The sequence below is a fragment of the Molothrus aeneus genome, chromosome 12 (assembly GCF_037042795.1).
Source record: "Molothrus aeneus isolate 106 chromosome 12, BPBGC_Maene_1.0, whole genome shotgun sequence".
Classification (NCBI taxonomy): domain Eukaryota; kingdom Metazoa; phylum Chordata; class Aves; order Passeriformes; family Icteridae; genus Molothrus; species Molothrus aeneus.
The window spans coordinates 15,248,935-15,531,843 of record NC_089657.1 but is presented as its reverse complement, the minus strand read 5'-3'; the positions used below and the strand labels follow the sequence as shown (position 1 = coordinate 15,531,843).

Below are 282,909 nucleotides of genomic sequence, written 5' to 3'. Positions count from 1 at the left end.
GCACGAGGAGGTGGAGGAGGTGAGTCAGATGTGCAGGAGGGTGAGTGTGCACTGTGGTTTTGTTGGTAAGAAAGCTTGTGGCACTCTGAATGCATCTTTCAGTTTTCTGAACATGCTTTTGATTTGTACAAACTAAATCCAAGGGCTTCCTTCTCAGAAGGAAGAGGCAGCTGTGTTCAAGCTCTTCCCCTGACCTGAATTCCTGGTTGAAAAAGAAACCAGTTTCTTAGCTGAAAAGTAAGTGTCAAAGGATACTACAATTAAATTATTTTTTATTTCCACCTATCAAAGAAAATTAAGTGAGAGGGACTAAGTGGATAAATGTATCAAGTAAACCTGCAGTGAAAACAATATACTCCCTTTCTACAACTGTAAACAATTACTGCCATGTGATTTGGAAACTGTCAATTAGCTCTGAGCACAGTGAATCAGAGCTGCTTTTGGTGTAATGAAAACAGAGCATCTCCCCATCACATCAGTATAGATTGCATTAACCTTAATGACTCCTGGAAGGCTAAACCTTGTCTTGCCAGGCAGATTGAACACTGTGCCTTGTAAGCTTTGCCTTTAACTTATCTTTGTAGAACTCCCATTGATTCTACTCTAATTTAAACTAGAAATACAGAAATTGTCAGGTCTGAACAGACCACTGGTGCAACTAATTTGATTTTTTTGTTGCTAACTGCAACCAGTGATGGATGGACTCAGGGAAAAGAAGAATTATTCCTTCCCTGTCCCCTCCCCTTTTCTCTTTCCACTCGTACCCTTTCCCTAATTCGTTTAATTAAGTGTGGTGTGATTTCTTTACCCCCAGTTGATGACAAGTTTGTGTACTGAAATGGAAATATTAACAGATCTTGTGTCTTCAAACTCCCCAGTATTATTAGAGGTATTATTCTTGCTAGTGTAAATGTCAAATCCCAGTTTGGAAATAATTCTTTCTGTTTCTCCTGTATTAAATGGATTATTCTAAGAAGTTTCCAAATCCATTGCCAGGAGCCTTCTTTTTTAAAATCATTGAATGCTTCCTTTCAGTGGGAGAAAATGTAAATAGGACCATGTTACTCCATGAGCACCACCATCTGCCACATCTCCTGTTTCATTATTAGTGCCTGGCTAAAGTTTATTTGGTGAATTGAGAGGAGTTCCTCTTGGACTTATCCCAGTGTAACAAAATCCAACCCTCTTTCTTCCACTTACAGGCAATCTCTCTCTTCATGATGCACTTAAATAAAATTGCTGACTCTTCATGGGGAGAAAGACATAAACTGATGTCTCAGCTGGAATAATGTCTTCTTGGTCTAATGACTGGTATATCTTTATTGTTTACCTTCTCCAAAATATCTCCTAAGTTCCTACAATGAAGTGATTTTTCTATAGGCTGTTGCTCAGCACTTTAAAATTGGGTCCACAGGGGTTCCAAACGTAGGATTTGAAAATGAAGGTACCAGAAGTTAATTGCTTTTTGTACAAAAATAGGGTGTGATTTCAATTGCTGAGATATGTGAGCTCTACTTAGCTCATGCCAGGCCAGGCTTTCTCTTCACTGAATCTCTACCACACATCAGAACAATTCACCTATGAACACAGCAAAGCCACTGCTGCTGCCAGCCTCATTGCTGCACAAATTATTTCCAAAGCTCTGTTGCTGTGGTTCAGAGAATGTGTATTATCAGCTTTATTTGTTCCTCACATTAGGAAAAAAACCATCTGCTTATGAATTAGGAAAAAATCCAGGCATATTTGAATCCTGATGACAACAAATACCACTATCTGCTACAGTGCAGACCAGGAGGCTGGACTTGAATTCAAGAGGGAAAAGAGTCCTTGAAGCTGGGAATTTAGCTGGGAATCTCTGAGTACAGCATTTTCCTGCTCAGGTGTGAAGATGGAGCATCTGCTGGCATCTTGCCACCCAGCTTTGCAAACCCAGCTATGTTTGAAGAGCAGCTCCACTGCAGGCAATGCACTATGGTATGTTTAAAATTCAAGTATAACTACTTTTTCCTATCTTTATTCCTTGCATTGGTATGTGCAAAAGCTTCTCATTCAAGTGGGAAACTAAAAATAAGCAAGTAAGGATGAAGCAGTAAGGAGGTTAACTTGACAGCTCCCAAATCAAACAGGGAAAATATTTAAAAGCTGAGCACCTTCAGTATTGTGACAGAGGAGGGGGAAACATCACAAAGACCACATTTGTGGGAATCTGTGCAAGATTTTTATGGACTTTTAGAGTGTGTGGTAACTGCAGGACCTAGTGAATCTGAATAACAAGTGAATTTAGGGAAAAATACTAAAATACTGAAGGCCAAAATTGTTGGTAAAGCTTCCCTTACTAACAACTATTAAGAATAATTAAAATAAATCAGGAGGTAGAGGCAGAGGGTTTCACTAACTACAGAGCCTTGTATTTGAAACTGAGCCTGTATTTCCAGCAGAGGTGTGTGCACACAGGATTGAATGGCCCAGTGGTTCCTAATCCAGTTCTCAAACAGCAGCAGAAAGCCTTTTTCTGCAGAAATCTCCTTTGCAGCTGCACTGTCAGGGGCTCACCCTCCACATCAGGTGCAGGGAGCACTTCTGAGCTGGTGTCTTGTTTGTAACAGCCACCATTCCCATAAACTCGTTGTGCTTAGTCCCTGCAGAGGCCAGCACCCAGAAATTTGGATGGGCATTAAATGCACATGGATGATTTTGTGCAGTAAAGGAGCTGCTCAGATTTTGTGAATCAGCCAAGGAGTGCTGAGCAGTGGCCTATGTAGCTTGGAGAAAAAGGGAGAGGAGATGCTAATGAATACAAAATTTATAATAATCTCATTAATTTAGAGCCACCAGAGCTGCTCAGACTCAGTGTTAGTAGCAGAGCTTTGCAGCTGTCAAGTTTGATCCATGTATTTCTTCCCAGTCTCTCAGTCCTGATCCTCTCCCCTTCATGCAGTAAATCAAACAGGACACACCTGAACTTCTAAAGGTTTCCAGATGTTTTTTCATTAGGTTATTGGGAGGCAGTAACTTTCAAAGGGCAGAGGAGTTTTGGCTCTCTGAATTCACTCAGAAGAGCAGGAGGGGGCTGTGTGAGGACAGGTCCCATCAGGTGGGCACTGGGGAGCAGCAGAGCACAGCTGGGCCAGGAATCCCCTTCTGCAGGGACTGTCTGGGGCTTGGGCACCAGCTCTGCCCAAATGGGCTCAAAGGCACTGGCAGAGAAGCTGATCTGGTATCAGAGCCAGCCAATTGTAGAGCTCAGTTACTGCAGCCAGATCAGGACCCTGTGTGCATCACTGGGCTCCTTCTGGCTTTGCTTTCCCAATAGGTGAGGTCTCAGTGCTCTAAAATGTCACTGTGGTCACAAGCAAGTGCATGATGGCTGAGCTGCCACCTGAGGAAGCAAAGAGGACCCTGTTGTTTAAAGAGATCTCTTTCCTAGTGTACCTCCAGGTCTGTTTGCCTCTTCCATTCACCATCTAGGGAAGGAATCTAAAGAAAAAACAAGCATTTCACACTCTTCCAACTCCATTTCTTTGTCCAAAACTCAGTGTTTGTCCCTCTCAAAGTCACATTTTAAGCTTATAAACTGTCTGTATTAAGTAGTTTATCCAAGTGGCAAATTTCTGAGGGCATTTAGAAAGCTGAGAAGGACAGGAACAGCTGCATTCAGTAACTCCAAAACTCTTAATTCTGAATAAACAAGGGGGGTTTCACAAAGACTTTGTGTTTAGAGAAAGGGTAGAACAGAGAAAACATGCTAGGGGGTCTGCACCTTACATTGCCATTGTACATGATGCCATTTGCAAATTTGTCTCCAAAACCAGAAACTTCCAGACTGAGGAACACTCCGGGGGTATCAAAGGAGGGACAGCATGGACTGCTCATCACTCCTGGCTGCATCTGCACCCCTGCCCTGGTGCCAGAGGGGGACCCTTCCTCCAGAGAAGCCAGGAGGGACCCTGCAAACCTCCTGCCTTCAGCTGGGACGACAAGAGATGGAGCAGGAGCTGTGTGTGGCAGACAGGAATCCCTGCTCACCTGACCCTGCCCCAGCTCTGTGCTTTCCTGGGGTGCTGCAGGTCCATCCTGCTGGCCACAAGCCCAGGACACCCCAAACTGCAGCCAGGTACTGCTGATGCCAGCTGGACTCTCCCCCTTCCCTTAGCTAAGCTGCTTCTCCCTTTGGCAGCCTCTCTACAGAAGTACTCACTGAATATCTCATTCTGCTCAACTGCAGTTTGCTTGAGCTCATATTTTCTGTTAAAAATACCTGATTGGTTCTCTAAAATAACAAAATATTGCTCTCATTTGTGAAGGCTGAGACTGCTTAAGCAGAGGCTTGAATTACTACTGAAAAGTGTGTAACAGACTTTTGTGTAGAGAGTTTGTGTCACATGCTGTAATTTATTAGTCTCCCAAGGTATGCAAAATTGTTCTGTGACTATTCAGTAGCCATAAAATATATGAAGAAATGCAACTACCCCAAATTTCTGAGATTTCTTTTGTGTATAAACGCATTGCCATTTCTAAAATGTTTATGTGGCTCTAGGACATTTATTTGCAAGATACAGACTGCTTTAGTAGTACCCAGAGTACCTTAACCTTGGCTGGACTTGACTCTAGGTGCTTCTGTAACACAGAACTACAATCAAATGAAGCCCTAACTTCAGTAATTGAATTTTAGTAGCCAAATTTTATGAAGGAAACAAATTTCATTTACACCTGTGTATTTGCAAAAGATGAATTTTCAGTTGTTAAATGTAAGTGTTCATAGACAAGCCTGTGCACTCAACCAAAGAGAGAAGAGAATCAATATCACCCCTGAGCAGCAGCTCAAATTTCAAATATTCACAGCTTGTAAAGTCGAACTTGTGAAGTTTAATTGAGCAGGAATAATTTGAGGACAGTGATCTGTATGAGCTTCATAGGCAGAATGCAACTGAGTTATTCACTGGAAATTATTTATTCCACTTTAGAAATTATGGGGCACATGAAATGGGGCTGTGCATTTGCTAAAATCTGAACTTTAATTTGCCCATGAGCACTGCATGATCCTCAGCAGAAAAGGAACAGCAACTAGGAGCTTGTTTTCATGTCATTCCCTCCCACCAGTGCTCTTGTGAGTAACCTGGTATCAATAAGCACATCCCTCCTGCCACAGCCCCACAGAGCTGAAGCTGTAAAGGAGAAGATTAACAAGGGATCCGTGATCTCTTTTGCTTCTGTGACTTTGAAGTTCAGAGCAGAATTAACCTGTGGTTCTTCCCTCTGCTGCTCTGCAGTGACCACTGAACTAAATGCCCATTTTTCTTCCTCAACTGCCAGGGAATATTTACTGTAGTTTTTCCTGTAGAGCCTTGTCCCTTTTGCAGAGCTGAGAGTTTGGCTCATCCAATTTCTGTGTCTCTTTTGTAACCCGTGGCAATGCTTTGCACCTCTCTGCTGTGGTTTAATATTACATGTCTCTGGGAATGCCAGGCAGGAAACAGGTGCTGCTGGGGAAATAGGACAATCTACAACCTCCCAAAAATTGTGAGTAGTGTACTCAGGGACATAAAAGTTCAGCTAAATGAGTTGTGAGAGGAAGAAAGGTAAAAGTAAAGTGAACAGAATTTGGAACTTAAGTAACACTTCAGTTATTTTTTATAAACTTGAATCTTGGCTTAATTCTGAAATTGCACATTGTTTAGGAATATTAGTGTTGGCAGAAGTAAAGTTGTTTCCAGGAGTCTGTCATGACTTAGAGGATCCCATATGAAGTACTGTGATATTTCATGCATGTAATCCATCCTCCTCCCCTGGTGTCCAGTTTACCACTTCTGTAAGGCTCTGAAATGAATCCCCAGTCAGGCCCCTTCAGGAGCCAACACTGCAGGCTGGGCTGGAGACATCCAGTCACAGAGCTGCTGTTGTGTTTGCAAATCTGGCATCCCAAATTACCCAGTGTCTGCTCTCTTAAGCTGCAGATATGGGCAACTGGGGAGGCTGATACCCTGTAAGGTGTCTGTGAACAAGTTAGGGATCCCAAAGTACAAAAAACCCATGAAATTGAACCCATTCTGCTCTGGCCTCACCTCCCAGCCAGGTGTAGGTACAGTTAATGTATAGATGCACACTGGCTAGAGAACAGACACAGAGGGCAGTGACACCGCTTGAGAAAACGTCACATCCAGACCCCAGGGTTTAGATTTTACAGGTGGGCAGTGGTGGCAGAGATCTTTCCTTTTCAAAGGTAAAAATGATAACTGAGCACATAGCAGTTTCTTTCTTATGTTTTGATCTTTAGCATTTAAGTAGGTAACAAGGCTTGTGCCCATTAAAAGGGTGAACTCAGGGGTCCCTAATTAGGAGTTAGGATGCAGAGCTTCCCTGCCAAGGACATCCCCACCATGGTGTTCAGCTTCCACCTGATGAATGTTAAGAACCTCTTCATGTTAGAAATCTGAATAGCTGTGTTGGAGAGCAGGTGCTGCAGGCTGCGGTGGGAGTGCTGAGCACTGTGCTGGGCTGACCCTGGAGCTGGCTCCCTGCTCAGCTCTCTGCTCAACCAGCAGCATTTCAGGCTGCATCACCCTCTGCCAGACACCTTCTGTGTCAGCTTGCCTACAGGTACAACCCAAGCAACTGCTGGAAATTAGGAGGAGTCTTTTGTGCTTTGCCCTATTTTTAAGCCCCTTTGTCACTTGTACACAGCCTGAGTATTTAAGCAATACAGGTTGGGGGCTTTTCTGCTTTACTCCAACTTGTTTGAAGAGTTGTCAGTATTTGTTCCCTTTTGAAATTCTTATCCAGACTGCACAGCTCAAGTTCTGTGGTGTAAACCCCCCTGAGAAGTCACCATCTCCATTTTGAGCTCTGCCTCACATCCCTTTGGCCAGACTGACCTCATCTGTGCAGATTTAAAATCCTAAGCAGCACAGCCCACTGAAACCAACACACCTGATGAGTCTGGGCAGAATTATAACACTGGCCTATGTAACAGTGATTAAGCAAAAGGTCTGCAGACTGATCTACAGAGAACTCATCTGAAGGAAATAATGCTTATGGGTTTGTTTTTTTTTTTATTTTACAGGATGAGCCTCCCTAATTTGCAGTTCTTTGCAGCTTTATGCTGCACATTGAGTGAGGATCCTTCACCAGCTTCTAGACACTTTTTTCACAAGAAAATTGATTGGCAGGGGCCAATTTTTTGCTTGTCACTCCAAGTAAGATGACTCCATTGACTTCTGTATTTCACTGTCAGGGAAACCAACTACCCAAGAGATTACTAGCTGAGATTACTAGCAATGTGAAGGGAGACAAAACAAGGCAGATTTTTATCTTTTCTTGTCCAGCTCAGCTTCTTTCTAGCATTTCTTCCCCACTGTTCCTTGGTTTTCTTTTCTTCTGGAGTGGACAGGGTTGTGTTCCTTGGCACTGGCCTTGCCTTCCAGCAGGTGTGCTCCCCCCTGGTCCCAGCAGAAGAGCTGCTGTTCTCTGGTGCCTGTTTGGGCTGGTGCAGCCCCGTGCCCACAGCCAGGCTGGGCTTGCTCAGGTGCCCTGCTTGCCCTGGCTGTCGAGGAGAGCCGAGTGATGCACGCTCAGTGGTGGCAACAGAGCTCACACATGTGCTCCATTGTGCTCCAGTACCTCTGTTTCCATGGCTACCACAGAAATTGCAGGTTTGCTGTACAAATTAGTGGGAGAGGTTCAGAACACCAGCCCATGTGCTGCAGCTGCCTGATTCTCACTCCCCTCTGCTGGGCTCAGCCAGGGCTGGGGTGCAGTGCTGCTCTCTGGCAGGGCTGGGGTGCTGGGCTCCAGCAGGTGCAGCAGGCACTGCTGGGCTCTGCTGGGGAAATTGGAGGCACACACCAGCCTGCCCCTGTGTGGCTCTGGGCTGTCAGATCTTTGAGCAGGGGAGAGGATCAGCATTTTGATGTACAGCCAAGGGGCCTGGGGGAAGTTTCCTCCCTGGTGGTTGGGTTTTGTGCCACTCCTCAGGTGTAAAGCAACTGAGTAAAGGCATATTTCAGCATGTGACTGTGGAGCTTTATGCAGAAAGGCTGCAGGGAGAACATAAACCCAGACAGAACAGGTAACACAAAGCCCATCCAGACCAGTACCTGTCACAACTGGAGACTGACAGCAGGGTCCACAGGGAGGATTACAGGGATGCAGAAGCATTGGAATGACTCTCCCTGTGCCCAAGTAGCTGCAGCTCTGCTTTCCTGAGCCCGAGATGGTATCAGTGTCTTTACTTTCCTAGTGAATTTTTTTTCTATTAATTTGCCTACTTGTGTTTGAGCTCACATCCAATTTAGCCTGTGCAACAGCTCAGCAACAGGCTCCAGAGCTGAGCTGTGCACTGGGTGATCAAACTCCCTGCAGGCATATTCTCCCAGCGTTAGCAGTCCTAGTTCAATTATTTGTAGTCATTCAACAAGCAGAAGCCATTCCATAACTGTGATTATTGCCCATCTCCTTGTGGTCTCCACTTTTAGAGACTCCTTCCTGGGAGGGTTGGTGACCAGAGCAGCTCATGGCTGTCAAGATTCAGATGCATTGTGGATGTCCCTGTTCCTTTCCTGGTACATCCCAGTATCTGGATTGTCCCTGAGCATTGGGCTGGCACAATCTGCCAGGATACAAATATTTCTTTCTTTACTGCTAGCTGTAAAAGCAAAGCCCATCTCTCTGTGCTGCCACAGCTGCCTGTTTTGAGGACTCTGCCAAACTCCTTCCTTGGACCAGCCCACTCCTGGCATCCCCTGGTCAGTGGGGTTAAGAATATGTCAGACCAGACTTTTGACTTGTCAGGTAAAAGTTTTTGCTCACACTTAGTGTAAATTTCCTCTCCATTAAGTATTTGTACCAGCATGATCTTTCTTGAAGGCTTTGTCTTTCCCCAGCTCTCTGTGGAGAGCAGGACTGCAGGATCCTGCAGCAGGGATGAGTTGCCTGTGATTTCTATGGGCACTTCTGCACTGTGGACTTTGTGCTCCTCCAGCTCTGCCATCCCACAATACTTTGTCTGCCTAATGACTGCATGAGAGATCCTCAAACCAGAAATTCAATCCTCTACCACAATATAGCCCAGCTTGAATTTTAGGCAGTTTGTTGAGCAGCATCTCTTTGAATTGAAAGGTATCCTGAATGGGACAGTTCTGGTGCTCATACAAGGTTGTCCTGTTGCTGCTACTCATGAAAGGTTCCAGAGAGAGGAAATTTTGGCAATCACTGGAGGAGATTTGTCCCATATCAGCCTCTGAGATAACAAGGTCACAAAGAGCACTCAGACCAAGCTGCTTGCAGTGTGTGCATCATGGCTGGCACACAAGGAGTGTGTTTGTCTGGTGATAATCAGACCAATAGGGTGTGTTATTACATTGCACTGTGTTATTGCAGTTATTAAATAGCTTTCCCAAGGATTATAGAATAGCTATTTTTCAATAATATGTTCCTTGATGCCACCTTGAGAAAGAGCTCATGAGGATTTTTAAAAGGTCTGTTAGCAACATTCCAATTTAGGTAAGTATTGTGGTTGAATTCAAATCATGAATAAAATATGAAATAGATTAAGAAAGATGAATGGAGTGTTGAAAGGAGATCCAAAATCTGTTTTGGCTAATGCTCATAGCATTAATTTTCTAGAACTGCTTTCTTCACACACTACTGACTGAAAGTGCTTCATCCATTCAAATATCTACACTGTCACAGACAAGTTTCTTCTACATTTTTATCTTTCACCAACTTGAAATTGAAGGGAAGTGACGATAGAGGATTGTTAAATCCAATAGAGGATGGCTTCTCAGATACATAATTCTAACATTTATAGAAATTGAACTCTGCCCTGTGAAGTCACACAACACATGTTTAAGATAGTTGAAGATTTTGTCTCCAGATTAGAATAAATTACATTAGCAATGTGGCAATTTTAATGTTTTCTTCTTTTCTTGGTAGTTCTTGGTGGTGTGTCTGTCTTTGCAATATTTCATACTTAAAGATTTATTTTGAGAGAAATTTTGACTTGGATCACTTGCATTGTCCTGTAAGTAACATAATTTCAGTTTTATTGTCAGGAATATTTTCTTTTAGACCTTATGATAGTGTTCTTTGGGGATTTACTTAATTTTGTGTATTCTGACTAAATCTGCTGAAACAATGCCATAGACTTTTTCTAGCAGTTTGACAATGTATAACATTGACCTTGCTAAGAAGCAAGAATATCCTTTCTTTATTTTCCAAGATTAAGAACATCACCAGATTCACTCACTAACATTACTGCTGCCTCCCCTAATAACGTATTTGTGAATTTGTCCTCCAAGTTTAATGGAGGACAGTGCTAGCAATCTGGAAAATTTGGCAACATTACTCATTGTAAAAAGCCTATTTACATATATTAAGGATGCCTTGCTGAAGTTTAACAACTAGACCTCCCTGAGCAGCCCAGCAGCACTGAGCCTCTCAGGTTCCCACACAGCACTCAGCTTGTCTTTGCTGCCTGGGGAGGTTAATGGATGCAGCTGAGTCAGCTAATCACCACTGCAAGGAAAACACATCCACATGTTTACTGTGAAGCACCAAGATCCTTGGACAGGGACATTTACCATCACTGCAGAAAATAATAAGCCATCAAGGCAGGAAAATACTTCATTTTTCTCCAATAATCTATCTCTGGCCTGCAGCAAATGCTGTGAACAGCATAGAGACAGGGCAAGCATGCAGTGCTCCCACCCAAAACACCCTCCCAGTCTGTAAGTCACCTGCAGCATAATTCCTAAACCTGTGGTTGTGCCTGTTTTGAAGAACCTTTCCCCCATTAATGTGCCCAGGAAGTTGTGTCTCCCTACATTCTTGCATTTACAACCTCATGTGGCAAGGATCTTCTTCCAGCTTATCCTACTTGCCTGCCTAAAGCATCGGTTCCAGGAGAGGGTTTATGTGGTGGAAGGTGTAGAGCAACTCTTCTGGAACATCTTGGGCAGCTTTCAGGGGTGCAGAAAGGGGATGTCCACACATCCAAGCCTTACAAGCAGGAGTAACTCATGTTCAGTGAGCAAAGAGTAGCTGGGAAGCAAAAAAATAAGGTTTTGATGAGGACTAGTCTCACATTTTCTCTCTGTTGTGTGTTTGCAGCTTACTCTGCTTTTAAAAATGTAGGTGCACTTATGGTCCTGTTAGAAACAACAGAGCCTCCTTTGAGAAATGATGTGACTGTTCAGGTAGGGCTGGACAGAGAACAGTGCATAAGAACACTCAGAGCAGTTTTAAAATCCAGGTGTGCTTCCATTTGTTCTGCTGTGGGACTGATCCACAGCTGTGTGCAAACTCCTTCCTCGACATTTGTAGTGTCCCTGCAGTTGTCACTCTCCAAGACAAGTCCTACCCCCACCACTCTTGCCTGTTGATCCCTGTTTTAATTGATCAGTGTTACATCTGCCCTGTTCTGGACTCTGATTAAATTAGAATCCCATTAAGCACAGTTGGCTGTCAGGCAAAGGAAATGTCTGATCTTATTTTCAGTATAAGGCATGCCCTCTGCACTCCTACACATCAGAAAATTTCCAAGGAGTGATAAGGCTGCAGTTTTGATAGTATTCCTGCATCTCTCCAAGGACTTGTTGAAAATGTGGCAGCTTAGTAGTTGAATATTAGATTGTTAAGTGGCACAGTGCAATGTGTGTATAGCTCCTAAATAGTGTAAAGGCTCCTTTATACACAAATCATTGCACTGTGCCACTTAACAGTCCCAAAGAGCTGCCCACTCCTCGAGGGAGATCCTTCACAGCATCAGTCACTCCCCAGTGAAGCCACAGCAGCAGCACCTGGGCAAAAACACCCCTTGAATCCATTAAAACATCTCATGATAAAGAACAAACCTAGTTTGGCATTCCTTGGAGAAGTACTGACAAAATCTGAATTTAAGGTGCTTTGTGCTTTTCTCTTTTTGTTGGAAAAGCAGGATATCAGTAGAGCACTTGTGTCAAGGACCATGTGCTGAATATTCCCTTTGACTTTTCTAACAAAGCCCAGCAGAACTTGCCACAGGGTCCAAGGCATTCCTGACATGTGTCACCCCTGCCTGTGCTCCTGCTCCTGGAGGGGTTACAAGTCCTTGTTCATCAAGTGTTATTTTCTTTGAGTGCAACAAGAACTGTTGTTTCACCAAACTGGTCTAGTGAAGGGTGTCCCTGTCCATGGTAGAGGGTCAGAACTGGAGGGTCTTAAAAGGTCCCTTCCAACCCAGGCTGTTCTGGGATTCATGTTGAGAATATTTGGCAAATCATCAAAATCTCATTTTACTTGTTACTGTGTTAATATTTGGAATTTTCCTTTAAAAGACAGCCTGTCTTCTGCAATCTTCCCTTCAAATCAGGTTGCTTAACAGCTTAAAGTCTTTAAAACAATGTGTGCCCATTTTGTTCTCTGGGATCATTCTATGCCTTCTGCTAAGCAGTAATAAAACAAAATGAAAATACAAGATTTTGTTTTAAATATTCACTCCTTAACTGTGCATCTTATGGGCTGGGCTCAGTTAATCTCTGGATTTCAGTGTAAAATATTATGGCATTTATCTGTAAAAATTATTTGTACTGCACAACACTCTCACTTGAGAAAATCCCCAGACCAAACCCTTTTTGTACCAGGTACATTCATTTTCTGCTATTAGAAAAAAAAAATTTAAAAAAAAAAATCTTGAGACCACTAAGCAGCTGCAACCTTTTCTCCAGACCTTATTTCTCTGATATTAGCTGAACTGTGCATTGCACTTTATAGGAACAGAAAGAAATCCCTGCTCTAAAGCAGGAGTCTGTGCTGCCTGTAAATGTCAGTCAGCCCTTCCAGACCAGAAATTAATTGTGCCCCCACCACGAGAAAACGAACAGGTCAAAGCACTTCTAGTGCTGTGCCCTGGCAGGTTATTAGGGTTTCACCTCAGGAAATCCAGCTTCAAATGCCACCTAACCCACCTTAGCTGATCACTCAGGAGCATGTATGGAACAGACACAAAAAGTTAATAAAAATACACCAGGCAGCCCCCACTGACAGCTATTTAATTACCAATCATTTGCTGCTCACACAGAGGAGCAGTGTGGTATCCTCTTGGGTGCTTCATTAGTACCATCCAATTTTGGCTATGTCAAGGTTTATTTTCTGATCAGTCCTTTAAGAATAGAAAAATCAAATATAATAAAAATACAACCTGTAGCGTTGTAACTGTCAGGGTAGCAACTATTGCTGGACTGAATTCAGACCTTCCAGCCTGGTTTTCACGTGTTTATAGTTTCCTTTGTTGTTTCAAACTATTTTGATGCTAAGAAAGAAGTGTTAAAAAAAAAGGAAAATGAAATTGTGTTGTCCTGCAACAGAGTGTTGTGCCCAGGGCTTTGAGATGCTCTGTCATGACAGACCTGCAGGGAACCCCAGTCCTGCTCAAAGAATTAATCCCTCTCCTTTCATCCACAGCACAGCTCTCCAATTTATGGGGTCCCTCAGTCAGCCCAGAGGTTAGTGAGCACTGAGGAGCATTACAAAAAGTGTTTGCAGCTGATTTAAGATGGGAGGGCATCAGCTGTTCTGCTGTATTTCCTTCTCCTCCCTAAATTAAGGGTTCCATTCTGTCCAGTGGAGTTCAAATAAGTAAAAAGTGTTTTATGTTCAGAAAGAATGAAATGAAAGTGAGGGACTCCTTAAAAAAATCTCATTGGGGCATGGAGCAGATTCTCAGGCTGCTTCTGCCATTTAGATTCTTTGGTTTTCCTTGCTCAGCATGATAATTGCAATAGCTGCTGTACTGGAGGAGGATTAACACATGCACATCACTATCTTTCTGCAGGTGCAATTTATGTTTATCTTCCTCCTGCTGCTGCTCCCATCTATTGATTTCCAGCTGCTGCCTTTCTACCTAAGCCTTGGCACAGAGGGAGATTGAGTCAAACACAAGGTCCTCCCTGGATCCTTGGGAATGGCTCAAGGTGCTTTAAATTCCCTCAGCCACAGGACTGTGGGTCTGTGCTGGAGCCACAATCATCTCATCACTCATTGCACCTGGCCAGCCTTGTTGGGGACACAGAGTGACAATGGCAGCCCCCAGCAAACTGGGCACTGAGCTCTGGGCTGCATCTGTCCCCAGCTCCCTATTTAGGGTAAGTTTTGCTGGGGAGAAACTGTGTGCAGAGTGGTGTTTGGGGCTTTTTTAGGATATGGGTGTATGCCACTGCAATGCCTGCTAACCACTAAGAGTTCCAGATTTTTTCAAGTTTTATTGAATATTGACCCTTCATTTCTGTGGCATGGCATTGTTTACTAGGTAATGTTGTGTGCTGTCAGCTAGTCCAGGTCACCAACAGCTTCAGTTGGCTTTACTCTCTTTTATCTTGCTCTGTTTCCAGCCAAGCCCTGTGAATAATCTTGGCATTTTGTTGTGGTCTAAGCTCAGGCTTTGCACCTACATGCAAAAGCTTTGCTGCTAGTGCTGTCAGTTCTTCTAGGTCTTTCTTTCCAGAGGCTCTGTGACAAGTTTCAGGGCTCTCCTGAAAGCTGCCCCTCCTGAGCTGCTGGAGAAGACTCAGGTTGGTGTTCCTTTCTGCTGCTGGGTGCCATTCCCAAGCTTGCTGAAGGACTGATCCCTGCTGAGGCTGAGTCTGAAGGAGAAGCTCTCAGCTGAGCTGGCTGCAGCACACAGAAGGTGTCCTTTGGGAAATGCCCATGTCCCTTGGCTGCAGCACACAGAGGGTGTCCTTTGGGAAATGCCCATGTCCTTTGGGAAATGCCCATGTCCCTTGGCTGCAGCACACAGAGGGTGTCCTTTGGGAAATGCCCATGCCTAAATCCCCCCTGCTCTGTGGGGCTGCTGCTGTGGCCTCTCAAGCTCTGTTGGGCCAGATCAGAAAGGCACAGCACAGACAATGTTGTGGCACTGCTGCTCCCATGCTTTTCTGCTGCTTGGTTTTAGTCAAGTTCCCTCAACAGAGCCATTCTTCAGCTGCTTATTCCCTCATCTTGTTTTAATTCTGTTCTGTGAATCTTCTGGACCCAGTGCTGATCTGCATGTATGGCAGTAATTAAATAGGGATCGTGAAGTAACTTTATTTGTATAATCTAGAGAAACAGTATTCAGAAGCATTTTTATACCCTGCTTTTTTATTTAAGAATATGGGCTCATCAAAGCAAAGTGTTTGTGGGAAGACTTTTAAAAATAATTTTGTGGATCTAATTCTGATTAAACCTAGAGAGCTGGATCAACCTCCTGAATACCCAGCTGCTGGTATTTAAGGTGAAAGTCTTGGGTTCAATTTCCTCTTTAAGATCAGCAAACCAGGAACTTGGATTCAAAGCAAATTCTAAAATACAAATCCTTATCTTGCCTTATTTCATACTCTCACAAACCAAGCCTCGTCTTTCCACAGCTTTTAAAGAAAAGCTTTGCTTGACCTAAAAATCAGCCATACAGAGCTCCAAGAACCAGGTTGAAAAGTTAATTGCACCTTCTACACTCCACTGTAGCATTATTGATTGGAACACTTATTTAAAAAGTAGATTTTTTTATGTACTTCTAAGCTTTATTGCCCAGACGGTGAGATTGCTTTCAAAAATCCCTAACCTTGAACTCCACTCATCAGTATAAATTCATTACCTGAGTTAATCTTGCTCTGTAGCAAGTAAGAAAAAAGTCTACCCAGTATTACATTCCTAGAAGCATTTCCAGTCTCACTTTGGCAAAACACTGTGGCTTTAAAGGGCTTCAGATTGTGTTGGAGTCCTGTTGCAGCTGAGATGGGAAGAACACAATCTATAATACTTTTCATTTGCTCTATCTACTCAAATGTTCTGTACCTGAGGTTATTACTGGCATCTCTACAGTAAAGCACCAGAGTATGTATCACCTTAGAGATGTAATTAGTGACCTACCCTTGTTTTTCATCTTTCATGATAAAGACAAATTCTAACTTTCTTTTCTATCTCTTTTCCCAAATTCAACCTGGCAGGCAAAGATTAACGACAGGAAATAACACCAAGTGCTTTCCCTGGGGATTCCTGTGCCTTGGCTCCTGGCTTACAATCTCTTTTCCCTGCTTTAAGGGGATGATTGAAAAAAGTCATTTAGTGGTAGTTTGTTAAATTTAGGAAGTAGAAAAATGCAAGGTGTGGGAGAAAAGCAGTATCCAAAGCTAGCCATTAAATTTCACTGATTTCAGAAGCCAGAGCATCTTTTTGAGATATTTGCTGTGTTGTGGTCATTGTGGAGGAGACAAACACTTTAGTTAGGCCGGCTGTCAGGTTTACTGGGGCTGAGCAGTGTATAACCACCCCTGCTCAGCAGCACAATGGTAATTCAGAGCTCAGGAACAGATCATGTGTAAATGGTGCCTTGCTACAGTGGTACCTTCACCCCTACAGATGTCACCCTCTCTCAGGGCCTGGTGTGTTACCTTAACACTTACCACAGCCAGTTCTACTAATTGCATAACAGTTAACACAAGATTGTTGGCACAGCTGCCAATAGTGAGTTTGAAACTATGAGAAACAGACAGGGTGACCCTCTGCATCCCAGTTACTCTTCTTCCTTCCCACTAAATGACTTCAGAGACAAAAATATTCATCTGAGCTCTTTATCAGGGTGGTCACAAAACAGCCACAATGACATATTCTTGGTTGTGAAGGCAAACAAATACAAGTGCTTTCCAGAAATCCATCTGTTTGGAGACTGTGACAGAGCCTCCAAAGACAGAGAGCATCATTCCCCCCAGCCTTCAGCCACAAGAAATGCAGCATCTCTCAAAGGGCCATTCCTAAGCAAGCACAGGCAGCTCTCTAACATCAGTCAAAATTGCCACCTTCTAGAACAGTCATGAATATGAAATCAAGCTCTAAAATGAATGTATGGAAGTTGCTCCTCCTTGCTAAGTGAAATGAGCTTTCCCTCTGTATGGAGTCTCTTTGGGTGGAATACATTTGTTGCAGTGGTTTGGTTTTGTTAGTACTGAGGAGTCAGCACAGGTCAGTGGGCAAACTGAATTGTCATCTGTGTGCCTGAAACAGAATTGTTCACCCTGTGCTCACCCCCAGGGAGCCTGGGCAGCCAGAACCACGTTCTGAGCCCACACCTCTCTGGATGCTGGATGACCCTGCAAACACCTCCTTGGGAGCAGCCACTGCTCCTTGGCTTGTCCAACACTTGTAGAACCACTTTGCACAGAGAAAGGAATTTTTTTTTCACTTTTATGCTCTCTAACAGACATGAAAAGTGATTTCTGAGATTAATGCAGTATAAAATTTTAACTCACTTTGTATAACTTCCCTCTTTTTAGACAGGAAGAGTTTTTTCCTCATCTATATTATGACATGCTTTAGCAAAAGCAATCTTACTCTTTTTATCTTTGGCAGCTTGGGATGGGCATAATATTTACAAATGATGCCATGAACAAGTTATGCAAATCACCCAAATGAGAACCAGTAAGCTTTTATATCCTGCCAAACAATCGTGTATTGTAGAAATGCCACATTTTACAGTCAATTTGAGAAATGTTTGAGAGACTTTAAAATATTAGTGCCCTATTTTTCATATTGCTCAACATATATAACTGGATTTGTTAGTATCATGAGTCCAAAAATATAAACCTTTGGAATAGGACAGAAAAAATAACCGTAATAGATTTTAAAAACCTAAGTGACTTTGAAAAGCCTCTTGGAAGTTCATAATACTGTCAATTTTTTAAAGATCTTGTCTAAAATTGAAAACCTGTATGACTGCAGAGAGGCAATCTGTGCCTTTCTAACTAGTATAAAAATACCATTTCTTAGTGCATGTAAATGAGGCATTATAAAATAAATCAGCATAAAAGTAATGGATTCTCTTAATGTATGAAGCTCTCCAAAGGGCTCATCTACACTGCAGAATTCACAAGTGTCTGAGCTGAGCTAAGGATCTGTGACTGCATGGTCACATTCCCTGATTTTTAACGTTGTTCCACAATCCCTTTGGCAGCGTCCTGGAAGTTTCTTTTTTAGGAGTTTCTGGCTACTCAAAGTGGGGTTCCTGGGAGTCACAAATCCCAAGATGTGCAAGACCCCCCTTTCCTAACTCAGTGTGGGGCTGCTAGTGAAAAATGAGCTGAACCAATTCAGCCTGGCAGCTTCTATGCCGTAACCAGCTCATTTTTAAATTATTTATCCAAATTTGAAGACATTATTGAATTATTTGTAAGCTCTAATTTTTTTTTCATATTAAAAGGGGCACGTGGATTCTTGGATTGAAAAATAGCAGAAGTTTTCCCTTGGAAAGAAGGAAGTTTCCAGCCATAGTAGTAACCCACACAACTTTCCTCCCCAAGTGAAACAAAGGAACATCTTGGAGGGGAATGAGGAGCAAATATCATAACAGTAAATTAGTGAGAACTACAAAATGATAACTTTTTAAAATGTGCTATTGAGGGCTTTTTCCAAGCAAAAATATTTTCATGCCATATTACATCTGAAATCCTTACAACAGCTTTCCACCTTCCCTGTAAAGACCTGGAGAAAGGGCTTATTTTTTCAAAGCTCTTCTAAATCTCCATCTCCCTGCCTGACTTTATTTAAAAGGTTACAGAGCTCCAGTGCCTCTTTCCTGGTGTTTTACTGTTTGTGTGCTGTGCCCTGGGTTTGCAGAAGGCTGGTGGTGTGTGGCTTTTTTGGTGAACTATTTACTGCTGGACAAGGGCAAGCTGGGGCTTTTCTAACTTGGTTTTCTACTAAGTCTTTTTATTAAAGGCTCACAACAATTTTGTTTTGATTGAAGCTGTGACAGAAGCACCTGGGCTGGATGAAGCCAGGCCAGGCCCTGCCAGGAAGGACAAGGGGGGACATTTCAGAGATAAAAATAAATGCACAGGGTAAAGTGTGAGGTAGGGACAGGGGCAACTGAGTCCTGTGGGGTGCTTTGCTGTACAAACCTTTGTGTAGTACAATTAAGTATTGTACATCCTTGTGCCCTGAGGAACCACAGGGCCTCTGGAGCTGAGTCTTCTGCTCTTTTCCCATTTATAAAATATTCTCCTACATTGCTGCATAGTGTTGGGTGTTCCCAGTACAGCTGAGACCCCCCCCTCCTGCCACACCTGTGCCATCACTTTGTGTTTTAGGCCAAGTTTGGGGCTGAGTGGGAACTTTACCCCTCTCTGAAGCATCCCACAAGTTTTTGGCATTGAGAAAGTAACTCTTACACTGAGCTGTGCTGGCAGTGTAGTGTTGTGAGCTATTTCACCAGTGCTGTGGCATGTGCAATATATATTGTGCATGTTGCAGCAACAGGAGGGATGATGAATGGGTTATGTGTGCCCTGCTTTCTGCTTCCGTTGATAAGTGACTGATAAAGCTGACAAATAGCTGGATTAAGTAAACAGAGCCTACATAACTCATTCAAAGGGAATAACTGTTTACAAATTATCAATTGTTATCTGCACAGTTTTGAGTTAGGGATGATGGATTCCGTTCCTGTGTAGAAATAATGGGCTGGTGATGTGTATCAGGTATGTGAGAGTAAAATTGGCCATCTGACAGTGCTCATCCTCAGGACAGGGACTGGCAGGAAAGTAAAAAAAGAAATGTTGCCTGGACCAAGTAGAGCAATTTTTGTCTCAGACAAAGAACAGGAATCTGAATACAACAGAGGCTTCGGGATTTGGCTCCTAAATACGATCAGAATAATTTTTAGTCTTGTTTAGAAGCTATTGTAACTAGTTACTACTCAAGGGCCAATTTCCATCTCATTCCCATGAGCAGTGTTTGCAGAAAATGTAGAATGCATATCTTTTATTAGAACAGGAAGAAATGCCTGCTAATATAATGCCACTTCATTTCATAATTCACTGTAGGATGAGAATGGGATTTCAGAGCTGCTGATGTTTTAATCTCATGTTTCCTTGTCCAAAGTAAAAAGCTGTTCATGAACCATGTCAAGTTAAACAGATTTAGTTCCTCGATGGCTGTGTTGTATTTCTAGCACGTGTTAAAGGTGGGGGAGCGCTTGTGCTCAGCTCTCTATGATCAAGTGCTTGCTTTTAATTTACTGAGTCGTCCCTGCAGCATCCTGATAACAAAACGCGGCTTCAGATTGCTGAGATAACACTGAGTGCCGATTGCACATCAGAGAGAAAATAACTTGGCTCGCAAGAGGCCGGACTGATCCGCAGGGAAAGAGGCTCTGAGTGGGGCTGGGAGCGCCGGCACAGCCCGGCCAGAGGGGCCGGGACTGCGGGGGATGCCCGGGAGCTCCTGGCCTGGGTGCGCTCCCTCCGGGGGTTTGGCACCCTCTGCTGTCCAAAAAACCCCAAAACACCCCGGAAAACGGACCGCACGGGGATCTAAAAGAGCAAATCAAACTCTTGACTGAATAATTTTGGTGATCAGCCCCCCCCCCCCCCACTCTTACTTGCTGCAGCAAGTAGTGAATGTCCACCAAAAAAAAAAAAGGCAAACAAAAATTTTCCTGCTTCACAATTTGCATAATTGCATTGGCTCTGTTTCTCATAAATGAAGTGACCAAGTCTTGGCTCCTGAATCCACTGCAAGGCTTCCTGACCATTCAGGCCGGATGCAAATACAGCACAAAGACTGATGCTGGAGGAGTCTCAGATATGCTGAGAGAGGCTTTTTCTGCCTCAGCAAGGGCTCTGCACAATTATCACCGAGTCAAAACCACCCTAGCTCAGTGGAAACAAGCAGGTTCCTACCTAACATCTGGCATGGCTGTTCTTGCTACACGAGCATCTTGTGCTGCAGCTGAGAGTGCTGAAAATTGCCTATGACACCTTATGCATGTTTTAGCTATTTAGTTAAATGTTTATTCACTCCAGGTTTTTTTGGTAGCAATTAACAAATGCTTTCCTTGACAGAGACACACAAAGCTTCACTCCTGCAACAGAAACATGGGACACCTGGCTCTGCAGGAAGGGGAATTCAAACCTAGAAGCTCTGGAAAACAGGAGGCCTGTTTCTGTTGTGTGATTACCTCCTATATCTGATTGACAAGGTAAGAAATATTCTGTATAGTAGGCATGGGAGCCCCTAAGGAAATAGCCCTTGTTTGTCTCTTCTGTATTTCACATTTGGATCTGTGCTTGCACACTGTATTCAAGCTAAAAAATAGGAATTTATCACCCAGATCTGCAAGGCACACAGTGCCAGTCTTCCCTTAACAGACACCAGAAAACCAAAGCCGTGCTTCCCAGTGGAGGCCCCTCAATGGCTTTGATTGTTAAATGGCTTCAGTTCCATCTTTATGAATTTTCAGTTTTCTGTGGCCTCAAGTATGAAATCCATGGCAAAAGCAGGACAAAGCACTGTTCTTCTGAGAGCACAGATCCTGACAGGGATTGCTGCATTCCTTCCTGGCTTAGCTGGAATTCTGAGCCACCTTCCTCATGTTAATCTGGGCTCCAGAAGACCCCCATAGTCCAGGGCAACAAGCACAAGTGCCTGTGTGGGGCAGGTGCCATGGTTTTGTCCAGGGTGGGCAGTGCCTCACCCCTCACCCTTGTCCAGCAGTAAATAGTTCACCAAAAAAGCCCCACACCAGCACCCTGTGTGCCCTGGAGCTGGGGGTCTCAGGGTACAAGTTCAGCCAGGAGCTGTTCCCTGCAGGAGCTCCTGTGCCTGCTGATGTCCACTGCATCCCCAGGGGAAAGTCATTTGGGGAATGCAGCTCTAGGCTAAATTGCCACTTGTTTCTCTTGCCTTTCACTTCACTCCAGCAGGCTCGATGCTGCTTCCTTAACAAAGGATTAAATCCTTAAATGGATTTACTAATCAACTGCTTTTCTTTCCATACCCGCTCTGCTTCTCCTCACATCTTCTCAGACCTGGGAGGATAACTAAAGGCTCAGAATGCTCATACTCATTTCTATTATAAGAAGAAGAAAATACACTGATTCTAAGAAATTCCAAAGCTTTTGGAAATAGCTTTGGTTTTTTTGCTGCAAGAGCCATGGTGTTCTAAATAGACTGCAGCTCTTCACATTCAGTCTCAATAGAAAATAAAATGGAGGAAGTGCAGAAGGCAGCACTGGCATGATTTGCATACAGTCTTTGAAAACAAGCCTCAGATAGAGGCAACTGAAAACCAGCTTTTTATCAGGCTCTTGCTGCAACAGTGCTCAAGTCAAAGAAAGAAAAGCTGACCTTGTGACAAAATAACCCTCACTCTGGTGTATATCTGACACAAACAAAAAAAGATAAGACACTGTATTTTAAAGAGGACACAGAATTAGAAACTTGAGTGGTGGGAAAACACTAAATAAAACCCAGAATCCTTATTTGAGATCTCCAGTGAGTGGAAGCCAAGGTACCTGGTGCTGCCTGTGCATAGGGCAGTCTGCTGCTGAGCTATATATTCAACCACAGATTGGTTTCCCCAAGCATCAGCCAAGACATTGTTTTTATTGATTTATTTTGCTATCTTCCCACTGCAGTGATAGGATGACAAAAGAACCACCTGTGGGTATCCTAATATATCTAATGCCAGCAGATTTTCAGGTTGAATAAAAACAATAAATCTTTCCAGGCACAAAGGGAAAACTGTGTGGTAAGTTAATTTGGGAAACTAAAGAGCATGATTTAGGAATATTGGGTTTGTTAGAATGGATCAGACCAGTCCTCTTGGTTTACTGTCTTCTCCTCAGAGATAGATCCTTAGAGATGACACAAAAGAACACAAAATAAGGCCCAAAATAGTCAAATGTTCAATGACACTTCCAGGGACTGGCCTGCTTTCTGACAGTGCAGCAGTAATTGTTACACCAGTGAGCAAGAGGTCTGACTCTCACTGTATTATGCACATTACAAGTGCTCCAAAAATTGGCTAGAATTTCCTAAGGAACCCAGGCACAATCCGCTCATGGCTGTGATGATCACTGCATCTCTTGTGGGACACAGCCTGGATTTTCCCTAGGGCACTACAGGTAGATTTGTTGTACAACTTCCTCTTAAATTAAGGGAGAAAATGAATAAACATGTAAACCTGTTCAGCCACGTAATATATTCACAAATCAAGGCGAAAACACTAGTTAGTCAAAAATGGTGTTGAGTCTAGCACACCAGAAAACAAAGTTCTCTTTCTCCTCTGTTCTTCCAGTGGGGTTTCCTGTCTCCTCACTTCCATGAACAGGCTGAACTTGTCTTGTGGGGTGCTCCTAAAAATACATATTAAGCCTTCATGGTAACACAAGGTTTCTTGGATACCATCTATTTCAAAACAGTAATTTTACACTCTCTTGAGCTTTCTGCTAGTTAAAGCTTCCAGAATAACACATCCCTGATTCTACACCACTCTGCTTTCCCCAAAGCAGGTCCAGCATGGGCAAGAGTGGCTGAAGATCCCCACAAGTGCTGCTTTGCTGATAAATCCTAGCCCTGACCTATTCTTGGCAGTGCATCTGAAAGGTTAGTTTTTGTTTTATTCCTGGCTTCTGCATCATATTTGTCCAAATTTTGAGTCTGACCTAGGAAATCTAGGCAATTTTATTCATCCTGATCTTGGATTTTTGATAATAATACTATAACATGGTACATATACATGCACTGCTATATATGTAGCTCAAGAATGCAGTTTTGAATGATATGGCAAATTGTGTAATATATTTACACTTCTTTAGATTGCTTAAAGGAGCATAAATAAAGGCAGTGTATCTGCCCCAAAAACCCCAGATATCAGTAGTGATGGCCTCTGTAAGGTCAAGGCAGTAATACACACCTGCCAAATTCAGACCTGTGCTCTTCTCAGACATAGGGAAAAAATCAAATTGAAGTGAAGGTGTAAGAGCTCCAGAGATATTTCAAAGCAAGCCAATAAAAGGGAAAAGCCTGAAAGTGACACTCACCAATAACAGGATTCTTAAAGCCTCAAACTCGATAAACCCACAAACCAAAAGAAATTAAGCAGGCTGCGTCACTTCAGGACATCATGCTATGGGATTTTAACAAGATTCATGGGTATTAAAAAGTAATGGCATAAATTGGGTATTTAAAGCCAGTATTGATTTGTTGCCAGATTCTGCATATCAACAATTGCACTTGAGTGTCCATTTACTTTGCTCAGAAATAAATATTCCTGCCCAGCTGCATGTGCTAGTTGGAAGAGAATCAGTTTTCACCACTGGCAAAGGGACAGGTTGTTATCTCAAGCCACATGGTTCATTGATTTATCCGTGGTGGAGTAAATACAAAAATGTATAGGAATGCTGTCAAAATCATTTATTTAAAAGCTTTTTTTGGAAGAAGAATGATAGCACATTCCCAGGTAAGAATGCAAGAGGCTTTCTGAGTATTTGGACTTATTAACTGGTTGAGGTAAATTATCTCCATTTGATGTTTCTGGCTGGCAGAGTTAATTTATTTGTACAAAAGTATTTAATGATGCAGGGAGATTGTTATTGGTGGTTTAATTATTGTTTTGATCAGAGCTTCTGTATGGGTGGTAGTACTCCTAATAAGATAATCATACTTTTTCATCTGCTAATGAGTCTTTGGAGTATTCCCAACACAGTTTTAAGTCTTAGTTGTTTTCCCGCTCTTGGCTTAATTTCTGTGTTTCATTTGGCTTGCATAATGAAACAAGATGGGCTGCTTTACTGCTGTTTATAATAGGTCTTCCTAATATGGTTTTCTGTGCTTGGGCTGATCAGGATTTTCCAAAACCACATAAATGTTTTTAATCTGGGGGGGAAAAAAAAATCACTTTGCCTGTAAATTGAAAGCAGTAAATTGGGGTTTTGTTCTCAGGTAAATGATAATATTGTTCTTGCACAATCTCCTAGTGGTATCTGAATTTTATCACTGAAAAGCATGTTGTCTCCCTCTCTTTTCCATCTATATCACTTTAAATGCCCCCAAAGAATTCCCTATATCTCTTCCTGCAAATACTTTCTAAGCAGTTGGTGAGATCACAGTGAAATACAGTGAAAATATTGACAATATGGGCAGTATTTGAAAATTAACAGTGGGAAGGGCATGGCCTGACTGAGGTCCAGGGTACTTCAGCAGTGGGTGTTGATGTAAACCATCTTTTTTAATTATATGAGAAGCTGGGAAATTGTAGGAATGTTAAGAGGACAGCCATAAAAGAGCACAGTTAATATCATGTCAACAGAGGAGCTTTGTTTTTCTCTAAAGGTGAATATTCTAGTTCTCATAGTATCTTCTTTATGGAGTATTTCTATACTCAGCTTTTCTCAGTTGTGTGACTACAACTTCCCCTCTGCTTCATTTTTATTCTGAATTTCCTAGGCCTGGCTCTCCTTGTTTTGCAGCCCACCTTGGTTCTGTTGCAGTAATGTGCCCACAGGGACAGCCCACACTGCAGAGATATAAAACCATGGGCACATGAAAAAGCAAGTGGTGCCTAAATGTTCCTGTGCTCTGCCTGCCACAAGCACAAACAATATTTCAGTCCTCTGTGACAGTTATACAGGTGTCTACTACTAAAACTGTACTGGAAGAAGGTGACAGAAAATTCCTTTTTCTCCTCTGGAACTTTCTCATCCTCTTTGATGCCAAGGAAAAAAGAAATGTATTTAAGCAGTAACAGAAGTGCTCCCAGTTCAGCTTTACCTTCAGAGGTGGGTGATGGTTTTTTGTTAGGTCATTGTTAGGGTCTCTTTGGGACTGTTTCACTGTTTCTTATGGGCTGGGGTGTTTCTCTTGTGCCATCTCACAGAGCTTCCAGAGGCAGCAGGAGATGCACAGAGACATGGGAAAATGTCTTTTTTGCCAAAAAAGAAAGAGAGGACTGGAAGGAACTAGATTAGGGAGGAATAGAGCTTCTTGTATTTTTATCAGGCATCGCAGATCTTCAGAGTTAGCAGCAATTTCCTATTTGGTACTCAGTGAGCCGGGGAAAGGGCATCAAGCACGTCTGCCTATAATTTAGGAAAACTGCAAGATTACTCATAGTTTCTCCCTCATCTCTCCCAGGCTTTAGCCTGAGAAATTTATCCCTTTCTGTTGTGACCTGTGTGAGTGCCTTACACATGCAAAGTCTTCAGCTGTATTAAAAATGTTAAAATTATGAGGATTTTCATAGTATGGAAAATATCCTAATATCTTAATTACTATCATAAACCTGGGGAACAGAGCTAATGCTGGACCTCATATACAGGCAGCTGTTGCACAAGTAGAAATTAAAACTCTCTGAAAAGCTAAGTCTAAATAGAATTTAAAAAGGGCAGGGGAAAATTACATATGTAAAATGAACAGCACCATGGCTGCTAAAGATCGGGTTTCTTCCATGAATTTATTCTTCTTATAGTTCTGGGAATTAATCTGAAATGTAAAATGAACCAAACAACCCAAGTAAGGTACAATAGATGCTAATAGGAAATAATAAAATAGGATGTACAGCAGTCAGGAGAAATGAGAAAGAAGCAAAAATGCAGGTGGAAAAAGCAGTCAAACATAAAAGATGCTCAGGAGGTGAACAGGGAGAAGGTGGAAGATGGGTGTCCTGTGCTGCAGAGTCCAGGCTACAGAAGCTTTGCTCTTGCTGCCAGCTGAATGTCTAACTAAAGGCCCAGTAGCCTCTTTTTTTGTCATTTACCTAAAATCACTAAAATGGTGTGGCCTGAAGCCTTCTTAAGCCAAGTTTAAAGTCTGTAAACCACAAAGCAGGCAGCTGGGGAAGGGAAGCTATGGAGCACATCACTTGGATCTGTTTCTACCCTTCATCCTCAACCTGCTCAAGCATCTCTGCATGCCAACAAAATGCCTTTGAAAGAGAACTGTCTCTAATATTTGGAAGAAAGTGTTGCCTCTGTAGCTATTAACATCCCCAGTGTCCACACCATGCCCTGCTGGCACACCTGGCACCTGCTGCTAATGGCAGGGGCATCTTGAACCAGGCCACTGAAGGGGCTGGATGGTCTGATCTGCACCACCCCACGTGCCACCCGCAACAGCAAAGGGCAGAGTCCAAGTGGCTCTTCCTTTGTGCCTGCATTAGGGTTCCTTTGAGGATGAACTGATTGTCCTTCACAAGGCTGGCAGCTGACCCTTTCACCAGCACTACAACTGCCATAATTTTCAGGCCAAACAAAGTCTGAAAACAGGAAGAGCAAAGGAGAAGTCCAGGGATGTCACTCAGTCACCCACAGCAGGTTATCCTTTGGGTTAGCCTTAGTCTGATCCACTGGCTACAGAAATGGCAACTGCACATCTCTGGTTATTATCCCAGAGGTACAAAATGTGGAGAGCACTGAAGGTTAAAGAGCCCTTGGCAAATGTTCTTTAACACTGCAGTAGAATACTGCACATTCTGGAAGAAGACATGGAGTTCTAAGCTAACAGCATTTGCTGAGGAAGCCCCTGTAGTTATGGAAGACTTCATGAGCTCAAGCCACTGTCCAGCTGTCTGTGGAGAGTCAGACTGACTGGGCTTGGTCTCAGCTCAGCTTTGGGCATCCTGGGCAATGCTGGTTTGCTCTGCAGCTCTTGTAAGGGCCCTATTTCCTCCACAAACACCAACTTCTGCCCCATTAATGGGCTGGGCTGCAGATGAAGGTCACAAGGTATCCAAGGATTTCAGAAGCCCTCTTGGATTCCCTATGTAAGACACAAATAGTAATTCCAGTAAGAAAAATACACGTTCTTCATACACTTCACAACCTTTACTCAACCAAATCTATCCTATAAGTAAAGACAAAAGCTTTTAACCAACCTGTAACTAATTTGAATGAATACATCTGTAACTCAAAGCAGACACAGTGTTCCTGTAAATTAATTATCCCCACTTCACTGAAGGGGAATTCTCTGTTCCACGAGTTTCATTTGAGTACGAGCACAGAGCTGCAAACCCACACCAGTCCTGTTCTCAGTGCAGGGATGTACAGCTTGAGCCTGCTGTCTGTGCACAAAAAAATTCAGAGGGACTTCTTGGCACTTGCAGTCTACAGGAGTGTGGTGCTAATTAGTGTAGCAAAACAAAGGCAAACTGAATGTTTCACTGAAAGGAGCAGAAAGCCCTGCTCAGGGAAACTGGCTGCACTTAAACCTGGGTACTGATTTTCTAATGCTGTTCACACAGCTTGAACACTTCAGCTTCAAAACAGGTCTCCCCTAATATAAGAGAACAAGTGAAGGAAATGATGGTGTGATGCTAACAATATATGTGACTTACTGGATCAATTCAGGGAAAATTTGGAATTCCTCATTAATCACTTAATGTAAACAAAGAAAATTAGTTTTTGATGATCAGGAGGTTCCTAAAAGACATGTGGCTTATTTTGCATGAAGCATCCCAGTTTAATTTTGTATAAGAAATGGCCTACCACAGTCAGAAAAAATGTCCAAAACAGAAACAAGTGCCAAAACAGTGAGAGGTTGTAGGGAAACAGGTGAACCATTGTGGTTCTTGGAGACTCATGTGTCACCATGGACAGCTTTGGTTGAAGAAATAGGACATACTGAGGGATTTGTGGGTAGCCTGGAGCCAGGACATTTCACAGAAGCCCAGGAGCAGGCTGCTTTACAGGTACAACATTTGCCACCTTCCTATGTGCCCAAAAGTGTGGACAGGTTGCAAAGTGAGCTGCTGGAAAAGGTGAAACCTCTGAGCAGGCTGAATGGTAAATAATCTTAAAAAATAGGACAAGACGCATATTTTTAAGGCATAGAATCTTAAACTGCTCTAGCACAATTGATCTATTGCCTGGAGTACCAGAAATGGGTTGGAATGTAATAGCAAGAAGTCATGCACTTAAAGATTAATTAGAATAACTGCAAGTGAGCTCAGAGGTTCATCAAATGTGAGATTACAAGAGGAGGAATCCAGGTATGTTATTGGTTGTAGGATAACTATGATGCCACTGTAATGTGGTCTTAAAAATGCTAATGTATTCTGGGATGCATTGAGTGAGGTATTTTCAGGAGACGGTGAGATATTAATATCGTGGTACAAGGCAGTTGTTAAGACCTTGTTTAGAACACTGCACACAGGGTAGAAGGTATAAAAGGACACTGGAGGAGTGGAAAACCTATTTGGAGAGAAGATTAAAAGCAAAGCAGAAAGACTGAGAATGGATGATCTAATTGCTATTTATAGGGACATTTTAGGTAAGTATCAGAGAAGCAAAGTTATTTAATTCAAAGGGCAAAATGGTAAAGACCTAATGGATATAAATTGGTAGTGAATACATTTACACTGGAAATTAGAAAGTTTCTAGTTTCAGAACAGTGGATGCTAGAAAAGCCTTGAAGATAAAAGTAAGGCACCTTGGCTGTCTGATGGCAGCTTAGTTACCCAGTTCATCCTCCAAACTGGATAATAAAATGGTATTGGGTTTCTCACAAATTGCCATTCCTGCAAAGAGGATATAAGGAGATTTAATCCCCGTGTGAGGAAATGTGTATTTGCAGTGTGTTAGCCCCGTGTTTCAGGAGTTTGCTAACGTGCCAGAAGGTCCAGCAAGATTCCACTTCCTTTCCGTGTCTTTTTAACTTCCAAATCACCAGAGATGACACAAAGTTAACGTGTCATGGAGCTGGCCAGGCGAAGGTTCTTCTCAGTAAACAGCTGTCCTTCTGTGAGTGACGATTAATAGGACATAGAAGATCGTTTAGATGTTTCACGGATCAGACTGGTGGGTCACGTTTCTTTCTCTACGCAGTTGTGTGTACCAAGGACTCATTTCCAGGATCGCCGAGCAGTCTGAAAGGGCGTGCTTCTTGCTCTTGCCAGCCTGGGAAGTTTGTGATACCTGACTTTTGAGGTTTTCTTCCTGTTGCACACCAATTTGGGGCTTTTGCAGAACAAGTCCTCAGTTTCTTAGCGGCTGTGCTTAGGGGAGGGGGTGGCTGCCGTGCCTGGCGGTGGCCGCGGAGATGTTCCGGGCGACTGTCGGAGCCTGGCCGGGCTGGCCCGGGGCTGCCTGGAGCGGCGCTCGGTTATGCAGGCGGTGTCTGCTGGGACTCAATTAGGCGGTGCGGCAGCGCTTTCGTTTGAATAGTTAATTGCGCGGTGCCGGGCCGGGAGCGCTCGGCGGGGCCCTGCGGATCGGCATGGCGAGACCCCCCTCTAGCGGAGGGCCCGGGCCTCGCCCGCCCCTCGGCGGGAACGGCAGCGGGAGCGGGCGGGCCGGCGCTCCGGGAAACGGAACCGCGGGCAAGAAGCGCTCCAGCCCCGCGGGGGCCGGCCTTGGGCAGCGCCGCGGCCGCTGCGAGCCCCGGGGCGGCTCCCGCCGGGCGCGGGCCCCGCTGTCCCGGGCGGCGGGCGCGCTGTGCTCGCTCCCGAGCGTCACGGGAAACGTCGTCGCTTTTTTGCTTCAAGCCAGGGGGAAACGGAGCTTTCTTATCCTCGTGGAGAGCAGCATCTCTCCTGCGAGAGGAGCTGCGTGGCCGGCTCCGTCCTGCTTGGCATCGCAGCGCATCGCTCAGGAGCAATGGGAGCCCGGCGCGTCTCGGCGGTGCCGCGGCGCGCAGAGCGGTGTGAGCGATCTGCCCGCTGGATGCGTAATGAGCAACTTCATGGTTCCATTCGTTCTTCCTGCCCGCTGTTCCGGCACTGCCGCTCTGGTTATTTGTTGGCACTTCTTTGCTCCAGAGACAAACCATACAGCTCACTCGATCGGCCCGCTCTTCGCCTCGAACACTCATTTCGGGTCGGTAGCAACTGGTGTCTGGCACGACGCGAGGGCACGTATGCACGAATAAGCCCCGGTGCCCGCGGGCTGGGCGAGCCGGCGGAGAGCCCGCGGCCCGGGAGCGCGTCCCCCCCGGCGGCGAGCGGACCGGAGCGCGGCCGCAGCGCTCCCGCCGCCGTCTCCGGCCGCCGCCGCCGGCGGGCGGATGCGCTCCCGGGGAGCGCAAAGGCTTTTCGCGCTCTGCTCCCGCTGTCCCCCGCCGACTGGCGGGCTCGTTGTCGGCCACGGCCTCGGTGCGGGCCGGCTGTGCGGATCGGGGCGGGGGGCTCTCCCTTTCCGCCCCTCCGTCCCCGCCGCACGGGCAGGAGCGCGGTGTTGCACAACCCGCTTCCTTTTTCTTTCGCTTCGCTGCGCCGCGGGCAGCGGCGGCGAGTGCGCGGGGCGCCGGTCTCCGCCCTGGGTGGGGGGAACGACACGGCCGGTGCCGCCCGCCCGCTCCTCGCCAACTGCGGCGCTGGCGCGGCCCCGCCGGCTGCGCGGCCCCGCGGGGGCTGGGGAGGGGGGGCGCCGCCGGTCCCCGCGCCCCGACCGACGGGGCCGGTTCTCTCCGAGGGGAAGGGGACTAAATCCTCGCCGGGGCGGGGGGGATGGAGTCGGGACCGCGCATCCCGCGGCAGGCACCGACCGCCCGCTCGCCCGCCGGGCCGTGTCCCTTCCCGCGGCGCCCGGGCAGGGCGTGGACGCCCGCCCCGCCCCGGCAGAGTCGCGGCGGCGGCGCGTCCCGTTACCGGCGGCCGAGCCCGCGCTGCCCCCGGCGCGGCGGGAGCAGGTGTCCGGGGGCAGCAGCCCGGGACAGCGCGGCGGGGGCGGGGTCGGGGCCGGGCCCCACGGGGCCGGGCGGGCGGAGGCGGCGGCGGCGGGCTCGGCGCGCCCGCGGCAGGAGGGAGCCGGAGCGCCCGAAAAGCCGTGAGGGGAGGGGAGGGCGGAGGGGCGGGAGGGGGGAGGCAGGCGGGCGGGCGGCGGGCGCATGCGCTCTGGCGGGCCGTGCCATATTGGAATGAGGCAGTGAGCGGAGCGCCGGGGAGCCCGAGCCCCGGCAGCAGCGCAGGGCTGGAAAAACTCCCCGCAGGTGAGGCGGGCAGCGGCGGCGCCCGCGCGCGGGTGGAGCGGCCCCGGGCGCAGCTGTTGGGGGCGTTTTGCCGGCGGGGCGCGGGGCCCGGAGGGTTTTTCCGGGCTCACGAAGTTTGGATGCGGGAAAAAGGCGGCGAGGCAGGAGGAGGAGGAGGAGGAGGGAAGAGGCAGGCGGAGCGCGGCGGGGAGGCGGCAGCGGCAGCGCGGGGGGGACGCGCCTTCGGCCGCGCCGAGGAGCGATGCGCGGGGCTGGCCGGGCGCCGCCGCGCAACTGCCCGCGCGCAACTCTGCGCGCTCCCGCCAGGGGCCCGCGGCGTCCCGCGGCGCGCTCGGCCGAAGTTGCCCTCCCGGCCGGCCCCGCGCCCGCCCGAGGACGCGCCCGGCCCCCGCGGGAACTTTGTGCGCGCCGCGCCGCCGCCCCGGCGGGGCCGGTCCCTGCCCGCGCCCGCGGGGGGCCGAGCCCACCGAGCGCCTCTCGCTCGCCCCCCTCCCCCTCAAAATGGCGGTGGAAGGGGACCTTTAAACCCCGCGCCGCTCCGCTCCGCACCCCCGCCGGGCGCGGCCGCGCTCCGCTCGGCGCGGCGCGCGTCCCGCCCGGGGCAGCGGCTGGCGTCGGTCCCCGTCAAGTGGCCCGTCAGCGAGCGGCTCTCGCCTCCCGGTCGGGCTGGGTGGGTGGGTGTGGGGGGAGAGGGGCGGGCGCCGCCTCCGCGGCCGCGCCGCCGGCTCTCCCGCAGCGCCGCCGCCCGCGCTGCGGGGCCTGCGCTGCCGCGGGGCCGGGCATTGTGTGCGCGCCGCGCCCGCCGCCGCCGCTCCGCACCTCCGGCGGCTCCGCGCCCGGCGGCGCTCCGGCGAGCGACACACAGCCTTTGTCTCTCGGGGAGTCGGTCTGCGCTGCCCGCCGCTCCTGCACCTGAAGTCGTAAATCGGGCGCCGGTGACACTGCCCGGGCGGCCGCCGGGGATGCCCCGGGACGCCAACTTCGGGCTGGGGAGGGAGCGGCGCTGGGGCAGCGGCTGCGGGAGGGCTCCCGCCCGGGCAGCGCCGGCTGGAAGCGGCGGGGCGGAATGCCCGCATCGGAAGGACTGAGCAAGTTTTCCGTCTGTGGCTTTTGCAAACTTGCTACCAAGCCCCCCCCCGCCACCCCCTACACAGTGGAAATAATGAAAGGAGAAGAAAAACAGCGCGGGCAGTTAATTGTGAATTTGTAACTACGTTCTCCGTTGCAGTTCTGCAAGGCCCTTATTTATTGAGAAATAGGCCAGTGATGTCTGTTTCACAGTCACATGCGTGCTTTAGCGAAACAATTATATCTACTTTGGAGAAACTTGTTGCCATTATAAAAAGGTTGTACATGGTAACCCTCGTGTCTGTCAGTTTCACCCACTCTGACAGCAGAATTCTGGTGGAAGATGTTTTGCAGCAGAAGAAAAGGCCTAACTTGCTGCTTCTTTGCTGCACCTTCCTTCCTTCATGGGAGCTGGCTGCTGTCAGTAGCCCAGGCAAACAGTTACCATAGCAAACAGTTCTGTGAGGCAGAGTATAAGGTGCACCACCAAAACTCACTCTGGAGAAAATGAGAGTCCACCTTGTAACTTCAGAAATACCATTGTTGCAACCTACGTAAGGTTTGCCATGTGTGTGAACTGGTCAGAAAGGTCTGATTTGTAAGAGGAAAAGTTGTTAATGGCAAGGAGTCTTGCTCCTTCAGGAGTGGGGCTGTAACTTGTAGCATCTACAGCATCTCATGCTGGCTGTGGTCTGTGATGACTGTTTCAAAATAGCCAACTGTTAGGACTAAGTAAATCAATGTGAAGATAAAAATAGATCAATTAACTGAAAGCCTAGGTTTCTTGTCTGGTAGGTGGTACTGACATGGATTTTACAATTAAAAAAATAAGTTTAAAAGTATCTGTCTATCTAAAAGATCATCTCTAGGGAGAACACTTAGTGGCCTTCCTGCCTTCGATTCAGCCACTTCCTCTTTTGCATTTGGTTTGTGAATTGTTGCCGTGATTGAGGGATGAGAATGAAATCTGGTTCTTCCCAGAACCTGTGTTGGGAAGATGCTTATGGACAAGATGGACAACCAAATAAAGCTGCTCCCACTGCCTTTTTCAATGACTCAAAGTCAGGAGATGGCATGGGTGTGCTGGGAGAATAGCTTTGCCATTGTTTGGTGTGTCTGTGGCGGGCACTTACCCTGGGACACCTCAGGATCCTCTCCTGTTAGAGCTGACACGCTCCTCCTCACGGGACACAGCAGGGAAACAGTGGCACATCTCTGTAGTTATTGATCTTTATGAGCTTTCCTTTGCTGTTTTTTCCCCCTGTACTATTAATTTGCCAGTATTGAGTTATCTTATCTGATTCGTAAACTGGCAAATCTCCTGAGCAATTGCTGCTGTGTGGAAAAGGTGGATTAAGTGAAAGCTGACATGTTAATGACTGATAGAGTTTGCAAGGTGTGATCTTTATGTTCTGGGAGCCCTTTCACTGCCTCTTGGGGAAGATGTTAATGAGTACTACAAAAACAACATGTGCCACGGTATGTTTTGGTACCACTTTCCAGAGGAATTTTTGTCATTTCATGGCAGACCAGTGACAACTGTAGACCACAACCTTTCTGTCGTGGTTGCCTTTTGAATCCACCGTGCTTGGAATTCACCTTAACATCATTGCTGTGCTTCCAGTTGTGAAGTTTGGCTGTGGCATGATGATCATGCAGTGATGCAGACACCAATACAGTCATTTGGTGCTGGCTTAAGTAATTGTCCTACAAGTGATGCACTTGAGGCACGTGGCATCTTAATTACATGAAGATGCTGACAGTGAAATGATTCATGTTAAATCCACTACAGTGTCCTTTAGGGGCATGGGAAAATTAAACCTGGAGGTGCTTAGCAAGGGGCATTTTGGGGAGAGAGCTTCCAGTGTCTAAAACCATAGGGCTTGCATTACATCCATTGTTCCTATAATGACACAGCAGCCTTAATGCTACAGAATTGTCTTGGGATTTGGTTTCTTGACTTTTTAAGTGTGCAATTCTGTGTTGTATAGATTGGTCATTGACTTGAAACAGTGTAGCCTGTGCAAGTTACAAATGTTTTCTGGACCTATAACAGCTTTCTTTTGTGTTGTTCATCTGACTAATCTTGCTTGATGATTAGCAGATTTCATGTGTCATCTTTGTTTTGGTCTCTTGGAGCATCAGTGTTGCTGCTGGTAGTGGACTGGACTTTGTGCTCCTTTCCTTCTGCTTTTGGAGAGTGACTGTCAAGTTTTAGGTGTTTAAACTTGAAGTGGCTGTTATTTAAAGATTTTAAGGTCGTGGGGATTCTCCCTCTCAGGAATACTTTCTTACTTGAAAAGTAAAGAAATAGAATAAAAGGGAAGGAGTTGATTTTTTTGTTGTTGTTTTGATTCAAATGCTTGTTGAAATGGTGCTGAAGGCAAGCACTCTGTCAGTGTGTGATATCCTGAAAATGCCCTGAATGTGACATTTAGCAGTTTGCATTCTTGAAGTTCAGAAAAAGTAAAAAATGAGAGTAAATTTTTGTCTTAAATTTATATTAGCATCTTATGATTTTTAAAGCCTTGACATCAGTGCAATGATATTTTATTGTAATGATATATTTTTGTGGCTTTAATCCATAATTCTTTCCACTTTCTTTATATTGATAAAACCTATGAAAGAAGCATTGAGATGCTAATTAATGCTCTTTTGATTTTAAAATAGTTTTGGTTCCCAGGGTACAGAATATAAATACATTTTTTTAAGTTGAATTTCATGCATGCGAGACACACGTTTTCTGTGTTGATTTTTCCTCCTTTTTCCCAGACTTTGCTCACAATCTTTGTGGATTGGTGGTGTTCATAAGATAATAATAGTAGCAATAGTAATAATACTAATAATAATAATAATCATCATCATAGTAACAATTATCATCATTGTTTTGCCCCTATTTATGGGTGAGATTGTGGTTTTTTAAGTGTTCCTAGTAAAGGCTGGTCTGTAGAATTAAAGTATTACAGCATGAATTTTTCTCTGCATCCTTAATAGGACATCTCTTAGGGGAATTACATGTTTGAATAGTTTAAATGTTCCCCTGTGAGAAAGGAGGGTGTGAACTTAGGCTAGAACAAGATATTGTGCCTATCAGTTGGGACTCTCCAGGTGACTCTCCACATCTCTGGGAAATTAGTGAATTTTAACTAATGCAAAGCTGCATGGTGGCTCCTGAATGGTAGGGGAATGCTTTAACAACCTTTGAAGGTGGAAAGCCATAAGTCTTCAGGGTACTTTTCTGCTTTGTTTGGCTTGGGATTGTTGGATTGTCACCCACAGACACCAGTGAGTGATAGTGGGCCCTGGAGAACATTAAAGATAGACTCTGAAATTGTTAGGCTTTGTGTTTTGCCAGATCATTGCACCTGCGTAAGCAGTATGATAAATGATATAATTGTTAGATGTGATGATTGTTTAGTAATTAAATATAATTATTATGTAATCATAAGAAGAATCATGAGAACCTATGTTAGAAATTTAAGGGGGAGCCACGAGGAGCCATGCTTGGCTGGAATCTATGTATACAATAGAACAATATAAGTTTAATTATTAAACATGAAAGTTATATAACAATAGAATATAAAAACATTGTTCATCCCAAACGTATGGTCGGAGTCAGATTTGGGTTGAATACCCCTGACACCCAGAGCTCTTAATAAAAGCACCTGCATATAATCATTTTCGTTATTATGTGTTTCTGAACACTAACAGGAGGAGTGGTCAGCTGTGCAAAAAAAGGCGGCCTGGGCCCCACACAGCTGAGGAAGCCCAGGTCCCAAGGTCTCTTTTTTCACCTGTCTGCCCCTCCTCTTGTTCCCTTTCTTTACGTCTTGTGGATTGTCTGGGATGTCTTCATTCGTCTTTTCATGGAGACAGTGATGTTCAGATTTATTTTCCCTGTGAAAATAATCATCCCAGTACAACACCTGTTGGATGTTGGTGTCACAGAAACCCCAGACCCTCAGTCATGTTTTGTTGACTTGGTTTGGGGAAGAGTCCTGAGAGGAGAGCCAAAAAACTGCACACATGCAGGTATTCCATGTTGATCTCATGAGTCTGTTTGCTGGGATAAGCAGGTTAGCAATAATGTTAAAGCCTGAAGCAGGAAGGGCTTCGGTGAGGTTTGCAGTAGCACAACCATCTCTTCTGCAATTCCTCACTCTGCTACTGGGATTTCTGCTCTTTAAGTGTGGTTTTTTTATAAGATAGAACATCCTTAAGTGACACAAGGTTTTTGCTGCATGGATTACTTGTGGTAAATAATGCACAAGTAAGAGATTTCCCTTCACTTAAAGTTGGTGGGAGCCATATTTTTTTGGGGGATTTTTCTACCCATTGGGATATGGCACATGGACAGGTTGCAGATGCTTTTACCTACAGTGCAGGTGAGTTGTAACTACAAAGGTAATCTCAGCAATTTGTTCAGATTATATGGACATTTAAAATGTGATTATTGTCCCTAGAGTCATCCTGAGCAGCAGTTTGCTGGTGTTCAAGGTCATTGTTTATATTGCTGTGGCACTTCATTTACACTGGTTTATTTGCTGTTACACTTGAGAACACTTCTGTTCACTACAGAAATGATCTCTTTCTTCAAACAGATGAGTTGGGAAGGAGATTAGTGGAATGTGATGTTATCTAAAAACGATGCAGCTATTAAACCAGCTTTGAGATTCTCTGAGAGTACTGATCAGTGAGAGAAGAGATGCATCTTGGATTATATTTTTCTCTGAGAGTAAATGATGCAGGGCTGAGTGACCTCCTCTTCCATTTTGGCTGATTGGAGTTGAGGGCTCTCAGCATATCTCAAGGGGTGCTCTGTCTTGCAGAACTGGGTCATTGGTTGAAAATAATGGTGGTGGTGGGGAACCCTGCAAGGTTTTGCTGTTTGTCTCTTAATCCTTTTCAAGGATGTGAGGGACTGCAGCAGTGATCCTGAGGTAGATATCAAGTGGATTGGAGAAGATGAACTCTGTCTTGATGTATTGAGAGGCTTCAGTCACTCTTTCTTCTGGCAATGGGTGACAGAAAGCCATAAATAGCACCTTCAGATTTGTCATTGTTTCCAGAAGAAACCAATCAAGTCAGGAAGTGAAGGCACTTCCCCTCTGATGCTGGGTGTACATTTATTACAAATGGCTCTGTGGGTGTCTCACCTCTCTGTGCTGGAGCAGGTGATGCTCTGGCATTTCATATCTTTTATCTTGACCTGGGAAAATACATACAATTGTACAATTTATATTTTTATTATATGGTGTATTTTTTCTTTTTCTTGCCTGGCTGAATGAAATCCCTTTAGGATTCCCCCCCTCCTTGGGAGCTGTAGTAATGTGCACGTTTGCAGCTCAAGCATGCACTTTGCTCTCTGCACAGGGAGCTGTGGCCTCTGGTTTAAAAAAAGAAACTTATTTGTCTTGAAATCATAAAAAAAAATATAAAAAATTTTAAATCTAAGGACTGTGAAACTCCATTATACTGTAAAGCTTTGTCTGAAACCATTGTGGTTTTTTGAGAGTATCTTTGGTGTCAAAGCAACTTTTGAAAGGAGGCCAACACTGGCTTTAGTGCCCAATAACTTTGAATGAGGACCTGGTGCTGAAAAAGCTGACATGTTTCACAGCAGTATGGAAAAATGCTAGTGAAGCCTGACAGGGGTATGTGCTACAGGCTTTCCCTCACATATATGTAAATATTAGTCTTTATTTTTTCCTAATGTCACGTTCTAAGCATGCCCCCATTAATGTGTTAAGCACTGAATTGTTGAAATTGTGTTTTTAAGTAAATTACAGGGCCTGTCATTAGGTTCCTAAAGAAACGTCCAGGTAGGGAATGCCAAGCAGACAGGCAGGGGGAGAACATGGAGATGCTTCCTTGCAGTTGGGCCAGCAAAACTCACAGAATGCACAGCCTAAAAAAGAAATTATTGAGGGAGGCAGTGATTCCTTCCAGGATTAACTCTGCTCATTGCTCTTTAAAGTGTTACCATGAGGGTTAAACTAATGGCCCTAAGAAATAATGCAAGCCCAGGATCAGTCACAAGTGTTACAGATCCAGCACTAATTGGCCAATTGAACCGAGCTAATCAACTCCTTTTAAATGGATGTGACCATGGGCACGAGCACAGGGAAATCTTCCCCTCTTCCAGGGAGGTTTTTCTCCTCTTTTTGCATAACAAAATCCAATCAATTTAGCTGTGAGTCTTTTTAGTCCAGTGGCCATGAGCAAAATTCTTCTTTTTCATGTGAGTATTTTATATCATAAGTTATTTGTTAAACTTTTAAAATAGATTTTGGGGAGGGAGAAGGAGCCTAATTTTGTATTCTCCTTTTTTCTTGTGGGCAATTCTTACATTTTGAACTTATTCCTTAGCAAATTTAAACATATATTTTGTCACTCCCCTTAATGAAAACCAGTGTATTTAGGGAAGTGGTTTGGTTGAAGCACATGAGTCCAGTTTGTTTTGATAATAAGCCAGTTCTAGATAATTCTAGAAGTGTAGAGGGAATGTGTCCAACAGCTGCTTTGTCTGGTTTTGATTTTTTTACTGGTTCATCTTATGTAAGAAAGAGATAATGATTGGAAACTGAAGAATCAAGGACAGTTGTTTCTTCTTCTGGTCTTCATACAAAGAAAAAAGACAGCAGAGTAACAGCTGGAAGGGCAAGGTGACAATAAAAGCCACAAATTTTGAAACTCTGTGGTTTAAACTCTCCTTGGTTTAATTCTATGTTCTTACTTAATGAATACCAGAATATTGGGTTTTTTTGTTTCTGCCTTCTCTGTATATGCTTTTAAGGTAAGAATACTCATTATCCTATTAAAGTGTAGTTTTATTTCTAACTGAAGTTCGATTTCCATCTAAAAGCAACTTGACAAAAATTATAATTCTTATGATTATCCAATAAGAAGTGCTGAAATTATCTTTTCATAGTAAATCTAAGTTTTTATTTCTATAGTCAGATTTAATCTTTTGCCTTTATATTTTGTTTCAAAACAGTGGTTGCATTTACTGGGAACTATTTTTAGGTTATTGAGAAATAGCAGTATTGCATAGTTTAGTATGCTTTTATTTAAGGCAATTTATATAAATGCTTTCCTTTTGTGCTGTGATGTAGGTAATGACATCAAAATACACTTTGTTAGTCCTGATCATTCTTACATGCAAATGTGAATGTAGATAATATTGCAGAAAAAAATAACTTTCTCTCAATTATTGAAGGCATCTTTATAGAAAAATGGCAGCATTGTTGCTTCTGAAGAGGTACAGGTTTAGAAGCTGGGTCACAGTGGTTGCAGTGGTCAGGCTGGATCAGTCTCTGAATGAAGCAGTGTTTTTTGGGTTTCAAGGACTAATGGTGTATGATTTCTTCATTATCTGCCTTACCTTAATGCATCTGACAAACAGCACGGCAAAATCCGTTTCGGTGTGTAAAGTTAACCTTTCTGAGTTTCTACCTTAGCAGTGAGATTCGAAACAAAAATCCACTGCGGTGGCTCTTGGGCGTGGCTGAGAAATTTCGTTGAGTTGCTGGAGCAAGAGTGGCTTCAAGTCTAGCCGAAATTGGCACGGTCATGAAAATGCCATAGTGTGTCAGATCAGACCCCCAGCCCTGTGTCTCACCTCCACAAGCTCTTGAGATGAGGATGAGGGTCAGTGAGGTGGAGCTCAGCACGCTCTGTGCCGACCCAGGAGCCGGGGACTGGAGCTGTTCCCTGCTCTGAATCCACACCTGGTTATGGGTCTGCAGTTTATTCTGTGCCATGTCAAAAGGTGCTCAGTCTGTGCTTTCTGCTCCTTGTGGTAGGAGAAATAGGGAATAATCTTTCCTCATACTTCTTTTTGATCCTAGTTTTGAATTTGCACAGCCCTCGTGCTCTCCCATAGTTGCTCTATTCAGCTCAAAGAAGGAACCTCGTGTGTTGTACTGAAGATGCTGGAGCCCATCTGGAGCTTGTGTGTGCAGTGCTCTTCCTGATTGTGGGTGTTTCTTATCTTTGCTATGAAACTGAGTTATACATCCATCCCTATTAGTATAGAAGTATTTCAAGCCTCCGGTGCTCTTTCTTACCTTTTTTTTGTGCATCTTTTAGTGTTTCCATGGCTCTTTGACACCAGCACTACAGGCTGTCTCAAGTGGCTCTGGATTTCTAGAGTTGTAGTACAATGTTTGTTGTTTTCTTCTCCGTTCCTTGGGGCTCTTAATGAGTATGAAATTGATGTTCCTAGAGAATTAGTTGTAAAGGCTTCAAAATTCCGAGTTGCAGTAGCTAATTTAGATCACATTGTATAGGTGAGGTTATTTCTTTTTCTATGTCTTATTATCTTGCCTTTAATTTCATCTGCTATTATCCTTCTGCTGTTCTTAGCAAACAGCATTTATTTTTCATCTCTTGAATGGTTCTGTATTGTCCTAAAACTTTGCACTCATTTAATGTTTGTGTGCTTCCTGTGAAAAGCAGGACACCGCACAGACATTAGTCCTCCTGGTATTGTGAACAAATGCGTTTTCTTTCTATCATTATTTCATGTCTTTATAATCAGCCTGTTAAGTATGAGATGTACCAGAAGATGCTCCACAATATTTCAAGTCTCCTTGGATGAGAGCACCCTCTGATCTGAGGTGATCGCTTGGGTTTGGCCTTAATGCCCAGATTGTTTTATCTGCTTTCTAAAACTCGTACTTCTTGACAAATGGGTTGATAAATCACCTTCATTTAATGAAGTGCTACCATTTAGTGATCTTTGACTAGATCTGCTGTGCAGCATATGTTATGGAATTTAACACTGATATTTTCAACATTTAAAAAATATTATCCTGAAGTTCCCAGGTTGTGAGCTTTTGAAATGCTGTTAATTCAGATATGTATTCCCAGACACCAGGCCTACATGCTGTGGTGTGAATAGATCAGTGGGTGCTTCAGTTTGGAAAAGGACGAAATGAACATCCCTGGTCTGGAAGAACAAGATCAAATCAGTCTCCTTGTGGTGGCTCCACGGTCCCTTGTGGCCACACCTGTGAGATGGGCACAGGAGAAAATGCATCTTACATTAGTCCCTATTGGATGGGAATGTGCCACAATCCAAAGGGTTTCTATACCATGTGATTTACTTTGCTATAAGGTAATAAGTATGTTGGAGATTGTTGAACTAAGGAAAGTGATTTCATTTTGCTGTTAATGAGTGTTTTTCTGTCGCCCTTTAGAAAAATCCATTCACTCTTTGTCTGTACCTCAGCAGTTTTCTGTTCATTTTGTGTCCATTCACTTCTTCTGGGTGTGCCCAGCCCTCATATCAGGGAAGGACCTTTTAATCTTTTGTGTTTAGAAGACCCTTTTTATAACCATAAAGGCTAACAAAGTACCTTATCAAGAATTAAAGTTAAGATGTTGCAGAGATGTTGACCTCAGCTTTGGAAAGCTTTTAGGGAGTATTTTTCCAGGCCAGTTCTTCACTCAGTTGATGCTCTTGCTTTGCATAGAGATCTGATAATTCATTTTTTTACATCCCCGTTGCTCCTGGAGCGATTGTGGCAGTGCTGGGCTGAGCAATTTCCGGTTGCTGCTGAGGGCAGCACTTAAGTGGAGATGGTGTAATTTACATCCAGTGCTGCACTTGCCACTTCATGTGTTCCAGCAGCTCCATTTCTATAGGGAGCAAATCAAAACAGACTTGGGCTGTCAGCAGAGATGTGTTTTTTAAACACAACCAGACGAACGGTTTTCTTTTCCATTTAATCAAGAGTTTATTTAAAATTGAATGTCACAGCAGAAGCATGTGATTATAACATATACAAGTATTTCTAGTGGGTTTAGCTCTAAAGAACTTCCATGGGCTACACTTAGATGCAGAATACTGACATGGGGGAAGAAAATGCAGGAGACTTGATGAAATAACTTCATAAGGCAGCGTTTTCAAGACAAAGGTGTCCTTTGGTTTTTCTGAGGTGCTGAGTTTTTTTACATCCTGCTACAGTATTAAAATTCTGTTTTAATGATCACAACTAATGATTCAAAAGTTGAAGTGGAACTTGAATGGAAGAGTATTATCTCTCTTTTGTATGTATTAATGAAACAAGGTTGCATGTGACAGCACGGTGATGTCTGAAAAAATACATGTTGAACTTTGCAGGGAAAGGGCTGCAAAAATAATTCAGTGGGGGGGGGAAAAAGTATGAATTTGAAAACACTTTTTATGACAGTGTAAATGTTCCAGTGTTGTCAGGATCAAGCTTTGAAATTGTAGTCCTAAAAATAGAGAAATCTTTTTCAGTTGCACTGCCTTTTGAGCCCTTAGGCTCAAGTCTTGTTTTTCTCTCTGTATGAACAGACATGAAGGAAAAAAATCTTAAAATGAGAACAGATTTTCTTGTAATTTTACCATTCCTGATGTTGGGGTAATAAGAGCATCATCCCTTACTGTGAGCTCTTGACTAAAACCCTGTGCATTAACTGTTCTTGGGCCTGTAGGCCTGTTAATGTTCTTGTGATTCAAAATGTGTAGTTGAAAGCTGTTGTCTTTCTTTTTTTGTTCTTTTTTTTTCCCTTCCTTTTTAAGCTTTCAGTACTTTTCAAAGGGAGTAATGAGAAGGGAGCACATCAGTTAATGAGCAATAAAAAAGGCAAGGCCATATTTTTGTGGTATTGCCTAGAGAGAGAGAATTCCATGGTTTAGCACAGCTCGTAATACAGTAATTCTATTGAGGGGGAAGATCTGGGGGAAAGCTGTGTTCTGCCATCACAGTTTGCATGTGCAAGGAGTGGTAGGTGACTCAAAGGGAGCTTTAGCAAGTGCAAACAGCACGGCCAGTGCATGGATGGTTTCAGTGGACAGTGCTGGCACAGCTCAGGAGCTGCAGTGGAAGTAGGTGCCTGTTTGGCTCTGTCAGAGGGTTTGAAGATCATGTTTGGTTGAAGATGTTCCAAGATCGTATGAGGGGACTTATGATGATTATTTATGTTGATGCCTGACGTCTCTTGGGATTAATCAATCCAGGAAGACCTATACTGGCATTATAGCCAGCCAAGTGTGTATGTTTTTCTCAGTTTTCTGCAGTTAAAGTGCCACATTTAAAGCCTTGTTACTCTGAGATGTTTTCTCAGCCTGTTATGAAACTTCACTTACTTCACTTGAAAGGCTCGGGTACTGCTTTAGCACCTAAAGTGTATGAAGTAATCCAGGCTGTGAGAAGGAACCATATTTCTGTGCTTTTAGGCTCTTGTTATTTCTGCTTGGACATAATGTTAAGAGATGTGCTGGCAGTGGAACTGAAATAGTGGCTGGGTTCTGCTCGGTCAGTACTGATAGCTGGAGAGGGATTTTCTTTTCACACACAAGGAGTTGTGTCAGGGCATCAGGCAGCCAGGAGCAGGTATTGCTGACACAATGGCAGTGTATTCAAGCCAGCTGGTCTTTGTGAGATTTGTTGGATCTCACAGGTAGAATGAGAAATATGTTATGGTACCCAGATCTGTAATTTCCCATAGAACTGTGTGTCCTGTAAATATCTGCTGGTTGAGCAGACTTCTAAGAGATTTGTGATGGAACTTGGGACATTGATATTTCTGGGTTGCCTTCAGGTAAAAAGGGATTTTTTTGTATACTATCCTTATAAGGCACCTCCTCTAGATATGCATGCATTTCCATTAAAAACCCATTTGCTAATCTGAGCTGGAACCCTTTTAAAACAAAATGTGAATAAAATCTTGGAAAGCAGTGGGAGATCTCAGGACTCTACAGTGAAAGGATTGAACTCTGCCATCCACAGCCTCTTATGAATAAAGTTAGCCTTCTAAAGATAAAAGAAAATTCAATTACAAAGCAAGGAGGAGAGCGAAGGGGTGTAATTAAAACACATAATCCTAAAAACAATATGACCAGTGCTTTTTCATGTTATATTTAAAGCAGCCTGCTTTGTGTGTGCAGTTGCTATTCCTTAAGATTATTGATTTAGTTTCCTGGGGGAAACACTTTTGAGAGGATGTGAAAAGGATGACGTCTGTTGGTGTGATTTCACACGAGCATTCTACTTAAGGCACTTTGCTGGAGAGTTTTCTTTCTCTGCTTGCTAATCTTTCTTTGACCAAAAAGAAAAAAAAAAAAAGGGGGCTGAAATGAAGTGCTGCTTCTCCTTTTTTCTCACGCTAGCAGCAGTTGTCCTGTCAGCCCGAGTGCTGCAGGCAGCAGGAGGAACCAGAGGCAGCACGGGGACACCTCATTCTCCCTCTCACATCCAATCCAGCACTTGGTTCCCAAAGTTCAGCAGTTTGGACCTGGATTTTCAGAGCATTTGGAGTCCAGCTCCCACTGAAGTGATGCACAGAGGTGCCTAAAGCCTTGGATAGGTAGGATGTATAGCCCAAGGTCCCATTAGCCTGGGAACTGGAGAAACCTCTCTGGAGTTCTGGGCTAATGGATGCTGTAGTAAATACACATCTGCTCTGCTGTTCCTCTGCTAATTAGCAGCTTAGTCTTATGCTAATGGCAGGAGTTAGGTTAGACCACCTATCTTCTTGGTAGTGAGGCAATCCTTGGCTTGAGTTACAGCATTTCTTTATCAGGACTGGCTTTTATGGTAGAAATATTGCGATTCTGTCTACAGCAGGGTGAGCAGTGGCACACATGGAGCTGCTCTGCAGCTGGGTCAGAGAGGAGCCTGTAGGTGCTCATGAGTGATTGAAGGTGACAGGCTGTCCATCTTCAGAGCTCCTTCCTTCAGGAACTGCAGCTGGTTTGATTTCACAAGCAGGGATGATGCCTGATTTGATGGAGAGGAAGAAGCTGTGAGGAAGGAAATGTGGGAGGGAACTAGCAAAAGAAAAATGAGGATGAGTATAGAGATGAGGGTTGAACATGAACTTGACAGTCGAGAGGTTTCAGAAAGTCTTTTGAATGCTCTGCTCTTAATACCATTCAGAAACTCATCTCTTTCCAAGCATTCTAGAGATTAATATTACAAATTCCTTTGATTTTTGAATATTTTAGGCTGATAGCTTGATAAAATATTAGTGGTATTATTTCATAAATTATTTTGTGAAAAAAATTCTCTGTTAGGGAAATGTTTTGAATTATTGTAAAGAAAGTATTCATTTCTTATAGCAGTTGATGTTCGTGTTTTATCTGCATAAATATTGTGTGCAAACCTAAAGAAAAATTGCTTGAGTAAACTTTAAGTCATGAGGTTTCTTAGTCAAAAAACATTCTTGCCTCTATTCATCTTTTACCTGGAATACCTTATGTCCTGTTTGTCTGCTTTTGTAAAAATAGCTTGTGCCATCAATTCAGTTCCTTTGATAAAACTAATAATTAGAAGATATGCAATCAGAAACTAAAAGCAGCTATGCTTTTCAGCTGGAGGGAGCAAGTGTGTAATCACTGCTCAGAGAACAGGTTCCTGAATTCAGGTTGCAACCAGTGCATTTGCATTTTGAATCTACAAAAAAAAAAATCACAATCCTTTCAGAAAAAGTCAGTGGAAAACCTGTTTCTGCAAGAGATGAGCTTGCTTGTTTTCTCCTGATCTGCTGGGAGATAGAAATGGAGGAACCTCAGCGTGTTCATAGTGCTTTTCATGGATTGAAACACTGAGTGTGACTCGGATCCTTCCCTCAGGATGTGTTTCCTGGCAGCTCTGTCAGACTGAGAAGTTCTGGGCTTCAATCTGCGACTGGCCTCTGCCAAACGTGTCTTGCATTAAAAGTTTCACAGCAGCTTTTAAATGTCTTTAAGTGGCTGTAGTCCTTTGAGGAGCCTCATCTATGATGGGTTTGGTAATTAGCTGCTGGCAGTGGGCTGGTGTTGCTGGGGAATGGAGCTGGGATTGCAGGGAAGGTCTTGATGGTGTCTAAACCCACTTTTGGGATGGATTGAATTAATGATGCAACTGCTGTGTAGGTATTTGGGACTTGGAAACTCTAACAGGGACTTTGAAGTATTTAATGAAATATCTCAGGGAGAAGTTTGAGTATTGGTGGAAAACCACATCAAGGGAAAGGTAGAGACTTCTAAAAATACCTAACAAACTTTTCTGCTTTAAGCAGGTCTCGTGCAGTTTGCTGTGAATGTTGAAAGTCTTTGTGGATTGTTTTTAGAGCTGCTATAGCATACTGTCATGTTGAGTGAATATATTCTAGATGTTTCTGATGCTTCCTCACAAGAGTTACAGGGCTCAGCAGTTTTCACCTCCTGCAAGTGCCAAAGAAGTGCAGAGAGTGATTTACAGAGCAGATTAAGTACAGGGCAGTGTACATGCCCACAGGTGGCTCCCTTCCCCAACAGCAGGAATTTGCCTTTTTTACCACTGCCACTTTATATATGAGTAGGGTATTTTTGGTTTATTTTTTTTTTGTAATAAGTCACCCACACTGTGTCATACCCTTCACACACATTTGTATCTTCCCAGTTTTGATGGGTGGTTGTTAATTCTGAAATCTGATTATTATTGTCACTGCAGTGCTGGGGATACGCTTCTGCCAGCACTCGCTTTCAGCAGTGGTTTGGTTTTGTTTTCTTATTCATCACAAGCCAAGGAGATGCACAAGGCATTCCTGTGTGTTTGCAGGCTGTGGATGCTCTTGCAGATGAGGGCTGCCTGTGCTGACTTGGTCATAAAATACCTTCTCTGCCAACAGGCTGAATCATTTCCATGCTACAAAGTTATGAGGGTCCCCAGATTTGTGGGATGTTTTTCTTTCTCCATTGCCTAAAGTTTGCTTCAGGAAAGCAAGTGGAAGTTAATAGAAAGTGAACCTAGCATTAATTCATCTTGAGGAAGGGTGATTTGGGAAATTAAAATAAATATATCTGTAAACTGCAAAGGCATAGCTTTAACTCTGCTGCAGATATACTAATACAGAGTTGATCTTTATGACTTGTTTTCCTGTGTCTTTCAATAACTAATCAACTGTAAACCAGGAACTTGTAGCAAGATTCTTTTAACTTGAAATTTATTTAAACTTCTCTGTATTGTTATTCCCTTATATTGGTCAATAAGACTTCATATGTGGCTGTTCATTAGCCTGATTTTTATCACAATAATCAGTTTTATAAATTGTTGTTAGCCTAAAAAGATAATTTTGACAGTCCTCTGTAGGAAACTATACTGATAATTAATATTTGCTGAAATTTTTCATTGTTTATTTAACTGGTTTTGAAAGTACATATTTAAGTATCTGAAAAGTAGACTGAGCTTAGATTAAAGCTCTTCTCATCAGTGTGGACACGATAATCATGCTAGATAGATTAACATTGGAAAACCAATGTTAGCCTTTACTAATTTACCACTTTCTCCTCTTACCACACTCGCCCCTGCAGAATGACAAAGCCTTTGCAGACTTTATATAAATTAAACCATTTAATTGAAACCATTTGTCCTGTCATGAAAATAGCACAAAGTTTGCAGTAACATTAGTTCAGAGTTGCAGCAGATAAGAGATTTAATGTGCCTTCTGTATTTTTTTGTGGGTTTCCTATCGGGTTTTAAGAACTGAAATAGAATATTGTGTTAGAATAGAAACAAGATTGTATCTACCCAAATACAAGAAACCCTTAAAAATTATACAAAGTGGCATGAGAAAAATAGAGAATTTATGTTTGCTCGTTCATGCTATCAGTATTATTTTGGGCACAGGATAAAGAGATTTACAGTGAATACTTTGTCTGGAGGAGAGAGTTTGAGTCTTGATCAGGGAAGGGGAGGTACCAGTGCATGGAAGGACTGGAGTTAACAGTGGGTCTCAGAAATAACAGGCTGCCAGAGGGAGAGAGCCTGGAATGGGCTGGCCTTGGTTTAATGTGCATGTTACACACAAAATGTAATGATCCATTTTTGATACCTGCCTGTTCTTTGTTGCTCAAAGACCTTCCATAACAGTCTTTTCTTGGAGAGACCAGAAAATAAAAAAATGTTTAAAAAAACTCCTGGTTTTAGCTGTTGCAGGTTTTCAGGGATTGCTCTGTGTATGTAACTGCAGCAAACCCATTTGTCTCTTCTAGTTGGAGCAGAAATGGGTTGGTTTTGCTGTCAGTTGGGCCGGTTTTGGCCAGGATGAAGGATGCAGGGAGCACATGGGCGGTTGTCCCTGCCCTGTGGTACCTGCCTTGCTTTGTGTTATTGTACAGACACCAGCAGTGGCTCTTGACCTCCCAGCTTGAGCTGCCCAAGCTGCCAGCCCGGGGCTGCCTGGTGTGCAGGGCTCCCTCTGCCTCTGTCAGAGCTGCTTCAGTGCCAGCTTTCCTCTCCCACCTCACCTGTGCTCAGCCCAGCTCACAGAGCAGCAGGGAGAGCTCCCAGCCTGCCCTGAGTGCCCAGGGAGATCCTGGCACTGCTCAAACTGGGGAGCACTTCTAGGTGAGCTTTAATGTCTGCCAAATCCCCTGGGCTCTGCAGCTCCCTCCACATAAATGTGTCAGGTGCTTTTCAGCTGCTTGGCCATGACTGATTAAGAGTGTGGGGAAACTGGTGTGCTGTGCAAAATTTCTGTCTCTCCTTTACTTGATTTCAGTTTCTCCTTAACCGTGACTTTTCCTGTTCTTTTGATGATGTATGGTTCTCCTAAATTTACATCATCTGTTTCTCTGATGCTGTCATTTTATTGTGTATATAAAGCTGAAAGGGATTTCACTGAGCAGGTGAAAAGCTAGATACTGTGTTTTGTTTTATCTGATATCTAAGGCAAAGCTGTTGATAAATATGTTTTAATAATTTAGTAAACATTTTAAGGTTTATAACTTAATACTTTTGAATAACTGAGGTGACAGTCTGAGCTTGCTGTTGGAGTAAGTGCTCCCTGGAGCTTATGTAGAAAAATTGGGTAGAAATTTTGAATAAGCAAGGTGTGATGTGAATAACTATAGTGGATTTCTAGGAAGTGCTGACATGTTCCACATGTTTTAAGCTGTGCTGAAATGTGGTTGTTTTGACCAACCCAAGATCTGCAATTCCTCCACGTTTTGATTAAATTTTGATTTCCTGTGTGACATCACATCATCATGATGTCATGCCACTGGGACTCCTTCTGCATGGTCTCATTCACTCAGTGGCAGAAGTGACCTGTCTGGTTTAGCTTTGGCTCTGGGACTCTGCTCTGTAGATGCCTTCATACTTTAATCTTTATTAGCTTTCCCTTTTAAAAATCACCCCTAAGTACTGTCTCTTTGCAAGAATGTGGGTTTTTTACTCAGAGGCTGTCACTGCAAGGCACAGTGGTGTTTGTACAGCAGCATCACTTCAGGTGTTGCGCACAATGGCTGAGCTCTCCAGCTCTGGTTGTGCTCCAAGGGGAAGCTGTTGTGAAGCACAAGTACAATACAAACCAGGGGGAGGCACCTGTCCCCTCCTGGGACACCTGATAGAGTAGTTCAGCAGTTTAGAGTAGGAGTCTGAATCTCAGGTAAGTAGAAGTGTGGTGTGAAGGCTTGGCTGGTGGCTGGGGCGTTCCCCAGCTCTGGCAGCAGATTTCCTGTGCAGTTTGCAGTGAGGAGTCACTTCAGACAGCATCCTCGGAAAAATGCCAGATGTTGTTTTCCTGCCTGCAGACAACACTCCCATATTAAGTCTTCAGCTTGGTGCATCAGAGAACAAAAAGCACATGCTGGTAAAGTAGGAGGTTATTTTCAGTTTTGCTGTTTAAAACAGGAGATCTGGAGTGTGACCCTGAAATCCCACATTGTTCAAAGATTTAAGTGGCAGTGAAGACTAAACCAAATTTCTCATTTCCCTTTAAAAACTCCCCAAGAGCACTGGATTTCTGTAGTTTTCCTTTAGATACTGATAGTAGATTAATTTGGCTACATTATAAATTAATAAGCCCTCATTGCATTTAACCTAACTCCTACTTTATTTATTCCCGTTGCCATTAGTGTTTTGAACATCAGTGCTGCCGTAAATTGTGGAAGCTAATTTTGAGTGTCCTCTGCCCACAGTTTCTTCATGGCACAGTATTATAGGCTGTGCTACAGTGATGACTAAGAATCACTATAACAGAATTGTTTGGGGTTTTTTTTGGTAGGCATCTGTTTAAGATCAGGATGTTTCTAATGACGCTGTCATTTATGTGCCTTTTGGGTGGTTACAAATTTTTGGTAATAGATGTTAATGATGTGATCCCTGTCTGAACTGACTATGAATGCATCAGCTATGAAAAAATAAACTTGGGGTTTTGCATTAAATGAGAAGGTACTGAGAGCAGAGGCAGAGAGCCAGTGTGGGCTCACTCAAATCCAGAGCACACCCAACGTCGCACAGCATTGCTGAGCTAATCCACCTTGTCTGTGTTCAGTGACAACTAAAACCAGAACCCATTACACTTTTAGTAATTTTGATTAAAAGAATGAGAAGATTGTGTGTTGCCTGAGCAGCTGTGTGGCAGTGCTGGCTGCCACCCCCTGAGTGCTGCTCATGGTCCCTGGCTCGTGGATGGGCTCAGTGGCAGCTGCTCACAGGTCAGCACTGATTCTGCTGCAGAGGTGGCACTGCCACCACTTGGTTTTATTCGTGTTTGTGGTGACAATAATGAACTGGCTGTGGAGCAGGGAGGGCAGGGAACTTAAGAGTAGCTCTGAATTTTATCTTCAACTCCTGAGCAGGATTTGGCTTTAGCGTCTTTAATCCCCAGCTGCCTCCTAGGAAGGCAGTGGCCTTTGGGAAAGCTTTTCTGATCAGCCTTACAGCAGTGGAAGTAGCTGGAAACATCCAGCCTGAGGAAAAAGCCAGCCATAAATTCCATACTTCCTCGTTTTTCTCACTGTGTTTTCCCCTATATGTGGGAGGATTGCATCCCTCTGTATTTTGATGTAGTACTTTCAGATCTTTCTAATTTCTGTTACTTTGCCTTCTCTGATGGCTTAGAAGAAAGCCAGGACTAGGTAGACAAACTGACTGGTGCACTGGGGTTCATTGCCTGGCTTTGAGAGAAGAGTGCCAGGGATGCAGGGCACGCTGGAAAGTTGGAATGTCACATTCCCTTCTCCAGAGCTCAGCAGCAGGCAGCTGTCCTCTTGCTGCACTCTAGAGGCAGCAGGGTAACGTAATGTGCTGGGCAACAGAGACCTCTGAACTTAGAATTTGCTGCTCTTTAGGTCTGTTCTACCTGTGCTACTCTAAGCTCAGGGGAAATCATCTTTATTCACCAGTCCAAAACAGACCTGGCACCATAAACCAACGGCAAATTGAGTAAGCCTCAATTAAAATTAAAGAGTGATTGCCCGAGAAGAACTATTAAGTAAAACTCACAAAATGACATTGTATTATCCTGAGGAAGGAGTGAAATGACCAGGCTGAAGGTCAATTTTCCAAGGTTGAACAGCTGCTGCTGTTTGTGCCAGGTTCAGAGCACTGGTGGCTGTAGCTGTGCCAGTGCTGTGCCAAATGATTTTTCTGCTTAGCCAGAGCAAAAGGCTCACAGATGATGCTCAAAGGCTGATGGCATTCCCCACCTGGGGACTTAGCTCTGTGACCCTTGTGATGGATCTGGCATCATCATTCTAGCACAAACAGTGGTTTTCAGGGGAAAGCAGGGAGATATTTCCTTTTCTGAGCAATGAGTTTCACAGGTCTGGTCCAGCTGACTGCATGGTGCAGGATAGATGTCTGAGCCTTTCTGGATAAAAGTGTTGTTTCCCATAAAATAAAAGTGTTATTCCCCACTGTTCAGTGAGTGCTAAGAGGAAAAAGGAAGATACCACTCACCTAAATCATTAATAAGTAACATTGAATTCTCTTGACAATGGCCATTTTTTTCATGTGAAGGAAGCTGGAGTACAGGTGCTGTGTTCTTGACAGTGACTGATGGATGCAGCTCAGAGTCTGAACTGTAAGCTGGCTTTTATATTGATAAAAATGTATTTGTGGACCTTAAAGTTCAGTTGGGTGAGCACAGATGAATTTTTACATATAAGTAAATGAAACATACTGAAGTGGATAAATGAAACATCTCTTTTCCCTATATTTGGGGTTCAGTTTGCATTCCTGATCTATCATAAATGAAGTTACCTTTAAAAGCAGCTGCTAAAGTAAAGATTTTCATTTGACACAAGAAGGTGAAGCATGTTTCCTTGTCTTAACAGGTTTTTTTCCCTTGGAACCAGCACAGTTACTGTGGGATATAAGTTCACTTGAGTTTCAGAGGTACCAGACTGTGCTATAGTGTAAACACAGCTGCTATTGAGTAAAATAGCTTCAGTCTTCTCTAAAGTATACAAGTTCAGTGTTAGTGCAATAATAGATGCTTATTTCATTAACTGTTAGTCTGCCTGTGGACTTCCCTGGCAGACTGGAATGGTGAAGTTCATCATGGCCTTGGCCTTCCATTAACTGATAAAGGAAGGTAATGCTGGAGCTTCCCTGGGAAAAACTGCATCTCCTGGTCACCCAAAGGATTGGAGAGAGGGGAAATTCCTTCCTGGGATTGTTGTGTTGGAAGAATCCATGCAATGAAGTGCAAACCATGCTGGTTAAGTTAGTTTATATACCATGCCTGAATGCCAGTTGCTGTTGTGTGTACTTCAAATATCAGCACAGATACTTGCACAAATATCAGCACAGGTCATCTCCTGTTCAGCACTGAGTGGGAAACTGATCAGGAACAATTAATCAAGTGCTGATAGATGTGGCCCTTCCAGGTCCTTGGCAATACTGCTGGTGTCAGGGAAGCAGAGGTAATAACCACCTATATGGAAATCCTGATTTTATTTTGTTTGGTTTTGGTCACTGAATGCTTGTGTTTCCTGTGGCTCTTTTTCTGACTGAGAGAAGGTGGGGGCTTTTTTTATTATTTTTTAGCTTATGGGGGACAGCTTATTTAATGCATAGAGAAATGGCATAGTGATACAGCTTAGCTGATAAATGAGAATCTCTGCATGGCTGTGCTCATTTCAGACAGTCTGGGCATAATGGTTCTCTCATTAGAACCAGCTTTAATGACACTGATCCCATAGAATTGTCTCAGTTCTGCAAGTTCTTGGGTTAAAAAAGTGAAAGTGCAGTATGGAATTTTGTCCTTAGGGTAACTAAAATACAATTTAAATAGGTCAACTTTGTGTGTGCAACCATCCAATGACCAAATATGTGGAGCTTGTTAAATACCAACACTTAGCTTATGTAACAAGGCTGAATTCCCTCATGCTGGTTGTGAACTGGTATTTTTGAGGACTGTGCTGTGTAGATCTCTTAGAGCTGTAGGAGCTCTGCTCTTCTGTTCACAGCACAGAACCTCTGGAGTGAGTGGATGATGCTCTGGTGGGTGGAAAGCATGGAGAGCAAACAGCTAGGAGGGGGAAAAGGGCTTCAGCGCTTCCCAAACGTTATTTGGGACTGATGCCCAAAGAAATCAGCTGCTGCTGTAAGTGCAGGTAAGCTGAAAGTATGATCCAAACTCCTGTTTTGCACTCCATAACTCACTGAAAGCTGCTGTGTAGCTCCAAAGCCAAGTTGCATTGATCAGCCAGGTCCTAGATGACAGAGCTCTCTTCCCATGGCTTCTCCTGGCACGATGCCTGGGGAGATTTCCAAAATGTGAGAGCCACAGAACAGTGCCAGGCTGCTGTGCTGCTCCATGGCTGCAGGACAGGCTCATGCTGGAGCTCTGCTGCACATGCTTCTCAGGGATAACAATCACTGACCTGTGAGCTGGGTGCTGCCAGTGCTGGTGCTGCCAGTCAATGCCTGCTCGAGACCTTGGGGCAGTTCAGGTGAAGCTGGAAAGTCAACATTTTCTTACTTGGGCTCCACAGTTTCTGGTCTGTGCTTGGATATTTCCTGTGCTCCATCATCCTGTGGAGCAAAGCACACTGTGTGACAGCCAGAGTGATGGGGCACTGACAGGCTTATAAATAACAGAGGACTGGAAGCTTCATTCATCTCCACTGTTGGAATTGAATACTGTGCCTGATCAGGAAGATGAAGGGGGTAGAAGTTATTTATAAATCTTATAAATAAAGATTTAGCCTAGACAGGGTCTCCTCTTTGGCTTTGCTGTGTGAGTTTGCCCCATGGAAAGTTTAGTGTGGGGTAGGGATGAATGAGTGGGTGTGGAACTACTTTCTTCAGAGCAGTGCAGCCTTATTTTCCTTAAGTTATGAGTGGAACTACAGCCAAGTTCCAAAGAATGTTCACAAGTCTTTCAAGGCCATGGAAGTGGTGAAGTCTGGAAACAAACACTTGGAGGTACATTTCCTTGTTCCATGCTGAGGCTGAGCCCTGAGGAGCTGTTATTCTCAAGAAAAGCCTGACCTCTTCTTTCAGGTTCCTCCTCTTTCTTTAACATCAAAGGTTCTCCTAGCACATGTTGAGGCAAGAACTTATTTGGACATTTACTGTTAGCACTTTGATTTTTGCTCTCTTCATTGTTGCTCACTTGTTTGTGAAAGCAGTAAAATAAATTACCAAGTCTTCTGCTGAAGGGTTGGTGGGTTTGGTCCCCAACTTCTTCATGGAAATTTCTGGACTAACTGGTTAATATTTAAAGAAGGAAATTTTGTTTCTGAAGCAACTGGCTGTTTTCTAGGTGTTTGCTCTTCCTTTTCCCCTTAGTTTCTCTGATCCTGAGGGCAAAACTGCAGTGATTGCTTTTACTGACCCCCTCTTTTCCCTCTTCTTTCCCTTGCTCCCCCTCTCCCCAGCTGTGTGTGTACCAGGAGGAAGAGCCTAACACCCTTTCCTTCTTGAGGTTTTTCTTATCAAATCTTAAGTTTTTCAGGCATGATACTTCTTTAAATATGTATGACCTAATGTGTCTGTGGTCAGGGAATTGAGTGGTGCTAAAAGTGATCTTGTTGTCTGAGGAATATTCTGGTATTTGCTCTTTATAATCCAAGGAGCACTAAGGATGGAGCCAGGGCTGTTTCTAAGGCAGTAGTGAATCTCCACACTCAAAAATGCTAAAAAAGTAACTGGTACCACTGAGTGAAAACATGTAAGATAATGTTTAAAAGTGCATGGAAAGAAAAAGTCTTTAAAATCTGCCTCGCTCAAGATTTCAGAGTAAGGTCTGAATAAGAAAAGCTTCTGATCTCCCTTACCCTGTTGCATTTGCTGCAGCTGAAGTGCAAAGATACAGTTTTTGAATGTTCTGACTTCAGCATTGCAAGGCTGCAAGGGCACCGTGTTTGGGTTTGGTTTGTGTTTTTTAAGTAAAGTGCTTTCTGAGTGATCCCAGCTCCAGAGCTGCCAGGTGTTGATTTAACCTTCCAGCTCATGATGACATCTTTTTGACCTGCTTGGTAAAAGCTGCTTCTTTATGGGGTCCCCCACAAGTTGATCCTCCTTTTCCCTGGAAGTCCTTGCCTCACTGAAAAGGCTGATTTGCTGTGATGTCTGTCTCCCTTACCTCACAGCACTGTTTTTCTCTCCTTCCCATTTTGGTAGCTCCCATTTTAGAGAGGTGCAAGTTGTAGCCTTGTTTTGCTGGGTGGGTGAGGATGCAGTTCAGTGCCACTGCAACCTTACTGGGGCTCCTCAGCATCTTCACCTTTGCCTTCTTGCCTTGAGCACTTAGAGTTTAATAATAACCTCTCCTCCTTTGGCAAAACCTCCTTTACCCTTCACCCTGAGAATTAAAATTAATAGCACTTGGACACATCTAAAAGTGAGAGGTGCCATTTTTCTGTGGAAAAGAAGTAGCTTGCACAGATCATCTATGGCACAAAGGTATGAAATAAGTTTTGTAAAAATTAAAATTCAGGTGGGGGGTTATGCAGATTGCCTTATTTGAATATTTAAATGTTCTGTAGCTTTTTGATGACTGCTTTATCATTGTTTTCCATATATATGCAATGATGCTCATTTACAGCCTTCCCCAATCAGTTATACAGCAAATACCACTGCTATAAATAAAATGTCATTTGCAGGAGACAGAGTTTTGGAAGTTAAATGAGGAAGAAATATTAGCTGTGATCAGTTGGTCAGGATTTTCTCTACAGGATTATTAAAAGGAGTGGTTGAAATGTGGATTTTCCATTCCTTTCTGATACTAGCCAAGGAATACTTCAGGATTTAGGATAGTATTTCAGAAAGATTGTCCAAGAGGGGAAAAAAAAAAGTCTGGGGATGTTATCTCATATTGCAGCTTAGCCAATGTAGTATTTGGCAATCAAAAAGCAGCAGTGCTGCTTGTCACCATCCCTGGCCGTGCAGTCTCACCCTCCTCTCTGCCATAGCTGCTGCCTTAATCCTGCAGTCAGCTGTTTCTTCTCTCCAGCAGGAAATTAATAGCTGTTGGGTTGTTTTTAGTTTTTTTCTCTTGTTCTTTTCTTGGTCAGATCATGCTTTGGCTTGTTTGGTGCTTCTGTACTGTCTACTAAATAATTCAGATATTTCTGTCTAGTTATTCAGTATCACTGGTTTTAGCATTTGAGCTGTGTCAGTAAACTCATATTTGTCACCATCAGGGAAAATACTCTTATTTTTGCTGTTACACTCTGAAGCCCCAGCAGTATCTGCCAGATGCTCACACAGGCACACTCGGGCTGCTCCTGCTCCTGCCATGGGCATTCCTGCACCTGCAGGGAAATCATGTAACCTCCTCTGCAGTTTTATCATGTCTCACATGGGAGTGATAGATCCCGCCCTGGAATGGGGAATCTTGTCCTATCAGTCCTAAAGTAACTCAGATTAGATTAGTTTGAGGTGATTATACTCAAGGCTTCCTCATCAGTGATGCTATCTTTGGAGGATATGGAGCAGCTCAGGTCAGGATGCATCTCCTGCTAACAGCACAGGGGGTGTTCAAGAGTGCACAGGAGACCTATGAAACAGGCTGGGGATCAAAGTAAAGATCTGTTGAACCCAGGCTGCAGAGGGCTTTTTCTTGTACAGAAAGAAATTTAGGATGAAATTTAGGATGTAGGATAACCTGCTCTCAGCACATGTTTTTATAAGGGATCTTTCAATATGCATTGTAGGAAGTTGAATTTTACCTCCTCTAGGATTTCTCACTTGAGGTGGTAATTTTTACTCGGTGGTTGAGGTGGAAAGTGATTCTGTTTAATAAAACTGGAATTAGAAGCTCTTATATTCACATTTGGAGGCTCGAGCAGAGGGACACAGGTTTTGAGATACATTCCCCAGTGCTGTCCATGCGTGGTAGAATCGTGGTTTTGTTTTTGGCTTCCCCTCAATTTTAGGGTGATAATTGACAGTCGTGTTTTGGCTTTCAAACTGGGGAGTGCCTGTGAGTAGGAATTCACTGTAGTCCTGGCAAGGATTAACATCTGGATGGTGTATGGGGAACATGCATTGAATTGAGCTGGTCTGCTGGCAATGAGGAGAAGAGAACAGATCCTTGCAGAAGGAGTGAGACCTGCTGCTGTTTAATTTTCTGTGCTGCTGCTGTTTCTGTGGAGTGCTGGGGGAGGACTTTGGGAAGGGTGGATCAGTCCCAGGCTGCAGGAGCTGCGGAGGAGGAGGAGGAAGGGGTGTCCTCACTCCTTGTCCCCAGGTGGCAGAGCAGGGCTCTCTGTGTCCCTGTGCAGATGCTGTGCTGGTGCTGGCACCTGCTGCCTGCAGAGCTCTTTGGGAACATTCCAGGACTGCTCTGGTCACCAGACCTGCCTTGCACAGTAATGAACCAGCGACACTGAGCTATGACAGTAAAAACCTGAGGCACACAAGTGATGCTGGGCTCAGAAACGTGGATTTGTGAGGAAAATGACAGGGCAGGCCCAGAGACCTGACTCTTCAGAATCTGTAGTCTCATTTCTTTGAGTTTCATCTGAAATGAAGAACTGCTTCTCAGCATTTCTGAAAGCAAAGCTGAGCACTGATGGCCTTGATGATGAGGTGGCTTTGTAGAGTGGCGTCAGTGTGTGTTGGGTGTGGCTGTCACCTTTTAGAGTCCTTTTAGAGTCCTCTTTCCTGTTCATCTCCTTGCTAGTAGGTACCACAGCGTCCTTGTTAGGGAAAATGAGCTCAGATGTCCCTTTCCAAAGAGCACTTCTGCAGCACAGGCTTTCCCTGTTTCTTTGCCTAGTCAGTGCCCTGTGCTGGCCACCCAGGAGGAAGTTAATTTCTTTGTAAGGAAAATCGTGAATTCTTAGTCTGCTTTGATCCAACGTGATTTGTTGTGATGACTGCTTTTGCTAAAACTGTGGGCTGTTTGCTTCTGCAGCTTTTATTTGCAATCATGGACAGTTTTTTTTTTAGTGCCACTACTTGTTAAAATAGGTTTTCTGTCTCTTGGACAGTTTGATTTGCAGTTGCATCTGTTTGTACAGACCTTATGTTCAAATATCACTAGTGGGCATAAAAACAAATAAAGATGCTGTGATTAAGGGCTTTTAAATTGAAATTATTTAAGATTAAATTACTTAGATTGAAATTATATGATACCAAAGCTGCAAACTTTGAAATAAGTTATTTTCTGTCCTGATTTTCACTCCAGCCTGCCACTGACAATTTGACTAATGGATTGTTTGTCCAAGGAAGAAGGCCTGATGATCCATGTATGCAAAGAAATATAAATGAAATTCAACTCCCTTTGTTTTCCCCTAGTACCAGTGCCAATATTTTAGAAACAGGAATATAAAGTTCAACAACTGAGTCAATTTCTAAACCCAAATCTGAGTTGTCCCGTGGCTGTGATGGCACTCATGGGAGTGTCGCCTTTTCAGAGTGTAGCTTGTGGGTGAGAAATTAGTGTAATACATTACTTTTTTCTGTATCGTGTGCCATTTCAATGGCATGACATAAGAAGGAAACGAGTAGGAGTGTGCTTTTACGTGCAAAAGGCGTTTTATGTCATGGATTTTTTCTTAAATGTCTTACTTGCAAGATACCTTCCTTTCCCCACCAGTCTTCTCCTTTAATTGTTGTATTGTCTGCAGTGATGACATCCATTAGCTGGTTCTCTGAAACAGGAGTTCATTTTCAAAGAAGGATTTGGGAGATTGTGCCGAGTTTTTTTCCCTTCATGTGACTTGGGTGCTGAGTCAAGCTGAGTGTCCTGTTCAGATTTTATGCAAAGATTTTCCTGTAACACGTGCACAGAAGATGAGTCGGCAGCAAGGACTTGTTTGACCAAATCAAACCTCGTGGCAGTGTCAGGGAACCATTTATTGTAACTTTGTGAAGATTGCATTGACCTTCTTAAGTTGTCTGCAGGCCTGGCATCCTTTGTAGATTGAAAATAGTTTCCGAACCTGGTGTTCTGAGGTTTCTCCAGTAATTCTCATGTTTGGGGCACTTAGAGATTTATTTGTATCTTTGTTAATTGCCTCAATCTATGTGCAATGAAGGTAATTTTGATTTAAAACTTTTCTCTCACATGGTGGATAGGTTCCTCAAAGGGAGTGTAAAGGGTTCCTTCCTCTGCTGGCAGATGAACTCTTGCCTATGGCTTCCTCACAGGCAGCATCCCTTTCCCCATCACTGTATCCCATGGGTTTCCATACTTACATGCACCAGGGATTCAGATCCAGAGGTAGCAGTCAGTTTCTTTCCATCTGAGTGCTCTATTCTATCTCACCATGAATCATACTACATTTTACTGGTAGAATATTTGCTTGTTCATGCTGCTTGTCTTTGTAAGGAGGATAAGAAGCTGCCAGGCTGTTGTCTGGGACTTGGTAGCAGCAGGAACTTCATGTTTTTCCTTCATCTTCTCTTCCAACTTGTAACTTCAGGCAGTTATATTCATGGACATGAATTAAAAAAATCAACAATGAAAACAGAGCAATCTGTTCTGTGTGGTTTTTTTATTTGGCCCATAACCCCCAACGTGCTTGTAGTCTGCATGTCATGAAAGTAGATGAGGAGAGCAGAATAATGCTGAAGATTTTGCATTTAAAAAAGAAACAGAACTCCCAACTATCTTAAGTTAGAAGCAAACTGTATTTAACAGCTCCTATTTGCAACCACTTACAAACATAAGGGAACTTTTTGGGACACCCTGTTGTGTGTTATTCCCCTGTCAAGTCAGTGCTCTCTCTGTCGAGTAGCATTTAAATTAGCTGGGAATAGAGCTGTGACTGTTTCATTCTCACCTGGACTTAACCTGTAGTCCCATGGAAATTGCTTTACTGGCTGGGTGGCACAGCACAGGTTGTAAAGTCAGATCCTGTAATTTGTTGAGCTGGACCTGTGTGTTTCAAGATTCATTAACCAGACTTCCCAGTTCTAGGTGTGTTACCTGGATGGTCAGGCAGATCCAGGCTCTGAGTCAAATCCTGGAAAGCCACTGGACTTCAGACAGGGGTTGGGATTGGAAAACAGACATGAAGTGACCTAATCTAAGTGAAAAAGATAAACATCACATATGGTATCAGCAAAATTTTGTTAAATGGGTTATTGTTTGGGTTTTTTTCTGTGATGTACAATAGCTCTAATGAAAGATGGAGTTAAAGGTAGAAGCACTGGTCCCATTTTGTGACCAAATAGATACTCCTTTTCTCTGGTAAATATATTTATGCTGGTAAAATGTACATTCACAGACATCTCCACATGTTCAAGGCAGAAGGGACTGCCAGGCTTTAACCTTTCAGTGTGCTGTGAGGTTCCTGTTTATCTGACTGTGTAATGCCAGCACTTGCTGCATTTAACCTGACGTGAGGGGCTCTGGTGCCCTGGTGCAGTGTCCCCCTGCCCTGTCCTGGTGACACAGCCACCCTGTCCTGTGTGCTGCAGGCAAGGAGGGGCCAGGGGCACAGCTGGGGTGCTGCTGTGGCAGTGCTTGGACACCTGTCTGAGTCCTGGAGGTGTCTGTGCACGGAGGACAGCAGTGTTCAACTCTAAATAACTGGGGGCTCTGCTGGTTCAGTGTGCACAGAGCAGCCTCTGCTGGTTCTGCCCACCTTGGTGGGTCAGATTGGGTCAGTGCAGGGCAGCTGTCACAGACATAGGCCTTTTGTTTTTAATAAACCCTTGGAACAGAGCTAATCCCTTTCTTGTTGCAGTGCAGGGTGCATCCTCTGCAGGGTGCTCATGGTTATCTCCATGTGGAGGGTGTGAGGTGTGTTCAGAGCCACACAGCTCTGGAGGCCTGGCTGCTGATGTTGGCCTGCATCCTCCTCTGCAGATTCTTTGCTCTTTTACATCTTACAAGAATTGCTTTGGGAGGGTAAGAACAGAAGGTGTGTTCTTTACATGCACTTCTCTTTGAGGAGTCTCAGCATTGCTGTTGCAATGGAATGGATGAAGCTGAGTTCTCTTCTGCTAAAAGAGATTTAATGGGAGCAGCAGGGAGTTGTCAGGGCTACTGGCCTGTGAGTAGAGATTTCAGCACAGGTGGGAGAGAAATTATTGTAAGTTTTAATAATTAATCTAACTCTGGTGATATGTCCTATTTGCATTTATAAACATATATAAACTTCATGTTCAATGGTATCAACAGAATTTTGCTGTTCAGATAAGACAACTTAAAGGAAATGTTCTACCTTGGTGGTAGATGGTGGTTCTACCTGCATAAAAGGTGATTCAGTGCTTTGTTTGTATTTGATAAATCCTTACAGAATCAGGCAAATTAGCTGCTTCTCACAGACCAGCTGTTCCATTTGTGTATGTAAAAATAATGCCTTAAAGAACTGCAAGTCAGCCAAAGGTTTCTGTTCTCCACATTGGGTGGGATAATTCCTTCAGCAGCTGTGACTAATGAAACTGGTAGTATTTTTATTACTTTGTTATAGAGGCATCACACTTTATTTTGCCTATCCATGGTCTGCTTTCTGGGCCTTGCAGGTCTGGAGATTTTGGAGTGTGCTAACAGTGCTGAGTCAAGGCTTCTGTAACAGGTAGTTTTCTTTCCTACAGAAACAATCAAAACTGATTTTTTTCTTCTTGTCACAGAATAGCAATTACAATGGCTTGAAAATTTGGAATTTCAGCATGCATTGGGCATTGTAAGTAGTCTTCCACTTTGTCTTTTGTTTGTGGGACGTCAGGTACTAGGAAGGCTTGTGAAATACTTATTTTGTTTATACAACTGAAAGTTAGAAAATATCTAAAATGTTATCCAGGCTTCCAGCTGGTAGGAGCTAAAGAGAAGACAAAATTATAAGGAAAGGCTTAAACCCTATTTTGACTCTAAAAGGCTTGGAGAACTAGGAGCTTGCATGAAGTATGGGACTCTGGAGACCCTTTCTTGGAAAAGCAGGACCTCTGCCAAGGGCTCCAGCAGGGAGAATGGCAGCAGGATGGAGCAAGAGGGAAGGGCATAGATGTGTGTACAATAATATTTTGCTTCCCAAGAAAATATTTTTCATGTCCTGTCTGACAAAAGAGTTGATGTGGTTGTTGAATGAGAAAACAAGGGTCGTGTTCCATGTGGCAGCTGAGACAGAGGTGGGGCTGTGCCCACCCTGCTCCTGCAATGTGTCACTGGAGTTAAAAATCCCCCAGGTGGGGGAGAGGAGATGGCCAAAGCCTTGGTGGCTGTGAACAGCCCTGTGCTGGTGTCTCCCACACGCTGCAGCTCTGGGGGGTTTGGTGAGCTGCCCATCCAAGTGCAGCAGCAGTGATGCTGCAGACACTTGATCTGGGAATCTTAAACTGTCCCTTCTCAGGTATTAAAGATCTCCTACACCAGATGCTCTTCTGAATGTTTGTTTGCTTTTGCTTTTCTCAGCCCTTATTTCAAGGGTGAGGTTTTTGTTCAAAGGAGGCAGAAATCTGCGATTGTGCCTGATGGAGGTGGCTGCTGATCTGCTGTGGCAGGTAATCAGCTGTGTCCTTCCACAGAGCTGGCAGCAGTGCTTAGCCAGAGTCTCTGGCTTTTTCCCCCAAAAGGATGGGGCTGTTTTAAAGAAATGCACTGACCCCAGTGTAGGAGTTTGGGTATTTCTGTGACTGCAAGTGTATTGCTACAAAATGGTGAATGAAACTCACACTGAATAGCTTGGAAATTAATTTTCTCCAGCATCGTTGATTTTGGTTCTGGTTGAGAAATTTGCACAATATATCTTGTTTTGTGCTGAAGACACTTAACTGAGAGTGATATGAAACTCCTCCAGTACAGCTGGAATGCATTTCCAAAATGTTTGTGAATCAAGTGCTACATGTTTTAAGTTGAACCTAAAATTAAGTTGGTTCCTACCTGAATAGTTTATTGCATGAGATTCTTTTTGTGCTGTAGAATTTAATTTTTTTTAATACAACACTTCAACTTAAGTTGGCATCCAAGAAGGTCCTTTCCATTTTTGACTTTGTTGTGTCAGTGAGGAGTGGCAGAGTCTCAGTCAGGCTGGCTGGAGTCTCTGCCCTCTGAGCAGGTGCAGATGTGTTCTCCTAAGGGCTGATGTTTTAGGCCTGGCTTATCTCCTAGGGCAGAGGATCCTGTGCAGCTGCATTTCTGCCTTAGCTCTGCTCATGCATTGATAAGCTGTGTGGCCTGCAAGTACCCAGTCACTCACAAATCTCAATTCCAGCATGCTCCCCTTTCCCCTGGAGCCACTATCTCATCTTCGTGTAGCAAAAGGGCTGGCTGAGACCTAAATTCATTATTGACTGTGGTGGTGTTAGAGTAGAAAAAAAAGGTTTAAAAAAGCTGCTTGGAGTGGTGGGGTTTTTGGAGGCTGTGGGAATGGCTGGTTTCTGCAGCAATTATAGAAGCAGAGCAAATGAAGTGTGGGTTTTGCATGGCAGCATCAGGAATTAGGATTGAGGGGGGTCTGTCCCCTGTGGTTGGAGCCCCATCCTGTGCAGCACCAGGATCGGGCCCGCCGTGAGTCCTAGAGAAAAATGAGTTACAAATGTCTTTAGAAGAAGTGTACGTGTCATTTCCCCTCCGAGGAAATGCATCACTGCTGTTTCTCGAGATGAAGGAGCCCGGGTGAATGTGTGAATGGGCACAGGGAGCCGGAGGACAGAGCCCTGTCCTGCCGCCCCCAGAGTAACAAAGGCAGGGACCCGCGCTGCCGTGGCCGCGCATCTCCGGAGCGGAGCGGACAGAGCAGAGCAGGCTCTGGGTGCTGCAGGAGCCCTGCCCTGCCCTGCCCTGCCCTGCCCATCTCCAGAGCAGGCTCTGGGTGCTGCAGGAGCCCTGCCCTGCCCTGCCCATCTCCAGAGCAGGCTCTGGGTGCTGCAGGAGCCCTGCCCTGCCCTGCCCATCTCCAGAGCAGGCTCTGGGTGCTGCAGGAGCCCTGCCCTGCCCTGCCCTGCCCTGCCCATCTCCAGAGCAGGCTCTGGGTGCTGCAGGAGCCCTGCCCTGCCCTGCCCATCTCCAGAGCAGGCTCTGGGTGCTGCAGGAGCCCTGCCCTGCCCTGTACATCTCCAGAGCACGCTCTGGGTGCTGCAGGAGCCCTGCCCTGCCCTGCCCTGCCCATCTCCAGAGCAGGCTCTGGGTGCTGCAGGAGCCCTGCCCTGCCCATCTCCAGAGCAGGCTCTGGGTGCTGCAGGAGCCCTGCCCTGTACATCTCCAGAGCAGGCTCTGGGTGCTGCAGGAGCCCTGCCCTGTACATCTCCAGAGCAGGCTCTGGGTGCTGCAGGAACCCTGCCCTGCCCTGTACATCTCCAGAGCAGGCTCTGGGTGCTGCAGGAGCCCTGCCCTGCCCTGCCCATCTCCAGAGCAGGCTCTGGGTGCTGCAGGAGCCCTGCCCTGCCCTGTACATCTCCAGAGCAGGCTCTGGGTGCTGCAGGAGCCCTGCCCTGCCCTGTACATCTCCAGAGCAGGCTCTGGGTGCTGCAGGAGCCCTGCCCTGCCCTGTACATCTCCAGAGCAGGCTGTGGGTGCTGCAGGAGCCCTGCCCTGCCCTGCCCATCTCCAGAGCAGGCTCTGGGTGCTGCAGGAGCCCTGCCCTGCCCTGTACATCTCCAGAGCAGGCTCTGGGTGCTGCAGGAGCCCTGCCCTGTACATCTCCAGAGCAGGCTCTGGGTGCTGCAGGAGCCCTGCCCTGCCCTGCCCATCTCCAGAGCAGGCTCTGGGTGCTGCAGGAGCCCTGCCCTGCCCTGCCCATCTCCAGAGCAGGCTCTGGGTGCTGCAGGAGCCCTGCCCTGCCCTGTACATCTCCAGAGCAGGCTCTGGGTGCTGCAGGAGCCCTGCCCTGCCCTGTACATCTCCAGAGCAGGCTCTGGGTGCTGCAGGAGCCCTGCCCTGCCCTGCCCCGGACAGGTTTCCTGCTGCCCACCGGGAGCAGCTCCGTGCTGGACACGGTTTGAAATAGATTTTACCGGGTGCCTCGGCATGAAGGAATTCGCTGAAAGCCGATCCTTGCTGGAGCTCCGTCCTAAGGGGTGGCTCCTGTCCCCATTGTCTGGTGCGCCTTTGTTTTAAAATGATATTAAGCCTCAGACACCAGCTGATTTACTTTAATTCAACAGCCAACTTATGTTTGATTTCTTTTCATATTCAAGTGAGCCATCTGGCTTTAATGAACTGTAACTGTTTTTAATGCTGCCTCCAGTTGCTAACATCTGAATATTTCATGTGCTGAAAGGAGATTTGAAATGCAGAAGTGAGGCTGAAGAGTCCAAAGTATTTCCAAAGCAGCTCTGTTCCAGCAGCACTTGTGCTCCACTTCCCTCGAGATTTATCAAAAGATAATCTTTGGGGTGCCAGACTGTAAGCAGCAGCCATGGTGGGTGCTAATTACAAGTGCTCTCAATTTTGTGTACATAAAACACCACAACTGCTTATGAAATCCTGAGTAACAACCCAACTTGACTCGGGCAGAATATCAATCAGCTTCAACAGGAGCTGCCAGTGTTTGGCATCTTCTAAATCAACAGCCTCTTTGGTGCTTGGGGTTTGGTTTTGTGGGTTTGTTTTGGGGTTTTGGTGGGGAGGGTAGTGTCCTAAATATTCACATGTTGCATAAAGAAAAAAAAAAGTGTAGTTGCGTCACATAGTTTAGTTGTTGAAGCTATTTGAGAACTGTATCCCATAAACTGCAAATAGCTTAATTGCAATTAATTCTGAGTATACTTTGCCAGGGCTACACTACTCTAAAGCAGTGGCATATCTTCAGACTTGTGGAATATGTGCTTTGCTCACAGCAATGCCTTTGTTTTGGCTTAACACTGTGACAGCCGATAGACTTAGGATAGGCCATTACCAAGACATGTTTTGATTAATGATTAAAAAGTGTTTTGTTGGTTAGTTCTTCTCTTTGTGCTGAGCATCGTGCCAGTGACGTCCTCTTCCAGCATCACTTTATAAAAGATGGAATAGATGGAAGCTCAGTCTGTGCAGGGAGAGGATAGGCTGGGACATGTGCTTGAGTTGCCTTACCCTGCTCTGCTTTGTCCTCTGAGCCTGGAACAACTGTGGGGAGTGAGAGTGGAGCCTGTGCTTAATTTCTCAGTGCCTTTCTCACAGAGGCAGAGCTGGGTGGGAGTTAATGTGTGACCTTGTAGTTGCATGCTGAGCACAGACTTTCTGAGCTGGAATGGAGCAGGTTAGAGGCATAGAGCAGAAATTGGCAGCTGGGTTCCATTCCAGACACATTCCTGTGAAGCTGTAATGAATAAAAGTTATTGGTATCTTCTACACAGTAGATTTTTGTGGCATTAAGCTGCCATTCTATAGGAGCTCTTAATGATAACTCTCACTACTCTCAAAAATTCTTTTTTTCACATGTAATGAAAATTTTTGAAGTTGGCTGTAGTTTTGATTGTACTTGAACTTCCTACATGACTGAGCACTGCTGCTGGATATTTTATTCCATTCAAGTTTGCTGATTTATTTGTGTGTGAAGGAAGCTACCAGTGTTGTGTACCTCTAAGGTTTATTAGGTAGTCTGCATAGACACTACAGGTGTACAAAACTCAAAATCATAGACTTTTCAAATGTGTAGGATTTCCTTTTTATAAAGCATTATTCAAAATTTGTTCATTTCAGAAGCACAACCTAGATTTTTTAGAACCTGATTTTTAGTCTTCTTTATTATTTCAGGTATATCACTTAAATAAAACAAGTGCTTCACAGACATTCAACAAGAATGCAAAGGGTTTTTAAGATTACCTTTTTCTTACAAGTATTTTCAAGCCAATGATCTTGGTTTTATGACCACTCATCTCTTTGATTTATATAAAGATGTCAGTCAAAGCGTGTTATTTCTAAAGAAACATGTTACCTAGACTCTTATTTACTATGCAACTTTGCTTTTGTGGAGAATTTTGTAAAGAAACAAAACTTGTGGTTCACTGCTAATGAACTGGTGGGCTTGCTTCAGTCCTGTTTTTACTTATTTTCTAGCATTCATAATGACACAATTATTTAATTGCTAATAGGAATATGTAAATTGGGTATTAGGAAGAAGTGTTTCCCTGTGGGGGTGGTGAGGCCCTGGCAGCTGTGGCTGCCCCTGGATCCCTGGCATGCCCAAGGCCAGGTGGGATGGGCCCTGGGCAGCCTGGGAGAGTGGAAGGTGTCCCTGCCCATGGAAGGAGATGATCTTCGAGTTCTCTTCCAACCCAACCACTCCAGGATTCTATCTTAAAAGTAGCTAAAAATCCCATGAAGATATCCTTACCAGCTGTTCCTTTCAGGTATTTTCCAGGCTCCCTTCCTGAATGTCCCGGCTGCTGTGGAAGGCAGGAGGTGACTCATGACCACCAAACAGTGACAGCCTTGGACCCCCTGCTTCTGGCTGCTGGGAACAGCCACTGGGCTCCTGTGGAGATGAATGGAGAACAGCAGTATGATGCAGGTAACAGTCCTGGCCAGCTTCTCTAAAAGCATGAGCAATGTGGGAGAAAGATGGGCACAGTGAGTGTCCCACAGTGCCTGGTGCTGGTCACAGGGAGAGGCTCCACAGATTCTGGGTTGTGCTCTGGCTCTGGGGCTGTCATGGCTGTGTTTGTTACTGCTCTGTATCAGAGCAGGGTGTACCACTGGCTCAAAGGGAAACAAAATCTGGCCCACCTTGGTGGTTGTGTTTTCAAGAAGCTGCGACTTTCCTTTCTGTGGTACCGCTATGAGATGTGCTTGTGAAAAGCCTGGTGGTGTTAACACTTATTATTTTAAGGCATTTCTCTTTCAGAGGGGTTAATACCTAGTTCTGTCCTTGTGTTCATCTTAATATTTTGGCAAGCTTTTGGTGCTGGTTGGAAAAGTCAGATAACTGAAGCTGTTTGCTGCCATTGTAATCTGTCCTGTTTTTCTGAAGTGCCTTGGTGTGTCCTCTTTGATGGGCTTGTGATATCAATACCTAACCTCCTGCAGAATGGTATATTATGAGAAATCATCTCAGGTTTTGGATAACCTTGGAACACCAGGCCAGGAAGAGTGTTAGTGTGGGATGGCTGGGAATAATAACAGCTTTCTGAAACAGTTCTGGAAATGTGGGGGTTGGGACCATCCATTTGCTCTGTCTTGCCTGCCATGACTGTTCCCTTTTCTTTGAGGAGCTCCCTAGCCATCACAGTTTATATAAAGCAAATTTTAATTCGTAATTATCAGTGTAAACAATTGGACCAAGATTTTGTCTGAGTATTACTTTCCTTTGGTACTTGTCCAACAAGGTCCTCTTCTCATAGGGTAATTCACTATTGGTAATTTTTCTACCTTTGCTTTATGGTAATCTAATTTTTGTCAGTGTTGCTGAAGAAATGTTAAACATAATTTTAATCTATAGTGCTTTCTAGGAGAATGCTATAATCTGCTTTATGATGCTGAAATGTGCTTTTTGATTACTAATTACAGCAAGTCAGTCCAATTGTTGTCAATGTTATATCCTCAAATAGTCCAGAAAAGGCATCGTGGGTGTGGATGTAGAATTTCTCCTGGCACATGCAAATACTTTTTCCTTGCCTAGTGGAAACTGCAGGCTTCTGTCACAGAGTGTAAGGAAGGGAGCAGAAGAGTGAGGAGTTGTTTACATGGTCAGCAGTGGTGTGTCCACAGGCTGTGAGAGCACATCCCTCAGTCTTAAAACCTTTGTTGATATTTTTCCATCTTCCCCAAAAAGTAGCAGGTCAGAGAGTCCTCTCTCACTGTGTGCTTTTGAATAGCTGAGGAAAGGTTTGATTCTGGCTTGAAATTACTCAGCAGCTATTTCCCTGAGCATCCTTTTGTGCCAGGTTTGAGTACAGGAGGCTGTGAAGAGCAAACAATAAATGATGAGAGCTTTACTTGCATTCAGAAATAGTTCCCAGCAAATACCTGTGTAAGCATAAGCACATTGGTTTTGTTGTGCCCTCTAGTATTGTTTTCTGAAGTGCTTTTGAGTTACACTAGTCCAAACCACTGCTGGAACATTGCTTTCATATTCTTTGACTGGTGTCATTTTCTTCCACTTGATAATTTGCAGCAGCTTTTGGAGGTTCTCCTCTGTTCTTCTGGTTTTACATCCAGGTTCTCTGGCTCCAAGAACCCAGAGCTCAGGGTTGCTGGTTGTGATTCTCCCATGTGCTATGAGAGGAAAAGACAACTTTTATTCATGTCACAGTCATTTTCAACTCCTGAAATTCCAACCTGTCTTTATTTATTCATGGCCTCGCAGCTGGTGGAGATGAAAAAGATTAACTGTTATTAAAATCAGATTGAACTATATCTACATTTCAGGGTGAGAAACCTTTGGGTTAGCCTTACTGAAGTCTGCAAGACCTTCAATTGTGATGTACTTAAATGTCTAATGTGACAGTCTTCAACTAAATGACATTAAAAATGCATTAAAGTTATTTGCAGTGAGAATTTAGCTCAAATCCAAAGATGAGAACAGCCTGGTGTAGACTCTTTCCATTTCAGATATTTTTAAGGGCTAACTTCCTTAATATTTCACTACATTCTCCAGTCCAAATGGTATCATTCCATATTCTTTCTCAACCTGTATGTATCAGAGAGCAGCAGGATGTAATTTGTGATAAAATTCAGAAAGAGTGAGTGTTCCCACTAAGGCCGGTAGAAATAGGGACAAATAGGAAGTGATGCACCTGCCTAGGAAACTGCTGATATTCATATAGAGAATTTTCTCACCTCCAAAGTGGGTGAATATTCTCTGTAGGACACTTCTCTGATTTTACTTAAGAAAATGTTAGCTTGATTTGAAAGTTCTCCTGACACAAACTGGTTGCATGGCAATGCCAGAGAGATGAGAATTGTGTCAGGTTTCTTCCCCTGCCTTTGCCAAAGTTGTGCTTTGCCCCTGGGCTAATGTGCTGCTCAGTCATCCTGTCTAATACAGAGAAATAAGTCTCCACATAGCAGAAAGCTGAATGTATTGAGGGCTTGTAGCAATTAAGGATATGGGGAGAAAGAGAGAGCATAAATACGTACACCCATGCAGAATTAGATGAATAAATTGTGCTTTGGAATCAAATGCATTAAATATGGTTTTGCTTGTTGTTATCTGTCACACTGACTTGCAAGTTTCTTTCTCACAGTAGCAAGAACCTCTGCTGTAAATGTCTGGGGTTTTATTGAACGTTCTGAACTCAGACTGATCAGGGTGTTTGGTGCAGACTTATGGCCCCTCAGGAATGTGGCTTCATTAAACTGGTCCTGAGTCTCCAGGGGTCTGCCAGCCTGTGAGGATGGAGCTGTGCAATGGGGTCTTGCATAAAATACCAGCAGAACAGTTCAAAGGCTTGATTTAAGCAGGGCCTGTTCTGCTGCTACTGTCCTGCCAATAAAACCAGAAAAGTGATTGGATTCTGGCTCTGAAAGCCTTACCAGAGAGATAGTCCTTTGGTGCACCTTTGGAGTTCTTCTGCATTCAGATGTTGAAAAAGAGAGACTTATTTTGGGGATTTTTCTTTTTTTTTATGTAGTCCTACCACATGCCACAATTAAAAAGCTAATTTACTGCTCTCATTGTGAATCCTCATATAGCATTTTCACTTGGAGCTTTATTCTGTGAGCTTTTCCTGCTCCACATTGCTCCAGAAGGAGCTGTGCTATTTAAATAACCTGGGGTGCTGTGGCAGGTTTGAAAAGCAGCAAAAAGGATGGCTAAGCACAAACCTCAGCTGGGGCAGCCTCCAAAAGAGAGGAGAATTTCCCAGCTCTGTGCTCATTGGTGGAAGTGAGAGGCTGATCACCTCAGCTGTAAGACCTTGGTGAAATGTGAGCACAACCTGGGTTCAGCTTTATGAATGAATGAATAGAAAAAGTTGTGGGGGCTTTTTGCAGAAGTTTTTAAAAAATCTCTCTGACTGAAGGAGCTCACTATAAGAAAATTTTAAGAGTATTAAATTTGCTATGAGTGTTGGACAGGGATTTTTGGTTTTTTGGGTTGGTTTGGTTTCTTTTTGGGAGGGGGAGTTTGGTTTTTGAGTTGGGTTGCATTTGTTTGTTGGGGGGTTTATTTATTTTTCCTATGAAATCCGGGTTTGAGTGAGCTTTTGGCTGTGCTGACGAGCTGTGGGTGCTGTGCAGGACAGAGCAAGCTGAGCCCATCTCACCACAGGCCAGCCCTGCACGGAGAGAGCTGCTCTGGGAGGGGCCAGGCTGCAGGGCTGAGGATGAGAGGGGACAGAGGAGCTGCCCTGGCACGGAGAGAGCTCTGCTGGAAGGAAGGACATGATTCCTACTCGCTCTCAGCCAGTGAATAGGACAAATAGGTTGTTGGCCATGATTCGGATGAGTTTGGCCATTAGGAAGAATAGCAGATAGGTGAAAAATTTTGTAATGTAGGGGTCTGAGGCCATATATCATGTTGCAAATTGTTGGATAGATCATGGTACAAACAGTGCAATGGGGAAGAAGGTAAAGGAGTAGAAGTCTATTTTTAGGCTGATGGGGATTTTGAAGTTTATAATGAATTTTCATTCTCAGAAGGAGGTGAGGCTTCCTGTTCCGGAGTGGATGTAGATTGTTATTGGGATTAGGCTGATTAAAAAGGAGGTTTTGACTGTGTTTGTAATTGTGTTGGGGGTGTTCTTGAGGTTGTTGGATAGAAGTGGAAATAGGATGGGGGTGGAGAGGGTTGCTGGAGTTAAGAGTATGAATGTGTTTAGGACTAGTGATAGGTCCATTATTTTCACTTGGATTTGCACCAAGATGAGCAGCTCCTAAAACCTTTGGATTACTGTTATCCTTTGAAAGTAAGGAGACTGAGGTTTTATACTCAGCTACAAGAGTTAGCAGTTCTCGCTGGTTTTACCTCTCCCGCTGGGTGTGTGGGACAGGCTGCAGGACCCAGGATGAGCGGGTGGGTGCCGGAGGAGCTGCCCTGGCACGGAGAAAGCTGCTCTGGATGTGGGACAGGCTGCAGGACCCAGGATGAGCGGGTGGGTGCCGGAGGAGCTGCCGTGGCTGCCCAGCCGGGATTGCCTTCAGCCGCAGTTCAAGGCAGGGCTCGCTGAGCAGCTTCAGGCGAGCCGGCTTTCCTGGGAGCTCCTTGCAGCAATTAAGTGGCAACAGAACTTACTAATTGACCCTTTCAGTGTGTGAAGTGACCTGTGGCTCATTTAAAGGAGCTTAAGTGCCCCTGGGCGGTTATCTGATGATCCGGGCTGGGGCTCGCCGTGCGGGCTGCAGCAGCCCCGGCTCCCCGCGGCCGCTCCCGGGCCCGGCCCGTGCCTCTCCCGCTCCGCTCCCCTGCCCTTCGAGCAGTGTCGCAGCGTCACCCCAGGCAGGACTGACTGGCTTTTTGGGGCTGGAGGGGAGCGGGGCTCTTGCTGTAGGAGGATTTTTGATGCAAAAAGTGAGACGGTTTTCTTTGGGTGGGAGGAAACTTAAAATTCGCTCCTAGGTCTGACTGACCAGAGATGGTGTTTGTTTCCTTCTTGATTTTGGAGCTGTGAACTTCAGCGTTTTTATGGTCATATAAAACTAAAATTCTGTTTAAATGAGTTGAGAAATCTTAATCTATTTTAACAATATTTTGCAATGAAATTGTTTTTCTTAGAATGGCTTGCAGCCAAAGCTTTGATCGGCTCCACCCTAAGTGGCAAACAACTGTGGTCTATGTCTTAACCTTTTATTTCCTAAAAAAAAATTCAAAATAAAATTCCTTATTTATTTCTCCAGGTAATTTCTTCAGTAAGTTAAAAATTATTCTTTAAAAGTGATGGTGATATTCAAGCTCTGAATCTTTTGAGCTATGAAAGGCCAAAATAGCCAGCTATGTTTGGTTAAAAACAGACAAAGTTGGGTTCTGGAGAGATAAGAGTGTCTTTTAAAATAGATAATGTCATCAGCAAACAACAGCTAACCGAATATACATTTTTAAGTTTTGGGAAGTGATAACTCCTAGAGTCACAATGAAAAGTCAAGATGAGCTTAACCATCAGTCTGAAGGTAAAATGAACCTATTAAACTCAAGACTTGTAGGTTTTTACTCTATTTAATGTATCTCAGACTTTTGGACAAATATTTGCTCCTTTCTATTGGAAGACTGGGAATTGTCCCAGAGCTTACTTAGCTTGTTAGCCTGTCCAGGGGGCTGATAAGGACACATGGTGCTAATTAATTCATTTTTTTAATGTGTAATGTTTCCTACTCGAACGACTGCTGCTGGAAAGATCAGTTACTGCCTGCCCTAGGAAAGGCACGGGGTGTAGGAAATGCCAGTGTCCTGTAACCTTTGCTGAGCTCTCCTTGGGCTTGTGATACACAGAGATTTCTCTGTTTTCAAATATAAACAAGGTATCAGGTTTCCTCGTCCTGAGAGAGGGAAAGCTCTGTTGTTCATTCATAGACAGCTCTGGGGCAGATGGTGGAACCAAGCCTGAAAATGAAAATGAAAGCTCTGCTCTTGTGTGCTGTCACTGCAACCCCATTTTGCTGCTGAACCTGAACCTGGTGTGTTGAGGTTAAAAATGCTGCTTGCATGGGCTGGGACCCTCACTGGCCATCCCACTGTGTTCCTGCAGGAAAAATGAACTAAACAGGGGATGTGAAATCCACCCTGGGCTGGCTTGGTGTCTTTTTAGCAAGGCGGGTACATGTTGGAGAAAATAGGAGTAGGAGAGAAGCAGGGAAGGAGGCCAAGCCAGAACTGAAGGGGAGACCAGGGCTGGGGTACAGGCTTGACAATAATAATTGAGAATTTGACTAATCTGTAGTGTGGCTTGTTACAGGTGCTTGCTTCCCTAACAGCCTGAGTGAGCTTTAAACTGTGGTTTGAGTGGTTTTAGCACATTTATGCTTTAAATGCATCCCATAATGAGGTTTTCTTGGTCTAAAGAAGCTGTTACACCTTACAAGCTGGGCTTTTAAAGTGACCAAGTTGAAAGGACTTTATTTCAGTTATGTCTCAAGTTGTTTTCTTTAGAACTACCCTGAATCCCTCTCTTTGCTTTTGGTGTTTTAGAACAGCTAAATGTATACTATCTGACTTTAAAAAGAGCACAGTCATATTTCAAAGGATTTGTTAGACTTTCTTTTCAAATCTCTCACTAGTGTGTACTGCTCTTTCCTGGGTGGTTTTTAATTTAAAACACCAACAGTCCAGTGTGACTGGAGTTCTGAGTCTCTCATATTTGTTGATATAAATACAGAGCTCTTCTGCCTTCGTTTCCCTCTCACAAATTGTAAGCAAAGTTGTGCTAAACCAAAATCCCCTGGATTTCACTGTTTTCCAGACCAAGTCCAGCTTATAAGTGCTGTTCACAGGCAACAAAGGCCAAGTAATGTTGTTCATTTCTTGAAATGTGTTCACTGCACACTTGTGTGCTCAGTCATTTGGAATCAAAGTGGGTTTTGCTGTGGTTTGTAGTAGCCTAAAGCCACAGAAGTGTTTGGCTCTCTTCCAGATGCTGGTTCCAGTGTGGAAGAAATGGAATTCAACTGGGATGAGTATCTAGAAGACACAGGAGCAACTGCAGCCCCCCATGGATCTTTTAAACATGTGAGTAAGGGAGGGTGTCTGTGCTTGGCATCTCCTGCATTGTTTCTTTGATACATGAAGTGTTTAGGGTTTCTTTGAATGAGTTACTGCTCTCAAATTTGGAAGACTAACTAGAATCAATTTTTTTATAGAGAAATGTAGAATTTAACCTTTTTATTACTGTTTCTTGTCTTCGTCCCTGTACGTAGCACAGGGTAAGCCCACCCAGAAATGCTGAAATCTAAGGAGTTAAGGTCTTTTCTGCCCCAGAAGATAAGCTTGATTTTTCTCAAGAAGCTCAAAATATCCAGTCTCTTTCTTCTTTTGGCGATAGCTCCTGGACAGCTGTTATGGAGGAGTAGCTTTAGAAAGCTGGTGGCAGAATAGTTCTTGAACAGCAGAATTCAAATGTGCTCTTAGAGAAGGCTTTAATGGCAGACCTCAAGGAGGCAAGGAGAAAATAACAGCTCTGCCAAACACCTGACTGTAGTAGTTAGAAAACTGATTAGGATAATTGTTGATCACAGGCTTAATGAATAGGATGAGGTCTTGATAAGCCCTTGTCTTTGCCCTTGGACATCTTAAATGTCTGCTGGTAAAGTCCTGGAGAGCACTGTCCCATTGGGGGAGACCTAAATGTGAAATCTGCCTTCTTGTACAGGGCTCTCAGTGAAGATGAGCTGTACAGAGCTGGTGTCCAAACCTGTTGGTTCTTTTCCAGCAATTAAAGCACCTTCCAGACTGCCAGACTGGTGACTGTGTGTGACACATTGCTTGGAAGACACCCTGTGGTGCCCAGGCTTTTGGGTCCAGCACTCTGACTTTCAGTATGAGGAAACTTAAATCAGCAGGAAAACAGCCTGAGATCTGTTTGTGGAGGATCACAAAGCATTCTGAGTTCAAGAGTAACCTGGAGAAATGAAGATTACTAAATAATCTGTTAAAATATGTCAGTTGTGTTAGTAGTAAAGATGCACAGAAAATACAGACTTCACAGAGGCTGTGAGAACACTGGGATGTAATTGTAAGTGTTTTTGTTCAAAGCAAAAATTCAGGTATCTCATTTCTGAAGGGAAGGGGACTGTGCTTGTTTTATTTTTCCTGGGTGTACTGAGGCTGTAGCTAGAGCCAGCTTAGTTTGGTGGTGTCCATACAGCTCACACTGAGGGCACAGCATGGAACCAGAGCAATGGCATTTTGCAGTAATACAGGGAATGGTCTGTCTCCTCTGGAGTGGTTTACTTCACTGGATCTCTGTTAAAGAGGCCTGCTATCATAACTTGGACACTATGTAACTAATTGTAATGCCAGCTTTACAGCAGTGGCCAACTGAATTAATGTTGTAGCTGGATTTCATTAATTAGCAGCAGACACACTTTGAAAGACTCACTGCACCTACACCAGCTCAGCTGTGTCAAGTCTGAGGTCTGGTGGCTGTGGCCATGGTTGATAAAAATACAGTTAGGTTTTAAAAAACCTCCACATTTTATATTCTTGTTGTTATTATTATTATTATTAGTGAGGAACACAGTGCAGATGTGCTGGTGAGGTGACATTGTGATGGAGAGTGGTGAGGAGGTGTGGGCAAAGCCCGGGGGATCAGGGGTAATCAGTGAGCATGGAAATAGATCCCTGCATGTTCAGAATGGAAACTATTGGACATTTTCTACCAGAGCTCCTTAGAATTTGTCCAGAGACCAGTGCTGATGTTCTCTGTAATAAGCTTGGCGTAAAATTCCTTTATTGCTGACACTGAATTGACAGGCAGAGGGAGGAGCATATTTAGATCATAGTCCTGCTGTTAATAGAATTGCAGGAGTGCAAGGTCACATGCTGGGGGTTTCTGTGGTCCATGAGAAGGAAATGTGCTGGAAAAGGTGGAGTAGAGAGCCCCACTGCCTCCCAGTGGAGAGTGACAGCCTGTCTTTGACAGCCCTGAGACAGGGTTAGTGTGATTCCAGGGTACCTCAGGTGAGTGGCTGTCAGTGGCAGGCAGGCACTGATGGGAATTTAGGAATGACATATTTTTATAATGCACCGTCAGGAAAGCTAATAAGCCTTACTCTCAAAAAAACAGAGGGAAAAATTCTGAGCTGAGGAATAGTATTGGCACAAGAGCAAATGAACATGTATGATAAATTAATTAATATAAATGCATTTTTTAATTGAACTGTATGGTTTTAGTTTGATTCTTTTTAAATGCTGAAGTAGTGAGCTCCCATTGTGAGTTGTGGGTGAGAAATACCTAACTCATGTTGTAGGAGAATACATGGTCAGGTTAAGGAAGTGTAATCCATGCTTACACAGCCTGTTAGCAAAGCACTGGACTTGCTTATGGGAGAGGTGACTTTCTAAATTTGTATGCTTATATTAATTCTGAGAGTTTTGCCTTGCTATGAGTAAGATGCATTGGAGAATTTAAGCTACTTCTCAAATTAAGTGTGTTCTAATGTTTAATTTGTTAGCATTTTAAAGATTAAACAATATCAAGATCAAAGTGACTGTTTGGCATAAAATTTAGCAGGAAAAAGAACTGTAATGGAGCTGTAATGAATGCCAGGGTTGTTATCCCCCCAGGTCTAGGTACCCTTCCTCTAGAACCAAATGCTCTTTGTAAATTTCTTTCTGCCCTTTACAACACGTGTGTGACCATGAAAAACAAGTTGGTCTTCAGCATCATCTGAACACATTTATTTGCTGTGTGTTCTTGCATGCTCTTAATCTTTTTTGTCAGTTCCTTATCATCATCTCCCCCAAACTGAGCTGCATCCCTGGCTCTGGCTTGTGCCGAGGCACGGCCTGGGGACAGCTCCTGATGGGAAGGGATGACAGGGGTTGGAGTCACAGCTCCTGGCCCGCTCAGCTGCCCTGTCGGGCCCGCTGCTCCAGAGGAGATGCTCTGGAGGGTGCCCATCCTGCCCTGGCCGGCCTGGGAAGCTCCTTGGAGGAGTTGGTGGCGCTCCCGGCCCGGCGGCGCTGCCGGGAGAGGGCGCGGGCACCGCTCCGTGTGCGCAGCTCCCGGCGAGGGCTCCGGCTGCTGCTGCTGCTGCTGCTGCTCGTGGTTCTGCTGGAGCCTGCTCTGCCTGCTGGGACCTTGTGCTGAAAGATCCGGTAAAGGGAGCAGCACAGATTGCCCAATTCTTCAAGTGCTGCGTTGAGCTCGAGGCTTTTCTCTCAGCAATTGGAACGTGAAGTTTTTTTGTCAGCAAGACAACTGTCTTTTTGAAGAGACACCCTCTATAATACCACTTCAAAATGCCTGCAGGTATTGGGTCCTGCTGATTAGGTTTTTAAGAAGAGATTTCTCTAAGTGAAGGGTATTAACCCAAAGGATAGGAACAGTTAACACAGGCATATGCTTTTCTTTCTGGTGTAGTTCTCTTAGTTTTATTTTTAGCAAACCAGTATGTGCTGGCTGATGAGACTATAATAGCTATGGCAGTTACTGAACTGTCAGCACAGAACTGGGAATAAATACCCCAGAAAATAGCTGCTCCATCTGCATCATGCTGAAAGCCTTTCTTTTAGTAGATTCAAAGAGGAAATGGAACTTGGGACCTCTTAAAAAAGAAAGAAAACATGAGTTACAGCCAACTGAGAATGGGGAATTGACATGTCAGAGTTTGTTAGGACTGAGGTCCTGGAATTAAGTTTAGATCAGAACATTCTATAGAGAGAGCAGAACAGGGTCCATCTGCTCTTTTGGGATTTGGGAAAAATTAGGGATATGGGAAACTTAAGGTGTTGCCTTCTCTTTTAAGTCTTCCATTCCAGTGTCTCAGTCCTGTGCAGTCAGATTGGTCACCTGCACACAGCACACCCACATACACACAGAGCACTCCCACTGTCTGGTGCTTTATTGTTGTCAAAGCATGAAGAACACAGACTGATTATGTTCTGTGCAATTTATATAACAGTGCTGCAAGTGGGAAAGTCTTTCAGTGATGGGGGAAGGTATTGTCCAGGGCAGAAAATGAATGGCACAGTGTTGCTTTAAGCTTGAAGAGATACTCTGAAATGCAAATAAGATTTCATTAATGATGATTCTGTGTGCATTCTAGTTTGGGTCCCATAATGTGATAAAGCTGTTTCTCTGAAGAGGCTGGGTGGCATTTGGCTTGAGTTTTTTGTTAATGAACTTGTCTAAATTGTTCCCTCTGTTATTCAGCAAAGCTTCTGAGAGGTGCTCAGATGTGATGATCTTCTTCCTCTTCAGGTGGATACAAGTTTGCAGAATGGTTTTGCCCCTGGCATGAAGCTGGAAGTGGCTGTCAAGTCTGACCAGAACACCTACTGGGTTGCCACCATCATCACCACGTGCGGGCAGCTGCTGCTGCTGCGCTACGACGGCTACGGAGAGGACCGCAAGGCCGACTTCTGGTGTGACATCCTGACTGCTGACCTGCACCCCATCGGCTGGTGTCAGCAGAACAAGAAGATTCTCAAAGTGCCTGAAGGTACCAGCTCTGTGTGCAGGCACAGGGAGCACACCAAGAGGTGCTGTTGTCCTGTGTCAGCCAGGCAGGCAGCCTGTGTGGGCGCTGTGGTGCGCAGGTGCTGTTGCTGTGGGGACAAGCTGAGGTTATCAGCTGTGCTTTCCTGAAATCCCATGACAGAGGCTTGTGGTTATCTTAATCATCACCACCAAAATCTACTGCTTTGACATTTCCTTTAAGTTTTTTTTTTTGTTTGTTTTGTTTCTTTGTTTTAAGTTGTTACTGGTGTGTGGCAGATTCTCTTGAATTAGGCAATGCAAGGCTGTAGTAACATCTTGTGTCTGAATAATCTTTATCTGGCAGGAAAAATCAGAGTCTTTCACTCTTTACTTAGGTATCAAGGACAAGATCCCTGACCAGGAGGAGTTCCTTCAGCGGGTGCTGAAGGGGGCGTGCAGTGCCCCTGCTAACCTGCTGGAGGGGGTAAGTGCTGCAAGGAGCTGCATACTGGGTTTTATCTTGGCTTTGCCCTTCATCATTAAGGGGATCTTATTTGAATTGTCAGTTCAATTCCTGTTTTAAGTTCAGGGAGCATTGTAATATGCTGTTGACCCTAGAGTTCCACTCTCTAGTGTTTCCTATTTACAGTATTTAATTTTTATAGTCTTGTCCTGAAACATATCTGTTGCTGCAGGTTTGGGTTGTTCATTAATCCTGGCAAAAGAAAGACCTTTTTCAACTCCCTAGGGTTTCAGTCTTCTTCTTGTTCTGTTCCTCCATACAGCTCTAAGAAAATAATGCTTTATTTATCTGGCTTTCATGTTGTCTCCTTTCTCAATTAACTCATTTCACTTTGAATTGTTTTGTTTGGGAATCTTTTACTAATGGTCATATTATTGTTTCACTTACTTACATCTTTGCAAGTGAAGAACCAATTTTTTTATCCCCTGCTCTGCACTTAAAACAATATCTGCACCTTATATCAGTGTCTGGTTGTAAAACACAGAACATAATGGTTTTTGGAAAATGCCTTTGACACCTTCATTACAGCTAACAGTTCTGTCTGTATGTTTCTGTCTAGTCATCTTTGTGTGCTGGATGACTCAGTTTTAGAAAGAGGTTATTCATGTTTCCTTCAAACCTGGAATATATAAATGATAATGTCTCTGCAAATGATAATGAGGACTTCAGTGAAATGTGTGACTGTGTCTACAGGCAGTGCAGAAGCTCTGACACAAACACCAGCGATTCTGAACATTGTCACTTCTGGCTTGTGTTAGGAAGGGACATGGATTTCTGTGCTTCTGTGCTCATACTTTATTTATGCAGACAGAATGTGTGTAAGGAGGTGGAAATATGGCATTTGTTTTGTTCTCTTGTACAGAATAATTTGTATTCTTTCTGTAGCTTCACAGAGGGAAAAATCCATTGGATCTCATCGCACCTGGCTCCCGACTGGAGCTGCAGAACACCCGGGACTCCCTGGAAGCCTGGATTGTCACCGTGGTGGAAAACGTTGGTGGGAGGCTCAAGCTGCGCTATGAGGGCCTGGAGGATTTGGACAAATTTGACCAGTGGCTCTTCTATTTGGACCCTTTCCTTCACCAAGTGGGTTGGGCAGCTCAGCATGGATACAGCCTGCAACCACCTTCAGGTACTTGAAAACACAGATCTTGTATGTGGTGATCAGAGGGTAGTGGCTGCTGCTTTAGTGCTCTGAGTTGTCCTTCTGGGTGCACGTGGTGGTCACGTAATCTGTGTGATCTGACAAGTCCTGTACCTAATAAAATGTAGGGGAAGACACAAGTAGTCCTACAAGACTTTTCACCCATTTGTTCTGAATGCTTTTGCCTGTCAAAACTTTCCTCCTGTGTGTGCAAAGGAAAGAAGTGAGGAAGGGATTGCCATCATGATTTTGGTTATTTTTGGTATGTTTGTTTTCCTGGAGGGGGTGGAAAAAGTCTTGTGGCTTTGGAGCACTGCTCAGCAGGAGCTTTTGCAGCTCAAGCCTACTGGACTGATTTAGATACCATTTAAAAATATGAAAATCTTCCTTAAAAGAAGGAACAAGTGCATGGAAGCAGAGGCAGAGGTGGACACATCTTTCAGGCATGTCCATATCAGGGCAGATCAGCAAAGAAGAGGGGCAAAAAGTGGCAGAAATACAAAGGGATGGCTTATGAGCTTGCTAGTGATGTAACATGTTTGCTGATGAGGGGAAACCTTGGGATAAAGAATTCGGCCGTTTAGAGGGGCACAAATCAAACTTTATTGTTAGGTGTTCTGAGAGAAAAGAAGAAGAAAAATGACTACTTACTCTTTCCCTCTCTTTTTCCTCAAGCCATTAGGTCCTTGAGGAGTGAAGCAGATTGGCAAGAGATCCTGAAGAAGGTGAAAGAGGAGGAGGAAGAGTCATCTGTTCCTACAGATCTTTTTAAGGTAGTTTAATGCTGTGGATGATACCATGGAAATGCTATATTCCTGAGCAATGATTCAGGGAAGTCAGACACCCAGAATTCTTTTCTTGTTTTGTTTTGTTGGTTTTTAAAATTTATTCCCTCCCTCTGTCTGGTTTAAAAATGTAATTATAAGGGAAAATAATCATACTGGTATCAATTCTTGCTAAGTTAGACAACGCACCCATGACAGTTATGTGAGTCATTAGTTGTCTTGGTTCACGTGTTTTAGTTCTTCAGGTTCTTAGTCCATTTTTCTCAGCTTTGTTTGGACCCATAAGTAGAAGTAGAGGTGCTGTTGCTCTTGAATTTGTTGGGTGCTGTACAGAGATAGAGATAATTCTGGAGCCAGAGCCCTGTTCTGCGGGTTTCTGTTAGAGTGGAAATAGAGGCCTGTATAGTTCTCATTTAGTGTAGTTCATGAGGAGTGCTAAAGGTTACAGGGAAAAACCTCCAAACATTTCTATTGACTTATGAGACCACTGTGTATTATCAAATCTTGCTTCTGTGTGGCGAATGGCAGAGGAAGAAGTCACAGAGACTCAAATCCCTAAAACTCATCAAAAACCGTCAGTCTCAGGAGGCATTGTTGGCCTTGTTATTCAGAGAAGTTGCTGGTACTGAGACACGTTGATTTCTTGGAATGAACTGATAAAAACTCCTTAAAAACTCATCTTCTTCAGTTAATATATGTGAGGTATGTCTCTTTTTTGGTGGAGGAGGGCAGGTAATCAGAGCAACACATCATTTTCCAGGATAAACCTGTGATCGGAGTGCACTCATTCTCCGAAGGCATGAAGCTGGAAGCTGTGGACCCAATGGCGCCCTTTGTTATCTCTCCTGCTACAGTTCTCAAGGTACCAGAGTTCTTAAACCAGCCCTGCTGAGATTCACTTCTACTGCTACTTCTGTTCTCAAATGCTCAGGGAATTCTCATTAACTGGTTATCTTAAAATCTTGTGCTAGTTTCCGAATGAAGTGTTTTGTATGTCTCCCTCAGGGGACAGGCTGCCTGATCAAACAGCTGCTGATGGTGAAGCCACTGGATTTCAATGGAGGGGAAAAGTTCCATAAAGATATCAGCTCACAATATCAAATGATGAAAATTGTCAAACCCAGATTTGTAAAATTGGGTATATACCCTCACAATCTGAGTATCCACCTGGAGATAGTTTTTTGGGGTTTTGATTTTGTGAAGGTTATGTCATTACTGTGACATAACCTTACACTACACATGACATTTAGGTGGCCTGATTTCCAAACAAGGTTGGATTTCAAAGCTGAATTGAAAACTCTCCAACATGATCAGGCATTCATTTTCTTGCTATTTGCTTGTCCTGCTTCTATTTGCTTCCGGAGTGTAGTGGTTTTTTTGGTGACAGTCCATCCTGGGATGCAGTTCAGCCTTGTTAAAATAAGCAGTTTGTTATAGAATAGTTGAAAGACCACAGATGCTAATTTCTGTGCATTTTTCATGAGAAAATTCCCTAAAGCACTAGGTCACCTTATCTTTTCAGTGCTCAGACATAAAGTTTTATTATTTATGTTTGTTAAGTTTCTGGATAACGCAGATGAATCTGCTGGTTTATGAATCCCAAAGATTCTTTTAATTTTATTTTTTCCTAACCCTCCCAGTATTTAAAGTTAAAGGGTTTCCATCAGGCAATGCTGCTGTTTAATAAAGCTCTCCGAATCTGTATCTCACAAGAGCCCATGGTTCTCTTTTGGCTGACTGCAGGTGTACAATGACAAATATTTCATGATAGAAATTGATGACCTGCGAGCGGAGCGCGCCAGCAGCCAGCGCTACGTTTGTCACCTCAACAGCGCTGGCATCTTCCCGGTGCAGTGGAGCCTGAAGAACGGGCTGCACCTCAGCCCCCCCCCAGGTATGTCTGTGCAGCCTCCTCCTGCTCCCCTCTGCTCAGCACAGCACCTGGCAAAGCAACGGACAGAGCAGCACAGCAAAGATCCAGAATTGTATTTGTGTTGCCCCCAGACGAAGGCAGGAATGATGAATCTGACTCCATGTTCGCAGAAGGCTCATTTATTATTTTATAATGCTATATTATATTAAAGAATACTAAACTATACTATACTAAAGAATACAGAAAGGATACTTTACAGAATGCTAAAAATTTAGTAATGAAAACTTGTGACTCTCTCCAGAGTCCCGACACAGCTTGGCACTGATTGGCCAACGAGACAAAACAACTCACCAGAAACCAATGAAACAATCTCCAACCACATTCCAAAGGAGCAAAACACAGGAGAAGCAAAGCAGATAATGGTTGTTTTCCTTTTTCTCTGAGGCTTCTCAGCTTCTCAGGAGAAAAATCCTGGGTGAAGGGATTTTTCAGAAAATGTGAATGTGACAATCCAGCTCTGAAAATCAGGAGGTTTGAGTCTGGGGAACCGTTTCCCAGGCACAAGTGTTGATTTGGGAGGATGAGAGAGGCTGAGGATGTCATGCATAACAACCTGAACACTGGAATGGATGGAGTGAGTGTTCCAGGCCTGAAAGAAATGTTGATTTCAGACTTAATTAACATGCTATTAGAAGCCTGTAGTCATTTGCATTGGATTTTTGCTTCTGGTCAAACTGGAACATTGTTATCCAACATTTTATAATATTTTTAGGCTATCTTATCACTCAGAAGTTAATGAACTATTTTTTTGACCAATGGCCTATCAGGCACTGTTGCAGATTGTTGAAACATAGCTTTAGGACATAAGGGAATAGCGTAGTGTTCCTGCACTCCTGAAATATTTATTCATTTTCTCAAACTAGAAATGTCAATGGTACTGTAAAACCTGGTCCTCTGCTCTCTTACTTGGCACCTCACAATTCAGGGTGTTTTGTTTTAGCTGCTCCTTACATCGGGGGGCAGAGACTGTAGGATGTTTGTCTCCTGCCTTTGCTTGGATAAGGTGTGAAAAGTGGCTCTGCCTGACCAGCATTTCCTAGAATTTTGCATGTATAAAGTGAAATCTCACAAATATTTTAAGTTTCTGTTCTTATCTCCCTGGACATGGTGGTCATTCTGAATTGTGTGAGGTCTCAAGAGCCCTACTGGCACTGGTAAAACTGAGATAAATGGATAATTAAGTCTTTCTGTGGTTCAGCCCTTTCTGAGGAGAAGAGTCACAGAATAAGTTAGGTTGGACTGGTGAGGTCACTCCTCAAACCTTGGCTTCAGTTTTGGGCCTCTCACTACAAGACAGACATTGAGGGACTGGAGCATGTCCAGGGAAGGGAATGGAACTGGGAAAGGGGCTGGAGCCCAAGTCCTGTGAGGAGCAGCTGAGGGAGTAGGGAGTACCTGGAGAAAAGAAGGCTCTGGGGGAAACTTTGGCTCTGTACAATTTCAGATTGTCATGTTAATACTATATTCATACAGTGGGTTTAAAATTTTGTTTGATTTCTTAAACTGTTGTCACAGGTGTCCCTTTAAAGGGAGTGGAATAAGTGCAGCACTTGTGTCCTTGCTAATTTACTGCCAGCCTCAAACTGACATGGCAGCACACTTTTGGGCCCCATTCTCTTCAGTTATTTGCTTTTTGTTAGATCACAGGAAAGCCAAGTATTTTCCCCAAGAAGAATATAATTTTTCTTGGAAGGATTCTCTGTCTCCTGATGGACTCCTTGTTAAGACACTTCCCTTCAGAGGTGTGCAGATCTACAGCTTTTATCAGACTTGATGAGGCTCTTGGCACATCTTACTTCTCTCTTTAATGACTTAGCATTTAACATGTCTTTGAGAGAGCAGTGTATTGATATTGTGCACGTTTTGAATGATCTGTTTTAAAAAATTAGTTTCAGAGCTGACACAACAGCAGTTGCAGAAATTTTTCCTGAATTTCATCTGTACTCTGTGAAACTGTTTAAGATGGGTGAAACTGTAAGGGGTGAAACTGGTTTCCCATGTTTCAGCTGCTGCCCTTGTCTGCTTGGCAGATTCATGATTCAGGTTGGATTGGTCTGACCTCACATGGCTCCCTGAAGCCCTAAGTCAGCTCACAAACCTGAGTAACCCAAACAGATCTCGGGCTCTGTATGTCAGGTGGGTTTGAAATGAATCTCAGCTGTTAAGCTCTAACCCTTGGCTCTTTGCTGTCCTAGGTTACCCTGGGCAGGATTTTGACTGGGCTGACTACCTCAAGCAGTGCGGGGCCGAGGCAGCTCCCCAGAGCTGCTTCCCTTTGGTAAGGTTCTCCTGCTGCAAATCTCCTCTGCTGCCTCAGTGACACCCCTGACTCCAGGGACAGGAACCTCTTTTGTTTCTTACTTTAATTGCTTTTCCAAGTAGAATGGAATATTTGAGCTGGAAGGGACCTGCAGTGATCAATTACCCTATCCAATCCCTGACCCTCTTCTGGGTTAAGCAAAAATTAAAATGTGTTGTTAAAGGTGTTGTCCAAAGACTGACAGGGATGGAGCTTTGAGCCCCTCTCTGGGAAGCCTGTTCCAGTGTTTGACCACCCTCTCAGTAAAGAGGTGCTGCCCAGTGTCCAGTCTGAACCTGCCCTTGGAAGCTTTCCCACACATCCTGTCCCTGGAGATCAGCACCTCCCTCTCCACATCCCTTCCTCTGGGAGCTGCAGGGAGGTCACTCCTCATCCTCCTATTCTCCAACTGGACAAACCCAGAGTCCTGAGCTGTTCCTCACAGGGCATTCCTTCCAGCTTTTCACCAGCTTTGTTGCCCTCCTCTGGACACATTTGAGCACCTTAACACCTTACCTGTGATAACTCAGGAGGCAGAAGAGATAAGACAGTATAAATGAGAGTGAACTGAAATATTTGCGTGCCAGCTTCCTAGATAGGGAGGCAGTGGACCAAATGTTTCATTATGATAAAGCAGACTGAAAATAAATGTTTGTTTTGTGAAATTGAGATGTGTAAGAGTCCGTGGAAGAGACATAGAACAGCATCAGTCATTGTCACTCCTGTAACTGTGGAAACAGAGCCTTTTAATAGACCTTATTTTCATTTACTAAGGGTACTCTTTCAGTCTTCCATCCTTTCAGCTTGAAAAATTAATTCTATTGTATTAATCAATACAAAGTCATCTTAGATTAGTACCAGATAATCATTTTACATTAACCAGTGCCTGAAGGACATGCAAGATTTTGGGCTTTTGTTGGTTCAGTGACAGTATTGCTGTCCCCCAAAGCACAATACCTTGTCAAGCAGGAAAGGGTACTATTTACACCTGCCTTCCAGTTTCATTTACCATACTTGGGCTATTGCAGTGCTTAGGGGGAGAAATTAGAATGAATAATTACCAGTTTTTGAAGAGAGTGTTGCTGGCTATGAATTCTTGTTGCCCTTGTTCTGTCTTGTAAACTATAGCATCTTAGAACAGGTCACTGAATTTATTATCCCTTTCTGAGAAGAGTTGATCACTGTAGGCTAGTTCCAGAATTCATAATGTATTGATCCTGTAATTACTTTGCAGAGTGGCTCTGGGAAGAAGAGTCCTCTGTCTGGCTGGTACTTCTTATCTTTAATTCAAGAGCTCCAGAGCTGGATAAATACTTATTCTTATGTTTTAGGGATTTTTTTTTTATATATATATAAATGCAAACTGTATTAGTGAATAAAGTAAGACCCTATTTATCCAAAAAATGTAAAAGAAAGCTTCCTATTCTGCCTGCCAGAGCTCAGATGAGGCAGGAATGTTATTTGCATACGTAAAGTGGATTTCCAAGTTAACATGATAGAATAGAGAACCTGGTCAGACTATTTGTCAGACTTATCACTCAGGTGGCAAGCAGCAGAGAATTTCTGATTGCTGAGAATGCACTCAATCCTTTCAGTGAGCCTGAGCATCCTTATTTTTTGGGGACAAATTTGCTAGGTCTTTCTGTAGAGCCTTTTTAAACTTAAATTCATTGTAGTTCCTGATATATCTTACTTGTTTACAGTGTGCTAATTATCTGAAATCTCCTCTGAGTATCTTTCTGTGTTATTCAGGCTCTGAGGGCTTTGTGTTGCTCCTGTTCATGGATATTCATATCCTTTCCTGGATACACAGTTGGTGCCTTACTGAAGTATTCTGGCTTTTTCCTAGTTAACTTCTGACCATGGATTTAAAGAGAACATGAAACTCGAGGCTGTGAACCCAGTTGATCCTGAAGAAGTTTGCATTGCTACAGTCACCAAGTTAAAAGATTCATACCTCTGGCTTCAGCTGGAGGGTAAGCTGGTTTGGGGGGAGAGAGGAGTGCTTGCCCATCACTACACTGGCTTCTAGTGCCATCCCCACACCTGATGAGTATTTGGAACAAACTCACTGTATGCCGAATATGGGCAGCAAGGCACTGTTTCCTCAATGAAATCATAGTCAAAACCCACTTGCATTGTCTGTTTCCAGTTTGCCTTGGCTGGCACTGCTTATTTAAGCCAAAAATGGCATTTGTGCATTGCAGTGTCAGTGCTGGGCTCATGCACCGTGCAAAGTGCTGAGCGGGGCCTTGTGGAAAGCAGGGGCCTTGGGACAGTTTCACAGATGAGTGACTTGCATTCTGAGCAAGCCTTGGCCAGACCTAGGAAGGAAAGTTTCTTCATTAAGATAGAGTAAGCCTGTGTCAGCTGTTCTCCATTATAATCCCATTTCTTGATTGGAAGTACATCAGCATGCACTTGCTATGCACTGTGCATCTCTGCTAAACTGCAGAAGGAAAATTCCCATCTCCAGCCTTTAGGAGGAAGTAAATGAGGTCAGGAAAGAATCTGGTCAGTAAAAGGGGATGAATAAATGATTGTTATTGTTATCACCATAACAGATACACCATATATCAAAGCAGCTTCACTAACAAACATGCAGCAGGTGTTAACCAAATTAGAGGTTTTATGACTTGTTTCAATTTTTCCTTTTCTGAACTGAACAGGCTCCAAGAAACCTGTCCCTGAGTGTATAGTGAGTGTGGAATCAATGAATATATTTCCAGTGGGTTGGTGTGAGACGAATGGATATCAGCTCAGGCCTCCTCGCAAAGCAATAGGTACCAGTTCTCTTCTGTTTGCAGTGGTGGGGTAGAGCTGGTGAGACCTGCCAGAGCAAATTGCTGCAGAATTATTGCTGGCATGGCTGAGTTTGGAAACATTCATCATGCACAGAGAATCTGTGTGTTGCACAACTGTTCCCCTGGCTGTTGGGGCCAGTTGGAAGCCCTACAACTTCAAACCCCACAGTGTTGGCTTGAGGCCCCTGCACACTGTGGGGACAATCCATTGGCCTAACAAACAAATCCTACCTGTGTGTGAACACCCCCCCTGCTCTGCATTTACTTCTGTCTGAGCTGTTCTTGCCATGTGTCTGACCCTGATACTGATTTTACGTGTGCACTTGTGCAAAGTCAAATTAATGCCACAACGAAGCAATGTGGATTGTGTGCACATTTGGAGTCAAAATAAAGGAAACTGATTTTCTCAATGGGCCAGGTGGTGATGATCCCTAATGACAAAGTGCTGAAGAGTAAACCCTACCTTTTTAACTATACTAGTAGGTAGAATAACTGTCTTCTCTCAACTGGTTAGTGAGGCATGTTTATTAAAGTTTAATGGGGGTTGGAGAAACTGAAGAATTTCTTCAGTGTTCACTAGGTAAGATAAGAAAATTTTTAGATTGAAACGAGCTGTTATTTTCTGCAAGTCAAAGCAAGAGAAATTAATCTGCTTGCACTGCCAAGGACACATGAGGAAGAAGAGGGGTGATCCTAGTTAGATAAAAGATGATTTAAAAAAAAATCCAGAAGTTTGTCGGGGCCAAAGCATGAAATTGCTGAAGAGGCATAATGTTGCATTACCTTGTTTTATTTTACTACCTGGTTGTGAAAGCCAGAATTAGCAAGTGGACCCATCACCTAAATGACTGATTTGTTTGCAACTGTGTTTTCCTGCATAGCAATTGGCTGAAGTCATTGGTGTTTCTAACCAGCTGATTTCATTCCATTTCAAAGTTAAAGTGCTGAAGTTACTGTGCCAGTAAAGTGACACGTTGTGCCAAAGAACATAACCTTTGGGTGCTGAAAAAGAAAGCATGTCATCCCTTTTCTGGATGGTAGTTCAGGTGGTTATGGGGCTCTGATGCAAATAAAGAGTCACAGAAGGTAAAATTTCGTAGAAAACTGGGCATGTGCATGCTTCATTTAAAGAATTTTTAATGGAAGTTGAAGTAAACCTTCTGATTCTCCAAATTACTTGGATCAGTCTACCTCTCATGCAACTGGGTCAGTTGTCTGACAGTGATGGGACCATAGATTCTTTTTGCTGTATAACTTAAAGAAATGACTCCACTATATATATATTGTTCTAGATGCTTCGTTTGCCTCTCATATTTTGCTCTTTTTTTTTTTTCAGTAAACAAGCAGAAAAAAATTGCAGTAGTTCAACCAGAGAAACAGTAAGTAACAGGTTATTTGCTGTTGTTTTTGTTGAGTTTTTTCTCTTTATTTTTCAACTGGAAAATATGCTGTGTTAGGGAAGATGCAGATTTGCAAAAGTGCTGTACTGAGGGTTGAGAGATTCCACAGTCCATTTGTGTTAATGCTGGTAGATTCTGCTGATGTTCAAAAAGACCTTTTGCACTACAGTAAGAGGAGATATAAAGCCTGGAATTTGGTTTTTTGTAATTGTTCCTTCCCAGATTAAATTTGGCCCAAAGCAGGCAGAAAGAGGAGTTCTGCTAATATCTACAATGAGTCTAGAAACTGTGTCATGCACTTGGAGCTCAGTCTCGTGAGCCTGCTCAGAAATGCTCCATGGAATGCTCACAGTTGCCTTTATTGACTCTTTACAGCTTTACAAACACCAGAGCTGTCAGTAGTCCTGCCAGTGTTTGCATTGCTCCTAAAATACTGAGCAGACTGTTTCCCCATGTTTTGCAGTTGGGATCCTTACCAGAGTGCTGGAGTCATTTTAGTTGTATTTTGTTTCAAATCCAGCTTTTTCAGAATGCATAAGGTGAGGGTACACTGCCCTGTGCTGGGACATGTGAAGTTAGGAGGAGTCAGGGGATGCAAACTCCTGTGGGTAGCTTTGGGAGGTGTCTGTCACCATGGTGGCCCATGGACTTCAAGCAAGGAAGGATTGCTGCTGGCTGTAGCAGGACAGAAGTCCTTTCCAAGTGGAATTTGGTAGTTTCTGTATGTTATTGTGAAACAGGGGAGGTATAAAAAGCAGGTTAATAAGGCTGGAGCTGAGGAAAAAAAGTGTTACGGTGTTTTAGTAACAGAGAGGTGACTGTCATGACTATCTGTCTGTTTTCCCAACCTCCTTCTTTCAATTTCAGAATTTTATCTTCAAGAACAGTTCATGATGGACTAAAGAACCAGGAACTGAACTCTTCTGACTCAGGTATTGATCACAGAGGTCAGGCTAACAAAGGCAATATCCTGTAAGAGTTCACCTGCTCAGTCCTCTTAGGAGAGGGAAGGGGAGGAAAGGGTTTGGAGATTTTCATCCCTTGATGATTTGTTGAACTTCAAAAATGAATGAAACAAACAAAAACCTGCAGTTTTCAGATTCTTACACCAGAACATTGCCCCTCCAGCAGAGGATATGTGAAGCTGAATGTGCACTGTGACCATGCAGGTGACCTTCTGTTGTCACCTCTTCAGTCTGATAATGTGGGAGAAGCAGGTGTGCTGTATCTGTGCTCAGAGTTGTTGGATTCTGGCTTTGGGAAGCAGATCTCTCTGGTTTTATTGTTAACTTCATCATGGTGATAAACAAAACCAATTCAAACAGCAAACTGCTTTGTGTGCCAGATGGCAAAATCTAATCATTTTCTCAACTGTTGCAAGAAGGAATGTGATGAATAAGTACATCTGCTGGTGAAAGTCACACAGATCCATCCATTTGGCAAGACAGTGCCTCCTCCTCTGCTGTTTTCTGTACAGTGAAGTGCACATCTGAAGCTTCACTGAAAGCAAGATAAAAATGATGTGTCCTTGTTTATCATTTTAATTGGCTTTTAATAGAGTCATAATGTAAATTTGACTTCATTTATTTATCTGCCAGTTTTCAACTGCTGAATTTAAAGTCTTTAAGTGGTAGTGTTGCTCAGCCAAGAAAAACTAGAACACTGCTGGGTAAAACAATATTGGTTTTGTACGTAAGTGTATTGCAATATATATTAATACTTAAATTTTGAGCAATGCTAAACCATTAAATAAATTCAGAGAGCTTGATCTCACTTCATCAGAGGTCATTTTATCAGTTGCTGAATCTTTTGTTTGCTAATCAAAGGAAAAGGATTTAAAAATGCAAAACAATGTGATGCTGCAGTTTAGGATGAACAGTGGAGAATAACTGCCAGTTTCTCTGGTGGCAGAAGTTTGGGGGGGAGAAAATTTACTGGAAAATGTATCTGTAATTGCTTTGTAGGAACTGCTTCTGCTACCAAAAAGTTGGGATTGTCTTTGTCTTTGCTGTTCTCACTGGTGTGGTACCATGAAGCAGCAGACTAGCCAGGAGGGAATGTTTCCTTTCTGATACATGACCATCTTTATTTACTGCAGCTTGACAATTTGCAAGCATGGGTGTGAAGTATGAAAAATGTTTTGACAATGTGGAATAACTAATGGTGCCATTGCAAACGTGACAGAAACTACCTCAAATCCTTGTCATTCAGGACGTTTTCCCCTCCTTTTTTTACAGCAGATAAACTGTTACCTACTGTGAGATTCTTTCCTGGGGCATTTGCAGCATGTGATTTCCATGTTTGTTTTCTCATTTCTCACTTCTCAGTGGTAATTAATGGCAAGTACTGCTGCCCAAAGATCTACTTCAACCACCGCTGCTTCTCGGGGCCTTACCTGAACAAAGGCAGGATTGCAGAGCTGCCCCAGTCTGTGGGACCTGGCAACTGTGTGCTGGTGCTGAAGGAGGTGAGCTGATGGATACACTGCAAACAGCAGAGTAGCTTCAACACCAGAGTGTCTGTCTAATTACAGATGGGTAATTCAGAAATTTAAGCTGATAAGTGAGGAGTGTCTTTTTGCATATAATAAAGTATAAATCATGAATGGTTTTATGAATGGCTGATAACAGTAAAAGCCTCTCATTTATCTAAGTAACATTCAGCCTTCTACTGCTGAGTTTTATTTTCTGTTAAAACAGTATAACCTGTAATTACCACAATCAAAGGAGTTAGTATCTTTTTATAGCTGTAATAAATGTTTCCATTTTAATTAACAGAAATTAGCTGGAGATAATCCCAAATTTCCTTTACGGTTTGCACTGTTGATGGTAAAACAGAGGAAATACAGATTTTCTTAGTCAAAATGGCAAACTACATTCAGTAACTGGGAAATGAAAAGAGTTATCTGTGCTTTCTAAGTTGGATACAATTTGCATAGATCAGGTGAAATTACAGTTTGGCTTCTTAATCTTACTGAGGGAGGAGGAGGCCAGTCTTTAATGCCAGAGAGCTTCTTCTCCAGAAGGTGTTTCACAGCAAATTTACAGATGCTTTAATGTAATAATTATTTTTCTGAAATTTCAAAAAAGTTCATGAGGTGGTTATTATCTGACCTGAGAGGCTGGAAATTTCCCAAGACATAACTAACTGGATATGCACACTTGAGCTGTCATGAAATGATTACTTTATATATAAGAATTGGCTCAACATACCTGGAATTTTCCTTCCCTACCAAGTATCTTAACAGGGAGAGAGCTTAAGAAAGACTTTCTGGCAGACCTGCTGTAAAACAAGAGTCTGGTTGTCAAGAATCAAGCAGACTATTGAAAAAGGTCCAATTTTGCATGCAGAAAAGTACCCTATCCTTTCTGCTTATTTCAGTATTTTATTGAAAGAACTGCAAAAGAGCAAATGTGAAGTTCTGTGGCAGCTTCATTTAATCTCGAAGGTTTACTCTGCTTCATTGCCTGAAAGCAGAAAGTGTGCACAAATCCTGCTGATGTGCAGGTGCTGAGTGGTGCTGAAAGTTCAGCCAGTATGCTCAGTTGTATGCATTTCAGTTGTGAGTCTCGCTCACTGTAGGAATCCTAGAAAGAGTTTGGTGCTTGCATTATATTTAATACTTTTCTTTGATTTCTGGACTGCTGCATTAGTAGCAATAAAACTGCAAATTTGTAATGTCAAGGTTGTTATGCACCCAGTTGGAAATGATTTGGAATAAGCACATAGTGAGCATAAAAAGTACAATTACAGTGCACATTTTGTACTATCCCCCACTAACTTCTGGTTCTTCACAACTTCCAAGTTACTTTACAGTACTCAAGAAATTATCATTTTATTAAAATAGAGACCTTATCATGGTTCATGGAAGCAAAACAGATGAGAGTTTAGGATTCTGCACTATGGTTTTGTTGTAAGCAGTAGGTTAGCAGGCAGCAAAATCCTGCAGTGTTTTTTGGCACAACTTCACATGACACACAATCTTTAAGATAATCGCTCAGATTTAGCCAAGGTTATGCAAGTTAGGGAGTTCTCAGCCCCAGGCATTAATTTAGTGATGTGTAATTCAAGGGCAATGACTTGGAAATTGCTGGATACACTCGTGACTGTGCAGACCAATTCTGAGGGCTGGGAAGGCCCAAAGTGTCGGCTGCTCTCAGTGCTCGTTTTGGCACTGTCAGGAGGTGTCTGTAATCCTGCTGTGAATGAGTGCTTTGATGCTAGATAATTTGGATGAATAGGAGCAATTTCCTATTCTGCCCTGGCACTTTAAAACAGATTTATTGTACAAATAACTTACACATGTTTTCTGCTCTTTCCTCCCACACTGTAGGTTCTCACTTTATTGATCAATGCTGCCTACAAACCCAGCCGTGTCCTGAGAGAGCTGCAGCTGGATGAAGAGGCTGCCTGGCATGGCCATGGAGAGACCCTAAAAGCCAAGTAAATTCTTATCCTGTTCCCTGGCTCCTCAGTCCCAGTAGCTGTTCTCTGCAGGCTGTGCTTTAGCTTAGGTTTCAGGGAAGGAAAAATAGCTTAGAGCATATCAAGATGCCAGCAGCCATTAGGTGTTGCATTCTTTATAAATTTCTCTGAGTTCTGGTGGAGTGCATGTGATTTTAATGCTCCATAATATGGCAGTGTACTCTGCTACATGTGAGCAGCTAGAGACTGGTGTGGCACTGGTACAGCATTGTACTGACAGACCTGAGGGTGAAGTTTAAGATTATTTAATTCACCTGAAGATAATTGTCAGTGTTTTAAAGCAAAAACATGTACTGCTTGGGAAGCTTCTCAGGCATTTCCATTCAAATTTCTTAGTGGAAAAAGATTCTTCAGAAATAAAGTTAGAAGCTTTGTAATGGTCTGACATGGATGTCTTTCTACAGCAGTCTACCCTAAAGCAGTCCCAGTTTTCCTGCTGAGCTTTTTGGGTTAAAGCTTTTTGCAAGATTACTTTTACAGCTAGGAAAAGAGCAGTGAACGTATTTGCATATATTTGATAAGTCTGGATACTCCTTTATAGTCTAGGGATGGTTTTGTAATTAGGTCACTGTGTTTGCATATTAGAGATTAGATTTTCCCAATGTGCCACTGCACACTTTCCTGCATAATTTTGAACGTGTCAGTTATTCTTTTGTTGGATCAGTTTCATGTATAAAAAGACATCTTTCCATATATTGGAGGACTGCTCTGAACTGGGCAATAGGAAGATGACAAGGTTAGTGTAAATAGAAGGTGTGGCTGAGGAATAAAGAAAAAAATATTTGTTTAGTCTCGCTGAAGTTGCTGTTTGCTTTCTTTTGCCATAGTAGTGACACTAGGGATATCTGGACTATGATGATACATTTGGTTTTTTCAAGGTATTACCTAGGTACTGGCAGGCCTGAAACATCTCTGGTAGATATCAGCACATGCTTGTAGCTGTGCTGGAAGGATAAAGCAGAAATGCTGAGCAGCTCTGGTAGATATTGCACAGTGCAGCTCTTTCAGTGTAATGGCAAGGTTGGTGAACAAAAAGGAATCATTTCTTCATTTAAATCAATCAGGAGCAGTATGTGGAGTCATGCAAGTGACTGTCCCAGGGAATTGTTCAGCAGCTGGACAAAAGCTCATTGGAAATGTGGCAGTAGTCCCCTTGTCTCCATAGGATGAGTGCAGAAAGGCTCACCAAAAGCTGTCTGCTGTTACCTGAATGGGCTCAGTGACTGCTCTCAGCCTTGGTTTGAGGAACCAGCTGTCCATGGCACAGTGGGCATTTCTGCAATCCCATAAAAGCAAAGAGAGAGAGAACCATCTGTGAACAAAGAAAACAAAATATCTGAACTCTTGGACAGTCACCTCAGATGGTGTTTTGTAGTTGTTGATGGGGCAGTGTTGCTGTGTTTGGTACTGCAGCCACCTCTGTGATGGATTTTCTTTATTTGGGGATCTGACAGAAGAGACATGAGCTCCTGTTTCCTGGACTTGGCAGTCCATAAAGTTCATCATTGCTCATATTTTTTCTCAGTTTGATCTCAGTACTTTTGTACACCTTTCAATGAAGTCCTTTGATCCTGGTAATTAGAAGATTCCTAATTATGCCTGTATTTATACTGCTAGGTACAAAGGCAAGAGCTACCGTGCCACCGTGGAGGTTGTGAGGACGGCAGATCGGGTGGCAGATTTCTGCAGGAAAACCTGCATCAAGCTGGAATGTTGTCCAAACCTCTTTGGCCCTCAGATGGTGCTGGATAAATGTTCAGAGAACTGCTCTGTCCTGACAAAGACAAAATACAGTGAGTAGATCCCTGATCCACACCAAGGTGGAGTTTGGAGTGTTATATTTTAGTTTCTTTTGGCTTTGACGCCAGAAGGAGCAGCTCAAGCACTGCATAGAGAGGCCTACAAAATATTCATGTTCCAGTGTGTAGGAGAGAAAAAATTAACTTTTAATTAAGTGGTAGAACCATGGCTTAACTTCTGTTGTGTGCTTAAAACTTTATCTTTTTAAAACAACTCTGGGGACAAGAATGTGGCATTATAATTGCTTTTACCAATTTGTGGTGGGGAAAAAATGCAACACTTTCAAGCTCTTTTCTTAGTTTTTAGGGTTTTTGTAGACTAGCTTTAACCATTTGACACTGTGAGAACAAGCAGTGCATTGAGGCAATGTTTAAAAACTACAAATCGTCATAAAAAGCACCATTAAATTGGATTGAATCTTTGATAATTTTTGTATAAAATAGGATCATTTGGAGACTTCCCAGAGATGGAGGAAGTAAGTCTTTACAGGGCAAACAAAATTGATCAGTAACTCTCGTTCCTTAAACCAAATTGAAGTGGAAAATACAGACATAGTGATTTTGAAGATTTGAAGAACTGGGATTCCTATTGGGAAGTGTCCTTCTATTGATTTTCCAGTCCTGATGAGGGGCAAGCATAACTAGAGACACTGAAGGTGCATTTCAGCAGTGTGCTCCTTCCTTCTGTCCTGGCAGCACACTATTATGGCAAGCGGAAAAACAAGCGGATAGGTCGGCCCCCGGGTGGCCACAGCAACCTGGAAGTAGCCATGAAGAAACCAAACAAAAGACGGAAGAGACGAAAACATTTCTTTGTTCATAAGAAAAAACGTTCTTCTACGTCCGTGGATAACACTCCAGCTGGATCTCCCCAGGTAGGACAGTGCTCATGGATCTGGGATGTGATCTTGGACTGCTTCATTTGAAACAGCAAACCTGGTAACTTCAGGGTTACAGCTGCTTTTTTTCTTTTCTCCTAACTCTTCAGGGCAGTGGGGCAGAAGAGGAGGATGACCAGGATGAGGTGGATGAAGAGTCTCTGACTGAGGACAGCACCTCAGAGCACCAAGATGAGCTGCTTGAAGAATCAGAGGTGTCAGAGAAAAAATCCCTATCATCATCTCCCACCCAGAGTGAACTGTCTCATTCCCTGGCTCAGGACCGAGACAAGCGGAAGAGGAAGCTCAGGACCTTCTCCTTTTCTGATGATGAAAATAAACCTCCTTCGCCAAAGGTAACTTGGAATGTAGATTTCTGCCCTGGCTTGCTCCCTGCTGAGCAAGCACCAAAATCTTGGGGGTATTAACCACAAAATGTGTGTTCTCTGTTTCCCCGTGAAGGGTGTTGTGAAAACTTTACAGAATAATAAAAATCCCTGATGTTTGTTACGGTTGAGTCATAGGACTGTGATAAAGACTAAGCATATGTGATATTTTGGGAATTCTTTTGGCTTGTCTAGGACATAAAGATGGAAGTTGCTGAAAAGCTGCAGCTGGACAGTAACCCTCTGGAATGGAGCGTGGCTGATGTGGTACGATTCCTCAAATCCACTGACTGTGCTCCCCTGGCAAGGATTTTCCTTGATCAGGTATCATTTTCTGGCTGTTGAATGTTGAATCTGTCACTTGGCCTCTTGTCCCCTAAGGAGTCAGAAAAAGAATTTTTTTTTAATAGGGTTCTGAAGAAACAAACACTTGGGCAACCTGTGGCAGTTTGAGAGAGGAGAGTTCAGGGAATGACCAGAATTTTTCAGGTTTCTCATTACTGGGGGGAGGATATTTTGTTCTGCAGAGCATCTGAATCTTAAAACTACAAACAATGCCTACAACAAAGCACCATGACAAGAGTCAACATTTTATTTGCATCTTGGTTAAACTTTGCCATAAAACCAGTGTCTATTAAAACTGTACTATCAGAACTAATGGTTGGGGTGGTTTGTGGTGGTGGATGTTGCTGATAGACTTCACCTTGTGGAACTTCTATTTCTACAGAAAGATGCAGTTGTTGGTTAGAATGACTTTCTGCATGAAATTCCCTTGATTTCTTTTGTTGGGTTGTATTTTTTACAGTAGAATTTCCCGAGATCAGTGCCTCAGTGGATTTGAGCTGGCATTTTAAGAAAGGAGTTAATTTGTTGTGTGTGAGAGAGATTTTTAAGCTGCCTGAGGGAACATGAAAGAAGCATCTAATTCACAAATGGTCACAAATCTGAAATTACAGCAAGTCAAAGCTGAAGGAGCAGGGGGAATAACAACAAAGTCACTCTGGAATTTTTGTCTTCTGACAGGAAATCGATGGCCAGGCACTGCTGCTGCTGACCCTGCCCACTGTTCAGGAGTGCATGGACTTGAAGCTTGGACCAGCTATTAAACTCTGCCATCACATTGAGAGGGTCAAACTTGCCTTCTACCAGCAGTTTGCAAACTGAGGAGCAGCCAAGTTGAAGTGGACCTTTGAAGCACAACTACAAAACCATGCTCCTTCCTCTCTAGCAAGTAAAGCCAAATGAACTTAAACTGAGGCCCTGGTGACCTAAAAGTGTGTGTCAGCCTCAATTTTTTCTATTTCAACAGAAGGAAGACAACATCTGGAGCAAAATGCCAATGCAAACACAGGGGCTACTCTTCCAGCTGCCAGCTCGGGAACACAATAGTCTCTTGCTCTATGGTTCCCTTTTTTTAATGTATTTTTTAATGATGACAGAAAAGTCTCCTCTTGTGGGAAATGACATTTCAATAGTTCTGTTGGCACGGAACTTTAAAAGGAGAAATGGATCCTGTTTACGTTCGCATGTAGGCTGCCAGAAATAACCTTTCTGTTCCTGATGTTTCACAGAATCCCCTGCCCTCCCTGTGGATGAACACTTGCTTTACCACAGCACTGACTTTGGAATGTGTTCTTTGCACATTCGTGTGTTAATGTTGAGATTTTTAATGAATTTGTTCATTGTTAGGACAACAATGTGGCCACAGGGTTTTGAATGTACAGTATAGCAAGAGTGTGGTTCCTTTTGAAGTTTGTTTTTGTTTATTTTGGTTGTTTCACTGTTGTTGGTTTTGCTTTTGTTTTTACTACCTCTGTAGCCTGAACAGTAGAAGTGATGAAACTAAAAAGGGAGGGAACTGCTCTTTCTGGACACGTGGTCCGTGGCTGCACAGCAGTCTGGCTTCTGTGGGCATGTCCAGAGTGCAAACCAACGTCAGCTTCTGTTCCAAAGCTTTAGCTGAAACTTCTGTAGGCATAACCTGGATGTTTCCTTTTTTCAGATGCCAGAAAACTGAATTATTTTGCACTTCTCTTACAGGCAGGCTGTAGGACATAAGGAAGGAAAGAGAAAGTGCCTCTGCATTTTCTATATTTGGGTTGTCAGATTATTTTTTTCTTTATTGTATGAAGTTATTTCCTTTTTCTTCTAGCAGACAATTGGGCCATGTACATAGAGCCTGTCAGCAGACTTTTGCTTTGCTACCTGAACATCTATTTAGAGAATACACTAAGGAAACTGCAATCAATAGAGGACTGCAACATAGCTCTGCCAGTGTTTGCATTCTGGAAACTCTTATGAGCTTGACTTTGTATTTTTAACTATCTACAGATGCTCAGGATCAGACTTGATGAAAATTTGGTAGGTTGGCAAGGGATTTGTGTGCTTTTATTACAGAAAAGGAAAAGGACCAGTGGGACATCTTAGTTCCATCAGTCGACTCACAGTATGATGAACTGCTGATTTTAATTTTCCATGGTAATAAAACCCAATCAGCCACTTGCTGTAGGCCAGTGTTTTACACTTGGAGTAACAGGGCTTATGTTACTTTCCATTAAAGGTGTGGGGAAACTCACATCAGGTCCAAGATCTGCATCTGCAGTATTGAGTTTCAGCTGACTTGCATTCATTCACTCTGCCTGTTCTCAGTGTTTGCAGGAGCACAGGCAGGAGCTGGATGTGTGCAGCTCTGCTCCTTTATGTCCTGTTCAAATCCATCTCTGCAGGAAGCCCCTGGCCTACGAATGCATGTGAGTTAGGAAGGTGCTTGCTGCAGGAGTGGCTTTAGGAAGGATGCAGTTATTGGGTTCTGATGAACAGGGATTACTCTGGTCAGATGGAATGATTGGAGTGTCCCTTAGGCCCAGTGTGACTGGCCATTCCAAAGCTGTGAGCTGCAGGATTCAGAAGGATGTGGTCTGGAGGCTGAGAGCTGAGTTGGCACAGCCTGTGACTTTACCTGCCACCCTGGTGTGGAGGGGGGAGCTGCCTCCAGTGGAAACTGCTGGGTCTAAGCAGAGCTCAGTAACTGGGGATGGTTGCTTTTGCCCCTTACAGTAACTGCCTAGTCAAGGCAGAACTATTCACACAATTATTAAATCAGATTTTTTTTCATTCCAGAATCAAAATGTCAGATTATTTATTAGCTGAATATTCCTGAGGGAGGGCAGTGTGTAGCTAGGACAATTTTTCTCCCACATTGTAAGCAGAGTGTGAAGACACAACTAAATTGAAATCAAAGTGTCCCTTTTTCCTCCTTACACCAGATATGTGGCAAATAAATGGATGTTTTGGCTCTTCATATTGTGCTTAGATCATTTGCCTGTACTCCAATCCCTTAGGACAAACTCATTCATAAACCATTAGGCTTGAAAAAATTTCTAAAGAAACACTGCTGCTTTGCTGTCAGCATCTTGTCCTGAGAAATTTGACCAGCAGAGAACTTCTGGGCTGGAAGATGATGCTTTTGGGTCAGGGCTGTAGAATTCCCAGGGTTCTGTTGTCCTGTGCCTGGCAGGATTGCCCTGCATAGCCAGGAGATGTTGCTTCCACCTTTCCCCATAGAGAGATAGATGTCTTTTTAAGTAGTTGTCAGGAGAGAACAGAGCTGAACATGTCATTTAGTGGGCCTGTTAACATGGTGCCTGGGGTTTTAAATACAAATGTCATACTCCTTTTCTCAGTAAATAAGCAGTCAGCAGTTTCAGCCCTTAGTGGGATACTCACTGGTCATCTTTGGCATGTTTTATAGGCTGGATTTTTCTGCCTTGTTTTGGGAGGCACTGACAGTCTGGTCCCAATGGGATCTATTTTTGTTGAGATTTTCAAAAGGGATGTTTTCATTATTTGTGAAATGTTTTTATGCTGCACACGGGTACTGTACACTCTGTTTCCTGGAAAAAAATGCACTCTGTTTTATTGCTGGATTTAAAAGGGATAATTGGGGCTTTATCTTGATGGATGGTGTTTCTACTTGACTCTGTTTCAAGTTCCTCTTTCTCTATGTGTGGCAGATGACACAACTGCACTTACTTGTTCATCTTACTCCAGTATGACTTTGAGCTCACGTGCTGCTTTAGTCACTCTGTTTCTTCAAAACTGGATTTTGTGTAGCTGGTGGCTGAATCTTGGATTTGGGTGACAGCAATGTTTCACCATCAGAAATCACTGGGACTGCAGTAATTTAGGGTTCAGGGGTTTGTGCTGTCCTCTAGCACATCATTCACCATACAGTACAACAAAGCTGGAGTCCAGGAAAAGGCGCTGATGTCTTAACAAATGTCTCCAGTACAAGAAAATTAACCTTGTGTACTGTTAATGGGCTGGTAACAGGAGTTTACCTTGGCTTGACCCACTGAGGGTGTGTGATCTTGCTTGTCATGTTTTCATATGCATTGTGCAGTCTTGGGTTTGCACGTTATAGCTTTAGAAGCCTGGTGGTGCCACTTTGACTGGGCTAAGCTTAGCCTTGTTAGGCAGGAGCATTTTGTTGGGTCACTGTTGTGTGCTTTCTGCACCAACTCAAGGATTCTGTAACAGAGAGGTATTTGATCTCCAGAAATGCCATGGAGGTTTAATGTGGTAGAATTATTCCCAAAGCACAAGCAGCTTGCAGTCCATCCTCAACTGAAAGCAGTCCTTCCAGGAGAGCAGAGGTACAGCACTGATCTTGGTGAATGAAGACTACTTTTTTCCTATCTCTAAACATTTCTGAAAGTTCCTCTCTGAGGAATGAAATAAAAGGCAGATTAATTTCTGTATTGTATAGAACTCCAGGAGTGTTTGCAGTCTCTTCTGGGGTTAATGGAAACAGTACATACAGAGTTTGGGAGTGGTTTTAAAGATTGCATTCTCTGTCACAACTTTTAGCAGTATTTTGTTGTTGTTTTAGGATTTGCTAGTGTTTGTTCTTTATTCCAGTGATGCTTTAAGGAGGGAAGGAGTATTTAGCTGCTAGGTCCACAGAAGTGTAAATATATTTACAGGCAATTGGACTGAGCACTCCATTCTTCTATATGAAGTACAAGCCTTGGTACTTTGTTGGCAGAAAGCCCAGTGGCTTGTGAGATTTTTGAATGTAATGGAATAGGCTTCAAAACTATCGAGCTCGAGTTGGAGACTGGATACCTTTGGACCAAATCTGTTGTTACTAGATGAAGTAGCCTTACCAGAAACCCAAAAATATAATCCTGTACAAAGCTACTCCTTAACCAGTCCTGTCACAAAGTGTCAGCCTGGTTACTGCCTACTGTGAGCTCAGATTACCTAAAAGTAACTAAGCACAAAAACATAGGCTGGGTCAGGAGACTTCAGGTGTAGGATGTAGGCTCCCCTTCCAAGGGATTGTGTGCTGACCCCTTGTTTCAGAGTGCTGCTGCCCTTCCCCAAACATGCATGTAGCCTTGTTTTCAAAGGCAGCCTTTTGGGTGAAGGATTGCAATGGGACTTGGGAACACCAGAGACAACAAGTGTTGTCTTTTATTGTTGTAAAACCAAAATAGCAATCTGTATGAAACACAACAAAAATGAGTTAAGGTTAGTGACACTTTGTCTCCGTGGTCATTTTGGTGGTATCTGTTCTGGAATGCACCAGACATGCAAGTGGACTTTTGATGAGAAGACAAAGTTGCTCAGTCCAGGTGCCCAGCCAGCAGTGTTTGGCTCAGCTTTAAGCCATGGAAGCCAGCAGATCTGTGCTGACAGAGCTCCAGGGCAGTGGGTCTGAGTGACTTAGCACAAACAATGGCACCCCTGGCCTGGCACAGACCGGGGGAGCAGCCCTGGGGCTCGGGGACAGCACTGAGCTCTGGGCACAAAGGAATTCTCACCCACTCTGAAAGTTGTTGAGCACCAGTTTCCAAGAAACCTCATGGCAAAACAAACAAAAATATCTGGAGGTGTCATGTTTCTCCTCCCTTTTTTAATTTCTTTTTTTTTTATTTCTGTTTAAAATAAATTTTAAATAATCTCTATAGACAATCAGAGGTCTTCTAGGAATCTCTACCTAAAAGGGTGCCAGCTCCACACCTGTGGGCCTCTTTCTTATACTAACTCATTGGAACTGATGCACTTTTCCTGTATTTTGCCTTTTTTAATTAGCTGCTTGTTCTTAAACAAAGATTTAAATGCATATTGTGTTGTGTCCCTTCTGCTTGTTTTATCTTTCTTTATCTTTTAAAAGAAAAAAAATATATATGCAGTGAGACTGAAGTACTACATGGAAGAGAAACATGCACAAGAAAATATGCCTATTAAGTCCCACCATTGTTTGAGCAGGTGTAACAATTTAATCAGAGGATTTTTTTAAAAAATATTTTGGATGGATATTTTACTTGTTTTGTCTGTAAATAGTGTACAAAAGTTTGTGTTATATGACAGTTTTAAGTGGTTGTAAGAAAATTAAAAAAGATACTTAAACTGTTGCTGATGCCTTTGGTATTAATATCATAAATACTGCTGCTGACCATGAGCAATTTTCCATCTTGGAAAACTGTGGAAAATTGTCTGGAACGTTCCATTGCTTGCATAAAAGGTAAATGCAAGCCACATAAATACAACTTGGAGGGGCTTCATGTTTGAAGAGCTTGATTGGGTTCATTCAGTTCCCTCAAATGGAGGAGTCCTCTTTATCAAAGCTTCTTCTAAGGTAACAGGTTTTGTTTCACAGGATGCTGAATCCAATTAATATACAGGAGCTGAGGACAGGACCTACAAATTGGAGTAATTTTCTTTTATTGCCTTCTTCAAACCTTGCAGATGCTGCAGCTCCTGGATGGTTTTGTAAAGGTTAGTGCTACCCCAGCAAGCTGAAATTTTAAAACAGGCTGGCTTTGCTTCCTCTGAATAGCATGAGATGTTTCAGAAAACATTGCCTTGCAAAGTTCTTGTTTCCTTACTTGGCATTCCAACAGATTGTACTCAGCACTTGTTTCTTGGCTGCACTTCAGTTACCTTGAGCTGATTTTACACTGGCTGCAGAAAATGCATAGGAGTGGGATGAAACTGATTTGCTTAACACTGTTTTTAGACCTCTATAAATAAGCAGGATTTAACATAAATCTTCTACTTGCCTTCACAGAGCACTGTCTGCTGGAGAGAAATCTGAAGGCTTGTGAATAGTACATAGCAGGAGGCAGTGATTTGTCTGCCACAGGTTTCAGAAGGGCTTATAGGAGTCATGATGAGATGAAACCCTTGAAAGAGGCATTTTGGGGGAATGATCTGGTATAAAGCATGGAATATGGAGTAACATGAGGCATAAGCCCTTTGAGTTATGTTTCCAGATTGATGTCTGAAACATAGGTTTTGTGTGTAAACAGCATTAGGTAAATCTTTAACCAGTATTGGGGTTAAGGTCAGGTACGTGTGTGGGATGTCTGATGTTCAGCAGCAGCTGTGAAAGCTAAAAAACCACCCTGAGCCACAAGCAAATAGGTCAAGTCCAGGTTGCAAATGCAGTGCTTGATGGCTGTTACCACTGTGTGCAAGGGGGAGAAAAAGTAACCTGCTTTGGTCCATGTCTTTTCTGTTAGGTAACTGTTTGCTTTCCTGAGCTCTTGCTTTTGGCAGCTCCGAGCAGAAGAGTGTTGACCTGGGGCCAGAGGCACTGGACAGAGCATTTTGGCTGTGTGCTCTCTAGGTTAGAGAGCTGAGAGCATTTCTTTTCCTAGTTGCAACTTCCAGACATTTATGAAACAGCCTAAAAATCAGAAAAATCACTGTTGTGTGCCAATACTCTTTGGCATCACCTGCCAGGAAGGACAGTCACGTAGGTAGGTTTGCAATGTAGACACAACAAATGTTATTTAAAGAACTAAATTTAAATTCATGTGCTTGGCTTTGCTTTCTAATAGACTTAAACATGTGCTTTCTGGGTCATATTTATAAGTGAATTCATATTTAGACAGGGATTTTAAATTATTTAAAGAAATTAAAGAAATTGTGTAAGAAAACAATACAATGCAACATGACCTGGCTTGATCCTGCACTAAAAATAAGAGCCCAAACTTGATGCACTTGTGGCTGGTGAGGATGAAGAGGGGTACAGCACAACGGGGCCAGTCGAGGCTCACTTGCCACCAGTTTCATAGTTTTCCAGATGAAAGTGCTGACACGTTTTGTTTAATCCATTGGGCCGCGGGTTGCCTTTTACAGAGGATGAAACATTTTTGCGAAAGAACCCAGGTCATACTTTCCTCTTTCTAGGGCGATAGCAGCCTTGCCTGACCCTGTGCGGTCTGGGCTAAGCAAAGCCTCCGGTGCTGTGAGTTCTTACCCGGGGCTTCCTCGGGGCTGTGGCGCGGTTTGGAAAAGGGGTGGACGCTGGGGCCGGACGGGGTGTGGATGCTGGAGCCGGTGTGTGTGGATGCTGGAGCCGGTGTGTGGGATATGGAGCCAGACGGGGTGTGGATGCTGGAGCCGGTGTGTGCGGATGCTGGAGCCGGTGTGTGGGATATGGAGCCAGACGGGGTGCGGATGCTGGAGCCGGTGTGTGGGATATGGAGCCAGACGGGGTGTGGATGCTGGAGCCGGTGTGTGGATGCTGGAGCCAGCCAGTGTTTAGCAGCTGCCCGCAGCACCAGGCGCTCCTCTGCCGTGCTCCTCAGCCGGCTCTGCCGAGCGCTGCGGCTGAGCCCCCTGCTCCCGGGGGCCGGTCGCTGTCCGTGTCACGGGCGGAGGGCCGAGGGGCGGTGCGGTGACGCGGCGGGGCGGGCAGGGGCGGTGCGGGCCGGGAGCGGGGCGGGCAAGCAGCGCAGGCAGCGGGGCGGAGCGGCAGCGGGGCCGGCACGGCCGCCATGCGCCGCTGAGGGCGCCGGCCGGGCCTCGCCATGGGGGCGCCGCCGCCCAACGGCAGCCTCGGCCTCACCGCCGGCACCCCGCGGCCCGCAGGGGCGCCGGGGCCCGGGGACCGCGGCTGCGAGAACGGCGCCCTCATGGACAGATTCGGCATCTTCCTGCAGGGGCTCCTGGGCGTCGTGGCCTTCAGCACCCTCATGCGTGAGTGGCGGGGCCGCGGCCTCCGGCCTGGCGGGGAGCGGGGGGCGGCTCGAGGACGGGTCGGGCTCGGTAGCGGTGCCGCGGCCGCACTGCCCCGAGGCCGTCCCGGGAAGGCCCCGGCTGTCCCGGGCTCCCGGCCGGGGAGGGCTCGGAAGGGCCGCGGCGGCCTCGGGGGCGCAGCCGCCGGCGGCGCTTTGTGGGTGCCGGGTGAGCCGGAGCGGGGCCGTGCGGGGAGGCCTCAGAGGCGGTGGCTCAGGTCCTTTCGCTTTCTTAAACTTGCCTTCCCAATGCTCGTACCCGTGCTGGTAGAATTGATTGGGTGGGTGTGTCTTCTGCTTGGGATTCTGCCAGCAGGAGGAGGCGGTGTGTGCGGAACCTCTCGGGTTTGGGATGTACACAAGTCACGGGTTTGGCTGATCAGTTTTGCTGCAGGTGCGCCTACCCTGTCATGTCACCAGCAGCAAAGTCATACTTGTTTCGGTCGTGCCTCGCTTCCTTGGAGGGCCATTCCTTGGAGCTGGAGCAGCCCCAGAGCTGTGTGGCCGCTGGCAGAGCTCAGCTGGTGGGCAGGACTCCTGCCGCTGCTTTCTGATTGTGGTGGAAAGGCAGGGAAGGTCTCTGGTGGCTCTGCCGCATGGTGAGGGAGTCACAACAACCTGAAACAATTCTGGGGGGATTGTCTCTATCCCCTGGTCCAGTTAGTATCCTGTGGGTGGAGGAGTGGAAAAGAAGCCCAGTGTCATTACTCAGCTGACTGTGACCTTGCTGGTAGCAAAAAATGGGAGAGGAAAAAGAGAACATCAGGGACATGTTTTATAGTTTGATCTAAAGACTAAGATCCTGTTTACATTAGAATTGCGCTGATGCCTTTTTGTGCTGCTGTCATACCATTATGGTTAACTCAGACGTTTGCTACCGCGTTACATTTGCATGCCTTAGTGTTCAGTCGCTATCGACAATTACATTGCTCTTCTAAAAGCTGTGGGTATAGCTGTCATCCTGTGGCTGAAGGGCAGCAGTAATCAGCAGTGTAACATTTGGTCAGTGACAGCAGCCTCATAATTAGAAGTTTTAGCAGTTTCTGAACAGAAGTACCTCTGTGTAGGAAGGTGATGAGTACGCAGTGTTGGTTTTAGATTTAAGGGATACAAATAGGTAATTTTTATGGATTGTGCATCAAAAGAAGAACTACAGACATTAGTTGTCAGGATGGTATATTTTTTTTCTGGAAATAGTATTTTTATATATATTATAGTAACATTGGACTAAGTGATGACAAGAAAAAGTGCCTGTAAAAAGTAGGGACTAGAAAAATGAAAACCTTGTTGTTGGCTGCACTTTCTGACTTGGGTTAGGAACTGTTAAACCATGAACTGGGAGGAGACTGTTGGTGCAGTTGTGGCAGAAGGGAGTGGAAGGCAGCCAGTCCTCACAACATACTGCTGAGAAAGGAGTCTGTGTCCAAAGCAGACCAGAGCAAAAACATAGCAACTTATCATTCTTAAAAGTGCATATATTCAAAAACAGGACAGGTTCGTTTGTCCCACCTTTGCCAGCTACGTTCTCTTCCACGGTATTTTGTGCCTCTGCCTGAGCAGGAGGAGAAGCTGGTGAGCCTGTTACACTGGTACAAGAGCAGCTCTCTCTCTGTTAAGGGCTGTTTTGTGCAAAAATTCTATTTGTCTGATAGCTGTTTCTGCATGTTTCTATTCACTAGCATCATAAAGTCACCCCAGGACACCTCTTTAAGTCATATGCAAAACACCTAGTGTGTTGTTCCAAACCCTTTAAAGTTTCCTCAACAAATAGGCTTTTTGTGACAGGGAAGATGTGACAGAAAAGCAGGAACTTGTGGCTGAGCATGAAGGGAGAGTGTGACCTCAGCAAACATCTGGGCACCTGCACAGCTGTTCCTGTCCCAGGCTGCTGGGGCAGGAGGGGTGGCACAGCTGCTGCAGCTCTATCCCAGGACTGGTTGCATTTCAGCTGGAGTAGCTCTGAAGCTGTCTGGCACAGAGGGAGAAACAAGTGGCTGTAGGCAGGGGCTGCTTGAGATTTGTGACTGCAGTCAGGCCCCTTTGGAACTGCAGTAATTCTCTGTGTGCAGCTGTATCATTTCTCCAGCTCTTGCCTTACTGGTCTGGTATTTAAATTTAATAAGGAGGAAGTCACTTGTCTTTTGTCTTCTTTTTTTTTTTTGAAAGGAAGCACTAGAAGAAGATGTTCTAATATTTCAGTTGTGATTAATGGTACTGAGCCCTCTGTAGTAAAAGAAATTAAAGTAATGGCACCAGAGATACATTGCACAATTGCTCTTTATGCACAGAAACTGTCTTTCTTTGAAAAATATTTGATTTGACGTGTAAAGAATAAGAAATTTTGGTAAGTGGCTTAATCAAAGGCTGACCCAGATGTGCCCTTTTCTAGACAAATTTTACCATGCTTGCATTCAGTGGAAAAAAGAAAATATTTTTAAATGTAAGCTGTAAGAGAAGAAGGACCTTTTCTGTGCCTCACTGCTGGATGTTCATCTACAAAGAACTGAAAGGCTGTTCTGAAAGCAAAATTATTTAAGATCTGACACTCCAGTGTGCCACCTTTTTGTTCATGCCCCTGTTCAGTTGCTGTAAAGCTGTGCTGTCAGCTGACCTGCCAATGATATCATTCAAACTTCATATTTGAAGGGCTAAAATGTGTTAAGTATCAGGTTTTTACTTTGTGGAAATGTGGTGGCTCTCTGCCAGGGAGAGTGTGGCAGCTGCCCTGCTGTGTCTGTCTTCTGAAACTGGTAGGGAAGGCTTTTACCCCAGCACATTACAGCCTACCTTGTGTGTTCCCACTGCTGAGTGGGCACAACCAACAGGTGACAGCAATGGTGAATTTATCACTTTCAGCTGACAAAATGTTCATTTGGCATTAATTCCTAGGTTTCCTTTACCTTGTAGCCTTTGACTCCCTGTTCTGACACACAGGGAATGAGGATCAGTTTCACCCACTCACCCCACCTTACCTTTTAAATGAATGACTTCCTTCTAGGTTTTTCCAGATTCAAATATAACCTGTCACAACCCCTAACCTTTTTCTTGTGGAAGGTGCTTTAGCTAGTGATCATCTATCTCGAGTTTATATGGGAGCTTCCCCATCTCCCTTTAAAAGAGTTGAAGTTTGCATGTGGTTTTTATTGTTTTAAGTTAAGGCCACACGAATTCACTCCTTAGTGTCTCTGATTCCAGGTTGTACCCTGCTGTTCTTGATGTGAAGCATGTGCAGGGAGGTCCTTTTCTGATGTCTGAACCAGTAGTGAATTTACTCAATACTATCAGAGCCCACCTGTTGTGTTTAATTAGTATGAATTACTTTTATGGCTCAGCTGTGAGGCTAAAGATGTGTGAAACAGTTTCACCAAGATGCTACAGAGGTTCCAGCACAGGAAAAGCTGAACTGAAGTTGAGTGTGACAACTTCTCTTGAGTCTCTTCTGACCACAGGCTCTCACTCCCTATCCAAGGGAACTAACTGGTGAAAAACCACCTCATTTTGGCAATTCTGCTTGGACTGGCAGCCCTCTTGGACTCTGGTCACTGACTCTCAAACCTGTTAGCCTGATGGTTTTTAGTGTATTGCTTGGTTTTGTTCTTGTTCCTCCTGCCTTGCATATGGATTTGTTTTTCACCCTGGTTTGTTTGAGCCAAGCCGCTTCATAACAGGAAGTCTTAATGAGTTTCCCTTGATGGAAGAAATGCATGTTTATGCTACAGGTCACTAAGCCAAAGGTAATATTTTTCCAAAGTTTGCTGCTGTCATATTTGTACCTTATTTCACAGGATCTTGATTTAAAATGATAGCTTTGCTCCTGAGGTGTTTGAGGTTGTTTGGTGCAATATTTGTGTTTATTTCCTGATGCCACAAAGCAGGTTTTAAATACTTTAGGATAATACCATGTGTTCTGTCTGTAATTACAAGCACCTTCTGAGCATTGTGTAGTTGGGCTTTCGTTGGGAGTGCATGATAAGAGAGGGATGTTAGCACAGTGTTCTCATACATGTATGACGTTAGATGGAGGGTTAAATAACTCCATTTTTATTACCCAAACCTGGGAAAGGCATGGGGGAAAGGCCACTGCCCATCCCCTTACCCTGTCTGACAAACTGTTTAAAGTAGTTTACTTACTAAGCTTGTTTGCCAGAAGATAGGTACCTTATCAGAGTATGGCAGTGTTTGTTTTGGGCTACTTAGGAATGGCTGAGAAATCAGATGTGAGTTGTATGATGAATTATTGAAATAGAGGAGTCAATTGGTGCTCTGTAGGTAGAAGGTTTGTGTCTGTCTGTGAGGAAAATACAAATATGCTGTAAAGGAGACCAGAGTGTGGGAGTCTGTTCCCTTTTTGTGGCCTTGTTATAGTTTGTGTCTGTACTCAGGCTGAGGAGGGTTTACAAAAGTGGAATGACTGGATACAGGTGCAGTGAATAACCCAGTAGGTGGGTTTGCTGTTGAGTCACAGATGAAACAAAAAGAAACCATTCCAATAAAAGATACTATATATTGTAAGGTGCTCTCTTTGCTTACAGGACCTTAAAGGAAATACCTTAAAAACTACATCCTTAATGCCAGTGAACTTTACAGCAAGGTTTTCCCACTTAAAAAGCTGTCCAAGGAGAAGGAATGCTTTCTCACATAATAAGCTATCTTAGCAGGTAATTCAGTAGAATTTGAAATGCCTTAGCAAAAATGTGCTTTTCAGAGGAATTATTTCATATTTACATGAAGGTAAAGGAGTAATTTTATGGGAATAATGTTCTGGCGAGAAGGAATTAAAGGTAATTCCAGTTGCCTTTAAGAAAAAAAGCATAAAATAAGCTAATGGATACAAAAGGTCTAAACCATATGATTTAGTTGTTTTCTATAGCAATTTTCTTTCTGCTTGAGCAGGCTTAGAAAATATGAAAATTTGATAGCCTGTAACATCAGCAGTGGAATACAGACCTCTGAGTAACAGCAACTAGCTTATTATGCGTGGCATTTCCTGAGATGCTGGGCAGAGGCCTGCTAGCTTTATTAATAAAAGCATTTCTTCAAAAGATTATATATTATTCTGACTTGCTAATACTGCATCCTTGAATGTATTTGCTCTGAGTGATGCCGTTAATGTTCACATGAATTCCTGAGGACCTCTCAGCAGGGTCCTTTTTGTGTCCAATATTAAAACTTGTCTCAAAAGTGTCAAATCACAAATGGGAGCTTTCCTAGTTGTGAAAATACAAGCAGCATTGTGCTTGCACACTGCAGGCACGGTGCAAAATGCACTTTATTCATTCTCCTGGAGCTCTCACAAGTGCAGGCTCCTTGTGGCTTCTCGGGGCCTTTCGGGTCGCTGTGAACCCGAGATTGTTACAAGTCCCTTTTCCCAGCCCAAGCGCTTGAAGAATGAGTCAGAGCTCCTCAGTTCTTGGTCAAAGGCTGTTTATTGTTTCTTATCTGTAAAAAATTTTTCTTCTGCCCTGCCGAGGTTCATCCAGCAGGACAGTTCCAGGCACTCTGCCTGCCCCCGGGGCAGGGTTATGTCTTTATACTAAAAACTACATATACTATTCACAGTAACTTCCCAATGCCTATCACCTCTACTAGACAGTGAGCTTCTACTCTAAACCAATCTGTAAGTGCCAACATCACAGCAGAAGATGGAGGCCAAGAAGAAGAAGGAGAAAGCCTGGACATGCCCAGTTCCCTCCATCTTGCCTCCTGAACCCCCATACCAAAAACCCTAAAATCTACTTTTCCACCCCATGATAACTTCACTATCATTCTACCTAAACTGTTGTGGCTTGCTGATCTTCGTCTAAGGTTGGTAATTTGCTCCATGGGTCATAATCAAACCCACAGGTGTTTTGGGCTCTGTGCTACGGTTTCTGAGCCCCCTGGCAGGAGTTCTGGCCGTCCTGGACAGTCAGAGGGATGTTCTGGGTTCCCACAGTGGCTTGCCTGGTGAATGCAGAGCTGGCATTGCAATGTGTGCTTGGAAAGAGTTGAAGGAGCACTCTGGGGTACCGCAGCAGTGGGGATGGATGCCTCTGCAGGTAAAGGAGCACTGGCAAGATGTGCTGTTGAACTGTGCTAAAAGGCGACGTTCGGGAGAGCGTTTTTCGGAAGCCGGAAGTGCCCAAAGCTCCCCGGGGAGCATCGGGACTGGCGGGTGGCGGGGTCGGGGCAGGACCCTGGACAGCGCCGGGTTCGGGGCCCAGCCGGGGCCGCTGCCCCTGAGCCGCCGTGCGCGGGGCTCGGCCCGGGCAGGGCTGAGGCTGCTCCTCCCGCCTGGCTGCGGGCCAGGCAGGAAACAGCACGGCGTGGTGGCTGTAGAAATAAATGTGTGTTACTCTCTTCCTCCTTCGGGCCCGTGCCGCCGCAATTAGTGACGATCGGTATCGCGGGGCTGTTGGTGTGTAGGTTAAGTGTCTGCTTGTAGCTGCAGGACTTGGAGAAGCCTTGTGAGGTCACTTTGGTCAGGGCCAAGGAAATTGTGCCTTACAATGATCCAGTGTTTCCCTGTCCCCAGATGGTGAGGTATCACTTGCAGCCATGTAGCATTGCTGCTGCTTGTTTGCTTTAAATAAATCATCAGCCCTTCCAGTGCCTCTGTACATCCCGAGCTGAGTTTGAGACAAATAGGAGAGATGCACTACGAGCTGGAGCAGAAAGAAGAAATCCAACCCTGGCTGAATTAGCAAAGTAAATTACTTTCTTTTGCCATGCTAATATTGTATTACTATTTAACAGGAAAAATCTATGTGGAATAAGTTCTGTCCATTGTGAACTCTCCGGAAAAAGGCACATCTTGCTGACAAATTTCATGCTGTGCAAAAGCATGTAATAGTAGGTTTGGAAAATGATCCTTTTTAAGTGAAGGAAATACCTGCTTTTTTATTAAAACGGCTTTCAAGATGTCCAATTCTTAGTTGCCATAGATTGTAATAGCACTTTATTGGTCCTCATGCCCTGATCATGTCAGGTTATTAATATTTTAGTGTCACTAACTATCCTTGGAACACCATGCCAGTAAAAGTTAAGACAAGGAAAATAAGGCACCAATTTAGACAAATAATCTGCAATCTCTAAGTCTCTTTTCATTAGGTCTGATGCCCTACTTTGTCCTGCTGACTCAGAAAGTGTTACATTTTCTTATTACTCAGCTGATTGCTGGCTGTAGTTGTAGGCCCCATAATAAGATTGTTCTAAGTATAATTACACATGTCATTCACGTTATGAAATGTTTAGGAAAAAGGATAAGTTATGTTGACATTTGTAAACTGTTAAAATGATAAATTATCCAGGAACTCTGAAGCTGTGTTTAATTAGGATGAACTTCTGGACTGTTAGCTAGACTGGTGTTTAACTCTAAAGTGCATAGTGAATGTCTCCTGACTGGTGTTTTATAATTAAATCTGTAAGGAGCTGATTTGCACAGACACACAGGCTGCAGTTTTGCATTCTGTGGTGATATTAATTTCATGGTTAATGAAGTTTGCATTCTTAAAGTGGTATTTAACAAGGTCTTATCTGTGTGGATTTTGTTGATGAAGTGAAAAATCAGGTCTGCTTCCTCATGCCTGCTGGTAGGAAATGCTTTGCACTCTCAAAGATTTCTTGATCTCAGCAAAATTTATTCCCTGTGAAACTCAGTTTGTTAAATCTCTGGCAGACTGAACACAAGCTCAGGGCTTGCATGAGTCTGCCTTTGCAGGCAGTGTGGTTTTAGGGTTTACTCAGGGATAATTAAACCTATTCACAGTGATGGTCATGATACTGAAGACCTGTTTTTCTGCCACTTACCCTGAATCACACATTTTATATCTATTTGTTGTCATAACCTCATACATATGTTGTCATATGTAAGGAAGGTTGAGAATGAAAATGAGCTAAAATGAATTTACAGTTCAAATTCCTCAGAGCTCAGTGTTCAAGGTTCAGATTCATAGTTCCAGGTGTGAGTTACTTTACAGACATGCAGAGCTACAGCAGGGGAAAGTCGTGTCAAGGAAGTTACTAAAGTTACTTCATTTTTTTCTGGGTTTTATGGTGTTTTTTCCTCTAAATGTTGCACTTTTTAAAAATAATAAGCAAATATTGTTTTTTAATTTGATATGTTATGGTTTTGGTCATTTTGTCTTCTGTCACATTTTTGGCTACCCCAGGTTCTAAGGCCAAGCATTCCTCCTCCTCTCTTGGTGATTGATGTATGTGGGCTTGCCTGAGAGAAAAGGAGAACGGTGCCACAGTTCCTTATTTTCTCTGGTGGTGGGGCAGTACCAAGCTCAGGGGCAGCTGCTCTGGGAGCTGCAGGGTGCTCAGGAGGTGAAGATTTGTGACAAGGAGTTTGTTTGGGTGCTGCTTCTTTTGGAGAGGTTTCTCCATTGCTCCACTGAGCCTGTGAAAGGGATGAACCCATGGAAGTAAATACAAATAAGGTTCACCACAGCAATCTTGGACAGTCTAGGCAGTCCCTTTGAGAAAGTTCTTTACTTACAGAAGCAACCTTTGCTTGCTTTTTCTTGTTTCACTGTGATAATTTTTTTTTCTGTTTCTCAAAAATGCAGAATTTTTCCATGGAGCAAAAATTACTTTTAAATTACAAGCAGCTATTCACAACTACCAGCATATATCCTCTGTCTCTCATAATTTCTGAAGATACTATGCTCTAAAATTTTAATGCCATTTTAGAATAATTGCCTTTACTTCCTTCCTGGTACTTGAGAAGCTGCTATTCAGTATCTTCCAGCACATCCTCCTTGCTTTGAAGCAGGTGGTGTGACCAACAGCCTACATTATTTTATATACATAGGATTTAAATGCTTTCTTTGGAAGGTAATTGTAATAGTAGAAGACAAAATAGTCTAAGGAGCTTTAAAATTATGGGGGGGGAAGTCCTACCCTCCTCCATCTAATCTTAAAACCTTGAGTTACTTATGGCAATATATTTTCAGTGCTGGCATTAGGTTTTGATGTAGTTAAGAAGTAAGAAGCCTTTTGCAGGTGGAAATCGTTACATGATTTCAGCCTGATTTCATAAATTTCATTTATGAAGTGTATACCTAGTTGTTAGATACATTACATCAAAGAAGTCTCCATAATTGGCCTCTGACTCTCCTTTCATGGTATTTGATCATGTGTAAAGAGAATATATGAAAGCAGGTTGTGTATCTTTTGTTCTTTTTAGAACAGTTGGTGTTGTATGAAATGTCTGTCTTGCAAATCAATGCTCTGGTAGTTCCAGCCTAGAAAGACTGAATCTGGTAAGGAAAGCTCTTTGGAATTTAAATGGCCTCTGAACATACAGTTTACATCTACCTTTGGCCTCCTTAATTTAACATATTTGCTGTGTTATCATTTTTTACAAAGTTTTTACAGTTTTCCTTTTACATCTTTTTTGTATCTGAACTTACATTTCAGGTTTGCTTTCTGCTTTTAAAACTGTTACAGTTTCTGCCTTGCTGAATATTTTAATGAATGGTGATTGAGTTTGGAGCTGTGCTGTGGCAGTTCTGCCCGTTCCCAAGAGCTGATTTAAAACAAGCAGCTTGAATGACTTTAAGTTCATTGATACCTGTTGTCATACTAATAATGTTCAGAAAGCTTCATGTATTATTGAGTGATCTTGTGAATGCTGTATGTGAAAATGGTGTTGTGAATCGTAAATTGCTGCTTAGTGCACATTAATATGGATTGATTCTATTTGTCTTGTGCTAAATAATTCATGTTTCCCAAATGGTTCTGATTTCTAACACAGAAAAAAATCCACTTGAACACAGCAGACTGTATTTTTCAGTCTTCACTGGGTGCTTGCATAGCATGGCAGGAATGGCACAGCTGTTTTTCTAGCAACCTTGCTTTTTCACTTGGCAGTTGTTTAATGATACCTGCTTCAGAATATAAAAGTGTTTGCAGGAGGGATCTGTATCAACTTTCCAATGCCAATCTCACAGGCATTTTCACAAGAAGCTTAGATTTGCTTTGCTTTAACTATCTCATACCTGTTGAAGAAACAGAATAGCAAATGCATCTCTCTGAATGTGCTGGGAAACTGATTTATTATAACTTTCAAACAGAGCACACCTTGACCCAGCAGTGCTGTGTATGCTAAATGCAAAGATAACAAATGCCTGTCTCTTAAGACTGAATCGTGGCTTTTAACTTTATTATTTGGATAAATATTTCCTAAGCTACTTGTGCTGTTTACCTTAGAGTTCTTAAAGCAGTTACTTGCATCCCTTTCTTTTTAGTATTGCCATGGCTTTTGGGAGCTGAGGGCTGGATGCTTCTGTTTACAGGGTGTGTTGTAGATGCATTTTATGACTTCTAAAGTGCCTCCCTCTCTGGGGAGACAGCAAATAGGTTAGTAATCAAAAGTGTGAAGTTGTGTGCAATTCTCCCTCTGCTAAGTTAGTTTAGTTGTTTTAAAAGTAAGCTTTACCTTTAAGAAAAAGGAAAAAAGCCCCATGACAATGGCTATTGATGTGGTGTGTCTGGGCTGCTGCCTCTGCCAAGATGTATTTGTTTCCTTTATTGACAGCCAAGTTAATGCATCTGTCAGGGCCACAGTCATGTGCTACCAGGATGCACGAGATCAGTCTTGCTGAAATTGTCTTAGGCTGAGTTGTATGCAGGTAATATGATTTATTTGTGTCTCCCACAGCCAATCTATACAAGATAAGGATTTAGGAAAAATTTTTGGAGCCTAAAGTGCATACATGTTAGGGGAAAAAAACCTCACCAGCCTCATGTAATGCATTTGGCTGCCTTTCCTGAAGCAGCAGAATCATCTGATTTATTCCAAAGCTCAGACTGCAGTATTTAGAGTTCTTTTCCTGATAATGATTTGTCCTCTCCTCCCCTGCACTGTGAAGGGGAGTTTTACTTTGTGATTGCCATTCCCTGCAGAATGACTATAAAGTTTTAGCTCTCACTAAACCTTTGAAGGGAGAAAATTTACAGGTAGGTTTTTAGCTGGCTGTGGAAGCAGGTAGGAAGTAAATGCTTTTACACAGGTAACTTTCAGTTACTGTATTTCACCAGCATTTATCTAGCAAGCACTTCTGCCCATTTGATAAATAATGTGAAATCCAGTGCGGGCACCTTGTTTTCAGTCATCTCATGTCATCTGTGTTGAGACAAAGGAGCCCAGGTCATGAGATAGCTGGGCTTGATGGATGCTTGGCACTGATGTCTCTAACTTTGCAGTAAAACAGAGCCCCTTGTTCTCTGCTCTGACAGAAGTTCCAGTCAGGCTCACAAAGGTTTTGCTGCCTTATCACAACATTATTGTCACTGCTGGCAGTGGAACAGAGACTGAGATAAGATCTGTGGTTTGCAGGTACCTGGTGGCTGTCCAGGCACTGCATCTTTAGTGTGACAGTGTCCCTGAATAACCGACTGGCTGGGTCATTAAACTTTATTGTGTCCAGCTTTCTATAAAGTTTCTCCCTGGGTGACCTTCTTTAATGGACCAGTTCTTAATTACACTACAGAATCATTAAGGCCAAGGGCACAGTGGGATTAAGAAAGGGGTTGGGTTCTTGCATGGCTAATGTTTTCTCTCTTGCAGAAGTTTGAAAAATCCTTTTTGCTGGGCAGCAGAGCTGGGGGCTCATGCACTTTGTAGGATGTCAGTCTAATACTGATTAGAACAAAATTTTCCCCTGAGTGAGCTATTCCATAACTTTTTTCATCATGAAGAAACCATGGTTCCTGGTGTGTTTCTCTAATGCAGCAATATCACTGGAAATCAGTTCTAATCCAATATAATTTCTGCTTTAGTACCGTGGGTGTCTCATGTGTGGAGAAGTCTGTGTCCTTAAGCCAAAATATTATGTAGAATTCTGGGGCTCTTATGCAGGGAAATGAGCAGCAGGCTTAGGGTGTCCTGCATTTGAGCATGTAGCTGATGGGACATAGGAGTGGAAGGAAGAATTTGCAGTAGGGCAAAAACTGAATTGCCAAGAGCATAGTGCATTTTGGGGCTGGAGAAATGACACTGGTTCTTTTGGTGCTTATTGCAATCACATTTATTGCCTCTTTTAAAACAAATACAGAGAAAATTCCTTTTTTTTTTTTTAACTGAGTATGGGGAGATGCTGAGCTCATAGGAGTCACAAAAGCTTTTGGCAATTGAGTGATATATGGTTTACACACCTATATATCTTTTGTAAATCATCATTGTAGCCTATTCTCATTGGACATGTTGTTTCTTGCACAGTTAATTCTAAAAAGAAAAATTCTATTTTGGGGAAATCTTTTATGTAATCTCATGTAATTATTTATTCTCACTATGCTGCTACCAAGAAAATAATGGGAAAGGAACAAAGTGAAATAGCAAGACAAGCCTCTTAAAGGCTTTGCTTTAATAGTAAAGGGAGGTAAGTGCTAATTAATTAAAAAAATCACAAATAACATGAAATTCATTGGTAGTTGTCATTCCACAGTGAATTTTCAGGACTTACTAGTGTGCATATGCTTGTTCAGAACAGACATGGTTCCACTGTTGTGGGAGAAGTGTTGATACTAACAAGTAGAACAGCGTTTTTCAAAGTCTTCCCAAATCGAGTTTTAAAAAATAAAAATCTGGCCTGTGTATGTAGTTGACTTTAAAAGTTTTTTACAAGGTTAGAAAGTGTAGGTTCGGATTTGTGAGGCATATGGTCTGATAACCAAATGTTCTGGAAATAATGCCATTCTTGGAGAGTGGTCATCTGAAAATCTGCATCAGATTCCAAGCTTGGGTGCTACTGCTTGGTGTAACTTCAGTGTTATTCCACACACAGTGAGCAAACACTTGTACAGGAAACTTGCAGTCCTTGTCAGGAATGTGGAATCCTGTGAAGCAATACCAAAGTAGCCTGCAGATCCCAGCAGTCTTGCACTGTGAGGGCTGTGTTGGAGGATCTGTCTGGTTGCAAACCTGTTACTTGGGAAGCTCACACTGCAGCAGATTTCTCAGTGTGAGATTCTGTCCCTCCACACATGTGTGTGTGTGATTTTCAGTTAGCCATACTTTAGTCCTTTGATAATTGGTTCAAATCTTGGAACTTTTCAAGTGTCAGATCACAGAAAAATGTGTTCTAGACTTAAATACCAATTTTTTTTGGAAGGGACTCCAAATGTCACCTGCTCCCACCTCCTGCTCAGGGCAGGGCTGGCCCAGCCCCCCTGCTTGGAGCATTGTCCAGGGTAATTTTCGAGCTCTGTCAGACTGCAGTCGCTGCATGTTCTTGGGACAACTTGTGGCAGAATCTAATTGGCCTCGCTGGAAATTTTTTTACTTCTTTCACCCTGGAATTTCCCTGGCTCCAACTTGTGGCTGTTTCCTGTGAGAAGGGTCCAGTCCTGCCCCAGCTGAAAGTGCCCATGCATGTGAGGAAATGTGAATGTGGTGTGCAAATGTGATCCTCACCAACCTTTCCTCCTTTTCTCTTTGGCCAGCTCAGCTGTTGCTCTGCTGAGGTCTGATGGCAGAAATGTGTAGGAGATTTATGAAATGTATCAGTCACATGCTTTGGCTGTGACCCATCTTTGAAAAAGTTTTGAGAAGCACTGGAAACACAGGTGACATTCCCAGCTCTCTCCTCAGAAGAGCAGTGTTGTCACAGTGCAGCTGCAGAGGACATTGAACATGTTGGTTTTTTTATTTTTTTTTTCTTCAAATTAATGAGCTAGAGAAATCTTTGATCTTTACTGGGGTCATAAAGATTCTTAATGAGACCTGCCAGAACCTGCATCTAAGAAATGCAGTAGTGCATGATACATAGAAACATTTCAAAGGTGTGAGATGAGCCAGGTTTGTGCTGCTACAAGAGCAACCATCCAGAAACTAAGAGTTCTTGAATCGTATTGAAGTTACTTCACATCAGCAAAATAGTTCCTGTGGGACTTCTTGAGAAGATGAAGGAGAGAAAGAAGGGCTGGATTTCAAGCGTTGCTTTGCGTATTGACAACCTGGAGAGGTTTTATTTCATTTCTTGTCTCTGTTCTGGCTGTTATTTTTCCCTATGAGTCTTCTGAAATTCTGATTGCCAAACTCCCACATTAAAGTAAGTGTTAGAAACCCTTCCACAGTACTCTGGCATTAATTATTCCTAGAATTTCAATGAAGTGGGAAGACAATTCAATGAACTTGAATTTTGCATTAGTAATACTGTGTCTTATATGCTTATCTATTATCTGTCCATCTGGCAACTCACATGCTTGTTGGCAGAAGTGCTTTTATTTCCTTTCCTGAAAAATTCTGGCACTGAATGTGTAAACAAGCAGCCCTTCTTTCTTCCTTTATAATTCAGCATGAGCTTGTGCCCGTTATTAGTTAATGAATACGAACTGTGCAGGATGGCTGCCGGTGCGAGCGCGGCTCCGAGCTGAGCAGATGGAGCAGCGGCGCGTCCTCGCCGGCAGAGCCGGCAGATTGAGATCCATCTGTCAGCTGACACACACAGCCAGCCCCAGCCTGTGCTCAGACTGCCAGGAGGGGCTGGCGCTGGGAGCAGCAATCCTGACTGCTTTTGGCCGAGCACAAGGGGCCAAATCACTTTCCCCTCCCCACTTTGATAGGTGCTGAAAGTGCAGGAAAGATTCTGTAAAAAGTGTGTGCTGGCTTTTGGTTCTAAAATTAATGTATTACTGGCGAGCCTGCTGAGGACCCTGAGCTTGCCAGTGTGGTTCTCTGCAGCCTGTGGGGTTTTTGCTCAGTTTAGTTACTGGGAAGACTCAAATTCTGCATCGGGGTATGTTGAGATGTACCTGGCACAGGTACATATTCATCAGGTTGCACCTCCTCAAAATTTTACTCATTTTATTTGGGGGCATACATTTTTGTGGTATGATCAACCAGTCAGCATTCCAAAAACACAGCTGCAGAGGCTTTCCAAGCATGCTCTCCTGTTTAATGTGAACTCAAATGAAATGTGTTTCTAGAACTGGCCAGAGAAACACAGACCTTATCCAGGCTGTTTCTCAGTACAGATAAAATCTGAAATGCTGTTAGTGGAATTGCTTTTGAATATCCTCTTCCAAAATTATTTTTTGTGAATTTTTAAAAGAAATTAATGGATCCAGGGGCAATGTACAACTTCATAGCAATAATAGAATTCAGGGGTGGAATTCACCCCTGCCCAAAGCATGCACACCATAGCAGTTTATTGCCATTTTGTCTACAGAAAAGCATCTTGCACTAACTCCACAGTAAGTTGAAACTTCTGTTTCTTGCATTTGTTTTGTGATGCTTTGTGGCTTCCTGTTGTTACACAAAAGTGCCACTAATTAAAGTACTCCATAGTGTGACTAGGGAGGACTTGTCATAAATAACAAACTGGTTAACTTGGCTGAGTGTTGCTCATTTTTAACAGAAGTTTTGTATTTATGTCATGCTGTTCACAGGGAAAACTGCTGGCAAATGTTGCTATTACAACTTTATCTTTAGTGTAAATGTACAGTCTTTTTGTCTTGTCACTTTTTAGCTTCTCGTGGGGGTGAAACACTTTCTGCTGTCAGAAGCACTGACAGTGAGGTGACAGGTTGGCAGCTTGGTGTTCCCTGAAAGTGCTGCCCCTCCACTTTGGAGGTGATTTATTTCATTGTTTTATGAGGACAGTTGACTTTGGGGGAAATTGCTTTACTTGTGAAAAAGTTATGATTGGTTCAGAAACCAGAATGTGGTTTAAAGGCTTGTAAGCTGGGCAAGCATGATGTACACAGAGCATCCTATGTTAAACTGAAATTCATTACTCATACCTGGAGAAGCAGGTTAAAATCCCTGTTGATATTTTGCCTGACTATACCTGCTATGGTTTGTGCCTCTTGAACCAGAATATCTGCAGTTTGAAGGGGTGGAGGAGAATCGAGGATTTTTTTTTAATAAGAGGTCATTTCTGAAATAAGAGCCCAAATAATTGTTTTTCAAGAACTTACGTTGAAGGAACTGGTGAGTGGTACTGAAATTTGGGGAGAAGGAAGTACAGCCCATTCTTAGTGGAAAGGTTTCACATCACCTTGTTGTGTTTGTGTTCTTTGGGATGTGTAGGAATTTAATATCTTGCAGCTGTTAGAAAGAATAAATCTGTGTTAGGATATGAGGCCAGATCTGACAGAGGTGAGGCTGTCCCAGCTCTGACCCGTGGCAGGGCTGAGTGTGTATTCCCAGCAGGAAAAAGGTTCTCTGGCCCAGGAGTTGGTAATGGAATTTCCTAAAAAGACAGGACAAACTTCAGACCAGACAGAGTGAATATAAGGACAGGCCACTGTTTGCACATCAGCAACTGCTTTTGTGCCCTTGGCCCTCTGTTTTCCCACTCTTGTTCTTCAGGGGTCCTTCCAGATGGACCTGGGATGGGGTGGAAGTACATGGAAGGAGCTGGGCAGGGTATGAGAGGAGCTTTCTGTCAGATGCCTGAGCAGTTTCTATAATAAACTGCAATAGACAAACTTACCTACTTGCTTGCCGTTGTGTATAGTTGTCATTATTTTAATACTGATTTCTCTTGTTTGTTTCCAGTACGGTAAAATTGTCTGCCTTTCTGTGAAGGGATTATCAGGCTAAAAAACAATCTGTCCTTCTTTCCTTCTGTAATTCAGTTTGCCAACAAAATAGAGGCACGTTGTCAGAGAATGTATTTGTCCTACTGCTGATTCATTTGATTTCATTCTGATATTATGGACTGCCCCAAGTTATGAGAATACTTTCCAATTTGGGTTTGGGTCTCTAGTGAGAGAAAGAAACAGCTCTTTCTAATACCTGCTTTATTGTTGGAAATTCAATTTTCTGGATGGGCAGTCATAAAAGCTCAGGCCAATGGAATGGTGGTCAGATGTGGATTATTGTTTCCTGTGAGGGACATTGGCAGTCAGAGAATGGGGCTCTAGGAACTGAGAGGTGACAGAAGTGAGTTTCTCTGAAAATGGATCCTTGGAGTTTGATCTGAAGTGCGGTAGTGAAAGATCCATTTCATCGAACGCTGAAACATTTCTGCAAGTCTATTTGCTTTCACTTTCTATATTTTTGTTGCTTTGGAAGCTGATTGTCAATCTGCTGATTGTCTTCAATTATATTTTTTTTCTCCCTAGTAAAACGCTTCAGAGAACCAAAGCATGAAAGACGTCCCTGGAGGATATGGTAAGTTTCTGCATGCTTTATTCTTAACTTGTTTTCTTCTTGCATGTAGTAGAAATTGAAGGGATGATGTTAGTGTATGATGATTAAAATAAAGGAAAGTGATGACAAGATATTGATAACTGTCAGTGAGGAACCAAAAAAGTTACCAAAATACTCGAGCCAGGTTACCTCCTGTGTGTTTCCTGGGTAGTCATTTCTTACTGAACACTTCCAGAATCTGTAGAGATGTGCATTTAGACATAAAGCTTCAATTTGTGCTTCTTCCTAAAGATGGAAATTTAGAGTAGCCCTAAGATGCATCTGAACATCTACAGACTTGTATAAGCTCAGAGGAAGGTCTCAGCTGGGCTCAAATAAAATTCCATGTTTTCTTGGTACCCTGCTATGTATAAAATAGAGAATAGGATGATAAAAAATACAAGTACATCAACTATAAAAAATGCAATTTATAAAAAGTGTGTTTGTGTTTATTACACTTTAAAAGTTCCTGGATTGAAGCAATGCCAATGTAAGCTGTACCAATTTTGAGACTGGTGTGTAAGTGTTAGGCTGCCATTCCACTTGTTCAAGACTTCAGTGGTTTAAATTCCACTCATACAAAGCTGCTTCTCAAAACTAACACTGACCTTTATTTTATTGAAAAAAGAAGTATAAAATCTTTGTGTACTACAGTCTACCTCAGCCTGAAATTCTGACAAGTGCACTGATAGCCCTTAATTTTTAAGCAAAGGATCTTGTTCTGGGACTCAAGTATTGTTATTTATAGCAGAGTGTACTGATTAGATATGGAACTCACTGGCTTCCTGCCTCTTCTCCAACACTCAGCTCTCTGTGTCATGCAGTGAATGAAGAGATTGAAGTTCAAGACAGTTATCAGGGAGGGTAGATGAATTCAGGCATAAAATGTCATTTGGATCTGTTGGGGTGTTTAGATCTTTTTAGACATACAAACAACAGGCAAATTGGTTGTTTTTTGAATAATGCAAGCACACTCTTGCCTGCAGAATACTTATTATGATTCTTATGTTTTACATTTAATGAAACATCCACTGAAAATTGGATGTAAGGGCTGGAGTCATTACTGAATCACTGTCTAAGGGGGGGTTTATATTTTCCCCTTGAGTAACAAACTCTTTTTTCTCTGACTTTATCATCTGCTTTGGAGATAATATTGTCAAGGTTGGAACTCTTTTGCAGTGTGTTCTAAGCTCTGCACTGTAGATAAAATTCAGTGAAACCACTTCATGCTTCCAGGTGAAAAATATGCTGGCTTTTAAATGAAATGCTGTAGATAAAGGACTCATTAGTCACCATTAAGTTGTTCGCCTACAAGCACATGATGAGGATTTTATTTTTGTCTGTGCCAGAAGCTTGCTAAAAATGCATAAACATAAAAGGTCCAAAATACCTATCAGGGCAGTATCCACTCATTGTTTCCAGGAGGTTATTAAAGACTTAGCCAGAGTTAGTCAGGATTAGCTCTTGGATCATGCATAGGATACCAAGAGGATATCCATAGACTTTGTGTTTACAGTGGTAGGTTTCGAGTTAATATGATTTGGGTTATTGTTAGAAAAACCAGGGGCAGAATTTAAAATGAAACATTGTTTAGAAAGAACTAAATACTATGATACTTTTGTCATTCTGGTGTTCTCATTTGGAGAAAATAATTTAGTAATAGAGATGGAGTTTTAATTAACATAAATTTGCAATGTCTGGCTGTGTTATAAACAGTTTTATGTGTCTTAAAAACTGTTTTTATTTTACATAGGTTTTTAGATACTTCCAAGCAAGCCATAGGGATGTTGTTCATCCACTTCGCAAATGTCTATTTATCAGACCTGACAGAAGAAGACCCCTGTTCACTGTGAGTGTTTAATTTTGGAATGACTGGCCTTTATGGAACTTCAGGGCCTGAGTTGGTGTATGTGAATAGTAAGGCAAGATAAAGCTGAGAAGAGAGTTTTCATGGTAAAAATCAGTCACTTTAAAAAACCTGTGGTTTAAAGTTAGTTAATCAAAGATCAGCATTCTTCTCTTTAAGTTCATGGCTGGCAGGCGTCTGGACTGTGTGTTGCTATTTTAAACCTAAAGGGCAAAGCCTTGCTACTTGTCCCTCTCCAGTGAATGAATGGGGACTTGAGATGCACATTGCAGTTCAGGTTTGTTTACTGAAGGTGCTGGCACCAAAGGAAATGAATATCCAGTGGTGTTCACTGTAGTAAAGCAAGGCTGTAATACAAAGTGAGGTTGTTTTCAGGGTCATTTAGCAAAAATCATTTGTGTTTGTATTTGTTTCTAAAACCTACATTGGCTGCTGCAGTATTATTTTCATTTTGTTAAAAATGGGAAATCTTGCTTGGTAGCCAGGCAGTTAGTACAGAAATTAATTCTGCAATGTCACGCTTGGAGCAGTGTGACTAAATAGATAAGCATTTCTCTGTAGTGTATTAAACCTGAAGATTTCATGACTGAGACCCCGACAGGCTCTTTACAGGAGCTCCTGAAGCAAATGGGAATTGTTTGGGTTTGTTCTTGATAAGGCTCATGCTCAAAGTAGCTTACACATTGCTGGTAGTGAAAGCTGTGAAATTACTTTTAAAAGCCCAGTAATTTGCCTTTTAGAACCAATCCAGTTCCTTTCGATGGCATCTGCTCACTTGTTGTTCTTGGGTAAACAAAGGAGACACAGCTCAAGGAACATGCTTGTGTTGCTGCACAAGCCAGTTTTTATTCCTTATTCCTCCTTGGTTCCTTCTGTGCTCCTACATGGTAGAAATGTGCAAGAACACTGCTTTTCTCTTCCCACCACAAAGCATTCTGTTAGGCAAAATGCATTTATTTTAGCACATGAACCGTAAAATTTGAGTTATGACAGTTTCAACAATACCAGGCATCATTGTAGGATTTTCCTTGCTTATAGCTTTAAGAATTTCCTGAAAGGTTTGAAAACTGGCAGGTTCAAATTACTTTCATTCAATTTTTATAACTCAAAAGTATATATTCAAATGAGGTAACAAAAGCATGTCAGAAATTGTCAGTGTTTAAAGCTAAGGCACGATAGTATATTACAGTATTTTAAATTAAAAATAACTTTGTTTATTAAAAATAACACAAAACATTTTGTTAGGCAAAATAAAGGGTTTGCTGACATGTGCATTCTCTCCTGCATCTATGTATTTTTATTTTCAAATCCCACTTTTAATCTAAGTGTAACATGACACAAAACAAGTAAGAGAATGAGATTATTCAGTGCTCTGAGGATAACTGAAATTACAGTGTGAAGCTGGATAATTTGTCAGACAAGGGTGCAGGTTCTTGATAGCAGAAAAAAATATCACACAGCATTAACCAAAATCTATCTTAGGAAAAATATCCCTAAGTTTGAAGGTGGGTCCAGACTTGCCTGGCAGCAGCACAGCAGGTCCTGTGGGCAGGTTGAGGGCACATCCCGGGGTGAGCCCGGCGTGCGGGAGAATCTCGGTGTCCTGGGGCATCCCTGGGGGCCGGGAGCCCTCTCTGGCTGTGGAAAAGGTGCTGGCACCTCTGATTTCCCTGCTGCTGCTGCCTTCCTGCTGCGGGCTTACAGCAGCCTCTTGTGGCCTCAGCAGGACTCGTGCAGAATCAGCATTGCCGCCGTTCCTCTGCAGACATTCAGCCTTGATTTTAGTGTTTGACTAATGCAGCGTTAATTAAAACTCAGATTTGGTGAACAGGTATTCGAAAATAACTATGTTTAGAAAGTTTGGGGATCTTTAAGGACAGGAAAAAATATTGAGACTGCTAAAATTATTTAAATTGTAGGCACTCAGTGTAATTACAGAAGTGGGTACATGATTGTTCTCAATACTCTGGCTTCTCAACATACTTACAGCTCTTTTATCAGTCATGGTGTTAAGATACCCCTGTAGAAAATGGACCCTGACTCCTTGGGTTTTTGTCTGGTTTTCCTTTCAGGTACCTTATCAACTTCCTGCTGGATGCCACCTTAGGAATGCTGCTGATCTACATCGGGATCCGTGCCGTCAGCAGCATCGTGGAGTGGCAGCAGTGGGAGTCCCTTCGCTTTGGGGAGTATGGTAAATGTCCTGCTCTGGCACTGAAGTGATTCTCAGGCTAGAATCCCAGAGTATTTTAGCAAGTGGTTAACTCATCCTAAAATCGTTGTACAGTCATTTTAGTATTTCACTTGTCATGAGGGTTAAGTTCTATATCTCAGTATTCACCTTGTGTCTTAGAAAGCTCAACAAGTCTCTGAGCATTCACTGAGTTTGGAATGACTGCTTGAATACTTGAATATTTATTTTTTTAAGGATTGATACAACAAATTATGATATTGGCTAATCTCATGGAAAAAATACCAGCATGATAAATTTACTCTGAAACACTTCTAAAAAATGATTGTTGGAAGATCATTTCCTAGTAAAGCTTTCACTGAACCATGTGCTACTGTCTGAAGATACAGACCAAGAGTTCTGCCAGCCCTCTTTAAGCAGCCACATCCCTTCAGAAAAGGGAATGGCAAGATGCTCTGTGCTGCTCAAGTAATGATCACTGGAGCTTGTGCATGTAGGGCCTGTATCACTGCTGAAAAACATGTGAGGGACAGACTGTGAAATCACTTCCAGGTGAAGTTGCAGAGTTTATCTTTTGTTACCCAGAAGTCCACTGATGTGCAGAAGTTGTGGATTTGCAGCTGCAGTTGAGTATTGCACATTCTTAACATCAGCATTTAATTTTGTTCAGTCTGTTATTTTCAGATTGCTGAAAATGAAATTTTTGTGTACATGCTAGAAATCATATTTGCAGCTCCTTGAGACAGGAATGGGAGGAGATGTTGCCTTATAAGAGAGCTGTGGCTCTTCATCAGAGAGACAAACAACAACCCCAGTGGTTTGAGGGGGGAAGAAGTTGAAGAAAGTTAAAAATGTTTGCCTAACAAATTAGGAGCTTTCACAGCAGTTTTATAATTATTATTGGTAGGATTTTGGTTTTGTAGATTTCTTTGGTTTTAATGATCCTAAGCAGCTGACAGAGCTAAGAATAAGTAAAGGCCTTGTGAAATTGGAGCACTCTAAAAGCTTGAGAAGTTTGCAATCAAATAGCATTAATTGCTATTTGCTTTAATGTCAGAGGTTTAGATATGATAACAAGCAACTTAGAAATAACTGCCTATGCCATCAGGGCATGTTAGATTTATAGAGATTTAATGTGTATCTTTTATGGCCACTTAAGCTGTTTAAATCAGCACTGCCGCAACACTGCTTGTCTACTTTTATCCCACGAGCCACAGTCCAGTATTTCCACTATTTTCCTTGGACTTGTGCATATCTGACTCTTCAGGGAATTGACCAAGAGAGCTAAACCATCAAAACTTCACTTGATGTAAGAGAAGTAAATAGTTCCTCCAGATTAGTCCCAGGCTCGTGTCTCTAAGGGATTAGGTAAGCACCAATGTCCAGGGAAGGCAAAGGGGCAAGGAAGGAGGTGAGACCTCTTGCCCAGAGCCCCCTTTTCTGATTGCTGGTTTGGCTTGAAGCCCTTTGAAGATGTTTGAGCAGCTTTCAGCCTATATAAGACTTGAGTTTCCTCTTAGAGGGAAAAAAAAAAGTGTATCTATTACAGTTATAGGTAGGTGTTTGTAATCATGTCAGATATTAGATTTTATTTCTCCCTAATAACATTTTGAATTTTTTTGTGTGTAATCTGTTGTCCTTTCCCATTTTAATGTTCTTTCAACAGTAAGCAATCTGTGGGTGGGGAGATGTGGGGAGTATATTCACTCCCCTGAAATTTCTCTATTTCTTACTGACTTTCAAATGAACCCAGGTCTATTTTAGTTATGAGGCATTTCTGACTGCAGTAATTAAGCTCTTAAAATCAACAGATGAACTTGTGTAGTGCTTTGGAGATGGTCTGTGGCTGCTCCAGTATTGTCACTTTGAATTAGAGATCTGAAACACTTGAACCTGTTTATTGAGTATTCTCCTCTGTGTGTGTGTGTGTGTAAGTGATGTATGAAATTACATAAACCCTCTTTTGTTAGTTGTTCTCACTAGTATCAGATCATTTAATTAGTCACTAACTTTCTTTTCTGCATCTTTATTAATGTGCTGTCCTGCCCTTAGTGTGTTGGGTTTTTAATCAAGCTATTGTCAGGACTGTTTTAAAGCATATTGCAAATCTGCATTTCCATTAATCATGTGCGAGAGGCTTCTGGTATAAAGAGAATTAGAGAGCAGATGGAAAGTTGTTTTGGCTAAAACTAAGTAAGTGCAGTAAGGTTAGCCCTCTGTAAGAAATCCCATCTAAAAGGACAAGTTGCATTGGATCATTTGCTGTCATCTTCTCTTAAGTGTCTCTGGTGTTCCTGAAGTGAAAACCCTCCTATCACCAGTTTATTTAATATTTTTCAGTTTGACCCAAAGAACACTGTTATTTTTCATAAGATTTTTTAAAATAAAGTAGGGTGAAAGAGGAGACAAAAATGCAGTTCTGTGGAGTGGCAAGTGTGTTTAGAACTTGGGATTTTAAAGTTAAATATGGAATGTGCAGCACAGAATCACAGAGTGGTTTGGTTTGGAAGAGAACTCAAAGCCCATCTTGTTCCACCCCCTGCCATAGACAGGGGCACTTTCCTCTATCCCAGGTGGCCCCAAGCCCCATCCAGCCTGGCCTTGGGCACTGCCAGGGATCCAGGGGCAGCCCCAGCTGCTCTGGGCACCCTGTGCCAGGTCCTGCCCACCCTCCCGGGGAACAATTCCTTCCCAGTATCCCATCTGACCCTTGTCCTCCCTTGCAGCCATTCCCCCTTGTCCTCTTGCTCCATAGCCTTTTCCACAGTCCAGCTCTCCTGGAGCCCCCTCAGGTACTGAAATGCTGCAATAAGGTCACCCTGGAGCCTTCTCCACACATCTCCTCTCTTCTCCACCCCATGGTTCACTGAAGAGTATCAGAGTCTTGGAGCATTTTATCTGGAGTAGTAGAGTCAAGTCCTCAGCTTGGAGATCAGTGTGATTTCAGTTTGTTTGTAAATGTGGGAAAACAAACAGGAGCCCTCCTTCCACCCCCAGGCAGGTCTCTTCTTGTGACTGAGTGATGTTTGTGTTCCTAGAGCCTAAATAATCATTTGTCTCAAGTTAGTTCTCACTGTGAGCTCATTTCCCTTCTTAGCTCTATTACTTGATCCCTGGTGATTCATTACTTGAAGTTGTCACAAAAATAGCAGTGTCCTGCTGGTTTTAAAAGCCTTTTCTTTATATGGAGGATAGTTTTTAAGCATAAATGCCTCAAGGAAGGAATGGTTACCAAAATATCAGCATTTATAAATGGTGGCTGTTTGTACAGCAAAACAGCACTGCAGTCTGATTTATGAACAAAGGGCCATGATGCTCCCTCAAGGGCTTTTTTAAATCAGAATTTTTAATTTTATTGGATTTGTCTTCATATCTATGGTTTTATATTCTCAGATTCATTACTTCAGCAGTTGGATTTTAATAGAAGTGCAGAATCAGTTAATATATTTGAGTGTGTAAAGAGGAGAAAAGCAGTCATGATCTGTACTGAAAAGAATGTTCCCTGCATTTTCCTTCCCTTCTTGTCTTGAGCTACTTTAGCTGCTGCAAGTAGAAGACAGGTGATAAATCCCTCCTGGTGATTATAAACTCCACTGGCAACTGAATTGTGCTGTGGCCTCTTTCCTTGGCTTTGCCTCTCCATGGCAGAGCTCAGAAATTGTATTTGATGCATCTTTTTCCTCCAGCTCTTCATTTGCCCCTTGCAGAGCAATTTACTTATAGCCATGTGGGGTAGCTAGCTCTGCCTTCAAAACTATTTAAAATTTATTTTGGCGTATTTCTGTGAGTTGGCATTTTCTCAAGAAAAAAATTTCAGGATCTGAAGAACAGAAGGAAGTTACAGGGTAGAGGAATAGCAGGTATTGGGTTCAAGAACTGTTTCTAAACATACTTCTACAAAGCACCTGATGGCAGTGGCAGATACAGGTATGGACTACTTCAGCATTGCCCAGCATTTTCCAAAAATGCTGCTACAGTTGTCACTGCAGAGGATTCAAAACATTTCAGTTTCATTCTTTATTTGCTTTTCTTGCACTAGCAAGATTTCCAGTAATTTGCTGGATTATTTTATATGTGACAAGTATAAAATCAGAATTCAAGAGGTGACTGTAAGAGACTTCAGAAATTAAATTAGAGCTTTATGGCTTCAACATTAACATTAAAGTTCTAATTTGGGTTTGTGTACAGAACCTCTGAATGTACAAATGTCTGAAGGTGCTCTTTGGAGCACCTTCTGGATGTGGTGATGTTATTAATTTGAATTTCATGGCTTATAAAACCATAGAAAAAATTGGTTAGAAAGGAACTCCATATAATCCAACCTCTTGCTCAAAGCAGGATTAACTTCAAAGCTGAAGTGGGTTGTTCAGGGCATGGTCCAGTCAGCTTTAATTTCTCCATGGTTTAGGATTTAAGAACCTCTTTATCTAAACAACCTACTCCAGTAGATTTAACCACTCTCACTGTGAAAGCTTTTTTTCCTTCATATCAGAATTGTATCTTCACCCACCCAGTCTGTATCTTCCCACCTTTCTTCTAGGATACTGCTGGGGCACTGTCAAAAAACTTGCTAAATTCAAAGTAGGCAGCATCCCTGTTGTCCCCCACTTGTAATTATAGCTGAGAGATAATTTTGTAGGTGCAGTAGGGCACACAAAAATCCTCAAGTAGAATTTTAATATATACAACTTCTAATTTCAGTCATGTCCCAAAATAAAACCCCAAAGAAACCAGCATCACTCCCCACAGAAACATTGTGGAACAAAGCATTCATTGGTGAGAGTACACAGCACTTTTAATATGGAGTTTCACAGTTTTTGCCTGTACAAAATCTCCTGAGAGTTGCAAAAGATGCAAAATTGTTTTCACTGTCTTTGCTGTTAGGAATGAAATAAATATTGGAAAAGAGATTAGAATAAGCTGTTCATTTCAATAGTAGGGCTATAGCAAAAGCTAGATTATTTTTTTAATATTTGCTAATTAGTGAGAAAAACTAGAGAATGCTAATAAAAATGGGGAGTATAGAAATTAATTGCTAAAATGTAATTCTCAAACTTAATTCAGGCCTTGTATCTTCAGAAGAATCACAGTTGCTTGACTCTGACTTACTGATGTTTTCCCTTTAAAATTCTAACTCTCTGGGTTTTTACAAGAGAAGCTGCAACTGCAATATTTAATTGTAAAACTTGAGCATTTTAATTGCTTTCCTCTCAGACTGTTGAGTGTTGATCAGAAACTCATCCTGTAAAACTTGCTTAGGAAGTATTTGTTGTTTTGGACTCCAGTCTGATTTATCAGTTTCTCTGTGTAGCATTTCAGCAGTAAACCCTCAGTCTCAGAGTATTACCAAGTATTAATACTGAAAGCCTTTCAGGAGTGTTCCAGAAAAGGAAGCAGCAACTGTCCATTATGCATTACAAACACATTAAGGCATCTGATTTTCCATTGCACATTATTCATCCCCAGGCTAAGAGTTTGGAGCTGCCTTTGAAGAGATTGCAGAGGCTGCTGCAAAGACTAAAAATCTGTCACCCCTCTCCAGAGCTTGCTTTTGTTTTCTGGTGAAGTGCAGCTTCAAACTCACCTGCAAAGCTTGTTAGGCTTACCAATCCTCTTTTTTTTTCCCCTTTTTTGTCTTCTTTTTCTTTCTCTGCCTTCTTTCAAAGAGTCTAATTGTGTGCTTAAGTTTTCCTGTTCAAATATTTGTGGTATTCTTTCTGTCCTGGCAGATAACTTCATGCACTCAGGTTTTCACTCTGTTGAATGCACCTGCTGCACCCTTTCACATTGGAGCTACAATATGATCCTAATTTTTTATTCAGCTTAATTTTTTATAGCAGCTCTTGCACCTTCAGTTGGTTACTTATGGTAACTCACTTTGTAGAGATGAAAAATATCTTTAAGGTAGCCTAGAGACAATGGTGGAAATCTAAGTTCTACTTAGACTGAAGGGAAATGTGTTTTCCCCAGCCACGTTTTCCTCAAATTTTCTCCTTTAAGACACTTAACAAATTTTCTCCTTTAAGACACTTATGTCATGATAGAGGATCAAAAATTAGCAATATGAGGAGAAACACAATGAAGGTTTATCTGTCTTGCTTTCATCAGATTATATGAAACAGTATGAGCATATTACAGGTACTGCTGGATGGGACAAAGTCCTGTTATATTCAGTTTCTGATACTTTTTGAAAGCTGGGGTGAGGCAGAGGGAGGGGAAGGAGCAACACTGAAGGAATTGGAGAAGGCACTTCTGGAGGATTTAGCTGCCCTGCTGTCTCTTCCAATACAGCTTTTTTAAGATGTTTACTATGAAATAAATCAAACCTATGCATATATTGAACCTTTCTTCTTTCTTGCAGGTGACCCCCTGCAGTGCAGTGCTTGGATGGGCCAGTGTGCTCTGTACATAATGATTATGACATTTGAGAAAACCATCATCATCATAGTGCTGCTTATACCTCAGTGGAAAGAGGTTGGTTTTTACAGCATTTACAGACAAGTGAATTTTAGGTGGAAGCTGTAAAGACTTCCAGCTGTGTTTATTGGTTTGGCTCAAGCATCATGATTGTCTACATTCATTGCCAATTAACTCTGTAGTAGTGTTGTGTTCTTTAGTTTAATTGGGATACTGCTAATGAGACCTTTATCCATTGCCAGAAATATCATATTGTATTTGGAGGGGTTTTTGTAAACTGAAAAATCCAAAATTTAATTCTATCTCCATGTCTAAAGTACCCTTGAAACTACTAAGTGCTTCTTTCTTTTCTTAACTCTAATTCTTGCCCATTTTGTATTCTTGTAGTATTTTGAAGAATTTTCTTTGCCTGACCTTGTTGATAGGTTTTAAGTGTAGACTTTTAGAAATTCGTGGTGGATTAGTGAATCCACTGGTGCTGACTGGATTAACCTTTATTTTGATGGACTCTGTGCAACCAGATATTCAAAGTGGTGCTGATATTGCCCATTAAAACCAGTTAGCTCTATTGTATGCCCTGGACTACTTTGGGAACTCTGTTCTCCTTACTGTGTATTTTGTAAAACTCTGCTCTGTTTAAATTTCCTAAAGATGGTTCTACATGTTCCTTGGGAGTGGCTCTGAAATGTTCAAGATGATTCTTATGCATCTCCTCAGACTTCTGTAAACAAAAATGACAGAGATAAGTTTCTTGTCAGCCCCACTTACTTATCTGTGGTAATTTATGAGCTGTCCTAAATACTTAGCTTTTCTCAAAGCTGCCCTTTTTTGGTTCTCCTGCATTATTTCTGTCACATTAGCTTGTACATGAACATTGCCCTGCCTAAGCCAGTTGGGTGCACATACTGCTGTGAGCTGAACTCAGTCCTTTTCTTTCCACAGGTGGCTTTATTGAACCCCATAGAGAACCCCCAGCTGGAGCTGGCAATCGTCATGCTGATAGTTCCCTTCTTTGTTAACGTTAGTACCACTCACTTCATGAGATGCTTACTTGGGTATCCTTCTGCCATGTGTTCATTAATTAACATTGGTCCTTAAAACATTCTATACCTTGGTGCTTAAGTTAATTTAAGGGCTGCTAAAGAATGGGTAAATTGTCTGATTATGTACATTTTACAAAGCTGAAATCTATATGGAGCAAAAGAACCAGGTTCAGGAGAGGGGCAGAAATGCCTCATAGACCCCTTTGGCCTGATGACTTCAGTAGATTGTCTGACACAGAGATTATAAAATTACAGTGAAATTTGCTTCAGGAAGCAGTTGGTCTGAGGACAGACATCCTGTGAAGTATCCTGTGTCTGACCATGGCTAATGGCAGGTGGCCGTGGTGGAGCAGAGGAAAAGGGCAAGTGTGCAGTCATCCTTCCCAAAGTACACTCTTGCAGCAATCAGGGATTTAGGGATTAGAGCCAGAGCCAGAGGGTGTCCTTGCACGTAATAACTGCTGGTAAAGCATTGCTACATGAAGAGTTAATATACAATCACTGTGAATAGTCACTACTTTTCTCATTTCCTTCTCTTCCACAAAGGGATAAAGTAGCTGGATTACACCTGAAAGGTGTAATAAGATATGTGACACTGTGCCTACACAAGATTTAGCTTTTGGCCAATTGAGAATTATTTTCAAGTTCATTTGGTCAGTATTTGGACCTTCCTTCTACTCTGAAGAAAGCTGAACTGTTGCTTTCCCCTTCTTTTTAACAGGCGTTAATGTTCTGGGTAGTAGATAATTTCCTTATGAAGAAAGGGAAGACAAAAGCTAAACTTGAAGAAAAGGAAGCAGGACAAGATTCAAGAAATGGAAGCAAAGTCCGATACAGGAGAGCAGCATCACACGAGGAGTCAGAGTCAGAAGTATGTAGAGTTAATTATTGCAGTTAATGCAATATCAATCCAGTGCATCCCTCCTGATACTGATTTCATTGTGGCACTGTCAACTTAATTTTGATTTGCTGAGCGTGTACCTCTAGCAGTAGCTCCTGGCATTGACAGATGAGAACCAGTTAAGGAAAAAGTCATTGTTGTACCACTCTGGCAGTTAATTTCCTTGCAGATGGGCAGGAAGACACAATAGTATATGTAAATACCACGGGTGAGCTGTGCTGCAAGTGCTTCTAAAAAAACCTTACAGGGAATACAAAACTAACAGACAATTCTAATTCAAAGAGAGGTTAATAGCTTAAAGTGAGAGGGAGCTGGTGGAGGCAACTGACCTGATTTTTGAGAATTATTTACATAGCTGCCTTAACATAACGTTATTCTAAATTACATTAAGTGAGCAGTTTTTAGTTCAGCTGAAAGATGGGTGGTTTATTTGAAGGTGAGTCAGTTTAGCTTTAGTAAGTTAATGTAACTTTTCTGTGTGATAAACAGTGCTATTTATATGGGGTTTGTCAGGTTATGTGACTACCTTGTTATCAGTGTGGATCAAGACCTTAAATATTCTCTCAGGCTGCCTCCACTGTTGTGGCATCACTGTTTGGGTTCAGAGTCAGTGGGCTGTAGTGAGATTAATATGCATCCATCCTTCTGCAAAATTTACTGGAGGTTTCTGATAGTATCTGCAATGATGTGGCAGTAAATCCTAATTGTGTTCTAAGCTCTTTCCTGAGCAAATAATAAGGTGCTTTGCAAGCATAAAAAAGTAAAATTTAAAAGTAGAAAGAAGGATTGTGACTGCTCCATGCGCTCAGAAGTTGTAATTTGTTTTTAGATCCTTATTTCAGCAGATGATGAGATGGAGGAGTCGGATGCTGAGGAGGACCTGCGCAGACTGACCAACTTGAAGCCCATCAAGAAGAAGAAGCATCGCTTTGGTCTGCCTGTATGACACATTCCTTGGCCTGTGGACTTGCAGGTTTCATGGCAAAAACTTCTGTCAGTGGGGTTTAATGTTGCAATTGCATCTCCCTTTTCATACAAACTGACTTAGAGGCAAGGTCTACCAACAGGAGGCAAAGCAGTTGGAAGACTTCCAGTTCAGTTGCACTACAAACACGCTGACCAGTTATGCAAGAACATCTCCTCATCATGTGTGGGAAATGGACAAGTCACTAAGGATTCGTGTGGGAGGTGTCAGAGAAGATCAGAGAGAACAGATACAGAATCTTTCACTTTCAGTTACTGATGGGACAGTGTATGGAGTTCTCAAAAAGGCGTCAGAATTGACTAAGTTAAAGGAGTGTGTTTTATTACTAAAACTGGCTTTTGCAGCATAATTCCTAGAGCAGAATAGTTTATGGTTACAAGCTGTAACTTAACATTATTTTTTTAAGTACAAATGTTTACTTGCTACCGGGTACCTATGGAACTAATAGGTGGAACAAAGATTTTTTTCCAAGTCTTCTCAAATCTATCTGACTATTTTATATTTAAGTTATATTTTCATACAGTTGTATTTAAAGATTCTCTTTATCAGAGAAATGGGTACCGTTCCCTTTTTTGTGCAGAGCAGGTCAAAAGATTTGTAGTGAAAATCTTATTTATCCTTGTCTCCTGATTTAAGACAAAGGGATTGCAAAGGGAAAAGCTCTCTGTCACTGCTGAAGTCACCAAATATCACTAGAAAATGCAGTCCTGTGTGTGCTCTTGACCACATAATTTGAAAATACCTTTTTCAGTAGGAGGTGGTGTTTGCATATTTGACAAAGGTGCACTTTAGTGTATAACAAAAATCCATTGTGATAAGTTATTTGTGAAATGAGTATCTATGGATACTCTAATTATTTGTTTTTCTGCAAGTCTCTTGTGCATACCTCTCAAATGACCCAAAAGAGATGGAACATTTCTGATACTTTTCCTATTATAGGGCCTGCAGTACAGGACTGTGATCTGATTATAGCAGTTGTGCTACAATATTGCAAATACAATTCTGTCCCTTTTTTTCTTTTGTTGGAAAAGCAATCTTCTACTTAATGTGCTTAACAGCAACAGCAACAACAAAATTTCTCCTATTTAATTGCCATAAAGTCTCATTATCCTTCAATAGTAAAAGAACAACCCCAAGGGATACAGTGCAGTTGTTACCACAGCATTTCTGAGATTTTCAGTGTCTCTTCTGATAATTGAGAGCACGTAGTGATCTGAAACCTAGCAGACATATTTTCAGTGATATCCTTTTGCTTTGCATATTTTCTAAATGATTGTTTCTGACAGCTTTCCTTGCTTAGCTAAACCTTGTGCAGGACAAGGCAATGTGTCAAAGAGGTGACAACAGACCTTGAATGCAAATCTGTTGCCGTACCTGGACACCAGAAAAATTCCAAGCCTTAAACCAGTTTCATTGGAAAACTGCTCAGAACTTTTTAAGATTTTTTACATTTTTTTATAGATTTACTAGGTCTTAATGTGATTTATTATCCAGACCACTTAACTGGGCCTTAGTAAATACTGAACTGTGCGCTCCCGTGCTTACTTTCACTATTCCAGCATCCCTTTTCCTGATGGCTGCCAAGGGGACACGATGCTCTGACACCCCAGGGTGTCCAGCCAGCTCAAAGGGACATTTACCAAACCCAAGGTTTTAGTTGAGCCACTGACCTTTGCTACTGTGCACTGAAACGTAAGAACTGCAATAAGTTACAGTACTAGTGTTTCCTTTAGACTAAATCTAGAGACTAATGACAGTGGAAGCTTACCTGATTTCTTTTGACATGGGGGGGTGGGGATGGGGAAATGTCCCTAATCAGTGTTGCCTCTGGTTTGGGGGGTGTGGGGTTTTTTATTGATTGTATCACTCGCATCTTCTCTTGACTATTGACCACTGGGCGGGCGCAATCTCCAAAAGCACAGTACTTCAAGGAATTCATCAACAGAATAGTCTCCTACAGCTCACTTTTCCAAAGGGATTTAAGAGCTAGGGCTGGCTCTTGTCACAATTGTCAGCATTTATTTTTTTAGCATAGGATTTGTTCTGTTTCAGATAGTAAACTAAAGCTACTGAACATGTGCTACGTCCCAGTGCAGAGCATGGCTGTCCTCGCCAGCTGAGATAACTGAGCAGCGCACACAAATTTAACTCTGCCAGCTTGCATCTTATCTTCCTTTTCCCTCCTCCAGTTACTTCAATTATCAAAATGATTCTAGTCTCATGTTTAGTCTGTGAAGTGTCAGTATAAAATTATGGCCTTAATCATGTAAAAATATTTCTTTTGAGCAGACCTCAAGCTTATTGACCAAGTACAAAACAGTATGAAGCGCTACGGAGCAGTTTCTTGAAGGTGGTTATAGAAAAGGTTCTGAATGCCTAATTTCTCATGTCTTAAGTGCTTAAATGTCTCTTCTTGTGAGATATAGATATGCCTGGCGAGATGATGTAGAAAAGCACTATGATCCAAAGACACAGAAGTATTTTAAATACCACAATAGTAACAGGAGGAGCAACCTTCAGAGGGGAAAAAATTAAATTCTCTACTAAGACAATAATTCTATTCAGAATTTTAGGTAAGTAACAAAATCTGGGGGTTTTTTATCTATACATTCTTTGTTACCATTGTGAAAGAGATGGAAAATATAAAACCAGCCGTTTTCCTCTCTGTAAGGTAAAAATTGAAATTCTTGCAGTAATTATGAGTAGGAACAAGTCCTTTTGTCTGACAGGCTTGCATGTGTGAGCAGGGAGTGTGTGCTTTAGTGCTTCACTGTGTCTTACCACTTGTTAAAATGTATTGGCAGTACAGTCTGAAATGGACTTTTCATAAAGAGTTGATCCAGTGTGAGGTTGCAACACCATGTTTGTATTATCCTCCAGTTGTCACTCAGATTTCTGCCTGGCAAATGTACTTCAGGACAGCTCATAGCAAAGGTTTAATTCAGGCTGTGCTTAGAAAATAGGATTCTGTTTAATGAAAATAAGCTATGTAGTGAATGCTAAAGTAAGAGGAAGGGATTATAACTTAGAGAAGAGACACAAATATTGGTGGAGATGGAATTTACCACGAGTGGTCAACCTAAATACATTAACTGTTCCTAGTATCTGACCTGTGACACATCTGCATAAACTTAAAACACTGGTGTTGTCTAGTATGTGGTTTCCAAGTTCTGGCTTCAATATGTTCAAGTCCCCTTGTCTTACTTTAAGTAGGTGAATGCTGTCTGTTAATGTTACTAACTAAAATGTACTATAGCTTTTCTTCAGGGAAAACTCAGAAACTGAGTTGCAAATTAGAGCAATGCAAAGTGATCCCCTCGGGCAGGTGTCTGCTCTGATCCCTGCCGAGCCTGGGGAGGGGGGCCCGGGCTCTCCCGCTCTGCTCAGAGCTGAGCATCACAAGGAATCTCTGCCACTGTGCTTGACTAACCCGTGTTTGCAACTTTGCTGTGCTTTTTACAGGAGAAACCAGTAGTGAAAGCTAATAAATTCAGCCACACCAAGTCAGAGTACATCTACAGCATAGGCGTGCAAACTTTTTTAGGTGAAGTTTCCAGTTCAATTACTGAAAATTACTACTATGGTTTTACAAAGTAAAACTGCAGTATCTTTAAAAAAGGGACTCTTTTGTAGGTGTTTTTGTCTTGTGTGGGTATCCATCTCAAACTGAATGTGGGGTTTGTTTGTAAGTAAATTCAGAGTATAGCCAATGTGAGCAAAACCAACAGCTGTATTCTGCTGCCCTCTGTTTGGACCATATTGTTTAATCAGTGGTGTTACCTTAAACTTTTAAGGGTATCTGATGTAATTACATTATAATGGTTTACAATAAAGTCTGACTTATTACAGATTTGTACACTTGTTTTATACTTGTTCTGTTTCAAAGTGCCTGTGTTTCAGTGTCTATAGTGTGCTTTTGTGGGAAGCAGGTTCTGCTACTTGATTTTAACTTCAGCTCTAATTGTGCACCCTGTTATGTTGATTTTCATTTCAGTATATTTATTTACCTTAATGGCAAGTCCCATTTGATCAGGAAGAGCCATTGTTCTTAAGTTGCAAATTTTGTTTACAAGTTCAAGAATCCTTGCAGGCTCCTCTCAGATCCATTTCCTGAGGAAGGTTTTTTTAGGGCTGGAGCTCTGGAGCTGAACAAGATGGACCCAATCCTGCCTCTGTAACTCCTCTGTGACATTGCCCTGTTATTTTCATACTTTCACCTTCCACATCCAAGCAGCCCCACACCCTCTGCACCCATTCAGGGAATTCAGAGTATAATCTTCATTCTACCTAAAGTGTCAGTCCCCTGAGAGGTTGTTAGCACTTTCCTGGAGAAGTCAAATCTTCCCTGAGATTTGGCAGCCATGTGTACATTCACTTAATTCTCTATGGTCATTGCCATATTTTAGTTGGAACCATTCCTCCAGCAAAGGAGTTTTCCACAATTTCTATTGCAGTGGAAGATCACAACTTGTATTTTTAATAGCCACTGTTGGATAAATGAGCCATCTTGTTCCATTGTCATTCGTGTCCCATTTAACAGATCTTAAGGACCTCAACCAGGTGAACAGGATTTCTAATCTAAAATTTAAGTAACTGTAGATTTAGGCTGGGTTCTTTGTGATGAAAAATAGCCCATAATCTGTGCAAGTATATGATTGTGCCCTTTGTTGAGTACTGGTTTAGGAAATGGAATTGAAGAGAACAGAACTCTCCAGGCTGTGCTGCCTGCCTCTCTAAGCACTTCACCTGCCCCAAATGGCAAGCAAGGTATGAGTGGTTTGATTTTGTTTGTATAGATTAAATTGCTATGAAAGCACAACTCTGTTGCTTTTGAGGGAGGACTATGCAGTACCAATTAACTGAAGCAGTTTTGAAAGCTGAAGGGAAAATAATAGTTCAGTGTCTTGAATTCTAAATATTTGCTTTAAACACGCAGAATGTTATTTTCCTGTCATAATAGATAGTCAGAATAGTGACGCTTGTGGGACTGTAGAGAAACATCTTAGTAGAGAACTCTTACTTTGTACAATAGAAAAAAAATCTGTTTTTTCTAAGGTCAATGTTTTATTCTTCTGTTTTGTTGGCCTACTAAGGGCACTGCTGCTCTGTAGAAATGCTTCTTCTGGTTACAAAGACGTGGGTTTAAAATAGAAAATCAAGCTAAGGAATAGCTAAGGGCGTAACATCCAGGCTGCATTTTAGCCTACAAATAATTCCCCCAATAAAGGAGAAGATCTCAGGCCTGGAAATAGTTCAGCTTAAAGGCAGTTTGAGCATTGGGAGGCTTGGGGAGTAGCTCATAGCCAGCAGATTGCACGGTCCTGCTTGTACAGCACTGGAGCTGTGGTTTGATGTCATGTTTTCATCGTGAAAAACAAATTTTTGTTACCTCTTGTTCTTTTCTGTACCCTAAAAGCACTGGCAGAGCCTGAGGAAAGGCTAGGGCAGATTTCTACCACTACAACAGTTGATCTCTCTAGTGGAAGGTGTTTGGAGGTCAGCCATGCCTGCCCTTCTCACATTAACCCACCTGGCTGGAGTCTTGGTTCTTTGTAGGTGCTGAGAGCAGTCACAGAAGCTGATATTTTTTTTGCATGATGTAAAGATTTCATATAAAAAGCCAAAAGGGGAACAATCTCCCACTCAAACCTCTCGCAGTACTGAAAAATAGAATTCATGCTCAGAGATGGCAGGGCTTTACTTAATTAAAAAATTGTTTAGAGAACAAATACTAAAAGTTCCGAGAAAGGTTTTACTGCTGTCAGCAAGTACAGTGGGGAACACTGAGTTTATCCATGTCTGAGTAAGCTATTCCTGTACAGATGTGGGTGAAATGGTTAAACTTGCTGATAGTGCTGGAAGTAGAAAGTGATTTTACTCTCTCAGTTGAGTAAGAGCCAGCACTGGAGCATGATCAGAGATAGAGCTGTAAGGGTAAAACCATACCCTACTTTATTAGCTTTCCAAAAGACATAGAACACTCTCCTGTTAAAGATTCCTGTGCTAAAGTGATTCAGGGCACAGTTATGCTTTGGACTTCAGGTTTGTATCATCTTTAGAGAACGCATATTTTGTTTTGCTGGGAAAGCAATGCGCACTCTTTTTTATCCCTCCCTCCCCGAAGAGGGTTCAGAGTCAATTTTGTGTCCATAACAACATATTGCCTTTTAAAGCTATAAATAGAGCCCCAGCGGACTCCCCGGGAAGCGCTCTTTGCCGGGACCCGGCTTCCCCGCTGCCGCAGCTGCCCCCGTCAGCCCAGCCCAGTGAGTGCTGCACGCCCGAGTCATCGCCAGGAATAAACCTCGGACAGCAACAGCCTGCCCCGACCTGAACCATCCCGCCGCCGCTGCGGGAACATGAGCCAGCCCGTGACTTCACTCGCATGCTCTATATAAGTCCAGGAAAACAACAGGCGCTCGCAGAGCTCACGGGCTGGATTTAATCAAAGTCGGGAACGACCTGGGAGGGATTTCAGCGAGGGAGCACCGCAGTTATGTCACAGGTACGGGGACATCTCTGCGCTGCCAGCCCTCGGAGCCGCGCCTGGCAAACCTGCTGCTGGTTTGGATGCTGCGCTTGGAAAAGCTTATTAGGAGTTCCTCTCGTTAACCCGTGAATTCAGCTTTTCTACTCTGTGACTTGTGTGATTAAAATATTTTAACAAATGCATACTTAGGATGGGTTATTTGGTGAAGAAGGAAAGCAGCTGCTCTCTACATGGTTAATTAATTTAGCTTTAAAATGTTCTGGTTTACCTTAAATATTTTTATTTGTGTAGAAAGGGAAAAATCCTTTCCCCTACTCTGCGTTGGGATGTTTCACAGATGGAGGAATCTCTGCCTTTCTAACACAATTTCTCAGACAGTGATTCTGAAATTCTGTTTTGCAAAGAGGTGGCTGTGCTGAAATGTCACTGTGTAAAGCTTAGTTAGGATAAGATATTTGAGACTGAAATTTTGTATAAAATCAGTACTTTTATACTCATTTTATAACTAATGGTTTGTCTTTAATGCATGCCCCAATAATCAGCTTTTCAAAGTGCTCTTGAAATGAACTCAGAAATGGTGAGGTTCAGGTAAATGTTACATTTGCATCACAAGCTGCATGTGCCTGGCAGAGCTCTCCTCAGCATGAGAGTTTTACAGGAGTAGTGTGATGGAGAGTAGGAACACAGAGAAAGTAAGAGAGCACAGTTCTTCAGCCATAGAGAGTAACTCAGTTCAGCTGATTTTCTTTACTCCAAAGAAAATTGTACATAAAATCCAGTTGTATGTCTTGTAAAGTAGCACTTTCTGTCTTGTGACAGGAGGAGATAAAGCACAGGCTGCACTCCCATGCCAGGAATGGCTCCTGGCAGCCCCTGCTCAGAAATTCTGGCAGCAGTTAGCAGTGGTGGGGCTGTGACAGTGGCAGCTGCTGGCCAGGGCTCACCATAACCTCTCTGTGCACCAGCTTTGCTCTTCAGCTGGGGCCGGCTAATCCGCAGCAACTGTCCCGCTGGAAAATCCTCTGCGATCAAAGCGTGAGATGGTTTCTTTTAAAATAACTGGGTGACATTCAAGAGCTCTGCTCAGCCTGGCTGTATCATTGTGTATGCCAAGAGCCACCTTTCCTCACCCTGTCCCCAGGAATTCCCTTGTCCCGGTGGGTAGAAGCCTCAGATTTACTGTCTGTTACCAATAATGGGTGAAGGATCCTTGTGGATTTCACGTTGCTCTTAAAGCAAGAGGCTTTTTCCCTTCCTGGGTTGGCTGCCTGTGGAGTGGGCCATGGACATGAGGGACTGTTCCCATCATGTGCCAGTTGTCATTCCAGAAGGACAGGTGACTCCTGGCTGTGGGGATGTTTGGCTCACCTGAACAACCATGCACGAGGTGTTGTGAATTTTGAAGGGTTTGCTGCCGCCCTTTCCCCTCGCTTGCTTTGGCTACTCATGAGTGTTTTCCCCAGAGATCTCGTAAATGTTTTGTTTCCCACAACACATACAAGTGGCATTGACAGTGAGCTATTCTGAGCGTTCCCAGGAATTTGCAGCAGGCAGAAATCGTGCTGAAGGCTCCAGTGGAGCCAGGCCACCCGTCCAGGAGCCAGTCATGCAGGCGCTGTCCCTGCAAGCTCCCTGGGACTCGCTGCTCCAGCCATCTGTAGGCCTTGAGGGATTTGTTTCCCTCCACAACTGCTTTTAGCCTCACAGGCAGTGCCTGAGAGGCTCCACCACTGCCAGAACCCAAATATCAGAAGCCCTGTGTATGTAGTGATGGTCAGAGAAGTTTGTTGTTGATCTTTCAGTGTGCAAATCTATTAGAGTTGGAGTGTGGGGGTCTTCTGTTCCTCTCAATCATATCCCTGTGCCCCTGAATCTTGCCATGAGGGCTGCCTGGTGGGACATTGAAAATCCATCCATGAAGTAATAAACTGATGGAGGAATGGTTATGGTGTTGGCTGCTGCAGAGTGGGGTTGTGTCTGACTGGGCAGTCCTAATTTAAAGTAGGCTGATGAAGCAATGTTATCCCTATTTCCTTGTAGTGGAATAAACTGTGAACAGATTAGTACTTGGCTTTAGCAGTGCACCACCTGATGATGCATCTGTTTCTGTATTAGGTTTCCTTCTTTTTTGGGTTCCAAGTCCAGTGCTTCAGATGTGTTCAGTACAGAGCCCTGTTGAGTGCTCAGATCCTTTTGTTCCTTAAATTTAAGATGATCAACTATGGGTCAAGTGTTTATTTGAACTTAAGACAAGTCCAGATTTGGAATCTCTCTGACTGGTTTCCCAAAGAAAGTAGTAAGTTAACTGAGGCACAAACCCAATTTTGTAATGAAGTGATTTTTCCTTTCCAAATATTGAACAGGTTCTTGAATTACCGATCAGTACTTGCAGAATAAGCAGGCAGGGCTGGACAGAGAAAGTCTAAGAACTTTTTTTTTTTTTTTAATTAAGCAGTCCATTGCTCTTTCAAAGGCTGTACAATAAAAAGACAATTTCAGAGCAGTAAGAATGTAGCAGATTTTGGGAAGGGCGGTGAAATTGTGATTATGGGAAGATCTGAAGTAGTTGAGTATGTAACTTCAGAACTGAAATAGGTGAAATATTGTGTAGCAACTCTGTATGTTGTAGTCTTTGGGTGGAGGTAGCTTTGTTCCCTGTGCTTTGTACACAAAATACTCATGTGTAGGTCTGTTTCTTAGCCAGCCCCTGTGAAAAAGAAGCGTCCTCCAGTGAAGGAGGAAGACCTCAAAGGAGCCAGAGGAAACCTTGCCAAAAACCAGGAAATTAAATCTAAAACCTACCAAGTGATGAGGCAATGCGGTAAGTCTTCTTGATTGGAAGCAATTAAGCAGAGTAAAACATTGACTTGATTGCCCTTTTCAAGTGAAAGGGTTCCTCATCTGGTGGACAAGTGAAGTATTTATCAAATGTATATATGTATTTCAGCAGCACTAATTTGACTCCCTGAATTTGGGTGGTATTTCACTGATTGTCTCTCCTGGTTTTCTTTTCTAAGAACAAATGGGTTCCGCAGCACCTTCCATATTCAGCGGGGCTCGGACAGGAGGTGAAACAGTCTTTGAAAAACCGAAGGATGAACCAGCCAAGAGCGTCTTTGGCTGACAGTGGAGCTGGACATGACTCACCAAAATGATTGTTGTAACATTTTTCAAACTTTCTGTTCCTTGCACTAAAGTCACTGTAGACTCAAGTAGCTAATTTCCACTGTAAGTCCTTAAGTAGGGAATATACTCATATCAAAGAGTAAAACTTCCATGTTCATTTTTATTACATGCTTTCTTTCTATATATTGGATAATGTTTGCTATAATTGTTTAATAAAAAAGGTTGTTGGACTCAGCTTGGCACACTGTGGTGACTCATTTCACTTGGAGCTCAGATTAATTCTGTGGGCACTTCGGCACTACAGGCGATTATTTTGTCTGTCAAATGCAAGTAAAAAGTACCCTGATGACACAGTATCAGTGTAATTTCTTCACACCAGGGGATCTGAGGGGGAGCTGATCAAAAGGGCAGCACAGAAACCTGGAGACTTCACCCAGATCTGTGTTGCCTACAGCGGCACCTTGGCGAGGGCCCTCAGGGTGGTGGCATGGCACAGGGTGGTGGCTCTCCCCTCACGGCGCTCCCCTCACGGCTTCCCCTCATGGCGCTCCCCTCACAGTTCCCACTCACGGCTCTCCCCTCACAGTTCCCACTCACGGCTCTTCCCTCACAGTTCCCACTCACAGCTCTTCCCTCACGGTTTCCCACTCACAGCTCTTCCCTCATGGCTTCCCCTCACAGCTCTTTCCTCACCGTTCCTGCTCACGGTTTGCCACTCACGGCTTCCACCTCCCAGCTCTCCCCTCACAGTTCCCCTCACGGTTTCCCACTCATGGCTCTCCCCTCCACAGTTCTCCCCATATCTCTCCCCTCACACCCTTCCGGGCAGCCATGCCATGATTTCCCTTCATGCAGCTCAGCTGTGAGGGCAGAGGCCGAGCTCTCAGAGTGTCCCAGCACCGAGGGAGGGATTTCAGCTCATTCCCCAGTGGCTTTTGCCTCCTGTCCCACTGGATCAAATGAGAAGTGGGGTGCCAGACCCAGCCGCCATGTCCTGCCTTACTATGGAGATGAGAACCCAGCGAGTGTCTCTGTACAACACCAGCACACTCTGAGGGGAAGCTGTTTTTTTTAAATGCTGTTTGCTTCTTAATTTGCTGCGTTAAACACCAAACCTGTTTTCTCCCAAACCCCAGAGTGTTTCCTCTCAGCTGGATATTTGTGCTAAAACACAGAGGAACCTCTGTGGGCCCCTGCCATGCTTCCCACACACCCTGAGTCTCTGCAGCACGTCTGGAGATGGTAAGTAAGATGCCAGCTTTGTTAAAGAAACTACTTTTATTTTACACAGACTAGACATGATTAAGAGGTAAAAGTGATGCCAAAGTTCTCTGTGCACCATGAAATGCATCATATTTGGCTTTTGTGTCCCAAACACAGATAAAATGAGACAATGCCCATCCCAGAGAGACTGTGGAGAGGAGTTCACTTAAGGCAGCAGCAAATCCTTTGGCTTTAAGGGGAAAGCTTCTTTAAAGATATTGCTGGTGCATTGCTTTGCCCTGCTTTTTTCACTTTAAAAGATTATTATTTGCAACCAAGACCCCACCTCCTCACTTTAGTGGGCACAATTTCTCCATGGAGCACAGGCTCCTCACAGGTATGTACCTGTGGCAGAGCCTTTCCCAAGATCCTTCCAGAGCATGAAAAAAGTCACGGTGGAAAAAATTCCTGCCCTGATTATACTGGAGCTGCCTTTGCATTGGGTTCAACAAACCCTCCTTAATTAACCTGTGTGGAGAAGGTGGAAGGAGGTTGTTCAATAGTTATAGAAATGGTGGCAAGGGGCAAGTAGGGCAAAATATTGTCACTTTCCTTATTGCAGTACAAGGGCCTGACCTGCAGGTTTGTAGGTGGGTTAGCAGGACAAGGGGGGGTGCTGTATTTCAGACCCTGCTTTGGATATGTTGGTGCTGATTTAATAAAGCACAGAAACCTCTGTGTCCCACATGGATTCTACAGGGAAGCCAAGTAAGGTATCTGCCAGAGAAGTGGGATTTGGCAAACAGCTCTATTTCCAGGATGTTGTCATGTTCATTTACTTGTGCTGCTTCCAAGTGTGACAATAAGGACTGGGCATTGTTTTTGGTCTTCCTGTCTTTTAATGTGGACCTCATCTAAAAAATGTGAGGGGCAGAGCTGATGCTGCAGCCTAAATCTGTGCAGCAAAAGCAGCTCTTTAACATCCGTGTGATTTTACACATGGGCATTAGAAAACTGATGACAGATCCACTTAATTAAAGCTTTGGCGCTAGCAGCTCTTAGGCCGCTAAGTGTCTAATCCTGTGTATTTTAAGGGATTAAAGCATTACATGAGTTGTACAAGTTAATCAAATGTATTGCAGTTTAATTTTTTGTCTTTTAAAATATATATATTTACATGTCCTGCTATAAAGGATACAGTATTTGCAAGTAGTATAAACAGTCTGCCTGAGAGGAGTTAAGTTTATTTTTTTAAAAAGTCACTTAAGGCACAAGGCTTGTAAGACCAGGCTGTGCTTAGCACATTCTTTGTAGTGAACTTGTAGATGTCTGGTAAGTAATAAATTATTGAGCTCTGCTTTAGTGTCTCCTTGCAACTCCAAGGCCACTGGAAGCTTGCTCTCCACATGGAAACTTTGTAAAACAGGCATGAAGAAAACACAGATGCTTTAATTTCCACAGGATCTTTGTGTTAATTTATGACAATGAATGGCATTACCTACCAAGGATCATGGCCAGTTGGGCAGGGAGGCACAAAGGTTGAGAAAGCCATTAGCTGCAATATCTCATGTGAATGCTGCCTGTCCTGGCAATCTCCAAGTCTCCGAAGTGCTTGTGATAATGTTAAAGGATGTGCCCTTTCAAATTATTACTGTGGAATATGGTAGAGACCAAGTCATCTGCCTGAGGGATTTCATGTGGCACAGTGCAATCTAATTTTTAAAAAAAGTATAGAAATTTCCTAATTTTATGTGTTAGGAAACATTAAAATTCTAATGTTTAAGAGCAAAGATCTGTTGGAAAAATAAGCATTAACCAAGTCCAAGTTTTACCTGTGTTTAATGGGTAAATATTACATTTCTGTGTCTCTTCAAAGCCTACATGATATCCGCAGTACATGTTACTCATTAACTGATTAAGATAAATAGAGATTTCATTTGAAATTTTGGTTTTTTCCAAAATGGAGCAGAGGACATTGCTTGCATTGATGGTCTTTTCCTCACTCATAGTATTAGCAGAAACTAATGATCAGAAGGTATTTGCTCTATTTTTATTATCAATATCTCATTTGCTGATGTGGTCATATCGTGGTAACTGGCCAGGTAGTGCAGGTAACTCCTCTGGTAACCACCTCCCAGGGAGACTTGGGTGAATTGTGTTGAGATTTTAGAGCTTTGGGTCCTTTTAAGGTAACTTTGGTTGTTTGTTTGGGCTGTTATAGTACAAATGTAACAGGAGGCACTTGCAGATGTATTTGATGATTCTCTTCCTTCGGAATGTAAGATATCAAATTTGGGAGATCAGTAATTCTGCTTTGGCTACTGGATGATGTTTGGATCTTGACACAGGACCAAACAAGCACTATGCAGTGCCAGGAGGTTTCTGAGAAGTGTTTAATAATAAATATGGAATGGAAAAGAGGGAAGTAGAAAGTTATTTGCACGTCTGGAGGAGCAAACTCTCTTTTGTACCATCACAGTGGTGACTGGTGGCATTGTAAAAAACATCAATATTAGAGAGGAAGAGGAAGCTTTAAGTCAGAGGATTTCTCTGTCCATTGTGCCTATTCAGAAAAGAGTGAAGTGAAACTGAAATGCAGGCAGGTGTTGGGGGCAGAGCCAGGCCTGGTGGCCGCTTCAGGGGCAGCCGAGAGCTCTGCAGGGAGCCATGGAGAGTGGGTGTATGGGCCACTGTGGGTGTATGGGCCCACAGTGCCTCTGCCTCTGGGCACGTGCCTGGGGCTGGTCCTCTCTGCTTCTTTTACCTCTCTGCACAGCAAAGCTCCTCCCCGTGCTGCATCCTGCCGACCCCTGGTTTGTGCTGCCCGCAGCCTAAAATGCTGCTGGGGCTGGACCAGTGCAGGAGATGCAGGTCCTGCTCCCTGCAGCATCCCTCGGGCACGTGGCAGTGGAGTAGATTCTGCACTGGGTACATTTTGCACAGGACAAACCACAGCTTGGGGCTTGTGTTCCTTATGGAAAACCTCACCCTGAATGTGCCATGAGCAGGTTTGAGTATGGCAGGGCACCCAAGTTCTGAATTTCAGCCAGTGTCCTAATGGAGAAGAAGCCACTGCATGCTATTAATTGGCAAGAAAAGTACAGGAAATTAATTATCAAAATAGCTAAAGATCAATTAGCCATTCAAAAGACTTGGAGGTTGGAAAAGTAAAAACAGAAGTGCAATGATATTCTCTGTTGCTGAAGTTTTGTATTTTAATCAGCTGTTGGACTGTTGTGAGGCTGGTGATGCCCAGATCAGCCTTTCTTAGTGCCACTGCTGGAACATGGGTAGGACCTATAGAGAAACATCCCAAGTGCAAAAGGAGGTGTCCATGTAGGCAGGTGCTCCTGGCAGTTCTCAGTCCAGCCACCCTCTGGGGTGCTTCAGGCAGCTCTAGAATGGTGCCCTCCTCCTTTGACCTTCAGGGGCCCTGGAAGAACCAGACCAGGAGAAACATGAGTGCTCAAAGGGGATCTCCGCTTGTGTAACCAGTGAGGGGTTGGGAGGGCCATGTGAGGTTTCAAGCCTGCTAAACATCCTGTGGGACACAAGATACCAAGGAAAACAGGAAGCAAAGTCAACAGCTGGGAGAGCAAATAAACAGTTGCACAAAAAACAGGGACCTTCCCTGGGTCAGGCTTAAAGAGGCTTCTGATCTCCCTGAGGAAAATCTTGGGCAATGCACTGGGGTGATGCAGCAGCAGCTTCACTGTACCCCAAGGAGAGAAAAAGGTTCAACAGAAGCTTCTGTGGAACAGCAAAATGCAGATGTAGCTGCAGGTTTTGCATGGGACAGTGGCTGTGGCTGCAGAGAAGGGAATGAGCAGACTGGTTCAGAGCAATCCCCTCCCCAGTTCCAGCCAGCTTTCTAACAGTTCATTTCTTCATCAGAATTTTCCAACAGCAACATCCAGGTAAGGATGGCCTGAGAGCAAAACCTGCGTGTTTCTGTCTCAGTCTGTTTATTTTTTCCAGCCTGCTGTTGAAATATACAGCCTCCACGTGGACTGCAAGGTCACATCACGATTTGCTCACACAGTCATCACCAGCAGAATTGTCAACCGAGCCAATGAGTCCCGAGAGGCCACCTTTGAAGTGGAGTTACCCAAGACAGCCTTCATCACCAACTTCTCCATGTAGGACCAGTCCTCACCTGCAGTGTAAAGGAGGCAGCTCTGGGGGGGGGGGGGGGGGTCGGGTCATTTTCTGCTCAAAGAAGGAGCACAAAGAGGGTCCTCTGCAAAAGTACTCTGTGGGGCTAAGTAGTAAGCAGCCAAATAGAAAAGAGGTGCCCAGGGCCAGGCTGCCTGCTGCATAGGGTGGGTGATAGATGTGCTCAGTGGTGGTGTTTCTCCTGCTCCAGCCTCCTCAAGACTCTGCAAGGACAAGGGTTGTGTTGTGGTGGTGGCTCCTGGCATCCTCCGGCGTGGGGAGGGATTTGGGAGCCAGCATCCCTTGCTCATGCCCAGAGAGCCACAAAAAACTTCTGTTGAGTTTCTTTCCCCAGTGCATTGCTTCTAATATGAATTAATTTTCATGGAAACCAAACAGGTCCATCGATGGTGAAGTATACCCAGGAATAATAAAGGAGAAAGCTGCTGCTCAAAACGAGTATGACTCGGCAGTCTCACAAGGACAGAGCGCTGGCCTCGTTAAGTACGTTGCTGTTCTGAGTAAGGCTGCCCCAACACCCCTCCTTGGCTTCCTGTTTGGCTGGGGGCAGATTAAATCCTGGAGACAGCCACATCCCAGTGGGGTCAAATCAGTGAAAATCAGTCTTGGGTTCTTGGTGGAAGGGACAGTGTATCTTTGTGTGTGTGTGTATATATATACATATATATATATATTTAACATATAAATTCGCATATGTGTGATGTATAGGTGGGCCTGCAATGGGCTCCAGTAGGAAGCATCCCCATCCCTGTTTAGCAGTGCCTTAGGACTTGCTGTCATAGAATCACTGAATCACAGATCATGGAATGTTCTTGAAAGGGATCTACAAGGATCACAAAGTCCAATTCTCAAGTGAATGGTCCACAGAGGGATTGAACCGACAGCCACGGTGTTGCCAGCACCATGTTCTGACCAATTGAGCTAATCTCAGGGTCAAAGGTCCTTAAAGATCATCTAGTTCCAAGCCCCCTGCCATGGGCAAGGACACCTTTCAGGTTGCTCAGAGTTCCATCCAGCCTTGGTCGCTGTCATTCAAGAGCACCTCGACACACTGGGATGGTGCTCAGTGCTGAGTCTGCCTCCTTGCAAGCACAGAGGGCCATGGCATTTGAACAGATATCACAGTTTCAGGGTATATTTAATCTGTGCTTCACAGGTATTCACTCTGAGGCATCCAAGGGTTTCTGCTCCATTTCTCATCTTGCACCCATGACACATTAATGTAATGTACAATATGTGATGTGCATAATAGCACCTGCAATGTAAAAAACCCTCTCTATGATGGAAAATATTTACTGCTACTCTTTTTTTTTTATTTATCCCACATGGCCCCTTGGAGGGGTCACAATAAATGTGTGCAAATTATTTTGCACACTTCACAGACTCCAGCCACCACAAGGAGGTAAATCACTGCTCTTTTCCCCCAGAATTACAGACAGAAAGCTGGAGCAGTTCCACGTGTCCGTCAGCATCGCGGCTGCCAGCAAAGTCACTTTTGAGCTGACCTACGAGGAGCTGCTGAAGCGGCAGCTGGGGAAGTATGAGCTGCTCATCAAGGTCCGGCCCAAGCAGCTCGTTAAGCACTTCCAGGTGAGCTGTCTTGGGGAGGGCTGGGCAGGGAGCAGTGCTGTGGGTTTTAGCACAGCCATGTTCCCTCTGAGACGCTGATGTTCACTTCTTTGCTGCCAGATCGATGTGCACATCTTCGAGCCCCAGGGCATTCACTTCTTGGAGACAGACAGCACATTCATGACAAACGAGTTAACTGAGGCACTCACCAAAGAGCAGAATGAAACCAAGGTAAAGCAGCAGCTCACACAGGTTACTGCCAGTGGCAGCTCTAAGTTATATTGCTTTAGATATTTCCTTCTGATTGCTTTGCAGGCTCATATTTTATTTAAGCCAACTCTAGACCAACAGAAGAAAAATTCTGAACTTGATGAAACTCTTCTCAATGGTGATTTTGTTGTGCGTTATGATGTTAAGCGTGAAGCCACTGCAGGTGACATACAGGTAAAAAACGTATAAATGAAAATGCTTTTAGATCACAGATAAGTATGAATGTGAAGTGCAATCAGCAAAGCAGCAACATTTGCTTTGAAACACCAAGAATGACAGAAAAGGCTCTTCCCATTAATCCAGGGTCAGCAAGAACTGAGGGTGATGCTTGGTAATCCCCAGAGACATCCAGGTATATTGAAAAAAGATCACTATGAAAAAAAAAATCAGTCTTTCAAATTTTATTCAAATGCCCAATCTGTATTGGTATTTCATAGATTTTTTTTTACGGTCTTTTTAAATTATTATTTTGTTACCTCTAAAAGTGTATTTTTGGCCTCCTGTAAATGAAGTTTAGAGTAATGTGATTTATATAACTTCAAATGATGCTTGGTCTCTGTGGTTTTTGTGATAACTGAGGTGATAACTAAATACAGCAGGAACTTAACAAATATTTATGAACCGATGCCTATTCTAGGGAATAAAATAGAGTATTTTCCATATCATTTTACTAATGAAGTATACATGGGTGTGCTAAAAGGTGGCAGCCACAGTCATTCAGCAGAGATGTACTCATAGGTAATGATAAAGAGGTAATGTGATACACAGTGATAATATGCATATATCATACTTATGGCACTGAGATGTCTAATATATATGTATGCATGCATGCTGCTCTCTGGTAATTTTCTCTCTACAGACAATCTTGCTTCCAGCTAGGAAATACATTTTACTTTTTAAATTTAAATTCTTTTATTTGGGCTTATCGAGAGAGCAGAATGCTGAGCATGCTCCCCACTTCTTGCTGTGCCAGAATGTTAAGATTTATTCTTTATTTCTTCAGATGTACTTTTATGGGTGATTTCACATTCTGTATTTCAGATTGTCAATGGGTATTTTGTCCATTACTTTGCACCCCAAGAAATGCCAGTGATTCCCAAAAATGTCATCTTTGTTATAGACCGAAGTGGCTCTATGACAGGCAGAAAAATTGAACAGGTAACTTCCCTCAAAGCATGACCTCTGTTAGCAGCAGGCACACACCCCCCAGGCTTCTGAGGAAGCAACTGGGAATTTTTCATTGGAAGCACGCACTGGTTTTGTACACAGCAAAGGGTTCAGACTCATAGAAGTGCTTGAAAATACATATGCATAGATTGAAGTTATTAAGGAGTAACTCTTGTCTGACACAACTATTTTCATGGATATTAAACATTGAGGCAGAGAGAATTTACTGTATTTTTGCAGAATTTCTTGTGTTTGTATTTTTCTTTAATGAAGATTAGAGAGTTAATTTATCTGTTGTCTGTTTTATGTTTATTGATGACTGTGTATGTAGCTCTGTTTGAGAGCAGACAAGCCTCCTACAGCCCTCATAGGTTGGATTTTGTGTCTGTAGGTTAAGCGAATTGTCTATTTCTGGTGGTCTCAACCTAAAACATTCCATTAGGGCTTAATGAAGGCATAGGGCTGCATCTGGAACAGAGCTGTAGAGAACTCTCTTATTACACTGTAATTTCAATCCCAGTTCTGGCAAAGAAGTGGAAATAATCAAAATCATTGTTTTCTCCTTGGAACAGACAAGGGATGCCCTGTTGAAGATTTTGCAGGACCTCCGCCAAGAAGATCATTTCAGCTTTATCACCTTCAACCACAAAGTGGTGGAGTGGAAGAGCTCTTTGCTGCCAGCCACTGAGGAGAACGTGGCCAGTGCTGCAGCCCTGGTGCAGACTCTCGCTGCCAGGGGAGGTACACGTGCTCGTAGCCACAAATATGAACCCAGTGGAATGAAGTGCTTAGAAAATAATTATTTTTATTAGTTATATAGTGCCCCAGAGCTACCACCAGTGCTTACAAAGCAGGTCAGTTTTTAAGACTTATAAGTGATGAGTGAGAAAGAAAGCCTGTGCGTGGTCAGACTGGTGACTACATTATGAGATAGATATAGTTATATAGTACATGAGAGATGCTTACAGCACATCTATGAACCAAAGCCACAAAGTTTTGTTTCCAGTTTTTATCACAGAGACAATTAGAAGATTCCTTGGTAGCAGACTTTTTCTACAGAAAAATGGCAACTTACTCAACATTTGATAGCAATTTGTTGACTTTTTTTCCTATTTATATCAAGTGTCCCCTTGTAAAAAAAAAAAAAGAAAAAAAAACCATATCCAAGCCATGCCACATAAATAAAATAGGCCAAACAGACACGGCATTTCAGTTGCTGCAGCAGTCAGTGTGCTTGGTGTTATTATTTATTTTTAAGCACAGCTCAAGGGCTCTATCTCCCTTTAATGTTACACTGTCAGTATGAGCAGAAGTTTCCTTTCTCTAGGCACTAACACCAATAAATCCACCCGTGCTCAGCTCTTTTCTCTGATTTCTTATAGAAGGCAGGGAAACTTTTCTTAAATATAGGTTAATAGATGACAGTATGTTTATTTAAGCATTTTTAATGGCTCTAGACATGTTTGTATTTCCCATGACACATGTGTGGAAAATCCTCCCAAGAGAATACTCCAGCACTGCTGTAGCAATATAACACCCAGTAATTAAGTCCAGTAGGCTAAGTTCCTAAATCCTCCTCTCTCAGAAGGATTAATTCCTGCAGAAAAGTCTGCAGGGCCTGGGCAGAGGAAGGGCAGCAATCCCTGCAGGTGATTGTGCTGTTGAGGTGAGCAATGCCTGCTCTCTCTTTGCAGGCACAGACATCAGTGCTGCCCTGCTGGCTGCCGTGGGCGTGCTGGACAAACACGAGGGGCTGCCAGAGCGCAGCGTCTCCATGATTATTTTGCTGACAGATGGCCAGCCCACTTCTGGTGAGTGAATGCCACGCCCGGTCCTCCCTCCTCTGGGGTTTTTATCTGGTACATTTGCATCCCAATATTGATAGACCTAGCCTGTGTTTTAGAAGAGCTTTGGAATACACAGGCCGAGCTACTGCTGGATCTGGAGAGGGGGATTATGAGAGGGTTCTGCTGAAGGCTGTAGGGAGTGATGGCACAGCCTGCCTGCCTGTGATTGCACATCTTTTAGCTGGGAATTGTTTTGCTCATACCATTAGCTTCCCAGTTTATAAACTCAAGGGAATTGGAGATACTCCAGGCACAGCTGAAACAGAAAAGTAAAATACCTAGAGACAAAATACAGACATTTTGCAGATACTGTGTACAGTCCTATTTGAGAGATATTGCTTGTGCTTCTTCACCGTCTGTGCCCCAAACTTAAGATATTTTCAAGATGCTTCTTGTTCTGCATTCTTTGCTATGTCTTAATTAGTGATCAGCTGTGACAGCACAAACCAAAGGATTGAGATTGAAATATCAGGTGAAATAAGCAACTCCCAGAGCAATGGCACAAACTCCCTTGTCTTGAATGGGGGTTTGTCTTAGTTTTGTGTGGCACCAGCATCACTCCAAGATCAGCAATAGTACTTCATCTGTAAGCCTATAATAAGATCATTCTCCCTTTTAGATTGTGTGAGCCATTCTGCTTTGGGGTTTCTTGATTTTGTTTGGGTTTTTTAGTAAAATTCAGCTCACAGTGCTGCCTCCCCAGCATAGCCACAGTGAGTCTCCAGTGCTCCCCACATCCAGCAGTTAGAAATGAGTCCAGGGTGGAGTGTCAGGTGTTATTGCCTACACTGCCTTCCTTAGCAAAGCAGCTAAAAAGGAAAAATCTGAGCTGCTCCCATGGTATTGCTACAGGCAGTGACAGCTTCTGCCTGGAAATGCTGATGGAAAAGCTCTCACTACATGGCTGTCAGCAGCTCTTCAAATGGAGTAAGGTGATGGCGTGAAAATCTTTTCCTCTGTCACACAAAGGGGCTGGGAGAGAAGCATGGCCGAGTTCATTGGCAGTTTGTTGGAATTGCTCCATTAACCAATCCATTCTTCTCTCAATTGACACACATAATTTTTATGGATACTACTTGTCTTTTGAATGCTTGATGAAGTGTATCCATCCCTCATGTTGTTAGCTTGTAGTGTGTGTCCTTTCTGTACTAAAATCGTCCTCTGGCCCTGTAATCCTATAAAATATTTTGCACTTGGCCATGACAACATCAGAAGAACCTAATAAAAGTCATTAAGGGGGGAGAATCATGTTCTGGCATTCCACATACAGAGTTGTGCTTTCATTTCCAATTTGATTACTAGCATTCTATCCCCTATTTTTTTAGTATTCTATTATGAATTATATTAAAAAACTTCAGACAGTATTTTCCATTAACCTGCTGCAGTCTTTTTGCACTTCAAAAGACCCAAACCCACAATGGTGTTTTTGTTTCATTTACAGGTGAGAGAAATGTGGAAGTAATTCAAGAAAACGTTCAGAAAGCAATCAATGGGAAATATGCTCTTTTCTGCCTTGGCTTTGGGTTTGATGTCAGTTATAAATTCCTGGAGAAAATGGCCCTGAGCAATGGGGGAATAGCACGGCGTATCTATGAAAATGCTGATGCAGCCCTGCAGCTCCAGGTCAGGAGTAAGGAATGTGCCAGGAAAGCCATGCATCAGCCTCAGCTTATATCCAGTTCTAGCAGCAAAATCACAGATTTTCTGAGATGAAAAGTTGGGGTTGAGTTTACCTGTTACTTTAGCCGAGGGAGGAAGGCAATTTTGGGGTATCTGAGGGTTTGTACCTCCATGTTATCCATGACTCGAAGTTTTCAAATCAGCCACATTAAGACAAACTGGAAAATTCACACATTTCTCTACTGTAAAAAGAGAAATTGTCCAGGGGAAGTGGACAATTTCTGAATTTGCAGTAGTCTTGCACTGCTAAAGAAAAAGCTTTTTAAGGGGGCTTTAGACATTCAACATATTGTTTTGCACAATTTTGCTGTCATTTGTGTGTGTTCTCTGTCTTACTGCTCTTCTTTAGGACTTTTATCAAGAAGTGGCTACCCCAATATTAATGCAAATTGAAATGCAGTATCCAGAAAATTCCATTGAAGGATTAACCAAGAACAATTTCAAGCTGTTTTTTGAAGGATCTGAAATTATAGTGTCTGGAAAAATTAGCAATGAGCTGGATCTTTTGCCAGTGGAAATTAAAGCTCAGTCAGTAAGTGTTTAGTTTACTAATTGTGAAACACATCTCTCCCTTCTGTCTTTTGTGGCACAATAGGAGGCTTCAAGAAGTGTTTTGTGTTCAGTATATGTTTGTTACATTTGGGTTCTCAGCTGTTTTCTCATTGTTTGATCTGTCAGATAATTTGTTAAAATTACTCTCTCTTGAATTTGCTACAAAAGAAAAACCTTGAAGAATATCCACAAATAAGTAAACAGAAAATTTAATTCAGTTTTGCTAATTATTTAACAAAATTCAAGTATTTTAGCCTTTTAAGCACTTTTAGGTTTCTATTGTTACAATGAAGTAGGAAATCTCAATTATTCATCTCAAAAATGCTGAAATAGAATTTAATTAACTCCTTTTTTCATCATTGTTTCAAGTGCAGAAATACAGATCTAAAATACATGCTTTTTAGATACTTTGGGGATGCATTTTCCAATGGGAAAGAACAAAATTGAAGGACAGCTGGTACTGAAAGATATTAAGTCTCACAATGTGACTATAAATGAAGTTTATAGAGCTGAAGTTTATGGAGCTGTTCTTTTGATGGTCAGTTTTCTCCCACTTCAGCACACAAGTAACTTGACTCTCAAGGAAGAAGCAAATGTCAAAGAGAAGGAGCAAGTATTCCAAAATCAAAGATACATCTTTGGGAATTTCATAGAGAGACTGTGGGCTTACTTGACCATTCAGCAGCTTCTGGAAAAAGCGTAAGAGATTTTAATGCCTCACATAACAAACTTCTAACTTCTCAAAACACAAATTCCTTATTCACAAATTATATGATCAGAAAATACAAAGAAACAGAAATATTTTTCCAGACGGTACCATAAACATAAGATACTGGGAGAATACTACATTACTATATGATGAACATGAAGTGCCTTTCAGTTTATGGTAGCACTACAACATTCAATTTCATATATATATGAACACATAATGTAACACATTCTACATGAAATTACTATGAAATATATTTCAATTGTATGGGCTGTGTTGAGCTGTTCTTGTACACCCTGAAATATTGTCTGCAGATAAGGAAATGGCAATAGTTAGGGAATAGAAAAATATGGATGTCCATAAGATACTTCATAGACCATGTATCTATTACTTCCATGTATTTAAACCATACATAGTCTCCAGTGTTGCAAAGAATGAAGCATTTCCATAATTTCAGGCACATGAAGAGCTGAGTTATCCCCATAAGACTACTGACCCTACAGTAATAAATATCTATGGAGACACAGCTAATACATAAAGGAATCTGAAGACAATTTGTTCATAGCAAAAAAAGACATTTTTGCTACATCATTAACACAGACTTTAGTATTTCAGCTCAAGAAGAGGACCAGAAGGCCCTGGAGGCCCAAGCCTTGGATCTGTCCCTGCGGTACAGCTTTGTCACACCGCTCACTTCCATGGTGGTCACCAAACCCCAGCAGCAGGAGGAGCTGGCAAACAAACCCACCGAGGCTGGTAAAAACAGCCCCCTGAAATGACAGTCACTACAGTTGAAATGGAAAACAGTTTGTTTAAATATTAACTAAAGGTAGTCTAATAGCTGTTACTATGAATGCAGGGAGGAAAGAATGGCCTCAGTCAGAGTTTTGCAAGTGCTTTATATACTCATCCTTTAGCCCTAAAAACATCATCAGCTGAAGCCCTTGCCCCAGTTTGTTGGTTCACATGGGTAAAGTAATTCAGTGTTTACTGTATGACACTCATCTGTCCCTCTTTTACTTCACAGACAATGAGAAGCCCAGCAATATTCCAGCAGGAGGTAAATGTTTTCTTCTTTTCCAGTAGCATATTTTCATAGTCTCTAACAAAAAAAAAAAAACCAAAAAAACCAAAACTAAAAAAATCAAACCAAAACAAACAAAAAACAAAAACAAACAAACAAAAACAAAATAACAAGAGCAAACAAAAGAGTTCATGGTGGTTGTTCTGTAGAGGGAAGTATCTGAGATTTGAAAAAATGTGTGAAGTAAATTATAAGCAATGCTTGCTACAGTCTGTGCAGGTTTTAGGTGGATAACAGGGACAAAGGGAGAAAATCTTCCATTCAGAAAGTCTCAAAGGTCAAAATTATCTATGCTCTTGAGGAAAGTAGTTCTTCAAATCAATAGTGTTAATGATGCTTTCTGCTTCTTCCTACCACGTGTGAAGCATCTTCCCAAAGACTCCACTCAAGAATGCCTTGGGAGGACGATTCAGGTATGTTTTTCCTCTCTGGAAACTGCAATTATTTGAATAATAATTTTATAGGTGGAGAACCTTGGTTTGGCTCTAGTTCTTTCACAGAAATGTATCAAGAGAATCACAATGCTGCCCTGTTTCTAGAAGTTGCCTCTTTCAAAGTGCTGCTGGAGCGTTCAACAGCAGAACCACTCCTCTAAGGGATGTAATGCAGTCATGAATAAAACACAGATATTCTTTTTTTTTCTCTCCAGTTGCTATTGGACTGAGGGGTGGGCGACCTGCTGGTAAGTACGCCTCCTCTGTTTCTCCTCAGAATAATTCTATAAAGTTCATTTCATATGCAGGGTCATATCAACCTTATTTTATATAAATGCATTTGGATTGGAGATGCCCACTTTGATGTACAATTTAGTTTTTATTATATGTGTTTCAGTCCACAGATATTTTATAACGAACTATAAACTTTTGAAAACAATCTTGGTCCCTTTTCAGGAATATAAAAAAAAATGTACCTCCTGAAAATAAATGTGAAAGATATGGAAAAGCATGCATTAGTAAGCTGAAAGAAATGGATCTAAGAACAAAATAATTCACCAGTCCTAAGGTATCCAGAAAAGTCAGTGGACAGCAAGCAGGACAGATTCCCTCTTTCAAAGTGTTGGGAGTAAGGTGCAAGGCATAAACCCAAAGCAACAAAACATTGGGAAAACCCTTTTCTTTCAGATAGACGGCGCTCTGAGCTCCAAACTGTCAGCAACAGGAAGATGTTTTCAACAGGTAGCTGCTCACAGTGGGGTCAGAGGGGCTGGGCTGGGTGTGCTGCATTCTGCACAGCCCAGCGACCCTTGAAAACACAGCTCTAAACCCTCCTACAGCTCCAGCTGAGCACAGGCCCCTCCCTGTGCTCTTTTCCCCCATTGGGACAGCTCGTCTCAGGCAAAGCTCTCCACAGTTGTCAGTGAAGAGCTCTGTTAAAAAGGTTTCTGTACAGCATTTGTTCTGGTTCATCAGCTGACTTACAGAAAAACGTTTCATTAAACTCTTCTTATTAATTTTTACTGTTTCAGTTTCCAGGTTCAGAGATGCCAAAAGACCACAACCTATTGGTAAGTGACACATATCCTATACCCATTTCAATTTCTAATGTAACTGTAATGTACACTTCATGCAACAGTGCTTTTTCTTACTGCATCAACTCTGTGAAAAGCTTTTACCACTTCTTGCAAACCTTGGCTAGTTCTTTCCGTTTAAGTAGAAAGTATTCCTGTATTCCATGAGAAGATCTCTCTGGCTCAAGGACATAAGAAATGCAGTACAACAAATTTTCAGCCTGAGCATTTTTTAGGGCTCCTTGTCCTCAGTAAACTCCATATTTAAAATCTGTTGGTTTCATTCATATCAAGGTGCTGTGTCTGTGTTTTTCAACAATATTACTTTGTTTTTAATCATTCTATCCTTTAAAAGCTATAACTACTGTTTTAGGCATAAATCTATAAATTATTTCTCCTGTACCTATTCAGCATAGAGGCTAGATTTTTATTGTTGCTGATATTTTTCTTCTTTCTTTTCAGCCAATGAACATGCAGAACTTCTATTTCAATTACCCAGACAAAATGAAAGAATCTGCTTAAATATTGATCAGAGAGCACAAACCTCTGTCCACCTTCTGTCAGATCCAGAGCAAGGTGAGTGAGCCATGTTACCCCAATGCCAAGGCAAGGAGAGTCACTGGGTCTGTGAGTGCAGTTGGTATTTTTGGAAATAACCCCCTCTCATGAAGAGCCATCTCACACCTGCGGCTTTGCACTGACCAGAGAGGCTGTGGTAAATTCTGCCTTTCTGTTAGGCAATATTAATGGTGCAATAGCTGGGGGCACTTCTCACAGATCTGGCTGAGGATCCCCTTCTCCTCCTGGTGTCACATCCTCCTTGGTCCTTAGGGTGTTCTCCTATGCAGCCCTTGGGGCTTTGGAGAATGCAGAGACCTTAAACCTTATGGTCCCTGTGTGCCAACAGAAAGGTGCATGCTCTGGATGCACAGCAGATTTTCTGTGGTCCTGCCCTTGAGGAGCCATGGCCCAGGCACCAGGCACCTGCTCTGATTATGGAACAGAGACATCTGTGTGCAGGAGGTGGAAGCATGGGGTTAGACCAGCTCTAGTGACCCCACCACAGACTTGGGGCATGTGGAGCTGCAAGCCAGAAGTGCCCCACAAAACTAGATTTGAGACCCTGGAGTCGTTTCAGTAACAAAACTTGGAGCAGGTTTATTAAGATCACTTGTACCTTAAGAGAAGAATCATCTGACAAATTTGTATTAAAGGACTCACTGTGACGGGGAAACTTGGAGATGGAAAAAATCACTTTGTGCAGTTTGATATTAACTATGTGAATCCCCCTGTGCAAATCCATGTCTACACTCATGCAATCCTTGTAAGCCACAATAACAAGAACAATTGGCTGTCATGGACAACGTCAACTTCCTCCACCATCCAGGGGTAAGAAACATCTCCCTGTCTTTTCCTAAACTTGAAAATGTGTCAGATCTTTGTTTATTCAGGCCTCTACTTTTCTATTTACCTGAAGTAGGTGCTTCCAAATGTCCTTCTCCAGCAAGTATATCAGTGTGAGTAGCAGCAGGGTATCTTCATAATCCCCCATTTCAAATTTGGAGAAGAAAAGAAGTTTAATTTTAATTCTCCATGCCTGTGTAAAGAGAACCAGAACAACTGCACCATCAGCCTGCTGTTCATGTATTTATGTTCCAATGGAAAGGAGCCATGCAGAGCAGCCTGGTGCCACCAGCAGCCACTTAGTGCTCCTCCAGGGCAGAGCAAGCACTGCCAGTGATGGCTTTGACATTTACTGTCCCTTTTATACAGCACTTGGCTCCACACAGGCTGGGGTTTTCTTTCTCCTCAGTTTTAGCAATAACTCCCATCTGGGAAGCTGACATTTTTTTATGGGCAGGCATAAAGAGTTGGAATAGCTGTCTGTATTAAATGTCCACTGTAGGAGAAGGGATACTTTAAAAGCAGACTTCATTTGTTGGAGTAATTAGAGCAGGACCCTTCAGTACCCCAAGAGCTGAGTGGAGCTGGTTCCCCCAGCCTTTTCATATTGCTGGAACAAGTCTCCACAAGGATCCCCTGCTGGCCTGGGGCAGACGGGACACACATTGCTGCTCCCACACACACAGTTCTAGACAATAACAACTCCTACAACAACTGCTTTCAATTATTCTTGCAGTTCAACAGAGCCAAGAGCTGGCTGGATTTATGTCCCAGTATAATTTGCCAAGCAGAATGATCCTTCTGCTTCAATCCAGCACCCGAGCCTTTGCATCAGCACTTTGGGGGTGGCTTTGTTAATCCTGTCTGCAGGGAGCAAAATGACAGTGACATTTGTGTTCTCCAAGACCACCTGGGATCACAATAATATGAATGGGTCAGAAGAAAGGCAAGATCTGAAAAACTTGTGAAATATCCAAGAAAAAAAAATATTTGACCTGTTCATTAAAAAAAAAGATTGAATTATATTATTAGTCTACCTTTTTTCTCATTAAAATGGTGAGAAATTTTTTTTCCCATCCAAGCATTTCTTTTCATTGTGGATAATAAGGTGTATTCATCAGCAAAAAATTGTCCCCTGGTATATTTGCAAGACCCGTTGTGAAGCATGGAGAGAAAAGATATTCTACTCAATATTTTCCAGCTTAAAGATAACTACAAACAGAGCAGGAAAAATGCAATTGCAAAGAGACAAAAGGCAAAAAATTAAATTATTTTGATTAATTAATGTCAGTTACTTAAATATATATTCTTTCTTCACATTCTTCTTGGAAATAATTTCCTAATTTACTTCCTAGGCTGACAGTGTCAGTTGAAAAGGAAAAGAGTGTTACAGCATCACTGCCTGATACGGTCACAGTAAAAATTTCCTTGGTCAGGTTTCCAGAAGATTTCCTTGGGCTCTATTTCTTGAACACCGACCGTTTTTCGGACAAAGTCACTGGAGTTCTGGGTGTGTATCAGCATGGATGTGTGCAGCAAAGAATGCTCTTGTAACTCAGCTCCTGAAATGAGACTGTAGTCAGGGAGTTCTTGAGAAACTTTGCATTTAATTTATTCCTTTTGGACATTTAACTTTTACTGCCCAGCAATCCCAAAAAGGGGAGGTCTCACCCTAGAAACATAATGCATAACATAATGCTTTTCCACTCACCCTAAGTAGCCCATTATGGTTTTATAAAATGTTAAAATAAGACACAAATAATAGTTGGGCTTAACCTCAACAGTGCTGTGGAATGACATGACTGATGCAGAAAATCCATTTGATGTCAAATAACAGACTATAAATAATGGACATAAAATTGTAAACAATCACGGTTAGGAAATGAAAGCCAGCTGCTCCTGAACATCTTGGCTCCAAAAATCCTGGTGGGACCTAAGTTGAAGTTGTTTTGGAAACTTTGCAAAAAGAGGCTCTGTATTCCAAAAACCACAAGGAAGAAATAATTGTGAAAAATCATCAGAGAAAGGCTGAACCTTCCCATGGAGAGCGTTAGGGATAACAAGAGATCACAGATGAAACAGAGGAATTTTCTAATCTTACTAATGGAGTATCCAAACTGGATCTTTGATTTGTTTTCTGAGATGAAGAGCTGCTCTCCTGGTGTTAGAACTGCCATTTGGCTTAAACAAACAGCAACACTCAGCTGGTTTGTAATTTTTAATAATTTCTGTGTCTGTTGCTTAGGTCAATTTTATTCAAAAGCACAATTTAGGAGCAACTCCAACAATGATCAGAGAGCTGTGGAAAGACTCCTGAGAGTGTCTGGATCTGAGCACAAAGTTTCCAGGTACCCGATATGGAGGGAGGGGAGGGGGTGTGCTTTGAGATGTATTTTATCAGCAAATACCAGAGATCTAAAGAAATGAAACTGAGGGAGTGTTTGTAAGAACACACCTCTTTCATGTAAATAACTTGCATTTTAATTTTTTCCTAAAAGCTTGCATTTGTTGTTTAAGTGATGCTACAGGGCTCCAGGCTCCTATTTCATTGGGGGAAATAATTACACCCTGGGGGTACAGCTTGCATTGTTAGCCTGGAAAGGGAGGGTGTTCCCTCAACTGGATTTACCAGGAGGAAAATTTTCTATCCTTCAACTGCTTTTAGCACACATCTGTGATGGGGAAAAATCACTGTGAGTGTGCAGGTCCTGGGAGTGCTGAGGTGCAACTGTGCCCACCCAGACCTCTGACTCCTGGTACCATCTGCACATCAGGGCAATTCTGACCCTGCCCCTTGATTGTGTTATCACGTCTTCTCTTGTTTTGATTTCATTTCAGGTTGTACAAGAAAGATTACAGGCTTGAGTCAGCCAGTGAACCTGTTTCCTGCTGGTCAATAGAGCTAACTCCCTAGGAAAAAAATCTTTGAAGGAAATTATGGAAATGAAGCTCTTCCAAGTATTTTTGGTACTTTCATCAAGAAAACTACAGTTAAAGCCTTACTGTTGCTCTATATATGTGTCACAGATATTTTATCTTGAAATAATTATACTTTTAAGATATAACGGTCCTTGCTTGTTTGCTATTTGAAAATGGTTTCTAATCTGCCATGTGGTTTTGTTGTTGAAGATTTATGTGAATGAACTAAATAAAATTGACATTATCAGTTCACAGTTTGATATGGACACATGGACTTATGTTTCCAAAGAGAAATCAGTAGTGGCATCATCCAAGCCAAGAAATGTGTCATGCAAACAGTAATAGATCTCTAAGACTTTATCCAGTTGTAGATGGTGGTGTTCTTGAGCCATGCATTTTGTGAAAACACCATGAAGTTTGAGGCAGTATTTGTTTACCGTGTCTCTCATTTTCTATTTTATTGCTGTATCAGGGCTCTCTCAGAGGTTGTTCTGTGAGACCATTCAAAGCTCATTAAATCAGCAGAGAAGGGGGCGATGCAAACCCACACCAGCTGTGCTCTGGTTCATTATTGCAAAAGTCTCTGAGGCTCCCTTTTGGAAACATCTGCAGAGCAGCCATTGGCTGATTGCAAAACCTCTGGTTGCAAAACATTGCATTTCAACCCCAAAAGTTAGCAGCTTTTTTTGGCTCCATTTCATACATTTTGCAAACATTGGAAAATGTTTTACAAATAATGAACATCTCAAGCCCAACCTGCTGTGCACGGAGGTAACACTGCAGAGTAAACACACACACAGAAGCCCCTGCCCATGAAAGCCAAGCTGTAGTTTCAGTCTTCTGCTTTTTGTAAGTTTTAATTCCAAAATTATTTTGGTTTAGAATTTCAGTTCCTTTGTATCTTTGAACCTATAAATATGCCAGCATTATAGGCAGTTTAACAGAAGTTTCTTTCTATCATGACAATAATAAATAACTGGAAAAACCTTTTTTTATTTTAAAGCAATGTACTAAAAGAGAAACAATTTCTTGCCAAAGTCAATAAGCTAAAACAAACTGTGTAATTAGAAGCCTGTTTTTTGAAAGAACTGTGCAGACACAATGCCAAGATATGTTTGTGTGAATTGCTCGTACTTTCAAGGTGCTGATTTTGCTGCACAAACTGTGGAATTTGGAGACTGGAAGTACCAGATTGCTCACTTCACTGCATCAAAAAGAGGCTTCCCAATCTGATTCCATTATAGATGAACTTGGGATTTGAATCACAAGCTGTTGATCCAGGGTTATATCAGCAGAGTTGCTGTAAATTAAATATTCTCTGCTTTCAGTTGTGGGGTGTCTGTGAGTCACCTCCTGCGAGCAGCAGGGATACAAACAGCACTGAGCAGGGAGCAATGGCTCATGGCAGGGGCAGCTTTCCCCTGGGACCCTGTGCTTTCAGTGAGGCTCAATCTAGCACAGGCCATGCTTGAGAGCTGTACTCACAGTGCAGTGCCTGAGCTTTCTCAGGCAGCTGCTGCCCTGCTAATGCAGTTCTCCCTTGCTGCAAAGAAACACTGGGCCTGGGAATTTATTAAGGTAAAATACAAACTCCTCATATTGTTCAAAGATTTTATCTGACTTTGAATAGACAAGTTGTGCTGACAGAGGTTTCTGTGCTCTCTGCAGCAGCCCGAAGTTGCAGGTGTGCCTGGCTGCTGCAGCTCCCCAATCCATGTAGTGCTGCTCCCCTCTGCACTGTGCTTTCCATTCTGTAAGTAGGTGCCATTCCACTCTTCACTTGAATTTTGTCTTCATTTGTTATTTAGGCACTTTCCTCCTGTGATTTCCAAGCCCCGAAGTGAGTTCTGGTGGGTTTCTGATTTCCTATGTTCCCTTCCCTTGCTCAGAAGCTGGAGGCAGATGCAGTAATGAATATTTGGCATTTTGTAATTTCTAATTCCAATACAAAATAGTGTCAGTGTATATGTTACAGATCTATGCATATCTCACAGGATATGGCCCCACACTTCTCTTTTTAACCAACACTGTAGCCATCAGCAGGAGGAGTAAATATTTTATCTAACTGTGAGCATCTGTCTGCTGCTTCTCTCTGCCCTCTGTTACCTTTAGCTACATTTGCTGTTACCTCCTGCCTTACAGGAATCTCTGAGTGCTTATTGAACAGGAGCCATGCAAAAGCAGACCTGAGAGCAGCTCGTGACTCCCAAATCAGTCACAGACAGGACTCCTGCCAGCTCCAGAGATTTGCCTCATCCCTATAAATCAAACAGGAAAGTTCCAGCTGGCCAGGATTGCCTTGTGCCTAAACTCTGCCAGCCAGGGAGGTCAAGGTCTGCTGTCCACTGCTCTGCTTTATGGTGTTAATGGAGCAAGGGAGCACAGGACCAGCCCCATGGACAGTGCCACAGCTCCTGTCTCAGGATCCAAAATGGATCATTTCTTTATTTCATTCTATTCCATCTAATTAATTCTCTTACAACAAAAATTTAGAACCATGTAAACTTAAACTTACTAGTTTCAATGTTCTCTCACTCCTTCCTTTTGTTCTTCCTGCCTTCCTTGTTTTCCAGTCACTTATTACCTTCTGTAGGAATTACCTGTTTTCTTTCACCATTTCTGTCTGGATTTAGCTAGCAAAGATCTGCAGCCACTGTGACACCCTCTACCCTCTCCTATTTATTTTCTCCTACACAACTGCTGCTTTCAGTAAAGGATTATGCTCCTCAAAAAGGCCTGTATATCCCATAAATTTAGCAGTAAGTGTATCTTTTCTCCATTTTTTTCCTCTTTGATTTTTCTGCTGTATTTTTGTTCACCTCTATCCTTGTTCTTTCAATTTGACCTATCATATCTTCTATCACTCCTTTCTCCCATTCCTCTTTTCTCTGTGTTCCACATTCTAGTTTTCCACACAATGACTTTTTTTGTCCTACTACTGTTGGGGAATTTTCTGCTTTGCCATGCGAGACCACAACTGCCTTTTTGTGGCTGATTTGATTAAAATGAATCTTGAAGTAAATAAGAAATATGGGAGGGAGAGAACATGTTTTTGGTTGGGTGGGTTTTTTGCTTTAGAAGTAAGAGCTTGCAATTTCTTGCAGTAAAAAATGAATATATAAATAAATGGGGCACTTGCCCTGAATGTGTCCATAAATTCTTTTATGGGAACAGAAGGAAGGGTCTTCCTCAAGAAAGATACAGTCCAAAAGAACTACTATTACTCAAATGTGAGTGCTGCTTGCAACCTTGGTGTTTCATTAATTGGTAAAGATTCAGACATTCAAAAGAGAGGTTCAAATTAAAATGCTAAAATACAGAATTCCTGGATACCAACAGTCACCTCCTGTGCTGGCAGCAGCTGTGCAGAGTCAAGAGCTCAGGTGGTTCCAAATACCACGGGATTATCCCAAAATCTGGGCTGGGCTGTCAGATGTCCTCTTGTGCTCAATTTCAAAATGCATCTGGCACCCTGGGCTTTGTGAAACTGGCATGAAAATATTGAGCTGTCAGAATAACAGAACCAGGCACTGGGTACTGATAGTTTTATTTAATCACTCCTGTCACTCAATTATTGATTAAAAATTGGGTAGAGGGTTTCTGTTATGTAAGAAAGTAACATTTTAAGTCAGAATTTTAAACCTAATAAGGAGGTCACTTCAGAGGATGAGGGATCTTGCACTTCAGATTGGATCAAATACAAAGTAAAACTCTCTATGAGAATCCATCATACCTTGTCCTTGCTAAACATGCATGCTTATATGCTTTGAATAGATCTTATACATTGAAAATACTGTCTTTCAGACAAATATTGTCTGCCTGTGCATTTGGAGGAAGTTGCTTAGAAGAGACTGGAAACAATATAATCTGTGTGAACACCATCTATCAGCCCAGCTCCATTGTCATGGACAAACCAGCAAGGAATATCGACCCCGTGTGTAGGATCTCTTCTGTAATCCTTCTGCCAGCCCCTGGAAGGGAAAGCACAGCCATGGAGTACTGAGGTAGGAACTGCACCTGGACAAGGATTCTTGCCTAGGTCCTTGCTAAGGGCTTCATTATTTTGTACCTGGTTACTGTCAGTTCATTGTTCTTAACAATCATTGTGGCATCTGGTTTCTTGGGATCAGAGCCAGGATGAATTTCAAGTATGGTGAAGTCAATGGGCCGGAAAAACTGTCCTAAAAAGAGAAGCTAAAATTACCATTTCAGACATTAAAACAGAAGCAAGCCAAACAGAAATCCTAGGATTTCTACATTTCTGAAGGTTTCCATGTCCCTTCAAAGTTTGGATTGATAAGCAAACACCAAGTTTCAGGTAAGCTGAACATATGCCTGAGGTATTATTGGTATTATTTTCTATTTATAACCCAGAATTGTATGCACATCATCTGCATGTAAGCTCCAGCTTCTGACTGCACAAAACAATTACAGCCTTTTCTAGATATCCTTCAGGTTATCCTCACTTGGTGTGTTGTCTATTCTGTTGAATTTACTACATATTTTCCAAGTCTTCCACTTTTAAATAATCAAATAATCCATGTGTTGATCTCTGAAATTTCTGGATGTGATTATTCTCAGCACAAGTACAATATTCTGTCTATAAATTATGTAGCCTCATGAGGAAAGACCAGCAGGGAAACACTAAACAAAGTCATACCTAATAATCCATGGGTCTGTTCAGAAAGTTTATCACTTTTCAATGTATACAGTCCCAGGAAATCTCGGTGGAGAGGATGTTTCTTCCACACTTGGTGCAAAACAACAACAAATGAGGCACCACTGCCCATTGTGAGCACCAGATTTTTTTTCCTGTTAATTATCAAAGTTAAACTGAGGAAAAAAAGAAAAACATTACTTAGAACATTGTGTTTACCAGAGTTAACAACAACAGAAAGAAATGTGAGAAGAAAAACAAATGTAGCTTTATGAACTGCTCAGGGCTTTTTAAGAGAGAGGGCTTGATGCCCAGTTTGGTCCATAGAGTCTCTCTCTGTGTGTTCACAGACAGTCACAGAATCATTAAATGACACTGGAAAAAGCTACCTGGCCTTTAAACTTTTCAGTAAGATGTTTTTAGCAAAACCTGTCCCTTAACAGCATAATTGGTTACAGACAGGTTGGTGATATGTAGATACAGCACCTGATGCTCAGTGATACAAATTCTATTCTGAAACTATCAGTTCTTTGTCTGAATGCTACATGACACTTTTTCCTTTAGTCTTTCAAAGAAGTCAACTCCCAAACTGCCTATTTTAGTGCTAGGATAAAGAAGATTTACTTCTGACTGTGTCAGTGGTATCATCCATGTGTTTATCACAATAAAAAAGTCATGTGTAGGAATGAGAGTTTGCTCTTTCTGCTGCACTGCTGGGCCTTGAGAAGGTAGGGATTTTATTCTACACAGTAATGTAATGTAAAGGAGGAGGAAGAGAAAATGTTGCCTGTTCCTTCTATAAACTTTTGCACAGGTATAAATGATTCTGTAATAGATCCCATGAGAAATATACCTGCTGACAAGAAAAAATACGCCAATTCTGTAACTGCCACAAGTTCAATTTTTAAAATGGAGATTTGCTTTTGGAACACTATTATGCCTTTGAAAGATTACACACTATGTCTGCAGTTACTCCTTAAATATTTGCAAGATGCTGCTCTACAAAGCACAATACCAAATCTAGTTTTACCTTAGAGCAATAGAAGATCAGGGAAAAGTCTTCATGTACTTATTTCAAGCAGAGAAATTTGTGAATAATTTAGCAATTACACAACAAAATAGACAGCAGAATCCAGTGAGGCTTGAATCAATTGCTTTTGTAGATTCCCACACAAATCGTAGAAGTTTATTATTGATCAACATTTAACAATATTTTAAGAAGAGTAGAAAGTAATACAAGAGCCTGATACCCTTTCTGTAAGCCTTACCCTGCTTGTTGCAAGGTGACTGAGTCCAGCCAGGTGAAAGCTGTTTTTTCATCACCATTCTCAATTGTGATCCTCTCAGGAGTTACTGTCAGCTTTACATCCAGGTGCTTATTTGCAATACCAAGTTTTCCAAAATATGAGTTTTGGATCTTTGCATCACTATTTGCTCTCTTATCACCAATAAGTTCTCCATTGACTGTGATGCCTAATACAGAAATAAAACAAATATTGTTTTATAGACAGGACCTGATCAACTGATGTCAAGGAGTGTCTTGAAAATTTAACAACTTAAGAAATGAAATATGAATTGAAATATAGATCATAATTATTTGTGAATATTTGTACCAAAGCAAAATAATGTTCTGGGGGTTTTCTGTGAATTTCCACAAAGCCAAAAATAATTTTGTTGAGAAAAGTTCAGTTTTTCCCAAACACAGAGAGTTTGTGATGGGTACAGAATCTGAGTGACATCAATCTCTCTTTACCAGATATTCCACAAACTGGTGACCTAAGGATTATTTTATTGCTTCTACTACAACTCACTGAGAGAAATTACTACTCTCAACCCTCACACTGGTTTTTAAAGTAAGTTTAAAAGTTCATTTTGCTACAAGAAGTGAAAACAGTCATGATAATGGTAAGTTATCATAGCTACAGGACCTCCTGCTAGCTTTGCTAGGAAAAAAAGCTTATGCATTATAGAGAGAAATAGCCTTTAAACACATTTTGTTGGAAGTATTCTGTATTAAAAGAAAAATAAAGTTTAAAACTCACCTGTAACTGGGTCAGTTATTAAATTTAAGATCATGCCAGGGTTTTCATTGATATTGAAACAAATGGCATCTTTTTTTTGTGGCACTGATATAATGAAGTGTGGATCTCCATCAACTGTAAAGGCAAATCACTGGTGTCTGTATAGTGATACACAGAGTCAAAGCTCCACATGAGCCTTTAATATTGCTTAATAGTTGAATTTAATAACTAGATATAAATTATTTAATAGTAAACAGGCAGTTATCAACACAAAAATTACTGATGGGAAGAAGGACTGAGGAAATGACCCATATAATTTTAATTATTTGATCTTTAGAAGACACTAAGAGATATTTAAAAAGTAAATTAAAATACTTGTCGCTTACAAATGAAAAAATGGCTGCTGTTATGGAAGGGAAATATTGAAAATATTAATAAGAATTGTGTAATTTAGCCTTAAATACCCTCTTCTGTTCTCCTAGACAGACACTACTCCAACTACTCACCACTGGTATACCATGTGGGTGGTGATGCATATGTGTGATAGAGTGGTGAAGCTGCAGAAGGAAAGAAAGTTGTTAGAAAAATTTGCACCAAAATGGAAAATTGCATGGCCTATGTAAGATGTCAGGGAATTAATATGCTAGGTAAATCAGAAATTGCATCCTAGTTTTCAAAGCATGTAATCTATGGGATGACAGTTTGTGTGCTACTTTTGAATCCAAAAAAGCTTCAGAATAGACACAGATTTCACTCATAGTCTAAATTGCTCTGAGGGTTTCCATATAGCCCAAGCAATCTATCTGTAGGATACAAATATTTCAGACTTGAGGATTAAACTGTCAGCAAGGAAATGCAACATCATCCATTGAAAAGTTCTGACTTTTTGACATTTGGGTTGGTTTTGTTTGTTTTACCTTTTTTTTTCCAGAATGAATTTAAGTCTTTTCAGTGAAAACTTGAAAAAACTAGACAAAGACAGAGACTGGCAGTAACATCCAGAGCAAAAGCATAACTCTAACTCTCCCATTTCCAGGATTGCCCAGCCAGCAATTTGGTGGATCAGTTGCTGTCTCTTGAATAAAAGAGATGCTTTTAGTACAAATGACTGAACATGTTAATTTAGCCAGAGATGCTGACATCACAGTCCCTGGATTTATTTAATTCCAAAGGAAATGCACAGTGAAGTCCATCCTCTGTTCTTGGGAAACAGCTTTCAGGAAAAAATGGTGGTTTATGAACAGGTACTTTTACTCCTTCTAAACTATTTAGCTGAAGCTCTGTCACCTCCTATTGTTCAATCTTTAAGTGTTTTTTCAGCAGTGAGCAGAATTTGGTAGTATTTGTAAAAGTCCAGTTGAACTGTTGGAAAAAGCATCTCTGCCTCTGCTAATTTCAGTTGACAGATCCTGCTCCGTTCAGAAAAAGTAAATTAAATTACTTACCCATCAAAGGACCTGTGAACATCCCTGCTTGAATGAAACAAAATGTTATTTTAGAGGCTACAAAGAACAAAACCCAATCTCACCCACTTCATTCCTTCCTCCTTTCAAAACCAACCCAAAAATCTTGTAATTATGTATAAATTTCTAAATTTTACAAATTAAAAATTTAGTCAAAACAGTTTCTTTAACAGTGCTACAAAGCAACAGTCTTGAAGGGGCTGAAAGCACACCCTGCTTCCCAGCACAAATGCAATTTCTCCAAGAGCATGGGGTTTGCTCTCTCTGGGACTGGGACAGCCTGCTGTTCTCTGATCCCTCTGTGCCACCTTCTTCTAAGCTGTACCTATGGGAAGGAAGAATTGCCTGCCTGGTTCCACATTTTTCTACTCTTCTGCTCTTTTTACATCTGAAATTCTGTCAGGATGTCTCTGTGCTTTAGAAGTGGCAATCATGGCATGGATGAAGATAACTTTGTATGAGATTGCTACACACAGGTACCTGCAAGGCCCTGGAGGCAGCCCTGGAGAGCAGCTGACTTGTACTGGGCCTGAATTCTGGGTGGTGGGATGCTGCAATCACCAGAGACAGGAACTGAACTGAAACCACTACTTACAAACTTACCCATCTGAAAAGTTGTATATCTATTCATAACATGATCTTGATTAATTCCTCTTGAACTTTATGAAAATATTGCATCCTAGATCAAATAAGTAATGTGGAAAATCCATCTCTATTAAAAATATTAAGTAAATTTAATAAAAATTTACATACCTTCAGCTGTTACCATGGGCAGGTAAGAAGTAAAAGGAAGAAAAAGAGAAATTTACAGTTTCAGTTATACAATTAAACAGGAAGGATTTTGACCCTCATAAAACATCATAAAAAAAATTAACTGTTTGAAAACTCAACCAGCTATCTTTAGTATTTTGTAATGCCATTTTTTTCCCAGTGATAAAACTCAGTATTTGTAGATCAAACAGAAATGTACTGAAAGTAAAAAGCTGTTATGTGGGGCAACAGAACTGCAATTTATTATGTATGGGACAAGAGCTCTATTTGGAACTGTTTTATTGTTGTGCCATACCTATATTGCAAAATATTCTTTACTGGTTTTATTATTTTGTGGTTTTCCAGGCATTTGGATGATTCTGTTAATACTGACTGGATGATTCAGTACATTGTGAATTGAGACTTCTGGGTGAGTAAAACTGGGGTTTTTTCTTACACAGGGTCAGAGCTTTGAGTATTTTCTCCTATTACTGCTCTACACTATCTATATACAGAGAGGACTTCCTTTGAAAGAGGTTCAGAAAAGAGCTTTTATACTACAAATACCTGGAAAGGAAAAGCAAAGAACTGAAGATGACTGAGTGGATGTCACTCGTGTCACATGTTTGGGGGTTTCCATGTTATGGACACCAGCTGCAAACTTTAAAGTCATTACGTTGTGTAGTGACTTGAATGTTAAATTAATCATGAAGGGGTTTTATGTCAGTATTCCATTATAGGAGTCATGAAAAATAATGCAAAATTTATCAGCAGCATGCCTGAAGAATGATTCAGAGTTGAAGGGCACTTAGCAATTCACTGGTTTCAGAACTTGCTGCAGCTGAAAAAACCTCACCAATCTCCAGTATCTGTTATGCTAAAATGCCTTAAGTTCCTATGCCAAAATCAGGAGATTAGAAAGTTTTTCATCTAGAAGGCAGCAGAGAGCCCACACAGAGCCTCCAAGGAACTTTTGGGGCCTCTAAACAAAAATTTGAGAAAAAATAAAGGGATGGTGATAGAAGATACTGGAAAGCCTCTGTCAGACCTGTGGGATGAGGGTGGCTCAAACAATACAAGGAGATGATGTTAGGATGGCTGGGGGGCACACTGAGCACAGAGCACTGCTTTGCTTGGCCAAAGAGAAGGAGGAACAGAGTATTTGTTACACAGGGGTTAAACAGAGAGGCTGAAAGAAGAATATTTCTCTGAGCAAGGAGTTCATAATTAGCTAAAGTATCAGAGGAGTTGAAAACAAATTATGTGTTTTCAATATAACTGCTTCTCTTTCTGCAATATATATCAACTATTGTGTTTTACATAAGTAATCTCAATCTTTTTACAACCTGATATATCCTGCCTGAGGAAGAGCTCATGCAAATTTTCCCTTTTCATGTGGAAAGAGGTTACTACATCTATCCCTAGGCTGAAGTACGTAGAAAAATAAAGGAGAAAGTGATGGTAAGTCATCTGAATATAGCTGGATTATTAGATTAGAAATGCTTCTTGGTTTTCAGGGTCTTTTTCTGTAATAGTTTTTCTATTTAGTTTAAAATACATTTATTTTAAATTTATAGTGCTTTGCCCATATGATTCAGTAATGAAGGATAGTTTGATGGAAATGAGCTTACAAAGAGAAGTAATTTTGCATAAATCACACACATGCCAGGCTTGGAAAGTAGATTTTGCAGATACATATTTAAAACTGTGCCCACATGAAAGCCTTTCTTTAGGGCAACATCAAAGGAACTCTTAGCTTCTCAAATACAGTACAATTGTGAAGATGTCTATACCTTCAGTGGGTTTATCAGCAATCCCCTCTTCATTTTCATTTTCTTCTGGTTTTGTTACCACCATGGATGTCAGTGGTGTTACAAACTTGTACTTTAGTGAGAGAGCCAGGGCTTGAGCTGTAAGGTTTTCCTTTTCTTCTCCTGTGGCTGTAATGCTGAATACAGAAAGAGACTCCCAGCATCAGTGATTGCTGAATCACTCACCACATGTCAGATTACATATTTTAAAGTAAAGTCATTTCTCTGCAGGTAATTTATCAATAAGATATAACTGTTACAGCCTAAGAGCACTTTTGATTCTACTGGCTGTCCTAGAGAAAGGCAAAACTGTGCTTTATACTTGCAATAATTTAAAATTGTTTCATTTGCAACCTGAAACATGAATACTGAGGCTAGGGAGGAGAATAGGTTGATGGATTTCCCTCACTGATTTTCATGATTTTCCATTGGCAGCTTCACATCCTAGAAACTGCAGGAGTCAGAGGCTGCAAGGGGTTCAGAGCTAAGATATAATTCCAGGTATAATTACCGTTTTTCCAAGAGTTGTTCAATGGTAAGATAAGCCCAGAGCCTTTCAATGTACTCTCCAAATATGTACTGTTGTTCTTGGAAAGCCTGAGCTGTCTGCTCAGCTCCTTGCTGTGTAGTGTACAACAGGGCGTCCTGAGCCTGTTGGGAGCAAGAATGGTCTCTGCATCACACGTAGCCAGGGACTGACAGAACTTCCCAAAAACTAAGACCTTCACACCTGAAAATCTTATGAAATTGAAAACCAGTCTGGTTCTACACCAGAAAATTGCCGGTGTTGTATGAGGAATTTTGTCCCATTGTTTCTGGAAATTTTAGAGGTGTACACTACAGAACATAGCTCAGTATTCCACATTCACATGGCATTTTTGTTCATCGCAATGGAGGCAAAAGAAGCATTCAGAGATTTTGTGTAGCTTACTCAGTCAAAGAAATCCATACTTACACCTTCACCTCTTACATCTACAGACAAATGGTTTTGGTTGCTGTCTACAAAGCGCCCAGCCACCACAATCTCAGACCCATCATAGAAATGCTTGAAGCTGTTAGTAGTTAGATCTGTTATTTCATTTTCTGGGTAGTTTAACTCCACATCTATGAGCATGGGATTTGACACCTCATCATAAAACCCCTGTAGGATTGAAAGAAAAAAAGAAAACATTTATTTGAAAGAAAAAAAGAAAACATTTAACTGTCATTGTTTCTTTAGTTCATGGGTAGATCTGTAAACAGAAACATCCTGCTATTTCGGCAATGAAAAATAAAAGTGTAATTTATAAGAAATATTTAGATATTTATATTTAAATCTCAGAGTGTAAGGCCTAGAAATCTACAAATAATGGAAATGAGAAAGGACATACAAACTCTTCAGTCTTGCTAAGAGAAAGGAAGAATATTTGAGAACAATGTGCTGTGGATGATGATTTCCATCAATATAAATCAAGGGGGATACAAAGCCTCCTGTTATTTGAGAGAGATAATTTTCTACACCTCTTCTCTGCAGAGACTGACATGACAACATAATCAAAGAAGACTGGGTATTTGATTTTATCAGAGCTTGCAATGAAATCTAATATCTAATTCTTTGGTGAATTCTTTGAATGGCTGCTACTGGAATGTGAGAAGTAAAAAAGACAACCCTGTATGGCCAATACCAGTTTTCATGTCTTTTACAACTCTAAAATGCCCCAGGAGTGTGGTAAAATACACCTGCTTGCAGTGAGTTTCTTAAGAAAGAATATCTAGACCTTTATGATTTCTTACTCTTTTTGTCCCTTGACAGGACATTAATCACATGATCTGTGAGGTGCAGGAGATACAATGACTGCAGCAATTCCACCAGAGTGTCCTTCAGAACTGTGAGTTGTCTCACCCTATGCCAAGTTTTCAACTCCCTACCATAGCCCACAGCATGTCTCTTTTACTGTCCCTGCACTTCCTGCTTATATGAGGGAAGGGGAAAATTAAATGCAACTAAAGATCCCTTCCAAATCCAACTATTCTATGATTCCAATACCCTGATCACAGAAGACTCTGGAGCATCTCAGTATCAGATTACACACTGGGATTTTGATTATTTGAAAATAAGAACATGAATAGTTATCTGACCTAATGTGCCTCTGGCCTCATGAATGTGGTAATTACTTCACCTGGAGCTGCAAAGCTGCGTCAGAGTCGGGGTAAATCCGACGGGCCAATCCTTTATTCTCCAGTGCCATCCTCTCCAAGAAGCTGTAGTCAACACCACTGCCAAAGCCAAGATTGTATAAGGTGTATCTGCCATCAATTGCCTTCTTCACTGCTTTCTCAATCTCCTGAGTATTTGATACCCCTGCATCAAACCAGGAAATGTTTGAATTGTTTTCAAAATAGATACAATGATCATAAAATCAAATGTGACTTGACGTGTTCAGATTTCTTAGGAGACATTACTAAAAGCTTGATTTAGTACTATGATTCTGGTAGTGTTCAAATCATGAAAATATCTAGAAGTCAAAAATGAAGGCCATTTTTAACTAGCATTTTTTGCTAGTTAATGAACTATCTTTATTATTCCATCCAACACAAACTTACCTACATTTGGCTGACCATCTGTTAACATGATAATTATAGAAGCGCTTCTCTTGGGCACAAGGTTTTCTTCATGAGCAGCATTCAGAATATCAATTCCTCTCATCAAACCACCATGTAAATTTGTCACTATGAGGTAAAAAATAAATTTGGGTTCAGCAAAGGCTGTCAAAATAAAGGTCCATTTTTCACTGGGGCCTAAAGAGATTTCATTACAGTAAGAAAATTAAATATATGGATTTACAAGCAGGGGGATGTCTAGATAGAAAAGTACCTGGACTTTGGAAACATAAAGAGAAATAGACATCATTTTTTGAGTAAAACTGAACTTCAGGAGTGCCTCATCAGCAATCTGAAACCCCAACAAACTGTAGCATTGTGTTCACAGAATCAATCAATAAATTAACTTACACAATGACCTGCTGGCAAGGCCCATCAAGTACTTACAGCCTTGAGCAGAAATTTGCTGAACAAACTTCCTTGCTTCATCCAAATTCTCAGGAGTGGCCTTGATTAATGTTTCTTTCCAGGTAGATATTTCACTATCAAATAATATGAAATTGAAGAAGTCATCTTCTTTAATGTCATCTAGGATTTTTAGCAGTGCTTCTTTTGTCTGTAAGGCAAAGAGATTTAAATACATTATTCAAAATTTAACAGAATATGTGCTTACAGATTTTACATCATTAATCTCTCAGCATTGGGCTATTTTTTAATCCTACACAGTATATATTGCAAAAATTCAGAGCTTGTTCTATTCTTGCCAGTCCCTGTGTCAATTTCAGAGTAACTCTAGGGAAGTCAGCTGCAATAACATCTGGTAAATCTTTGTAGCTGAGATGAAAATCCAGTTTCCCGTCATGGTTGGTTGCTTACACTGAGAAAAGCTGGCATGGCAAATGGGTAGATACAGGTTAGTGGAGAAGCTCATAAACAAGCATGCCTGGATATTTTGATGCAGCACCAAAACCTGAAAATTCTGAACATTAGCTCAGTCATAACTCTGAAAAGAGCTGCTGCTTCCCAGATACAGAGTGAACAGAGAAAATGCACATAAGCTGTATGTTCAGCTTATTTTGGAGCTGTCAAGCACATGACAGCACTCTCTGGAAATGTTGATATTTAGAGTTTTGAACTAATGACATTTATAAGTAAATATAGGCTAAATGTATTGTTTTTGTTCTACAGCAACACTGCAAACTAGTATATCTGGCACTGGGCATTAGAGAGGTCACACCATTGAGCCACCTTGTAACAGTTTGAGCAGCACACCTGCACTCTAAGGCATCATGAACCTTCCAATACCATCTCCCTCCCAGCACCTTGTTCCAGCTCTTTCACTGGAACTCCATAGTAATGTAATAACTCACTTGTTCTATTTCTCTTCCAGACATTGAGCCACTAGTATCCAATACAAAAATAATATTCTTGGACAGCTTTGGAAGATTTGTTGGTGCAAAGAAGTGTACAAAATAGCCATTGACAATCTGAAAAAGAAAACACCACCACCAAAAATTTTGGTACATTATAAAGGTAAAACAGATGAAAGAGATATTACTCTCATTTAGTGTCTAGCCTCTGAGTGGCCTAAAAAGTTTTAATGGCCCTGATCAGTCTCACCTCTAAGCATGAGCCCAGGGGTGTCATTTAAGTGCAAGACTGGGCCTTTGGACACTGAGCTACATTGTCAGAACAGCTACAGTGTCCTGTCTCCAGCTGTGTCACACCTATACCTGTTCCTATCCATGGACTCCACTGTTTTGGATCCCACCCTGAAGACCCCACTGAGTGCTCCCACTCAGCTGCCTGTCCCTTAGGAAACAGCTGGCCCTTGCTGCTCCCTGACCTTTACTGTGCAAGTTAAACTGTTCAACAGTTCAGAATTTCAAGTTGTTAGACTTACCTGCAAATTATCTGGAGTTGTTCTCTTCACATCATATCTTACAGTAAAATCCCCATCCAAGACAGACTCTGAGCAACTTGGACACCTTCGCTGCTGGTCCAGGGTTGGCTTGAAAGAGATATGGCCCTGACAAGAAAAGCCTTCCTTAGATCTGACCCTTAATGGCTGAAAATCTTCTACAGAAAACACCTGCATTTTTTTAAAGCTGGTATATTTATTTTCACAGACATAAGAATAACCTGTTTTATTGGGTTAGCTACTAGATTGTACATATCCATATGTACTTAGAAATTTATTGGTGGTAACTGACACATGAAGGCTGCTATCCACAGCTTTCTCCATATGAGTACTTCCCCACCTGCCTTGGGTCAGCTCTTCACTCTGAACAACACCTTTGATAAAGCTGTTGTATGTTTTAGGAATTCTACTACCCCCATATAAGGGAAAACTACTTGTTAGAAATTCAATTTTTCTGTAAGAGATAATCTCACTGGTATCCAGGTTTCCTCTTGTTGCCATTGAAATTATTATTTCAGAATTATAACCATAATATGTAAATGATGGAATGCAGTAATCAATGTACCTTTTTTCCTGAAAAAGTTTTTTTAATGGTATTTTGTAGCTCATTGGTGATGAATGTTCCTTCTGCTTCCAGCTCAGTGATACCCTGGGGCTCAAAGATATCTACTTCAATCTGAAATATTAATTAAGAATATACTGTCATTGATTAAACCACAATACATCAATTCAGCCATTTACAGGAGGATCAGCAGTACAGATGTGAAAGAGGGATTTTCATAAAAATAAAGACATTTACTTTTGTAATACATAATAGCAGTCCAAATCTACACTTGTGTGGACACATCTTCAGCCAAAGAGACCTTTTCAAACACAGAAGTTAAAAAAAAAGCTAGAAATAAGTAAACTTTAATAGAAATATGACTTGTTGGAAAGCTAGATAGTAGTATCTTATCAAGGCAGATAGACACAAAAAGCTGCAGCATTCCAAAATTTAAAGATGGTGTTGTTTCACAGTGGAGTGAGAAAGCTGGAGTTTATGCTATAAGGTATATACAATTACTCCAAGGTATTGCAATAGCTTTTTCAGTTTTTCATACGGGATTTCTTTTGGGATGCTCTGTAGATGAGCAAATTTGTCAGGTTTACAAGTAAAAGCCTGCATTAAAGTATACTGATGAGTGGTCCCCTGGAACTCATGGAAATGAGTTATCAGAAATGTTATCATGGCCTTTATCTCACCTGTGAACCAATGGGAATGAACATGGTACTCCACTTTCAACAGATATGCAGAATTCCATCATCTCTTAAATTACAGTCAAATTTGATCAGTTTGCCATTTACCTCAAAATCTTTGACAAGCTGCTTGGGTTTCACTTTGATGAACATTTCATATTTTCCAAACTGTCGCTTCAGCAGTTCCTCGTATGTGAGTTCAAAAGTGACTTTACTGGCTGCTTTAATGTTGACTGAGACAGTGAATTTTTCTGTTTTTCTTCCTGAAGCTCTGTATTTAAGTGGGTAAGAAAAAGATCTTTATCCTCTTTCACAGTATTTATTGTTGGTGGCATATGATTTTCAAAAAGAAGTAAAACAAAGATGGGATTTTTGATATACTGCTAAAAATCATCAATCACTACTCAAAATCATACTCAACTGTAGAATTTATTCAAGTTTCCCACTGAGCTTAATCCCAGGAATAGGTCCCACAAAGCCAGTGAAAGTTGCAGGAACAGTCTTTCCATAGTTGCAGACAGTGCCTGTGCAGTCAGAGGCTGTATTTCCTTTCTACAATTTGTGCTACAATAACTTAACTTAATGATTATTCTTTTGTCCCTTAATGTCAGCAAAGAGCCAGAACACAACATTTCCACTCTCACAGTCTGCTATGGAGTGATGGTGTGGAAGCCACATGACATGATCCTTACTTGACAAGACCAGCAGTCTGTCCTCTTGAAACAGCCTTCTCATATTGCTTTTTTGCAGCTTCTTTTTCCTTTATAGTTCCAGGATAGGTGACACCATCAATTGTCCTGCCGATGAAAAAGTCCTAGCTCAGTGGAAGGTTACGACAGGAATTCTCCCTTTGTTGATTTGTTTGCTAATAACCTTTCAGAGACCTGCTATTGTCAAGATTTGGGCCCTTTCAGTGAAGCCAGGCTCCTCAGAGAATTCAGCTGGAATGAAGAGCTCTGCTCTCAGTATCATAAAAGAATCTAAACCAATTTTTACTTTGAATTAGATCAAAACTGGGCTACAGCAACACAACTTACACCTGCCATATTCCTACACTTCAGGAGCTTCACCATCTCATCTCAACTAATGGCAAACCAACTCTCTGGATGTCACTCACCTGTCCAGATGTCATCATCTACTGAGGAGCATTTCATCCTTGAACTCCTTAGAGGACTAAGCAGCCATTTCTCATCACCTCATTCTACCAAAAAGGTTCTAAAATGCATTTATGATTGTTTGTGTCCTAAAGCTACTGCTCCTCTTCACTGGAGATAAAGCAGGCACGGTGTGATTAGCAGAGATGGATGTGCTTAACTGAATCAAACCTCATCATGGTGGAGAACTGCACATGATTGCAACTAAAGGTACAAATGTAAAAGAATAATTCTACTTTCTGCCTTTCATTCAAATATGATTTTTAAATGAAGAGATAAATTAAGCTATAATGCCATCAGGGAAATGAAGTAATGGAACTTTCCTGGTTTGATAATACCATAGTAAGTAAGAGGCATTTCTGAAAAGGTGGATGAATCTGCAGTAAAGGTCCCGCATTCCCTAAGGTTCCCTTCTATTTATAATGATGAATAGAAATAATTGAAAATTAGTCATCTTTTCTACAGATGTACCAATGTTTGCTTTCTCCACATATCTTGCATGTTAAGTTAATAGTACCAGAAAATTACCCAGGAGGTATTTAGAAATCTATTCAAATGGCAAAGTAAAAATGAACACTCGGGTTCCATTTCTCCCAGTTGAATTAGCACAGATTTTTAGTCTTCTTTAACAATATTGTAAAGATTACACACATGCTGAAGTTGGTAATGAAGGCTGTCTTAGGGAGTTCAACATCAAAGAAGACTTCTTTGGACACATTTCCACGATTGACAGCTCGGCTGGTGATGACATTGTGTGCAAAGCGGGAAGTCACTTTACTATCAATTTTCATGCTATAGATTTCCATCCCATTGACAACCTGTAAATTGAGAAATGAAAAAAGACAAAAAGAGCACTAGCTGTTACACTCACGTGTGTATTAATCAGTAGTGATCACATTTCTAAAAAGAAACCACAGCAGTACATTGATCACTGCAAAAGCAAAAAGAAAGAAAGACCTAATATAAGAACTGGAGCACAGCTGTGTTTCCTTGGCTATCTATTTCACTGACATGATGGTGCTATTCTACAAGTCATAACTATAGACTTTAACAAAATACTACTACCACAAATACTGCCATTATATAGGAATAGTTTTTTTCTCTACTGAGTGAGTGAATTTTTATGGTTATTCAAAGAGCACAGCTCTCTACTGCTGCCTCACTGTATTAGTGACTGTAGTTACCAGAGGAGTGGATGACTCCTAGAGCAGGGATGTAAGTAATCCTCTTGTCTTAAAATAGCCCACATGCCTCCAAATTCCATTTTGTTATTCTCAGCTTCCTCCCAGCTGGAGCTCAGTCTTTTTTAAACAAGGAAATGGGCAAGGCAATATTTATTTTCTTTGAATGTTCAGGTATAAGGTTTCTGGACACTAAGTGAAAGCATGAGAACAACAGATGTTCCCATTAGGAACTCCACAGCAAGGTCTGCTTCTGCCAGCAAAACCAGCACTGGAAGGAACTTTGGAGTTTTTATGATGGGTCTGATTTCTGATGATTAATTAAGAAGGTCCCCAAACAATCGAAGCATTTAAGCATTGCTGAAGGGGAATCCAGGTGCCAAGTGGAATCAGCCCTAGAGATGAGGTCTCTTGCCTTCCTTAGCAATAACTGCAACATAAAAGTAAAAACAAAACAAACATAGTACAAAAGTCTGTTAGAGATATGTAGGTGACTTCAAAAGAACTTAGGTATTTATTCAAATACAATGAGATTAAAAATCATTTGTTCATTCTCTTTCCTTGTCCAGGAGCTTCCATCAGAGCTTGGAAAGCAACTGTCCAGTTGATCCTACTGCCTAAAACAGGCAGCTCTGGGCTGTTTTCCTCATCACACACTCAGAAATATCCATTTGCTCAGACTGGACTCACAGAAACATTTTGTGAACACAGTAAGAATATTCTTGTCACTATAAAATCTTGGTAGCCCAGAAAAAACCAAACCTTACTCACCAAGTCATTATCAGCATTTCGCTTCTGTAAAGAGAAAAAAAAGGGAAAAAATCATGATTAGGTAGGAAAGCTGCATTTAGAAATAAATCTCTTAGCATCTGTGTAGTTGTCACAAATTAAAAGAAGTCCAGGAGAAGGAAGGTTTGAGAAAGGTCTTCATCAATAAACTGAAGTAAATTTGAAGGAAGAGCAAGTAAGGGATGTGAGGCAGGTTGGAGTTATTTTGCTTATGGCATTCCCAGTTTTGGTGAATCTTTTGGTTTTCATTTGATATTAGTGTACCCTAAATACTGTGTTTTTAAAAGGTAAGTTAAACTTTGAATGTTGCTTACTTTATGTTGTTCATGTGACACAAAAAAGTGTCTTCTTCCAGCTGAAAATACACATGGACCTTTGAAATATGAGGGAGAATGAGAGGAAAAGAGGCTCAAATGCTCAATGCCATTTATAAGTAAATGCCATTGAGACTAAAGAACACACTAAAATCTGATTAATAGGTCTTCCTTGAGTAAAGGTTGGCTGTATGGTGACCTCAAGTAAAACCAAAATATCTTGTCCTCATAGTAACATCTTTCTCTTGAGAATTCCTAAATCTGAGTCCTGCAGTACATATTTTCTTTTCAAACTTATTTTCCTTTGGAAGAAAAAGAAGAGTTGTATCAATCATAAAAACCCACTTTGCACAGTTTTTTTCCTGGCACACAAATCCAAACTATCATGCAGATGCAGCCTTACATTTTTTTCAGGCTCCTAAATTTTTCCTATTTCAGCCCAACAGCCTCTCATCCTAACATGACCAGGCAGGAAGGTAACTCAGCAGGATTAGATAGGAGAGGCTGTCACTACAAAAAGCTGCATGGAGGGGGGGAAATAAGCAGTTAAAACATGGAGGGTTTTTTTCCCAATATTTGCTCCCAGAGTAGGTGCAAATATCAGAGGCTGTACAACAGTATCTCGTACTCTGTTCTGAAAGAGAGGACAGGCACTAAACAAACTTCCTGAGTGCTGTTAAAATAACAGCTTGTGTAACTCAATTCCCATCAGCTCAGCTGCAAACACCTTATCTCGTCTGGCTCCAAGAGCCTTGGGGGTCACATTTTGTGGAATTGTGTTTACCTGCTCCATCAAAGGCAGGGGTAAGGACACAACAAATCTCAAGTAGACTTAAGGCTTTCAGTACCTTTCCTAGTTGGAAACTGAAACACAGAGGGCATTTTTTTATTTTGGGGTTCTTTTCAAGACACTATATTAATCTATGGTAATGCAAGGTTTGAGGGAGGAGGCTTCTCTTCTGCTGGAAGAGTCTGGCAAAAAATGTCAGTGTGCATTCCTTTAGGTTCATCTTTCAAACTGTTAACGCCATCCAGATGATTTCTGTATGTCCATCTCTCCTTTTCACAAGCATATATTAATTCCTTTAATGCCAGTATAGAGTGTGCACCAACTCAAATCTGACCTTTCTAATACTGGAAATATTTTTTATCCATACTGTCATTACAGCTTGTCATTTCCCCTTACAATACCCAAACTGAGGTATGTGCCTTGGGAAATGAAAAGCTGGAACTCTGTGAAATGTCTGTTTGTTTGGTACAAACTTTTCCTTACAGTGAAATTACCACACAGTTTATACAAAACACCAAAAAAAAAAAAAACAAACCTATAAAAATATGTGTAGCTACAAATTACACAATTCTGACTACTGTTTCCAAATGGAAAGATACTGTACCTGCATTTGAGTTTTACAGAATTGCTGTTGTGCACATTCTTTATCAGAATCATGGCTTCAATGGTAGTTTTGAAGGAGTTCTATTTTGATTCTGTAAATATTTTGAGGGGTGCTCAGCAATTTCCATTGAAACTACAGAAAAATCTCTCTGTGAAAGGCACTACTCACTTTGCACTTGGGCTGATCTCCAATTGAGATACTCAATCCAGCTGGACATCACCCAGCTACCTGCTCTAGCTGACCCTGGTTTGTGCAGGGGAGGGGATTATGTGACTCTAAGTCTGTGATTTTGTTCTGGGTTTTTTCATTTTTAATGATTCACTTGAGTGTAACTTGAGTCATCACTAACATCAAGGTCATTCCGAGCTATGTGGGCAAAAAGCAATAGTGTGCCAATCATAATGATGGTGCAGTTCTAGACTAAAATGAGAATCAACACCCTCTACCCTGGGTAACTGTTACTTGATAAAATGTTTCTGTATTATTTTCACATATTTGCCAGGTGCACCGATTATTAGAATTTTATTATTTTTCAGTTGTGCAACAGTAACAAACTTCTTTTGTTCAATACTGTTTTGCTGTGGCAGCAGAAAAGAATAGAGGTGCAAAGAATCTACGGAAATTGGAAAGTAAAAGAGAAATTTGAACTCCCAGGAAAACAGAGAGGGAAAACAGGACTCCATTACAGTACTTGCTGAAAGAAGCCCTGATTGTACAGCTTGGGAAACTAAACCACAGCAGGACTAAAAGACTCAGCAAAGACTGTACAATTATCTTGAAGTGACCTCTGGGAATCCACAGCGCAGAATGAGGTATTTGCATATATCCCTAAATGCTACATAGGAAAACAAGGAATGAAAATGATCTCTGAATCTACAGCAGCACTGAAGATTTCATCACCCCAAGTGATGCCAATTGGTGCCACAGAGAAGAGCCCATAATGCAGCTCATAGGAACAGGGTGTGCCAGCACACTCAGGGAACTGATGCGGATTTTTGTTCCATTTTCAGCAGAATTGGATTTGCCAACTGTGTCTACCTGGCTGGGGCTCTAAAAGCAGCTTTGACAGCTTAAAGGTCACCAGACAGCCAGAATTCCAGCCATGCTCCAGCACTGGATACTGCTTGCTCAAAGGGGCCAAGACACAGATGGGCACTGAGACCTTCACCCTACAGAGCAATCTCTTCCATTTCAATCAAATCACATTTGCATAAAATACAGAACAAAACTGGGAGAATCAGCTGGCTTTTTCATAGTGCTCTGCATGCATAGATGGAGCATTGCACAGAGCTTGGCCAGTTTTCCATTTAGAAAGGCTTTAGCATTGTAAAACACATAGAGAACTCCAGACACTACAGTAATCAGAAGGAAAAAGCTACATTATATCTGGGCTACATGATGGTTAAATAATAAGAATCCCTGGCATTTCCAATTTGCAGCATTAGAACTCATGTTGACTTTTAGAAGTTAGGCATGTTACTATCCTGTTTTCAAAGAAAAAGTCTTGGCAAAGATCATAACCTCATCAACAGCAATCAACTGTAAAATGTCTTGTCCTGTTCTACCCAGAAACTCAGAATGCTCCCTCAAGAGATTTGCCCTCTGTAACTTTTCAGAGTGCACAGTCACTGAGAGAGAGGGAAATAATTTATGGAGGTGAGGAATAGTGGCCAGCAAGATAACCAAAGAAAATGAGGCAGCAAAACATCAGGCAGCACTTACTCAGAGATCCAGTCAAAATCAGAATGGCTCCTTTGAGAGATGTATCTCATGTTGTACTAACATGGAAATCTTTTGAGAAAAATCCTACCATGACATTTGGACTCTGGGCATTTATCTTGATGCCATGCTACAGCTCTGTTTTCTGCTTCTTAGAGCCATCTTTTCACTTGTATTCCTTAACAGGTGCCAAAGTCAGTTCTCTGGCAGCACTGATTGCTTTACACATTTAAGTATTTTACTAAAACATATTACCATTACATGGTGATGACAGGGAAAACAGAGGAAAGGGATGTTTTAAAAAGAGAGAGAGAAAAACTTCAGAAGTGATTGAAAACTGAGGCTGATTAGAGATCAACCAGTCTGAGTTCTAGCTTTTATCCTGTGTCCAGGGGTACCAGAGAACACAGAGCTCCAGCTGCCAGCATTGTATGAACTCTTTGATAAATGCTGATAAACTGCAAGAAGTTAATCTCTGAGGAGTGGGAGACCCACAACCCACACATGGTTGATTACTTACCTTGATGTTTCTGACGTGTGTTAGCAAAAAGTCTGAGGATGCAAAGGTAGGAATCAATACTAAAATACAAAGCAATAGATTATTTTCCATTTTGGAAAAAAAGTGAGGTTCCAATTGGAATGATATGCATAAATATATAAAGCTTTGTTTACCCAGTGTTAATAAATAACAAAATGACAGAAGTGGGATTAAGCATTAAGCATTTGGAAAAAATCAGGCGCTGAATTTTGAATTAGTATAATCTACAGAATACTGTTAGAAAATCTCTTAAAGAATTTACAGAATATTTCAGCAGTGTCTCTTCTATGTTATAGCTCCAAACAGAAATTCGCCACCATTTCCGTACTGGTAACTGAGATTAATCTCCACCCCAGACCCACTTTTTTCCCAAATGAAAACTGTCATCTTTCTGATACTTCCTTAAAGGCTTTCCCTAGCTCAAATTTACTGCGGCCATAACAGAGCTTGCAGTCTGTGAAAGCCATTTAAGCTCCATTTCAAAAGCACCCCTGTAATCCTCCGTATCACTCAGGTACACGATTTAGGTACCGTTATTTGACACGTATCCTGTCTAACCTAGAAACTTCTCATTCCATGGATTCCTATTCATCTTGCTGGCTGAAACCAGGTTCGAGCTCCCAGGTCTTGCATCTTGCATGCTGACCGTGCTGCCGGGCATTTTCCTGGGTTTGTTACCTTGACACTGTCAATTCTCTCTTTAACTATTTAGCTGGTTCATTTCACCCGCTAATGAAAGACAGACTTCGAGGACTGGGGGTTACATGCTCAGTGATAACGAAACATTTTTTTTTCTGTTTTTCCTGCAGCCAGCGTTACGACTGCAGATGCTCAGCCACGGGAGAGCTCCAGGAGGAGCTCTGAGGATTTTTTAATCAATTCTCCACCCCATCCAAAGGGACCGGACGGGACGGGACGGCTCTGTGGAGCTGCTGCGCCCTGCCAGGGCTCATGACAGGTGGGGTGTTTTGGCACAGCTGGGGCGGCCGTCCTTGGCTCGAGCTCGGCACAGGGATGTGCCGGGGCCACGCCTCACACGGGCCGAGGAGGGAACAGCGCTGTCCCGGGGCCGCGGCGAGGCCCGCCCCGCTGCCTCAGCCGCGCTGCCCGCTCTCAACATGGCCGCCGCGCCCGCTTCCAAAATGGCCGCCGCGGCGTCGCGCCCGCGCCGGGCAGCTGCGCGCCGGGCGCTGTATGGCCGCGGCCGCCCCGGGCATCTCTATGGCAGCGGGCGCTGCCCGGGCCCGGCGGCGGGAGGATGCCCCTGGCTGCCTACTGCTTCCTGCGGGCCGTGGGCAAGGGCAGCTACGGGGAGGTGAGCCTGGCGCGGCACCGCCAGGACCGCAAGCAGGTAGCGAGGGGCTGGGCCGCGGGGCAGGGGCACGGCGGCGGGCGCGGCTCGGCCTGAGGGCAATGCCCGGGCTGGGCTGGGCGGGGATGCCGCGGCGTCTCTGGTTCGGCTGTGACCCGCACCCAGCTGGGGCCCGGCTTTGGCTGCTGGTCCTGACCCACCCTGGGCACGACCAGGGACATGGCATCGTGTCGGGGTGCAGGTGTGACTACGGTCTGGTGTCAGAGTGGGGCTGTGACCATCACCAGGTGTCGAGGTGTTTTTGTGACCATCATCTGGTGTCAGAGTGGAGGTGTGACCATCATCTGGTGTCAGAGTGGGGCTGCGACCATCACCAGGTGTCGAGGTGTTTTTGTGACCATCATCTGGTGTCAGGGTGGAGGTGTGACCATCACCAGGTGTCAGGGTGTTTTTGTGACCATTATCTGATGTCAAGGTGGGGCTGTGACCGTCACCAGGTGTTGGGGTGTGGCTGCAGCCACCCGAGCTGCTGTTTCTGTTCTCTTCCCTTGTCTAAAAGAACTTTTAATAAAGGTGTGGAGAAGACTCTTCCCGGGAAGGTTTTGGTTGTGTCAAAGTAGAAGCACAAGCATTTTTGTTGGAAAACTGGAATAATCCGTCTAGTCTGGCCAAAGCAGAGGTGTTCGATAGGGAACGTGAGAGGGCAAAGAAGTGGGGACGGAGAACATTCGGAGAGCAGTGCCACAGGAACCTGCTGTGTGAGTTTATGGCCGGGATTTTACTGGAGATGCTGGAGGAGGATTGTTCCCAGCAGGGAGCAGAGGTGTGTCCTTCCCGGATGGGAGCCCTCGTTCCCTGCCTGGAATGCCGAGGTGAATCCCTGTGACCCTGGCGTGGGTAGCAGTGAGGCAGGACTTGTTCCCTCCAGACCATCACCACGTGCACAGTCCAATGTCCTCAAAGAGTTTCTAACCCCACCTCATCCTAAAAGTAAACAGTGCATGGAGGTCACTTTCACTCGGATACAGGTCCTTGGATTTCATTGAGGTATTGCTGGTCATCTACACTAGCAAGAGCCTTGCTTCCTGTTTGGAGTTGCATGATAAATATTTGGAGTGCTTTACTGTGTTTTATCTTTTGCCAACTTTTCCAAACTTTCTTCTCTAGCACGATGATAAGGATTTTTTGTTCTGGCTTTGGCACAATGCCACATCTTCTGTGAAAGAAATTGTGTCTTATTTAAGCATATTTGCTATTAACTGAATGCTGGATTTTTGAAGACAAGGTCAAGTAGCTTTAAGTGGTTAAAACAAAACTAAATGGAATTCATACACAATTTGGTATCAAATAAGGTGGAAGAGCATTACAATAGACTTCAGCAGAGAATCTTGCCAGGAAAACATGCTCATTAAACTAAATATAATTGATGCCAAATTTAAAATAAGGCTAATATATGTGCTTTTTGCATTTTGGTGTGTATTTTGCTTTTTCCATTTTGGTGTGTATTCTCTAAAAGCTGCTGATATAAGCTTAAAACGATTTCCATGCCCAAAGTTGTTGACTTGTCACACAGACCCCGGTAGTTGCAGCATTTCTATTTTATTTGGAAGTTAGGTGATGCTGTACACAAATACACACTCCTGGAAGCTTTGCAGCATCACAGGTTCTATCAGCAACACAAAGTCACGAGGTGCTGTGGGTTTCCTGGGTAATTGGTTCCCTTGGTGTATAGGGGCATCTCCTCAGCACTAATTAAATGTGCTGGGCTAAATAATAGGTGCAGCCTGGAGAGCAGACACTGAAGCATCTCTGAGAATGCTAAAATTCAGCAAGTAAAAATATTTAAAAAGTTTTGATTTACAACCTCTCCAATAAGAGCAGGTTCAAGTGTAACCATGACATGATTGTTCTGTGGAAAGCTGATGCCCTAAAGTTATGTCCTACAAAATTTTCATCAGGATTAGGGCCAGGTTAGACCTAAATATTGGTGTTGTGGGTGATGAAAGTGTTCTATGGATTTTATTGTCTCATCTTCAGCTTCATGAATGTTTTTGCTGAAGCCTGAAATTCCTTAGAATTACATTAAATGTAGTACATATTAAGGAAGTAGATAACAACTTTTGTATGTAGCTTTGAGAAATTCTTGACCTATCTTAATGAAGAATAAAATAAATTTAGGAATGAGCATAAGACATTTTGTCTCTTTCAGATGACTTTCATCATTTGTTTGCACCTGACTGCATACTTTATATATATATTTAAGTTTACTATTGATGTGGCCTTTTTGAGAGTAACTGTGGTGCACAAACAGGTACTTCAGGCTTAAAAGATGAGTGACAGCCACACACTTAAAGTGAGAGTGGGGAGAAAAAGAGAAATGTGAACATTAGTCAGAAGAAAGCAAAACACCACAAAATTCCTGAGCAGAGTTGTATTCAGGTGGATGAATGAACACACCTGTTCCATTTTTATGGTGTAAGGGTAGAAGAGAAGAAGTTCTGCATAACTTTCATCCAAACTGCAGCCTCTGTGTAGATGAATCAGTGGATATTTCAAATACTGCATTCAGGGGAGTTCCCTAGGGCTTCTGCAGAGTCACGTTCATCTCTTACCATACACCTTGCCTTGTCTTTTACAGTATGTCATCAAAAAGTTAAACCTTAGAAGTGCTTCCAGCCGTGAGAGGAGAGCAGCAGAGCAGGAGGCACAGCTGCTGTCCCAGCTGAGACACCCCAACATTGTCACCTACAGAGAGTCCTGGCAGGGAGACGATGGCCACCTCTACATTGTGATGGGCTTCTGCGAGGGAGGAGACCTCTACCACAAGCTCAAGGAGCAGAAAGGAAAACTCTTGCCTGAGAATCGGGTGGTGGAGTGGTTTGTGCAGATTGCCATGGCACTGCAGGTACAATGGAGTGACATTTTGTCACTGTCAGATATAAACTTCATTTGACTTCTTATGTATTTAGAAATTCCGGCTAAGCTGCAGCCTTTGGATTTCTGTTTGGCTGGGTTAGCATCTAATTACAGTGGTTATTAGTACATTAAAAATGGATCATTGCAGTCAAATCAACTATTTTAAGTAAGAAATTGCTGACATATTTTATGTCCACAGCTCTGTAGCACAGTAGACAGTGGTTGCCTTTGGGGTGTTTGCAACTCTTGTCTGATATGCTTCTCTGGTTTGAAAGTTTACATTAAATTTACAAACTGTAGGGTTTTTTGGGGAAAAAAACCCGCATATTCTTTCAGAAGAATTTTGTTTTCAGTCTTTTTATTGCTGTTTTTAATGGTAAATTTAGACTACTAATGCATCATTTCTATTAAGCCTTATCCTACTGTTTTAAATTTGTATTTGAGGGTTATGAAACTTTAAAGCAATTCTTACAGCAATAAAGACCAGACATAGATATTAACATTAAAGAATAAGAAATTGGACCAAAAATTCTATCTTAAAAGCTGGTTGTTGTGGTCAAAAGTACACTAATTATGGGTACTGCTTGTTGTTTATTATGACTAATTTTCTTCCCTGTTTACACAAAGCTCACATTCTAATTTCCTCTGAAATGTTTTTGGACTAAGATTATCAAGAAATGAAAGCAGCAGAAAGTGAGTTACAGTCTTAACTTTACATTTTAATTTCTCCTTTTCTGCTGATTTATAAGGGCCATGCAGGGAGATTTGGTTAAAGCAGTGCCAAGTTTTGGGCCCCTGCCTGTATCGGTCACTTTTAATATTATTTCACCAATACTGTCTTAGCAGGTCACTCCTGACCTTGAGAGGGATTTCTGTGTTTCTTCCACTTTTGTGTTTTCTTTCTTTGACTTCTGTAATGAGATTTTACAGTTAGGAGTTGATTAACCTTATTTATATGATTTTTTCCCCCTAGTATTTACATGAAAAGCACATTCTGCACAGAGATCTTAAAACACAGAATATTTTCCTGACACGAACAAATATAATCAAAGTGGGAGACCTGGGAATAGCCAGGGTGTTGGAAAACCAGTATGACATGGCCAGCACTCTCATAGGCACCCCGTACTACATGAGCCCTGAACTCTTTTCCAACAAACCCTACAACTACAAGGTACAGTATGACAATGTCATTGCTATTTTCTTAGGAACCTAATTACTTTATTTTTCTGAGATCATTACAGTCTTACTTGTACATTTTGGTTTCTTATTGCTTCTAAGTCTTTAATCTTCCCAAAGACCAAACAGAAAAAACAGGAGAGAGATTTGTAGGAACATTTGTTTCTGGAACTGTATTTAGGAATTCAGAGCACGTGCTAAGTTATCCCAACCAAGGTGTTCAGCAGGCTGCCTGTACCTCTCACAGCTGGAGAGACAGAATGGGAACAGAAATATCAGCCTGTGTTAGAGAGATGCACTTTCTGAATTTATTATATACCAGACAGGAAGATTTACACTCAAAAGTCGTATTAGAAATAACAGCAGCATTAAAAAATAAAAAAAGGAAATTTTAATGTGAGGAATAAGCAGTGTTATTGTGAATTTAAAATATAACAGAACAAAGCAAACATGTTCAGCTCTTGCTGTAAACACACCATAAATATGGGTGTCTATAATGAGCAAGAACTGAGGGGAAACCTCTTCCAATGAAAAAATCAAGATTTTTCATTTACAGTTAGGACAGATATTGTACTAAAAAAGGAAACAAGCAACATTTCCCCCAAACATGGCTAATTTCTACCCTTCCTTTTGGGAAAAATTTGGGATATTTTTAAGGAAATAGTTGACTTGATCAAAATTAAAAGTAGAAGAGTGAGACTGAAGCCAGAAGTTTGCAATGTATTTTGGGCCTAATTAGCTCAGTGCCATTAAAAGCCTGTTTCAAAGCAGGTAACTAAGTCCAAAGATAAAACTTGTACAATTAATAAGAAGTTCCCAAACATTTTCTCTTCCCCTTTTTTCAGTCTGATGTCTGGGCCTTGGGCTGCTGTGTTTATGAGATGGCCACACTGAAACACGCCTTCAATGCCAAGGACATGAACTCCTTGGCTTATCGAATTATTGAAGGGAAGGTAAAAACTCCTGAAATTTTATGTGTGCTTGGATTTCCTATCTAGAAATTGAGATGATCTTTTCTAATCAGAAATATTGCATGGAGTTAAAAATACTTGCATGTAATATACACCATCATATGTAAGACTGTTGTTTTGTCGTGGTGGATGATGTGATACCAAGAGAGTTATTCCTTTGTAGGTATGGCTAGAGTTTCTTGTTACCTCTTCTTTTAATGAATATACTGAGTAATTTTCAGAGTTCTGAGATGACTTTCTTAATTTGCTTCTGGTTTTGTATAAACATTGCATAAAAATTAAATTACTGTGTGATGGCATTTTACTGTTATGTAAGATTAGATTATTTAAGTGTCTTCTTGCTTTGGCATACAATGAAGTGAAGGTGGATTTATTTTATAGAAATTTTTAAGTCTATTTACAGAACTTTTACTGCTCATATTAATAAAATTAGGAGGACTTCTTAGCCACACACTTGGAATTTGAATATTTTGTTTAACATTAGGCAATTGGGTAACTTTCAGCATTTGAACAATAAGTCTATTTTTTATACATATTTTTATGTAGCTAATCATAATGTTCACACACGAATGTTCTAGAAGTAGCCCCTGTTGATGAATATATTCAATAATATCAGGCTTCCCTTTCCTTTCACAGCTGCCACCCATGCCAAAGGATTACAGCCCACAGCTGGTAGAAATAATACAAACCATGCTCAGTAAAAAACCTGAGGAGAGACCGAGTGTGAAAAGCATCCTGCGACAGCCGTACATCAAACAACAGATTGCTTTGTTTCTGGAAGCCACAAAGGCGTAAGGCATTTTCATTTGAGTGATTGTGTGCAAAACATTCATGCTGTTGTTGTCTTTTTTTTACAACTTTTCCTGGGTTTTGTAGCAGGATGAAGTAAGTTTTGTTATGTGCAAAACATATGAACAAAACATATGAACATCAGTTTCTTTGAATTCTTTGAGAAATATGAGGGAATTAGAGTGGAAAATATTTTCTTTCTGCAAATGCAGAATAAAACTTTGTAGTGCTAAAAAATACAGAATTGGTAGAAAACACACCCATTTCCATATGGTTCTTGAGGCCATTTATCATCTGTGAGTTGAAAAACCAATTTCCTTTTGATATACACTGATATAATTATTTTTCTTTGTCAGGTTTAGTCAGTTATTTTACAGCTTCCAGATAGAACTGACCTTGGTGCTCTGCAGAACAGGTGTATATTGCTGGCAGAGTCTGAATTGGGTTTTTAAGATTCTTTTTTGGAATTGAAAATGAGGTTGTTGTGCACAACCTATTGAAAAATCCCAGTATCTGATGAATGATGTATATAATGATGTAATATCTATGTATGAAAACTCTTTAGTGGAGTGGATTTTTTTTAATTAGTATAATCAAAAGAAATATTTTAAATCCTTGTTGATAGTGAATGAATGACCAACTTTCATCTTCTTCACAGGAAAGCTGCTAGAAACCATAAGAAAGCAGTGGATTCTAAACCTAAAGACTCTTGTTCTGTCATCTCAGCAAAGAATGAATCTCACGGCAGGAATGTTACACACCAAAACCACTCCTCTGAGCAAGCCAGAAAATACAAAGTTGTAAGATATGGGGGTTTTTACCTTAAAAAAAAAGCCAACAAAACCCAAATCCTTCTTCCTTTTTCTAGATAAAAGCCTCAGTTTTATAACAAGTGCCTTGAGCATCCCTGAGAACATTAGATCTGAATCCCAGCAATGTGTAAAATTCATATTAGGGAAGGAAATGTTTTTAGATAAGAGTGGAAGTAATTAAACACCTGTGAAGCTAATTGCAAGATCTGTAAGATGTTGTAAACAACCCCTGGTTTTATGTGAGTTACTCTTGGAGTATTTGGGATCAAATAATTTTTCAAATACTTCATGACAAATGGTAATAGTATTTTTGCAATCAAAAATGTATTTAAAAACTAATTATAGTCACAACCAAAATTCTTTATTGTTGAAATTCTTTCCAGTGGTTACAACAAACCTTTTGTAATAGTTAATCTTGTAATAAGTCTGCTGTTCTGGATTTGAGCTTTCAGTGTTTAAATACTGAGTATATGTGGTGGAGCACATCCTAAAAACTCTTGGTGCTGGTTCCTCCTTTAGGGAAGAGCCAAGTGAGTACAACTTTTCTCTCATGGTCCTGGTGAAAAGTAGGTGTATTCCATGTGTATAAACCAGTACCTGAAATTGGTCATTTGCAAATCTGTATCTCTTTAAAAATGTGGATTTTGACTTTTTTGAGGCTCCTAATCTGTTATTGATTATAATTTCCTTTAAGTTTATATGCTCTGGTATGTTCTTGATTCTCCTTAGTGCTTAGAGAATTCTTTCATATGTGTATAAAATGCAAAAGATGACTTTTTTGTTTTTCTTTTAATCCTAGGATGAAGAAGATTTGATCAGCAAATGTAAAGCCAGCAAATTTTATCCCTCAGAGAAACCAGCTGTTGAGTTGGAAAGAAAACCAAGCAAAAATGATCTGAACAGCTTGGGAGACTCCATAGCTACAGTCAGTGGAGTGAACATTGATGTCCCCCTGTCTGAAAGGATGAAGCATGGAAGTGACAAGGGTGGCAGTGAGAGGATTCCAGAGAATAATAAAGCAAAGCATTTACATGTTCCAGGCCATTCTAAAATAACATCTAATAACCCACCAATTCAGGAAGATGGACAACAGCAAAGAGCAAAACAAGCTTTTAAAGCTGAAAGTGTTGAATCAAAGCCATCTTCTGTTGATTCTGTAGAAGATGAGGATGACACTTTGAAACTCCTGCAGCCTGTATCAAAAGACCAAAAGCAAATTGACCTGGTAATGCATTTATGCTTATTTGAAGTGGCCAGCTCTTACAATTTGGAGAGCTGCTGCACATGTTTTTCTGTCAAAGTAGGATGTTACTGATGCAATTATTGAGATTCTTAAGTGGTTAGGAGCCTTGGGTTCAGATTTGCAAAGGCAATATGGTAAAGTAGTTTTGGGATTGTATCTATCTAGATGATTGGCATTCTGTTTTTACAGGGAAAAAATTTGCATTCCCAGCTATGAACAGAGAGAGTAAGAATAGTTTTGTAACTTTTGTTCTGTGTTGTAAATAGGCCTGAATAATCCTGATTTGGATCAGGGGGCTAATTGGTGGTGATTGTCTTTTCACTGCATTTTGGTCTACCATGAGATTTTTAATGAGAAATCATTATTTGTTGTAGAGCTTGGATTCCACTGAAAAGCTGCTAGCACCCTTTGTTCCTGTTGTAATTCAAGTAAGTGACCTTCTTTGAAGGTTTAGTAGCTAAAGATGCTGGTACAGCAGATATTTTATCTCTCAAGTAAGAATTTATTGTGGTTGTACCTGTGCTATGTTAAGGTGGTTGCAGTCCAAATAGTAAAGGGGCCTGTTTTGATTTTTTTTAAGTGTGTTTGTGTAATCTGGAAGTGACAGGTCTGTGTTTTTTTAAAAATGCTTTTACTTATTAGGATGATGTCAGTCGTGGAGCTTCAGGAGATGCTCAGGGAAAAATGACCTTCCACAAGCAGCCTCACAGCAGTGTCAGTGAACCCTCTCTCCCATGGCAGCAGCAGCAGAAGAGAGAGCTTGCTGAAGGCTGCTCAGAGAAGGTGCAGATACTTGAAAAATACTTCTCCTCTCTCCTTTAAGACTCCTGTGTTTTTCCTCTTTAAACGTGGGACCTATTTTCTAAAAAAGGGTGGGTGTTTTAATGCTGTTCTTGTTTCATGTGTGTCTGTATAACTTCAGTGCTTACAAATGCAGATCACTGAAGGTGACTGTTAGAAGCAGCCTGAGTAAATCTTTGAAAATCCCCAGTACCTTTCAGGGATGAGGTGGCTGTGCCTTTACTGGGTTGCAGAGTTTCCTAGGAAATTCCATCAGGACTTCTCACTGTTTGTGACTACGAGTCAGTACCTTTGTGGATAAGGCTATTTGTGGTGGGTAGTGGCTTAGTAGTGCTTTAGAACAGATGTGTAATGGCTGCCCTGAGCTTCTGAGTGCAAACTGTAAGAAGAAAATCTTGGCATGCACACAGGATTGAGTTCCTGTAGTTCCTCCACACTGAGCAGGGAGGTTTCTTTGGGGAAAGGCACAAGGCTAAAGAAGAGAGTGATTGGTCGTTGATAACCTGGTTTTCCCTTTGGGTTTTGCTGTTTGGGGGTGGGGACAGTTGTTGCAAAGGCATTGGCTGAAAAATGGTCTGGGAGGAGGGGGATAAGATGTAGGGATGGAAAGAAGGGAAGCAGATGCAAGCAGAGATGGGGAGAGGGAAGGATCAAGCTAGGAGATGTGAAGAGGTTACAATAGGATTCAAAATCTCTGGCATCCAGCTTTACCATGCAAGAATGTCTTCTAGATTGCAGAGTACTTAAACTTTTAATAAAAAAATATATAAATTCTTGCTTGCTTCTCTGTCAAGTTCAGAGCAGTATCTCCTCGGCCTCTACCTGTTCCTTCTGATGTGACCCCAAAGACAGCCCAGAGGGGTGCAGAGCACCCTGAGCCTGCAGATAGTGCCAAACTCAGCCAAGCAGCCATTCCAAAGGTTAGTGATGAAAACTGTCTGCTGGTTTTTGTCTCCTTTCTTCTGAGCAGTTTGTTCCATGTGTGTGTGCACAGTGAGTAAAGAAATGTTTGGTAGCTTCCTGCCTCATGGAAGCCCTGCTCAGTGTGGGATGAGCCTTGCTGAGCCTTGGAGGTCAGAAGCCCCTTTTCTAGAGTTCAAATTGGTCTCAATTGAAGACAGTTTTGTAATAAATAATTAAGCATTAAATAGTTGCTCCCTCTCCTTGAACCGTTGAAAAGGATTTTTTGCTTAATAGGTGATTAGGAAACAAAAGCTATGATGGTGATTGCAAATTAAGATCAAATTAACTTCCTTTGAAGGAGCGGCCCTTGTCAGCAAGAGAACGGAGGAGGCTGAAACAGTCTCGGGAGATGCTTCCCTCTGGTAATTTTTATGTTTATATGTTAACAGTTTATGTATAAGTAGGCTAATTACTTTTTTCTGAAGAAATTATAACTTCTTGTCTGTTCTTCGCTGCCATCCTCAGAACGGTGCACTAAGGAGCTAGTTCTATGTTAAATAAAAAGTTCTGTTAACATGTCTGTATTTTTCTGCTTTTTAGTTATGTTCAGTTCTGTTCTGTGTTGACAACTTGCCTTTGAAATGTACATCAAATGTAGAATATTCACTTTCAAACAGGAGCTTCAATGTTTTCTATTAGCAAAATACCTACCTCCCTGTCTGCCTTCTGCTAGGTGATAGATTTTTTTCTGGCACGAACATGAAACTAATTCAGAATACACACAGCTTAATTGTAAATATTGTCAAAATGTCCTCCTTCCAGTGGTTCCAGTGAGACAGTCTTTAAATGGTGCAGCAGTTGAAGCAAAGTCACGTGTGGAAAATTGTGTTAAAGTTCCCCAGTCCTCATCAGATCCCAGTATTTCTCAGGTAAACTTTGTCAAAAGTATTTCTTCCATGTAGGAACAGTAATAGATGCCATATTTCTGAATTACTTACAACTATTAGAATTCTTGTTATTTATTCCCTCTTCCCTTAGAGAAAGAGAGAAGCCCATTGCCTGTCTGATGATGAGCTGAGCTCTTCCACAAGCTCTACAGACAAGTCTGATGGTGATTCCAAGGAGAAGTAAGGATTTTGTTTAATACTGTGCAAGAATTTTCACTGCTATACTGGACCTTGACTTGGAGTGGAAAGAAAAGGCTTTCACACTTTATCTATGCATAGTGAGTGATTGCAGTATGTGATGCATAGAGGAAAACAGCCCCACTGAATTATTGTCTCTCTGTGACTGGACACTTTCCATGCTGACCTGGGCTGTGGGATTGTGTGTGGTTGTTTTGTGAACTGCAGTTTCCCAGGAAAACAATCTTCCAGCACCAAAGGACATCTGCTGTCAGGATGCATTAAAAGCACAAGTTAAAAGGTGCCAATGTGCATCCTTTCCACTGTAAATGAGGCTGAATTTATCTCTGATTTTTGTCAGTGTAAGCAGCTTTCAAAAGATGCAATTTGTTGCATTACCAGAGTCAGCAGTAGCCAGTAGGATTGTGGGGTTTTTTGCTGGGCTCTGAGCCTTTGTTAAATGAAATAGTACTGATTTTGCTATTGATAAAACTGCACCACAACTAGGAATACTTATTAGGACCTGAATAAACTCACTGAAAGCTCTTGGAATGCAGGGTGGAAGTTGCATTATGATGGTGACTGAATTATTTATTCCTTCTCTCCTAGGAAAAGTATGAATGAAATGAATGACTTGGTGCAGCTGATGACATGGACACTGAAAATGGACTCCAAGGAGAACTCTGAGTGCTGTGTAACCTCGACCCCAGCCCCAGAGTTTAAACTTCATAGAAAGTATCGAGATACTTTGATTTTGCATGGAAAATCACCTGATGAATCAGAGGAATTAAAAATGGAAGAGATTCCTTCAGGTCTGTTGCTCTGGGATTGTGTGGTAATACTTAAGAGTCGTCCTGTATTCTTTTGCAGAATATGAAAATTGTCTGTACTGAAAGTAATTACTACTGCACTGATTTTTTTCATTGTATTTTATTTTTAATAGATATGTCATTGGTCCCTTACAAGATTAGGAGAATGGTTGAAATTTTGAGATCTGATGTGGTGCAAGGATTGGGAGTGAAACTTCTTGAGAAAGTGTACAGAATCATGGAAGAAGATGATGAAGCAAAAAGAGAGGTGAATGTCTTCCATAATAAAATAGTTTAATTTCTTTATAAACCTAGATAAATGAGCAGGCTCTTTATCCTATTGAGATAGGATAAACCTTGATTCCAGAAGATCTTTATGTAGTCATGGGCAGGCAAGGACCTAAGTATATTGTAATTTTCGTGCTTAAGTTTGATTCTAGATGTAGACTAAGTTCAACTCCAACTTGTTCAGAAACCATCAGAGCTTTAGAACAGTACCATGGGGAAGGTGTGAGGGATGTAAATAATTTTATTCTGTTAATAATTTTATGCTGTTTCTCCAGTAATAATTTCTTCTGTCTCTCAAATGTTTGCCTTCACATTACTTTCCTTATGCCCCTTATGTCCAAAATAAGAAATAATTTAACATCAATCCCCAATGGAGGTGAATAAGGAATACCTTCAGCTCCTTTGATTCAAAACTTGTTTACACGTACCCAGGCAGTATTTGATTTGTAACCTGTGACGATGTTACATTTTAAATTTTTGGGTGAGATTTGAAAGTCTCTTGCTTTTAGACAACAGTGTTCATTTTTCTTCTCTCTCATCTGCATTGCCAAGCTTCACATGCTTCTTTGAGCTGAGTGCTTTGGTATTTTTCTGTTAATATTTTGGTAGCATCTGCTTCTTTTCAATGCCAGTAAATGTAGTGGGTTTTGTTGTGTGTGTGTTGTAAACAGCTGCAGTTGCGGGAGCACATGGGAGACAAGTACGTCAGTTACAGTGCAAAGGCTCGGCACCTCAAATTCCTTGAAGAAAATGTGAAGCTCTGACCAGAATCTTTTCCTTGGACAAAAGAACTGTTTTCTAGCTCCTTTGATAGACTGGACCAGCTTACAAAGCATGTTCATCCACTGATCTCCTTTGCTGGAATAAGGAGGTGAACTTGCAGGGAATGTTAAGAATTCATAGTAATATTTTTCATGTTAAAATGTGAACCAGGCTATCACTTTCTCAGAAGAGAAACTTCTGAGTTGCTCTTTAGTTTAGTTTAGTTTTTATTCTCTTAAAAAGTTGCTTTCCATAGGGGTCGATACCAAGTTTTGTATATTAAGGAGTGTCAAAAAAGATTATGTTCTGGTTTGAGTTTGTCATAGCAAAAGGTTTTTGGTATGGTCTCATACTAAATACAATAACAAAATCTCTGCCAAGACTCTGATGTGATAAACTATAATCTATTACATCAGATAGTTGTGAAAATTTAGCATGAAGAAACAATTACTAATTTTTGTGGAACTCAAGGTCCTCAGGTTGCGTAAATTGCCAAGTTCAAGTGCTGAAGGGGGCGGCTGTACTGCTTGTAAGGAGAGACTTTGGTCTTGTATTTTGTTGCTGAGGCAGTCACCAAGTGGGGGAAAGCATTTGGTATCTGGATAAAGTAAGTCTGAAAATGTTTGAAAGGAATGCAGCCATGGTTACCATGGTTCCAGTTGGAGAAATCTCTTTGCCTTACAAATACTAATTCCTTTTAGGAATGAAAGTGCCCAAGACCAGAATCTCTTAGGGAAAAGATAAAACACTTCTTTCTTTTTGTTTGAATCCAGAGTGTCTCACTACAGCCCTCAGGCATTGCTGTGTACCATACCTACAGGAAAAGCACATGTTTTTTAAATAATAAAGAAGTCAAATGGAATTGAATTTTTAAAATAAATAAACCTGTCTCTTTTCCTGCCTGTAGCTGAAATACTGTAACCTCCAGCAGCTGTGAGGGAGCTTACTGACATGAGCCATACCTATGGATGCTGCTCACACACTACAAGCTCAAGTTACAATGTTTCAAGAGCAATTCTTACTTGTTCTTCCCAGGGAAATTTATTTTAAACAAAAACTGGCTCTCTGTATCCTCCTATCCTAGAACAGTTATTGTCAGAACTGTGGGGTATGTACCATTTCACAGTATTTGTTACAACCTGGCACTACTGACAACTTGCTTTACACACAGTTAGAAACATTTCAGTAGTAGTTCAGCTGTTTATTAATCTTTTAGGCTATGGCAACAGCTTAACTAGTATTCATTTTATTCACTGTGTTCCTTTTTAGTGAAATACTCAAGATATGACCTCCAGTAGCCTTCTGAAGTTAATCCCCCCCATCCCTGTGTTCCCAGTGACTCCCCTGAACCTCCAGACCCAATTTCCAGCCTTCATGCTCCCTGCAGAGCTTGGTTGTACTCATGGATGGATACAAAGTACTAAGAAAAAACTCAAACGCTAAGCTAAGAAGTATTTCTCAATGGAAATTAATTGAACAAAACTTAACAAAGTAACAGCCTGGAAACCATCATTTTTAGCTTTTAGAATGTCTCTTTGGCTTCCTGTCTGCTGCCTTCTTCTCTTCCGTGCCCGACTCCTGGACCGGCAGCCACTTGAGGGGATTGCGGCGGTACATGGGCCATGGAGGGAGCGTCAGCTGAGGGCAGAGGAGGCAGTCACAACAGGGACACTGAGTGCTAGGGGCTGTTCTGCACAGCTCCTTAGGAAAATCTTCACCCCTAACTCATTATCTATTAGTCCTTAAAAAACTCTTGCAATTTCATATACATTATATTGCAAAGTCATGCTTAAGTTTGTGACTAAAGCACCCCAGGGTGTTGCAAGGAGGAGGACAGCACCCACCCTGAGGAAAAAAGGACTCCTGAGGTGACACCAGCATTCCCAGCACCTCCCACGTGCACTGAGACCCTCCCCTTATGTGGCATCACAGGTAAGTAACTCTGGGATGTTTAAGTAAGTAAGGAGCAGATGGATGATGATGATGTTACAGAATTACAGGGACTTTTCAAAACAGTGGAGTGTGTGTGTGTCTTCAGTAGTGATTGGTCAAATTGTGCTCTATCTGAATTCTTGAGAGGTGTAAGAACCACAAGTAAAACTGGATTGGTTTTACTGTTATTTACTATTTTACTATTGGGAGTGCCCCATAGGAATGGGACACCTCTCATGTATAGATAAGTAATTACTCCTGAAATTCCATTCTGCCTGTCTCCTCAGGCAGCAGGGGACAGCTGCAGAATTGTCATGACAAGCTGCTACTGCACAGAAAACCTTCCTGTCCTTTCTGTTACTAATGCTGTCAGCTGGACTTACTCTAACTTTTAATTGAAATGAAAAATGAACTCAAAAGTGGTGTTAAATTGCAAAAATTCTGCTAGCGTTTCAACAAAAGCACTTAATGGGCTGCAAAGCGTTTTATGCAGATCAAAGAAAGCACAAATATGTATTAATAAATCTGAATTGCATAGCAAACATTAGTCTGTGCTTACAGCCCCTCAGTTTAGCAATTTTTTCCTGATTAAACAGTGCATGTATTTTTTTTGTTTGGGGAAAAAACATTCTTACCAAACATGATAAAGCAAATCCAGCCATAACTATGTAGACAGTCCATCCAAACTGTTCAGTGATGTATCCATAGATGAAACCAATTACCTGGAAAAACAAATATTTTAAAAAAATCAAACTTTAAATGAAAGAGAACATTTCCCATGACATGACTAAGATGCAGGGGGTGGATTTAGGTAGGAAAATACAGGTTTTTCAAAAGCATGTACATCTTTCAAACCTTTTTAAAAGTGCAGGCCAGCAATGAAAGTAAAAGATGGGAAGTAGAAAAGTTTTAATCCATGACAGTCTCTCTGACTTTGTTTAAAGTTTTTAGTGACTCCAAACAATAAAAATATTTATAAAATCAGAAAATAAAAATAGTCCTTTATGTTCTCACCCACAGCTCTACTATACTTACTGCAGAGACAAGAATGATTCCTTGAAAAATCTGTTCTGCTAATTTTTGGCCCTTGTAGTCCTGTGGAAAGAGACACTTTTTAGTCAGTTATTCAAACACAAACCTGCCCACTTAACTCTTTCAGGTTAGATCCTACAGTCTACCTGACCATGGGTTCTCAGCATTTTTGTTCAACTTTCAAACCAGATTGGAATAATTTTTCTTACAGTGGCTGAAAACATCTCCTCTGCGGGCTTGACCACCACATCACCTAGAAACAGAAGCAAGCACTGTCTGATCAGGGTAAGTAATGCAAGTTCAAAATATCATTGTAGTCACCTTAACATCACTAAGTAAAGCTGTATCACCACAGAAGAGGGCACGGTGTGTGTGGCACCTGTGTTCTGGAGAAGGCTGACAGATTAATGTCTCCAGGGTGGGTGCCAACAGGATGGTGCACATTCTCTTCAGTGGTGCCCAGCACCAGGATGAGGAGCAATGGCCATAAACTAAAACACACCAAGTTCTACCTCAACAGAAGGAAGAATTTTATGTTGAGGATGGCAGAGCACTGGGACAGGCTGCCTAGAGAGGTCTTGGAGACATTCTAAATCCACTTGGATTCATTCCTGCTCCAGCTGACCCTGCTTTGGAGGGTTGGACTGGATGATCTCCAGTGGTTCCTTCCAAGCCCAGCTAATCTATGTTTGCCTGACGTTAGAAAACTCTGGGAGCACACGCTGCCTTCTGTCCTACAGCAGAGGCAGGAAAGCACAGAGGGGCTTCCCTTACACAGATAGCTTCTTTTTACAGTGTGACGGTCCCAACTCGCAGGTCAAAACCCGAATTACAGGGATTCATCCTGCATCCCCCTAGCCGTGCCTCGTACACGGGTGTCGCGCAGGGGACACTGAGACCCGCCCCCGGCCGTGTGGCCGCAGTGCCCCGGTGCCGAGGCCCGAGCGGGCCCTACCATCTGCGTGGGGATGGAGCGGAACACGCTCAGCATGGCGGCGGCGCTTCTCCGGCGTCTTCCCGTTCCTCTTGGCAGCCGTCTCCGCGCTCCCGAGTAGGGCCCTGCTGCTCGCGGGGCGCGGCGCGGCCTCTCCGCTGCTACCGGCGCTCGTCGCGGCGGAGCGGAAGGCGGCTGCTGAGCTGGCCGGAAACACGCCCCGTCCGCCCCGCCCAGAGCCCCGTCGGCCGGGGGTGCCGCCCCCAGCCCCGGCCATCGCCTCCGCGCCGCCGCCGCTCCGGGGCTGCTCCGCTCCCGCTGCCCCCAGCCCGCCAGGACGCATCTCCTCGGCAACGGCGGCTTCGCCCCGCAGGACCCCGGCGGAGGCGCCCTCTGCGGCAGGTGCGAGGCGCCGCGGAGCCGCCTGTCGGAAACCCGCACTGACTCGGCGGCTCGCGGGCCGCCCCCCCGCCCCAGCCTCGGGCTCGTCTCACGGAGCCGCCGGGCGCCGCCGCGGCCCCGGTATCGCGGCGGGGTGGGCGCGGCGCGGGTTGGGCGCCTGGCGGCGGTCAGGCACCTGGGCGGGCACCCGCGGGCCGCGCGCTGCCGCGGTGGCGGTGCGGGCGGACGGTCCGTGAGGGGCCGGGGCGGTGCGGGAGAGCCGGGCACGGGCCCGCCGGCCCCGGAGCGGGGCTGTGCCCGCAGAGCAGCCCGGGGAGCGCTGTGTGCGCTGCAGGCAGCCGGCGGAGCCGCGCGGTGTGGGTTTTATTGTGGTCCGTGACCATCCCTGTGCAGGGACGTTCTGTCGCTGTCCCCAGCCCGGCTGCCGCGTGTCGCTGAGGCGCCGGCCGTGTCCGTGCCCGTGCCCGTGCCCGCCTCAGCCCCGGCGCTGGGAATCGCCCAGCGGGACGTGGCGTTTTGCTCCCAGGCAAAGCTCCGTGTCCCGCCCCGTGCCAGCAGTGCGGTGGTGCTCAGAGAGCTCAGGGCAGGGATTTGTTGGGCTCCGCTGGTGTGTCTGCAGCAGCGGGAAGAAGATGGTTCTGATACATGTAACAGTCACAGCACAGTCTGAGGTGTTTTAATTTAGGCATTTCTCAAGTCTCTCGCCGTTTCTGCAGTTTTGCGTGTTGTTAAGGAGCTTTCTGTGTGTCATTTGGCAGCTCCTTCACACACCAGGATGCACAGCTCTTGTTCTGACTTCACCTCAACCCTTAAGTAATGAGCAAGCATATTTGAGTTTCTTACCAAAATTGCATTGGTGTTGTGTTTCTACCCCCTTCTATGACATGATGGTACTGCCTTCTTTCCCACTTTTTTCTCCCAGTTCAGATAGTTAAATAAATAGGTGCAACAGTAAAGAAAACATACCTAATTTTCCAGATCTTTCAGGTCAGTTTTGACTGGCAGAAGGAGTTTGGCCTTTTTCTGTCAGTGGCGTGGCAAGATCTACATGTCTCCTTTTCATCTCTGAGACCTTTAGATAGGTGATTGTACTGAGGGGGTCCCTAACACAAGAAGGACATGGACCTGTTAGAGTCCCTTCCAGTGCCTAAAGGGGCTGGCCAGGGACTTTGGACAAGGGCATGGATGACAGGACAAGGAGGAATGGCTTCCAACTGACAGAGGGCAGGTTTAAATGAGGTATTGAGGAGAAATTCTTCCCTGTGAGGGTGGTGTGGCCCTGGCACAGGCTGCCCAGAGAAGCTGGGATGATGTCTGTGCCTGTGGCAGGGGTTGGAACAAGGTGATCTTGAAGGTTCCTGCCAACCATGCTCACTTTTTTAAAATGTGACTTAAGAGTTTTATGTATGTCATAAAACTGACAGAGGGAAACACTCACTGCCTTGGACACTGAAGCTGTTGTGACACTCCTGGTGATAGTGTGCTGTGCCTCATGGAAGAGTGCACTGACAGTGACTCCTGTATTTTTTTCTTGCAGATTTGCAGGAACCTTATGCTAATAAAATAAGAATAGAAAAATGACGTTAAGGAAAGGTGTGTATATATGTGCTTGTCTGATTTTTTTTTTTTTATCTTTTGTATCTGAGTTTCTCAGTTGTTCTCTGGTTATATTGATAAAGATTTTTCTTCTTAATTTTCAGTGAACATTTCCATCCTTATAGTGGCTGTTGTCATATTTTTGCTAGTTATTCATCATAACTTCCTAAGCCTCAGTGACTTCTTGAGACGGGAATTGTCAGGTATGTTGGGTTTTGTTTTAATTTAAATATATATATATGTATATTTAAGATTTGGTGGGAAAACACCTGCTCTGGCCAGACAGAACCTACCACGTGGTTTAGGTGAATGGGAGGGGAAAGTTAATGAGGTTATAGGTGTGGCAGAGGGGATCAAAGGCAAGTGCAGACTACTGCAGCTCAGCCTTTTAATATCTTGTGCTGTGTGTGAATATGTGTGGTTAAATGTGTGCAGTTTTCTGTAAATGTGGTGTTATTCTATTCATTAGCATCTCAGATTCTCAAAAGCTGATGCTCTGTTTGATCCTGGCTCACTGTAATCCACACCTCAGCTCGGACATCCAAGTGTTTAGCAGAAATAATTGAAGCGTTGGGAATTTTAGTGTGGTAATAATAATAATATATAATAATAAAAACAAGTATGTTGTTTTCACTCCCACAGATCCAAGTCCCTTAGGACTTCAGCCTATAGATTTCATTCCTGCAGCTCCCCAGAGGCTGGCAGATGAGTGGAATGACAAGGAGATTCCTGTGGTCATTGCAGCCTCAGATGAGAGGCTGGGAGGTGCAATTGCAGCCATGAACAGCATTTACCAGAACACCAGAGCCAACGTGGTTTTCCATATTGTTACTTTGAATGATACTGTGGATCACTTGAGGTAATGATCTTTTCACTGGATTCCCACAGCATGGTGAACTCTGTATTTCTGAGAGGAGAGCAAGCTGCCTTTCCCTGGAGCTGCACTCCCCTGACTCCCAGTCCCAGCAGGTTTTGACAGGGCTGCTGTGGGAGTCCCACCCTTCCTCCTGGGCAGGTTTCAGGGATGGAAAAGAAACATCTTTTCCAATGGGCTTATATCCAACCAGTGAGGAGTTTGTTGGTGGAGGGGTTGTAAAAGGTACTTCTACATTTCATCTAAGCAATTCAAATGCTGGCAATCACATTTCTATATTTTTATAGATTGCTCTTTGATTCTGTTATTCTAATCCCCTTCTGTCCACACTGATGGTTTTGGGAAGGGCCTGTGCTAACAGGAGTGTGTATTTCTGATAAAGTAAGAAGTGACCCCGTACCTTTCACATGTCCCAGGTGTGCAGGTGCTGACCCTGCACTTGCCCCTGTGGCCACACAGGACAGCACTGATGTCAGCATCAACTACATCCCAGATGTGTTTGTTGGGCAGGGAAGTGAGTGGCCACCTCCAGATCTGTGTCACTGTTAGCTGGGTCTCCTGCTTTTCCCTTGTTTTTGTCTCATTAACAAGATCTGTGCCTCTCTCCTGCTTGCAGGATGTGGCTGAGGAGCCCTCCTCTGAAAAACATGCGGTACCGAATTCTGGATTTTGACCCTCGTGTCTTAGAAGGCAAAGTACAAGTGGATCCCCAAAAGGCAGACACGTTCAAACCAGTGAGGATGATGCTGATTACTTTTTGCAATTAGTAGTTAATAACAATATATTTTGATGTTGGCTTTTGAACCCAGCTGGAGATTAAAATCAAATCTTTCTGCATAGAAGCAATCTTTCATAATAAAATTCCTAAATTTCAGTAGAATTAAATATCTAGATAGTGAGAGATGGATTTGAATATCTACATATGCATGCCTAGGATCATTTTTTGCTGCTAGCCAAAGTGAAACACTGCAGCTGGCATGTCAAGCATGCCAGCACCTCAGAGATGCAGATCTATGTGGAGAAATAAGAAATTCTTATAATAGACCATTTTTAAAGTTAGTTTATCAATGCATATATTCATGGTAAACCAGGAATTGATGGAACTTATTATTTTAAATTGTAGGATATTGCTGCCTATTTTACTTCCTCTGTAGAAGTTGTCTTGGACATTAATGCCATAGATAAGTGCCAAAAAAAATCAGTCAATTTCACATTTATTTGGAAATTTTTTTCATTCAATTCTCCACTTCTCTTGCTTTGCTGTTCTCACAGTTAACATTTGCAAGATTCTACTTGCCCAGCTTTGTACCTCATGCAGAGAAGGTCATCTATGTGGATGATGATGTAATAGTGCAAGGTATGGGACCTTTGTTAGCTGCCACTGGCCTTATGCTGAGGTCAGTATCTTATCTCCCACAGAACCCAAACATTTCTGTATAAACTTTGTAAATATGAGTGAATTGAGTTAAACTGAGTAGTTTTATGTGCTGTAACAATGGACTGAACAAAGCCTAACGTGGCACTTAGTCAGGATTGCTTTTGATTTTCCTGTGCTTGCTTCCATTTTCCAGATGATATTGTTGAACTTTACAACACCCCATTGAAACCTGGACATGCAGCTGCATTTTCAGATGACTGTGACTCAACCAGTAGTAAAGTTGCTGTCCGTGGAGCAGGCAATCAGGTTAGTTTTAGTCTTGTTCAGTGATAACAATGCTGTAGATCTCAGACTTTTGGGAATGCTCCAAATGCTGAAACCTGAACCTAAATCTAAATGTGACTTTCCCTGCCCAAACCAGTTTTACAAATGGGACCTGCAGTTTCTGTTCAGGCACAATAAATTACCTGGAATTTTTGCTGTGCTTTACAATGAGAGCAATTCTCGTTATGGAACAGTGGGAGGTCTGAGAACACTGAAGGGACAATTTTTAATTTCTGCATGTATAAAAAGTACTTTATCTGAGACTGGTACCATATTAATAATATAGTATTATTAAGACCATGCAGCATTCCTTAAAATATGTAGTCTATATAATCATATTTTTAAAATGTTACACTTCTTAAGCTTTCTTTCTCTCATTTTAAAGGAAGGGATATTTAATATAACAACTTCAACTGACACCTGTCTGCTCTGAGTTGTGCAGAATTTTTCTTTAGGAATTTCCCATATATTTTAAGCTAATTTCTACTCTCTTTTTTTTTCCCCCCAGTATAATTACATTGGGTTTTTAGATTACAAAAAAGAAACCATCCGAAAGCTTGCCATGAAAGCCAACACCTGCTCTTTCAATCCTGGAGTTTTCGTTGCCAATCTGACCGAATGGAAATTACAGAACATCACTAAACAACTGGAGAAGTGGATGGCACTTAATGTGGTGTAAGTACCCCAAGCTAGGGGTGCCAGCAGCTCAGGGTTCTGCTGGTGGCATTTCCCTCTTGAATGGAAGGCTCTGTGTGTGTATCTCTGCTGCAAGTGAAAAATCAACTGATCAGCATCTTTTCAACTTCCAGAGAGGAGCTCTACAGTAAGACTCTGGCTGGCAGCATCACAACACCTCCCCTGCTAATTGTGTTTTACAAGCAGCATTCCAGTATTGATCCCATGTGGAATGTCCGACATCTTGGTACGTAGGAAGCGTTTGTGATGCTGCTCCCCCAGGGTGTTTTTCCAGGGCTGTAGCTGGACATCTTGTTCATGATGTAGCAAAGTGGGCTTTTATTCCCCCATTCTGTCCTTTGTTCTTTAGGAAAAACAGCTTTGCAATTCCGTCTTGGGGCTTGTGGGCCTGAGTCTTTCTCAAACTGCTGGGGGTTACTTCTTGAACTGACTTACTCAAAATCCTTTTAATTTTCCACAAGTATATTGTATCTGATGTGATCCAAGGTGTTTCTTCCAAAACTTTAGAGAAGGGCAGATATTCATGTCTGTTCTACTGGTGAAACCCCAGTGCTGGGAGAGCTTTTTCAGGTTATGTTTCTGATGAACAATACATAGGCTGCTGAATTCATCTGGGTGCTAATTGGATTTTAAAGAACTTGGAAGTTAAGGCAATGTAGGAAAATAGACGCAGATCAAAGTGACATTTAGTTGCACCTGATTGTTTTTCACTTTGCTCTTACTTCTGCTTCCCTTATTACCTCCTTTCCCCATAAATAAGATTTCCTTTGTTAAATCCTTTGTTTTGAAGTTAACGTTTTGCACGTTGCTGTTTTGGTTGCCTTTTTTTCAAACACTAATGCTTCTCTTTCAATTGAAGGGTCTAGTGCTGGGAAAAGGTACTCTCCTCAGTTTGTGGAAGCTGCCAAGCTGCTCCATTGGAATGGACATTTCAAACCCTGGGGAAGAACAGCTTCCTATGCTGAAGTCTGGGAGAAGTGGTATGTCCCTGACCCTGCAGGCAAGTTCAACCTGATCCGCAGACACTCGGAGGCCTATGAAGCAAAGTAGAGTCCATTTGAATAAATGATGACATTTTCTCAGGAACTTCTGGAGCCAAGCAGAATATTTTTCTTTAAGCCAACTTGTATTACAGAGCCAACCCTGCCTTCTGGAGCACAAGGTGATGCACTTGTTCAGCTGCAGTTCTGAAATGCACAGGTCCAAAGGAGGCTCCTGTCACCTGTGTGACACAGGATGCTACTCCAGCAGCACTACAGAAAACAAGGGAAGATCTCCACAAATGAGCACTTTTTTGTCATTTCAGTTGTGTTCTCCTGCTCCTTACTACAGGTCTTCTAGTGGGGAATCATTTTTGTCAATTACAGAAACAAAGTTTCTAAGAACAAGATAGAAATTCAGCTGGTGCTTGCACCAGCAAATCTTGCACAGCAATGTACTGTAATTAAGAGCTGCCTGGGTTTTGTTTTGTTGTTTTGTTTTGTTATCCTGTGAAATAATTCCCTCAACAACCCTTCCTTGCATGAAATCTCCACCCAACCATTTCTCTTAAAGTCTTTCTTACAGAATTCTGCAAAATTGAATCCTTTTTGAAAGATTAATCCTTTGAGTATTATTTCACTATGCAAAATGGTTTTAACTGCCAGTGAACACTAAACCAATTTTTTTGGAAAGTGGTGGATGAAACTTTGTTTAAAAATAAAGCTAATTGTAACATGCTGACTCCAGCCTCAGGTAAATGGCAATCTAATTCCAGTCTTGATACAGGAAGTGTTTCCTTTATGAAAAGTAGCAAGTGATATTAAAGCCAAAGTCAATTATCTGGTCTTTGTGAAAGCAATCGAACTCTAAAATAGTACAAACTACTTATTTTGGGGACCAGACTGTATTAATTACAGATTAACTTTGTTATTGTTGAGTCCCTCATAGTTCTCTCAAGTGAGCTACACTGCTATAGTTTTTCCTGCTGTGCTTTTCCCCATCTGGGAACTCATCAAATGAGATGCCTGTAACCTCTGCAGCCAGCTGCCCATCACCTGTGCTAAGGTAAGTTGGTGTTTTTTATAGTTGTATTGTTGGGTGATAGTTATTATTACCTGATGCATCCCAGCAGCTGCTGTGCCAAGTACTCCGTTTAACAGAGGTTTGCACTCAGGCTTGTGAAGAGCCCTCAGTGGAGCATGTTCAGAAAAAAGGCTTTGTGTTCATCACAGCTGAGTCTGCCTGGTCTGAAACACAGGGCAGCAGAGGTAAAGGACTCCTTCTTGACTGTGAATATGGTTTTAGGTCTGCTTTAAAAGGATTTTAAACTGCTGCTCTCATTGCAGTCACTGCCTGTAGTTCTGTTTCTGTCATGGATACCCTGATCTGGTTTGTTACCTATTGCTTCTTTTACTGGGTTTTGATGAACCATTAGAACAAGAACCATTCTTGCCCTTGAAGCAGTTAGGAGTAAATTCACTTATCAACTTTGAAAGATTTTACTTTGATTAGCTGACAATGCAATTCAGCTGAGCAAGCTGGGTTTTGGCAGGCTTAAAGGAACTGCCTGTTTGTGTATGCACTTGACATCTTTTTAAGCTGCCCATGAGAATCTGTGGCTTAGCAGACATTGAGGAAAACCACACCTATTTATCAAAGAACACAGAAATCATACTTTTCAGTTAATAGGAAGAAAACAGATGCACAGAAGATGTTTTGCAAAAATGTACTGAAAAGTCACTGTCTAAAGTCATGCTCTAAGGGTAAAATCTTTGTAATCCTCTAGGAAAACAGATTTGTTGTTTGAATGTGGCTAGAATGAAACATTTATCATTTATCTTTCAAAGACAAAGGGTTTATTCTCTTGATAGGTATTTTATAAGGCAAAATGAACAGACTAAGTGAGTCTACTAGGAATTTTTTAAATAGGCTTTAATATAGGAAATAAACTTTATGACAAAGCTGAATAACAATCAGTTTCCTAGACCTGTATAAAATCTGGAACTATCCAGGGAGATGCACTATTATGTACATTATCTGACACAGCAACAGCTGAGTCTTTGCAGCAGCTCTGGCTCTGCAGCACTCCTCCAGCTTCTGCTGCAACCCCCAGTGTTCCTGACTGTTCTGAAAGCCAGAAGCAGCTCTCCAGACAGTGCTTCCCACCTGGTTTGTTACACATAGTCTGTATTAAAATCATAGGCATCATCCTCATCTGCTGGTTTATCTAAGCTGAAGGACAGTGATCTGGAACGTTCATTTCCTGAGAAGAGAAAATCATGTGTTAGTGAAACCAGCGCAAATCCTGGAGATTCCAGAGCCCATACTTAAGCCAGGTGACAAATACACACCTGCCCTCTGCTCCTTGGGATTTGTAGGATTTGTTTGGTGTTTTCCAGGCTTTGCTTTTCTGGTGACCTGAACTTGGGTTTCCTGCAAGTCAGAGGTCAGACATTCTTTTAACATCATTAATGAAATCTCCCATGCAAATGGAACCTAACAGAGCCTGGGGAAAGTGTGCACGGCCCCTTGTATAGCTGAGCCTCACTGCTGAGGCCAAGTGATTTTGAACTATGTTGTTTCCTTAATTCAGGAAAAAAGCCCAGACCTAGTGAAATCCTCATTTACCTCTTTGACATCATCATCATCATCATCATCTTCTTCTTCTTCCACATCATGTTCATCATCATCACTTTCTGCGAATTCCTCTTCCTCCTCTTCTTCTTCCTCCTCCTCCTCCTTGCTTGTTTCCATGTTTCCCCACTTTGATCCTTCCTCTATCATTTTATTTTCCTCTATTGTCCCATTTGTCATTCCAGCTGACTGAAAAGCAATGCTGCTTGCTGGACTGGGGTGCTTTATAGCTGCAAAAACCACAGGAAGTGTCTGTTCAGTCTCTGTCATTCAGCACTGATGTAATGCCCAGCCCCTGAGTGGGGACACTGCAGTTCTGCCCCCTCCCTACCAGACAGGGCTCCCACACAGGGTTGTGCCATCAAGGCAAGGAAATTCTCTGAGAAAAGCTTTCCCTGAGGCATCTACAGAAAACTGCTAGGAGCTGGAGAACCTGGACTTGGGAATAGGTAAATTTAGCTAAGTGGGTTTAGTTTAGATAGCAGGAAAAAATTCTTTATTGTGAGGATGGTGAGGCCCTGGCACAGCTGTTCCCAGAGAAGCTGTGGCTGCGCCATCCCTGGAAGTGGAGGGGGCTCTGGCTAATCTGGCCTGAGTGAAAGGTGGCCCTGCCCACAGCTGGGGGTTTGGAACAAGATGGATTTAGGGCCCCTTCCAACCCAGGCCAATCTGTAACCCTATGGTTAATGGTAGTCTATTACAAGAACAGTCCTACCTTGAACAGTGTTGCTGTTTTCTTGTTCTAGGTTATTTAAATTAAAGCCTTCCTGCATTTCAGCTATTTTTTGTTCTGTAAGATAGGGTGGTGGTTTCTGAGATCCTGGAGGTTGTGAGTAGTACTTTATTCTGGCTCTGAGAAAATAAAAATCAACATTAAAAAAACTAACTAAAGATAACACAGTTAAATCACCGTATTTAAAAATAAAACCCAGAGCACCAAGCTCTCAAACTAATAAGTGTTTAACAGCAGTTCAATAGATATTAAAATTTGACTCTGAAGCTGACAACAGTATTAAGGGGATAGCCCACTCCTGAGAGGAAAATGCAGTGGCACTTTGTCACCACAGATCACCTGCCTGTAAAAGCAGCTGAGTCACTTCAGCAAGGGAGATAGTCACAGTCAATTACTGAATGTGAGTTACATTTATTCCTACCCTCAGAATATAGGAACCTCCCTAAATTTGCACAGAAAGTTTGCCATATCCTTTCCTGTCTATAAGAGGACAACGTGGAATTGGTATTTGAGAGGAAAGCACATTTCCATTACAGAAACTGTCTATGCAATAATGTGCAACAGGTTCTGATTCCTCTCATGTATCCTTCACTACTTCAGAAAATTATCTGTGGATGGCATCCTCTAAATCTGTTGGACAATCCAGCTCCTTACCCAAGTGAAATGTGAGAAAGGAAGGGAAAAAGCAGCCTCTCCTTTTTAAGTACTTTGCTGGACTCTGTGCTTCTGCTGTGCTGGATTAACAGTGAGAAAAAGATGAGCAGCAGAGAGCAAAGTTCACAGCATACATACCCTGTCCAGTCACAAAGCACTACGTTAGCCATATTTTCTATGTCAGGAACACCTCCCTTTTTCAGCATGCCCCTCTTCTGAGCCAGTAAAGATAAAAACTCTTCAGGGTCCCTGAAATCTGGGATATTATAGTGCATCATTACCTAGGGCAAAAGAAAATAGCACATTTAGAAAGAGATGCCCATCCTTCTCATAGTTTTAGGAGTAAAAGAGCAAATAAAGTTGGATAATATGAGGACAGAGTAAGAGAAAAGCTGTTTTTCTCACACATGTGGGAGTAAACATTAGAAAGCAAAATGCCTACTTCATCAGCAAACTCATCTGCCATTCAAGCAGACTCGTGGGTGTACAGAGACAGTGTAGGTGCACAGTTTGTGGTAATTGGGAGTGGGGCTAGGGCTGAACCTCATCCCCAGTGGGTACAGCTGTGAGCAGCACTGACAGCAATGAGCCATGGAGTGCCCAGGGGCACTGAGCAACCACCAAAGGGAACAGAGGGCACCCAGGTGCAGGGCATCAACAGGAGGGGATAAAAGGCTGGGCTGAAGAACAAGAAGGGCAGATGCTTGCAGCCTTCTGAAGAGGTAAGGTGTTACTCTGTGTGGGCTGAAGCTTTCTTTAGTTCTGTGGGGATACTCTGTGTATTGTGGCTGTCTCAAACATGACATGTGCTGCAGCAGGGCAGCACACTGGTCTATGAAAACTTTTAAAATAACTGAAAGGCAATTAGGCTTAGGTTAATTTGCTTGAAACTAGAGTGAAATCAGAGTTGGATCTGAGGTCTTCACTGTAACCTAGGCAGCATACAAGCAGTATCATCATTTTTCACTCTCTGATTGTATGGTGATGATGTCTTAAAAGCAATGCTCTTTACTCTGGTTGTCAGGATTGTGGCATGCTGTTCTGCCTTCTGTTTGAAAGGATGAAGGATCACCCTTGGCATTGCCACTTTGCATGCTTAGGGAAAGCAGTTCAAAGACTATCAGAATTAGCTACAGAAAATGAACTTTCATTACTGGGCCTAAGAAACCTACAGAGAAGTCTGATGCAGTAAGAGATGTAGAAAAAAGATGGAGCTCACCTGCTGCTTACTGCAGTGATTTATTATGGCATTTACTCCTTCAAGCACAACTGCTGAGTCTGATCCTTCAGGGTCTATGATACTTCTCAAGGCCAGAGCAAGGGCACTGTTAGAAGGATCTGCAATTATACTTGGACTGTCCAGCATCTTTGTCTGCTTATCAAGGTGCACAGCTTGCATGGACCTGTTCAGAGGAAAATGCACTGTGAGTAGATAATCAGGGATGAGGGATGCAAGACACAAAGCTCAGTGTTGGATTGAATGTACTTCATACAGTCAGTTTCAACGTTTTGTCATCATGTGCTTTGTGTAGGATAGAAATTTAAACAAACAAAACATCAAGTTTATACACAAGTTTATCTCCTGGAGAGAGCTTGCATCACACATATCAGTACCTTTCATCTTGCAAATTTTACTGTGCTTTTAAAGCTGCACACTGGTGTGCTTTGCCCCTAATGGACTGAAACACAAACTCATGGTAGCTGAAACACAACAAACAAGGAAAAGAACAGCTTTGATCAGGCTGAGCTTACTTGGTAACACCTCTTGTCAGGCCAACATTACAAGCACGCTTTCCTTTGAGACTGTTGATGATGCTGCTCTTTCCCACGTTAGGGAAACCTGAGGAAAAATCACATAAATCCTTTTAAGTTAAATAAGAAAACAACTTTTTAACACCCATCAAAACAGCTTCTTCCAGGTATCTTTGCTAAGGTAAGCATCAGTGTGAGATCAGAGTTGGATCTGAAGTCTTCACTACAGAAGTAAGACAAAGAATGTATCCTCATTTCTCACACTTGTAGGATTTGTGGTGCTACATTCCATGGAATTTTTGTCAGGCATGAGGAAGGCAGGGCCAGTGGAGCACATATCCTGCCTTCTTTGGGCTCCCACAGATCCATGTGGAAGTGCACCATGAATCCCTGGCAGCTGAAGCACTACAACACTGAGAGCTTTGGATCAAAGAACAATGACTGGAAAACTCATTAGCAAATCAGGTGTTAGCAGTTTTACCCAGTCCAGTAATACAGGATCCCCAAGCTTTATGGGAAAAGGAAACTCCTGTTTCTCCAAGCACTTACCTACCACCCCAACCTGAATGGCTCTGTCTTGGGCCTTGCCATACCCTTGAAGAAGCTTCAAGAGGCATTTGCTTCCAAAATACTGAGAGGTTTCTGAGAAATCAACACGTGCATGTCTTTTTGTGACCTGTTCCTGCTACAGGAGTCAAAGGCAAAAAAAAACCCATGGTCAGGAGCTATTAAGGAAGATAAAATATGGACACTTAGATTTATTCATCTACTGTAACTGCAGTGGTAAGAATTCCCCCACTGTACTGCAAAGCTCAGTCAAAGTGTAAAGGCACATCCATCAGTCCCAGAAGTGCAATCAAAACAGGGGAAAAGGAATTTTAAAGATGTTTCAACATGTATGACTGCAAACACATGACCTTTTCATGGGACAGCCTGCAGTGCTCTTACCATAGTCTTGTCCTTCATCATTGTTGCTGACTTAAAAGCAACGGTTGGAAACTCCTTCTTCAAATAATTCAGCCATTTCTCTACGTTGTCCTTTGGCACTAAATCTGGAAAGCAGAGCAGTTCTTTCACTCCTTAAATTAACATGACAAATGCCCTTTGGCTGAGAACTCTAATATAAAGGACTGGGTGCATTCCCCAAAGGCACACAGGGTCTGTGCCTTAGCAGAGCACATCACAATTACACTTCTGGCCTCTGTATTAGATTTTTAATGTTGGGGTCCTGACAGAAGACTTTGTAAGGTATAGAATGATGTTCTGTGAAGGATTACCCCACAGTCCTTGCAAAGGCTACTTTACCACAAAGTTCCCTTTGCTCTTGCTATTTTTATTTTCTTTACTTAGCTGCTGGTACTTGGTAATTTGCAGCCTTTTTAGTGAGCTCAGAGTTGGATCTCATGTCTTCAATGGAATATCAGACTCCTTTAAAATCTTCATAGCTCACCTACCAAAGAACCACAGTGCCAGTAACACTGTGAAAAACCTGAATTTCTTACCAATTTTGTTCAGAACTAACAGCAGCTTTTTGTTCCCTCCAGAAGAAGTGACAGCTTGCTCCAGCTGAGGACACCTGCAGCCCATTGGATCTCTGGCATCCAAAACCTCCAGAACCACGTCTGAGGCCTCAAGCACCTGGGTCAGAAAAAAGACAAGACTCAAACAAGACATTACAGACCAGATGACAATTCTGGTATAGCTGTGGCTCACAAAAATAGTTGTTAACATTGTCTGTTGTAAAATCCCTTATTTCAGTGTGCTAAGTTCCCACAGACAAACTTTGTGTTCTAAACAGTAACACAAAAAAAGGAAAATAACAAGTGGTCTTATTGCTGACTCTCATCTAATGATATAAAAACAGTTAAAGCATTTCACCTTCATGAGCTCTCTGCAGAATGATTTCTTAGAATTTTTATTCAGCGGTTTTTTAGTCTTTCCTTTAGATTTGCCAGAGGATTCCTAAAGCAAATAAAAACAAAAGGAAATTATTTAAATGAGAATTAGTGTCTAATATTTGTGTGCATATTCAGCATGAAAATGTAACATGCTGCTTAAGAATGTGCAGTTTCAGGATGACTTCTACAGGTTCAAGGAATCAAAATCATACAGGACAGAACCCCTACCTGTCCCTCTGCTTTCTCCTTGATTGTGGCTGCATTCTTTTTAGCTTCCAGCTTCCTCTTCTTTTCATGCTCTTTCTGTCTGTTGAGCTTCTGCTTTTGTTTCAGTTCTTCAAGCTGATTGCAAACAAAAACCCAGGCCAGATAAAACATCTTTGAAGGTGGTAAGAAAGAATGTTCCTTCTCCCCATTCCTCACCCAAGCTCCTGAGCCGGCTCAGTTATAAGTCCTGGCTATCCAAGTGACTCTGGGCTTTTTTTTTGCACCCTACCCAGAGGCAGCCATAAGAGCAGCTCTGCAGCCACACTTACAGCTGACAAATGTCACATTAGTCCACACTGCAGACAGGAGATCCCTATTTTCTGTGTAATCCCATAATGCCATGATTTAACTCCCAGCACTCCAATGGGGCATTTCTGTATCCCAGCACCACAGGGAATTCTGACTGCGTTAGAAATGTCACTTTCAGCGTGTTCCCGTGCACAGTGAGAAAACAAAGGTTAAAAATAAAAGAGTAAATCATTATTTGATTTGCTCATATTTCCAGCGTTGCACACTGTACAATGCTGGAAATAAATACATCGTTTTTCCAAAGCACGAGTCTGCTGGGACCATCTACCATGACTGCTCCTCTGAGTGCTCACTTATGCACGCAAAGCTTCCATAAAGAAAGGGATGGTCTCAGTTTTTACCCTCTGCTTTCTTTGCTCCGCTTCCCGCAGAAGCTCCTCCTTAAACGGGGCCGCACTGGGAATTCCGGGATCCTTCTTGGGCTTTTTGTGTCCGCGTTTCTTGGCCTCCTTCCGGACTTTTCGGTGGTGTTCTCTGATCTGAAGCAGGCACAAGAAACCTTCTCAGCCTAAGGCCCAAAACCGCAGCGCAGAGGCCCCGGGACGGCCAAACGCGGCACCGGGGCCGGGCCTCACCTTCTTCTGGATCTTGTAGCGCTTGTGGCAGCTCAGCCTCTTGCTCGCCTTCCGCAGCTCTGCAACGCACCGCGCCCGTCAGCGCCGTGTACCGACACGCACATCCCCGCCACCGAGCTCCCGCCGCCGTTCCCCCGAGCCCCGCTCCCCGATTCCCGCCCCCTCGATCGCCGCCGCTCGCTTGGCCACGGGCGGCCGCCACCCCCCGGTGCCGGGCCGCCTCCCGCGCCCATCCCGTCCCCTCCCGGCGCCCGTCCCGGAGCCGCTCCCGGCGCTCACTCGGTCGCTTCATGGCGCCGCCACGTGCTCCCGCCGGCGGGCGCTGCCGTAAAGCGCGCCGGCGCTGCCCCGCCGGGGTGTCGCGCGGGCTCGGCGCGTTGGGCGGCCGGGCGCGCTTTGCGGCAGCGGCGGCGGCGGCACCGGCGGTGTCGGGACGGGCGGTACCGGCGGGACGGGACGGGCCGGGCCGGGCGGACCCCGCGCACCCACCCCGGGTCGGCCGCGGCTGCGGGAGGCGGAGCGGAGCCGGCGGGGTGAGCGGCGCGGGCGGGGCGCGGGCCGGGGCTTGGAGGCCGCTGCTTCTCTTTGTGTGGCGGCGCCGCCCGACCGCGCAGCGGCCGTGCCGCGCCGGGCCCGGGGCGCCGAGCGCCGCCCGCCCCTGTCACCCGCCCCGGGCCCGGGCCGTGTCGCCGGCCGGGGTGCGCCTCAGCCCTTCCTTCCCGCCCCCGTTCCCGCCGTGTTCTCCATCCCGGCGCCGGGCCGGGCCCGCGGGGTGACAACGGCCGCTCCCGGGGCGGGCCCGGGCACAGCGGCGGGTCCTGCCCGCTGTGGCGGCAGCGCGGGGCGGGCCCGGGACACGGTCCGGAGCCGGGAAAGGGCTTCCCTTTGTTTCCTGCCGGGGATAACCCCTCAGCTCCCGGGCAGGGCTCCGCCGCCTCGGGGCAATTACACATTCGGTGTCTTTGTTCCTTGTCCCGGTGTGGATAAAGCGGTGGCTGTGTTGTCCCTCTCGCTTTTTACCAGCTTTGCCCTTTTACCGTGCCCGGTCGCTGCCAGCCCCCTCTTTCCATCCCGTGGCAGCTTTCAATGGGATCGGTAACCGGGGGAAATTCCGGCTGCGTTTCCCTCCCCTGTTCCCTTGGCTAAATTTACCGTGTTTCGTGTTTCTGGTGAAACGTGGGAGATCCTGATAGCAATACATACTACCCATGGTATCTATTGGTTTTTAGCTCTCTGCCTGGAGGCAGAAAATGAACCTATAGGTGCTAGAATGTTTTATTTTAAGTGTATGGTGTCCGACGTGTGTAAAACCTGTTGGTGTAGGGAGGTTGGGGTGGGTGACACTTGTGGTCCTTCTGTACAGTTTTGGGAGAGACAGCCTTCCTTCCCCCGTTGTGTATATCAGTGTTCATGTGAATTAGTAATGGCCAAAGCGTTTCTTGCTGTGGTTTTGTGACATTTTTATGGTTGGTGAGGGCAATGACTGAGGAGATGCTCAAGCTCCTGTTGCATTGGAGGTGCTCATTGATAGCAGTGGAGAGTCTTGGTGTGACTGTTGAGAGACTTGTGAGCCAGCAGTGCAATTGCAGAAGAAGCTCTGGGAGAGAGGTTCTGCAGTAAAACTGTGTTTCTGTGCACAGCTGAGTTCTCTGTGCTTAGGAGTGTGGCAGTTTAGGGAGAAGTTTGTGTTTTGGAGCCTCACCTTCAGTGAGTGTTACATCAGCAGGTCTCTCACTGAGTGTTTGTGATGTTGTCCAGACTGATCCATATTTTGCACAGTTACTAGAGGAGGAAAACCTCTGTGTTTTGGAGGCTGTGTATGAGTGGTGAGAGTACCTTGATCACAGCAGTGTCAGAGTATGGCTGAGAGCCACAGCATTGTGCCTCGGAGAGTGGACATGCAGCAGCTGATGTGCAGCCTGCAGGCAGGTGCTGGTTGGGAGGTTCCCAGATCTTTATTTCAGGATGGGACTGGACTGAGTGTACTCTTGAGTTCCTGGTTGAAGCAGAATTATTGATTCTGGTAGTCCCTCCTGCCTTTCTTCCACAACCAAGGGCTTGTGTTTCCCAGCACGTGCCTGGTGCAGCCACTCCAGACTGTAGCCTTCAGATGGAAGCTGGAGACAGTGCCAAGGCTTGAGGCTGTTGTCAGTTCCCAAAATGAATTGCCTGCTGATAAACCACAGAGTTTCTCTGCATGTCGGTGTGATGAAAATGTCCAGAGTGGTGAACAGGAAAAGAACCTCTCTGGGGTTTGATTGAAGGCAGGAGTTGGAAGAACTACATAGAAACAAACATTTTGCCATAAAATGGTTCTGTATATTTCACATGGAATTTCTGTGAAAAGAATCAGGCTTGGACACTGCAAAGAAATTGAAACTGGTTTTTTAGTGTATGGCTGCATATTTTGTGCTTACTTCTGAGTATAAAAATCTACTCTGAAGAGTGTTGGAGGTGCATCATCTTAGAGTTTATTAAGTGTTTGTTGACCTTAAGATTATATTGTTATAAGCACTTTTCTGCTTTGCATTCTGTAACTTACAGCTTTCTGGTTTGTACTCTCAGGTCAGGTATCACTTCTGTTTACTTTCTGCTCTGCTTGATGAATCATTCTCTAGCAAGTGGCTGTGAAATCTGTAATGCATATTCAGGAACATTAGAGAAATGTATTTTTACTGTGACAATGACAGAAGTGTCTAGCATTCTGTGTACAAAATTACTTTGTAGAGTTTCTGCTGGGCTAAAAAAAGTTGCCTTCTGTTTCTTGCTTTTTTTCTCTGTCACTGTAATTATCCACTTTATTCTTTGATTTTATTCTTTATCTGCCTACTCTGAATTTTCTTCCCTCTCTCTTTTCTTTTTCTTGTCTTCCAGTTGTGGCTGTACTAACACCATTACTGGTTTGGCACTCTTAGAGTGTCCCCTTCTCGCAGTATCTGTGCTTGCCCATCAGACACTATGAGGAGATTGGCTTTTCGAGGTGCTGGTTCTACTCTGGTAAATCTGGTAAATTATTGATTGTGTCTCCATCCCTCTGCCTTGGCCTTTTGCTTTTCTTTTTCCTAACTGTTAATTATTCCTACCTTATTCATCTCACGTGTGTGCCTGGAGTTATCTCTGTCTCTAACAAAAATGCTTTAATGCAGTTACATTGTGCTGCCATACCTTGTTAGTCATCTGAGTGCCTCCTAAAAGAAATCCCTGGATTTGGTTGGAAACTGGGGATAGGCTGGGATAGATGCATCTGTTCTGTCCTCAGCCTTTGAGATAGCCCCAAATAAAAAACCCCCAACTTTTCTGATGCTTTCACTGGAAGTTGGGAAAGAGCCAACAACTTGTTCCATAAATTACCATAGTTGTTGGATGGTGGTTATTCATTTGTCACTGCTTGTGTTGGTAAATGCAAAACTATGGCCAAAAGAGGAGGGGCTTTCCCTGCTTCTCCATGGTTGAGCCATTCATCCCACACATAAAGTGGGAGTAGGAGGTCCCACGGTGATCCAGACCTTCTTTTCACTTGACTGTAACACAAGGTATTCTGTGGGCCTTTTCATTTGTAATTTGTTTTGGTTGGTTGTTTTTTTTCTTTGTTGGTCTGTTTTTCATGGTTTTTTAGTTTGACATGGAATGAAGTGTTTTTACACCAGGACTGAGCATGTGTCTCTGGACAGCTTTCTTGTTGAAAACAGTGGTTCTTGCTTAGTTGTTGTGCATGTGATGGGGTATGAAAATGTGGAGTTTAAGAATATATTCTGTGAAGAGTTGCTACTTCAGTGTGAGCTTGGGGGTTTCTGGCCTTGCTGTCATTGGTGACTGTAAAACTGTAGGAGCATTTTGATTTCCCTTTACTCTTGGGATTTTCCACCAAGTTGGAGTTTACAGAAATGGCTTCACTGACCTGTAGCATTTGGCAAATGTATCCTCAGAAGCTTTGCTAGCTCTGAGCAGAGGGTTTGGATGCAATGCCAGGGCTTTAAGAAGGTTTCTGTTCATTATAGAAGAAGTTGGATTCCATGGGTTCCAAGAGGCGAAGAGCTACCTCTCCTTCCAGCAGCGTCAGCGGCGGAGACTTCGACGACGCCCATCACTCCACCAATGTACCAGGCCCAAGCAGGAAGAGGAGGAGACTTTCCAACCTCCCAACTGTAGATCCTGTTAGTACCTTCTTACTGATGGCACCTTTTTTCTTGGGGATATTGTATCCCTGTGTGGAATATGCTGGACTGTAAAATTAATGACCATATCTAGCACATGTACACTGGTCCTGAATCTGTTCCTGCCTTGGCTGAGTTCTGTTTAAGACCTCATTCAGCTTTGGCTTTGCCTTGGTCCTGGCTCACCACTTTCATGTTTTTCTTTGCCGTTTTGTTTTTGCTGCTTTTCTCTTTTTGCTGATGATTTTAGCAGATGGAAGGATATTGGAGAATGAGCTGAAATCATAATGTGCAGAAGTAGAGAGCTGTGTCTGCATAGCAAATGCAGAGGGATGAGTGGGGAATAGCACAGGCAGTGATTGCTGAAGTGTACAATGCCTCTGCTATGCCTTTGCATGAGCAGTCTAATGTTAATTAACTGCAGGGCAGAAGAACCCCTGTTGTTATTGTAGATGCCTGTAGCTTGGAGAAAATTGCAGCGAATTAATTTACATGTTGGGTATTTTACTTAGAATTAGTATTGAAATAAAGCTCCCTGTGTTCAAAAAATAAATGGGGATCCTGCAGTACCTGGCACACTTGTCAGGTATCCTGCTAAAGTGTGAGGTGCTCCAGTTGCTTCTCACTTCTGCTTTAGAGCATGCTGTGGATTGGCAGCTTGTCCTTCCCTTTGTAAGCAGGCTTTTGTTTGTTACCTCCTTAAAATTCTCTCCCTTTTCCTTGTTTCATTGTTCTTGCCTTTCAGATTGCTGTCTGCCATGAGCTCTACAACACCATCAGAGACTACAAAGATGAGCAGGGCAGGCTCCTTTGTGAGCTCTTCATCAGGGCACCCAAGAGAAGGTAAGGCCACAGGTCTGGTTAAACCTTGAACCTGAGATTTAATCAGGGAGAAGTGGAAATTGATAAATACTTCAGCAATAATTTGTGAAAAATAAGCTACATTTGTCATCATTTCACATCAGTGTTTGATGTAATTATTCAATGGGATGTGATTACATTGGTGCTCTTCTTCAGGAAAAAAAAAGGATACACTGAATTAATTTGTAATACCTGCTTAAAACATCCGTGCCTTTGATTGTAAGATATTCTGTACAAGTGGTGGGATGTAATACTAAGGACACAGCTTTGGAGGGTTAATAAAAGTGACCCTTGAAAATGCAGTAGCTAAGTAAGAGGCTGAATTTTCTCTTTACTCAGAAAATTGAGGACAGTAACAGAACATACATGAAGTGAGCTGATTGATAGAGCACTGCCCACATCTTTTACCTGTAAAAGAAATGTATTGGAACTTTCTTTGGTTTATTTAGTCATAAACATGCACAAGTTTTAGTTCTGTGGTTTGGGTTTTACTGCTTGGAACATGATGCCTGTTTTTGTCATTGCAACAGAAATCAGCCAGATTATTATGAAGTGGTTTCTCAGCCAATTGATTTAATGAAAATCCAACAAAAGCTGAAGATGGAGGAATATGATGATGTGAATGTGCTGACTGCTGATTTCCAGCTTCTCTTTAACAATGCAAAGGCTTACTATAAGGTGAGCAAACTAAAGGCTCAAATCCATTGTAAAAGGAGTAGAGATGTTCAAATTCTGCCTTGGTTTGGCTAAAACCTCTTCAATTTAGGCTGAAATATTATTGGTAAGAGAACAGCACATATTGCAGTTATTTGCATAAATTTCCATAATGTTGACTGTATTTTTCTAAAATGCCCTGCTATAACAATTTTTCTGTGGCAAATCATAAAATAATGTGGGGATGATCTTCATGTAGTTTTCCAAAAGAGGTCAAAAGCAAAAATGGAGATATAAAATGAGAAAAATATTCCTCTGTCAAAGCCTTCTCATTTTACAACACCCTCTCCACCTTTGAAATGGAGAAAAATTTCTTTTTTTTTTCCTTCCCAGAAGGAAAAGTTTATGCTAACAGCAAGCTTATGATAGGAGTGTTGAATCTTTCTCTTCCATTTGCCACTTAAAAAAATGAAAAAACACATTGACTGTCATGGTCAGTGATGATAGATGTGAATGTAATGTCATCAAGACATCCCCGTGGTGATTTCCCCAGACTGGGTGTGTGTTTTATTGTGGATACTAATGGGTTTTATAGAAGGAATTGGGGAAAAAATTGGATTAATCTTGTTTAATGAAAGGCTATGTTAAATCCATAAACCAGTGAAATTGTATGTGGTGAATGAGATGATACAGCAAATCTAAACCTGCTAATATTGCCTTTCACATATCTTTGACTTTGGAGATGATCCAAATGAATTCCTTCTGAATAACCCAGCTGGGGTAGCCAGGTGACATCCAGAAAGGCAGTGTTTGTTTCACTTGTGTGTGTGTGTGTAGTAGCTTCTTGACAACAATCAGATTTATGGCTTAATGCATTTGCACATTCTGCTTCCAGGAGGAAAAGCACAAGGATTTCCAAATCCATTTTGTACTCCTGGAGCTTTGCAAGGCACTCAGTGTGAAAACCCCAACATTAATGGGTTGGTGGCAGAAGAGAATGATTGGGGTTTTACAGAATGTGTGCTGCCTTTGCCTATAGAATTGTGGGCTCAAAATTTAACTGTGTCATAGACATCTCACATTAGACTAAAATAGGTATCCATTATTCCAGGATGAAGGAATGTTGGCATTTCCAGAGAATTGTGGAGCTGTGGCACACAAACTTAACCTCTTCTTCTTTTCACCTTTTACCTTCCCCAGGCAGCTCCATGGCATGGGCAAACCAGGGACAGTGATTGATTGTCAAGGTCTTTATTCCAGCAGATGTTTTATTGGCAGTGCTCCAGCAGAACAGCAGCCTTTGGGTTTTTTTTTTTGTATTTCTGGTCAAGTCTCTCACTCCTGAGCATCTTGTATTAATACAGAAGGAAGCAGATTTGTGGAGCAGGATACCCTTAAAAAATCTGCTCTTCATAAACAACCTCTGGTCTAATGTGCTAAGAATATTTAAGCCTAATAAGGCAAGATTAAGAACAGTTCTCATGTTGGTTTCTCATTTGTATTACAAGCTGTCAGAGGTTGAGAGAGTGAAGTGAGAAGAATGCAATCAGCAGTAATAAGGTGATATTATCAGCAGGAATACCTGAAATAGAGCCTAAATGACAGAGGAAAGGGAAGGAAAAATACATGGGTGGAAAAGCTCTCTTTGTTCTGTGTAGTGGGTAATAGGCACGTGCTTGTCTGCCACTACCAGCTCTGTATTTTTAAAAGTCAATTTTCTAACTAATGCTTCTACCTCTTCTAAAAGATGTATCCAGAGGTGTACCCAGGTGGTAGGATGTTGTCAGGTTCTTTGGAATTTCCCAGTTAATGCTGAGTAAACCATTGCAATGCTTTCAAAGATATTTATTGGCATTCTTCTACAGAAGTTCATTTTCAAGTGCCACGCAATGACAGCAGTATTGGCTTAAATCAGATTTCTGGCATACTGAAATTTAATCTGTTTTAAATGCTGGTGGTGTACTTCAACAAAAGCCAGTGATTTCTCCAGACTGATCTAGTTGGTTTGTCCAAGCCTCAACCCAGCTAGTTTTATTGCAAAGTTTTCTGGAAGACTTGGATGCTTTTGGGTGATACAGGTTGTATTTTCTAATGTTTAGTGTGATTCTTAACTCCTCTGTCAAAGAACAAATGAAGCAGTAATTTCCCAAGTTTTCTATTACTCATATTTAATAACTTTCAGCTGATAACTTACAAATTTCTCTCAGATGAGAATGCCCTGAATTTTGACTGGAATATTTGATTTGTTTTTGCAGCCAGATTCTCCTGAATATAAAGCTGCCTGCAAACTGTGGGAGCTGTATTTGCGCACAAAAAATGAATTTGTTCAGAAAGGTGATGCTGAGGATGATGATGATGATGAGGAAGGACATGACAATCAAGCAAATTCTGAATTAGTAAGTGTGGGCATGACAGCTGCAGAAGGGGAAGGCTATAACTGTGGATGTCAGCTGACTCTGAGAGGGTGAAATTCATTGAGTAACATTTCCCTTGTTAAATTATGCCCCAAAGGGTATTTCTTATGCAAATTTATTAGTTAATCACTTCACAGCATTGGATGTGTGTTTCACTTTTGCCTAGCAAAAAAAGGCTGTGAGGGTTTCTGATATGGGTAAAGCATGGCTCTGGTTTAGTTGCAATAATATGAAGTGTGCTTGAGTTCATGCCAACACTGAGGTTTGCTGCAAGCAAGATTCATGTCTAATGGCATCAGTTATCAGCAGGTCCCCCATTCAGTCAGTGCAGCTGTTCCTGGAGTGTTATGAGGGGAAATTTGGCTAAACTGGTTTTTGTGATGTTGGGATGCACATTTTCAGTAACTGTGATATGTGTCTGACAGTCTGCAGTGTAAAGCTGAAATTAGAGTTTTTTAGTGTACTTTTACCTGCACAAACAATTTGTCTTCAAAAGTTGCATCTGTATTTTGTAGCTGATTTTTTTCTGCCTTTGAAGTGCAAGTTCCTGTATTTCAGCACAGCTTGAAGCCCTCCACTCTGGCTGCTGTTAAAACTTTCTGTAATTTTTGTTTCTTACATTAGTCATCTCCAGGTTACCTGAAGGAAATTCTGGAACAGCTTCTTGATGCTATAGCTGTTGCCACAAACCCCTCAGGACGACTCATAAGTGAACTGTTTCAGAAACTTCCTTCTAAAGTGGTGAGTATTTTAGTATTGTGGGTTGTGTGCTAAATTGGAAGCCTGGACATTTCTATAACTGATGTTACAGGCTCTGATGGCCATGCTCAGGGTGCAGTTCTCTGTTTCTGCCTCGTCAGTGGTACCTCACCTGTACCTGTTTGTATTGCTCTGTTTCAGAACAGTGGTGTTCTGTTTTTGTGGTGAAAGTTTTAATCAGCAGAATAAATATTCTGAGAACCATCACCATGGATTTGATTTTCAATCAGAACTGGTCCCTTGTGTCAGTTTATTGATGAATCCTTGTATTCGCCTTATTTGAGGCTTACACTGTTCTTGCCTTCAGTTCATCTAATGGCTCATTCTGTGAGCTGTTAGAACAAAACATTTGTGACTGTTTATAGTAATACATAAATTATTTCTGTCTTCCAGCAATATCCAGATTATTATGCAATAATAAAGGAACCCATAGATCTTAAAACCATTGCCCAGAGGATACAGGTATGAACATATTCATGTGTCAGGGTACAGCCTTTTTTAACATTAAGCATTCCAGAATTGTTAGAAGTCAGGATTTATGGTGTCAGTTTGTTTTCCCTCTGCTATTAAAAAACCTGCACATTGTGGTGATTCAATGTTCTGTGCTGGGTTAGTGCTGCAGAAGAAGCTGTGTGGAAGATCAGGCATTGTGAGCTGTGGAGTGCTGGCTTTGAGCCAGAGTATCTCGGGTTCCTTGATGTTTAATGGCTTAAAGCAGTTCCTTGACAAGTGCTGCTCATGTAAAACATTGGAGTACTGAGGCTTGGTTGTGCATTATCATCACCTACTTCTGTTCTAGTGCTATAAATAGATGTTTTGTACTGATGCATTTTTCATCTTACTTCTCCAGTAATTTGAAATACTGTTCTGTAATTCTAGCATTTTGTATAGTAGGGATGGGACACTGATTGAACTAGAGAATAAAGTTAAACCAGCATTTTGTCAGAACTCTTCAAAGTAGAGATAGTATGATCTAGTCAGCATTTTTTCAATCTTAGCATTCATGAGCTTTATAAAGACTTAGCATATATGTGTGCCACTGTCTTTGATTACTTTTTGCAGATACTTATCTATTGTCTTTACAGAAAGTTGCTTTTCTATGCACATTCCCTTTATTGAATATGACTTCCTTTGCTTTTCACTATTGGCTTAGTTCTCATGCTGTCTGAAGTTTGCCACTTTAACCAGTTCTGCTTCTTGTTGTATAGAATGGAACTTATAAAAGCATTCATGCCATGGCCAAGGACATAGATCTTCTGGCAAAGAATGCCAAAACCTACAATGAGCCTGGATCCCAAGTCTTCAAGGTTAGTTTCAGTTGTTCATAGTGTGATTTGAGTTCAGATTTTCTTGACTACTCTCTATGTTGGTTGATCCTTAAATAAGTCTTGAACATAAGGCTCTCAAGACCCTGATTGCATTTTTTTTAAATAGCTTTTAGTGGGTTTTTCTTTTTTATATTGCTTTTAGTAGAATTGGGGTGCAACAATGACAAAAAATGAGCCTGAAGCTGCTCAGGTCTTCTATTCATTTTTTTCAAGCACTGTAAAAATACTGTGTGGGAGTATTTCAGGCAGACTTTGTTCCATGCTTCATTTCTTATGCAAAATTGTTTAATATCTAAATGTAAAAACACCTTAATTTTTGTTTTAGATAGCTGGATATATCTGATAACAATATTATTCACTTTCAACATTAAACAAAAAAAATCTTTTCATTGACAGGATGCAAATGCAATTAAAAAGATATTTAATATGAAAAAGGCTGAGATTGAGCACAGTGAGTTGGCCAAGTCGAGTCTCCGAATGAGGTACTGCAAATTCTATAATCTCATATGAAAACCTCTATTGACATTCCCTTAATTGTGCTGTGGAGAGTATAGTGGGAAATAATGGCTTGAAAACTTATATTAGTGTTTTATAAGTTGTACATTGGTTAAAATAGTTTTTGAAAGAAAGCTTTTTTCGTTGAAATACTTCTATGGTGAAATATTTTTGTGATGTACTTGATTATGAAAAATACTGTCAGTGGATGTTTAATAAGTTATGGCAAATTTCCACCACATGTTTGTAAGTTAATACAGAAAAGGAATAGTGAGGAACAAGATGCTTTGTTTTATTGAAAAGTGCTGGATATTCTTGAACCTTGTTAGGAACTGAAACCAAAGGGCTCACAGGTAGGGGCAGAAACATAGGAACAAAACCTTGGTCAAAAGATACTCAGAGGGAAATCCATTCATGTTTGAAAAGCAATTTTAGCTATGAAGAGAGGCACAGGAACCTGAAGATCCAGATTTATTAATCAGTGAAGCAGAGATTTGGCCCTGAATATGCAGGTATAAAACACTTGATGAAAGTTGATAGCTCTATTTGTTTCATGGGGTGATTTTACTTAGGAAACAGCATTTTCTTCCTGTGAAAATCCATAGTGTACAGAGAAGTGATGCAGTAATTATAAATGTTTCTTAGCTGAAATGCAATTAAATTTCTTCTCATGTAAACATTTTATTTATGAGCAACACTCAAGAGTAGGTTTAGATATTATTTGCCAGTGTGAGCTGTGTCATTTATCTCAAAAAAACTAAGCAGTGTCCTGCAAGCAATTCAAGGAGTTTGAAAATTTACAAGGTGGAATCTCTTTATCTATTGGAGCTGTTTACTGATATTTGGTGCTCTTGTCATTTCCTGCCAAGATTTGTATGGTACAACTGGAAACACTGTCATGCCTTACTTAACTGAAAGGTAGTTTCATTTTTTCTGTGTATATGGTGTCAGTATTAAAAGTCTTGCCTAGGATTATTGTGTGAAAGAAGTGGAAGTTGCCTGGTTGATTTTTTACTGCTTGGTGTTTTGAGAAGTGGATTTTTTGGTTGGTTTGTTCAGCATCAGCATTCTTCCCATGGTTGGGTGAATCATTGTTGGAGCATATAAAAATAAAAAGCAGAAATACTCCTTAAGGAGTAATTTCTGACACCGAGGTGAATAATTTTCCTTCATAAAAGCATGTGTAGTGCCAGAAGATTTGGATTCTGCAGACACATACATGTGTGTTTGCTTTGCAGTAACTAGAATTACACAGAAGCACAGAGGTTTTCTATTTAAATTGTGATTGTATTTTATTTTTGTCACTGTGTTGGCCATTGATGAAGCTCAGCATGTCAGGGTGTGTGTCCTATTTATTTCTAAGGCTCAATGTTTTTTCTTTAAAATCTGATTGTGTAAGAAGGGATGACAGATAAATCACACTGATATTTGTTAGCTGAATTCCTCTCTTGCACTGCCAGCCCATTTCCACTTCTCAGCTGCCTTATTCTAGCTGTTCTCTTGTGTATTGTGTTCTCAACAGACCTTCAAATCCTGAAGTAATCTGTCAGAATCATTGACAGCTCCCTTCTTTGTTTCTCTAACTTGGGGGGAAAAATAATTCCTGAAGCAGGCTACAATAATACTGGGCTGAATGCAGAAAGAATTGGGATAAGAGAAGTGCCATGAAAACCAAACCTTTCACCTGCTATTGTGTATTTCACTGGTTGCTTTTTCTGTTTAACCATTCTTTTTTGTTTGTTTGTTTCTTTCTCAAGAATCTGCTTCACAGAATCATTATTCTTATTTAAATTCCTAAATGTTTAATTGTGTTAAAGGGGAGTTCTTTACCTATTGCTGATTTGGGTAAAACTCCCTCATAAGTTCACTTCAAGTGCATTTCCTGTATTTTTCTTCTGAATTTGCATCTGTTGTTCTTTGTCATTGATGGCTCAAACTCAAATCATCATAATGCTACTGACCTAAGCTTTATATGTTGCCCCTGTGTCAAAAATAATGGTTTTTATTTTAGAGCTTATTGTCTCCTTTGCCATCCTAAACTGCTCTTTGTGGGTGTGGGTGCATTTAACTGTCCTCCCTTAAAGTGACAGAATTGAATTGTTTGATAATATGCACTCTCAGCCAACCTGACAGTGACTTTAATTGTTGATAAAACATGACTGGACCTGTGTGATTGGCTTTATCTGGATGCTAAGGAACATTTTGTTGGCTGCTTTCACTGCTATTTAGGCTGAGCTGTGTGTACAGCTATCAATGCTTGAGCTGAACGTTACTTTCCTCTGACTTTATAAACAACATCCACATAAATGCTGGAGCACTGAAAGGATCTCACTTTTCTTTTAGCTTCCAAACATCTGTCTCTGAACTTTTTGGCTGATCTATCAAAGTGATTCTGTAAAAAGCTTTTTTTTCTTGCTGCATCTTTTCATGGGTTTAAGGTGGGCCTGTTTTTTTTCCTCCCCCCCTTTCCTTGGCTTGCCTCTCCTGCCTTAAGGACTGCATCAAATTTGGCTGCTTCCAAGCTGACAGGTCCTTCCTCACAGGGTAAAGGCAGTGTTGGGGATGAGAGAAATTCTTCTAACAAATATTATCGGTAAGTAAATTGTGCCCTTGGAGGAAAAGCTGGGTCCTCATCCTATGGAAATGCTGAATTTTGTTTGATTTTCTTCCTCATCCCTGCTGTGGTGCTGGGCTTTGGATTAGGATGAGATGAATGCTGATAAGACATTGATAGTGTGGTTATTGCTGACTGGGAGGTGTGTGCAGTCCATACTGGCTACAGCAGCTGACACTGCAGCACAGGGATAAAACCACCTGGGCTGCTCAGCTGTGCCTGGATGCTGCTGCTCAGGCTCAGAGCCTGGTTGTGAAAGTGCCTCATGCTCATGGACCCAAGGGCTGGGCCACTGATCAGCAGCACAGCAGCCAGGCTGGCTCAGGGTGCTGAGGCTGGAGTGGCCCAGGTGGATCTGCCCTGGCAGTGGGAAGGTGAATTTCAGCTCCAGGGTCCTTTGGGAGGAGGTACTCCAAGTGGATGTGCTCATGATCCAGGTGTGGCCTTGCACACCCTGTCAGTGGTGCTGCAATAACAATGAGCCAGGTGAATGAAGCCTTTTTGGTGAAAAGAGGCAAAGCACAGCAAGGACAAAAGCAGAAATGGCTTCATCAGGCAGAGCCCAGCACCAGCACTGCTGCCCTGCAGGGCTGCAGGGACAGAGGGAACCCAGAGTCATGGACTCAAGGAACTCAGTGGATATTTTAGAGGGATGGCCCACACACTAAGGAAATGATATCTGTGTGTTTGTATCAAAAGGCAGGAAAGGATGTACAGGAGAGTGTAGGGCCCAGGCATGCCCTCAGCTCATCTGCTTTTATCCAGTCTTCATTTGGCCCCTGCAGGACAAGGCTGAGGTGCCTAAAGAGGATTTCTGGAGGTGCCTAAAGAGCTGATCTTGTAAAAAGGCAGAGAATGTCAGGCATGGCTTATGTAGTGTGGTATGAAATGCTGTGCCCCAGGTTTGGGACAAAAGAGAGGGATGCTGGAGAAGTCCAGATGAGACTGTAGCCAGTGTGGATGCCAGTTTAATCCACCTAGCATAGGAGGCTGCTTCATGTGCAGACACTGTGTGTGCTGAAAATGCCAGAGGTGGGGATGAGGGAATGGGAGGAGATAGAATATACAGCTTTTAGTGTGTTGAATTCTTTCCTGTAGACAAATGCCAATAAAACAGGATCAAATAACAAAGTTATTAATTGGGAGAGACTTCTTATCATTCCCTTTCTCTTGCAATTAATCAAATATTCAAGTATACAAAACAGGACAGAAGGTAGTAGGTTGGAGCTCAGTTTTCTGACTATGTTGGATGGACCAGCTCATAAAATAGAGGCAGACTCATGGCTTGGTAAGAATTTCTCCTGTTAAAGGCTCTGGCCTTCTTTAGTCACAGCTGTGTTCCTACTTATGGAGTCATGACTTGTTTCCTCACACACTCTGGGTGGCTGTTAATGGTTAATGTGATAACCCTTTCCTTTTTTTTTATTATAATTTTCTCTTTTTTTTTAATTTTTCATTTTTAAAATTCCTTTACTTTTTCTCTTTCCTAGTAACAAAAGATCAGCCCAAGGGGATCGTTTATCAGCAATAACCATGGCACTGCAATATGGATCAGAGAGCGATGAGGATGCAGCTTTGGCTGGTAGGAGCTGAAATGCAGTTTCTCTAATTCCTTTCATTAAAATGTTCACAATGACCAAATCTGTAGCGCTCCTGATAAACTCAGATACATTTATTTCAAAAATATTTTGTACTCAGTGTGTTATTCCTTTGACTCTTACAGCTAGTGAGATAGGGCAGGCCAAACTTGCTGGCATACTTTGAATTTTCTGTGTGTTTTAAGTATATTTACCCAAGCTTTAGGGAGCTGTTCCTTGGTTTTATTCCTTCTGAAATGGAACAGAAGAGGAGATACTGGAGAAGACGTTGGGTGCTCCATGCAGCAAAAGAGATTGGTAGTGCTGGAATTGTTTCTTTGTTTAATTTTTTGTTTACATTATTTCTTCATTGATGTTGAAAGATGCATCTGTTCAATATGTGTTATTGGGACATTTATTTCTTACCTGGTAATTGAGGTGTACTCTGGACAGTTTTCTACTGGATGGATATGTAGAATTTTTTGGATTTTAGCTCTTGCTGTAAGCAAAAGCATTTTGATTCCTGGTTAGCTCAGAGTTCAGTTACTGTTTCAGAGCAGTTTTCTGGGAGGTGTGGGGAGTATTTATTAGCTGGGTTTTGCTTGTTTGTTAGCTGTTATTTTTTCAAGTTGCAGTGCTGTAAAAACATGCAGCTTTTTATGTTTTAGTGATTTAAATTCTTGAACTGGTTGAACCACTTTCAGGTGCCACCTTTGCTATGGACATTATTGTAATTTTTTTAAAGGCCTCTCTCTGTGTGTGAGGCTTTTGCCTTGCTGCTGTTGAAGCTCTCCTGTCTTTATTGCATTCAGCTAAGAGGCAATGTTATTTCTTTTGGCAGACCTGTCACCCCCTAGGATTTTCTGTGCTTCCAGTGTACTACTTGGACAGCCCTGTGCTGTCAGTCTCTGGGTGACAAGGGCTTTTCTTTAAACCAAGTGGTATTTTTATTAATTGCTCTGCTGTCTCGTTTTTTTTCATTCCTCTAATGCTTGTTAAAATAAATGAGAACAGGGCTGCATGGCTGAACATTAATAGAACTCTCTCCTTGAAACAGAGAGCTGAATCTTTATGATCTTCTTTGGTTGTAGCTGTTGCCTAAGCAATGAACAATATCAGTTTCCAACTGAGAGTTTATCCTGACAGCTGCAGATGATGTTTGCTGTGGTGGAGCTTGTAGAACATTTCCAGCCCCAGTGTAAAAGTTGGGAGCAGCTTCAGCAGCTCCCTTGCTCCTCATTATAAGTCTACAGAGGCAGGCATAGGTGGTCATTATGTATTACTTGCATGTACTTAATTTTGTAAACAAGGCTGTTTTGTTTTTCCCGTCTCATTTAGAGATGGTTTAAGATTGGGTGCTGCTTTTGGTTTTACTGGCAACCATCTTCAGTTGGACATGGAGCTTTCATTGTTGTTTGGGTGCTCTGGGACCACAGAGGGGACAGTGGGGTTTTTAGTGGTATCTGCAAACTGTAGTTGTGGTAACAGCACAAAAGCACTGCCTGTCCCTCTCCTCTGCCAGTGCTTGCTGGGGATATGGGACCTGGTGCTGCTGCACATTAAAGAAAGTGCAGTCTTGCATCAGATTATTTGCTCTATTAGAGCAAAAATATTATTATTGAAAAAAGAAGAATTTTTCTGTCTTCTAGTCTGAGTAATACATCTTCTTTGGCTCTCAATAGAGCAGGTTTCATATTAGGAGATCAGAATAATTTTCTAGATATGTAAGAATATATTATGTTTACATATCACTTTTAAAGAACAGGCACATCATAATGGAAATGTAGCTGTATATTTATTTTATTTATAACTGTATATTATGTAAATATAGTTATATATTTATATATATAATGTATCTCTGTATTTCTTTATAGCTCTATATTATATAAATATAAATACAGTAAAACTATAATACATAAATCCTTTCATTTTAGTACACTTTTAAATCACTAAATAATATCTAATTTACTTAGATTTCTTTTTAGGGAGCGCCTACTTTGAACACAGAGAAAGTACATTTCTTATTTAGGGTGTTGAACTGTTTTGTTGCTGCTCACACACAGCAGAGAACAGCAAATACTTGGTCCCTTTGTGTTTTCTCTTTCATAGAAACAAGTTTCGTTACTTTTTCAGTTTGTTTCTTACTTTTGGTGGAGTACTCAGAACTGAACAATTTGAGTAAACACACCAAACTGATTGAGTAAACTAAACCATAATCTATTTTTGAAGCTTCACCTGATTTCAGTGGTAGCTCCACTGGTTTGTTTCTACCTGAGTTATTCTGTCCAGCTCCTGCTGTGCTGGCTGTGGTGTAGTAGATGCTGGTCATTAAGTGATGCTGATTGGCACCATTAGGATAATTTTGGGTGTCTCCCCAATCAGTAATGCACATCCTCAGTGCATGTTTGCACATCTGCTGATGCCTGGTTGTGTTTTAGCTTTGCTTCTGACCCTGGCAGGTCCCACACACTGATGTAGATCTGGTGTCAGGCTGCAGGGAGCAATGACACCATGTGCTGTTACAGTCTGAGTGTCCCCTGGCTTTGTCACTATTTCTGTGTGACTTCACTGAAGGTGGATAGAGAGCTTGAAGCTGTGGCAGCCTCCTCTGAACAGTTATGGAAATGCCAGCTGGTAACCTGGTGTTAGAGAGCTGTACAGCTGAATGACAGTGTGTCATCTGCCAGGCTGTCCTGCAGACTCAGAGGGGAAAAGGGGTGAATAATTTAACTCTAGCATGTGCAAAGCCATGGAGATTTTATGTTATGTCTGTCTGCAAGGTACAAAGTGCACTGTTCATGTGACTTGGAAGTGTAGAAGGATTGGCCATTTATTGCTTCCCATCCTGTTTCCAGTACCAGTATTTTCTCCTTCTTGGTGTATTTCTGTTGTTCATGTAATGTTTCTCCTAATTTTATCTGCAGTAAGTGTTAGCTCTCCATAGCTTTTCTTTCATTCATCCTAATCCTGAAACAAGATAACCAGAAAAGTTTGCTATGAAATTTTTAAATACTTACTATGAATTTTGTAGGCTTATTACATAATCACTGTAAAACATTTATTTCTTCTTCATTTTCTGTATATATTAGAGGAGCATCATCAGGCTTTAGTATCAATTTTTTCTGTTAAGCTTCACAATTTTGTATTGAGCTGTGATTAATATTGTCTAAAGGATTGCAAGAAAGTGCTTTTTGTTTTTGTCAGCTTGAGGCTCATTAGATGTGTCATTTTCTGAGGTGTGAATCTGACTGCCAGAGAGGGCTTTCCTCTCCTTCTGCTTTACACCTTTATCAACCAAAGCACCCACTCTGAGTTGTCCTGCTGAGTTTCCTGTTTTTCTTTTCTCCCTGTGCAGCTGCTGCTCGTTATGAAGAGGGAGAGTCTGAGGCTGAGAGCATCACCTCCTTCATGGACACCTCCAATCCTCTGTACCAGCTTTATGACACAGTGAGAAGTTGCCGTAATAACCAGGGCCAGCTCATCTCTGAACCCTTTTTCCACTTGCCCTCCAAGAAAAAGTACCCTGATTATTATCAGCAAATTAAAACACCCATTTCATTGCAGCAGATCAGGTAAGAGAACAGAATGCAAATTACATCTGGTGTGAAACTATTCAAGGGTTTCTTTCATTCCCAGAATCTTCTCTTATGGTCAGGTTGGTGGTACCTAATGCAGTGTTTGCACCATCTCTTCTCTACATCTGACTGCTGCTTGTTTCAGCTCAGTCTGCATCAGTCTTTAGATCATCTGTGGTGCATGGCTGCTGTTTGGTTTATTTTTCATTGAATTTCATTTGTAATGTGCTTGAAAATTGCCATATGAATAATTCTGAAGGGTAGGTGTGCAGCAGAGATGAAAGTTTTTGCAGAACTCCCATTTTTGTTTTTCCCTGACCTGATGGCTTGATTACCTCTTACTGCCATATTCTTTAAGTTAAAAGTCTTCAGTGTGAATTGTAGGAAGATGGTTGCAATTACAATCCTGCTGTCTAGGTCACTGTGTAACTGTGGAGAGTAATTATTTTCATGATGATGTAGCTGGTCTGGACTGAAGCCAGCATTTATAAATGTGTGAGCCATGAAAGGTCTGTGAGCTGCCAGAGTGCAGTTGTCAGATTAAAGGCCTGGGTGAAGTGAGCAGTGTCTTTCTTTGGTGGCTCAAGATAGGCCAGTGTGATGGGTGTGAGCAGGGTCCTGGGAGCATGAATAGGCTTTGATGGTGCTGCCCAGTGGCCACTGGGGCTCCAGGCCCTGCCCCAGCCACACCCTGGGAGTACCAGTCCTTCAGCCCCAGGGAGGGAGCCCTGCACCCTCCCACTGCTCATCCCTTTGTAATCCCCTCTGATGCACAGGTCTGTACATTTTAGCTATCCCATAATATAATCTGTCAGACTTGATGAAATTGTTGAATGAGCAGGGTCTTTGTTAAATCAGAAGCTAATAAAGCTGCTTTTTGGTTTTTTATCTTGTCAGAGGGTGTTTTGCACGTGCTGGGGAATAAAAGCTGCCATACTGGTTATCTCTCCCGTCAGTGGCTTTAAAGCATTTTTTCTTATGTCTTAGTACGGCTGTAATAGTGGTAAAGAAAGTGTCTTGCCTTGAACAAAGCACAAAATGTACTTCATGAAAAAAAACCAAACAGTGAAATTAAGAAGAATCATTGACATTTTGTGCCTAAAAGTACTGGCTCAAATTATATATAAACAGATTTGTTTGGGAGAGATTTTCCATTAAAAATACCCTTGATACGAGGTATAGAACAAATAACTTGCTATAGAGAGGCAGCTGCATTTCTGCTTTCCTTACAGTGTAGGCAGGTTGCATCTGGCTGTGTGAGCAGCACAGAAATTCCATACCAGTGTATGAAGAACTGTAGAAAAAAGTAACTTGACTTACTGTCTGGGGGCTTAAAAAATGAAAAAAGAACAGCCAGGCTTTTTAGAAATAGTGTTTGAGGCTCACAAATTAAAGTACAATGTTTGTAGAATCTAATTTCCTCCACATTCTGAAATTCAGCTGTCTTTTAAATTACCTTGTAATCTTCACTTCTTACTATACCTCAAAAGCCTTGAAGTCATGCATATGTACTCTTAATTGATGGGCTTTAGGGGAAACTGAAGCATCAGGGCTTTGCTGATGCTGCTAATGTGTCTTTGGTATTTAGAACTGCCACTCATTAGGGGTGGAGATTGTTTATGGGGTTTTGGCTGTTTGGTTTTCTGTGGTTTGGTTTTCCTTTCCTTTCTTGTGGTGGTGGTTTGGGGATTTTTTTGAGATGTACATAAATAGAGCATATCTTCTGTTCCCAGATGGGGACAGAAAAGCTCAGGTCCCAGTGGAAAGCTGAAGGAGGTGGAGTGAAGCCTGCCATTCCTGTTTCGTGGCTGTTGGGCTCTGGCATCTGCCTGCCTCAGCTGTCCTGCCAGAGTGAGCTGTGAAATGTGTGGCTGTTGACACTTTACAGCTTGTCATGTATTTCAGAGGGGTTTGTGTGTGCTAAAAGCAGGAAAAGTCTTTAAAATAATTCATGATTTCCAGAGGGATTGTGTGTGTGTTTTGGTTTAATGAGATTTTACCTATCCCAGCCTCTCAGTCACTTTGAGTGTTCTGAACCTCAGTTATTTGAGCTGATGCTGATGCTGAGCTGTTCCTGGCTGTGGGAGGTAATCATGCTGATGGCTTTTAGTTGTCTCCTGATTTCCTCCTGTCTGCTGCTCACAGATCACAGAACAGCTGAGTTGGAAGGGAAACCATCCTGCCCAAGCCCTGTGGCAGGCTCACCCAGAGCCTCGTGTCCAGGCTGTGTCCAGTCAGGTTTTGATGGTCTCCACCCATGGAGACTCCACATCCTCCCAGGGCAGCCAGTGCCAGTGTTTGAGCACCCTCACAGTAAAAACCATTTGTGTTCAGCTGAAATTTCCTGTGTTGCCCTTTGTTCCACCCACCTCTTGGCCAGTCAGTGGACACAGCTGAGGTGACCCTGGCTGTCCCTTTGTTCCCTCCCAGCAGATGCTGAGCACATTGATGAGAATTCCCTGCCTCAAAGAGAGCAAAGCTCAGAGCTGGAGAACAAGAAAATCCTATGTAAAAAGAAAGGCATGAGGCTGTCAAGGCTTTGACATGTGGTGAAAGTGCCTAATGCAAAGTTGACATTGCTGGGGAAGAGCCGTTCTGTTAATGACAAATAACCACAGGACCAGTCAGGAGAAGATGCAGGAGAATGAGTTCAGTTCCCAAGTGCACAAGTGCTAGATCCTGGCAGGCCTACAAGAACACTGCTCCTTATTAAATTTTACAGTGTTGGGAAGTATCATCCCCTAGGCAAGTGGGTCAGGCTTTTTTATCCCAGAGGAGGAAGGTGTGCCAAGGAATTCCCTGGCAGCAGCTGTCTCTGAAACATGTGTGGGCGTACAGGCACTGAAATTGGTACCTTCACAACACACCCTGGTGTCTTGTGCTCCTAGGCCTGCAGCTGAGGTTTAAAAACGGGATCTGGTGTCAAACACACTTGGGTTTGTGTGATAGCTACTTTTTGGGGAATTCAAATCAATTTTTCCTAATGAGTGTGATCCTTTTTGGACAATGCTCTGTAACACAAGAATTTAAATGTTTGCATTTATGTGATGTGTTTGGGTTCTCTTGAATTTTGTGGTGGTTTTGGATCAGTATAAATTATTTGAGTGGAGCTTATAGTAAATGTCATCACCTGGTCAAGCATATTTTGCCATATAACTTAAACAGTTTTAGCAATATGGCAAATCAAAAAGTGGAACTAATTTTGAAGTATTAGAGACTGGTACCTGGGCTAGTTTGAAGGGTTTATAAAAGAGAACTATGTTTTTGTTTGCTTGATTCATAAATGAGTCAATTGGGAAGAGAAAATGATGCCTCTGATATTTTGAATACACTGTAAATTTTCACTTTATCTGAGATTTAGGAGTTCTTTCATTCCTTTTGTCACTTAATATAACTTATTATTTGGTGAGTATTGTATATTTTTGAAATCTTCTGTTTGTGTAACCAGTTTTCCTACCTTAGCAATACTTTCAGTGCATGTTGTATGTTTATAAAATCACAGGTTCTAGTAAAGAAGGTTCCCAATGTATTTTAGAAGAAGACTGTCATCTTCAATAGGACATTTGTCAAATGCATCTCTTGATCCCACTCATTCTTTGTTAGTGGGTTGTTTTTCCCACTAAGAGGCAGGACTAGCACTTCACAATTTCTGAATAAAAGAAGTTGCATAACTGATCTTATCCTGGTGTTGGAATATTTTTCAGTAGGGAATTTTTAGGCTGTTTGTCTAATAAGTGGATCTTTTGGTTATATGGAAAGAGTATGTCTCACCTTTACTCCTTCCAGATATTCCACCTGGACAGACTGATGAGTTTGCAGTAGGCATTTTAGGGAGTTGAGTGCCAACTTACAGTATTCTTTTAATTAATATTCTGATTTCAACCAAATTAAATGTCATGTCAGTGTTGTTTTGGGCTTATTGGTCTTATGAAACTGTACTTTTAAACCTTATTTTAAATTTTTTTTCTTCGTTTTGCAAAGGTCATTTTGCTTAAAATAAATTCTTTCTGGTTTTACTCCTGCTTTCAGGTACTGTTATATCCCTGTCAATAATTTTTACAGAAATTTCTCTTAGTTCTAGTCTATGATTTGTGTTATGTTTGCAGTGGCTTTCTGTAGAGCCATGAGTTTGGTTAGTTTCAGCCCCACTTTGGGAAATAAACTGATGTTTATAAAATCCTGTCTTCCCAAGATTGGTGAGATGGCTTGTTAAAAATTTATTGTGAAAAGCTGCACTTCATCTTCTAAATCCAGAGAAGTCATGATGCTTGAGTTCTGCTGAGTTTGAGTGTAATTAAATCTGTTCAAAGTACTTATGTAAATAACCTACCTAATTAATCATCCTATTGTTTGCTAACAGCAGCACAGAGAATGGTAGGAGAGGAATTTCTTTGCAGGCTAGAACAGGATCACTTCTGTGCCTGTTCATTTTTCATTCCTCATGTCCCTGGCTGGAAGCTGTCACTTTCCAAACCATTCAGTCTTAAGTCTGGGTTTTTACTTTTGCTTCAGGCCTTTGATGAGCACAGCTGTGAATGTAAATTGTTTGCTTAAAATCAGATGGCCTGCACCTTGGTTGTTGGGTAGTGGATAAACAAATAGTGGTAGGAGCAAGCTTGGGGCTGAAAGGCTTTATATGAAATTTATTTCATGGTAGTGATGATGCTCCATCAGGCAGGGACACATTCAGCCAGGTGCTGCAGAAGCTGGGCTGGGTTTTAAGGTGGTGTGTGACTGGTGTGTGACTGCTGAATGTGCAGGCAGGAGGGGGAGGAAGTTCTGTTGCAGCTGTGACAGCCTTTGGGGCTTGTGTTGCTGCAGATTAGTATTTTCTGTGTGTGTGTGTGTGTGATGAAGTATTGGAAGGTTTAACAAAGGTGGCTAGAACTTCCAGCATTGTGCAAGAAAACACATTAAGTTAAGCATTGACTCATGTTGATTCATGTGTTTAGCATGTGAAAAATGACTTTGGTGTTGCTGTTACTCCTCTTGTAACTGTTTCCAGGTGAAGTGCACTTTGCTGTATCACCAGTCAACAATCAGGTGTTTTTTTAAGGGAAGGCACAGATTGGAGGGTTTAACATGAGAGGTTCTGGACACTTTGGGCTCTCACTGAAGATGAGTGGAATTGATGGAGGGAAGGCAGCACTTGGGGCTGTGTAGAGCTGGCCTGGCCAGCTCAGGTCTCAGGGGCACTGCAGCAGTGTCAGCAGCCTGTGCTGCTGCCTCACCTGTAACATCTCACCCCAGTATAAAAACAGGACTTCAGTCTCCACAACTTCCAAAATTACTGAAACCATTCTTTGAGGAGATACATTTCCCATTATAGTTACAACTGGAAGATGTTGCTAGAGAATCAAAGAGTAAATCCCATTTCTCTAGTTAGAGCTCTTTGACTATTGCTTTATCATGAAAATGATGATATTAAAGAACTGTTTTACACTGTGTAACTAGTGAAATAGCTGACTAGTATTTGTCTTTTGCAGAACCAAGCTGAAGAACCATGAATATGAAACTTTAGATCAGTTGGAGGCTGATCTGAATTTGATGTTTGAAAATGCCAAGCGCTACAATGTCCCCAATTCTGCCATCTATAAAAGGGTGCTGAAAATGCAGCAGGTTATGCAGGTATGTGGAGGAGAACAAGCAAAGGGATATAACTTCACATGTAAATTTATTTTCCTAAAGGATATTTTTCCAGAATAATTTTTAACTAGACCTGTGTTTGCAGAAGTATTTTCTTGCTTAGAGGGAAGTATGGGAATGGAGAGCATCATTAAGTGATTTTTCCTCAGCACACCTGCTGTGTTCTGTGATTTCTTTCAGTCACTTTATTCCTTACTGTGACTCCTAACCTAATTAAATTGTGAGAAAATTGATGTAGGGTTTTTTTGGAGTTTGCCTTTAACTGAATAAGGCTGAAACCTTTCAGATTTCATTAAGTGTTCCAGATAAGTGCTGTAGTCTGAAATGGCATTGTTTTCAAGTTGGTTCCTCAAAAATTGTTCTGTCAGTTAGAAAGAACTATACTGCTCTTTAATTCTGTTCTGTAAGTGTCCAGCAATGAGTTTGGCTTCAGGGCTTTGTTCTTTTTTCAGGCAAAGAAGAAGGAGCTTGCTAGGAGAGATGACATTGAGGATGGGGACAGCATGATTTCTTCTGCTACATCTGATACTGGAAGCTCAAAAAGGAAAAGGTATCTGCTTCTGTAGTTCCTGCAAGCCATAACATTGCTGCATCTCTTTTTTTACAGAGAGTATTAAATCATTGTTTTTAGCATTTGTGTAAGGATTTGTAATTCTGAAACATCATTAAGTGTTGATGCTAATTAATTCAAAACTATTTGCTGACTTTTAATTCCCTATTTTGGTCTATTAGTTGGCAGTTATTCACATCAGTAAGTAAAATGAGCACTGTAATTGCACTGAACTCTGTGATTTTCTCAGTGGATTTCAGGATTTTTTGGGTAGAGTTGTTTTATTTTAGCCTGACAAATAGATAAACTGATTATAAGAGGTTGATCACTTAGAGTCCTGTAACATAAACCAAATTCCCAGTGATTTGCAATAGACTCTTCTCTTGAGCATAATGATGCCTTATGGAAGGTATTCTTTATGGTGATGGCTGTTTTGTAATTAATGATGCATTAGTAATTAGTGATGCATTTCATTCCAGCAAGAGGTAGTTTCTCTAGTCTGCCTTATGGTGTCATTTGAAGTAAAGTCCAGCTCAAATAATATTATTGCAGTGGTAGCAACAGCCAGTATAAAATTGCAATTCAGCATCTTTCTTTGGTGTTGCTTATGAACATTGGCTTCCCTGGGTATTTATTTCTTTTTTTATCAAAGGAACAACAGTCTTGAGGGGAGGAAGGGAATGGAGTAGAGCATCAGCAGAGAGTCACTGAAGAACAACCAAATAAGTGCAGAAATGTACACTCATTAAAAAGCTTCAGAGGGAAAATATGAACATGGATTTAGGAGGTGGTGCAGTCTAGGGATGCTGGGAAGAAGAAATGTAATGGAAAGGAAAGGCAGACCACAGAACCACGTAATCAAGAAGGAACAAATTGCAAAAATCACTAGCTTTGTGATCTTCAGATTCAAAAAGAAGTACTAACCTAATCAAGCAAGTCAAATTGTCATCAGAGTCCTTTTAACCCCATGTTGCTTTTGATCACCTTGTGCCAGACACTACTGAAATGCTTAAAAGGTAAAAATCTGTCAGGCCCTGTCATCTAAGAACAATGAAAGAGGAAAGGGAACAAGGGATTTCCTGTGTTGGTAGGCAAGGGAGATCACAATGATGCCTGAAGAGCACCTGAAAATGCTTTTGATGTTGTCACTTTGATGCTTGTTACCCATTCACTTGCTGAATGATAGCAAGGAAAAGATCATAAATGCTGCTGATCACAGAAGTGAAGCAATGAGAGGAATTCCAAAATGTTGCTGGGAGAGGAAACTAATAACCCATGCAAAATTCATCCTGTTGGCAAAATAACAGTTACCCAGAAGAAAGTTGTTCGAATGTCCCCTTTTATGTACCAGATGCATGACATGAATCTTGAGTATTGGCAGGCCTTTTTCTGTTTCTGCTTTGGTTTTGCTTTGCCTATATCTGTTGAAATGAGTGAGAAAAACCTGGAAACACGTTAAAATGAGAGGGATTTGGCAACAAGTCTGTGTTCTGGCATTGCTCATCTGCTAGTGGGAACAACTAACCAACATTTGCCAACAATGGTAATGTTTAGCCTATAGACTATATTTTAAGTTTTCTTTGTTGTTAGTTTTCTTTAGTTATTTTGCTGATCTCACCAAGGAGTAAGAGATATCTGAGGCATGAGATTATGCTGAATTAGGTTTATTTTAAATGTGTAATGAAAAGAGCCACATCATGGGGAATCTGTGTTGCAGTTTGGTTTCTAATAAATTGTACTGGGATATTTTGCACATTCTGCAATTGAATATATTTTTTGTGGTGGTTGTTGTCTTTGCAGATAATGTAATAGTCAAAGTTATAACTATCTGAATAAGTCTTGAGGAGATTGCAGATTGGAAGCCTGTTTACAAGTGCTTTGTAGTGAGTGTATTGCTGAGTGCCACAGTATCTGAGCTGAGACTACACATTATTGGCATGAATTTTCTTTTCCCTCATTTGATTTGCTTATAGGCCATGTACTATGTGTGCAGGGAGCCATGTACTTTTTTGTGATAAGCTGTGTCTTGGTTGTGCTGTCAGATTTCTTGAGACAACCATAACAGCTACATACAGGGTGACTGTAACATTTGTGGGGATAAGCACGTATCATTTTCTACCTGGGCTTGCAGTCCTGGTGAGCTTTATTGACTTCAAACTTCATTTGGATTGACAGATATTTAAGCAATTCTTTCTACTGCATCCTTGATGTCCTTACTTGGTACTGAAGAATGTACAAAATTGCTCTGAGATAAATGGCTTATGTCTTTGATATTCTGTGTTCACCAGAAGTAATCATGAAGGTACTGACTGGTGTTTTTTACCCTGTTCACTCTGGATCTTGAGCTCTTGAATTCAGATGCCTGATCCTGACTGGTCTGTTTTCTCTGCATCTTGAAAGTGCTCAGAGCTCCTTTTGGCCTCTGCACTTTGACAAATGAATTAGTTGGTTTATTTTGTAGAACACTTGAACTCAGGGTCAATGAGAGAACAATCATCTGGAAGAGTCATTTCCTGTTTCTGTGTCAGGCTCCTGATTGTGATGCTGCTGTCAATTGCAAATTCTGCTCTTAATGTTGAATTTCTTGTGTGTGTTTAGGTGGTTCTGGTTGTCTCTTCATGGTAGAGGATAATATCATTTTGATATTAGTGTTGGAAGTGGGAATAAGAACCCCTGGCATTTATTCTTTTCCTTTGTGTTCTTCTTAACCCAACAGTAAAAAGAACATCCGGAAGCAGCGCATGAAGATCTTGTACAATGCGGTTCTGGAAGCTCGAGAGCCCGGCACAGGCAGGAGGCTCTGTGATCTGTTCATGGTTAAACCATCCAAAAAGGACTATCCAGACTACTACAAAATCATCCTGGAGCCAATGGACCTGAAGATGATAGAGCACAACATCCGCAATGACAAGTACGCGGCGGAGGAGGCCATGATCGAGGACATGAAGCTCATGTTCCGCAACGCCAGGCACTACAACGAGGAGGGCTCCCAGGTACTGCTGGGCTCAGCAGCCACGCTGCTCTGCTGCCTTGCAGACATCAGCTGCTCTTAGGATGCCTTCACTTCGATTATTACACACATTATTTATTGTAATCGTTTATTGAACTGAAGTAGAAATTCTCAGAACTTCTGAGAAGGGGTGTCTTAGAAGGAAAACAGCTTTGTTTTCATGGAAGGGGAGAGTGTAGGAGATCAGACTAGAAGACATGACTTGTTTACCTTAGCAAAATGAGTCTGAAAGGGATATCGTCTTCATTTACAAGTATATTGTTGGGTGTGTCTATATTGTGATGTTTCTCAGACAGCAGGAATGATGTGGAACAGGGAGGTGGTAAGCAACTTCCAGCTGTTTCTAATGAGCAACTTGGTCAACTACTGCATTTCATCACCAGGATTGGGTTTGAAGACCCAGGACTGTTCTAGTCCTTTGTACCTTGAGGGAATCTCAGTGGTTCAAGGGATCTTTCATTGTTCAGCAGAAGGGTTTGATGAAGAAGTTGATAACACAGCTGCCCCTTGCCATTTTTTAGTCTTTGGAATAGAGATGCATCTTAATTGAATAATTTTTTCAACATTTGTAGCTCACTGATTTAGAGGGTGTCATCAGTTCTGCTTACCTGTGTCAGTTAAAAAGAAAGGCTTATTTATCAAAGGTACACTTTAAATAAAACACTCCATTTTGCTTTCAGCTTTTCCAAACTAACATTAAAGTGTTTCTGAGGAGCTAGTTCTTAACTAGTAAACACAGTAAACCTTGTTTTGGTTGGATTTTGATTACTTTACTGATTAATAGGTGTACAATGATGCCCATATGCTGGAAAAGATCCTTAAGGAAAAAAGGAAAGAGCTGGGACCCTTGGCTGAAGATGATGATGTTGCATCCCCTAAACTAAAGCTAAGTAAGACAACCTTGTGCATTGCCTTGTCTCATTTCAGTATTTACAACACAATACAGGTGAAGAGATCTTCACTGACAAGGAAAATAGAATTATATTTTCAAAATCTTGATAGCAATAGCATGTCTGTATTATACAATGGAATTGAGTTTTTGCACGTAGTGTTTTCTAAGAAAAGTAACTTAGAATGAAGAAAAAAGACTTGGGAATGGGTGGAAGGATTAAGATTTAGTCATACAATGTTACCCAAATGTTAGATGGTGTATTATGTGATCAGTCAACTAAGGGTCTTTTCAAATTGAGCAACTCTCTTAATTTCACTGGTTAAATGTCTGGGATTTCCACAAAGTGTTAAAAAAATGTGAACTCTGTTTGGCAGATTATTGAAAGCCATGAAGAACATAGAAGTGAAGTTCCTTGAGCTGTTGCCCTTACAACCTTGCTGCTACTCAAATCTTATGTTCTCTTAATATGTGTTCAGAATTGAGCAAACTGAGATGGATAAAATTGCACAAAAACCTTAAAGAAAATAACTGCACACAGTCCTCTTGCAAATTAAATGAGCAGCTCCTAGGTAAAGCACAGGTGTAGAGTACGGGTGCAGACTTAGAGTCTGCACTGCAGTAACAGAGATCCTGAATTAGTCAAAAATCCAACCTGACAATCCCATGGGAGGCCTTAATTTACATTTTACTTATAATAATCCTTTCTAATTTGGCATAAACATGTCATAAAGGAGTCTGATAATATTTTGAATACTTAATTTTAGTGATAGCCAAACCCTGTGATGACAGGATTTTTAGCAGCTGCAGAGGCACATTCATGGAGAGCTGTAAAACCAAAATGAATTTAGAGGAGTTTGTTAATGCTGTTAGGTAGGAAAAGATGTTTTCCTTGCTGAAGCCTGAGGAGGCCTTTGCCAGGTGGAGCATGGAGCAACATATTCTGTGTTTGCCAAAAAGAACATTAAAAAAAATTTATAGAGTTATGAAAAACAAAGGAAGCTGCAGCCTGGAACAGGCTCCGTGTTGTGAGGCTTCTGCTCACACCATGGAGTGGTTCTCCCATGAACAATTCTCTGGACAAAGAAATTTGCAAGTTCTCAGCTTTGTCATTTTAACTCCTTTTTTCATTTTTGTCATGTTAGGTAGGAAAAGTGGCATTTCTCCCAAGAAGTCCAAGTACATGACTCCGATGCAGCAGAAGCTGAACGAGGTGTACGAGGCGGTGAAGAACTACACGGACAAGCGCGGGCGGCGGCTGAGCGCCATCTTCCTGCGGCTGCCCTCCCGCGCCGAGCTGCCCGACTACTACGTCACCATCAAGAAGCCCGTGGACATGGAGAAGATCAGGAGCCACATGATGGCAAATAAATACCAGGACATCGACTCCATGGTGGAGGACTTTGTCATGATGTTCAATAACGCTTGCACGTACAATGAGCCCGAGTCTTTGATTTATAAAGATGCCCTGGTGCTCCACAAGGTTCTGCTTGAAACTCGGAGAGAAATAGAAGGAGATGAGGATTCTCATGTGCCCAATGTCACTTTGCTGATTCAGGAACTTATCCATAACCTCTTTGTATCTGTTATGAGCCACCAGGATGATGAGGGCAGATGCTACAGCGACTCCTTAGCTGAGATTCCTGCTGTTGATCCCAACTTCCCAAATAAACCTCCTCTGACTTTTGATATTATCCGAAAAAACGTTGAAAATAATCGCTATAGAAGATTGGACTTGTTCCAGGAGAACATGTTTGAGGTGCTGGAGAGGGCACGGAGAATGAACAGGTGAGCAAACCCTTATTTTTCAGGTATCCTTATCACGAGGTTTGCATTTAATGTTAGACAAAGGCTGAAGTTTTTTAAGGTGTTTGCTTTCCTTGATATGAGTATTTGGAAAACTAAATCTCAGGAGCTCTGTCAGGTTTTCAGTGGAATATTTGCTTTGATTTGAAAACAAGGAAGAAGTTAGTTTTCTGCTAAGAGATCATTTTGACAATAATCTTCCAAAGGAGCACCTTATGACAAAAAGGTTCCCACTAACTTTGAAATTGAAAAAGGGAAGAGAGCTGTTCTCTAACTGTTCAAATAGTGAATTACTCTTTTGGAGCAGTCACACCTGGTTGACTTATGGTTCCACATAGTTTTTTGAGCAAAAAGTATGAACACTTGCAACTTCTCATAGTGTTTTGCTTGAATTCAGTAGCCTTTTTGGGAATGTGCAGGTGAGAGCTTGGCTGTGAAGAGAGGAGGTAAAAATGATCTTAAAACATCTACTGGGAGGAGTATGGATAGTTAAAATAAGTCACTTTTGTTAATAGTACTGTTGTTACTCAAGTTTCCAGAGGTTAATAAATTGTGGAGGTCCAGCCTCCACAAGTAGCCTTGGTCACAGCTAGTTACCTTTGATTTTCCTGGCATTTCAGGACTGGTGTATACCAAAATACTGTTGTGGGTGAACTATAATGCAAATTGACGGTGGACTAACAGGTGAACCATCACTTAATGCTTCATGGCTTCAAGTCAGTCTCTCCTGCTGCTTATGAGTAAGCAGAGAAATCCATTGGCAGAGTGAAACTTTCAATTGATCACAAAGAATGGTGATTGATGGGTGTGTTTAGGCTCCTGTTTGACCTTGCACAAACTGTGATTTTACCCTGTTGCTCATGTTTTTGTACAGGACTGATTCGGAGATCTATGAGGATGCAGTGGAACTTCAGCAGTTCTTCATTAAAATTCGAGATGAACTGTGTAAAAATGGAGAGATTCTGCTGTCACCTGCTCTCAGCTACACCACCAAGCATCTTCACAATGATGTAGAAAAGGAAAAGAAGGAAAAGCTGCCCAAAGAAATAGAGGAGGATAAGCTCAAAAGGGAGGAGGAGAAGAGAGGTAGCTACTTTTGTTTCATTAATTTTGAATGTACCAAATGAGAAATGTACCCACACATGTAATGTGTTTCTGCAGCTTTGCCTGCTGAAAGGGCCTCAATGGTCTGCTTGTTCCCCAGTCTTTTATTTTCAAGTTATGAGAGATATATTTTATTTTAATCTTTATCAGCCAGGCCAGAGAGCTTTTAAGAAAGAGATGTAGGTAGATATTATCCCTGTATGAACTCTTTAGTCAGAATACATTAGGGTACCAGTATTATTTCAAGGATATTATAAAAAAAACAGCAGTTTTTTACTTCAACTTTCTGCTGATAATAAACTTAACAATGTATATTCCCACTGACCTTTTAGTCATTTTTTTTGACAAATAGTGATGGTGTTGTCTGTGCTCATGCTTTTAACACTGCTGAAGAACTGAGGTTTGATAAACCTTTTGTGCTTTGGCTACTGTGGATGTGCAGAGGAGTGGACTTGCACTATTTTGTAGGGCATGAAGCGTACCCTGAAGGTCCTTTATTTCACAGTTCCTGGTTGTTGGTCTGTGCTCCGCTGTGCACCATGTTTAAAGGAATAAATAAGCTCTCCAACTGCACCTCTTCACAGACAGGAGCACAGCTTTTGTCCACAAATCATCTGTCTAACATGGTTGATCTTCCCTCATAGATGTCAGCAGCAGTAGAGCCTGGTTACTCCAGGCTCAAAGTGAGGCACTGACATCAAGAATCTTGGCTAATATGGAAATATGACATTACTAACATCTGGTTTTCCCTTTTTGAAATAAGAAGCTGAAAAGAGTGAAGATTCCTCTGGATCAGCTGGGCTGTCGAGTTTGCATCGGACCTACAGCCAGGACTGCAGCTTCAAGAACAGCATGTACCACGTGGGGGATTATGTGTATGTGGAGCCTGCAGAGACCAGCCTGCAGCCTCACATCGTCTGCATCGAGAGGCTGTGGGAAGATTCAGCTGGTAAGGGTGTCCTTACTGCAGGAAAACACTGGGGTGAAACTTGTTATTATTGTTTTAAGCTTCTATTGGATTTGCAGGGACCCCCGTGGCAGGGCGGTATAATGAATCTGACTCCATGTTCTCAGAAGGCTAATTTGTTACTTTATAATACTATATGGTATTAAAGAATACTATACTATATTGAAGAATACAGAAAGGGTACTTAGTCAATGCTAAAAAGTTAATAATGAAAACTCGTGACTCTCCAGAGACACAGCTTGGCACCAATTGGCCAAAAAGTCAAAACAACTCCCACCAGAATCCAATGAAACAATCACCTGTGGGTAAACAATCTCCAAACACATTCCACATGAGCAAAACTCCAAACACAATCTCTGTTTTCCACATGAGAAAAACAGAGGAGAAGCAAATGAGATAAGAATTGTTCTCCTTTTCTCTGAGGCTTCTCTGCTTCCTAGGAGAAAGATCCTGGGTGAAGGGATTTTTTCAGAGAATGTGAATGCTGCAAGCTTCCAATTTGATTTTTTTTCTTGTGTAGATGTTACTTATTTTATTTGCAGAACTGTTTGTACCGGTGAGTATTTTTCTGTAGCTGTTTCTGAGTTCCTTTTTTCTAAAGTATATTACAAACAGAAAATTCTTGGGACAGCATGGGCTTTTTTTGGTGTTCATTTCTGCCTACCCTCAAATTGTAAGCCTTGCAGGGGTGGGATTCTGAGTGGGATGGACTCCTTGTAATTTCGGTACAGAAGAGCACTGTTTTTCTGTGCTGAGAAACCTGAACCCAAGATGGGCACAGGTTTCCTTTGATTTAGAAAAATAGTACATATTTCTAACTTCTATATAAATCATTGTTATCAATTTGAGTTTGTCATCACGTAATTTGTCACAGCATAAAATGAAAGAAATAGTTCCTAAAAAACTTAAAAACAGTTAGCTGAGATTCTTTAAATAATCAGGTGGTTGTTGTGTGGACTTCAAAGCCATTTCAAGGCCTGAAAGTTGAGATCTATAAATAAGAAAGAATTTCTCCTTTATTTTGCTGAGTCAGGATTTACTGGAGAAATAACAATTGTCAGGCTTTTTAAAATAACTTGTTTTCCTTTTCAGAAAAGTTGAATATTACCTGTTTAAAAGCAGATTACTCCTAGTATAAATGACTGCATTGCTATTTGATTAATCAGTCAATTGCTAATTGTTCTTACTTGGCTCATGCACTAGAGAATGTCATTTTACATTTTTTTCTTTCTATCGCCCTTCTCCTTTTTTTTTGTTGTTGTTTTCTATTTTAAAGGAGAGAAATGGCTCTATGGCTGCTGGTTTTATCGACCAAATGAAACTTTTCATCTTGCAACACGAAAATTCCTGGAGAAAGAAGTTTTTAAAAGTGATTATTACAGTAAAGTTCCTGTTAGCAAAATTTTAGGCAAATGTGTGGTCATGTTTGTCAAGGTGAGAGACTGTTCAGACTAATTTATACAATTATAAATATATAAAATTATAATTTTAATATAATATTTATAATATAAACATTATTAAAAGTCATTCTTTCTGCTATTTCCCTTAGAGCTGTAGGCACTCTAACATAGAGACATTCCAGTTATATCTAAATAAAATAGGACTTGCTCCTGTGGGCTGTTTGGATCTTTTCTTCCTGAGATATGCGGGTCACCCAGGTGATGGAGGTTCCCTGTGCTGGTTGATTTGTGGTTATGGTCACCCCTGGCTTGGTGAATTGTCCTTTTCCCAAGTCAAAGCTCAGAAATCTTGTGAAGGTGATTGCAGGCTGCAGATCTTGTACCTGTTAATGCACTGGATTGGGAAATGAATAAAACCTAACTCTCCTCACATGCCAACCTGTACTGAATGAGCTCCTTCTCCAAAGGTGGGATTTCTTGTTTGTTGTTATTCTTGGTAAAACTTGGCCATCAAACTGGAAGAAGAGAACTCAGCAAAAAGGCTTCTGACAGAAGCATAGAAAAAACTGAAGCCATGAGAGGGACTTCACTGTGTGTCTGTGGAGCGTGGGTGTTGCTGAAATAGTTCATATTTTTCCTTCAATCTGCAGGAATATTTTAAATTGTGCCCTGAAAACTTCAGAGATGAGGATGTCTACGTGTGTGAGTCACGCTATTCTGCGAAGACCAAGTCTTTTAAGAAGATTAAACTGTGGACTATGCCTGTGAGCTCTGTCAGATTTGTCCCACGAGATGTGCCCCTGCCTGTGGTCAGAGTTGCTTCTGTGTTTGCCAATACAGACAAAGTAGATGAAGAGAAGCACAGTGAAACACTGGAGGACAGTAAGGTGGGAGAAAGTATCCTTCATCTTGAAAAGGTATGCAAGGGGAATGTTGATTGTATTTGACAGATAGAGTATGACAAAATATTAGCCCTCATGGCTTGGGTTTCACCACATCTAGACACAATAAAATATAAATGAATATAATATTTTTGTTATAAATTATATTACAAACATTTGTAAATTAACATGATCAAAATAGAAAAAGACAGAAAATAATAAACTGGGTAAATATTTGTTACAAACCTCTTTCTTGGGGTGAGGTTGGTTTGGGTTTTTTACCACTCCAGAAAGTTACACTTTTGCCATAAGGCTGCCCTAAGCCTAAAGAACCTGTAGAACTGAAAGTCTAATTTTAGTTTATGGCAGTGCTGAAATGCTTTGTTGTTTAGCATTTCAGTAAAACAGTCAGTAGCAGACAGCAGTAACACATAATATTCTATTGTTTGTTGCCTGTTTGTGGTTGATAATGAAGTAGTTTGTTGTCAAAATGCTTGAGAATATTTCAGTCCAACATAGTGGAGAAAATGGTTCATTTACTGTACCTAGAGTAAGAAAACAAATAGATTTAGATAAGTGTATTAAAATCAGTTAAGTTTAATTTGTTTTGTCTGAGATAAATTTAGAGCCATTAAAAATAAGAGACTCATAAAATACCATAAATCACTAAAAAAACCCATGAAAAATCCACTTTGCATTTTCTAACAGAACCTGAGAACACAGTACCCAGCACACCCATTGTCAGCTTTTGTCAGACACCTAGTGTGTGTTAGTATATTTATTCATGGCAAAAGATGGAATTAATTCTACTGAGAGAATGAAAACTCATAGGATCTTTTCCTTCCATGCCTTGGTGAGACAGCCTGTGTTTCCTTGGCTTTCTGGAATCCCAGGCTGAAAGATGGACTATTTGAGTTTTTACTAAAAAGTAAGAAATTAAATAGGGCAGATGGTATGAATTTGTAAGCAGTACATGGAGTGTTCACATTATTGTATAAGACAGTTGAATCATTACATTTTTGTGTCTGTTAGCTTGGCCATATATTCAGTTCTTGCTTCCCAAGCACTTTACTGGGCTTTAAACCATCACAGCTGACAAGGCTTGGTTGGCCAGTTTCCTTGGAAGCACTGGAACAAAAAAAAGACCTGTAAATTACTATTCTAGCAAAATTAGAGCTTTGTGAGGTAGGAAAGCTTGTGACAGACGTGGAGGGTATCTTTGGCTTTGCAGTTTTAATTCAGGAAACTTTTGCACACACATCTCTGCCTAGTGTTTGCCTATTATTGTTAACATAAAGATAAAGCAAACTTTTACTGGTACCTGACATCTCTTTATTTCTGTGCTTGGTTTTCCTCCTTCCTCAAGTTTCTAAATGCTTCTTCTGCAGGACAAAGAAGATGTTCCAGTAGAAATGTCCAATGGGGAGCCAGGTTGCCATTACTTTGAGCAGCTCTGCTACAATGACATGTGGTTGAAGGTTGGGGACTGTGTCTTCATCAAATCCCACGGGCTGGTGCGGCCTCGAGTAGGGAGGTAGGGGCAGCTTCTTGTTTGCAGTTTACAGCTGTAAAAATAACTTGGATAAAAGAGGGGCTGGTTGTAAAAGAAGTTGGGAAAAAATGTGAGTGATAGATGGAGGTGGAATTTTAGCTGCCTGATAAAAACCTGGTCTGGTTGTACAGTTGGAATTGGCTGTTCTGTATTCATCTTCCACTGATGGTCTTCCTGAACATCCTGCTGCCTCATCTGGGAGAAATGGCCTTTCATTTGTGTTGCTGGGTTGGTTTCTTTGCAGAATTGAGAAGATGTGGGTGCGAGATGGAGCCGCTTATTTCTTTGGTCCAATTTTTATACACCCTGAAGAAACTGAGCATGAGCCAACTAAAATGTTCTACAAGAAGGAGGTGTTTTTGAGTAACTTGGAGGAGACCTGTCCCATGACTTGCATTTTGGGTAATTATTAACTTTAATCTGATGGACATCTTCTTTTCCTACCCAATCTGAAGTGATTGAAGGCTATGTGTAGGCTTGATTCCAAGTATGTCTTTTTCATTGAGGGAGGGAGGGGATACTATTCAGTGAACTTCTAATATGCATTCCTGCCTGTAGGATCTGTGATGAGAATTCACTATAAGGAAGCTTTTTTACAATAAGGGAATTACATGTATGATATGAAAGTGAACATTGCAGCCAGAGAACAGAAAACTCCATTATTCTTGCATATTAATGTAATTACTCCAGTACATATTACCTGCAAAGTTGAAAGGAGGAGTTGGAGGTTGAAGTTTTATTTGCTGCAGAAGATGATGGCTATGTACTTTGTTTTGGAGTTATGATGCTGAGATAAATATGGTAACTGACAGTAATCATGGGGGCTTGTGGTTTTGTGGGTTCTCTAGATCTCAAAAGCAATCCAAAGGCTGCATTAAGTTGCTGTAGGTTTCTTGTGAGTGGCATTATTTGACTGGAATATCAATTGATGTATTTTCCTTAGTTGCGCCAAATGCCAGTAATCTTCCAGACTTACGAGACAGGCAAAAAAATGGACTTTCCACACTTCTAAAAGAAAATCTGCAAGTGTGGCTGCCTTCTTACCCAGCTCTTTCATTTCTGCAGGAAAATGTGTCGTTCTGTCATTCAAAGACTTCCTCTCGTGCAGACCAACAGAAATCTCCGAAAACGATGTTTTTCTTTGCGAGAGCCGCTACAACGAAAGCGACAAACAAATGAAGAAATTCAAGGGCTTGAAGAGGTTTTCACTGTCTGCGAAAGTTGTAGATGATGAAATATACTATTTTAGGTAAAAATATGAGGGGAATGAGGGAGCACTCTTCTGGATTGTAATGGACTGGCAGCTAAACCCCCACCCAGCCTCTTGGTCTGGAACAGGGGAGAGAATCTGAGGGGCGGAAGGAAGAAAAACTCCTGGCTCAAATTAAAAACAGTTGGAAAAGTGGAGCAAAGCTACATGCACAAACAGAGCAAGATAAGAATGAATTCCCTACTTTTCATCAGCAGGCAGATGTTTAGCTGTTTCCTGGAAAGCAGGGCCTTGGCACCTGTGATGGGAAAGACACCTGCCATAACCCTGAATGTACCCTGTCCTCTCCTTCTCCCCATATTTTATTGCTGAGCACAGTGTCAGAGTATGGAATATCCCCCTTGGTTGATTTGGCTTAGCTGTCCTGGTTGTCTCCTCTCCCAAATCACTGCCCAGCCCCAGCCTGCTGGGGCACAGAGTGGGGAGAAGGAAGGGCCTTGAGGCTGATCTGTTCAGCACTAACTAAGCAGGATGTGTTATCCACCCTGTTGTCTCACAGATCCAAAACAAGGCACCTCTCAGCTGCTGTGCAGGGAATTAACCCCATCCCAGCTTGACCCAGGACATCCATAGAACTCAGAGGTGTAATTTCAGATAACCACACTCTTGGGAAGAAATGCAGATAGCATCAGTCTTTTTATGGTCTTAATACCAATAAGTATTTTCTTTTTCTTCCTCTGACTTCAAGAAAAGTCATTACTTTATCAGATTGGTACATTCTCTTGGATATTGTGAAAATACTTGAGTCCTCATGAGTAAGGAAAATCTTTCAGTGAACATTCATATTAATAAAATAAGAGTATTAAGTTCTAACTTAAGTAAAATGTGAAATCTAAGGAAGCTGTGGTGTTAATTTCTACAGTAGAAGACAATTAAGTACTTATACTGAAATCCCCTTCTAACTCATAAAAAATCCTTTTGACAAGTGACTGAAATGAACACTGGCCATAGACGCAAAAGTGGTTCTCAAAGGAAGCATAGGCACATCTCAAGTCACCATTGTTTCTATACTGTTCACTCAGAAATTAAGAAAAGTTGATTTTTCTCTTCAAAAACAAGTTCTCCTGTAAGGTATAAGTCTATTCTCAGCTGCTTTTTGTCTTCCTCCTCCACCTTCCAGAAAACCCATAGTTCCTCAGAAAGAGCCATCTCCTCTCCTGGAAAAGAAGATTCAGCAGCTGGAGGCAAAGTTTGCTGAGTTGGAAGGAGGTGATGAGGACATGGAGGAGATGGGAGAAGAGGAAGGTGACATGACTGAAACACCTTCCATGCCTCAGCTTCAGGCCCCCTTAGCCAGTGATTTGGATATAATGCCTTATACTCCACCCCAGGTAAGGACTTTGCTTCAGGAACCCTTAAACCTTCATAGTCCACATTCTTTTCCCAATCCAAATGAAGAAAGTAACAATTTATATACAAAAGAAATATTTATACTGTTAACAAGTTAACAAGTGCATGGAGTAAATGGCACAAAACAATGTTGACATGTGCAAATGATATCCAAGTGATAGTGTTTTATTCCATTAAAATATTTTTAAAGGAGATCATTCAGCTGAGGAAAACCCAGGGTACATTTTTATGTCTTAGTATTGTTTCCAATAATGGGGTTTTCTGTGACACTTGTTCAGAAGTATCAGGTCTTTACATAAAATTCAAATACAAACTTTCTTACACATGGCCTAGAATTTGTGTAACTGAGTTTGGAAGCAGAGTGAGGAACTGCTTTAGCTGGAAATTCAACTAACCAAAAAGGTTTGTTTGCTACTGGATTAAGCCCTTTATCTGTGTCTCCATACTCCCACATCCAAGCTAATGCCAAGTCTTAAAGAGGCAATGGGAAGGATCTGCTGGGAACAGGAGGGAGTTCCAGACTCTTTTGTGACCAGCAGTGTGGATTTCTGCTGCATTACATTGAAAGGAGTTTACCCCAGGGTAGAAATGTCTTTGGATGTTGTGAAAGAGTTGCTGAAATTGAAAGCTTTTCCCTGATTTGAGTGTGATGTTTTGCCATGTGGGCAACCACCAAATGCATTTTCCCTTGCAAGGTTGCTCACTGCTCTTGTTTAACATGCTGAATTTTATGAGCAGCTTGAAAATTCTTGAAGAGTCTTCCAGTAGAAGTGGAATTTTATCTAACAGCTATTAAACTCCAGAACTTTTAAACTTTTTTTTTCTTCTGCCAACAAAGCAGCTCTTGAAACACCTAAGAGGAGACAAGACTGTGTGGTATTGTGGGGCTTGGCAGATAGGTGGGTGATGCTTTCCTGCTGCAGTTTGCTGTGAATCAAGTCAAAGTACTTAAAAAAAAGATGTTCAGCTTCATTGTTTCCTTCAGCAATGACTGAGAAAAGGCATGAAAGGGGGTCCTGGTTGGTTTCTTCTTTTAACAATTCTGAAAGTAAATACAGAGTTATCTGGCCCCAATGGAGAAGACTGTTCTTTTAGAAATGTGTGGATGGGAGGTGGAAAAGAACAGAGAATGCAAGAACCAAATTTGGAATTCTTATTCTCCAGGTCCTGTTTGCCCTTCCAAACTGATGGGAAGACTTTTTGATTAGGTTACTGTTATCAAAACTGTTGCAAGAACTATATAGGCAAGAACAGCTGGTAAACTTGTAGCTCTCTATTTGCAGATGTACCAGAGGCCAAAAGTATAATTAGATTTCCCTCTTTGGTTTGAGAACTCTCCATCTGCCTCTGGGGCTTGCCCAAGAAGCCAGGATGGAATTGTATCTGCCCTGTGTATCATCCCAAACTCTGTGTGGAGTTTTCTTCACTTCCCCCAGTCTTTATGTTCATAATGAAAACTTCAAGGGTGGATTGCAAGTTAGTACAGTGAAGTTTGGAATTACATTTAAATGGGCATCAGTTAATCTTGTTTAAATTGATAATCAAGACTTTTTAAGCATCTTGGTATTACTAAAGCTTTGTTTTTAGCTGAGAGGAGAGTGTTGAACTGTGGGGTCAAAGCAGCAAGTAGGAGGAGTCAGTAACATAGTCAGAATTTCAGGAGAGGAAGGAGACAGTTGAATGTATTTTTGTTTCCTTTTTTGCCTCCACCAGGTACTTGGAAACAATGGCACTTTTCAAGATGTGACAGATTTGTAATGTTTAGGGTATGAGAAAGGCCTTCAGAGGGTTTTGATGTGGTGATACCTTTATGGGTCTTTATGGATCCATACTGGTCAGAGTATGGATCAATTATGGTCTCCTGTGACAAAGATAGGTGGAAGGGCCTTCAAAAAGGGGCTCCAGCTGTGGTATCTCAGTATAGACATGTCAGAATAGGTTCATTTTTTGGTGGCTGAACACATCAAGGAGCTCTCACTGGGGGCATCCGTAGTAGAAAAAGCAAAGGAGCAGAATTTCTGTTGCTCATCAACATAAGAACATGATGGGAATCTGTGGTGCAGGTAAATGGTGATCAGCAAAACTGGGCTTTGGTTTTTCAGGGGCAAACAGCTACTTATGTAATGAGAAGTGAACACTGGAGAGAAAGGAAGGTCTGGCAGGCAAAATAACATTTAGAAGGTGGAATGAAGGAGAGTAGAGATTTTAAAGGCAAAGAGGAAGTGGAGAAGCATTTTCCTAAAATGTGAGGTGGCAAATAAACTATTTTACTCAACTCGTGTTGGCAACATCTCTTGACAGCTCAATGGACAAATTCTGTGACATGACACAATTCCTTTTGTTCTCTTCTGGCCTTCTCTTTTGTACACTTGTGGTCATAACTGCTTTTTCTCACAGTCCACTCCCAAGTCTGTTAAGGGCAGCACCAAGAAGGAGGGATCAAAAAGGAAGATCAACATGAGTGGGTACATCTTGTTTAGCAGCGAGATGAGAGCTGTGATTAAAGCTCAGCACCCAGACTACTCCTTTGGAGAGCTCAGCAGACTTGTAGGAACTGAGTGGAGAAACTTGGAAGCAAACAAGAAAGCAGAATATGAAGGTAAGTAAAAACTGAGATGCTGAACTCTTTTCTGCCTTTTTTCTTTCTCAACACTTTCTGTTGTTCAGATGACAGGTTTAATAAAAGAAAATATTTATGTTTGTGTTCTGGATGTACCTTAAAGAGGAGTTCATACTGAGAGATGACTGAAGAGGAGCAAAGAGCATGTTTCAGTTATGTAGAGCACAACTGATAATTTAAATGTCATTGCCACAAATAACCAAATGAACAAAGTCCAATTAGAAGTAAAGGGGTATGGAGCTCCTGGGCTAGAAGTCAGTTGAAAAAATATTTTGTCAATGTTTCCTTAAAGAAGGACTGAGGGGTATTTTGGACAAGAAGCTCTTGAGAGCTGTAGCAGCAGGTAAGAAAGGCTTACAGGGGAGTGGGGGAAAGTTCATTATTAACAGTACTGAGAGTCCTAAGAGGCTGTGTACTGTAGTGTAAATATGACCTATTGTTCAATACAGTATTAATCAACTGTTGTAACTCATTTTTTGAGAGATTTTGTATCCTGAAGTAGGCCTAGGAATATTTCATAATCATGAGATACATTAGACCTATCTTTCTCCCCTTTCCTCCCTTCTTTTCCTCAGTTCCTTCCCTCCTTTCCTTTCTTTGCCTTCCTCCTTTTCTTCCCTCCCTCCTTTCCTTCCATTCCTTCCCTCCCTCCTGATAAACAGTCACTGTGTTTTAACTTTTATTTGATTGAAATAAAATACAGCTGATCTTTAACAGCCAGCCCTTACCCAAGCCAAAAACATGGGTTTGACATCCATAATTACTTCTCTAGTTAATAGCATGTCAACACTATTAACTACTGTATTGATGCAACTTTATTTTAAATAAATGCTCCTTTGGATAGGAACATTTCAACACCTGGGAAAGTTATGGCCCAATTCAGTTCTAACTTTGGAAATGAGATTTGATAGGTATTCTGCACACTCATAACTTAAAGGCAGCTTTGATCTTGAGGCTGGAAGCTTGCATGCTGTCACTGTCCACTCTCAGCCACCTCAGTCCTTTCTGATTTTCAGTAGCACCTCTTTGCAGCTCTGGAGGGAAGCACAGCACCCTTTGCTCTGTGCCAGTTTGCTTTGCAGATGCTGAGAAGGGAAATGGTAACGCTCTTTCTTTGTGACACTGCTGGGGCTTTACTTTGTTCTGTAGTTGTTTCCTTTTACACCCTTCTAGGTGCATGTGTGATCTTTTTATTGGCAGATGCCTCCTTACAGCCTCATCCTTCAGCAGGAGGATGGCTGGCATGTCACTGCTTTCTTGCTTAGAGCAGCTTGAAGTCCTGCACTTCTGCAGGAGGGCTCTGTTTGTCCACCGTGTTAATGATTGTCTGTGTGCTTCCATTTGAATCTTCCTTCTCTACTCAATTTTTCCAAAGCTTTTGGGGTTTGAGCTGCAGTTTCCCTGGCTTGGTGTCTGACCTGAACTAGACTTACTTTTGCTTGGTTTTAAGGGGTTGGGATGGGGTAAAAAAGTGTCCAAACTGTGTTTGCTTACCATGTGTGAAAGGAGAGAAACTCCACTCCTTCCACTGTGGTGAATTAGAATTCATGTGTTCCCTGGTGTGGATGTGAACCAGGGAGCAGGGAGTGGGCATGGTTTGACATCTTAGTGAAAAAAGGGTGCTGCCATTTTCTGGTGAGAAGTAGTTTACATTTTAGATCCATTTTGACCCACTGAAAATTTTGTTTGGTTTATGTTCAGGGTGTTAGTTGTTTTTTTAGCAATAGTTGAGTAGAGAGGAGGCTGTGTTGGAAGTGCCTGCTTGGCTAAATAAAGTAAAATAAAAGGGATTGAAGGAAAGGCCTGTTGTAAGGAAAAGCTCTGTTCAAAGCATAAAGTCTCTTCCCTGTCTCCTGAGATGTGATGGAAATGTTTGAATGATCTCAAGTCCTGGCCTATGTGATTTGGGTTTATTATTGAGTTTTAGGGTGAATGCTTTAGGCTGAACTTTCATATATCTCCTCCAGTTCCCTTTGGCAGTGTTATTCCATTTGTTACTTTTGTGGCAGTCAGGGCATGGAAAGGGGCTAGGTAAAACTTGAGTACTGTCCTACATCAAGTCCTTCTTCAAACCTCAGCACTCTGAAGTCTGATAAAGCTGAACACTTAGCAGTAATTTCTCATTCATCAGAATGTCTCTTTTGCTTTTGTCTGACCATTTTTTGTTTTTTTAGCTGGCCAAAAGTAGGTGAGAGTCAGAACAACTACTTCATCTTTTCCCAAAGTGCTTGCTGTGCTCTGGAGAGGATTTTCTCATTTTTTTTACTTCAGGATCTGCCTTTAAATATCTTGTGTATTTTGTGCTCAACTGCATCTGAGTTGCCTGTATAAATGTAGGACTTCCTCTGCGTCGTCATCACTGCCTGAAGTTGCAGAAGTGGGAAGAAGGAAGGAAATGCCTTTGGAATGAAACTGGTCTTTGAGTGTATGGAAGTAGTGCTAGAAGCTGCACAAACAGGTTCTAGAGGAATCAAAAGTGTGGTAGATGTTCAATGTCCTAGAGGAGGCGCGTAACACTGGCAGGATGCATAACTTAATCTCCTTGATAAACTTCTTCTTAGCCTTCATTTGACAGAGGACCTTGATTGCTGGTTTAGTGCAGTTTCCATCTTTCACCAGCTGCAAGAGAGAACTCATGGCCCTGCATTCACTGTTGTTAAAAATTGCTGGAGATGTATTCTGCATCCATTTATTCTTCCTTGTTCCTCATTGTGCCAGTCAGACACAATGTTCAGAATAAACAAAGCAGGAACTTGAATGCCCCCAAAGCACCTGGAGTGGGCATTCAGTATTTCTCCTTTTTTGTTTGCTTGGGTTTTGTTTTTTTTTCTTTCTTCTTCCCATGACCCTTTGCCCTTCCCTTAATATTAAATTGTCCTCTGGTCAGATTACCCTGCAGTAGATCTTTTGTTCTTGCAGTCACAGTGAGAGACTTGATTGAGATAATGACCAGATTCATCGTACAAAGGACACACATGACCTCCAGTGAGCAGCACAATGTGAGTTAGACATCTTCAGAAAAAAAATAACTCATAGGGGACCAAACGGGGAAATGACAGAAGGAGGCAGAGAAAAATATTTTTGGTTTATCAAACTGCTGCTTGTTATGTTCCAAAAGCTAAGGACCAATCTGCACTAGGGAAACTTTACAAGTGCTCCCCTATTTTGCCACCACTCTTCAGCTGCATCAGTAGTAATATACACGGGGAGCCCAGAAATGACCGTGCCACCAGCTGGCACTGCCGTCTGCTCTTTGCAGCATTCTTTAGGGCACACCTGGCAGACATGGGGCTTCAGTTCCCACAGCAGCTGGTAGAGGATCCACCCAAGAGCTGCTGGCCTTGGCTGCAGCTGGTTTGGCTGAGCCAGTGGTGTCAAAACAGGGAATGTTTTGCCACGTCCTAGTGCGGACCGAGCCTAGTGCTGGACTGCTGCTTCATGTTGGTAACACTGGTGTTATTATCATCAAATTTGTTCTTTTAATTTTTTTAAAAATTTTATTTTATTATTTATTTTAATTATTTATTTTTTTAGAAAGAGATAAAACTTTGTGGAATATTTTTCATGAAAGGTTCTCTAAAAGTCTTAGCTGCAGCCACATGAAATCAAATCATATGCTGTATAAAAAAGATTCATCTGTTCTACTTTATATTTGACTAAACTATGCCAGTGTCTGACTAGTCCTTTTTAATGAACAGATAATATTTTGAAAGTCTGGGTTACAAAACAGAACTGAAAATCTAAAATACTTTTACAGAGCGGGCAGCTAAAGTTGCTGAGCAGCAGGAGAGAGAGCGAGCAGCACAGCAGCAGAATTCCTCCCCCCGGGCAGGCACTCCTGTCGGGGCTCTTATGGGGGTGGTGCCGCCACCAACACCAATGGGAATGCTCAATCAGCAGTTGACACCCGTTGCAGGTAAAACGTAGGAGCTATGACCATTTTTTCCTCATCCACTTTATCAACCCCCCTTCATAACTCTGAACAAACACTCTCTTGGGTCACGTTGGAAGCAAAAGCTCAAACTCTTCAGTCCTTCTTCATGATGAACGTGCCTAGTGCAGCAGTGGCCTGGTGTCCAGGGAAGCAGGGTCCTCCTCGTGCAGTGCTCCTGTTCTGGTAGTGTGCAGTCGTGTTTATTCACTCTGCCTTGCAGAGTTCACCTTCAGCCCTGCTGTGGCAGGAGGCCAGCAGCTAAATAGTCTTCTAGTGCATGCAGCATCTATGGCAGTGCTAAAGCAGGAGGGAAATTGTTGGGGGCTTAATTATCAGGGAGGTGAGAGGCCAACAGAGTCTAATCTAGATTTTAAATCCAAGCAAAAGCTTTGTAGAATTGCCTCTTAGGCACTGGTAAGCAGAGCAGACCAGGATCTAGAGCCGTTGCAGAAACAAAGACAAAATGACAACATTGCTGGTTTTATCAGGTTATTTTTCAGAATAGAACTGAGCTTGGAGAACTCTTCCACGAGGTCCCTGTTGCTGGGTGTTGAGCTCCTTACCAGTTGTAATCCGGCTTGATTTCATAGGGAGTATGCTCGGAGTAAGTATTTTCAGGATCAGATCTGAAGACAATGTAGTCCACTGAAGATTCTTGTATGGAAATCAGCCATACATGGGTGAGAAAATTAATTAGGTGTGACCTGATAGGTTGTTTTCCTTCCCCAGTTTCTAATTAAAATAAGAATTAAATTGCTTCAGTCAAGGTCAAAATAGTGTCGAGTAGATAAAAATGAGAATTTGGAGGGTTCTGGGTTTGAGTTTTGGGGTCTTTTTAACTTTCCCTTAAGACATTCCAATTATTCCATTTATTCTTTTGTCATTTTTCTTTTTCTTTCTCATCTCACAGGCTATGGCCTTATTTCAAGCTGACAGCCTGAAGCATTTTTCATCACAATCTCTAAATCCCCTTTCAGTAAATAGGCTGCATGGATGTTTAACTGAAGGCACATTCCTTAGTTGGTTCATGATCTCCAGGTTATAAAGCATTTATTTACACTGAGTTGCATTTTTCTTTTGGCTTTTTTTCACTCTGTTCATGGTAATTTCCCTCTGAACTGTTTGCAGTTGGTGTATGTTTGTGTGTGTGTGTACACTTATCTGTGCATATATTAAGAAAAAGGAGGGGGGAAAAAAGAGTTTCCCAGTGCTGATCTCTTTTGTGAACAATTTACTTCAATCTAGAATATGTAGAAATACCATCCTCTTGTGGTTGTGTTTTCTTGGTTTGGTTCTTGGGTTTTTTGGCACTGAGTCACTTTTCCAGTTTTTGGAGGCAGCTGTTGATGGAAGGTAATACTTGCTGTTAACACTTCCTTAAAACTTCCCCAAAAATGTGCATTCTGCCAACTACACATGCTACCTTATTTCCTGTGGCAGCAAAACTCTGTTTCAGGCCATTGTCTTATTTGAGCAGATCAACACTCAAGACTCTTCACTTTGGCTTTGGGAAATACTTCTTAAAATAGATGATGGAGCAGATCCTTTTGAACTCCTTCTACTTCTGTGGCCCATTAGAAAAACACAATCTTTCATCTTTTGGTTTTCACAAGTCCTACTTGGAAGTATCTTGTTCTGTTTGGACCTCTTTCACGTCCTCCTCCATCCTTGGATTGCTAGTTCAGAGAGCTTCTCCATCACAGAACTTCTTTATGGCCCATGGGGCCAGGGAATCTGGAAGCCTTCTGAAGTGTGTTTCTCTTAGTGTGCAGCACTTTGGTGTCTTCTACATTAAGTTATTGCAAAAGTTTACTTAATCTTATATTGCTATAGTAAAAAACAGGAGAACAAGTAGTTTCAAAGACATCCTAAATTACAGTTGTGGGAGCTGGAAATAGTTTGGCCATGTTTGGTAGTTTAAAGTAAAAGTTTGCAATTTATACATGGGGTAAAAAATGGCTGCTCTTACTTGGAATGAGCTACAAGAGATGACTTCTCATGGAGGTTTGATGGCACCTTTATTAGCCGGTTGTTGAGTATTTTAATTGGAAATGTAGAACTCAGTTTCCATGATTGATAAATATGGGTTTGATTCCTTGGAAAGTTTTTTGTTTGGTTATTTTAAAGCTTCAGAAGTGCATTAACTGCTCTGAAGATGTGTCAGCAGCTCAGGTGCACTGGAGGTCCCAGGCAGTAGCTGCAGTGTGAAAGCTCCTCATGCCAAGGAGGCTTTTGTTGTGTTTCTTCTTTTCCTTTCTCCACTAGAAATATGGATTTCCCTGTAATAAAGAGGTACAGATAAGGTTCCAGATATTTGAAACAGGTACCTACAGCATATTTCACATGTCAGTCTAGGTGCCCTATGGAAAATGAAGGCTTGAGGGAGATTAGTTCTTTATTTTCTTGTTGTTTTCTCCATGTAAAGTTTTTGGGATTAGAGAGTTCTCACTTCTGAGGAAGTGACAGGTTTGGCTTTTATTTTGTAGCTGCTCCTCCTATTTAGACCCTGAGCTTGTTACAGCTTTGTTCTCAATTAGAACTGATGAGAGTTTTTGCCCAGTCTCATTCCAGAAATCTCTGTTTTGAAAGTTCCTTCTATGATTTATGGGGAATGTGGCAAAGACTCAGTGGTTTCTTAGAGCAGACTGTGGAATCCCCAGCAAATCTGCATTTCTAACTTCCCTCATCTCTCTAGACCTGCTTCTGTCCTCTGTCATCTTTTCATTGTCCTTCCAACCCCTTTCCTTGCTTACCTAGCAATGCATCCATTTAAATTAAACTTTCCAGGGCCTAACAAGCATAGTGCAGTTATACTGTGTAGGTTCACTACATGGATAGCAGAAAATCTGAGCCAAAGCCAGAGAAAGCTCTCAATTTCCTTCCTTACATGAAGAAAACAAAATTTTTGAGCAGCAGCACAATACAGTGTTTGCAGTGTCACTGATTTTCCTCTAAAGACACATTGCAGACATGGACAGTGGAATTCTGTGAGGGACTGCAGGTGCTCCTTTTAAGTCCTTTCACTTCAGTCTAATGCCATGAGTGTAAGTTACTGCAGCCCAGCACTTTACACCCAAGTTTAAAATTTGTGTTACTGCCTTAGTTCATTCTGGAGATGGTTTAATAAAAATCACCCATCATTGCCATTAGTTTCAAGTATGTGAATGTTGTAGGGCTTTTGTGCATCAGTTTTGCATGTGTACTGCAGGAAAATGTCTGGGGTTTGATTTTTGTGACCTCTGAAGTAGCCCACAGAGCAGGGCTGGCCATGGGGCTGGCCAGGCAGTGTTCTGTTTATAATCTGTATGCAGATGGCAGAGCTTTAAGCTATATTAAAACTGCTTGCATTAGTAACATTTAATTGTGGCTGAATTTATTCCTTGTGTTAACATATCTGAGTATTCAACATTTATTGCCCTGTGAGAAACATTACAAATACACTAAATACTAATTCATCAAAAGGATAGTGTTTCATATTTATTTTTACTTTTTGTTGGTTTGGATTTTGGTTTTTTTTGCAAGATACTAATTGTAGTACTGTCTTGCTGTACTAAAGGTGCTTTTTTTTTGTGTGTGCGTGTGTGGATAGTGCATGTCTGTGCATACTGTGTAGACCATATTGCATGTTATTGATGCATGTTTGAAATTTGTTGTGTCCTTCAAGGCATGATAAGTGGCTATCCACCGGTGCTGCCACCTTTGCAGGGCCCAGTTGATGGCATTGTTAGCATGGGCAGCATGCAGCCACTTCACCCAGGGGTGCCCCCACCCCACCAACTCCCGCCAGGTATGCCAGGCATCCCAGGCATCCCAGCACCCGGTAAGAGCCTCATCCTCATTCCCTCTTTATTTCATTGTCATGTACTTGGTTTGATCCATTCTTACAGGAGTTCTCTGCAGCTTGTTCTGGTTGTGCCTTTGTTTGTGAGCAGCAGCACTGCTGAATGTGAGGGGTGTGCAAAACACGGACACTGCAGCATGCCCAGTAAGCCCTCAGGGAGAGGGTACTGGAGAAACTGGTGCTGCTCCAGCAGGAGGTTTGTTCCAGCCAAAAAAGCCTTGGTGATTGTACTTGAGTTTATCAGAAGTGTGAAAAGGTGAAATCGGCCTGTTCATATCCTTATGTCATTTGAGCAGTGTCTCTGCACTCATCCTTTTCTTATTTGAAGTGGGCTTATAAATGAAATTTATTGTTCTCTTTCCTTACCAGTCTTTTTCAGTGTGTTAATGTCAGACTACACTGAAATGAGCCTGGTCATGTAGGACTCCTTGGCCGCTGGGGCAGTGATGTGTTACTGTAAAACAGTGTTCAGATTAAAGCTTGTGATAGAACAGTGACTGGAAACATGTGGGGACAAGGTGAATTCAGTATTTTCTCTGCCAAAATTTTGAATTGAGTTTTGAGAGCATTTCTACTGCATTTGCTATATTTTTGCCACACTTTTGATGAAAAGTGAGGCTTAAATGAAACAAATATTTTGCCAATGTTAATGCCATTAATGTGTCCCAATTAAGGGGAAAAACATTCATCTGCCCTCTGATCCTGTTTCCTGCTGATCCATTTTTTACCTCTGATAACTCATGTGCCTGTGAAAAAGATGTGCCATCCCTCTGTTTAGCAGTGAACAAGCTGTGGACAAAATGGTCTCATTTGCCTCTCCCTACCCCCTTGCAACTGTGTTTATCAGAAGCTCTGTTAAGAATTTTATCTGTACGTAAATGATGTGAGTTGGGGAGGTTTTGTTTGCTTGCCTGGTGTTTCTGAAGTCCATCAGCACTACCCTGCAGCTTGGCTGGGCTGTGGATTCCCTGCCATGGCACCTAGAGGGAGCAGCACAACAGCTGTGCAGGGACATCAGCACACAGCAGCCAAACGTGTGGGAGGTGAATCCAGGACACTGCATCCCTCTGAGGGGCTGTTCCCGCTGCCGTGGGCTGGATGTTTGTGTGGAAAACTGACAGGATGTGGATTAGCAAAGAAACAATGTCTGGGAGTGAAGTGGTGCTGAGCTGGGCACAGCAGGCGGAGGGTGAAGCTGTGCTCTGATGCTGGGAAGGGGAGGCTGCCAGAGCCCCAGAGCTCCTCCAGAGCTCCAGGGCTCCTCCAGAGCCCTTCCTTCCCTTTTGACCATAAACAATTCCAAAGCTTGTGTTGCCAATGTTTTTCCCAACTTCTGACATACTGTTGGTACAGATACATTTAAAATGGGAGCTGTGATCAAACGCAAAGTGCATTTGAAAAATGCTTTAGTGAGTGAAACTCAGTGGCACATCCTTTGATCACTGATAGAGAAATCATGCATTTAATTCATGGAAATTAAACCTCAGGAAGAGCACAGTTAGTCTGCAGCTTTTCGAATGAATGAGCATGAGAAGTGGCACAAACAGAAAGGAAAGCAGCAGCACACATAACTTTCAAACATCTGTGTGTCAAATGCCAGGAACTGCATGACTCTTATTTAGATCTGTATATTTTTGTATGGAAGACTGACACAGTTGTGCAGGAGGGAGAAGTCCCAATATGCTTGAGAAAAACAGCTTTTATTTTTTGGCATTGATTTCAAATATTCATTGTTCTGTATTTAAGGCTATTGCAGCTTAACCTGCAAGTTGCATTTTGTATTAGTGAGATCTAACAGAATTTGTGCAAAGGCTTGAATTTCTTCCTGCTGTGAACACATTTTACAAAACTGAACACAAGGAAATGTTAAGTGTTGCTAAAGCAGATCAGCATTTCCTTTCTTAAAGGAAAGGACTTCAGGAAGATCCTGTCAAGCCAAAGGTGTATATTATAAATGAAAAGATGCAGTCAGGCAATCACAAATTAACATGAAAAACACCTGAAAAGCAAAACCTATTCAGTGTGCATTGCTCTAACTAAAATAATTCAACAGGCCACATATCAGTGTTTGGTAGTTGTCATGTTGGCTTTTTTTTTCATTCAGAAACTTGTGAAATTTTTATTGGGGGTGAGGGGTATATTTGAATGTTGTACATCTACTTAAAATAACTGTGAGCAGTGATATCAAAGTATAAATTCTTGCTATTGAAGACCAAAGAGGTATTTGTCACTGCTCTGAAGTAAGACTAATTATTTTATATTTTGGAATATAGGTGTTATAGGCCAAAATGTGTCCCCTATGGTAGGCACTCCAGCACCAGGAGCAAGTCCTTTTGGACAGCAGGTGAGTCATTTTTGCATTATTTATGAGGCTCTAAGGCTCAGAATTGGCATTTGAGCAACATCCCAGTTCAGACATGTAGGGATGCATATAGACTTTCCCAGGGAGAACAGAAATGAAATGTTCTGATGTGTTTAGAGCCAGTTAATAGCTCACACTCAGAGTGTATGTCTGTATTTGATGGTGAATTGTTGTTACACTCAGGTGGTTGGTCCAGTGAGGTAACTTCAGTATAAACAAGGCAGTGTTTTGTCTTAGTTTTCTACTAAACTGAGGCATTTCAGCATAGTGTGAAACTGCTGATAATTTAGGTTTTGCATGCTTTGTGACACAGAGAGGACGCTGCCCATTTTATCAGCTCTTGATGAATAGGTAAAAAATATTCACATTTCACAAACTGATGAAGCAAATGTTCATTGACAGTTCAGAATTTATGAGTTTGGGTAACTGTGATTATCCAAACTGTGATTTGGTAACTGGATAACTGTGATCTTCTCAGTGATTATTACAGATTTACTGTTCAGAACATTCCAAATTTTACTGACCAAATTTTTGCATCATTTGTAAAGAAAAGGAGGGAGAGTGGCTATGCATGGGCAGATAGTGGTCGGAGGCAGGGGAAGAGTTTTAAACTACAAGAGGAGATGTTTGGGTTAGATGCTGGGAAGAAGTTATTTATTCAGAAGCACTGACACAGAGTGCCCAGAGAAGCTGTGGCTGCCCCACACCTGGAGTAGTTCAAGGCCAGGTTGGATGGGGCTTGGAGTGACCTGGTCTAGTGGAACGTGTCTCTGCACATGGCAGGGGATGGAATAGGATGAGCCTTAAGGCTTCTTTCAACTCAAACCATTCTGTGATTCTGTGAGTACCAGAAATTAATGTCATGACATTGAGTTATTCCAGACCACAGGATGTCTGTCCTAAGAGTTCTCAGTGCTGCTGGTTAATCACAGTGGTGGGAATTCTTCTGTATGACTGGGAATTTTCCTGCCTGAAATTTCTGCCTGACGGAGATTCTGCTGAGTAACCCAGTTGTCGAAGGATCCATATCAGTTTGGATTAGATGTTTTAGAGTCAAATTTTGCACTTCACAGACCACAGTATTTCAGATCAAATTGGAGAAGAAATGAAACAAAAAGGAGATAAAAGGTGTAATTAAGGTTAGAAAAGATATGGTGATGATAACAAGTGTGATGGTTTTCACAGGGGTCTTAGGATGAGGGAAGAGATGAGGATCTGACTCCATGTTTCAGAAGGCTTGATTTATTATTTTATGATATGTATTATGTTAAAACTGTACTAAAAGAATAGAAGAAAGGATTTCATCAGAAGGCTAGAAAAGAATAGGAAAAGAAAGAATGATAACAAAGGCTTGTGACTGACTGAGACAGTCTGGACAGCTGGATTGTGATTGGCCATTAATTAGAAACAACTACATGAGACCAATCACAGATCCACCTGTTGCATTCCACAGCAGCAGATAATCAATGTTTACATTTTGTTCCTGGGGCCTCTCGGCTTCTCAGGAGAAAAAATCCTAAGGAAAGGATTTTTCAGAAAATATCATGGCTACAAACAAGTGTATATTTACATAAATCAGAAATATGAACAATATCTGATGAGTATGAATGGTTGGTTTGCACTTCCTTTCTCCATGCATCTCCAGGGAAATTTCCTCAGGCTTTTGCACATAACCTCAGTGGAAACTCCATTGCAGGAGGCTGCCCCGAGGCTGGGGTGTCCCCTGCAGTGCCCCTGGGTGTGACCCCTGGCTGGTTTTCCTTTCAGATCGGGATCCTGGGCCCGCCGGGCCAGCAAGCGCCGCCGCCGTACCCCGGGCAGAGCCCCGCCAGCCAGCCCGTCATGCAGCAGCCCAGCACCCCCATGTTCGTGTCCCCTCCACCAAAGACACAGAGGCTCCTCCATTCTGAAGCCTACCTGAAATACATTGAGGGGCTCAGTGCTGAGTCCAACAGCATCAGCAAGTGGGACCAGACCCTTGCAGGTAAGGCTTTGGGTTTCCTTCTGTCATTTTTGCTTTCATAGAAAATGCTATCTGCTGTTGGCTTATTAAAATATATACAATGCATTTAAATATATACATGTATTACATGTAATAATATATATACATTATTATATGTATTAAAATATATACATGTAATTAATTCCTAAAGACAGATCATCAGACTGAGAATATATGTGTTATCCACAGACAAATTCCACCAGAGCTGCATAAACCTAAGATTTAAACCCAATGGTATGGGCTTAAATACTAAGAGCAAAAGTAGAATATCTTATATTGTAGAGTTACATTTGCCTTTCTCTAGAATAAGCCATGAGGTGTTGTATTGCACTAAATAGTTATTTAGTTGTTTGCACTGGGTGTTTTGGTAATTTGCACTGTTCACGTGATTTGTATCCTATGACTTCATGGTCTTCCTCTTTTTTCCCCCCCAAGTGTTAGCCCTGGTGGTCTCTTTCTTCCCTGGTCAGTCCTTCCCCCTGCCCCTCCCCACTTATATCCCATTGCTTGTGTGTGACCGTGTTCACAGGGGTCCAAGGATGAGGGAAGAGACGAGGATCTGACTCCATGTTTCAGAAGGCTTGATTTATTATTTTATGATATGTATTATATTAAAACTATACTAAAAGAATAGAAGAAAGGATTTCATCAGAAGGCTAGAAAAGAATAGAAAAAGAAAGAATGATAACAAAGGCTTGTGTCTCAGACAGAGAGTCCGAGCCAGCTGACTGCGATTGGCCATTGATTAGAAACAACCACATGAGACCAATCACAGACCCACCTGTTGCATTCCACAGCAGCAGATAATCATTGTTTACATTTTGTTCCTAAGGTCTCTCAGCTTCTCAGGAGGAAAAAATCCCAAGGAAAGGATTTTTCATAAAAGATGTCTGTGACACTGTGGGCCTCCTCTGGGGTATAAAAGTAATGTTCCCCTCTCCCCTGCCATCAGGCCATGCCCTCTTTCTCACCTGTGGAGTCACCAGAGCCTGAGGTGTCTCCTCCCAAGTCAATAATCAGAGGACATTTGTCCCTGTGTGGAAAAGAGCGCTTCTGGTCTTTTGCATTGTGCATGTAAGAGGCTGGGTCAGTGACTGGCCCGAGTGGACCCAAACAGCCCCTCCAGGCATGGTCTGACAGGGAGGTAACGGAGCCCTTGTTGGTTTTTGCAGCACGCAGACGAGACGTGCACCTGTCCAAGGAGCAGGAGAGCCGCCTGCCCTCGCACTGGCTGAAGAGCAAGGGCGCCCACACCACCATGGCCGACGCGCTGTGGCGCCTGCGGGACCTGATGCTGCGCGACACGCTCAACATCCGCCAGGCCTACAACCTGGAGAACGTGTAGGCACAGCCCAGGACAATGGCTGCTCTGGTTACTGGGTGGCAAGAGATAACCAACAATAATTTGTATTGCATTTTACTGTACATTGCAAGACCATTTTTATATAAGGACACTTTTAATAAGCATATTTCACTTTTTGTTATATTAAGTTGACTTTATCAAATACACAGATTTTTTGCATATGTTTCCTTTGTTTGAAAGGCGATTTCATAATTGGTTGAGTGTAGTCAAGGATTCATCTTTCTTATACTTTATTGCTGAGAATCTGATGCCATTGTTTTTATATAAAAAAAAAAAAAAGGAAAACAAAGTATTTACAGATTGCTACAGTGGAATGTGAAGTAGTCATAGTTTACATCCTATGAGAATGTGTGTACCTGTGCTTGTGTGTGCTGGCCACTTCGGGCAGAACTGCTCGGGTGTGAACAGGGAGGATCTCTTAAAAGAAGCTAAAGGTAAGATGTGCTTTGGCACTAAGGAGAATTGGCATTCCAAATCAACACTGAGGCAGCTGGGTGGGCCACAGCAGCCCTGGAAGTGCTGGTGTGGACGGGACAAGGGTGTCCTGACTGCTCATGTTGTCCAGTCCTGTCCAGTTATTTAACTGTGTAGCCAAGGCCATTGTGATCCTAAATCAGTAACACAGCCCCTGTGCTGGCAGGCCCTTAGAGGGGAAGTGTTTCATCTGCCATGGCCTGTGCTGGGGGTTCTGTGATGTCCCCAACATCCCGCAGTGGGACAGGGAGGCTCCTTCCCTGGGAGCTTCTGTCTGTGCTGGAAGAGGCTCACAGAACTCAGAGCCAGCCCAGGTCTTGGAAGGTAAGTTAGGGGAGAAAAGAGGAGTTGTTCTGTTAGTAAAGTAATGTGATGTTTTTTGAAATTCACACAATTGGGCATTGTAAGACATTTTTGTATGCTTTCTTTAAGTGTATTCATTAATCTTAGTGAAAGTTTTGCAATGCAAATTGGAGTGAAATTTGATGCTTAAATTAACTTGAAAGTAAAATACTACTGTATGGTATGTGTAAGGTCAGCATACCCAGTACATTGGAGAAATAGAGTACTTGCATTGCAGCCTTCAAAGGGTTTGGGGTTGTTTTGGGGTTTTTTTCTTTTTTTCTTTTTTTTTTTAATCTAAGTAAAGTAGGTATTGACTCTTCTTGCCAAATTTCAAGGTTGTGGCTGCCTTCTGCTAAAAACTTACCTGTCCTCAACTAACCAACCTTTTGGACTACAAAGTTATTTGTTTAAAGGTAAATCCTTTCATTTATTTAATTTTGGAAAAAGAAATAATACTTTTGGATTGCTTTAAGTAACTGGGAAAGCTCTATGAATTTGGGAAAAGTCAGCAGGAATGTGGGCACTCCAACTCAGCCCAAATGAAATGATTTACTGATACACTTCATTTATGCTAGAGATGTTCATCATGTGGAAATGAGTTCTAAAGTCTGTTGGTACAGAACATTTTCATTTAAGTATATTTGGCAGAAGGTTAAATTAAATATTTTCCTTCAAATACTGGATATCTTGGGGTTTGTTTTGCTGATGTAATTAATACTCATGAGGGAAGTGACCTTGCAAGTATAAACTGTGATTTAATTTTACTGGCCAATTCTTCTCCCTCTCCTATTGCAATCTTCCAGTCATTGCACAAAATACCCCAGGTAATTACAAATAGGCACTTAAAGTTAGTTTAGGTCACATGTGCAATGGATGTGAAGGAAATGGAGCAAAACAACATAGAGGGAAATAATAGTTTTGAACTCTACAAGTGGCACACCCATGGTACAGAAGTTCTTTACTGGCCTTTGTAAATTTCCAATTTTATTTAATAAAGTAGAAATTGAATAGTCTTAGACCACCCCTATAAAATGTGTTTAAGTTACCGTAGGTTTTGCAGGTTTTAGCCACAAAGATGGGATGTTGAAGTGAATCAGGCAGCAAAATCCTAGTTTTTGAGCATTTGGAACTATCATGGATTGTACTAATACACCACCAGATTCTCCTACTTCTCAGCATTAACAAAAATTACACCAAAGAACCTGGGATGAATTTTAATTAAATTATTGTTTTATTTATTTTCTTTTGAGGACTGGATGGGACTCCCTTTGGAGCCTGTATAACTCAGATGTTTAATTTATCTGAAGGTCAGTGATGAGCAGATGTGCAGCACTGGCTCTCTCCTGCCGAGCAGCTGAATCCCTCCTTTCACTGCTCTTTCTGGCCCAGGAGCAAGAGATTGGAAGTGCAAACAAAACCTGGCTCCTCCCTCAAGGCAGTGCAGAGCACTACCACTAAGCCACTGGGCTGGCCCTGATCAATTATTTTAAGCCTTATTTATTTCAAAATCGTTTCTCTCTATACTGGAGGCATTTCAGTCGATTGCAGTGAAATTTAGGATATAATGGCTACAGTCTAGAATTCAAAACCAGCAAAAGATACTTTTCTCACTCTGGTTTAAAAAAAAAAAAAAAAGACATGTCTGTCTGTCTCTTTTTCTCTCTTTGTGGGTGTTTGAGCCCCTCATCTGTTTTTCACTGCCGTTCATTGTACTGGCGTAAACAAATTTTTCATAAATAAAAGGATGTGTGGGCAATGGTTGGCTTCTGTGAGAGTGGAAAATAGATAAAACCAGGACAGGTATTTTCATAAACCAGTTGGAGACAACTAATAATTATTTGTTCTCTTCCTCAGTCCTTCCCTTCCATGAGAAAATTTACTGTTTGTGTAAAAATTCAAAACGTTGATGTTGGTGACTTTTTTTCAGCATATGTTTTTGTACCTGGTTTACCCATGCTTGGCTTTTCATTAGATCTTGTACTGCTGAAGGCTGAGCTGCTAACCAGGTTTATAACATGTATGTACCATCACTTTGTTTACCTGAGTCTTTTTAATTTGAATAAAAATAGTTTGCAAAGTGTTTTGGATTAACCAGGTTTGAGTGTTCCATTAAGACTTCTGTTAGGATTTTATTTCAAGTAATTCTGGCTGTAGCTGATCCAGATGTTCTCAAGTCCTTGTACATATGTGCTTGTGTGTGGATAAAATACCCTTTTTCTATTGACCTGTGTATTTTGAGGTGTTCCTGTAGGTGATAAGAACAGTGGTGTTGGAAATTGAGCCATTACAACATGAACAGTGAACCTTGAAAAATTTCTGAAGCATTGGGAACCAGCTGAGTGGAGGTGGTAAGATTCAGTCAGTCCCAGATGCCCCCTTATTAATTAGTTTGAAAGTAAACAGCAAGCTTTAATTTCATATGGAAGCTAACATGGTTCAGGACTGTCTTCCATGTAGCTGTTGAATAGAGGAAATTAGATGAGTAACATGGAAAAAGCATCTTTTACACAATTCAATTAGAACCAAGGATGGAAATTTTCTGTACAAATTGGAAGAAAAATTAAGTGACAGGAACCTCTCAAGGTGCCTGGCATAAAATTTACAGAGAGCTATTTAAACAGTCAGAACACAGCATTAAATTAACATACAGCCATGTTTTCAGCCTGGGGGATAAATGCTGCCTTTCATACAGGCTGCCAGCTTCACAACACTTCTACCCTTCTGTTGCAGTTGCCCAGAGGAAACTAATTCTAATCATCCTCCACGTCTTATTTGCTCAGTCTGAGATACTAAAGATCAACCATAAATGTACGTAGCTCCCTCTTAGCTAGAAGTGCACAAAATTGAAGTTTCAGAATGTCTGGGCACTGAACGTTGTGTGAGTTCTGGTTCAATGAAATTTTGATTCATAAAATGAAACCTTATATTAATTTTGCCAACTGCATTTGCCAGTGAGTCTAATTTGACCCTCATTTTTGGTATAAAGCACCAGCATCCAGTACTGATTTCAGGAAGTTCCTCAGGAGCAGCATTCATCCCACCAGTGTTGGGAAGATTTTTTCCCCTTTCTCTGAAGGAGCTGGGGATGGCCAGGAGCAGAGTGCAGCTGCAGTTTGGATCTGTGTATTAACTCCAAAGTGAAAGCATGCCTCCAGTG

At 42.1% G+C, this 282,909-nt stretch overlaps 10 protein-coding genes and 4 non-coding genes across 18 annotated transcripts; 7 read left to right on the top strand and 7 right to left on the bottom strand.

The window, feature by feature from the left end:
* Window positions 1-68,245: 68,245 nt before the first annotated feature.
* Window positions 68,246-104,702, top strand: SFMBT1 (Scm like with four mbt domains 1). Its single transcript, XM_066558196.1, has 20 exons — window positions 68,246-68,344; window positions 75,336-75,430; window positions 79,626-79,866; window positions 80,240-80,328; window positions 81,253-81,499; window positions 82,187-82,284; window positions 83,057-83,158; window positions 84,040-84,190; window positions 86,425-86,507; window positions 88,378-88,504; window positions 89,198-89,311; window positions 90,669-90,711; window positions 91,600-91,664; window positions 93,060-93,199; window positions 95,066-95,175; window positions 96,835-97,010; window positions 97,713-97,891; window positions 98,005-98,250; window positions 98,476-98,604; window positions 99,304-104,702. The coding sequence occupies exons 1-20, from the start codon at window positions 68,317-68,319 to the stop codon at window positions 99,442-99,444; spliced, it is 2,604 nt and encodes an 867-aa protein (XP_066414293.1). The 5' UTR covers window positions 68,246-68,316; the 3' UTR covers window positions 99,445-104,702.
* A 2,406-nt stretch (window positions 104,703-107,108) lies between these two features.
* STIMATE (STIM activating enhancer) lies at window positions 107,109-141,703 on the top strand. The gene is made up of 8 exons (XM_066558119.1): window positions 107,109-107,277; window positions 124,377-124,425; window positions 126,197-126,292; window positions 128,383-128,504; window positions 134,863-134,975; window positions 135,861-135,938; window positions 136,683-136,832; window positions 137,692-141,703. The coding sequence occupies exons 1-8, from the start codon at window positions 107,109-107,111 to the stop codon at window positions 137,806-137,808; spliced, it is 894 nt and encodes a 297-aa protein (XP_066414216.1). The 3' UTR covers window positions 137,809-141,703.
* Window positions 141,704-143,956: 2,253 nt separating this feature from the next.
* On the top strand, window positions 143,957-147,697 carry MUSTN1 (musculoskeletal, embryonic nuclear protein 1). Its single transcript, XM_066558120.1, has 3 exons — window positions 143,957-144,352; window positions 147,038-147,158; window positions 147,355-147,697. The coding sequence occupies exons 1-3, from the start codon at window positions 144,344-144,346 to the stop codon at window positions 147,459-147,461; spliced, it is 237 nt and encodes a 78-aa protein (XP_066414217.1). The 5' UTR covers window positions 143,957-144,343; the 3' UTR covers window positions 147,462-147,697.
* Window positions 147,698-150,626: 2,929 nt separating this feature from the next.
* ITIH4 (inter-alpha-trypsin inhibitor heavy chain 4) lies at window positions 150,627-167,545 on the top strand. Its single transcript, XM_066558082.1, has 22 exons — window positions 150,627-150,701; window positions 152,645-152,805; window positions 153,221-153,325; window positions 154,270-154,432; window positions 154,532-154,642; window positions 154,727-154,855; window positions 155,723-155,839; window positions 156,421-156,589; window positions 157,543-157,659; window positions 159,137-159,318; window positions 159,725-159,907; window positions 160,487-160,626; window positions 161,244-161,392; window positions 161,664-161,696; window positions 162,086-162,133; window positions 162,809-162,895; window positions 163,186-163,224; window positions 163,690-163,803; window positions 164,442-164,616; window positions 165,987-166,141; window positions 166,877-166,979; window positions 167,470-167,545. The coding sequence occupies exons 1-22, from the start codon at window positions 150,627-150,629 to the stop codon at window positions 167,543-167,545; spliced, it is 2,631 nt and encodes an 876-aa protein (XP_066414179.1).
* Window positions 167,546-171,391: 3,846 nt separating this feature from the next.
* Window positions 171,392-191,150, bottom strand: LOC136561618 (inter-alpha-trypsin inhibitor heavy chain H3-like). The gene is made up of 22 exons (XM_066558000.1): window positions 191,061-191,150; window positions 187,096-187,119; window positions 185,795-185,961; window positions 184,682-184,786; window positions 184,098-184,260; window positions 183,319-183,429; window positions 182,736-182,861; window positions 182,203-182,319; window positions 181,280-181,448; window positions 180,836-180,961; window positions 180,412-180,593; window positions 179,208-179,393; window positions 178,764-178,903; window positions 178,235-178,389; window positions 176,445-176,450; window positions 175,674-175,700; window positions 174,735-174,785; window positions 174,250-174,363; window positions 173,476-173,680; window positions 172,211-172,383; window positions 171,620-171,731; window positions 171,392-171,521 (listed from the first exon to the last, which is right to left on the bottom strand). Exons 1-22 carry the CDS (start codon window positions 191,148-191,150, stop codon window positions 171,392-171,394), a joined length of 2,679 nt encoding a protein of 892 aa, XP_066414097.1.
* An 829-nt stretch (window positions 191,151-191,979) lies between these two features.
* On the top strand, window positions 191,980-205,879 carry NEK4 (NIMA related kinase 4). 2 transcript variants are annotated; one of them, XM_066557876.1, is made up of 16 exons: window positions 191,980-192,036; window positions 195,029-195,295; window positions 196,280-196,477; window positions 197,328-197,435; window positions 198,090-198,244; window positions 198,901-199,042; window positions 199,854-200,279; window positions 200,672-200,725; window positions 200,940-201,080; window positions 201,893-202,018; window positions 202,360-202,423; window positions 202,824-202,930; window positions 203,040-203,128; window positions 203,735-203,937; window positions 204,069-204,202; window positions 204,894-205,879. In XM_066557876.1, the coding sequence occupies exons 2-16, from the start codon at window positions 195,182-195,184 to the stop codon at window positions 204,984-204,986; spliced, it is 2,154 nt and encodes a 717-aa protein (XP_066413973.1). In that variant the 5' UTR covers window positions 191,980-192,036; window positions 195,029-195,181; the 3' UTR covers window positions 204,987-205,879. The 2 variants fall into 2 exon arrangements, with proteins under 2 accessions (XP_066413973.1, XP_066413972.1); XM_066557875.1 differs by lacking the exon at window positions 191,980-192,036 and adding an exon at window positions 192,283-192,429.
* Window positions 205,880-206,164: 285 nt separating this feature from the next.
* Window positions 206,165-209,100, bottom strand: SPCS1 (signal peptidase complex subunit 1). Its single transcript, XM_066557879.1, has 4 exons — window positions 208,904-209,100; window positions 207,952-208,011; window positions 207,552-207,638; window positions 206,165-206,622 (listed from the first exon to the last, which is right to left on the bottom strand). The coding sequence occupies exons 1-4, from the start codon at window positions 208,937-208,939 to the stop codon at window positions 206,500-206,502; spliced, it is 306 nt and encodes a 101-aa protein (XP_066413976.1). The 5' UTR covers window positions 208,940-209,100; the 3' UTR covers window positions 206,165-206,499.
* Window positions 209,101-209,128: 28 nt separating this feature from the next.
* On the top strand, window positions 209,129-215,874 carry GLT8D1 (glycosyltransferase 8 domain containing 1). Its single transcript, XM_066557878.1, has 10 exons — window positions 209,129-209,284; window positions 210,822-210,877; window positions 210,985-211,083; window positions 211,523-211,739; window positions 212,371-212,488; window positions 213,027-213,111; window positions 213,326-213,438; window positions 213,965-214,131; window positions 214,266-214,378; window positions 215,012-215,874. Exons 2-10 carry the CDS (start codon window positions 210,862-210,864, stop codon window positions 215,200-215,202), a joined length of 1,119 nt encoding a protein of 372 aa, XP_066413975.1. The 5' UTR covers window positions 209,129-209,284; window positions 210,822-210,861; the 3' UTR covers window positions 215,203-215,874.
* Window positions 215,875-217,047: 1,173 nt separating this feature from the next.
* On the bottom strand, window positions 217,048-224,295 carry GNL3 (G protein nucleolar 3). Its single transcript, XM_066557877.1, has 15 exons — window positions 224,235-224,295; window positions 223,956-224,014; window positions 223,722-223,859; window positions 223,033-223,146; window positions 222,785-222,868; window positions 222,409-222,544; window positions 221,855-221,958; window positions 221,456-221,591; window positions 220,907-220,994; window positions 220,374-220,557; window positions 219,293-219,435; window positions 218,483-218,619; window positions 217,762-217,997; window positions 217,485-217,566; window positions 217,048-217,396 (listed from the first exon to the last, which is right to left on the bottom strand). Exons 1-15 carry the CDS (start codon window positions 224,245-224,247, stop codon window positions 217,308-217,310), a joined length of 1,743 nt encoding a protein of 580 aa, XP_066413974.1. The 5' UTR covers window positions 224,248-224,295; the 3' UTR covers window positions 217,048-217,307.
* On the bottom strand, window positions 220,043-220,119 carry LOC136561920 (small nucleolar RNA SNORD19). The gene has a single exon (XR_010784436.1). It is a non-coding gene; the product is annotated as a small nucleolar RNA SNORD19 (small nucleolar RNA).
* LOC136561921 (small nucleolar RNA SNORD69) lies at window positions 220,610-220,685 on the bottom strand. Its single transcript, XR_010784437.1, has one exon. It is a non-coding gene; the product is annotated as a small nucleolar RNA SNORD69 (small nucleolar RNA).
* On the bottom strand, window positions 221,093-221,166 carry LOC136561919 (small nucleolar RNA SNORD19). Its single transcript, XR_010784434.1, has one exon. It is a non-coding gene; the product is annotated as a small nucleolar RNA SNORD19 (small nucleolar RNA).
* LOC136561918 (small nucleolar RNA SNORD19) lies at window positions 222,282-222,354 on the bottom strand. Its single transcript, XR_010784433.1, has one exon. It is a non-coding gene; the product is annotated as a small nucleolar RNA SNORD19 (small nucleolar RNA).
* Window positions 224,296-224,410: 115 nt separating the features above from the next.
* PBRM1 (polybromo 1) lies at window positions 224,411-281,976 on the top strand. Of its 4 annotated transcripts, XM_066558440.1 has the most exons (32): window positions 224,411-224,488; window positions 226,830-226,952; window positions 227,954-228,109; window positions 228,855-228,952; window positions 229,501-229,648; window positions 231,880-232,020; window positions 232,663-232,779; window positions 233,191-233,259; window positions 234,006-234,104; window positions 234,522-234,607; window positions 237,115-237,213; window positions 238,725-238,816; window positions 242,167-242,383; window positions 247,873-248,014; window positions 248,485-248,582; window positions 251,299-251,575; window positions 252,377-252,482; window positions 253,627-254,269; window positions 255,162-255,373; window positions 256,155-256,340; window positions 257,635-257,792; window positions 258,409-258,675; window positions 260,028-260,173; window positions 260,436-260,593; window positions 261,257-261,440; window positions 262,582-262,792; window positions 265,209-265,410; window positions 269,189-269,347; window positions 273,030-273,185; window positions 275,480-275,550; window positions 277,336-277,552; window positions 278,743-281,976. In XM_066558440.1, exons 2-32 carry the CDS (start codon window positions 226,914-226,916, stop codon window positions 278,913-278,915), a joined length of 5,127 nt encoding a protein of 1,708 aa, XP_066414537.1. In that variant the 5' UTR covers window positions 224,411-224,488; window positions 226,830-226,913; the 3' UTR covers window positions 278,916-281,976. The 4 variants fall into 4 exon arrangements, with proteins under 4 accessions (XP_066414537.1, XP_066414535.1, XP_066414534.1 ...); XM_066558438.1 differs by lacking the exons at window positions 224,411-224,488; window positions 269,189-269,347 and having other exon boundaries at window positions 226,911-226,961; XM_066558437.1 differs by lacking the exons at window positions 224,411-224,488; window positions 273,030-273,185 and having other exon boundaries at window positions 226,911-226,961.
* The last annotated feature ends 933 nt before the right edge of the window (window positions 281,977-282,909 follow it).

What these genes read in the sequence shown, in the direction of transcription:
- ITIH4 (XM_066558082.1), top strand. Translation starts at nt 150,627, where the DNA reads ATGGAGCAGAGGACATTGCTTGCATTGATGGTCTTTTCCTCACTCATA. An exon ending in CAGAAACTAATGATCAGAAG is followed by an intron (nt 150,702 to 152,644) that starts GTATTTGCTCTA and finishes TATTTTTTCCAG; the next exon opens with CCTGCTGTTGAAATATACAG. An exon ending in ATGCAGCCCTGCAGCTCCAG is followed by an intron (nt 159,319 to 159,724) that starts GTCAGGAGTAAG and finishes GCTCTTCTTTAG; the next exon opens with GACTTTTATCAAGAAGTGGC.
- GNL3 (XM_066557877.1), bottom strand. An exon ending in TGATGAAGGACAAGACTATG is followed by an intron (nt 221,592 to 221,854) that starts GTAAGAGCACTG and finishes TGACTCCTGTAG; the next exon opens with CAGGAACAGGTCACAAAAAG. An exon ending in ATCACTGCAGTAAGCAGCAG is followed by an intron (nt 219,436 to 220,373) that starts GTGAGCTCCATC and finishes CTTTTGCCCTAG; the next exon opens with GTAATGATGCACTATAATAT.
- NEK4 (XM_066557875.1), top strand. Translation starts at nt 192,337, where the DNA reads ATGCCCCTGGCTGCCTACTGCTTCCTGCGGGCCGTGGGCAAGGGCAGC. An exon ending in AGATTGCCATGGCACTGCAG is followed by an intron (nt 195,296 to 196,279) that starts GTACAATGGAGT and finishes TTTTCCCCCTAG; the next exon opens with TATTTACATGAAAAGCACAT. An exon ending in AAGCCAGAAAATACAAAGTT is followed by an intron (nt 199,043 to 199,853) that starts GTAAGATATGGG and finishes TTTTAATCCTAG; the next exon opens with GATGAAGAAGATTTGATCAG.
- GLT8D1 (XM_066557878.1), top strand. An exon ending in AGGCAGACACGTTCAAACCA is followed by an intron (nt 212,489 to 213,026) that starts GTGAGGATGATG and finishes CTGTTCTCACAG; the next exon opens with TTAACATTTGCAAGATTCTA. An exon ending in TGGATGGCACTTAATGTGGT is followed by an intron (nt 214,132 to 214,265) that starts GTAAGTACCCCA and finishes TTCAACTTCCAG; the next exon opens with AGAGGAGCTCTACAGTAAGA.
- PBRM1 (XM_066558440.1), top strand. Translation starts at nt 226,914, where the DNA reads ATGAGGAGATTGGCTTTTCGAGGTGCTGGTTCTACTCTG. An exon ending in CCATTGCCCAGAGGATACAG is followed by an intron (nt 233,260 to 234,005) that starts GTATGAACATAT and finishes CTTGTTGTATAG; the next exon opens with AATGGAACTTATAAAAGCAT. An exon ending in GTGCGGCCTCGAGTAGGGAG is followed by an intron (nt 260,174 to 260,435) that starts GTAGGGGCAGCT and finishes GTTTCTTTGCAG; the next exon opens with AATTGAGAAGATGTGGGTGC.
- SPCS1 (XM_066557879.1), bottom strand. Translation starts at nt 208,939, where the DNA reads ATGCTGAGCGTGTTCCGCTCCATCCCCACGCAGATG. An exon ending in GCTCCATCCCCACGCAGATG is followed by an intron (nt 208,012 to 208,903) that starts GTAGGGCCCGCT and finishes CTCTTTCCACAG; the next exon opens with GACTACAAGGGCCAAAAATT. An exon ending in GATTTGCTTTATCATGTTTG is followed by an intron (nt 206,623 to 207,551) that starts GTAAGAATGTTT and finishes CTCTGCCCTCAG; the next exon opens with CTGACGCTCCCTCCATGGCC.
- LOC136561618 (XM_066558000.1), bottom strand. Translation starts at nt 191,150, where the DNA reads ATGGAAAATAATCTATTGCTTTGTATTTTAGTATTGATTCCTACCTTT. An exon ending in GAACAACTCTTGGAAAAACG is followed by an intron (nt 178,390 to 178,763) that starts GTAATTATACCT and finishes TTCTGTATTCAG; the next exon opens with CATTACAGCCACAGGAGAAG. An exon ending in AATGAACTGACAGTAACCAG is followed by an intron (nt 171,522 to 171,619) that starts GTACAAAATAAT and finishes TTTCCCTTCCAG; the next exon opens with GGGCTGGCAGAAGGATTACA.
- SFMBT1 (XM_066558196.1), top strand. Translation starts at nt 68,317, where the DNA reads ATGAATGGAGAACAGCAGTATGATGCAG. An exon ending in GCACCTCAGCCCCCCCCCAG is followed by an intron (nt 84,191 to 86,424) that starts GTATGTCTGTGC and finishes TTGCTGTCCTAG; the next exon opens with GTTACCCTGGGCAGGATTTT. An exon ending in GTAGTTCAACCAGAGAAACA is followed by an intron (nt 90,712 to 91,599) that starts GTAAGTAACAGG and finishes TTTCAATTTCAG; the next exon opens with AATTTTATCTTCAAGAACAG.
- STIMATE (XM_066558119.1), top strand. Translation starts at nt 107,109, where the DNA reads ATGGGGGCGCCGCCGCCCAACGGCAGCCTCGGCCTCACCGCCGGCACC. An exon ending in AGACGTCCCTGGAGGATATG is followed by an intron (nt 124,426 to 126,196) that starts GTAAGTTTCTGC and finishes TATTTTACATAG; the next exon opens with GTTTTTAGATACTTCCAAGC. An exon ending in TAGTTCCCTTCTTTGTTAAC is followed by an intron (nt 135,939 to 136,682) that starts GTTAGTACCACT and finishes TCTTTTTAACAG; the next exon opens with GCGTTAATGTTCTGGGTAGT.
- MUSTN1 (XM_066558120.1), top strand. An exon ending in CCAAGTGATGAGGCAATGCG is followed by an intron (nt 147,159 to 147,354) that starts GTAAGTCTTCTT and finishes TTCTTTTCTAAG; the next exon opens with AACAAATGGGTTCCGCAGCA.